This window comes from Thermobia domestica, chromosome 1, assembly GCF_964235325.1.
Source record: "Thermobia domestica chromosome 1, izTheDome1.hap1.1, whole genome shotgun sequence".
In the NCBI taxonomy this organism is placed as follows: domain Eukaryota; kingdom Metazoa; phylum Arthropoda; class Insecta; order Zygentoma; family Lepismatidae; genus Thermobia; species Thermobia domestica.
The window spans coordinates 298,050,857-298,339,214 of NC_137454.1; the positions used below are offsets into that span (position 1 = coordinate 298,050,857).

At 36.4% G+C, this 288,358-nt stretch overlaps 1 protein-coding gene across 3 annotated transcripts; it reads right to left on the reverse strand.

Moving 5' to 3' along the window:
• Positions 1 to 24,706: 24,706 nt before the first annotated feature.
• On the reverse strand, positions 24,707 to 213,234 carry LOC145661609 (protein no-on-transient A-like). Of its 3 annotated transcripts, none has more exons than XM_081726934.1 (12): positions 212,940 to 213,234; positions 194,415 to 194,588; positions 186,712 to 186,930; positions 185,046 to 185,216; positions 181,021 to 181,151; positions 176,617 to 176,725; positions 174,876 to 175,062; positions 173,553 to 173,743; positions 171,608 to 171,719; positions 161,073 to 161,104; positions 46,895 to 46,972; positions 24,707 to 26,220 (listed from the first exon to the last, which is right to left on the reverse strand). In XM_081726934.1, the coding sequence occupies exons 1-12, from the start codon at positions 213,096 to 213,098 to the stop codon at positions 26,206 to 26,208; spliced, it is 1,578 nt and encodes a 525-aa protein (XP_081583060.1). In that variant the 5' UTR covers positions 213,099 to 213,234; the 3' UTR covers positions 24,707 to 26,205. The 3 variants fall into 3 exon arrangements, with proteins under 3 accessions (XP_081583060.1, XP_081583063.1, XP_081583058.1); XM_081726937.1 differs by lacking the exon at positions 24,707 to 26,220 and adding an exon at positions 28,157 to 28,183; XM_081726932.1 differs by lacking the exons at positions 24,707 to 26,220; positions 46,895 to 46,972 and adding an exon at positions 152,571 to 153,169 and having other exon boundaries at positions 212,940 to 213,233.
• Between the last annotated feature and the right edge of the window lie 75,124 nt (positions 213,235 to 288,358).

The window sequence follows — 288,358 nt, forward strand, 5'->3', positions numbered from 1 at the left end:
TCGCGGTAAATCAAAACTTGTGAGTTCTGTTAATAGCTTTGTTCATATAGTTTATGTACCTAAAAAGTCTAAATCTGGCCGATATTGTGATCCCACAAGTTGATTTATTACTTCAAAATGCTTTTGTATCAATACTGAATGTAACACACACACTACTGGTGTAACTCTTGAAATAAACTAAAATGTTATATGAATTCTAGAACTGACGTTATTGTACATGGAATGTAGTGGGTAACTGACAATATTCCTATATGATGCAGCCTAATTCACTACAAATGAATTCATTCCACATTTCAAAGTAATTAAAATACGTTTAGATATGTCAATTGCACGCAGTTGATCGTTCGCTTGGTATACATCTTTGTGAAAAGTGAAGAGCTATTCAATTTCAGGATAACCACTGCATGTCAGATTAATAAAGTTTCCAAGTCACCACGATTGTTTCATAGACTTTTGTGGATATACTTTTATGAACATGAATTTTGTGAGAACTTGTACAAAAACTTCACAATATGGTAATTCACTATATTCAAACATCAGTATCACCAAGTGCTGAAAAACAGAATAATTTAGAATTTAGATTAATCTCGACACACACACAAAAAAAATCAATCCTCAGAAGTAGGGGTACTAAAGAAACAACCGAAATGAATTTATCATACTACCGTGATATATTTGTAATGTACCATTACAGTTGAAAGTAATGGCAATTTTTTTTTTACGCACCCTGTACCTAGTAATTTTTTTTTATTCAATTTCGGTTTAGCTACACAATTTATTTACTCCCTTTACTTCGAATTAAATATAATGAATCGAAAGGTTTCATTAATAACCATATTTCCCACTGTATAATATATTTATTTATATTTTGATTAAGTGTAAATCCCATTTTCTGATATATAAGTTGAAAAGTTTCCAGGTTTACCATTCTGACGTCATACCGAAACATAGTTCTGTCATTGGATATAAATTTTCTTAATTTCAGACCAATGTAGAATTTAGTCAGGTACCTAAACTTTTCCCTCACCCCCTCTCAGTAGTCCATAGTCACTTTCAGATCCGGTTATATCTGGATTTACCAAATTTCCATTCGCTTTGTAATTTCCGCGGCTAAAGTTTTCGTTCTGATTGGAGGAATTCTCCTACCTCTGGCTTTTTCGGCGCAATGTTATCAGAATAATCAAGAACGACTCTACGAGCACAGCCGTGGAAATCAACTACGCTATACTGGCTGGTAAAGACGTGGATTTCGAGTGTAAAACAGGTAAAATTTAGACTAAATGTCATCGTAAACGTCGTGTGATCAATCGGGAGCCAGGAAACCCATATTTTTGTTGAAAGAACTGCAAAACCAGGGGAAAATATCTGATTCAGGATTTCGGTTTGCAGGAAGCCATGTTTGCTGCCCAGATAGGATAGACAATATAGGAAAGTGATTTTTTTTTTTATCTTTTCAAATTCAATTAGGGATTAGGGAAATTACGACCTGATTAGTGCATGTTGGTCGTGTATTAAGTAAATGTGAATTATTATTATTTATTTCGTAATTGCATGTATGTAGTAGGTTTAATAGTACTGTAAATAATCATAATGGCAGCTTAAGTTAGTTCAAAAGGGCTCCTATCCCCTTTTCTGAATTGAACCGGTTCTAGCGGGGGAATGGGTTAGTTATTGTTCGTTTTAGGGCCTTTTCCCCTTTCAGGGGAAGGGTCCCTACATAAACCTCCTTAAGGTGCCCCCCGGGCATCAACTTTTGGTAGTCATTATGTAAACAATTGGTCAGGTCAATTGGACCTAGTGTTTACCTTTCTCATTTTGCCCCCTCTAAATTTAATAGAGCCGACGGTATATATCAGAAGGGAGTATTTATTTTGTCAACATGCATGTAACTAAATGGTGCATGTTTGGTTTAGTTAGTTGTTTTATGTATAGTATTAGCAGTGGTGTATGTAGTTAGTAGTTTTGTGTGAGTGTGTGAATTTTCGATTTGGACAGTGTATAAATATGTGTTAATTTAGTACCATTTTCCTAACAGAAATAAACCAGAGTAAATATTAAATTTCTGATTAATGAGTACAAGTATACATTTCAGTACACGGTAAATTATGCCTCCACTACAGCGCCACAGCGTCCGGTTTCGGTACTCAATTGTTTGTTGACAATACGACATCGCATAACTTAGTGATCTAGGTTGTTGGATTTTAGTCATTTATTCAAAAATTACTTTCATTGGACATGGATTTCGGGTCAGATGAGTATACCTTCGTATAAAATAGCATGAGATCTTACTGTACTGAAAATTTCAGCTTGCTAGGGTCAGTAGAAATTGAAATATCCGCCGAAATAAAGAATACCTATTTTCTTAATAGAAGTAAAGCCCATATGCTGTTACTGTTTGGTTCAAAATGTAGTATTAAATTCTTTCTTCCCGTGGCTGTCGAAAATTCCATTGTTGCTTCAGTTTTATCAACAAATCAGAAATAGATTAATCATTGACAATTTAACTTTCCGTAAATACATGTATGATTTTTTTTTAAACCTGCAAGGTAAATACAATTTGGGTGCTTCGAAATAAAGAGTACGTGGTTCGATGAATGTGATCGTGTGGTGGTTTGAGCGTGATAGATTGTGATAGTTATATATATATATATATATATATATATATTTATTACTGCGTAATGTAGATATGTGTATGGCCTGCGTGTAAAATGTACTAAATAGGGTGTTTATAAAATATTACTTCGTGCGAAAATTAGTAGATAATGAATGAACGTAATGATATGTTAATAATATGATATATAATATGAACGAGATGACGACCCCTATATTTAAATGGATAGGCCTAGTGAATTTTATATAGTGAAAATATGAATATGTTTACGAAAAAAAAAAAAAAAATCTCTCGCGTTTTGACTTCCACACCAGTGCATTCATCCAACCGAGTTTGCTACTTGAATGTAAATTATAGTTGGGAATTGTGTGTTACTTTGCATTTATGTACCTCATAATAACAGCCCCAGATCTTAAGCCTTTCAATAGATAGAGTAGTATCATGTGGGAATTACTTCTAAAGGATGACAGAAATGATAATTAAGAAAACCAACTGCTATATCCTGTGATCATCGAAAAGTACAGGTTTCGGTCATTTGTATCTTTAGCATTCATAGCCTCTCCGAGATTTTTTTTTTTTTTTTGTTTTTGTTGCTTACCTTATTTATTTATTGTGCAGTGTTCATATAACTCAGTTCGGACTATCCGATTAAATTAACTGCTACTAAATGTAGCGTACCCGGACGTCGACCCCTAGTCCCCTTAAGTATTTTTCATGTCTTTTCTTAGTTTAATTAGATGAGGGAAATTAACGACGTCCCAGACGGTGGCATGTCTGCGCTGGGTAGCCATCGGTGATGTTTCGGTAATAGAAATCACCGATCCAAAATTCAGTTTATTTATTTAATTTTTTTTTAATTTTGGCAAATCACTAATTAGGGATACCTTAGCTATTACTCTAATTTCATCCCTATTCTGGAATCTTCTAGTTTCCAATAGGTCGGATGATTTTTTTTTTTCTTGAAATTCTAAATTAGCGCCTTCTCTAACCTTCCGGACGATTTCCGGGAACCTGCTGGTTTGGGCCGGATACGGGGATCGGATTTCAATCTTACAACCAAATTCTTGTGGGATTGGGATCTGATGGACACAGAACTTGCATCCTTGGCAGCAGGGCGTTCCTTGAGTCTACGTATTTGAGTAGACCACCCTTTTGGCATGTTAAGAATATTTTGGCTATGGATTTGTTGAGATAGAAATTCGACTTTTGTCTTTGTAGCGTTAGTTATTTCTCACTTAAGTCTTTGGCGCCACTATTCTTCGTCTTTCTTTTCTATCTCTCTCTCTGTCTTCATTACTTAGAGATTTTTTTTTTTAAATTTTTCAACCTTGCCCCCCCCCCCGGTTTCTGAAACTCATGAAAATGTACAATATTCTATATCACTTATTTCGATCGTATGTACTAACTGAGACATCGAGGGATGCAATTCGTGGAGGTATTGCAGCACATCTCGGGACCATTTTCGCGATATTCAATCCACCACTGGAGAAATTGATGGGAAGGTACACTATGCTTTCGGATTCCTAGAAACATTCGTTATTCATGGATCATACAAATTATATCCATTGACAACTGATTTCTGGTTTTTATTTCTATTGATTGGTCATATAGTGTGTATGTATTAGTAGTCTGGGCCCACTAGTTTCCAATAACATTGATTTTTTTTTATATACATCTATATATGTGCTTACATAGTTTTAAAAGTTACGTGCCTGCTCAATTTGTTACATTTCCACCTCTTATGTCACTAAATAACACCAACTATTTTTTATATATATATATGCGGATCTTTAGTAAATTGAAAATGATTATTGATTATCGGGTTTATACATAGAAAGTACAATGTTGCAACCTTATGAGAGAAAAAAGTGAATTTTGATAGTCAGGGTTTTTGTTTTGTCTTTGAGCCAATAAAATATAAACATTTATAAAATATGAATACTTGTCGAATATGAACGGTTATGTAAAATTTAAACGTCGACAAAATACTACGATGGATATTAAAGTGAAATTTATTGTATTGAATAATATGAATATATATATATACGAGTATGTATGTAATGGGCTCGGTATTTACCCTGGTTTTGTTTAGGTTGCCATAGGTTTTTGACACCCGACCGTTACCAACTATTTGTGACATATAGTGTTACCGCGTATATTGTAATAAATTACATTTTGTTGAGTGGTTACTGATGTCTGTAACTATTAAAGTTGAATATAATGTTAAATACCGCATGTAAGTAAAACGAGTAGCAGGTCGTAAGATAAGTAAAATAACCCTAATCCTCATCCAAATTTATTCGCAAGATCAAAGTGAAATTAATAACCTACGAAACAGTGTGCCCCACCAACGAATCTTCTATCAGTAAACTCTGAAACAAATCCTTCCCCTACGATCGGAAATTTAACTATTCAGTGACTAGAATCTTTTGACTACAAGATCTATACTATAAAGAAAATTACTGGTCTTAAATTTAATGAAGAGAAATTTAGTTGATAACTTAATGTGAATACCGGAATATGGAAATATGTTCTCAATATCTGTGACTGGATTCAAAATTTTTTTAACCTTGATAAACTTTGAAATTTTATATTGAGTGCGTCGAGTGACGAAATGAGAAATATAAATATATATGTGATATGAAGCGACTATTTGTCTATAGCTAAAACAAAAACAATTAAACACTCTCATGGACACAAACCACAGTGCGAAAAGAGAGTTGGAAAAAGGAGCTATTATCGATGTGAGAACAAAGACTCATAAAATCGTCGAAATGTCTCCTCTTGGGACAGAGACCTAATAAAATGTTACTAAAGTGTTTTTTTTTTAGAATGATTAACCAATTATATATATATATTTTTTTTTTATTTTTTTTTCTTTCTTTTTCCGCAACGATATATATATATATATTCATTACACTGAATCCTAAATGTATTGATCTTTGAATTTTTTTTATTTTTGTCTTTCATTTTTTTTTTGTCAAATTCTCTTTTATGTAATTCAACTTTTAATATATATATAGGAAGAGAAATGTGTTATTTGGTCTTGATAAAATTAGCGAATTTCTATGCATGTTAATGAAACATTCTTTCCATGTATTAAATTTTTTCCCTGTTATGTCCAACTAATTTTTCTTTTATTGAAATGTAATAAATGTATATAGTAATGTAGTTAGGTTAGTTTAATTTAACTAAATACAACCCGAAGTATACATTGTCCTGTATGAATGAAATGTAGGTTTAGTATTAAGTGCATCCATTATTTTGACATATATGTGTGATTTATTATAATTAATGGTAGTTATCAATTAAACTCATTGAATGTTAATACTAACTTAAGTTGGCTCTATGAAGGAAGTAAAAAGGACTGAAGTAGCCTGAACGAATGATCAGCATGGGAGAACTGTGAGAGTCAAAATCTTCTACGAATATGTAATACTCTGATTTTTTTTTTCTTTGTGGTCGATTCTAACATGCCATCAACTTCGTCGTTTATTTTTCAAATATTGGATATTAGTGGAAATATTGAATAAACTGTAGAATTAAACTTTCTCATCTATCTCAGATCTAGATCGGGATAATTTGGTAGTTAGGGTTAAATGGATCTAGATCGGGGATGTATGGGTTAACATGTGTCTACCCTTGATCACCTTAATACCAAATATTAACCCAATAGCTATTGGAATTCGATAATTATTCACTTTTCTTTACCATATTTTTCAAAATATTCAGTAACAGCTTCCTCTTTATCACCTTCTTACTTTACCTCTTTCCTTTTCTATTTTCCTTTTCCTTTCTTCATCTTCTTCTTCTATTTTTTAATAAAACTGAAAAGGGGGTCGTGACTGGGAATCCTAGATGTAATAAACACGGTCATGTATTTAGTTATTTTATTTCATTCTCTTTAGAAGTCCGATAAAAAGTTTTCTCGTTTCAATCGAATCTAGTATGTTCAAAATTAAGAAACGGTGGTTTCTATGGCAACGACGACTTTCCCTTTTACAGTTTTAAATTGGCGACACGTGACAAGACTGTTGCTATGGTAACCATGTTTACTGTGGTAACGGATCTGAAAATGCTTATTGAATAATACCAGTTATCATGCCAATCAGTTTGAGTTGGTGAACCGCGATAAGAATGGTTGTTATGGCAACGTTTGTTTCCATGGCAACGGATCTCAGTTTAAATGGCGACCGATAGATTTGAAATTTTTGTTAAGAATGTCAAAGAGTGAGGTTGAAGGCATGTTGAATTGATTATAACATTGAAATTAATAAGAGAAATTTTATAGTCAAATGAAATAAGTAGAGTCGTTGGCTACTTTGTCATTTTTGTTTCCTTTTCTAAGGGGGAAAAAGAGAAGGAGTGTCAAAATTTTTTCTAAAATTAGAATTAAACGCTAGAAGGGTTTCAAGGAAGGAAAGAGAATGGGAGTCCTTTAAGTCATGAATAATACTTGTCTGGATAGCAAATAAGTATTTTATAGTATATGTGTATTTTTGCTATATATATATATCTTGTCTTTTGTAAAGTGTAAAGTGTCTCAAAGCTATGGCAACAAAAAAGGTTGTGGTGTCACAGGGCGAGTGTGAAGTCACGTGCACTCAATGCACATTAGATGAAAGAGAGAAAAGATCTCGCGCCCCGCGAAGATTAATTAGATGCACCAGTTGTGGACAAAAATGGATCCACTTTGCTTGTTCCAATTTAGATGATACTGCGGAAAATGCAGAAAAGGTGCAAACTGGCGAAATAGAAAAATATTGTGAGGATTGTGAAAAGGACCGAGGCCAAATATCTCCAGCGGAGATATCTGACCTCGACGATGAGGAAAAAAATGAAAATCACAGTGATTCTCGGGATCAGACGGCAAACCCGAAGGAAGGAATGTCATCTGGAGGGTCTGACACGTCTGCATTAATTCGCCAGATGATGGAAATGATGCATGAAAAATTTTCTAACATGGAACAAAATAATACAGAAATGAGGCGTGAGATAAATCAGAAAATAGATCAGAATAGTGAAAACTTAAGGCGTGAGATAAATGAGAAGTTTGATACCTCGAAACGAGAGACCGACGCTCGATTCGAGGTATTAAACAACAAATTTGACCAGATTTGTTTAGACTTTGCTTCTTCGATTAGTAAATTGAAAGAACAAACGTCTACTGAACTGGAGCAGGTTAGATACCAGGCCCAACAGTCTACCGAGCAGCTCAGAGACGAAACAAATGAGAAACTAAACGAAATAGATGTAAGGTTTGAGGGTACAAACAAAAGATTTGGTGACATCGAACGAAAGGTTGAACAGCAGCAGGCTGAAATAAGTAAATTGAATGTTGTAATATCCGACCTATCAATAGAAACTAAACTAGAGTCGGTTGATCAAAGAATTAGTCGAATTCAAACTGAGGTAGACAGTATTAAGGGGAAGATTACTAAACTGGAAATCGTCAAGTCTGACATCTCCTATCCTTTTCCTGATAGCGATTCTATAGGGAAAAATTTCCCCGAAACGAGTAACGTCCTCCCGGGAAAGAGTCAAGTGTTGCCTGATGCACGGGACACAACCATGTATTGTCCCCCGCATCAGCAAACCTCGAAATCATGGTTGAGTAATTTCGATGTACCGATGCAGTCGAGTGTTGTGACTACAACAGTCACTAGCGTAAATGCTCACTCTACCTTTGGAATGGTACAATCTTACAGCGTGCTGCCAGGAGGGGAAAGGAGATGTGCCGGACCGTCAGTTACTGCAGTGGTGGGTCCTAAATTCGAACCTTACATGGTCAATACTAATTATAAAACCTCTCTTGGTCATATGGGAGCGTTCAGTTCAGTGACCACTCCGTCGGTGACAAATCCGGTGACAACCCCAACCGCTCAGGATAATGCGTTGATTCCACTAGATTCTTTTCCTGCCCCGTATAGTATGAGCTCTAAAGTTTCCCTCCGGGATATTGAACGTTTCCCCACTTTCGATGGGAACATTACTAACGGGTTACCTAGAGTTTTTCTGCGAAGATTGCAGCAATATCTAGACATGTACAAACTTACTGATGGAGAACGCCTACAAATAGTTGAAAAATGTTTGATCGCCGCTTCGGGCGCATGGTTTGCCTCGGTTAAATACCAAATCCGGACGTTCGGTGATTTTTTGATTCTTTTCAAAGAAGAATATTGTAATGAGCACATCGGACGACTCCAAAAAAGAAACTTACAATCACTCCGGTATGATCGCTCCAAGTATGGATCCCTCTTGGACTATGCTTGGAAAATTATCGAACTATATTATCAGATAGCTGAACATCCCTCTCAGGCCGAACTGGTAGATATTATAGTTAACGCTCTTCCACCTGATGAGTCCCGGGCCATAGCGTCCCACTTGTGCCAAACGGTGCGAGAAGTCACCTCACGTTTAGCTGCCTTGTGCGGTAAGGAAGTTGGTGGTCCACCAAAACGATACTTCGCCCGACAGGCAAAGATTCTAAAACCGACGAAGACGAAGGTAACGGCAAGTTGCCAGACAGATTTCCTGAGTTATACCCAAGCTGGATCTCGTTATCCTAGTGGGTATGGCTCAGAAAACAACAATAATGGCCGGCGACTATTTAGGAATCGGCCCATGTTCAACAATCGCCGGAGTTATCGTCCCTATGACCGTACCAACATGGCATCGAACCCGGATAGGGGCGATAACACCAGGAGGAATTTTAACAGGACGTACGGAAGAAGGGAGAACGGTAATAGTCAGGGCAATAATAATAACAATAATAGTAACAATAATGTAAATCGACCCCAGAATTCAGTCCCTTCGCAAGTGCGTGGTAACGGTGAGCCTAGAACAATATTAAATGGAAGTGATAGACGGGAAACTGCGGCCTAATGTCATCAGATATGCTAGTCGGCGAGTGAAGCCTTACGAATTGTCTCTGTCGATTTCTCAGTTATAACTTCTGTCCGTTCTATTGCTATATGAACACTACTGAAAAAAAAAAAAATATCGGAACTCACAATTTTCGAAATTTAAAGATTTTCAATTGTACAGAAGATAAACGTAGTGAATTACTTGCGCAATACCCCAAGTAGATATAATACACTGTCCTAGAGTGACTGGTAATGTTTGAATGAGATGAATGAGTGTGTTAATTTAACAAGCATCAGTAGTTAGTATTCCCAATTAGCAAAATTTTGTTATTCTAACAAAATTTTGTTAATGGGCCGGGGAAAACTGTAATGTACCATTACAGTTGAAAGTAATGGCAATTTTTTTTTACGCACCCTGTACCTAGTAATTTTTTTTTATTCAATTTCGGTTTAGCTACACAATTTATTTACTCCCTTTACTTCGAATTAAATATAATGAATCGAAAGGTTTCATTAATAACCATATTTCCCACTGTATAATATATTTATTTATATTTTGATTAAGTGTAAATCCCATTTTCTGATATATAAGTTGAAAAGTTTCCAGGTTTACCATTCTGACGTCATACCGAAACATAGTTCTGTCATTGGATATAAATTTTCTTAATTTCAGACCAATGTAGAATTTAGTCAGGTACCTAAACTTTTCCCTCACCCCCTCTCAGTAGTCCATAGTCACTTTCAGATCCGGTTATATCTGGATTTACCAAATTTCCATTCGCTTTGTAATTTCCGCGGCTAAAGTTTTCGTTCTGATTGGAGGAATTCTCCTACCTCTGGCTTTTTCGGCGCAATGTTATCAGAATAATCAAGAACGACTCTACGAGCACAGCCGTGGAAATCAACTACGCTATACTGGCTGGTAAAGACGTGGATTTCGAGTGTAAAACAGGTAAAATTTAGACTAAATGTCATCGTAAACGTCGTGTGATCAATCGGGAGCCAGGAAACCCATATTTTTGTTGAAAGAACTGCAAAACCAGGGGAAAATATCTGATTCAGGATTTCGGTTTGCAGGAAGCCATGTTTGCTGCCCAGATAGGATAGACAATATAGGAAAGTGATTTTTTTTTTTATCTTTTCAAATTCAATTAGGGATTAGGGAAATTACGACCTGATTAGTGCATGTTGGTCGTGTATTAAGTAAATGTGAATTATTATTATTTATTTCGTAATTGCATGTATGTAGTAGGTTTAATAGTACTGTAAATAATCATAATGGCAGCTTAAGTTAGTTCAAAAGGGCTCCTATCCCCTTTTCTGAATTGAACCGGTTCTAGCGGGGGAATGGGTTAGTTATTGTTCGTTTTAGGGCCTTTTCCCCTTTCAGGGGAAGGGTCCCTACATAAACCTCCTTAAGGTGCCCCCCGGGCATCAACTTTTGGTAGTCATTATGTAAACAATTGGTCAGGTCAATTGGACCTAGTGTTTACCTTTCTCATTTTGCCCCCTCTAAATTTAATAGAGCCGACGGTATATATCAGAAGGGAGTATTTATTTTGTCAACATGCATGTAACTAAATGGTGCATGTTTGGTTTAGTTAGTTGTTTTATGTATAGTATTAGCAGTGGTGTATGTAGTTAGTAGTTTTGTGTGAGTGTGTGAATTTTCGATTTGGACAGTGTATAAATATGTGTTAATTTAGTACCATTTTCCTAACAGAAATAAACCAGAGTAAATATTAAATTTCTGATTAATGAGTACAAGTATACATTTCAGTACACGGTAAATTATGCCTCCACTACAGCGCCACAGCGTCCGGTTTCGGTACTCAATTGTTTGTTGACAATACGACATCGCATAACTTAGTGATCTAGGTTGTTGGATTTTAGTCATTTATTCAAAAATTACTTTCATTGGACATGGATTTCGGGTCAGATGAGTATACCTTCGTATAAAATAGCATGAGATCTTACTGTACTGAAAATTTCAGCTTGCTAGGGTCAGTAGAAATTGAAATATCCGCCGAAATAAAGAATACATATTTTCTTAATAGAAGTAAAGCCCATATGCTGTTACTGTTTGGTTCAAAATGTAGTATTAAATTCTTTCTTCCCGTGGCTGTCGAAAATTCCATTGTTGCTTCAGTTTTATCAACAAATCAGAAATAGATTAATCATTGACAATTTAACTTTCCGTAAATACATGTATGATTTTTTTTTAAACCTGCAAGGTAAATACAATTTGGGTGCTTCGAAATAAAGAGTACGTGGTTCGATGAATGTGATCGTGTGGTGGTTTGAGCGTGATAGATTGTGATAGTTATATATATATATATATATATATTTATTACTGCGTAATGTAGATATGTGTATGGCCTGCGTGTAAAATGTACTAAATAGGGTGTTTATAAAATATTACTTCGTGCGAAAATTAGTAGATAATGAATGAACGTAATGATATGTTAATAATATGATATATAATATGAACGAGATGACGACCCCTATATTTAAATGGATAGGCCTAGTGAATTTTATATAGTGAAAATATGAATATGTTTACGAAAAAAAAAAAAAAAAATCTCTCGCGTTTTGACTTCCACACCAGTGCATTCATCCAACCGAGTTTGCTACTTGAATGTAAATTATAGTTGGGAATTGTGTGTTACTTTGCATTTATGTACCTCATAATAACAGCCCCAGATCTTAAGCCTTTCAATAGATAGAGTAGTATCATGTGGGAATTACTTCTAAAGGATGACAGAAATGATAATTAAGAAAACCAACTGCTATATCCTGTGATCATCGAAAAGTACAGGTTTCGGTCATTTGTATCTTTAGCATTCATAGCCTCTCCGAGATTTTTTTTTTTTTTTTTGTTTTTGTTGCTTACCTTATTTATTTATTGTGCAGTGTTCATATAACTCAGTTCGGACTATCCGATTAAATTAACTGCTACTAAATGTAGCGTACCCGGACGTCGACCCCTAGTCCCCTTAAGTATTTTTCATGTCTTTTCTTAGTTTAATTAGATGAGGGAAATTAACGACGTCCCAGACGGTGGCATGTCTGCGCTGGGTAGCCATCGGTGATGTTTCGGTAATAGAAATCACCGATCCAAAATTCAGTTTATTTATTTAATTTTTTTTTAATTTTGGCAAATCACTAATTAGGGATACCTTAGCTATTACTCTAATTTCATCCCTATTCTGGAATCTTCTAGTTTCCAATAGGTCGGATGATTTTTTTTTTCTTGAAATTCTAAATTAGCGCCTTCTCTAACCTTCCGGACGATTTCCGGGAACCTGCTGGTTTGGGCCGGATACGGGGATCGGATTTCAATCTTACAACCAAATTCTTGTGGGATTGGGATCTGATGGACACAGAACTTGCATCCTTGGCAGCAGGGCGTTCCTTGAGTCTACGTATTTGAGTAGACCACCCTTTTGGCATGTTAAGAATATTTTGGCTATGGATTTGTTGAGATAGAAATTCGACTTTTGTCTTTGTAGCGTTAGTTATTTCTCACTTAAGTCTTTGGCGCCACTATTCTTCGTCTTTCTTTTCTATCTCTCTCTCTGTCTTCATTACTTAGAGATTTTTTTTTTAAATTTTTCAACCTTGCCCCCCCCCCCCCCCGGTTTCTGAAACTCATGAAAATGTACAATATTCTATATCACTTATTTCGATCGTATGTACTAACTGAGACATCGAGGGATGCAATTCGTGGAGGTATTGCAGCACATCTCGGGACCATTTTCGCGATATTCAATCCACCACTGGAGAAATTGATGGGAAGGTACACTATGCTTTCGGATTCCTAGAAACATTCGTTATTCATGGATCATACAAATTATATCCATTGACAACTGATTTCTGGTTTTTATTTCTATTGATTGGTCATATAGTGTGTATGTATTAGTAGTCTGGGCCCACTAGTTTCCAATAACATTGATTTTTTTTTATATACATCTATATATGTGCTTACATAGTTTTAAAAGTTACGTGCCTGCTCAATTTGTTACATTTCCACCTCTTATGTCACTAAATAACACCAACTATTTTTTATATATATATATGCGGATCTTTAGTAAATTGAAAATGATTATTGATTATCGGGTTTATACATAGAAAGTACAATGTTGCAACCTTATGAGAGAAAAAAGTGAATTTTGATAGTCAGGGTTTTTGTTTTGTCTTTGAGCCAATAAAATATAAACATTTATAAAATATGAATACTTGTCGAATATGAACGGTTATGTAAAATTTAAACGTCGACAAAATACTACGATGGATATTAAAGTGAAATTTATTGTATTGAATAATATGAATATATATATATACGAGTATGTATGTAATGGGCTCGGTATTTACCCTGGTTTTGTTTAGGTTGCCATAGGTTTTTGACACCCGACCGTTACCAACTATTTGTGACATATAGTGTTACCGCGTATATTGTAATAAATTACATTTTGTTGAGTGGTTACTGATGTCTGTAACTATTAAAGTTGAATATAATGTTAAATACCGCATGTAAGTAAAACGAGTAGCAGGTCGTAAGATAAGTAAAATAACCCTAATCCTCATCCAAATTTATTCGCAAGATCAAAGTGAAATTAATAACCTACGAAACAGTGTGCCCCACCAACGAATCTTCTATCAGTAAACTCTGAAACAAATCCTTCCCCTACGATCGGAAATTTAACTATTCAGTGACTAGAATCTTTTGACTACAAGATCTATACTATAAAGAAAATTACTGGTCTTAAATTTAATGAAGAGAAATTTAGTTGATAACTTAATGTGAATACCGGAATATGGAAATATGTTCTCAATATCTGTGACTGGATTCAAAATTTTTTTAACCTTGATAAACTTTGAAATTTTATATTGAGTGCGTCGAGTGACGAAATGAGAAATATAAATATATATGTGATATGAAGCGACTATTTGTCTATAGCTAAAACAAAAACAATTAAACACTCTCATGGACACAAACCACAGTGCGAAAAGAGAGTTGGAAAAAGGAGCTATTATCGATGTGAGAACAAAGACTCATAAAATCGTCGAAATGTCTCCTCTTGGGACAGAGACCTAATAAAATGTTACTAAAGTGTTTTTTTTTAGAATGATTAACCAATTATATATATATATTTTTTTTTTATTTTTTTTTCTTTCTTTTTCCGCAACGATATATATATATATTCATTACACTGAATCCTAAATGTATTGATCTTTGAATTTTTTTTATTTTTGTCTTTCATTTTTTTTTTGTCAAATTCTCTTTTATGTAATTCAACTTTTAATATATATATAGGAAGAGAAATGTGTTATTTGGTCTTGATAAAATTAGCGAATTTCTATGCATGTTAATGAAACATTCTTTCCATGTATTAAATATTTTCCCTGTTATGTCCAACTAATTTTTCTTTTATTGAAATGTAATAAATGTATATAGTAATGTAGTTAGGTTAGTTTAATTTAACTAAATACAACCCGAAGTATACATTGTCCTGTATGAATGAAATGTAGGTTTAGTATTAAGTGCATCCATTATTTTGACATATATGTGTGATTTATTATAATTAATGGTAGTTATCAATTAAACTCATTGAATGTTAATACTAACTTAAGTTGGCTCTATGAAGGAAGTAAAAAGGACTGAAGTAGCCTGAACGAATGATCAGCATGGGAGAACTGTGAGAGTCAAAATCTTCTACGAATATGTAATACTCTGATTTTTTTTTTCTTTGTGGTCGATTCTAACATGCCATCAACTTCGTCGTTTATTTTTCAAATATTGGATATTAGTGGAAATATTGAATAAACTGTAGAATTAAACTTTCTCATCTATCTCAGATCTAGATCGGGATAATTTGGTAGTTAGGGTTAAATGGATCTAGATCGGGGATGTATGGGTTAACATGTGTCTACCCTTGATCACCTTAATACCAAATATTAACCCAATAGCTATTGGAATTCGATAATTATTCACTTTTCTTTACCATATTTTTCAAAATATTCAGTAACAGCTTCCTCTTTATCACCTTCTTACTTTACCTCTTTCCTTTTCTATTTTCCTTTTCCTTTCTTCATCTTCTTCTTCTATTTTTTAATAAAACTGAAAAGGGGGTCGTGACTGGGAATCCTAGATGTAATAAACACGGTCATGTATTTAGTTATTTTATTTCATTCTCTTTAGAAGTCCGATAAAAAGTTTTCTCGTTTCAATCGAATCTAGTATGTTCAAAATTAAGAAACGGTGGTTTCTATGGCAACGACGACTTTCCCTTTTACATATTTCTTGATAAAGTTTTTGATAATTTTTTGTAGGATTTACACTGAAAAATTAATATTAATTTCCCTAACTGAGTAAGCAAATTTCTCCCTGACCCACGACACGGTGAATAGTATCATTTATGGTTAGACTTCCAAAAATGAGCGGCTGCAGTCCAACGCTCTTCTTTTTATTTTTTAAATTCAATATAAGCTAACCTTCTTACTGTAAATATTGATTATAAGTTCAAACTTTATCTGTTTGGACTACAATAATCAATCATAAGCAATAAACACGTAAATATATTGTATAATTTGGCCTTTTTTTAATCTACAAATAACAAATCTAACTTACCTTTCTCTTCTGTAGCATTTGAATATTTGAATTATGTTGTTCTTCAGCTCTTATCACTCTTCAATTGGCTTTATTTTTAAAGTTTCATTTTTCTTTTCAGCCTTCTTCATATCTTCTTTTTCAATGTCTTAATTCTTTGAAGTGTTCTTCATATCTTCTGTAGAGATCTAAAAACAAAATCACAGGCTCTTTTGTGAACTAAAGCAATTTCTTTGACTTTCAATATCACTGTTGTGAACCACGTTTCGTAGTAGAGCGTTCACTGAGATCCAAGTCAAATTTTCAAATGCTAGTCTAAGTAAGCCGCAAGATACAATGTGTTGTTTGAAATACCTATATTTGCAGTTAGTTGAAGCTTTCAATTATGTCAAACTAAGAGACACCTACTCTTTTCAAATAGCTAATCTGATCTTTGGATGACTTATTGGTGCTATGTAATATTTCCATTTCTAATTTATTAATCATTTCCATTTCCAATTTACTAAGAACTTGTAAAATCAGAAGGCACATATCTAGAAGATATGAAGAAATATGTATGTTTCGAGTGGACAATTGAGATAAAACATCCTGTAACTACACATGACACAACGTATAATAACCTTCACTGACAACTGTATGGAAATATTTGTTTCGTCGAAATACATGCTTATTTTAGTGGAAGAAATGAAACAATCAATTTAGAACGTAACTTAGTAGTAGCGCGGCTTAGTCATAGAAAGACTGCATTTAGTGAAAGAATTATGAAATTTGACACACTTGTAGAGTAAGCCATGGGAAACATTTTACGATATGAAGGCATTCGAAATTCTTTCTTGTTTGGCCGCCATCTTGGAAATCAAAATGGCGCCCACGCGAAGGCACAAACTTTTACTTAAATAATAATATCTCCTCACAGAACTATCCTAGAAATGTCCTTCTTGCGTCAAATTAAAAACAAAAAAAATTTAAACTTAGTACATGTGATTTGTACGGCCACCATATTTAAATATAGCGATGTTATCAGTAAATTTTAGTTGTACTGGTTACTGAATATTGCTTTAATGACAAATAATTATGAAACTATCAGATTTGTACATTCACGTAGAAGTAAACATGATAGAGCATAACCTAGCCTTTCCAACGATGTCAGTATTTTTCCTCTATCTTCAAAATAAAGGGAGCTAGTCGATTTTATGTATTACAGGGCGTCGTGTTTTGGGATCTTCAATTTCACACCAACGTGTAATTATGTTCACGAAATTACGATAAATTCTTCTGTCTCGAGTCAAATAAAAGAAAATGAATTTCCCAAAAATATCAGACTAGCAGAATATACTGCTCGTTTAGTCGCATGCTACACTGATTTGTCTACAGTTACAATAAACGATGTACAGCCCTTATAATAGTAGAAAACTATTTTGAAATAATATTATTAGAAATTGTATGATTTTTTTTTTTTTAAGTGAATAACAGAAGTTTCAAAGCGTCAAGTCACTTCAGGAGCAACCTCCTGCACAATTTTTGCACATAAGCGTACACAACAGTCCTTTCTTTTTGCACTTGCAAGCATTTTGATGTATAATTATTACATTAGACTTGGTGACAAAACATTTCTTCGGCGCAAACATACAGCCACAGGGGGACCAGTGTCGGTTGCTCATGCGAACGGCTACGTTCACATGGAGCTAACTCAGACAGAAACGGGCCCTAAGAAACCTTTATACGAAAACAGAACTGAAGCCCATCGTGAAAATAATCCTATTAACAAAACAAAGACTTGAAACATGACAACCTGCCAAAAAACAGGTATGTGGGCTCACCATGAAACATCAAACTACCGGGATGTTGCAAGATAAAAGACAATGCTGTCTCCTAGACCTCCTGGCCAACTACAAGCCCACAAAACAAACAAGAAACCCTGGGAGAGGACTCAGGAAATAAAAGAAAAAAACGAAAAAAGAAAAAAGGATAAAGAAAAGAAGGAAAATCAATAGGAAAAGTAAATAGTAAAAGGAAAAAATAACAAACGACGGATAGACGAAAACCTATCCAACCAAGAAAATCGAAAAAACAGAATGAATAAAAAAAATCCAAACTCGAACCCATGAAGGAAAAAAAAAGTCAAACATCCCAACCAGAAACCACAAGAGAGAGAGAGAGAGAGAGAGAGAGAGATCAAAAACAAACCACGAAAAAAGACTAATTCAAGCCGAAAGACCGAACCAAAAGATCAGAAAAGAAGAACTAAAAGCAAGCGAAGCAACAATAATAACAGAAAAAAATAACGAGAGAACAAAGATGAAACATAACAAAGAGAACTGAAAGAACACAACAAAATAACGAAAGAACAGAAGCAATAACCACATTTATAGTGAAACAACCACGCGTGTGGCCATATCAATATAAACCAAATGATTTAAATAACTAAAAACAGAAAAGCAAAAAAAGGACGATATACAGGGGAAAACTAAAGTCCCCCTCTGATTTAGAGTTTATATATATATATATATATATACTCTCTGCACACAAACGTTGATAAAAACGAAAAACCGAGCTCCAGTGAGCAAAGGAAAAGGATGCTTGGTGTACACGGAGAAACCGGGCTCCTGCACACTTGTATATAAAGAAAAGTTGACTTTGGAAGCAGGCTGCAACGAGAACACCACGCTAGAAGCCCCGGCTGACGAGACAAGCTGTCGAAATAGTTGGAACCCTACTATCCTAGAGCAACGCACACCAAGCAGTCATCAAGACCAGAAATTAAAAATCAAAACTGTACTTGTCAGTACAAAAGTACAATCTCACCACAAAAACTCCTACCTCTCTCGTAAAGACCTGTGCGAAAAACGTACTTTTTAGTGCGAACCCTCCAGGACTGTATACCTCCGAAAAATCCAAAACAAAGAATACTCTTTAACACAATGGAGAAGCCAAAGGCCAGAGGAAGTGAACCAAGGCCAAACAAGAAAAGAAGAGAAGAGTAAAGGAGCAATACTCCAAAAATCAGCAAACAACACGGAATTCCTTGGCCCAACTAAAGGCTAAGCGGGGGAAGGAAAGAACCTTTAAAACACTACGCAATCTAGTCTACTACATCATCTTGCGCAACACTACGAAGCCAAACAAACAAACAAAACAAAAAAAGGGGGGGGGGGTTCAACTTGGCAAACTCCTAATACGGCTTCAAAAACCAGATATGAACTTAGTTGAATACGCCAAAGTACCAACCAATTTCGAAACCAAACACAAAATCTACAAAAAAGAACTGAAATTGAAATAAACAGGAGTGTCATTGAACTCCACAGACAACTAAAACCAACACTAAAAAAAAAGGGAATTTGACCTAGAGAAGCGCAAATCCCGCTTTAGCCCATATGACACAAAAAGAGGCAGTTCAGAGAAAAACAAGTAGCTCTGGACTTCCCAAAAAGAAAAAATCCAACCACCACCACCACAACAACAATATTCATTTTAATGAGTATAACGAAATAATCAACGTAATTTCTTGAAAACATAATTACACATTGGTGTGAAAATTAAGATCTCAAAGCACAACGCCCTGTAATACATAAAATCGACTAACTTTCTTTATTTTAAAGATAGACCAAAGATACTGACATCGTTGGAAAAGCTAGATTATGCTCTATCATGTTTACTTCTATGTGAATGTACAAATCTGATAGTTTCATAGTCATTGGCCATTATAGCAATATACAGTAACGAGTACAACTAAAATTTACTGATAACAGTCGCCATATTTAAATATGGTGGCTGTACAAATAACATGTACTAAGTCTAAATTCTTAACTCTTTCATTATGTTTAATTTGACGCAAGAGGAGGTTTCTAGGGTAGTTCTGTAAGGATATACTATTATTTAAGTAAAAGTGTGCCTTCGCGTGGACGCCATGTTGATTTTCAAGATGGCGGCCAAACAAATTTCGAATGTCTCCATATCTTAAAATGTTTCCCATTACTTACTCTAAAAGTGTGCCAAGTTTCATAATTCTTCAATAAATGTAGTTTTCCTTTCATTTTCCGGGTTAAGCCGCCCTACTATAGCAATTTGTAGTCACTGAATGTTTATTTTCACCATTGAATGCGAATAGCAAACGAATATTTATTATTATATAATAAAAAACTAACACGTACGCAATACTAAAGTCACTGTTAGAAATACGTATATATCAATGTATAAAAGTTTCTGGATAAAATATTAACCTATTCCTGTAAGTTGGCCAGCTTTCAATGAAACCGACGATGGCCAACATACAGGTTTCACTTGAATCATTTTCGAAAATCTATATAAATAAAAATGAAAGCGCCTATCTTTTGTGACTTAACTCTTGAACCACCCGTCCGATCTCGATCAAATTTTCAACATAGATGAGGTTCGGGCCTGGGATGTTTTTATTATTTCACTTAGTCGGTACAACTTAGGGGGGAGGGGGGAGATATATTAAAAAAAATGACCGATATTATTGTCGAATACATAGTTTTCGGGGTTGCGTTGAGATAAACAGTGACATTTCCGATGCCGTTTAAATCCAAATTCAGTCCCGTAACTTGGGGGAGGGGTGATATGAAAATGATCGAAAATGACCGATATCAGACAGCGCTTCACCAATAGTAAAAAGTGACTGGCTAACGGAACATGTCACTGATTTTTCTTATTTTAACCCAGCGAAGCGGGCAAATGACGCTAGTAAGTAAATAAAAATATCCATATGAGCGTTTATCGTATGAAAACGCCTCCAGCTATTTTATTATTATTATTTTCCCGAACTGAAGAATTCTGATTTAGGAAAGAGAAAAATAATTTAGCTAGGCATAGACTCTGGAAAAATTAACTTAATGCCGTCTGTTTTTTTTAAAAAATAAATCAAATGCACTTAATTTATTCAGAAAACAAGTCTTAAATATAATCGTTAATTATCATGAACCTATTAAAAACTAAAATCTTTTTTTGGAAGTGGGATGAGAGGAAATGTAATATATTTTTATTTGTTTTATGGTTGCGACGTTTCACTCGTAGACAACTGTAAAATACGGTAAAATGATGAAGTGGAAGAAAGTGAGAGAACATTGAGAAATCACATACATGTTATGCACTTACATTAAACTCAGTACGCTTTATATATATATATATATATATATATATATATATATATATATATGTAACTGTTGTTTTACATTATGTCTTTAGAAAATTAATAATAAATCAAACAGAATACACAAAGGTTCGAGGATCCTGTAATTTCTAAACTTTACCTAACGGCAAAATAAAATCGAAAAAAAAAAGATATCCTTATTTTGTTTTATTATATAACATACCTGAGAAGAAAGTGTTTAACAGCAGCTGGAACAAAATGCTCATCATCTTACCTCCAAATGTGCGACGTTGAATTTAAGAGAGGACTGACCGAGATGCCCAGGAGAGCTGAAGCAATTAAGACAGCTGCTCCAAGTATCCCGGGAAATCCACTCCGTAAACTAACAAAAGTTCGAGCTCGCCTTCAACAAGACCAAAGAACTGCAACTGCCATGACCAATGTATACATTATTAATTTACAATTAACATACATCATATATATATATTACCAAAACTATGCACTTTAAGGCAGAAATGTCGATGTTATTTGCTTAAGAATTAAAATACACTGATAAGGCTTTAAGAATATTTCGACTTTTCATTAAATGATCAGAAACAATACTAAAAATACGCAATATAAACAACGAAGTACATTATATAACATATTAGTATTTCTAAACTGCAAAATATTTAGTTTTATACTATTGTAATACAATAAAACTTTGTTTACAAAACATTCTACTTAGCCATTTTCTTCGTACTTGCAGGTTCTGTCTGTTTATTTACGAAAATTGAATTCAACTAAGATATTTAACTTTCGGATGTAAGACATACCTCTCCATAAACCACGACACAGTGTTATGGTAAGAAATATATTTGGTTTCACGAAAATAGTAATATTGTATCTCGCTTACCTGCCACCATCTTTGAAGGGAATTAAGTTAGTCTTACTCAAAACACATTATTCTTCAGAGGCAAGCTATACACATTGTAAAACAAAGTAACTATATTATTTAAAAGTATAGAAAACCATGGAATAAATTTTGGCATAATATTATGCATTTAATTAGTACTTAACATGTAATTTGGTGCTTCATGTATCTTCACAACTATTTTCAAACTTTTTTCGTACACTTATTTTAACAATATCTTGATGTATTTCAAACTCCATGTTAAGTGTAATACAATAAAACTTATAACGTAGAAAAACCTTATTCTGCTAATTTCAGTAACTTATAATAGTTGAAAATGTATTCTGAAGCTTCCCAAGGCTAAACTTTTATGCAAACCACTAATTCCTAGTCATGCACAGAACCCAAGAGTAACATGTTTTAATATCTATACTCTGCGCAAGTTGCAACATGTATTGGACCAGGAACAGCCAGCGTTGTTAATTGCAAGGATGTATGCAACGCGAGACTTCACATGGCAAGGACGACCAGGGATACCATTTAAGTGTTTTGGCAGGGAGACTGCCATTCAACACACTTGAAAGATCTAGCAGCATCAAATTATCACTTTCCATTCCCTGGAAAACTACCTCCGTGGGTCATTCTTCAACAATGATGCAGACCTGTGGGCACCATTCACGGACTTATTTGCATCCAAAACTCTTTACTTATCACCAGGGCATTGCGCAGGAACGTTTGCCAAAGGTTGCTGGATGCTGATGAAGATTACTTCGAGCCCTAACGTTAAGTACCATGCGCTGTATGCCTGTCTATTCATGACGACGAACGACAAAACCTTTCTGGTTACCTTGTAATATAACATGTAGAAAATTATTTCTACACTGTATACAAGGTTTGGCAGAAACGTAGTGACTCAATTTCTTTCAATCAATAAAATTATTCACTTCAAAGTAGCCTCTGGGCAGCTACACAGCGACGGAAGAGTTGTTTCCGTTGTTCACAGCACTGCTGGGATGCGTTTATCTCGTCGGTTACGTTCTTATATTATCTATGTACAGAAGAATGAAGACCTTTCAAAATCTCTCAGTTTTACGTTTTACGACTATGTCGTATAGGCTAAAGAAGATCGGTATGAGAAGTGAATGAAATAACGGAATAAAGAAAATGAGAGCAAACACGAAAATCCCGACGAAACCCACATAAACGGTGTTTGTCCACCACATGGAGCCTTTTCAAGTGAGTCTTGATTTGAGAGAGACTTGGATTTGGCCGATAGGGGAGGGGCTAAGGAATTACAGGAATGCTTTTTTCAGCTAGAAAAAAAAATATTGTTACACAGCGCGTTTTCGTGGTGCAAAATGAAAGTGCGAACAATGCCCACTTTGCCACCCTCTTTCTAAGCCTCCCTCTGTCACCCTTCCATTTGATTGCAGTCCACGATGAATACTTTTAGGGTTTCGTCATTAACCCTTAAGAGCTTGACCTTGAAAACGGCACATATGGGGTTGCCACTTATTTAATCTTCTGCTGTGTGAACACTAGGATATCGGGAAGACTTTTCCTATGCCAAATATGGTTGGCCCATAGTTTATCCTGATGTTATCCTGGACTGCTATCACCTGCTGGAAAGGTTGTGTGCGACTCCTTGCTTGTCTCTATAACGCTGAATCCACCAAGTGTTCAAAATAAGGGTGAAAAAAAAAAGAAGAAGAAATGACGTCAGAAGCAGTGCAATATTTCTCAGACCATCTATTTGTTACAAATAAAGATCAACCGTCAACCGATCAACAACTGACTAAAGTTAAACATCCTTCGTGTTATACTGTTCCTGCTGACGGTAAAATTCTGTTCCAAAGTCACGTATGAATGTAACAGGAAATAAGATAGATGTAGCTGGAAAAGAAAGAGAAATAGTTCAAACGGGAGCTATGAGTGCAATGAATAGTCCCACGCCCATTGCAAAGATCACAGTGAGCAGAATGACAGTAGAAATCATTGATTCTGAACTGTTACTATTCCTTGTTTTAACAATGCAAAATTATGTACATAGCACAATAATTGAAAACATACTTAATTCAAAATTGTCGAAACTGCACTTTTGAAGCCTTGCACTTAAGTTAGAATTTAGTGCATTTTTACTGCGGGATGCGTACTTTTGCATTTGATGAAGCATTGGTTTCAGTAGAGAATCGGTATATTAATACAAGCCGCTGAATGCACCAAAAACTTGGATAGGCGCGCTGAGTTATATTTCGGTGACTCACCTCAGTAACAACATACACAGAAGTCTAGGCGCTAGGGCTTCGTCCTGGTATTTGATGATTTCTGTTTTAGAAAACTGCAAATTTTGAAATGGAATTTTTGATTTTTACGTCCCACTGTTATGCTGGTTAGGCTAAAGAAGACGGTGATGATGAATAATGAATGAAATGGTGGAATGAAGAAAGTGGGAGGAAACAGGAGAACCCCGAAAAAAAACCCACACACGCTTTGTCCACCACAAAGTTCACTTGGCGGGGGCTGGGATCGAACTTGGGACCCCAAGCACCAGAGGTGAACGTGCAAATTTTGAATACAAAGACGAGTTCACATCAACAATTACCTGTAACTTCAGCTGTTTACTGATCTAGACAATATGAAATTGTCATAACAGAATGTGCCTCATAATAATTTACTCCATTTGAAATCTAATGTTGCCATTTGTGGGTCATTCCTGGAGATTTTCAAGTGGTCCTTGCAAAAAATGTTTATTTGCGTGAGGCTGTAAAACACCCATCATCATACACTTCTCGCTGTTTAACTCACTTTTGACATTTCTCCTGCGATGTTTCTAACACGCACCCACAAATACAGAGCACTTGCAACACGAACTCACATGTTAACGTTAAATTTTTACATTATCTGTAACATATATATTGTACATGAAGCTATATACAAAAAGAAAATTAATTGTAAAATTACAAACGTATAAAATTCTCCTGTAGAAACAGCATACTAAATGTAGTCTTAAAAGGAAAGCCATCTATCCTTCTGAAAAACCTTAGCCTTAAAAGAACAGACTGTACATGTTATAAAACGAGAAACTGTAAAATTGCAAATGTAGAAACCACTTGTATAATCAGATAACTTATAATATTTCTTTCATCGTCGACAAACTGTGTCATCGCTAACATATAATCCATTGTGAAACCTTTTGGATTTGTATCTAACCTTCCCCAGCCAGTTCTCCCTCATTTTGAGGCAATTTATTATGGCGAAAAAGGTCTCGTTTGTATATATATATATATATATATATATATATATATATATATATATATATATATATATATATATATATATATATATAACAAAAAATATCCGAATACTGATCAAATTTTCATACTCCCAACTTCTACATTCAGTGAGGTTGCCAATCTTTTTTTCGGCGTTTAATGTGGCTTCATATACGGACTACGCCAGTGGTGGAAGCAATTAGAAAATTCTCTGAAATAGTCGTTAAATTTCCTGATGGGTCAAAGCGAGTATGTTTTTCTACAATGTCCAAAAACGTTAAACTCTGTCAAAATATTCGATATGCTATTAATGAATCTTGTACCTTGTTGTAAGTGGTAGTGTCTCTTCAATTTTGAGGTAGGAAAGAAGGCAAGCCAATCATTCTTATTATAAACCTGAATCTGCATTTGCTCATTTACCATTATATATTACAATGAATCATGGCTCTTGTAATTTCTTGTTCGAAGCTGTTCAAATTTAACTTCGGCGTACGTATTCTTTCACACCACTGGAGCACTGCTCTGAGTACTTCACACTTTTTGATTTACCACTATCAAAAAAATGAACGAGCGTAACAGAAAATGAAGTGATTCACCTATCGTTGCACGATCGTCTGTATCTCATTACCGTGAAATACTTCCATTTGTCCCTATTGCTAATTCTGGACTTTCGTTGCATGTATAGTATGCGTCTCTAACGATTTAACTCTTCCAATTTCACCTTGCTCGTGCATACTTCCCCCTCGCGTATACTTCTCTTCCTAGTTTTGCTGGATTCTTCAAAATAAACCGAAACTTCCAACTATGGTTTTACTTTATTGTAAGTACGAGGTACTTTAGTAGATCAAGAATGTCCTACCTATAAAGAAAATAAAAAATGAAAACCGTAGATATTAGTATGGTTTACTGTCACATATAAGATTATAGTAAAGTTTGTAACACAAATAGATCCATTACTACATCTATATTTCAAAATATCGCAACCACTTTCACGTTAAGGCCATATTACAACACGGCTTTAAGTCTTGGTGAAACAAATCCAAGGGAATACATCTGAATGATCTGTGGAGGGTATATGGATAAGGCACATATTTAGAATTCCTGCCGGACTTCGTGCATTTACTGCTACATAGGATTAAAAAGAAATCTCCAACGATATATACAAGACTCATTAATAGGGCCCGGAAGATGAGGAAAAATCCTCTTTTTTACGAGTGCCTGAAGACGAGGCCTAACATAATATATGTACATTGGGTCATTGTAGGCCAGAAAATGGTGGATTTTATTTGTCCTTTTTCGCCTTTTTCGGAGTTTCTTTGTTCATTGGTCTTTTTTTAAAAGCTTTTTATTAGGTCTTAACTTCTTTTTTTTTGCACTTCACCCTTCGACAATAAATTTACTGGCCATAAACTTGAATCACCACCACCTTTTAAACATCTTTTCGTTAGTAAAGAAAATTCAAAAGATAAGACATTCTTCAACGACTGGACTGATAAGACAAGATCTCCAACTTTCAGGTCTTTCTACAGGCCCTTCTTAGGCAATTTTTAAGTCTTTAACTTGCAAGCCCTACTCATTACACATTGTGTGACTACGCTGATCTTCGCAAGTGGCAGATGTCAATGTTCTATTTACTGCCACGTTTTAAATTATAAAATCATGAACAGACAGGAAACGAATAACTTCAATATGTAAGTGTATAGTGCTGATAAGAACGAGATCAAGGAAAAATAACAATATAGAGCAGAAAATGCGTGTTACTACTCAGGCCTTCTACAGATAGTTTAGTTTTAGTTTCCCTGACTAACAGACGATCATACCTCTCTATGTTATATCTTTCCAGCTTATTTTTAAACTTTAAGGTTTAGTTCAAAGCAACAAATATACACAGTCTGGTCAAAAGTTCTGTCTCAAGGTTACCAGGCCATAAAAATGACACGAAGTATAGAAAGAAATGTCTAATGTGATACATACAAGGGTAAGTAGTTACTCAAAATGAGTTTAATGAGTTTAGCAGTTACTGAAAATAAGTCTGCCTGGAGGCAGCTCGTACATGACGCAGCCAATCACCAATGGCAGCACGCACCACATTCATGTCTATGTCATGCATTCACTATAGCAGACTTCAAGCGGTCCACCGTCACGAGAGGTTGAGAGCACACTTTTTCCTTCAAATAGGACTAGATCTTTTAGTCAAGAATACTTAAGTCTGGATTAGACGAGGCCCATTCTTGCAATTTTGTTGCGACTGAACCACTCATACGTCGTCCTCGCCTTGAGAGATGGTGCAGAATCCTACTGGAACACTTAAGGTTTATTTTTGAACATATTGGTGCCAAGGGGTTTCACCACTTTGTCGAGAAGTCTTTTTGGTACACTTTGGCTCCGTTTTCACATCTTTTTTAGCAAAAAATAGATGCCAGTGGGACCCAAGTACGACACATCCAGCTACATCACCAGTGATACAGGGTTAATGGCGTCGCTGGACTTGAGAAAATTTTTCTAGTTGGTGAACAAGTTTCTCATATGTGAACAAAATTTGTCGATACTTGTTATCCGCGTATTGCTGAAGGAGCAACTTTGATCTGTCAAGTCGCATTCTCTTCAAGCACTAATTTAACTCCTGACCTGTCCTTCTGCGATAGGGATGCAAGTCCTAGTTCTTCATTGCGAGGCTTATCCTCGACAGACGACGTTCCAGTATATCGCTGTATTGTGCGATAAACGAATTCTGTATAACATTCAGTTTCTGGTGTCGAAGGGTGTCCGCACTTTTGTAGGGCCAACACGATCATTTTTTCTTTTCCCACTCAATCTTCACTCTGCAAGAAACAAAGGACAATAATAGTGTTTTAAGTTCAACCAACATTAGAGTTTTGCAACACTACTAGACCTGCATACATCATTTCTAACTACTGGTATTTTTCGTACATATTTGGGACAAATTTTTTGACCAGATTCTACAAGTGCTTATATGCCTTAATATTTCTGTTCCAATTTCTATTGTTTTTTAAATTCTATTTCCACATGGACTATACCAGTATACGTAGTTTAAGTTCACTGAGAAAGCGTTCAGTGTCCAAAACAACAGGATTCATGCTCCAAGTTTACAAGGAGCTGCAGGAAAGGGTTCAGAGGGCTTATCACTTACTTCATTCATAGTGTGGGGCAGAGTCAGTTGTGAGGTCACTACCGAGCTATTTTTTCTTGTGGGAGGGGGAGAAAGGGGTAAAAAGATCAGCAGAGTGCCTTCGAGAGATTGCTGAATGGTCACAGTTCTCTTTCATGATCAGGTTTGGGGCCTGCACAAGGATTCGGTACACGCAGGATCTAGTCTTGTTTCTTGATTACATTGAATTACAACTGAATGTTCAGCTACATATTAACAACTCGACTGATGCAAAGTACTTAATAGAGTAACAACACCAGAACTTAAATGCTATCTTTGCCTCTCTCTTCCCGCCTCCCCTCTCCCACCCCCCGTTTTTGCACTACATTATTATCAATGTCTAATTCTACGGAATGTGCTCATTTCTTTATAAAACTAACTAACTGACAGACACACACACACAATTTTTTCTTAATTTTCTTTCGCAGTTCTTGTACTTATGTCTAATTGCATGGAGTCTGCTTCTCGTCTTGTTTGTTTCTTTTCCTTTTCAGTTTTAATTCACTTTCCAGTTTTCCGTTTTTCATAGTTTTAATTTTTCTTCCCATTGGAACTTAATATCTAAGTGTTTCTGATATCTTCGCCGTACACCTCCATAACTTATTATTTGATTGATTTGGCCCTATGGTTATTCCCGGTACTCATATTCCGAGGCTGAGCCAAACTCTGGAACTTAACGGCTTTCGTGAGAAGCACACTACGGACTGAACACAGATCGCTGAATTGGTAGTCTGACTGAGCTATAGATTAGACTATCTCAATTTACCTGGTACTTAACAATACTTGATAAATGTGCATTTTCTACCAACCAGCAGCGTATTGTGGCCCATTTTCAGTTTATTATTATTATTATTATTATTATTATTATTATTATTATTATTATTATATAAGGGTGGTAGAGCATAGAAGATCTCTGATCTAAATGCATAGTTGCCAATTTTTTGATCAATTATGCTCCATACTTGTTTGAAATATTGAACGTATTCGCATTTAAACGGTGATGGACCTTTTCGTTGTTTTGTGCAATGCTTGTGAATTTCATCCAAAAACAACATTTAAAGTGACCAGGATTCAGTAATAGGGGAAGAAGGGGTCTGTGACATGAAATAACCCCGTTATAACAATATCCATTTTTAACTTATACCCCCGTTAACTTATATCCACACAAAGCTGCTCATAAGAAAAAGTAATCAAACGCTTGCTGTAGCTTATTTATTTTTAACGCTGATTCTTCTTTTTCTCGTTTCTTTTTGTTTAATCCTTCCTTAATTTTTCCATTTTTTGGTTTCGAAGGGGGGTCCATAGCCCCTGGCTATGTGCCTGAAATGGCGTTTCTAGTGTAGGCATAAATATAAGACATATCAAAGTCCACGGCTGGAAGAGAAACGGAGTTATATTTATGATTGATATCGTCTAAAATACGGATAAATTTAACCTAATTAATTATGCCCCTCACAATTTTGGAGAACATACTAGAGGTCAAAATATTCCATTGTTTCAACATTTCCAAGAGTTTTGACCAAACCTTAAGCATTATAATTTTAAGGCGCTGGAAGACGTACGTCTTTCCATGCCATATGTACGAACACTGTAAAATGAAGTTGTCATGTTTCTACAAAATTGTCTTGTACACTTCTCCAAAATATAACTGCATGCTCAAAGTTTTATAAGTTCCTTAAAATTGTAGGTTTGGCAACAGCGCAGTCGACGTAATGGTAGGGGAAGTAAAAAAAAAGAAAAAAAAAAGACACTTCCCAACACAGCTCACAGTTTGCTGTTTGAAATACGTTGAAATAAGTTCTCTTTTTATAACTCAATGCAATGATACATTTAGAACATCATGGTACTTGGTGAATGCAGAAAACTTGGCTGTAAGTAAAGCACACACGCTTTTCGACCACAATATTCGTACAAAAAAAGGGAGTTGTTAAGAAATTTGTTCTCTATTCATGAAATAGGAATGAAACTTTAGAGTTGTTTCAATAGCCATGCGTGTTAAGTTCTTGCTTTCTGTGCGGATTTAGTACTTTTGAACCTGGTTCGAATCCCACTCGATGCTCTTACTTTTTCCGTTTTGTAATTTTTCATTTATTTTTGCCTTACACGTTTATAGCATATGTATTACACGAATGTGATGGACAACTTTCTAATTTATCCAAAAATAAGAAGGTGTACAGGTGTAAACCTTTTCTATAGGGTGGGTGCGCCATATATGGAATACGTTCCTAATATGAAATACCAGTCTATTTTGTCTGCTATGTGCTGACACCGAATAGATCTTAAGTAAACATGTACACAGTGACACCCTCAATCTGCGCATGAGTGGTTTGCTGCCGAACAATAACATAACATTTCCTTTCGTTGCAGAATAGTTTTTTGAAGAACTTGAGTTTTTCGGACGAACATTTGCAGGCCCTGAATATACGCAAAGAGGCATATATTATTGTTGAGTTTGTGATATTTAGATTACATATATAGTGTAACATAAGGACATAAAGATTCAGTACACAAAGAATCACGTGAGGGTGTGTAGGAAGATAACTATCCAAAATGGCGATTTTCCTAATATGGAATACCAGCAGGATCCTAATATGAAATATTCCTAAATAGGTTCATACGTGTGTGAACTAGAAGTGATGAAGAATAACTGAATTGTAAGTTATAATAGACCTGAAATTATTTTAGACCGAGCATCAGGGAAGTCTCCTAGTTGAAACGTTTGGCATTTGTGTTGTCTGTCTACAGGGTGTCCATAAAGTCTGGATACATGGGGGAAAAGCACAATTTAGTCAATTTAATGTTAATGAATAATATTTTCTACATTATTTCCGTGCTGTTCAATGCATAATTTGATGTGCTTTGCAAGATTAATGTGAACTTGATGGAATAGGTCTGAATTGCCGTCAATTTCAGCACACCGACTGGTAATGCGTTCTGTCAGGTGATTTAAATTTCTAATCTTCATCGAATAAACTTTCTCTTTCAGCATATCCCAGAAAAAGAAAACAAGTGGAGAAAGGTCTGGCGAACGAGGGGACCACTTCACATGACCCCTTCTCCCAATCCAGTGAGGGAAATTGTCATTCAACCAATCTCTAACAGTTGCAGCAAAATCGGCAGGAGCTCCATCCTGCTGAAATCAGTCTGGAAGTCCCTAACTCAAACGCTCAATCTGAGGCATCAGTTTGTCTCTCATCATGTTTAGATAAGTCTCACTAGTTATATGTTCATCAAAGAAGAAAGGTCCTAGCACGGAACGGGATTTGTCCAACATACTGCCTGTTTTTTTAATCTTGGTGATTAATTTCCCGACGGCAGTAAAACAAATAGGTTGACAATGAGGGTGTCGAAGGTTAAATTCTTGCGCAATTTTGCGATACAATCATCCTTTTCGTCCACTGAGTACCAACTCGACTCGTTCTTCTTTAGTCAGTCATCATTCAATCTGGAAAAATAAAAACAAATTACTAGAATTCCGTTTTTGCTCAGACTTTATGGCCACCCTGTATATGGGTATATGTTTGTGTGTGTCTATCTATCTCGCGAAAACTCCTGAACTCATGAACCAATTCGAATAAAACTTTCACAGATTAATTATTGGTTTAAATGTCCCAACTGCCGTGTCGTCTACAGTGCTAAGTGAAGAGAATAGCACGACAGTACCGATTGAAGTAGTGAGTCCGCCACCACAACTACGGCCACAGCATCGCAGCACACGTAGTCGAAAGCCAGGTGGGCAAAAGTACTTACGAGTACTCCGCACAAAAACGATTTAAAAACTGCCTCTACTTCATCACAACGGTCCTTTACTTCATCATTGCAAGTAATTAAAAAGATGTTTAGCTTTCTAAGCCCCACCCAACAAAATCCAATCGAAACAGCCAAAGAAAAGGACTTCACACTACTACAAATTAGATAGTTAATCCGAAGAGTCAGTGAGAAACTTGAACAAAAGTAGTGACAGTTTAAGTGATCCTACTGATGATGTTGACGATGATGAGGAAAGCGGACATTGCGGTAAATTGTAGTTGCTCAGTGCAGGGGAGGGAGATTGGTTAAAATGCCCAGTTTGTAAAAGATAATCCCACAATATGTCTCCCGTGAAAGGTGGAGAAAAATATTTTTGTGGCCATTGTTCTGCTAAGTAAAACTGGAATCAAAATTTAGACGCCTTAAGACACCCTAATCCAGTATGTTTGAACTTTTTCTTTTATATAGTTTTTTTTTTACTTTATTTGTCACACGTAGTTTGATTCCCCGAATGTTTCGTTCTTTTTTTTTTTTATTATTATTGGTTGTAACTAGTAAACATGCTTATTCCAAGTTAAAAGATATTATAACTACTCCAAAAGTTAAAATAAGTTGATATTATAGCCTATTACACCAATTTACAAACATAGACCTAATAATGAATATGTCAAGTCAAGTTCGATAATTATCTTTGTACTACGTAAAATTCTGGTATTTCTGCTGGTTTATATTTTAATTATCTTAAGAATGTTATGTAACTTTTTGTGTACTTGTCTTATAGGCCTACCAAATATGATATATAGGCTATAATACCTACAACGCAACATTTGGACAATTCGATCATGGGCACGATCCCTGCTCAGACCACCCATCCTGAGTGAAGTTTTTTCTGGTTTTCCTCAGTCCTTTCAGGTGTATGCTGGGATGTTTCTTTTCCCGAGGTCTTTCCAATTCCTAGACTTATCTTAAGGGCCGATGTGATCTCGGTGTTAGAGGCTCGAACACTACCTTTGCTCCTTTCCTTGACCTAATAAATAAATGTATTTCTTAAATCAGCAAATAAATTGCTCGAATGCATTGCCCATGCTCGAATTATCCAAATGTCGCATTGTAGGCAGACTCGCATATTTTGTTCTAGTATTCCATTTTAAGAACAGGTTGTATTCCATATTAGGAGCGGGGTGTGCCTAATATGGGAAATTGAGTTTCTTTCAATTTCGTAATATTGTAAAAAATCAATAATGTGGAACAAACTTTCATAACTGTATTTTGTTTTACAAAGGTACCACAAGTATTATGATGTATAATATTTTTATTCTGGAATACACGTTTCTGAGAAATAAAGAATAAACAAAAAGTATTCCATATTCGGTACCTTTACCCTATATCCCAGTGTGGTTCTTCCTTAGTGCAAATTACTTCTTGCATCGATCCCCATGATTTTCGTAAACCTCAAAATAAATCCGGAGTTCTAATGTCCAGGAGATCACTATTAGCCTTAATACCTCCTTCATTACTACCAGAACGCAGTTCATATTATTATTATTATTATTATTATTATTATTATTATTATTATTATTATTATTATTAAGTAGGAAATAGAGAAAAGGTTTTAGAGTACAAAATTTGGTGAGACATTTTATTTCCTTCCAGTTTGTTGTTATACCCAGGGCCGTAACTTCTGGGGAGCGTCGGGCAACTGGTCCTTCCAGGGGAGTTCCCGCCGTTCGATGGAGGCTCATTTTAAATTTTTTTTTTTTACTCCATATACGATACAAACATGAAATTACAAATGAAGCATCAAACAAGTTCACTACATTATATAAACAAAACAACACACAAAATGTAAATAAAAGAAAAATGAGTGACCCATTTCAGTAAAAAACGTCTACTATTAGGTGTCCTAGAAATAATATGTATTAGTATGGCTTTGAGATTTGTCAATATTGTCTCCTTAATTAATTTGTTATGTACGAAATGGACTCATGGGCGCAACTAATGGAACTGCAGACCTTGCCGTGCGGGAGGGCCCACAGGCTCTGGGGGTCCATAAAGAGTAAGAGAAAGATGGAAAGAGGGGGACCAAGAATTAGAAAAATCTATGGGGCCCTAACACGCGTATTAATGCCCCCCCCCCCAGAAAAATCTAAGTTACGGAGCTGGTTACAGCCATTGACTGAATGTTATCTTGGTGTATTAGAACCATTTTAGATAGGGTTTCACGACGATCTCTAATTTTTTCACTTAAACGTCTTAATAGCTTTCAATAGTATCACTGTTTGCTAGAGTCTATCTCACAAGAATGCATTGGGCATCATAATACCCCGAACAAATCTCTCATGAGTATTTTGCGAGTGGAGATGGTGTTTTCTCTACTGCTTTCAAATCGGTGTTTTTCCAAGTAGTAGTGTCAACGGCTACAGCAGCTCGGCTCCCGGCTCGGTCATCACCGAGCCGAACTGAGAAGTGAGCCGAGCCAACAGCTCATCCAACCCTGCCGGCTCGAACCGGTGTTCATTCCAACTGAGCCGGCTCGTGCCAAAGGCTTACCTGACCCGAGCTGAACCGAGCCGGTAGCTCATCTCAACCGACCCGGGTCTAGCCAGTGGCTCACCTGAGCCGAGTCGAACCGAGCCAATGGCTCATTCAATCGACCCGACTCGAGTTTTCAAGCTGCGCCAGTGGCTCAGGGCTCGAGCCGAGACGGTTGACACCACTATTTCCAACTCCATAACGGTTTTGCATAGCTATCGTAAAGAATTAATTGATTTAAGAAGTATTTAGTAGTTTTCATCGGTTCAGGTGAGTAGGGCCATGGTTTTCATGTCCCTTCTTTGGTTATGACCCGAGTACTCTAAATCATATCCTTAACTTTAACAGTTTTCTGAGCATACAGAAAACCAACTGAAAAAGGTTATAAATTTCTTTCTATCGCTCGTTAACTCAAGAAAAGCAAGAACGCCTAGAGTAGACCCGAGAGGCACACGTAGAAGGCAAGTATACAGTATATTCACCATTTGCTAACGTTATTTTAGTATGAGTAGTGATCGGAAAGCTACTTTTAAAAAGGTAGCTGCTCTACAGTTACATGATAAAAATTGTAGCTCGCTACAACAACCTTTACACAAACTGAAAAGGTGATTTCTCACATCAAAATAAGGAAAAACGTTCATATGAACCTGAGATCACAACTCCATAGTTTCAGAGCTAGGGCTGTTCAAAATCGTGGAAAAATGAACTTTTGGGAGAATATCTCCAAAACTATTAGCCATTGAGCTGAGGCGGCATGTTATTGTCTTAGACTTATAATCTATTCTATCCAAAAATGCACGATCCAGAATTTTTTAGTTGCAGCGCACGGACGTACCTCACAGGAAATGGGTAGTACTGGATATTCCGTTAGGAAATGGGCAGTACTGGATATTCCGTTAGGAAAGACGGGTCCAATTCTTGACAGATGAACAACATCCCAGCAAATAACAAAAAGTCGTTGACAGACCATCCATATTTTGAACAGAAGCAAGATGAAGAAGGCTTTTTTTTTTTAGTGTGCGTGGTTGCATAACTACAACAGGGACAGACTTAAAATAATACTGCTGGTTCATGACCCACAAGCATGACCTGTGTGCTAAAGAAGACTTAATGATTTTGGAACAATTGGTGCAATGAGGATTTGCGAGAAAATGGGAGTATTCTCCGCAAAAAGAAAGAAAAAAAAAAAAAAAACGACAAAAGAACAATTGATAAAATGTTCTTCGTCACAACCTCACTTGGTTGTGGATCTAAAGTGGGACCCCTTACTTTATAGGTACTCACTACCACTGAATTACCATGACTTTCCCCTTCCTCCTCCTTCGTGAACAACAAATTTTTGACAACGTATGGGGTGATGACACACAAAAGCAACAATACTGGTTATGTAATACAAAGTGAAAAGTTGTGTTACGGAAGTAGATATCTCAAGAAGAGTTGGTAATTTATCCTTTCAGATTTGTTTTAAACAAATTAACTTTCCACAGTATTGCCTCTTACGCTAAAGGAGGTGGATGATTCAAGAGACGTGAAAAGAATTGAGTGAATGCGAATACGCTAGACAACCAGGACAACTAGAAATTGCAAAAAAATTGAAAACTCGTTCTTTACGGATGCATTCATATTGGCCATTACTGATGAATATCACGCGTCACCTTCTAATCAAGAGATTCTGACTTCGATTCTTAGGAGGTCACTAGTTTGAAGCCAACAGTAGGCCATGAAACTATTTGTAGTGGTATCGGTACTCCTCCGCAAAAAAGGAAGTTTAAAAAAGCATAACATTACGAGTGCACTAGCAACACATGAAAATCGAGACAATAGTTGGCCTCTTCGCTCGCCATGTTGATCATATTGAATGCAGCTGTCATAAAGCATAGAGAAATGACTGATCCAACTCCTATAAGTGACACACCTTTTGCATTTCAATGTTGTCACAACATGGAACAGCTGTGCATATGAACATAAACGTACTCAAGAGTATTTCAAGGTAAAGTGGTGCAGTTGTGCTGTCTGTCTGTTTGACACAAGGTGATCAGAACTTTTACTTTCAAACACGGGACGCATACGAATCGGCCACAGGGGGGGGATATATCTGACTTCCACATTGCATTTTGGGACTCAGCAGTCTTTTCAATTTACAAAATATACAAGTAAGAATGATAACACACATACCTGAACACCCAGAATTTCAACTCAATTTCCACTTGAAGCACAGAACACTCGATTCCCATTTGAATATTTGGAAGTTCCAGACACGGCTGAACTTTCTCAATGAGTGTTGGTGCGGAAGAGCGTAGAATTGCATTGACCATTTATATTTTGAATAATAATTACTTGACACCTGGGTCATTTTTGCTTAAAAACGGGACGCATGTCCCGTTTGAGAATCATAAAACGGGACAACGGTGGAAAAAAGGGACAGTTCCGGCTAAAACGGGACGTCTGGTCACCTTGGTCTGTCACGCCCTATATGTTCTATCATGCAGCTGCATCACTTCATTTTTTACTTTAGGGTGGAAGAACCCCCAGTGGCATAAATGTTTTACGTTTTTCACTCGTATATTAATAGACAAGTGATGAAAGTATATGTATTTTTAAAACTCAGGGGGGGCAGTTGCCCCCTCCGCAAATAAAGCTCTGGTATCATGCTGTAAGGAACAAGAGCATTAGACCTTGTATGTCATTGAATTCGTATGTTCAATATCCGCAGGATGTCAACAGTTATGTTCCATTTGCAACACTGTCTGTCAGTTGTGTTCATTCAGCATATTATTCAACCACATCGAGACTGTTTTAAGTGGTAGGTCAAAATGGCCAATTATCAAATTGAGGAACTAGCGGATATAGTTTGTAGGTTATAAGTCCTCGCGCCTTCAAATTTGGCTTGCCTTCCGTTTCTTCGTCCCCACTTTCTAGGGATGGTACCAAGACCGAAACGGACTTTCATATACCGAGATGAGACCAAGACCGAGACATACATCTATAAATCGAGACGAGACCGAGACTACACTTAGGTCAGTCTCGAAAGTCTCTGTCTCGTCTCGAATATTGATATTGATGGCTTTTAAAATTGCCTCTACTCAAAATTTCTTTCATTGCTGTATTCGATAGTATGGGAACGGTTGATGTACAGTGGCGTATTTAGGAGCTGGTTATCGGGCTCAAGTCCCTCCCGAAATAAATTTGTGATAATTTTTTTCGCACGTACAACACACGTGTTTCAAACTTGTTCCTCAATGAAGCTCTCCCGAAACAAAACCTACTGCTGATGTATACAGCCTTCTCTCTCTCTCTCTCTCTCTCTCTCTCTCATATTACATTATATACTCTATTATGTATTATATAAAATATGAATCCAGGATATGTACAATGGAGGGGTAAACCATAGTTTGCCCCTTTATCTAGTGTAAAGAAAGTAGGATTGAAACCCACTTTTTGCCAGAAGTAATGATAAGAAATCAAACCACAGATTCCTCGCACCAAAACTGGCAAAAACAGTTTATATAACATATAATCCGGAAATGGACAGAGGCGAGGCTAGATAGTTCCGAAAGTGGAGAAAAGGAATTTCTCACCTTCCAACCGGAATAAGGATAGGAGCTAGGAAATGGGTTCGGAAATCCATAAAAATCATATCGGGTTGACCTGTTAAACGCATGTTACATAACTGCGCTAGAAATTCTTCATAAATATCATGTAGGAATTCACCGAATCTCTGTATTGTGAGCAATTACAGCCATTCCCATTATCTCTGTGAGTATACCACATTTCATTGACCCTGAGCAGGGTAAGAATTGCCAGGGAGACGAGAGGGAAATCCCCATCTATAGAACTGGATGTTTTCAATAAGTTTTGAATTTCCACATGTTAATTCTTTCTCATGTACACTTCATCCCCCCTGTAAAATAGCCTTTAATTGACATACTGTCCCTGCTGTTAATACAACCATGCTAGGCACGCTTTGCTTTGACCGCCATTTTGCTATCATCCGTGTATCACAACTTCGTACTGTAATTTGTCTATTTTCATTGCACCGTTGCATTACCCGTGTTGGAAAGTCATTCCGTTAATCCCCAGACGATGTATGAGGAATCCCTTACACACTTATGTCAAACATTTGAACATGCGTTTAATAGGACAAGCCGATATGATATTTATGTATTTCTGACCCTCTTTCCTAGCTCCAATCATTATCCCGGTAGCCAGATGTGAAGTTTCTTTCCCCCACATTCGAAGCTGTCTAGCTTCGACCCTGTTCATTTCCGGACTATATGTTACATAAACTTTTTTACTTGTTTTGGTGTCAGGAATTTGTGCTTTCATTTTTTACCATTACCTTTGGAACACACTATATTCTGTTAGGCATTCTTCCAATTCTAGAGAAGCGATGTGTATTCCTTCTATACCAGGGCAATCAGCGCATTCTTGTAGCTTGGAATTTTGACTTAATTGAGCATACCATAAGTGGAAAGAGCTCCTGGAACATTTCTTTACTAGCTTGTTTGTTTGTTTGTTTCTCAGATTATTTAAAGCAATAACGGCAAGTTCGAAGTTCGCACAGCAGACACAAACACAAAAGTCTCTATAGGGTTCTGGTATAAAATTTCGGCCGCAGGCTATAAAATTTTGAGTGGCTCATTTTCAATTCTGGATTTTCTCTTCTAAAGACTTTATATATTTCCTTAATTAACGTGTTAGGTATCGCTTAACTTTCTTTCTCTTAATACCATCATCTACCACAGTGACAACATCGCTTTTGTTTGGCTTTGACGGGAGCAGTCAAATTCGTCACATAGATAATACTTCAAAGCTCTTTCAACTGTGTTTTTATCAATTGGATGGCCACAGTATGGGTCGGGATTTCTGTAAATTCCTTTGGTTTTTATTACTGTTCTTGATTTGTCAATTAAGTATTTTGTCACGGAAGGGAATAATTCTAGTGCCTTTGACCTGGAAATATTTGGTCTAGGAATTAATTCGTGCGGGTGGACAAGAGATGGCGCAACGAACGGAGCGTCCCACAGTTCAGTGTATCCACACATGTGTTGCAAACCCCTGTCATCGCGTATCGTTCGTAGTATAGGGCAGTGGATTAAAGCGTCAACAACACCAGTTTGTAGTTAAGTGAACATGGCGCAATTTGTGCCTGATAAAGTGTTTTTGCGGGGTGTCCTGCTGCTTTACTTTAACATGCAGAAAAGTGCGACTGAAAGTCATCGTATTTTGGTGGAAGTGTATGGTGACCATGCTCTAGCTGAGCGAACGTGTCAGAAGTGGTTTGCACGGTTTAGAAGTGGTGATTTCGGCTTGGCAGACCAAGAGCGAGCTGGACAGCCAAAAAAATTTCAAGATTTAGAATTGACAGCATTGCTCGAGCAGGATTCGTGTCAAACGCAGGAACAACTTGCAGCAGCATTAGGCGTTGATCAAACAACAGTCTCCAAACGCTTGAAAGCCATGGGAATGATTCAAAAGATGTCACATTGGGTTCCACATGAATTGAAAGACAGAGACGTTGAAAGACGAAAAACCATTTGCGAATTGCTGCTTCAACGACAGAGCAGAAAGGGGTTTCTGCATCGAATTATTACGGGTGATGAGAAGTGGATCCATTACGAGAAGCGTAAACGTAAAAAGGCCTGGGTGAAACCAGGTGAACCAGGTCCATCACAACCAAAACGAGATATTCACTGTGCAAAGGTTATGCTGTGCATATGGTGGGATATGAAAGGTGTGGTGTACTATGAGCTGCTGCAACCGGGTGAAACTATGAATGGAGAACGTTATCGACGACAATTAATGCGTTTGAAGCAAGCTCTGGCCAGAACACGACCAGAATGGGAGAACAGACATGATAAACTTATTGTTCAACATGATAACGCTCGCCCACATGTCGCAAAACCTATTTAGAAAATGTCGGATGGGAAGTTTTACCCCACCCGCCGTATTCACCAGACGTTGCTCCTTCGGACTACTACTTGTTCGATTGCATGAACAACGATTTGATTGGACAGCGGTTTACTTCTTCAGAAGATATCGAAACATGGGTCTCTGACTGGATCGCTTCCAAGGATGAGGACTTCTTTCGCCACGGAATCCGTACATTGCCTGACAGATGGGCGAAAGTGGTGGCTAGCGATGGACAATATTTTTCTTAAGGTATTTATGTATTTTGTGTTTGTACTCCAGCTTCAATGTGTGCGTACCAACCGCACGAATTAATTCCTAGACCAAATACAAGTTGGTAATATCGTAGCCAATCGTACCTTTTCATTGTAAGATGATGTTGCGCTAAAGGTTTTATTGATATTTTCTTCCCATGCTACACATGCAGAACACTTAACGGGTCTGACTGAGGTGGTTTTAGTTGCTGTAAGATCGACGTCGTACACTGAACTTACTGTTTTCGCTACAACTTTTTCAAATTCTTGAGACAGTTTACGACGTTTTTTTTTTACGCATATGACATTCGTTGGTGACTTTTGAAACTTGTCGGTGGCACAAGGGGACTAGTGTGTATTTCCATTACTCGTGCGGCCAAATTTAAAGAATATGTGAGAGCTGCAGGATCTTCATACCTCTGCTCATCAGTACCAGGTGATATTACCGTGGGAAATACTAGGCTGAATATTTGGTGTGGATGGTTTAGGAAGAAGGCTCTTGCACTTACATAATACTCAACACACCGCGAACACAAAGTATTAGCATCCGAAATAAGAAGTTGAGGATGACAGCATTAAATTATACTAACCAGTCCTAACTCGCTAACGGAACGAAATTTTCTTGACTTTGGTTGTTAAATTACTTTTAGTGCAGTTTTGCGTAGTGCGCACACTTTACACGGTATTCTGTAAACGTACTCATTATGAAGAATTACGATAAAAATAGGACCGGTTAACAACTTAAAAATGATTGTCTAAATACATACATTTGTGAAAGTACACAAGCTATTTAGTCCCTCTCAAACAATGCACCCAATATTTTCAGTGAAACGGTCACTTTTTTTTTTTTTTTTTTTTTTTTTTTTTTTTTTTTTTTTTTTTACGCAATGATGTATTTCACAGGCCAAGAACGCCCAAGTATTTTTCCTTTCAAGATTTATCTGTAAACTTTTCCTCGATAAAACTATTAACCACGAAGAACTGAAAATTACACAATCATATGCTCGAGAAAGACTGAATTTTTTTAAAAAATGAAATCTTTGAGTTTAAGTCCCACGATTATGCCGGTTAGGCTAAAGGAGACGGTGATGATGAGTAAATGAATGAAATGGTGGAATGAAGAAAGTGGGAGGAAACGGGAGAACCCCGAGGAAACCCACGCACACGGTGTTTGTCCACCACAAAGTTCACTTGGCGGGGGCAGGGATCGAACCCGGGACCCCAGGCACCAGAGGTGAACGCTCTACCACTGAGCCACCGCGGCCCCCAAGACTGAAATTTAAATTCTGCAAAGCATTGTGTCAACAACTTTGTGTACATGCTGTGTTCTAGCCACACTGTACATGTTCTCACGATTACGTAAATTAATGAAAATTCAAGTCCTATTTTAAATTTTAAGAGCCAGTATAGTCGAAAACACAAGTTCTTCAAAATGCGAACCTTAAGAACGTATTCAGTTAACATCCGAAAGCACTACAAAAATTACAATAAGAAGTGAATGAGCAGCAAAACTAACCACCCACAACACGACATTCAAACTAGAAATGATCTGCTTGAGAATGCGTCTGCAAGACAAAGTGCTTTCTTTAGAACTTCGAGAATTGCCCAATCTTTAGAGTCAAAACCAATGACTAACACACACACACACACACACACACACATTATATTATATAATATATATATATATATATATATATATATATATATATATATATATATATATATATATCCCAATTTTGCAACCGTTCAGTAATGCCCTTTATTTAGGGAACGTTCCGTTTTTGTTAATATAGGGCCACAGAATATTACAATTTATTTTTCCATTGAAACATGTTGCATAGAAGTGGTGGCCTCCGCTTGTTTGTGCAAAACTAGAATCAGTTGGAGTATAGTAACAACAATAACTCCGTAGCACGAAGTCCTGAAGAGCTTATGCCGGCCAGACAGCTTTCGCATGGGTGAGAAGTGGTCCCCGCCTCGGCTCCCACAGTTGCATAATCTGGTTTTCCAAACCAGAGTCCGCTACCTTTCTCTTCAGATAGCTCCCCAGTTGTCCTTACGATGCAGAGTCAACACCGAAATTTTTACGCACCCCGGAATCAAACCCGGCACTGCTCGCACTGAAAGCGAGCGCGTTACCGACTTGGCCACGCCGTATAATAATAATAATCATAATCGTCATTATTATTATTCTTTTATTTATGACCTTTCAGCATAGGACGGAGTTACGAAAAATGTTGGAAAGAAGTACATCAGGACTTAGTTTCAAGGTATTATCCCGGCATTCGACTGGTGTAGATAAGGGTAATTGGAAAATACGTAAGAGTTGGAAACTTCTGGGTTCGAATATATGGCCTCCTGTATAAGGACACACTACTACCTCCTCCTACTAGTACTGCTAATAGCAATTTATATTACTATTATTACTATTACTATTATTATTACTATTATTATTATTATTATTATTATTATTAGGAGGAGGAGGAGGAGGAGAGGAGAATTGATTGATTTTGAGTTTAGCGTTCCGTTCAGCACAGACTTTATGAAACGTGGACCTACTGATTAACGTGGAATCCGGACTACATGAGCTTCCGCCGGGAATAGAACCCTCCCCCCCATAGGCGTGTACGCTAACCGCTTATCCACGAAGGAGCTCGAGGAGGAGGAGGAAGGGACGAGATTAAACATGGTAACTAATGTATCAGTAATGTTCTGCGAACTTCGCAAAGGTGAGAAATGAATTATCGGTAACCGAAGCATCGTCTTCCGTCAAATTTCAATATCCCGCGACTTGCCTCGTGACCACAATTTTTCAGAGGAAACTTTTAGCCATAAAATCTAAACCAGCGCGTGGTCGAACATAAGACTGTGAGCCTTTAAAACACATATATAGCTCATTTATACTGAAAAATTATATTCCGAGAAAAAGTCTCGAAAATTACACGATTTTGGATTCCCCCTCTTTTTCATAATATATATATTGTTACGAGAAAGAGGAGAAAAATCCGAAATCGTGTAATTTTCGAGACTTTTTCTAAAGTTGCCACAATTTTTGGACACCCTGTATACAAGACAAGAGAGTAATTTTCTGACATTGCAAACTACACACAATTATCTATTGGACAAAGAATTACTTCTTTATGTTAATTTGTTGCTGATATACACTTCGTCAAAAGTAGTACAGAATACTACTTTTTGGTCTTCAGCAATTACAGACAATGAACTTAAGGAGGCAATATCTCAGCACAAAATTTTTTCGAGAAAATAAAAAATACAGGTTTCTTAATTTTCCATAAGGAATTCATAAAAAATAATTACCAATATCCATGACTTGACCGGTACATGTCCTGCCTGAATTGAGATGGAACGCGTCGGCTATGAAGAGGTACATCATACCATATTTCTGTCAAGAATGAAGGCGAAGAAGCGGAAACGACGGACTGTACGATAAAAATACTTTCACAATTTTAATTTCACACTATTTATTTCGAGACTTTCGAGATGAGACCAAGACCGAGACTATGATTTTTAACTCGAGACGAGATCGAGGCCGAAACCGCTATTTATCAACCGAGACGAGACCGAGACTGTACAAAGTCTCGTCTCGATACCATCCCTACCTCTTTCTTTATATACTTTCTTCTCAACTAGGAAAAAGAAGGAAAAAAGAACAGGGTTCCCACAAAAAACGTGAAGATCGATTTCCCTGACACAAATTATTTTCCGTGATAAATTCTCGAATATAAATGGGAAGATACGGGGTAAGTTCTATCATACACTAACTGCCTTTTCCATCCCCATACCTGTTAACACACTCCTTTAATTACTATTTACATATTTGTTATGTTCAATGTGAGTAATTATTTACACAAAATTTATCATGTAAGTATATAATAATATGTATGATACACTACCACATACCTTGGCATTGTGAATTAGACTTTTTTTTTTGCTTGGAAAGACAAAATTAACATGCAGTCAATAATATATCGCCAACTCTCCCTGAGACCTACTACTATCAGTCCTTAAATGAAATGAAAAATGAAATCTAAGTTTTACGTTCAACGGTTATGTCGTCCATGTAAAGGAGATGGTGACGAGAAATGAACGAAATTGTGGAATGAAGAAAGTGGAAAGAAACGAGAGAACCCACGTATATGGTGTTTGTCCACCACAAAGCTCACCTGACGCAAGCTGGGATCGAAACCAGAACCTCATGAACCAGGGGTTGAACGCTCTACCAGTGAGCCACCGTGGCCCACTATCAGTCCTAATATTGCCAACTCTGAGCATGTTAATCCTTACATGTACATTCTTTAAACAGAATTTTGATTTGCTTTCAGTTTTTGAACTTATTCTAAGAGAGCATCTTGTTCTTATTTGTAAGATGATTCCATTTGTTTCTTCTTTGCTTCCAACTTCCTAACTTCAGCACTTACGTTTTCATCTTTGATTCTACTTTCCTCTGCACTTTTTCTTCGTTTCTGTTTAGGGTATTCATCAGAGCGTCTCCGAGCTGAACAAACAGAGAAGCATTCTTCGTTCAACAGGAACAGATTCTACATCTTCGTAGTACATAATTCCATCATGTATCGCCTCTGTGCTACCAGAGAATCTTCGATATGGTTTTCTACAATAAGTGTCTTATTGACTAACAACCTACCCTCCACTGAGCCATAGCAGTGGGATGAAATTAAACATTTTCACAACATTCCACAAATCAGAATATCCTTGTTTCGTGGGCATTACCTCTGCAAAGAAGTTATCTAACCTGATGCTGCCCATCTTCTCTTCGTATTCTCTGAAGTCATAAGATCCCTGAATTTCAGTACAGAAAGACAAATTGACATTGTTTTCTCAGCTACAGAATTAGATATTCTGTTATAATCATGCAGAGTTTGTAGGATGCATCTCATATTCGTCTGAGCAAATTATGGATTCTTCTATGGTAGCCTGGGGTCCAAAGCTGATAGAACACGTACCAGTTTGTACTTCAGAGAGCTACTTTCCACAATCTTCTTGAGTGTCCCCAGTTTCGACAGTCAAACCTGAAGGCTAGTTAATCTTTACCTGATGCCTTCAGTTTCTTCAGTAGTTTCTCTGTCTTAACCCTTCCAGCAGATACCCTCACAATAGTGAATGCAGAACACACTCCTTATAAACATTGCGATTTCCAATATACTCAAACAGATGGCAATTCAGTAACTGACAACTTATCATTCAGACAGTTACAAATGTGCCTGTAGCTAATTTGTTGACAACTTGAAAGCAGCATTCACAATGGTGAGGGTATCTGCTGAAAGGGTGGAGACCGACGTCCACGAAGATCAAAAGTCATACTTCGATTTCTGCTTTTACATGATCAATTATCTCCCACCTTCTCTCTCTCTCTCTCACTTCCTCAGCTCGAAATAGTAACAATGCATCACTGTTATGGGAATGCTGTATCATTGTGTCTTCTTCACATGTCAATCTATACAACTGAGAGAGGAAACAATGTTAGATTGAAAAAAAATAATTGTACACTTGCATATTTACGTTCCCTAACTTTCCATGACATTTTACGCAAAATGCATAATTTCCCCAACTTTCCAGAATGTGGGAACCCTGGAGAAAAAAATAAAGCTTAAAAAAAATCTGATTTCCGAGAACTTTATTTCTCGAATAATTGATCATTAATTCAAATTTCACTCCTGCCAGTGTTATTTTATTTCTCTTTCGTGTACGATTGCCTTTTTACAGTTCTTGTTCAGTTTCACACTAAGTCAGTTTCTGCAGTTTCTCAATATTAGAATGTAAGGCACAAATTGTTGAGGATTTCTAGTAAAAATAGTCAACGACAATCGTAGCGAAATACTGTGTACATTCTTAATTTCAAGAGAGTTTAATACACCCAGAAAAGCATAACCTCTACTCACCTTAAAAATACGATCAGACAATGAATTATCTTCGCAAAGTTGTCGACGTTTCCGCCAGTTTCTGTGTATCTTACGTACCTATAAAGATAAACCAACAGCGAAAGTTAGTAAATATATAATTTGAAATACCGAGAAAACATTAAAATCTACGAAATTTACGTAATTATTATGACTATCTTTACACTTAAATGGCAATGAGAGTTAGAAGAATTGGGCAGATTGAAACGTTTTATACATCTTTCGGTTTTCGAAAACAGGAAAAATAAAATACAATAAAATATGACAGGTATCTACCTAAAAGCACTGACGTTTGGAATAAAAGCATTCTCCTTGTTAGAATTTATGCTGCTGCAACTCCACTGTTTAGCTTTAGACACAGGAAATTCATTTTGTTTGAAGTGCCACACTAAATTTCTGCAACTTTTTGAGTCGCAACACTTACAAAAAACACAACGAAACACTTCTGGTGCCTTTTTAGAGGATCTCTATTGCACCAGGGCAGTTAGTTCGTGACACATCGACATATTGTGAAGTGGTGCTAATTAACTGAATTACAGAAAATCTCATTAGGCTATTTCGAAAGATTATGAGTGGAATAATTATTTTTGAGTATTAAAATTTTTCTTAAAACAATGCTGTAAGTAGTATGAAAATTATAAATACTAGAATCGTTCGTATGTTTACACCCTACAAAAAGGTTTGTTTCCTTTAAAAATGTACCACTGTTATCAAATACTTCTGCTTTGTAACATTACAACTAATATATTGTCACGATCTAATCAATTAAGCAAACATGTGTATACAATTGGATCTTTAATGGCTGTCCTACGATTATTACTATTATTGTTGTGATTATTATTATTATTATTATATACTCACCATATCTTGTTTCCTACAACAATTGAGCATTTCATTATTATATTATACATGGAAAGAGTCTTAAGGGATAAGGTTCCTTGGACCTGTATATCTGAATCCCGTCCACAATAAATATCATGGTTTCAAAAGGGAAAATGTAGGGACAAGAGTTCTTAAATGTTTTCGTTTTTGATTCCTTTGATGTAGCTATTGTATACAATAACTGAAATGTCCAAAATAGAATATGCTTATTGTGAATGACACACAAAACAAAAAGCAACATCTCAATGAAGAAAGAAAATGAGTTATTTTCTGAAGGTCTTCATTCAAAACTTCTTTGATACAAAATGCGAAGCACTGAAATAAGCACAAATAACAAATTAATGACGTAGGAAGTGTCTTAAAAACTTTATCGAAAGTGATTTCACACTGGAGATGTGTTGAAGAGTAAAAGGGTAAATGAAACAAACAAAACTTGTGGCTTAACTGTGTGTTCTATTTACCACGATTATTTGGTCCTAAATACAATTAAGGATCTTTAAAAGCAGTTACCTTGTACTGCCCTCCTGACTGGTCTAATGTGTAGATTTGATGCACAAGGACTTTGGTTCGATTCCTACTGAGAGTAGCTAACGCATTACCGTTGTTCAGACCCTACTTTATACGTTGAGACTTGTCCTACATAGTTTCGCTGGTAACAAAGGCTGTAAATACAAACTAATTGATCAACTACTTCGTACTGAAATGAGTTGTGCGCGTAACAGTTACTTCACACAATATTCGTGAGAACTATTGCTTTACAGATAATGTAACATGTATACCTCGTGCACCTCTAGTTCCTCGGCTATCGTATCCAAACTTGCAGCAGTTCATTACGATAGTATCTGTTATTAATACATAAATAATAATCTCAAACTTATTATTTTCATATCTTACAAGATGGAAGCGGTATACCCTATTTTTTAAAAAATAAACTTATGTAAGATTTTTAAAAAATCTTACAATGTTTGTATAAAACTTATGAAATAAAATTCGGGAAACGAAATGTATTAAAGGTATCGCTACAATTCATTAGAAGATCATAAAAATATGACCTTTAGGTGTCAACATACTTGCCAATGACGTTCCCATGCTTGGAACTCGCTCTGAAGTTCTTTTCTGGTATGTCCTTCAAGAAGCGCGCCGAACCCGCGGTTGGTGTCCTTGTGAGGGTTGTCTTCACTCGTAGCAAAACAGGAAAAGGTCCGACGGGGCCAGATCAGGACAGTAGGGGCAAAGTAGGAGTTGTGATGCCGTTACGGACCAAGGAGTCTTTGACCACGAAGGAGATGTAGCTTGGTGTATTGTCATGATACAGCTTCCAACTGGCGGCAGTCTCGCCTTACACGGTTGACACTTTCCTTCCATTTTGTCATCCCTTCAATGTAGAGAACACCTTTGACGGTCTATTACGTACAAGTTCGTGGTGGAGACCCTTGGCGTCAAAGAAAACAATGAGCATAACCTTGGCTTTCGATCTGCTTGTGTTATATGGCATTCGGCGTTTTGTCTTTTAGGTCATACTCAAACACTCATGTTTCATCGCCAGTTGTCACATTGTTCAAAAACTGCGTGTTTGGACGCGATGCAAAAGATCTTCGCAAGCAAGCATCCGATTTTGTCTTTGGTCGTGTCAAAATTTTCGGTACGAACTCGGCAGAGATTTTTCTCATCTGCAAATTTTCGATAATGATGATGCGCAGTCATTTTTATCAATTTCTATGTGGTCTGCGACCATTCACATACTTAACCGCTGGTCTGAGTTCAACACATGACACGTTGCACATGCTCCTAGGTTCTGCTCATGGACGGATGCCTTGGGGCGGGGGGAGGGGGTCGAATTCCACTCCTTCTCGATCGTCATTGAAGCACTTGTACATATTCAAAACAACACGTTTTGATAGGCTTTCACATCCGAACATCTATTGGATCATGGTCAACATCTCCACAGTCGATTTTTCGAGTCCTACATAGAATTTAATGGCGTAGTGCTAATCGATAAGGGATCCACTTAAATCACGATACGAACCTCACGGAAGCTCTTACGTGACTTGAATTAGATGCGTTTTGAACTTTACTTCCTTCTTCCATCGAACCAACCTCGAGTGAGCACGCTGCGACATACAGTCGCGTCAGAAAGAATGATCTTATTACTTCATAAAAAAAAAAAAAAAAAAAAAAAAATACGATCGCGCCACTTAAATGAATAACAAGTGTAAAGTGACGCAAACTGTACAATGAAGGCTTGACATTCACGTTGTCTTGAATCCAAGCAGGGGACCTTCACAAGAGAACTCCGTATATTACATGACGATAGTTATACCATTTTAGGAGCCCTGATATCACTACTAGTTTTTGGCACTTTTGTTGAAGATTTTTATCCAATGCAAATTGCAACATCGTCTAATAGGAGCAATGAAGTCGTGTAGGAAAAACTGACGCGAACACTGCAACATGAACATACATATGCATTTATATGAGAGAGAGAGAGAGAGAGAGAGAGAGGGGGGGGGGGTGTACTTTAAACAATTTCCAATTTGGGGTGTGTGTCATCCCAGGAAGAAATTTTTCGGTTAAGAGAATAATTTCTCCTGTCAGCTGACCTCAGCAGTTTGTAGCTAAATTTAGCCATTGTAAGTGCGTCCTAGTCATGCTAAAAATATGGTGTATGCAAAAGTGAAGTACTGATTGTTTCCACTTACGGTAACTGGAATTTTGAAAGTTGTTTTTCTTTCTGGTGATATTAAAAAACTCATCTATTGGGAATTGCCTAAATATACTACTGACTTTCTCAGCGGCCTACCCTCTCAATTGTTTGGGGACAATCCCGGAAAAACAGAGACCGAAGTTGGTTTGTTAGAAAACCAAGATATACTGCTTTGTAAACTAGATTTTATTTAACTTAAAACCACCATTGTCATAAAAAGTTCGACTGTGCCATTTTCAATGAAAAATTATCTGCCCAAATCTCATGGTTACAACCTACGTCCTAAAACCCGTATGTGACACCCTTATACTGTACTATACGGGTGTGTTTGGGTGGAAAACAAAAAAATTGTTCACGTTTTAACTGAAAGATTACATGCACGTGCAGAAGTAGAAATATTGCGGGAAACAGACGAAGCGTTTTCTCCTGCACGAATCGCTGAATACTCGGGCGCAGAGTGATACAAATCGAGTTACACGGTTTGTTTTCGCAGGGTGCAAGGATGTATGAAAAAGCTTTTAGTTACAAAGCTTTGTTGAGGAATTTACTGAAACACCATAAGCAGTAAACAATATATTACTACTACTTTTGTAAATTATCAAATAGATTCAAGCTCTAGACACTTCACACAGAAAAACTATCGCTAAATAACCAACATGTGCTTTTCACTGCTATCAGTTAAGGAATTCTATAAAACATTCAACTTCATTAACGTGGAAGGTGTATGATATATTAACATTACAGAACAAATGGTAGAATCAAGAGATGGATTGAATAATAATTGCCAGATTATCGAATAAACGTAGTCAGCAGAAAAGCAAGTCTCACCAATAAATTTGTATAAATACAAAAAGAAAATCGGTCTATCCAATAATATTGCTGATAGTTCGATAGAAAAAAAATACTCTTGAGGCCCATCACTAATTCCAGGGGCGGATCCAGGACGGACTTCTATGGGGGGAGGGGTTGTAATACTGCTACTTGGAGCTACTTTTAAGAGCTTCAAACTCTGGGATGGGTTTAATTTATATATAAAATAAGAAAGTTTGCTCTTCGGGGGGGCGATTGCCCCGATCGCCCCCCTTCCTGGATTCGCCCCTCACTAATCCACAGAACTGTCTCCGTTAAGGTAGTGGTTCTCTACTCCTAAGCAAGCGCGTCGCAATGACCACTCGTGCCATCTTGGGGCAGTTTCGAAACTTATTTTTTATTTATTTATTTTTGGATGCAACTCGTATAAGTTGAAATCAATGAATACCCACGTGTGTAAAACTGCTTCCAAGACATTTGCTTGACTGGGAGTACAAATATTAATACACTGGGAGTACATATAGTGCGTTGATTTCAAGCTTTTTTTTTTTTTCAAAGCCCTACACACTATCTTAACGTCAGTATGCGTAAATAATTAAGACAAAGAAAGTGGATAAAAAATTATCAAAATTTGCATTTACATCTTACATTACGTAACAACAATAACGGCCATATATGTCTAATATAAAAGAACTTTAGAGCTAGTCAAGTAAGGTGGTTGCTTTGGAGTTTATTTAATCCTTTTTAATCAGTGTGTATGCAAGACACATTGATTCACAGCTTATCGTAGGATACAAACGAGGAAGTTCCCATTGATATAGAATAGGATTTACCGCTCTAAGGTGCATAAGTTTAGAATGGAACTACGAAAGTTCGCCATTTCTTAACAGTAAAATATAAAATTTGTTATGACGGGGAAAAGTTAATTGGTGTCCCGCTAAAATTAACCCCCTGCACTGAAACGAGACTAGCTCCTCATGGCTTCTCGATGCCAGATCGCACGATGACGAGCTACACTAGTCTAGCATAACTTAGGGTTACTCTATTGATGTTTTGAAAATTATATAATTCCCATTGAAAAAAAATACAAAGAAAAATAAGTGGTAGATAGCAGGGGCAGGAAATTCAGAAAATAAATCTTAGTGGAAGGGGTTAATAAGATTTTAGAACAGTTATCCGAATAATGAAAAAATGATTATTGTTCTAAAAGAAAAACGCCAACATTAAAAGTGGGAAGGAAATAATATTATATAAGAAACGACCTAATTCCAAGTAGCACAACACTAAAGATAACACGGCGATAACCCTTCCTATTAATGTGCTACCAACAACAACTTATCAAACACAGACAAGACACATCATCTCAAAGTACGTATTAATTTGGGATAAAATATTCTAGTGGAGTTAGAGAAATAAAAAAAATTACTGAAAAAAAGATCAAAATTAACCTTCATATTGAATTTCTTTTAACATGAACATCTTAACAAAAGATAAACAAATAAACAGTTAACTCTCTCGAAGTGAATTCAATCTACAACAAAACACCCAAAAGGTAGGAGTAACAAGTGTATATTAAACCTTGTCATCGATATCTATAAAGTAAGTAGTTTTAGATACTGGAGGGGTACGGGCAAACTATACTAACACGAATTAAATAACATTATTATTATTAAATATCTAGGATCAATATTAACAAACGGAAATCATATTCACGAAGAAATTAAATGTCGACTAAAAGCAGGGAATCCGTGTTATTATTCAGTTCAAAATCTCTTGTCGCGAATTCTGTCGAGGAATTCGAAGCTTAAAATATATAAAACGATAATCATGCCTGTTGTTCTAGATGGTTGCGAAATATGGTCGCTTACTCTGAAAGAACATAGACAAAGTATTTGAGATCAAGATCCTGAGACGAATATTCGGATCCAAGAGGAACAGGAATGGGGAAACTTTATAACGAGGAACTACATAATTTATACGGTTTACCAAACATTGTTAGGGTCAAGTCTAGGAGACTTAGGTGGGCAGGTCATGTAGCTAGGATGGAAGAAAGTAGAAACACTTTCAGTCTTGACTGGAAGACCAATCGGAAAACGACCATTAGGAAGACCTAGGCGTAGCTAGGAGGACAATATTAAGATGGATCTCGCAGAGAGGAATAGAAAGTAGAAACTGGATCCAGTTGGCTAACAATAGAAATCAGTGGAGACCTTTTGTGAACGCGGCATTGAACCTTGGATTCAATAAGCCATAGAGTGAGTGAGTTATTATTATTATTATAAAGATGGAACTGTAGTTTATTTAAAAATGACAACGAAACAAATCAACTAACTAGATTCTTGTGACGTGGTACGTGAAGAAATAGGGGAGAAAAAAACTAGAGTACTTGTATATTGTTTACTTAAAAAAAAAAGTTCCTGTACAGGGACAAATTTTGCACCACACTAGACACATGCTTCGTACTACTAAAAGAACATTACAGATCTTCAACAAAAACCACAGTTAATTTTGAAGTTATAGTAACATGCTGTGGTGACCTGAATTTTAGCTGCAAAAATTATTAACTATATAACCTGTTCATTGCCATAGTTAACACTTTTAGGTTCCGGCCTTCTTTTAGGCAAATTATAGACTTTCAGTCGAGCGACTACAGCATCATCAGTATGTCGTAGGATCATGGTTCCAGAGATGGAGTGGGTCAGTGGGTCAACAGCATGTGACCCACTGTGATCCACCACCCACCATGACCCACTGCGACCCACCGACTCAGTATGATATACCGACCCACTCTGCTCACTGCATTGTAGACAGTATCTTCTGAAGATTAGTGAACTTATCTTCGTTTTACTTCCAAGACCTTCCTTTTCCATTTGTTTCTGTCTACTTACCTGAGGCCACCAACCAAGTGAAAAAAAGAACTTCAGGCACTTTTGGATATTGATATTTTTAATTGTAATAATAGCAATAGGACTTATACTACTACTTGGCTTTCGAGACCTGTGAGTTTTTAGAGGAGCTAACTACTGGAAAAAATAGATTTTTGAATCACTGTCATATATAAATGATTATATAAAAACAATGTAACTATGTATGCCTGACTATCACGGTCAAATTGCAAAGTCAAATGAAATTACTTTTGGTATATAGTTAGGCCTAATCCAAATTGGGATGTTATATTGCTTTCATTACAATACATAATATCCTAAGGAGGTAGCAAGGATCCGAATTTTTGCGAAAAAAAAAAAAAAAAAAAAAAGAGTTAAACTTAATACACTGAATTTCAGCTCCGTAACTCTTTATTGAAAATAAACAGAATGTGTCCCAGCAATTTTTAAAATTCTCCTTTGTGGAGGGGGGCACTTTCTATATATGGAAAACTGGTAGTGACTTGGTTTGATAAATGACCGAAAACGATCGATATTAGTTAAGAAAAAAAATCAAAAAAATACAGTGCTTTGCTTCATATATCTATTTCTTTCTACTATAATAATTGCTGAAGCTTGTTTTATTATATGGAGCGCTTACAGCACAGGGCAATAAACCCATAAAGTTGTAAGAAAAATAGACATAAAATTTGTACTGTAAGCTTAATTACACGGAAATTATAAGTTTGGATTGAACGCATAATTATATGGAAAATTTTACACTTTTTTTCCCTTCACGTTGGTCTACTTACCTTGGTTTGGGACTCAAATTTCATCCTTTTTTCCACTGAAAAGTATCGATAATTCATCAAGGAAGTAATATACAATGATAATTTAATTGAAATTCATAGTAATTTGGCCCATGGCAAACAGCAGTGTGGTAATAGAAGGGGAAGAAAGAGAGAAATTCCTATTCACCTCTGAACACTTTCCCAGAACCTCGTTCTCTTTTGCTTTCTAGAGCGGGGAGGAACTTGGTAATGGTATAAAACCTTCATGTGTAATTACAAAAATTAAATTTATAAACAAATAAGAAATCATCAGTTTATCAGGTTTTAATTGATAATTTATGCACAAGATTCCCTATTGAAGGTGCGGTAGATGAAGTTTCTGTTCTCCATGAGTCGACAAGTGAATAGAAGTTTCTTTTGGAATGCGTTCAGAAATTAACACTTGCAAGAATACTCTCTTAGTACAAGTATATTTTAGACACACAGTAATTTCTCCCCACCTCGAAGTGCTTCAATTTCCTCACTGATAAACACTTTACCATTTGATATCGTAAAGGTCAGATCCACCATTACTGTAACAGCGTGGTGCTTGAGCGATTGATTGATTTTGAGTTTTACGTCCCGTTCAGCAGCGAGGCTATATGAGACGTGGACCTACTGATTAACGTGGAATCCGAACCACATGAGCTCCCGCCGGGAATCGAACCCGGCTCTCCCGCGCCAAAGACACGTACGCTAACCGCTTAGCCACGAAGGAGCTCTGCTTGAGCGATTGACTAGAAATTTAAACTCCGATTAGTGACAATTTCAGTCTTGTTTTATTACAAGTGTAAACTCTTTAGTCAGTACAGAAGAGGCCGTGGATCGTGTTCAAAGTTGATGACGATGGTTTTTGGTGAGAGAGTAGGTCACAGTGGATAAGAGTGGTTCATGGTGGGTGGTGGGTCAGAGTGGGTTACGGTGAGTGGTGGGTCAGAGTGGGTTACGGTGAGTGGTGGGTCAAGTTTTTATTGACCCACGCCAACTCTGCATGATTCATACCCCTCTTTTTCCACAATAGAGCAGCCTTTCAAACGGTACCGTTCACATTTTCCTATCACGTCCCTGAGGAGGGAAATTGAGAAAAATCGGGATTTTTTTATTTTTTAAAATCAAATTTTGAGCTCCTGTGGGCTCTCCTGTTAACACAGAGATCTGAAAATCAGCTGAAAAATACTGAGGGGTGTACTAAATGTGTGTAAAAAATTTCAAGCTTCTATCTTGAATAGTAAGAGGACGGGGGAAATATTTACAAATGAACCCCTAATGTCCCAGATTACCGCAAAATACACTGAATTTCAGGTAAAAAAAAAATTACTGGGGCATCCCTATTTATCCTACGGTCATGTTTTGTACCTCACTCTCTTCAGAATAGAACAGCCTTTCAAACGGTACCCATTCACATGTCTCCATCATGTATCTGAGGCGTAAAAATAGCAAATAGGGATTTTTTTTAAATTTATATATTTTTGCCCTTCTGGTTCTTCCCTGTGTTAATGCAGAGATCTGAAAAAAAATTTGATAATTACTACTCGGACTGGACTGAATGTTTTTGCAAAATTTTAATCTCCTAGGTGCAAAAATAAGCCCCCATAAAATAATAAAAATAGACCTAACCAAAAAAAACTTTTTTTTCAGGATCTCAAGTAAAAATCTCCTGAGACATCCTATCTGGTGTAGTAAAAAGTAATCCATTATTTTGGCATGACATTGAAGGCTTTACTTACCATAGAATGCTCCGATTTAGATCACATATGCGCCGTTTTGTTCGATAACGTGTTGCCATTTGGAAGGTATTATGATGCCTCTCTCATAGAAGCCCTTGTCCCTAGTGGCAAAAAATTGAGACAGTCGATTTTCACAAGCCTCTCTTGAAGCGACTTTTTCACCAGCAAACGTGTTCGCAATGGACAGGAAGAGATGGTAATCACTCGGTGCCAGGTCCGAACTATAAGGTGGATGCATAAACACCTCCCATCCAAGCTCCGGAGCTTCTAGCGAGTCACTATTGATGTGTGTGGACTGGCGTTGTCCTGGTGGAACACAATGCCTCTCCTATTGGCCAAAGCTGGCTTCTTCTGGGCGATTGTTGCCTTCAGACGGTCCAATTGTTGACAGTACAGTTCCGAGTTAAGGGTTTGGCCGTAGGGGAGCAGCTCATAGTAGATAATTCCCTGCCAATCCCACCAAACACACAGCAAAACCTTCCTGGTCGTCAATCCTGGCTTGGGCACCGTTTGCGCCGGCTCACCGCGCTTCGACCACGACCGTTTCCACGTGACGTTGTCATAAGTGATCCACTTTTCACCGTCAGTCACCAACCGCTTCAGAAATGAGTATATTTTGTTGCGATTCGCAGATGGAAATTTGGTCCATGAGATTTTTTTTTTTTTTTTGCATTAACTTGTGTGTCACTGATACATCAAGCTTTTTTTTTTTTTTTTTTTTGGTCAATGTTTTGCTCTTGGGCAATCGACACAGTGCTTACATGACGGTTGGACGCGACAATGTCCATGAATTTATCAACATTTTCGGCACTTGGCCTTCCAGTGCGTGGTGCATGTTGGACGTCAAAATTACTGGAACGGAATCGATAAAACCAAAATTGCGCGTGACTGGCTGGTACAGTATCAGGACCATAAACACTATTCACATTTGCAGCCGCCTGGCTTGCGTTTTCGCCTTTATCGAAGAAAAACTAAAATATAGGATATTTTCTCTTTGCTAGTGTCCATTTTAACTCGCGCTCACACAACACTGAGTCAACTCATCACAACTATCTGAGCAATGTAGTACGCAATCTCATCGTTTGAACGCCATCTCGTTGAACCCGATCGGACTTACACAACGCGAGATACAAATCACTGAAGCCATCTATTGGCAAAATAATGTATTACTTTTTACTACACCAGATATTTACCCTAGGATCATGGTTCGTACATCATTCTTTTCAGAATAGAACATCCTTTCAAACGCTACCCATCATGTATGAGGCGTGAAAATCGCGAAAAAAGTTTTTTTTTTTTTTCAAAAAAATACCTTTCCTTCACCTTTTGATTTCTCTGGAGCCCCCTGTGTTAACGCAGAGGTGTGAAAAAAAATCCGATAAATAGTACTTGGTGGACTGAATGTTTGTGCAAAAGTAAGCCCGCCAGAAATAATAAAAGGAGTCCTAATGATTTTTTAAAGTTGTGACGTCATCACCTATATCTCGACGCAGGAAGGCGCGAAACCATACGTAATGTGTTCTACAATGCCTCTACGCTTGGAAAAACAAGAACCCGAAGAAAGAAGATTTATTGGTACTTTTTCAATCGAATAATGAAGACACTACTTTGATACCTAAAAATAGTTATTATAACCTTAAAGGGTTAACGAAAATCTACACTGTATTTACGATAATAATAATATTGGAATAATTTTCGTTAATTCCCATCAACCCTAAGTAATGGAAATGACAGAAAAAATAGTACAATATTACTATTCATTGTTGGGATTCACTCACTGAGTTTGATTTTCTTTTTCACAACATAAATTTCCATTTAATGTATTTGGACTGAATCTGTGTTGTTTAATAAAGAACCATACCATTACCACATTAAAATAGAATATTTTACTATGATCCTCAAAAGTTATGTATATACACGAACCTTCAACTTGAAGCTTTTTTTTCTTTCTTTTTTTATTGTGGGAATTTAACGCTGAACAATGTTTATTTACGAAGACCGAAACAAAGTATATCCAGAACCTAGAGGGCTGCACGGGCTCGGGCCGAGCCCGCATACAACCATATTTCTCGGGCCTTTTCGAGTCCAACTTTTCAAATATACTATACAACGATATTTATATTCTTTCTGAAAAAATTACCCAAGCACAACTGCAAAATTAAACCTCTTATTGCTGTAAATAAAAATACAACTTTGCGTTAATTATTAAGTTTCTGTAATTCAGGCTTATCTATCACACGAGCTCGGGCCTAAACGCTGAAACATATTTCGGACTCGGGTCGGGCCCCATTATAAATTCACGGGCCGGACCGGGACCGAGCAAAATATCCGACCCGTGCAGACCTCTACCAGAACCATACCTGGAGGTAATTTTCCCTGCACACTCCTCTTACTGAGGTGACGTGTTTGCTGAATGTTATATATTACTTGAATTTTTTGTTCTCTACTGCGGACTTTTTTCATGTGTCTAGGCTAATTATGGCCTGATTACAACGAAATCTAATTTTCTAAAAATTGGCCCAACAACAATGGGCCTTACCTTGCAGAATGTGCTTTGTAATGTTAAATATTTCCACAATTAACCAGTTGCGAATGCTGGGAAGAGCATTGCAAGAACAAACTTAGATCTTTTTTCGAAATTTATATGAAATTGTATATTAAATGTATTTGATTAAATTCAATAGATAATACACGTACATATTTGGAACCTGCATATTAGGGGTTTCTATCCAATTACCCATATTGAGCTGCCGCTTTTTAATCACCGCATGTACAGTGGCTTAATAAAGAAGTCGGACACTTCATTGAGACGAGTGATGGCTTCTACTACATAATAATAAAAGTGATAATAAACTGATCAAAGAAATATCAGAACATCTTAATGAAAGTGTGAATCCCGAAGCGATAAGTTTGCTTTTAAGAAGCAATTTACATGGAAGCCCGTAAAAACAGTTCGTAAGCAAGTGCAATAGAAAAAAAAAAAAAAAAGATAGTTTTGCAGAAACTTGTAAAAATAAAAATAATAATAATTCGTTTAGGAGCACTGTTATTCGCGGACGAAAGCACATTTAATTTGCTCCGCTCAGATAGTCAATATTATATTTGGCGAAAACCTAATGAACTCTGAGAGCGTAATTTACGATCCAATGTGAAACATGAGACGTGGCTTGGCAATGGTTTGGGGCTGTATGTCCGCTGCTGGTCCAGGTAAACTTTGTGCAATCTATGGAATTATGGATCATACAAAGTATTTATATTTAAACATTCTGAAACATTGGAAATAAATACAACTTTCAGTACTGCCAAGATAATGATCCCAAGCACAAAGCACTCAATGCACGTCTGTGGCTCCTGTATAATTTTTCGCATGTGCTGGAAATACCTCGGCAACCTTCCGATATTAACGTTATTGAGCACTTATGAGCTCGAAGGGGAAACCAGTTTTTAAAAATTCGTGCTATTAGAACAAAGGAGAACTTGGAATCAGCACTTAAGACTGAATGGGCAAAAATTGATCCTTCCTTCTGCAAAAAACTTAAAATCCATGCCCGATCGATTGAAAGCCATCGTAAAAAATAAGGAATTGTCAACAAAATATTAGAACTATCTAGTAACATTCTAAAATTCTGTTACAAATTAAGGTTCAAGTTCTTTTCCGACAATTCTGTAGATTTACGCTGTTTTTTGTATTTTTTATAATCATGAAATTCAGTTTTGTCATTGATGTTTCTACTTTTCGTAAGTAAATAATATAGAGTAAATAAAATATGTTTTTTGTTCTCTGAAGTGTACTCTTGGAACGTGTAAGTAAGTATATGTCCGACTTCTTTATTGAGCCACTGTATACTGAAAATGAAAATATAACCAGTGGCCACCGGTTACTAGTTGGTACAAACATGTTCATCTTGATCAACAGCAATATAATCTCTCTATGACAGTTCCCGAGATATGGCTCTTGAAATATCCCGAAGTCGAAACTTTTTGGGCCAATATCTCGTAAACGGCAGGAGTGACTTGATGCCCTATCACACGGAGGACTCAAAGCTTTAAAAAAAACAGAGAGAGAGAGAGAGAGAAACTTTTTAGGTTCGTTGAAAGTAGTCTCGATTCAGGTATATTGTAGTGTCACTTACCTACTTTTTAAGTCATTCATCTCTATGCAAGGGCAACATGAAACCTATTCACGGACCGCCATTTGGTTATCACTTTTAAAACAATTCTGTGTTACGTTACACAAGATATACCTCCAATTTTCTCTCTAAATACTCTCCTCAAAATGTGAATACTTCACTATTAAAAGATACTGAATTGTGTTTAAGAGAAGGAACTTGCTTATTGATACATATTTGTTTGATTATTCTCCGATCAATTAGTCTTCTTTAACATTTCAATTAAAGATAAACAACTCTTTACTAAAAGCTGTTCTGGTATGAATAAAACACTATATGCACTACTTAAGATTTTCTACAAAATTTTCAGCATAGCGGTTAGATTAGATTTGTTCAAAGCAGGATCCAAACTACTCTTGACTTGTGTCAGTTTCATCTGCACTGGGAACCAAATATAAGACACTATATGCAGTACGAAAATCATACCACCTCTCAGTTCTTTTATCCCTTCTACACACTTTCCCTCCTCTGCGTCGAACTAGATTACATGGGTCGTAATGGGGCGCAAATCTAAATTTCGGCCAAAAATCAGAATATCCCACAACCTACCAAAGTTAGGAGAACGGAGCTATAAATCGATTTCTTATTAAAAATATGCTGACATATCACAATTTCCACAGTGCCGGTATTACGGGGAAAGGTAACTTCTGAATTATTTTTCCCACATTGAAAGTGATGTTTGTTTGTTAGTGCCATTATCGGAAATAATTGACACCGTTTAAGTGAATTTTGGAACACAGTACTTACCTCAAACCTGAGTTTCCACACTTCGTTTTGACTGAAGGGCGTATCCTAAGGGGAAAGGGAAGATACAAAATGTATGGCTAAAACAGAGTATCCTACGGTATTTTTTAATCATTACACATTCATTGATATGAGTGTCCTACAGGGGAATATGGTTCAAATATTTTCCATAAGCCTCTTCTCGTGTGAAGAATGAGCATTTCAGTTTGGTCTTAATAAAAATCAAACCGAAATGTTCTGTCTCTGTCGTCCTTTAAATCAGACATTGAATTTTCAAACTTACCAGAAGTATGGAGAAGTCAATTTCATTCTCGCTGATTCTGCTTTACTAGTTTTAACATCTAAATTTACGGTTCTCGGTGCAGAGAAAATACTTCTGTGGCAATCAGAATAATCTTTTATATTAATACCATTAATTAGGGTACTTACCTCCCCTACTGCCCTTTCTCAAAATATCATTTCATCTCGATGTGCAAACCTTTTTTCGTTTTAATTTATATTTGAACTATTCTTTTTGTCTAGAATTCCTAACCCATTCTCATTCATTTTCCATGCTACCTCACTTTTATTTTTATACGTACACTTACAAGATTTTTTTTTTTTTTTTCGTAACGCCAGTGTTCCTGATTTACATAGTACAACACTTTACAGGAAACACCTGATTCTTTATCGCAACTAATTAATAATGTCTTCCATCCAAAATATTCTGTTGCCATCTGCATTTGAAGAAAGGAATTCTATGTAGAGTACTGAAAACTGTATTCAAATTTACAAAATTATATAAGTCCCTCAATGTTTCTATAGAAATAATCTTATTTGCTGGCGTATATGACTAACCATCTTATTCGCTTTTAAGAAAAAAGATTCTCATATAGTACTTGAACATATAATGTTCTAGCAAGTAAACATTATTATTTGAGAATGTCAACTAGAATTTGTTGAATGACTGAAGTGTACGTAACTGGAAAGTGTTCCACGTTAAATTCGCTGGCAATAGAAATAAAGATGATTATGAAGTCTTGTGGAAGAGAAAGATACCAAACAGATTAATCACAAGAAGCAAATGGTGGTAACATCGTGTCTAACACTGCGAGCGTAAGGTAAAGAGCATGTTATCGTCAAAGAAGAACAACTAAAATCATGACAAAGAAAAAAATGTTGAATAAAACGTGGGAAAGAAGTGTGGAATTGGATAAAAGGAGGAAAGAAAAGCATGGAAATTAAACAAACGGAACGGAAGTATACAAAACATTAAGATCAGAACGGACAAAACAAGTGGAGCCTAGAACAGATGTAAACATAACGGAAAAGAATTGGAAAGGGCGAGGAAATCTGAATCGAAGTAAATTTAATTGATATACAAAGAAATCCAGCTAAGGAACAAACTGCTTCTATAGAGCGAGATGAAGTTTAAAATGGACGAAAAGAGGGTGAGAGCAATTAACTACATATCCCGCTCAAATCCGTTTTAAGTTCAGGAACTAATGCATTGTACATTCCTGACATGCATTATCTCATCTGGACTCTATAAAAGATTCTTCACTAAGACAATGCCTAACCCATACCGCCTAGTAAACCCTATCGAACAGGCAAATCTTCAAATTAGTAACTAGAATGGCTTTGTGTCTTTATATTGTAAAGCCATACCTGCACGTGGAATATGGTACATGATGTAGCGACGCTTCTCGACTTCGCTGGGGGAGCGAGTTTTCCTTAATGTTCCGCCGTCGACTCGTAGTAGTTTGGTCAGTTACCTCCACCAACAGGTGTATCTCAAATGGACAAGGATCTATCGCAAAGTGCCATTACCCCTCTTTAGAAGAGAGTTAGCTACCGCCCCACAAATTACATGAGATTTATTGTGGGAATAATATTCTGTAAATCTGGGGTATACTGATTACTCACTTTATACTCGGGTGGGTGGCGATGGGGTTATAAGCTATTGGTAAACCCCTGGGTCCTCCAATTGAATTAGTTATTCTGACCTTATCGAAAACTCTCACTATGCTGCATGGAGCACAAACATTACAAGATTGTAACGAAAAACGACCAGAGATCTCCGAAACCTGAAAATAGAGAAAGGTAGAATTTACGCTGGTTGAGACGATAAATGAATAAGAATTGGGATTGAGAAGTGTAACCGAAGATAATTTAGAATACTGTAGAAAAAAAAAACTATGCCTGCGGAATATGATACAAAGGATGGAGGAAAAATAGGGACTACACTACATGGAAACTACTAAAATGGATCATATATATGCCATGAAGAGGTTAGAGGGGTAGTGAGAGACGTATTAAGGACGACATAACTAGGGTTATTAATTTCATTGGTCGAGATAGTAACCGGAGCTCGCTGACAAACTCAGCTTGGCCTAAAGTATTCCAGATTCTTGTTCCCCTCAATTTTGACATGCCAAAGATGCCTGTGTTAATGTGAATGTTAATATTAACTGTTTAATTCGAAAATCACGAAATTCAAGTGTCCAAGACAAATGACAGTTTTTACTTCTAAACTGCTGAATACACAGGATGAAGTAGTGGCAGTTTAGTCAACGACAGTATTCGAATGCAAATCGGAGTATCCGATTAACCAGGACTTTCGTTTCAAGTTTGCTTCTTCGAGTATTCTTAAGTCGTAAGTAAAACCCATCACAATTTGTTCACAACATACAGAATTTCTAGTAAACATGTACAAACATACTGGTTTTATGAAAACATCCTCAATAATATGTACAAATGGAATTACGTTCAATAATACTTTTATCAGGGTACCGAAGTACATCCAAATAGTTCCTTACTTCACTGTTAAAATTATGAGGCACAGTGATGGTATAGTAGTCCTTTTTGCGGTGAAGTCAGCGTTCTGATCAGCCTGTGAAACTTCACTACTTTGTTCTCCTGCCTCACAGACTTCTTGCTTTCTCTGCAACAATCAAAACTGCTATGCATACCCAGTGGTGCCCACCCCCCTTATGTCCATGACGCACCCCCCAATTATCTATCCGTAGGTGTTCTTCCATGAAAAAAATCTTCGATTAATTTTTACATCTCCTCAAACATATTTATATAGATTTTTACCCCCCCCCCAATATTTCAATGACGAAGTTTGCGTCATAGCCCCCCTGGCATACCCTACTTCCATACACTGCACAAAATTCAAATTTATCATCGCACTATTAAACCGAATATCGCAGTGAAACTCTCACATCAATACAATTCATAAATGAATTTTTGACCAGTTTTAGTACAAATTTTCACCAAAGATATAATGATTTGATAGTTTTCTCAGTCTTGGTAGGGTAAGCAAATGCGAAGAACTGCTTCCAGATCCGCAAGCGTATCACATGATACAGTACCAAAGACTCTAGAGGACACTCCTACGCTATTACGCTGCTTTCTAGTGATAGTATAAGAAACTTGCAACAACTATTTAGTTCCAATGTCAAGGAAGGAAAGCGAGAGTGATTTTGAAAATCGGTTGGAATAATGGAAATATCTTAGTTTTATCTTAGGGTATGCACTACTTACCTTACATATTTTATATATATATATATATATATATATATATATATATATATATATATATATATATATATATATATATATATATATGCATGCTCCGCTACTTCCCTGGTCCATTAATTGTGTTTGACATGATACGTAATTTCATTACGATCTTCCACTTTCCTGGCATTACTTGCAGGAAGCATATCGGTTGATTCCTTAAAAATGCATTAAAAGCTCCTTTGATACACGGAATCTATGAAGTGATTGCAGCACGTGGACGCTTCACGCCATAATGACTTACCCTGCAAGTTTCACAAACAGCACTTACAAATACAACTTCTTCATTTGTTATTTATAATTCCCGATTATTATTATTTTGAAATGGATGTGCAATACGACGTAAAATATTGTCTCAGAAATACATTATACACACAACCTTTTGCTAGAAGTATCGACACTTTAGAAGTTGCATGTTTAAAGGAATACTTAAATACAAGGCAGAGCATCTTGGTAACATGATTTCATTTTCTCTACTAGCCGGGACGAAATCTTGAGTAACTTCTTCCAAATTGCAGTAAGCGCATTCGACTGAACTTCAATTCTATAATTACGAAAAAAAAAAAAATGTAAAATTTATTCTAAATCAATGACAAAAAAAAAAAAAAACTGAAAAACAAATTTGGGCCTTCAGAGTACAAGAGAATGAAGTCCAATTACTACTGTTATGAGAGATTAAAACCATGTACACGAAAAAATAGAGCTTTTATATTAACTATCGCATTACCAAGCGGGGTATTCTGACTACCACAGGATGATTTTTTCTTATTATTTTATCTGAAGAGTTGCATATTTGTGGTTTCATAACTGTCCTAAAATGATTGAAATTGTATTCACACTCGTGACTAACCCATTTCTTTAATTTTATAGTTATTATTGACGTGATATATTAATGGTGTTGTGAGACTACCCCGCTTGGTATGAAATGTCTTATTATTTGTCAAAACTTATGGTACAAAACATTTCTTACATTCATCTTTATTATTTCTTTTCCACTATTGAGTTTTACTATGTACCCATTGTTTAGCTCAAATAACATTGTTCTCTGTTGAGGTAAGTTAGACGTTTACTGTTGAGCTGAAATTACATAACTCAGATTTTAACTGCAAGTAAGGATGCCGAAAAGACTACCTAGAGGGGATTTTGGAAAGTCTGGACAATTCCGATGTCAATGACTATAAAAATGAGTGCGACACTAACAGTGCATTGAATGAATATATGGAACCTATCGACAAAGACCATATCACAGCAGTAGAAGTTGAAGAAATATCAGAAGATAATACACATTCACGTGAGCAAGTAGAGGAAGAAGATTAAGACATTGGAGATGTGTTTGTTTCTAGGACTGTACTAGATTTTTCCAGTGAACCACCAAAATTTGGTCGGCATTGACTTCACAACACTTTGGGCATAACACCTGGCCCAATGAATGATGGAAAAACATCCAGAACAGTAACAGTTATTTTTGTTATTAATTTCACCAGAAATCGTGAGCATTATTGTCGAGGAAACGAACATGGAAGCAAAAAGATAAATTTCTATTTGGAATGTAGCTTATTCGTCCAAACAAAAGACATGGAGGGATGTAAGTAAAACTGGTGTATGTTGCATAACCAATTATTATTGCAGCTGGATGAACTTATGGACATCGAACAAGCGCTTCAGATCTGTGGAAAGGTAATGTAGCTTTTCGACAGACTATTTTCTGCTGTCATATCAAAGTGAATGTTATGTGAAGTGCATATTGTGCAAAAATGTACCTGAATGAGCACTTCAAAAATGACGCTAAGTACTATTTGCTGCAACGACAACCAAAATAAAATATACATTTGCTTTCATTTTATAGGTCCAATACTGAATTTCTCTTGTGAATAATATAAAATTTATTGTACTTTGCATCTATGATCAATTTAAATGTTTTTAATTATTTGTGACACTATTTCAATGCTAAATAAAGCTATTCATTGAAAATAACGAAACCTAGAAACAATTCTTACACTAAATTACAAAAATGTATTGGGGTAGTCAAAATAACCCGCTTGGTAAAATAAAGGCGTTGAAAAGCTTGGTAACGGGAGGGTTAAAAGTTATTTACAATTTCTGGACATGAATTTTCAGACACATCTTACAAAGTCAAATGCTTAAGGCGTCTTTTAAAGTGGGCCCGGTTCCCTTGGGCACTGAACGCGCCATTTGTTGACTATATAATTTAAATGTAAAATACTGAACAGACATTTCAAATATGGAACACAAAACACTTGTCAAAACTAGCAAATGGAAAGCTGTTTCAAAAACGAAGGTCCACTCGAAAGATTTCGGCAACATGAAAAGGAAAAAAAAAAAAAAAACTCGACCATTAATCAGAGAAAATTATTAGCTTTTTGGTTTCAACTGCGTATTTTATGAAATGCAAACAAAAAAATATGAAACTGAAATCTCTATTTCGAATTTTTGACATGCATCCTTTTGGTTAGCACCTCAAGTGTGGAGCTGTAACTATTTTTCACCCCTACTGGATATATGTAAATATCTTTGATATTAACAAGTTATAGTATCCCGATTAATTCACTGAACCAAGTGTGAAATTTTGACATTTTAAGGAAAGTTCCTACAGCAGATTTACAGCAATTTTTACGTTATTGAATAAAAATATAATTGTCTGTTGGACGAATTATATATATATATATATATATATATATATATATATATATATATATATATATATATATATATATATATAGTGTGTGTGTGTGTGTGTAATGTTTCATTTGAAAGAGGCTTTCTCGATATCAATGAGAAAGTAACACGTAAAATTAACATATTGCTATTTAAATACAAAGGCTCTCCAGAAAATCACGTTTCTGCGGAGTGTCGCTAGGGGTGGCACAAGGACTTCCACCCGGTCAGTGCGCGTCCAGTTGTAAGTGTAAAGTGCATGCTTCTTCTGGTCTATTCATAATACACTGTTAATACGAGTGATCCAATTGAAAACCCCGCCAACTGTGAAGTGTTGTCAGTCGTAAGATTTTGTTGGACAAAAACCCTATCTATTAATATTCATCAACAACTATGAAGTTTACGGTGAAGATATGCTGAGTGAAAGTGAAGTGAGGTGTTAGTGTCTCTTGTTTAAAAGATGACCGCACAAATCATGAAGAGACCGATCTTTCTGACATGTTTTAGGCCTTTTATTGGGAGGTTTTCGACCATCCATCACACAGTCCGGATCTCGCAGCAAGTGACTACCACTTGTTTCCCCACATGAAGACCTGGCTAGCAACCCAGCGCTTTGATGACTACGCATACCTTAAGACTGGCGTGCAGGAACAGTTCCCACAGGCGGGAACATTTTGACAGTGGACCTTGTACAATTGTTCATTGCTATAAGTGCCTGAGCTTGTACGGTGACTATGTCGGAAAATAGTTAAGAGTCGATTCAAAATCTCAACTTGTCTTTTTATCCAAAACGTGAGCTAGACTCTGGATAGTTCTTGTAGTTACATGAAAAAATTAAAATAAATAAATGAGGACACTGTTAGCCACTGAACTTATTTAAAATACGAAACAAGGTCTACGAAACAAGATGGTTTTGCTAATAAATTTAATATTTCTGATGACAATTGCTTCGTTTTAAGTAGAGCTCGTGAACTAGTAATATATGTCTCCGATTATAAACGATCGGTAAAGCAAATTAACATTAGCGTCGATTCTAGAAGTTTTCCTCGTGAACATTTCACTATAATTACTTATATCTTTATTTTTGTATTGTTGCGCCACCTCAAGACAATTAGAGTATTTCAAACTATTGTATCAGTTCCATAAAACAATGTTATGTACACTCATAGGCATAGGGTACCAATTAATAACCCTAGAAAATATTTTTGAACTTCAATTTTCACTTCCTTTTTATTTTCTATCTTAATTTTGCCAAGATTGAATTTCAAGCTCGTATGAAATGTGATTAAAAAAACTTATCTGAGTGCAGAGGAGATAGCTCAAATGACAGACAAGCTTCGCCTACTATCTTCTGAGCTCAAACGCCTACATTGTTCATTTCGCTCGACTTTGCCCCACCTTGGTAACACATCTGCATAGATACACAAGAACAGGCGCAGCACCGTTCATTCATAAAATGATTGTAGACGTGACAAGGACTTCACTGTCGTCTAGTTACACTACTATGGGCAAAGTGAAGCAATTTGCTAATCATTTTTCAGCTTGTTTTGTAATTTCACTGATTCTCTTGCAAAAATAAATTTGACTGGATGGTAATTTTGTACATGATGGTGAAGGATTTGACGAATTGTTTTCTTAATACTAGTATCGTTAAATGTGTACATTTGTATCGGAACCACAAAATGCTAAATACTGTCAAAACAATTATCGTCGGACACCCTCTACTATCTTCAGCATCATCGTACGGCCCTTCGTAACTACATGGAAAGTTACTCTTATTAGACAAATTCCAAGATTCTATTATTTTTTGTATTTAACATGTCTTCTTCTTATGATCGATCAGATACTGGACTGTATTTCAGCAGACGTTGCTCTTATTGTTATATTATAAAGTACCAACTTTTTCGCATCTTTTAGTTTATCATAAGAACATAATTTACATCTTTATCTTGGTTACATATAATACTATACTGAATTATTAAAAGACTGACATTAATCATCCTTGATCTCTGTATAACTGCGAAAGTTTCTCAATTAGCACAGCTGTGTGCTTTCTTTCAGTACCCCCTTGAAGACGCTCTTCCACAATTGCAGTTGAGTATCATTTTCCTGCCTTTCAGGATATAGTTAATTTTCAGATACGTTCGCTATTATTTATATTATTATTATTATTATTTAATTTTTCATTTTTTGGGTATGCATTATAGGCGTACTATCTTGGAAAGATTTGAGGTCTACCTTTTTTGAATAAGTCACTTTTAACAAGTTTCGTAGTTTGAATGACAGACAAAAGTTTACATTATTATCTAGCCATGTTGCATGTCACCATGCCTTTGCAATTTACGCCATTTTAACTCAATATGCTGCAGGCAAGCTCTCACTACCAGTGTCATCAATATTACAGGATGGATGAAATGTATGGTTCCAAATGTTCCAAAGTATAAGCAATTACGGCATTCACCCTAGTATTTTGCATGTATTTTAATCTATTCCACGAAAACTGACAAGCGGGAAATTTCAGGATTCATCTTCAGAACATTGTATATAATTCTCTTTCTGAGGAGAAGTATTATTTAGTTTACATTTCGCTAACTGCTCTATGTTATATATAATGTATTAAAACAGTTTACGACAGAAATTTTAAATTAACTTACAAGCGAACTTCTATTGGTTAGTCGAAGAGAGAGAGAGAGAGCACAGGCTAATCATTCGATATATTTATTATCTATAACATTTCCTGAAAAAAATACATTCAACAATTTATTGAATCAGTACAGTAATCCTGAAGTCAAAAGTTTGTTTCATAACTTCATATTAAATTGAATATTACCTAAAATACTGACACGGGAGGGTCCCATAAGTTGTCGCTAAAATCTGATTGCCACATAGCACATCTGATAGATCATCATGAGAAATGAACATGAGTAAAATTAAAGGGGCTATGGACCAGAAGGATAGGAGCTACAGGGCTTCAAAATTTGAAAATAGTAATATATATATATATATATATATATATATATATATATATATATATATAATGGAATTATGTATGTTTAAAGTAAATATCTTGAAAACCGTTAAAGCAATCAAAACAAAAGTTGCACAATATAATGAGAACAAAGTGCGTTAACGAAAACCACAACCAGTATTGCCTTAGGTGAAGCAGTGTTGCCAACTCAGCGTAAAAATATTTTGTTTGAAATAGCACCATATACAAGTATGCACAGATTTAAAATGCACTATTATCACTAAACATAACGGTGAAGTGTAGTGATACAGTGTTGCTTACAATTGGAGCTACATGCGCTGAAAATGTACAATGGAGAAGTCTGATATGTAGCAACAAATGGTAATAAAGGAATCTGGGTCTCATGCTATGAATTTAGTTCAAATGCATAATACAGATAGTATAACATAGCAAAATGTCAGCAGTATCACAAAATATTGATGCATTTGAAAAACAAAATTGAGTGATGCCACTTTTACGTCCTGTGTCAACTCCGAATCTATATGAGAGTGTAAAGTGGGATCCGAATCACTATGAGAGAGAGAGAGAGATTACAATAAGATGTACGGTGAAAAGTACAACAAAAACATGTCCGAGGCGGGATTGCAACCCGCGATGCCTAATATGTCGGTTGTCTAGCCTTCTAGACCACATGGCTATTCTGGCCGACTAAAAACGAAATGAGGTATTAATAAAATAATTATATTTTGCAATTTGAATACGGTAATATTACAGTGTACAAACATAATCATATTGTATGTAGGGGAAGTAAAAGAATATATCACTTAACACGAAAGACAAAAACCAAGAAAGTAATCTTTCAAGTGTTGGTAAGATAACCAAGAACCAGTTTACAGAATTAGAAAACTTGTGTTTCTTTCCTCGCGTGTATTATTTTTTTTCGCAAGTTGTCTGCTTATTCATCGGGGCTACAGAAGTATAATTCAAAATCCTCACTTGTTTCTAGTGCATTACTTTATTACCCTTTGTTGCTACATATCAGACTTCTCCATTGTACATTTTCAGCACATGTAGCTCCAATAGTGTGTAACACTGTACCACTACACTTCACTGTTATGTTTAGTGATAATAGTGCATTTTAAATCTGTGTACACTTGTGTATGGTGCTATTTCAAACAAAATATTTTATGCTGAGTTGGCAACACTGCTTCATCTATGGCAACATTGGTTGTGGTTTTCGATAACACATTTTGTTCTCATTATATTGTGCAACTTTTGTTTTGATTGCTTTAACGGTCTTCAAGATATTTACTTTAAACGTAAATAATTCCATTATATAATCTTTTGGATATTCAAATTTTGAAGCCCCGTAGCTCCTATCCTTCTGGTCCATAGCACCTTAAATTTTGCTCGTGTTCATTTCTCATGATGTTCTATCAGGTGTGCTATGCGGCAATCAGATTTTACGACAACTTGTGGGACCCTCCCGTGTGAAATGTTACTGTGAATAGCGTCACTGGTTTAGTAACAAAAGACAACAGTTAAAACAAAGTTAGTGATCTATTCCTTTTTAGATCACATGGCCAACACTATCCTGTCGCAACTTATATTCACAAACCCTACCCGAAATGTCTGCAGCCAACGTATCATCAGCGACGTACGCAAAAATGATTTCGGGATATTACCTTCCTTAAGCAAGATATGGTAGAAATAATTTACTTCATATACAAACCATGTACAGTCTGGAAAGATATGAATGCTTGGACCCCCTTGAAGTTCTGCGGACGTAACTAGTCATTTTATTACAAAGTGAAGCTAGATTACATCTAGAATTCTGTCCTAGCTTTTGAATGCACTTCTTTTCCATGTAACGCCGAGATTCTAGCAAAATATTCAATCCAGGATCATTTTTTTTAATAAGTAGTTACTGACCATGCACTGATCCTACCATATATTTTAGTACCTGTAACATTCTAATGTATTTTTTATTAGTAAAGCTGGTAATTCCACATAAAATCGAGAGACGGAAGATATATTTTTTAAAAAAAATCATACCACTAGCTGTAAGCATCATTCATTGCAAGGTCTCGATTCTGAAACTAGGTTACAAAGATTAAGAACCCATTGTCTGCAACGCTTAATCCACAACCTAAATTAAGAGAGCAAAAGAATAAAATGTTCCTATTCCGTACCCTGGTACTTACCGTCTGCTGTCATATAAATAGGCACAAAAATGACCTAATGCTGGAAACACAGACAAGAAGTTCTTTGAAACACCACGTAGTCGCATACATTTTCACCCTCCCCCCAACATCCGACCCCTTATTCCGAACAAAAAAAAAAAAAAAAAAAAAATCTGAAAGAGCTTTGTATAGGATTAGATCTGTGATATGTATATAATTTGGTGGCTCTTGCTATAACTCCTTTCTATGGGAATATTATTATTACACTAGTCACTCTCGTACACTACAATCAGGAGAATGTTATTTCAGAGCCCGGGAAAAGTAATAAAAGATCTATTTTTCTGTTTCCGTATGTTTTGGAAGATCTATGAACACACGCTAATCGATACTCGCCTTGAGATGTTAACCCATTCGAAAATGTGATGTGCAAATTAAAATCGTTCAGAATGATCTTCGCTCTTAGTTCTTACTTTTGCCACCAGATGGCTCGTCTGCATAGGCCACTTCGTTGTCAATCGCTTCTACTGAAAGGAGACTGTAGGCAAAATGGACGCTGTGCCAGGAAGCTCAAAAGGTGAGTGCTATTTCAGGATCTTATAGGTACTGGTATTTAATAGTTCCATTCATATTTGTTCCCTAGACTATAAAATTTAGTTATATGGCATCACTTCGTTGAAAAATTGTTTTCCGAAAGACAGCTCATATTTTCTGACTATGTAGAATCCTCTATACATTGGGCCGTCAGTACTTAAGATAACAATCAATGTCCATCCAATGCCATCACGTTCAGACCATTTTAAAATTAGTTGTACAGTCTGCAGAAAAGAAAAACATGCAAATATGAACATGTAAGTTTATGTGAAAGAAAGTCCTTTGCTCCAAAGTAAGTGTGCAGGGGAGAACGCGGAGGTTCCTCCTGGCGTAATTCTTGCCACTTAGATGTTATGTAGATTGCCTGCGCTGTTAGGGTTAGTTTCATAATAAACCTACATGCTTGTGTTGCAGGTTTTTTTGCTGTGGACTGTACGTGAGCAAATATGTATTTGGGCTTCTACGATTTTTGAGAACAGTATCAGTACTCTTTCTCTTTCCTGACAGAAACGTGCGCAGGGGGAAGTTCCGGGTGTTGCGGAACCCCCGAAATTCATAATTTTCTATGAATTTAGTCTAATTTTAGGGGTAATTTTACACGTAAGTTATCTTTAATGAATTTGGACCCTCCCAAAATAAATTCATGCATGAAATAAATTTTGTACCTTTATTTACCATCTCAAAGCACAAGAATGGATAAATGACTTGTTTGGTTTCTAATACCTTGATCTGAAATTTCATTTAATAAGCAGATTTCGTTGTTCATACGAAGCATTAGAAAGATTATTTTTCTTTAGTAATTTTCATTTAAGTGTGAAATTGAAGACTTTTAAATTCCGCTATGGAAATGATTTTCCAATACCGGTAAGATATTTGAATGATTGTAATGCAGAATTGTAGTTAACATGTTCATTATTGATTCGCAGTATTGTTCTGATAAAATTTTAATAAAGACGCCTGTTTCAGCTTCCGAATTCTTTGTAAGGGAATGAATAATAAGAGTTTGTTTCATAGCTTTTAAATAGGTTGAAATAACGAATAAAAACTAATAATCGGGGAGCTAGTGATGCACTGGTTAACGTCACCATCACTTGTTCAAGAGCCCCATGGTTCGAGTCCCATCCGGGTCACTGACTGCTTACTAGATTCTTAGACCACACTTTTTTTTTCATTCGTTTTCGTGCATGTCTCTTAACATGTGTTACTGTTGATTTTCCATACTGTCAGATAGCATTTTAATTCATTTGAATATTTTCCATTTCCTGTAGGTAGTCCGCCAGGAAGGAAACGTATGACACCAGAGGAAATTTTAGATACTCTGGATAGATCCGATGTATCTGATGCAGACACATCTGATGATGAGGACTGGGTATGTGAAGATGCTGGGCCCGAATATTTTAGTTCAACAGAAAATTAAGATATTTCAGCAACTGAAGATACACAGAATATCTCAACCGGAAGGCGACGCATTTGGAAGAAGATGAAGTTTGAGCCAAAACTGCCGGACACATGCCTCTCTGATGATGATAGTACTATCCATGATCCTATTACTTACTTCTCAAGATACAACGACGATGAAATATTTCGTCTTATCGCTGAGAAAACAGAACAAACTCATCTATTATTGTCATTGTTTCCATTAAAACTTACTGCGACAGAAGTGAAAAAGTTTATTGGTGCTTCCATGTATGTCTTGTCTTGGCTATCCTAACTTAAGAATGTCTTGGCAAAAAGCAACGAAAGTTCTTATTGTGTGCAATACATTCTCAAGAAATAGTTTTCTCTATCTAAGGTCAAGGCTGAAACTTGTGTTTGATAGTGATATTTCAAAAGAAGAGAAAGGATAGGCTATGGAAAATACGACCTTTGTTAGATCGGATCAGAAGTGATTGTCTCGGAATACCTAGGAGCTCTCATGTGTGCATTGATGAATAAATCGTGCCATTTAGTGGTAAAGCTAAAATAAGACAGTTTGTTCCAGGCAAGCTGAATCCTGTTGGCATCAAGCTGTTCGTGCTAGAAAACCATGATGGCTATGTACAATCATGTCCAAAATTATTGTCGCATGTCTATAAATATGTTGTAATAATATAATTTGAAAACTAATTCGCCCGGTATTTCTTATAATGTTAGTATGTGTATAATTAGCAAAGACACGTATGTGGCAAACTTCGTGTCAAAAGTGCAGTAAATAAGAACAATAAAACTAAAATTAATTTTCTTGTCCAATTAGCAAAATTTTGTTTCACTCATTCTAATTTTCGTATTTATAATTCTTTTCCTATGAAATTTACCACAAATATACATTTCCCGATTATACACATGGTATCAGTATTAAAAGTACCCTGCAAAATCATTATCAAATTATATTCTCACAAGAAGACAGTTATAGATAAGCAACAATAATTTTGGACATTAGTGTACTTGACTTCTTTCCATACTAGGGAAAAGGAACACTTACAGAGGAATTTCGCGAACTTGGCATTGGTGGAGCCTCTGTTGTACGATATTTTACGTCTGTGCAACTAATAGACTTTCTCAATAGCAAGGAAATGCCATCTACAGGAACCATTATCTTAAGTAGGCTACCGAAAGAAGCAAAGAGTCTCCTCAAATAAGAGACTACACTAAAGAAGAAAGGCAGAGGCAGCCATGACATGGTTGTAAGGAGTGATGGTGCTTTGCCAGCAGTTAAATGGTATGATAACAATAGTGTTGTATTGGTATATAGTGAAGCAGGAACTGAACCACTAGGCACATAGAAGTGGAGCAAGAAGGAGCAGAAACATATTTCAGTTCCAATGCCTGCAGTGGTTTCAAAGTATAATAAATTCATGGGGGGATTAGATCTATGTGATCGGATGTCATCAAGAACCAAAAAATTGACAATACGCATGATTTTTCATGTTTGACTTAGCAGTTGTAAATAGTTGGTTTCTTTATACAACGGAATGCAAGGAGCATAAAGTATCGACAACAGAGGTAATGAAACTTCTGGATTTTAAAATTAATATCACAGAAATACTTATTCACAGTGATAATGATTCTTTCGAAAGTAATCAAGATGATGAAATACGGCCAAGAGGGACACCTATCAGTCCATTGCCACCAAAACCGAAACGAGTCTGCGCAGCAAAACATATGCCGGCTATCAATGGAGAGATTAAGCACTATCCCAGATGCTGAAATGAGAAATGTAACAAATTTTCCAGAACGTATTCCATAGAATGTAATGTCTTTGTGTTTGCAGCCAACAAGAAATTGTTTCTTGAAATTCCACAAAAACCAATAAGGTTGTGTTAGTCACTAGTGTGGTGACTCCGAAAATAACCTTTACTAAATATATATAATTTGTAGTATGTTTTCAAAAATATTCTCAGGTTTAGAGGCATAAACAACCTCAAAATGTTGAAGTGTTATGGTATTCAACTTTGTAAATGTGAATATGCCTGGAGCAACTATCTGAACTGTCATTTAAAAAAAAAAAAAATGTTTGTTTAAAATTTCATACTACACATCTTATTCTTCTCATATTTAAAAAATGCACCCTAAGACTTGTTAAATAGAAATTACTTTTTAAAAAATCTTGGGCCTCAGGAGGATGTGTGTTCCTAACAATAGCCCGACAACGTAATTTCCACTGTAATACAGGCTTCTCTGAAGAACTGGGAAGGGAATCTTATCCCATGCCCTTTGCACAGCTTTCCAAAGTCCTTCCACAGTTGTCACACGCAGTTTTCCCAAAGCCCGCACCAGCAATCCAAATCCACAATAGTCTATAGGACTTGCATCTGGAGATTTAACAGGTACGTCATTGAAAGGTATCACCTATATACCACTTGCCTCCTCCATCTCCCTGTAGAATGCGAGGGACGATCGTGAGGTATGTGATGAGGCTTTGTCCATGTGAATGCGCACCAGATTGGCGTCATTTCCGTACATTGTTGGAATCTCATGCTCGTAGATCGGCCGCATCATCTGCTCCTGAAAATACTGCGAATTTATTTTGCAGTTCTTCGCCACCTACGAATCTTCAGTTTATCTCGGTAACAGTAGCCAGTAACGACCATGAACCCTTTTGGGAAGGATTCTTTAGACACGGACCCACCTTCTGAAGTTCTTGGCGCCTTTCTCTCGGTACATGATGGCTCTCGGTTTGCCGCAGTCGGAAAGGTAAATCCATACTTCATCGAGTGTTACGACGTACATCCACCTTTGTTTTGCCAGGTGCCGTTCGTACAGCTTCCGGCCGTTACACTTTCATTCCTTTTGGTGGGCATCCGTGAGAAGATGGCTACAAGCTTTCATGACTTTCTCCAGCTTGAGTTGATGGTGTAACGTCCGGCTCACAGTCCCCAAAGACACGTCAAGACGATTAGCCATACCAATGGTGGATTTTCTTGCATTGTCATTTTGCGAAGTTTCCTCTGCATGGTGGAGGTGGCCTTGGTGCATTCCAGCTTCCTAGGCAACTTCGTTGGTGATCCAAATGGTGGAGCTTCGTTGCCCTTGTACTTTTTAATAACATTTTGTATTCCACCAAAACTGATGTTGCAACCATTCTTCTTGCATTGTTTTCTAATGACAGAAACACTAAAGTGGGCGTCATAAAGAGCCGCAACATAGCCTTCCCAAAACCGGTTTAGTTTGGGCGGCATTTTGCTCACAGGGCGGAAACCCACACACTTGGAAACAAATTTAACACAACACTCACAACAATGATCCTGTTTTGTGTGTTATTGTCGTCCACGCGGAAAAACAACTCCGTTCACAGGAAGCCACTGCAGGACGCCACGATCCAGGTCGGGTGAGTCCATATGCCCGGGAGGGGGAAGGAACGAAATCGGCCAAACGTAGGCTGAACAACCTCTGTACACTTTGTGTACTCGAAAGCCTACACGGGAATCTCCTTTAAAGCTGTTGTAACAACCGTCTGCATAGTCTTGATGCTGCCAAAACAGGTCCTTTTGAGTACTTTCTTGTCTTGGGGAACAATCCGCAATATTTCCACAACAGCCACGTAGTAGGCAGCAGTAACGATTTAATCTGGAAGTACACACCATATGAACATATATTTTTCGAGTCCTACATATAATTTAATGGCATGGTGCTAATCGGTAAGGGATCCACTTAAATCACGATACGAACCCCACGGAAGCTCTTAGGTGACGAATTAGATGCGTTTTGAACTTTACTTCCTTTTTCCATCGAACCAACCTCGAGTGAGCACGCTGCGACATACAGATGGTGATCAGAAAAATGGGAACACCTGTAGTTGACAACACGTCAGATGTATGGGTTGGCAGTGGTGCCGTGGCGCCCGCAGCGCCGGACCGCTGGTGGTGGTGTGTTAGATCGGTCTCCATACTACGTCAGGCGCAGTGGAACAGCAGTGTCCAGTGGCTGCAGCAGACGGAGGTAGTGTAAAATGGGATACCTCTCAAATTTTCAAAGAGGGCAAATTGTTGGTGCGTGGTTATGTGGAGTGAGTGTGACGGAACTGGCTACTGTGTTAGGTGTGTCGCGCGGGACAGTGTCGAAGGTAATGACGGCCTACACAACACACGGGAAAAGGTCACGCCGGGTATTGAAGCGCATTGTCACGCAGAACCGTCGTGCCACTACGGAGCAAGTGACGGAGGAACTCAATCAGCACCTCCCCCACCCTGTTTCGACAATCACAGTCCACCGCGAATTACATGATATGAACTTACGGGGTCGTGTTGCACGGGCCAAACCGCTCATCAGGGACCATAACGCTTTCGCACGCCGCAAATGGTGCCGCGACCATGCAACTTGGACCGTTGAGGACTGGAATCATGTGATATGGTCGGATGAGTCATCCTTCACCCTATTCCCAACCACGGGCCGTGTTTGTGTGTGGAGAACGCCCAAAGAAGCTTATGATCTGCAGTGTCTCCGCCCAACTGTGAAACATGGCGGCGGCTCGGTGATGCTGTGGGCCGCCATATCATGGTTTTCATTGAGTCCTGTGGTCACACTTAGCGGACGAATCACTGCCAACGATTATGTCGCAATTTTAGGAGACCACTTGCATCTTATGGTCCGGATGTTGTTCCCGGACAATGACGCCATCTTCCAGGATGATAATGCATCCATTCACACAGCTGGCGTTGTTGCAGCGTGGTTTGAGGAACATCATGATGAAGTTCAACACCTCCCCTGGCCCGCCCAATCCTCAGATCTCAACATAATTGAACATCTGTGGTTCGTCTGGGAAACACGACTCCGGCGACGATTTCCACCTCCATCCTCTCTCACAGAACTGGCCGATGCCCTGCACGAGGAATGGTGTAAAATTCCACTTGCTACCATTCTCGACCTCTATGCCTCCAACCCACGTCGCATCAAGGCTGTTCTGAAGGCGAAGGTGGCCCGACACCATCTTAATCTGGTAAGTTGCAATTTCGTTCAGGTGTTTCCATTTTTCTGATCACCATCTGTAGATAGAACTAATGAAGAATGTTCTAGCAATATGGAGTAAGAAACACAAACAGCATTAGAGGCACATTTTAAATAGAGAATAGAAGAAAATAGCAACTGAAATCGGAATGTCAGGTAAGTTATTTATTTGAGAATTATACTGTAGCTTTTTATTATATAAGGCAGTGGCGGTCACAGGGAGAGGATTTTCGTGCTGAGGTCCGTAACTTGTAGAATTTTAAAGAAAAAAAAAAAGCTACTGTTATTCATATCTATACTTAAATCTACAAGCCCCTCAATTCCGAGATTAATACAAAGGGTTTCTTCTAAATTCGTTATTGATGTAAGGTAAAGGAATACCTGTAAAGAAAGGCACGTGTCCATATGGAGGAAACGTCGAATATTGGAATTGTTGCTGCAGTTAATACCTAATCCACCTCGAAACCTGAAGACATATGATTTATTTATTTATTAAATTTTACTGAAAAACTATTTCTCGCCTAAGTGCTGAAAGAGGACATTTCTTCACAGAAAACTGAGTAAGAGGTAAAAGTCTTTGATTTAAAATATTGTTAGAGATGAACAAGAGAGAGAGACGAGAGACTTTTTTTTTTTTTTTTTTTTTGCGAAACAAAAGAGACGCCACTTTGACATTTCTCATATCTCGTCTCGCGTCCAACCCTATTTATAAACAGTTTGGCACTTTCAATTTCAAAATGTGTTTTCGCAATGATTTTTATGCACTGACGGAATAATTTCACAAGCGTCACAACAATGTTTCTCCATAAACTGAGAACTTAACAGCGAGGGTGCGACCTCCTCGCTATATGCGCCCTCCATCCATCGCGACCTAGACATCGAGGTAGCGACCGCGACTTAAACCTACCTTAAGAAATTCATGAGTTTCTGCAGCAGTTTTTTGCAGTTTATTTTCAGCTAATTGGTGTATATATCCAACTTACGTAGCGCTGCTATATCTTAGGTTGCTCTGTAGCATCTAAATGCCTAACTTTTGAACAAATTAAAATATCAACAAACTGATTTCACCATTGTGTTTGTCTTTAACTTCTAGCCTAAAATGATGTGCCGCATGACCATGTTCCCATTTAAAAATCTTGAAGTGAATTCAAGATGGCCACCATCACAATCCGACTTCCCCCTCGGCCTACTATGTCACTACATGGTGGTGGTTCACTATTTTCCACGAACACGGATTTTACAAGGGGTGGTAAGGGAATTATGGCCCACCATATTATATATATATATATATATATATATATATATATATATATATATATATATATATATATATATATATATATATATATATATATAAAGGTGTGATTCAGGTTTATTGTCCCAAACTTTTAGTTGGCACCACTGCGAACAGGAGCAAGGAGTGAAGGCGCCTTGCACCCTAATTGTGCAGTGACCTATGAGTATTTGATAGCGACAATACTGTTCACATGGGCAGTATGCTTAAATCAAAAGAGACAGAAAAGCAAATCATTGCGATCGTCAGGTGACAGTGTCTTACTTGAAAGAACAAGGTGTGTGGGGGAGGATCAAAGTTATTAAACGATTTCTTCACACTGGTGAAGTTCGGATACAACACAAATTCAGGGTCCCAGCGCACAACATGTAACCAGAAGATGGTGGAAAAAACAAAGAAGGTGTTCGTGAAACAACCAAATTTGTAAACGTGACAAGCTGCTCTAAAACTAAACATTTCGCTAGCATCAGTGATGAGAAATCAGAAAACAACCGGAATTCACTCACGAAAAAGAGAGTGGCAAAAAATACGAAGAGATGAATTGGAGAAAGCAAAGAAAAATTGTGCAAAATTGTATAAGAAAGCCATACCTTCGGGAGATTAGTTTCATCATCGATGATGATGAAAAAGTTAAGTCGAATGGGACGCTTCAGAGATGAATACTAATGAATATGTCTATTGTACCAGGGTGCCAATCCCCTCTGGAAGCCATGATAAAACCGAAATCCAAATTTTCAAAGAAAATTATGGTGTGGCAGGCACTGACATAGGATGGGAAGCTTTCTCCAGTGTTTGTGACCGACAAAACATTAAACAGTGAAATGTATGTATGCAGTTGTCTACAAAACATTTTGCTGCCATGGATACGTAGTCTGAACATTACCCAGCCCATTTTCTTTTGGCCGGACAAGGCATCATCGCATTATGCTCAGATCACCGTGCAGTTTTTGGACAACAATCACATCTCATGTGTGTCACGAGTTGACAACCCAACGTCTGTACCACAGTGTAGACCAATTAAGCGGTTCTGGGCTATGGTGAAGAAATGGTTGCTAAAAAGCTTCTTTAAGAAAACAACGCAATTTAAGCGAAATTGGACCCGTATTTCGAAGCAGGTGGCTGCAAAACACGGAAAACTCCTTTTTGCCAACTTCAAGAAGAAGGTGCGCGTGGCAGGAAAAGACGACCCATATGCTGTCTGCTTAAAGAAATTTTAATTCATGTATCCTATAGTCTATGAGAAATAACGGTTTTGGTTTGGGAATCGTGCTTCTTTTTTTCGTTTTGGGACAATAAACCTGATTTACACCTTATATAATGTGGTTGTTTATGTACATATTCATCTTTTCAAAAAAAAAAAATTATTCCTGAAGAATTCTATCGCGGTAATTAAGTTTTCTTTCAAAGAAAGTACTATGCCTCGCAAAAATGGATAGTGTCCCGGGATTACTAAATTTGCTCCACTTCGCGTACAAGAACATCCAATTTCGAGAACAAAATCCTAAAACATCTCATTATTATAAGCAGATAGCTGTCAAAACAATAATACTTTAACAAAAAAGAACTTACCTGACTAGCGTAGGGGGACATTTAGCCTGTAATACAACTGTTAACCCTTATAGGATCTTGGCTTTTTGGGCTATTTTTAAGACTTTCAGTCAAACAGCTACTGCGTCGTCACTATTTATGCTAGGATCATGATTCATACCTCATTCTCTTCAGAATAGAGTTGGCTTTCAAATGGTACCACTTGCATGCCCATACCATATACCAGGAGAGGGAAAATTGATGTCGAAGGCAAAATTTTGAGGGGGATTTTTTTTTGTCCAACTTTGGGCCCCCCTGAGTGAACGTAGAGACCTCCAAAAAAAATCTGATAAATAGTACTTGGTAAACAAAGTGCGTGTACCAAATTTCAAGTTTCTATCTTGAATAGTAAGGGCGGGAGAATTTTTTCCAAAAATTCCCAAAATGCCCCAAATTACCACAAAACACTATGATCTCAGGGAAAATATTTCCTGAGACATCCCTAATTACCCTAGGGACATGTGTCGACCATATTCTCTTCTGAATAGAACTGCCTTTCAGGCGGTACCATTCACATGTCTCCATGTATCTAAGGCGGGAAATTCCTGAAAAAAAAGGGATTTTTTAGTCTAAATTTCCCTTTTTTCTACTTTTAGCCCCTCTGGACCCCCCCCTGTTTTAACGCAGAAATCTGAAAAAATCTGTTAAATGCTACTCGGTGTACTGAATGTTTGTGCACAATTTCAATCTTCTAGGTGCAAAAGTAAGCCCGCCAAAAAAATATACCCACCATGTCCCATTTTTCTCTACATAGAAGTATATTTTTCAAAAAATCCCTGAGAAGTTCCCAATTACCCTAGGATAATGACTGGACCGTCATTCTCTTCAGAATGGAACTGCCTTTCAGACGGTATGACTCACGTGTCCCCATCATGTGAAATATAAATTTGGGTAAAAATATCCCTTTTTTCAACCGTTCGCTCTCTGGTTCCCCCCTGTTTTAGCACTGACATCGGAACAAAAAATCTGTTAAATACTACTCGGTGGACTGAATGTTTGTGCAAAATTTTAATCTTCTACGTGAAAAAATAAGCCCGCCAAAAAATAATGAACATAGGCTTCATATGGGAAAATTTATATTTCAAAATTATGACGTCATCACCTCCTATGTCTGGACGCAGGACGGTCTGAAACCATACGTAATGTCTATCTACGTATCTACGTAATACGTATGTTTCTACAATGTATCTGGACTTGAAAAACAAACAAACAAACAAACAAAAAAAAAAAAAACGGAAGAAAAGGCTCAAATAGAAGAGAAATAACGCAATGTACGATGAAAAATGCGTATCGTACAAAATGTACGATAAGATCCCCAAAGGGTTAATAGAACTGAGACGTACAACTCGTGAACAGTTTCAAGAAAAACAGTTTAGAATTCTTTATGCAATGCAGTTCTGTTGCGTCTACGATGATTCGAGAAGAAAAAACCTGCGTTACCATGCATAAACCTGGCCTGTTGTTGGGACACAAGTAACGACACCAGAACATATTCCTCTCTTCTCGTCATCGGTACCCCATGATCATTTTCTCAACACTATCTTCTGCTAGTACCGCGTTGGGAGGTGATGGTCATACTTCCAAATCATAACCCAGCGAGAACGTTTAGATAATCTAGCTCCGTCTGAGTAATTACACAAACAAGTCGTTTCAAATGCTGATTGAGTTCTTACGTCACTTGTGCAGTATTAGCTCCCTGGTTCTTTGACAATCTTCTTTGATGTTCCGAGGTAACAACATCCAGGCTGTTTCAGTACACTAGTAATCATCATTGTTATTCTCCCACGAGTTCAGTACGCCATCACTAACTTAGACATTATTTTCAATACTTAAATAGACTGGCAGTCTAGGCTGAGCTTCCTACAACCGACCGCGCAATCACAATTTCCTCTTCGAAAATCGAGTCTCATTTTCTACTACCAAAGTTTGGTAATTTACATATATGAGTATATACATTACCTAGCACATATAGTAGGATTTCTCTCTAACAAATAATCTCTTGTGAGAGAATGACAGATAGGTGATCTGCATGAAAACCTGTTGAAAGAAAACCACTAAAGGGATGGATGGTTGTTTTATTGCCATGACACTCAGCCAAGAGAAATATTATTAATGATGGACTCTGACCTCTAACTTAGGCGTTTCCAATTCATTCATGTGTTTGTGTTAACACCAAAACTATCATGATGACCATGCTGAAGCAAGATCGAGTGGAACATAAAACTATTAGGTGGCGATCTAGCAGAAAGTGAAAACATTTAGTAGCAGACCTTCCTTAACATTAAGACTCAAATTCCAGAGAGAATGGCAACATGAGGCGTCATACTTATTGTTTCATATTTTAAGTGAAACTACATCGTACTGCCAAGAATTTTGCTTAAATACATGTTTGGAAAATTTTATATTTCATAACCTAGCGAACTTCAAAATAATTACCCCAGATAATACCAACAAAATTTACAAGCACGTTTCATTTTGCAATCTCATCACCCATTGTGTGTGTCATTATCACCAGAAAGACCGCTGTAGATATTTTCAAAATGCATTACCTTATATATATATATATATATATATATATATATATATATATATATATATATATATATATATAATTATTTGGTGAAACTAAATTATAACGGTAACTGAACTGTGATGGCATCGATCTTGCTTACTTTAGGTGTGAATGAGAACACTGGAAGAGTAATGAATATTTTAGTATTCAGGCCATAAAATAATTTTCCTTTATTAATTATCATACAGGGCTATTATTCTAACTTGAGACAACCGTGTAGCTTCTGAGTCAACAGATAAAAACGCTGAAATTTTGTACAAAGTAAACATGAATGGAGGGAAATTCAAGTGTTCTGCAATAGCATTACAATATGTTTTAAATAGCACCGCGTCAGATTTACACTTTTAAATCTACAGATCATGCGAAAACTTACAATACCATATTCATTAATCAATTTTAAACTAAGGACACTACAATACCACGAACTTTAAAATATTGAAAGCCTCTACCACACTAACAAACTGAGATGGACAGGGCAATGCATATCCAATATACGTAAGTATTTGATATCATGATCATGGTAAGACTTACTGCGAATCAATTGAACGAAGTTACGAAAAGCTGAAAAAATTTGATTTTTCGAATGCCTTTATGTATAAAAAAAAAGGTATTTTTAACTACTTACATGGTTTTCAATAGATGAACAAACCATTTAACCGTTTTCAGCAATTTGATATGTCACACCACTCTGGATGTATCGTCACTGGAATAACCGATAAGCGTATATCAGATTTTATGATTTAGGAAACACGCCGGTACATCACGTAGAATCGTATAAGGTAAGAGGTGTGAAATTTAGTTTCGTGTATAAGCAATATTTTTAAATCAATATTTAAATTAACAAAAGATCTCCATATCAAAATGTAGGTCAACTTCCGTGTTACATTATTTCTTATCTTTGGAGTAGTTATTAATAAGTGGACGGACTTAATTTTGAAACTAAGAAAGACGTTGCAAAAAATAAATAAATAAATAAAACATACTCCTTGAGGAGAGAGAGGTTTGCTCAGTCCTATGAACAGCCTTCCAAATTTTCGGATGCTTCTGGGTAAACACGCTGACAACTGTGGACAACAGAACGTGCAGACTGGGGCACATTAGCACACATCTGTTTATGAAAATTGCAACACCCAGAACGAATGCCTGAATGAATCCAAATCTTGCATATGAGTAAGGATGTTGCAGGAAGTGATTAAAATTTCAGACAGATGACTTCCACGTACGGCTGGCAGTGCCCTCTCGTGATCGGAGTGGTACCACACAAGGTCAGTGCATGTCGTAGGAAGGAAGTGAATAGTAGTCAAAGTGGAAACACGGAGGCAAGTGCCAGTGCGCCCCGTCGACATCAAAGGGCACAACGTACGCAGTTGCGTGAATTCGAACGGGGCAGAACGATCGGTCAGCAGGAACCGGGTCTTTCTTACCGCGAAGTTGCTAGTCGTACAGGGGGTGACGAGCAATGACTTGACCACAGACACCTTGTCCAGATGGCCACAACAAACAGGTCAGCGGCTTAGCTCAACGCTGGAGCATTGTCATGGTGTTGCCATATCTGCGCCGATTTTTCGACGTCGTTTACTGAAGACTGGACTGGTGGCTAGCATACCTTTGCCACGGCTCTACTTGCCCAGACACCACAAACCATAAGACTGAAATGGGAACGTAAACACCGTGATGGGCGCTCTGAATAGCAAACTAAGGTGTTTTCGGACGAGTCCCGTATCAGGCCACATACCCGTAAGACACTACTGTGGTGAGCGCAATCTGTCACCTTGCACTGTTGAGCGTCATAGCGAATAAACGTCCAATGTGAAAGTGAGGGACGCCAATGGTTGCATGCTATCACAACTCACCCGTATCCAGAGCAATCTGAACAGCAACCGGAATATTGCTGACGTTTAAAACCCAGGGACGATGTTCTACCTACAGGTAACTTCAGACGCCAAATTTCAGCAGGACAATGCCAAGCCACAAGCAGCGAAGAATGTGAAAGCTTTCTTTACAGAACTCCACGTATCACGACTTACCTAGCCTGTCTGGTTGCCAATCGGGATGTCTTAGACATGGTTGGGTACAAATTTCATCATGGTCCACCACCGAAAAATGTTGGTTTTGTGGACTCGTGTATAAACTGCGTGGCAGAATATCTGCCGTGCTAAGCAATATCTGCCGTATCTACACTAAACCTGAAATTGTGAAAACTAGCATCTAAGTTTTTGCTCTTGACGCTTCAAATATACAAGTAAAATTCATATAGACTTCTTTATGCAAGACTCCTTTAAAAATTTATATAGCACTACTAAAAAATGTATTGAAAACCTTTTAAAGTTAGCAAAATTGAAATTAGGTCTGAAGGCATCATTACCGCATTCTTCCTGTGCAAATGATGCATTTTCTACGAAGATACGGGAATCTCTATGGCTATACAAGCATTACCGTTTAAGTTGCGGCTTTTTGCGCCACACCAATGGAAAGAGCGGGTTCGAATTAGTATAGATTGATATCTAGCTTACTTTGCGAAGTTTCGTCAGATACGGCATTCCTGCTTAGCACGGTAGATTTTTATCCCCAGGAAGGCATCCATCCTCTTCTTGATTCCATGCCAGGACGTATCGAGGCGCTGGTCTAAGAACGTGGAGGATTCATACGATACTGATTTTTCAAATCATTTGTGTCTTGTCATGTACCTAAGCTCTGGAATAAATTTCATTGTTCAAGAATAGGTCTTTCTGGGTGTTGCAATTTTCATTTTTTTTTTTTTTTAATTCTTGTGAAGTTGGAACGGAAAGAGGTTGTTCAGTGGTAGTGATACGATATATAGTTTTTATATAGTGTTTTTCAATATCTAACATTTTTCGAAGTTATTCTACGTTATCTGTTTCTTTTCAATGATAACATTTCAGGAGATTAGACTTCCATTGCATTGCTTATCTCTCCTGCTCTCTCTCAACTAATAGTGTGATCTGTCCTTTCAGGTTCTTAGCATAATTCCATTAAGTATCAAAATTTTAAATTAACTTTACTTACGTATGTAAAGTTTTACATAAATTCAAAGACGACTCCGGCGGATTACAAATTGCTGATATCCAGCGTTAGTCAGTTTCACACGTTTAGCACCTAAGTGAAGAGACGTCGCCAGTGGTTCCAGATCTTTTGCAGAGGTTAAATTCAAAAATTACAATTTTTGAGATAAGAGTTATTGCTATTTTAACGACGTTATAACATTGGTGAAGTTTAGACTAATGCTTAAAACTATGTAACTGTGAAAACCTGTAATTACAACTACGAAAGCTATTGCTGTAATATTGTAAAAGCAAAAGGAATATAAGGTTTAAACATTTTCCGCAAAAAAGCTATTTTAAGCAGTACTACAAACTTTACTAATGCTTATATCTCCAGAACAGGCAGATATCAAATTGCTGTAAACGACAAAATTTATTCATCTACTGGACACCAAATACATACTTAGATATGAAACTTATTTAAAGATTTTTATCGAAATAAACTTTTTCGAAAAGTCAAATTTTCAACCCTTTGTAGTTTCGTTCCCACTTTTTCGAAACACGTAATACAGTGACACCTCCCTTAACGACGGACAGATTTTTTTGTCCCGGCAAAAACATGTTCTCTTACAAACAAAACCCTTCCTTTTACGTACTCGCAGACACGGACGCGGACAGTTCTTTTTCTCCCAAACGTTTCAATAACCTCTTCATAACGGACAGGAATTATTCTCTGTTCTGCGATAAAGAACCCAATCAAAATAACTCAAGAAAATAACTGGAAGCTACAGAGCGGAATGCCTAAGTCGCTTTTTCTGAAACCAGCTACACTAGAGGAAATCTTACAAAATATAAAAAGGTTAAAATGTTTCAGCTCTCCAGGTTGGGATGAAGTGCCATTCATGGTTGTAAAGGAAATGTATCTTCTTATTGCCCATCAACTTGTCATATAATAAATCATTTATTTTTGACAGGAATTTTTCTTACGCGGCTTAAGTTAGCTAGAGTTACACCTGAGTATGAAAAGGGAAGTAAATTGGAATTAAATAATTATCATCCTATTTCAGTTTTATCGTGTTTTTCTAAAATATTTGAGTTAGCGATGAGAGCGCGACTAAACAACCTTTTCCTTTTAAATAATATAATATCCACAAGTCAACACGGGTTTCAAAGCCAGAAGTCAACCAACACTGCAATCTTTAATTTCATCTCTGATGTAGCAATGGATATAAATAAAGGAAAGCATGTAATTGGTATTTTTGTTTGTCTAAGGCGTTCGATTATATAGACCATGGTATTTTACTAGAAAAATTGTATTCTTATGGCATCAGAGGTGTGGCAAACAATTGGATAAAGTCGTATTTATCTGAACATAGTCAAACTGTTGGCATCTGTAAAGAGGTAAATGGCAGAAGAAAAATGTTTAAATCCTCTATCATGAAAGTAACAAAAGGAGTACCACAAAGATCAATATGGGACCTCTTTTGTTTGTTGTATATATTAATGATTTGGTTAACAGTCTAGGTTGTGTGAAGTCAACATTACATGCTGATGACATAAATGTTCTTGTTAGTGGAGACTCAGTAAATGAAGCAGAAAGGCTCACTACAAAGACGCTAACAAAGATTATTAGTTGGTTAAACATAAATAAATTAACTATGAATTTAGGAAAAACTAACACTGTCAAATTTCGATTCCCGGGCTAAAGAAATGAACTTGTACCAATAACTGTAGAATTCTGTCAAACAACATCTATTAAATTTCTAGGAGTGTATATTAATGAAGATTTAACATGGAATGCTCATGTTGAATACATTAATACTAAACTCAGTTCACTCTGCTTTGCATTCCGTAGGTTGCAAAATTATATATATATCGCACAATTATGTGTATATATCGCATAATTATGTATGTAATCGAACACAAGGATCTATTTACATTAGCTAATACGATTCACTCATACAATGCTAGGCAGAATTGTAATATGTATATTATCCAGTAGAACTATGCAAATCTTACCAAACTGTATATATGAATTGTATAAAATTATATAACAAATTACCAACAAAGAAATAAGGACATTAACAAAAAACGGATATTCAGAAATACTCTGTTAGAATTATTATTACTCTGTGGAAACTTATCTTACTGATAACATACGAGGCCTGTCTAAAAAGTATCCGACCTTAATTTTTTCCACGCAAAGTAGTGATTCTCAGGCGGCGCCACCGTGCACGGTGGAAGGAGGAACCTTAATGCGCATGCTTGAATTTTTTCACCGCGTTCGCGTGTGCCAGTCGTGAGCTGGTGGTCGCGAAGTGAGGTGCTGTTGGTAGTGTTCGTCGGATTTAGTGTTTCTCGCAAGATGACTGAACGAATTGAGCAAAGATACTGCATCAAATTCTGTCAAAGGCTGGGTGATTCTCAAAGCCAAACAATTCGTAGGATTCAGCAGGTGTTTGGAGAAGATGCGATGGGTGTAACACAAATTAAACAATGGTTCAACCGATTCAAAGATGGCCGCACATCAGTCGAGAGTGAGCAGCGTAGCAGCAGGCCCCAAACTGCTCGGAATGCAGCTGTTGTTGAGCGGGTGCGAAATTTGGTGATGGCAGATCGCCGTTTGACAGTGCGGGAGATTGCAGAAGATGTTGGAGTAAAAATTCTGCACATGCAATTTTGCGTGACGATTTGAACATGAAACAAGTGGCTGCTAAATTTGTACCCAAGTTGTTGTCTCAGGAACAAAAAGACACCCGTTTTGACGTTGCACAGGACCTTCTGGACACCACCAACACTGATCCTGGGTATCTGAATTCCGTGATAACTGGAGATGAGTCATGGGTGTACGGGTACGACCCAGAAACAAAACAACAATCGTCTCAATGGAAGCATCCCGATTCTCCAAGGCCGAAGAAAGCGCGGCAGGTGAGAAGCAAAATCAATGTGTTGCTGACTGTTTTCTTCGATGCCCGTGGAATTGTGCATCACGAGTACGCACCGGAAGGACAAACAGTGACAAAGGAGTACTATTAAGATGTTCTCAGGCGACTGCGTGACGCAGTCCGGCGCAAAAGACCAGACATGTGGACAGCGAAGAACTGGCACGTCCATCATGACAACGCCCCAGCACATTCATCCCAATTGATCCACACGTTCTTAGCCAAACATGGAATTACAACCGTTCGCCAACCTCCCTACTCTCCAGACCTGGCTCCTTGTGACTTCTTGTTGTTTCCAAAATTGAAGACGCCTCTGAAGGGATCCCGCTTTGAGAGTAGAGAAGACATAATGCGGAACACGACGACGGAGCTGAACAACATTCCAAAAGAAGACTTCCAGCGGTGTTTCCAGCAGTGGAAGGATCGGTGGGCTAAGTGTGTGGAAGCACAAGGGGCCTACTTTGAAGGGGATTAGGGTCCTAAATCTGTCAGGTATTCGCAACTATTTTTCTGGCCAAAGGTCGGATACTTTTTAGACAGCCCTCGTATAGAGAATGTAAACCATATCTGACAACTGTAATGCTTAATTGGGGATTGTCCTCATATTATAAGCTATGAACAGGCAAATAAATATGAATTTGATATATTACAGTAGACAGAAAAGCAGGCCTCCCAGCAGACATTGAAAAATTGTACGACAATTTGGTTTATAAAATATGACAGTTTGGTTTATACAATAGAACATGCTCAGGACATTTCCAGTTCATTAAAAAAAAAATCCAGGACATTTCCTGGATTTTCACCATTTTTCTGTTTTTCATGACTTCCAGAGCATTTCCACGACATCCTTTTATTTTCAGGTTTCACATGGACGTGTGGGAACCCTGCATATTATGTATAGCAATACTGGAAGGCGCTGGGCTATGTTGGTAAATACCAACACACTTCAATAACTAGCCAATACTGCTGCATACACTGCTGAGTGAAAATGCTAACACAGCTTGCGTTATAAGAAATTGGAGCATGGCTAAGTTCCTCAGCTAAGCTTCATTGGGGAAGAAAAAGCGGACATTGAAGGATAGGAAAAAGCAAAATTAAAAAAAAAAAAAGGATTAGTGACTAGCCCTTAGAAAAAAAATGCTAAGACACATTTAGCATACTCCTAATATGTAGCAATTTAAATCATCACTGAAACTCCCTTGGCGTGTATTTTTAATAATTCAATCACTCAAAAATATAGAAAATAAAGGACAAGATTAAAACATAGGACATCTATAGGACAGCTGGGAGCCCTGCAGAAAAGTCTTTTTCCCCACAAGTGTATCTACCATGAGTCTAAACCTTTGAACTATGAAACAGAACCGCTTCAAACTGAACTTAAAATACTTTTTTTTCTGCCCGCAATAAATTGCTTTCTGGTGGAAGCAATAACACTCATGCAGGATCAGTCGTATGGTCAATAATTCTATGCAAAAGACCTTCCTTTCACTAACAAATTGAGTCCTTTTTCCCTTTTTCCTCTGGACCTTGCATCTTTCCCGACAATTTCATAGATAACAAAACGAACATTGTTTGTTTTATAATAATATTTTCAACGAGCAAAGTTTCCTCTCTTACCTTTTTTTTTTTTTTTTTTAAAGCAACGTTTTTCCTTCTTATGATACTGGAAGAAGTATGGGTTGGAGTTTCCCCGGCTTGTTTTTTTTTTTTTTTTTTAACTTTCCCTAAGAGGATATTTTTTTTTTTTGTGATTGATGCTGGGCCAATAAACATGCACTCCCAATAACTCGCCCTTTCATCCATTCTGCCACCAAAGATACCACGCCAGTATACAAACATACATGTTTTTTTCCGCAACCGTACTGAGATTCTCAGAGGACACTTGCTAATGAGTTTCGTTACCCTTGTAGAGAAAAAAGCGTGTCTTTTTCGCTACCCGATTACTTGATTCCTAACGCATCTTTTGAGAAGGTTCTGAGAATTAGAAATAAATGAAAAACTCTTTCCCTTCCATGTAGGAAAATATCCAAACATGTTTAGCATATTATTCTTCATCAGTTGATGCAGTGCAAAAATATTTTCATATTGAATTTTACGTATTTGCGCTCATACATAATGTATTTACTGTATATTACTGCATACAATTACTGTTGTAAAAAAAGACATTTCTGTGACCTCTCTGTAACGGACAAAAATTCACGTCTCATTGGTGTCCGTTATTCAAAGGTTTCACTGTAACATGCTCATGGTACTTTGGATGTGCATTGCTCTGTCCATCTCTTATGCTCACAGCGTGGAAGAGCGTCCTCAAATGGATGTTCGTAATACTGTAGCGTCCTTAGTTTGCAACTGAGCAAATTAGTACTGGATTTTCGTTTAATACGTAGATTTGAAATATTTAAGATCTTTGTGCTATTTGAGAAAACTATGCTAGGTTGGCAATACTGTCATTTGTTGGTAATGCAGAACACGTTAATTTCCCACAATTGGTGTCTGCTTCGTACAAAATTCCAACACTTTTTGTCTATTGATTTAAAAGTTGCACAGTTGTTTCACGTTAGGAAAAACACCCTATCGTTGGGAAAGTCATGAGATTTTTGCATCATATGGCGGTAGATCATTTCTGGAAGCAGTAGTCATTCGCATCTACGTTATTGCTATATTAATTTAACAGCTGTAGCTTCCTTCTTAAAAATGATCTGGTTGACTACAGATTTACAAGTTGAAGACTCGACATTTTTGCCATATTTTACTGTTTTACTTCCATACAGTGAAGAACGCAAGTCAAACTTGTGAGAATGTAAGGTTTACGATGACAGTGCTCTACAGGAACATCAGTGCCACTGATGTTTTACGAAATTTCTTGCTGGTGATTTTGACTTCAACGATGCTCATCTGTCTGGGAGACCCATCGAGGTTGTTGACGTTACTGATCGACTCAAACCTACGTTACAAAACTACGACAGATTGCAGGAATATTAAACATCAAGCGTTCAAGACCATCTTAAGAAGCTGCGATGCGTAAGCAAGCTCAAGGTTTGGCTTCCTCATGAACTAAAGTTTTTATTTGACAATGTGTATTAACATATACGACATACACATTACACATCAGGAAAAATATCCTCTTTGCAGTCACTACGTGGTACGGAAACTCTTCTGGTCCCGAGATGATCATTCGTCTCAGAAGACATCGAGAACATGTTCATCCAGAGTAAGATTATACTTTCGATGTAATTTTAAAGGTAATTTGTTTTTACGAGCTCCCTAATAACCAAACAATCCTAATATGTACTTTCGACAACCAAGACAATGAACGAATCCTTCATAGCTCGTTAGTCGTACATAACTTGCGTTCCAACATGGAAACACGAAACCACAGTCAAGTTTGATCACCTTTCAAAAATATTCAAGCATGGATGGAATATGTTGCCACACCCACCCAATCTTGAGCCATTAACTTCCACTTATTTCACTCTCTTCAAAACTCCTTGCGTAGTTCGATTCATATGAGGCTATGGATAAGAATCTTATTCAGTTTCTCGCCGACAAAATCTCTTATAAACATTCACTGTTAAAATGGGTTCCCAACAAAATGACAATATATTTAATTTTCCTTTACTAAATAAACTATCCGTGATGGCCTTGAAAAAACAGAAAAATGGTCATTACTTTTCCGACAATATTATATACTAGATGAATATACCCATGCTTCGCACGGGGGCTGTATTTGGAAGTCAACGCCTGTGGGAGTATCACCATTGATCTCCGCTACTGCGAAAACTATGGACTTGATACTAATATCGGGCATTTTGGACTATTTTTTACATGTCTCGGTATCCCCCCCGTTGACTCCCGGTCCGCATGCAATTGTAACTAAATTTGCAAGTCATCGCTAATGGAAGTGTCACCATTTGATTTCAGCGACCGCGAAAACTATGGATTTGACATTAATATCGTTCATTTTCGATTACTTTTATGTGTCTCGGTATCTCAAACCCCCCCCCCCCCGGTGACACCCGACCTGCAGCCGGATAGCGTGAATTTGGAAGTTAATGCGATAGAAGTTTCACCCTTGATTTCAGCGACCGCGAGAACTATGAATTCGACACTAATATCGGTCATTTTCTACTACTTTTACATGTCCCGGTAAACGCCCCCATGACAAACTTTTGACTGGTCTGGAGCCTGGACCAACGTATTCGTGACAAAAATTTGATAACTCTCGGTCAATTTGGCTGGTTCCCAAGCCGGTTCCGGTAAACGCCGTCCCTGGTTCGAAATTTGAAAAAAGGACTTCGTATTGATCTGGGGCCTGGACCAAGGTACCCCTGACCAAAATCTGGTAACTGGTAACTCTCGGCTCGCTCGTCTGGTCCCCAGGCCGCACATAAAACAAACAAACAAATAAACAAACAGACACACACACACACACACACACAAACAAACAAACAAACAAACAAACTTTTATTTATAGAAGATTAACAACACACGAACAAAGCAGCTATTACAAAAATGTTTAAAATTTCAGTTTCGTAACGCTGCTATGTACAGTTCCCTTCTTGATTTAGACTATCAATTTGCATCAGGGTCAATCCAAATCAAACCGACCAATGATGGTTGCGGACAAAATTTAGTTTTTGATTAATTTTTTTACCTAAGTTTGTACCATATTCTGGGAGTTGAAAACGGGTATTAGTTTTATTTTTTAGCCGCGCAGGTTTTGTCGTACCGGCAATTTTGTATAGGCACCTGAGCGTATTTTGAACTTTTCAGAGGATTCTTTAAACGCTGTAACTTCTCAGGTTTTAAAGATAATGAGTTCAAACTAAAACTATATGAAAGATAATGCATGGAATGGACAATATTCTGTGGACACAGACATACTTTAGAACATCGGGGTAAAAAGCTCTGAACATCGATATTTGAAACCTAAAAATGGCAGTTTTGGAATGTTAAATCATGTCCAAAATTATTGTCGCATGTCTATAAATATGGTTTTCTAGGAATATAATTTGATAACGAATTCGCCTGGTATTTCTTATAATGTTAGTATGTGTATAATCGGCAAAGACATGTATGTGGTAAATTTCATTTCAAAAGAGCAGTAAATAAGAAGAATAAAACGAAAATAAAATTTTCTTGTCCATTTAGCAACATTTTATTTTACTCATTATAATTTTCGTATTCTTTTCCTATGAAATTTATCCCAATATGCATTTCCCGATTACACACAGTATCAGAATTAAAAGTACCCTGGAAAATCATTATCAAATTATATTCTTACAAGAAGAGTTCTACATATGAGACACTTATTTTGCATATATGAGTGTACATTTTGAAACTAAATAAGTGATACTCACCTTCAATTTTTTGTTTATGTAGAGACTAGATAACAGACGTCCCAAACAAGTTTCGGATCTGAGAATCATATACTTGATCTTTTGGAAATTTTTCAACCTTGCGAATTTTCGAAAATTGTTTATTTTCACCATCAAATATCTCAGGAAGGACGCAAGTGAAAAATCTCAAATATGCACAAAATTGATTATAGTTGTTCAGTAACAAGTCGGTAAAATTGTATTACTAAGACTTGAGTGGTTTCTGAGTTTTTTTTTTTTTTTTTTCCTTTACTGACACACAATATCATAAAGTGCCATGAGGCGTGGATATAAACTTTGTAGCAAAAGTCAAAATAACACGACAGTAATGTTAAATAGGTAAAATGTGCACAATTTATGAATCTTATCTTGTACAAAAAACGAAACGCGTCTATTATTTCTTTTCCGTCTATAGTGCTGTTGTTAGGACATCAGTGAGGTAAACAGTTGACTAATTTGTGTACAGGTTTTGGCACTGATATTGAAGGTACGACCTGTAGGAATTGTGCACTCTGTGGGTAAAAAGATTCCGGAGAACCTTAGTGACTGGCACCCACACCTTGTCATCCGTAGGTAGTTTAAAAGAGGTCCTTGGACCATGGGGATGGAAAAAGTGAACAAGATGAACGTCCTGACTGGTCTTCAATTCTCCCAATCCGCCATTTCTCGTCGTAAATACAGATACAGTATCATTAGGTGCAAATGACAACATGCTATGTTTTGGAAGTACTGCAATCAGTAAATTTATCTGTTTGTGACAATTCATAACATCTGATTTGTGTTTGCGTCAGAGATACAAATCTATATGATCTGGTATTGATAATTATTTTACAAGTAGCAAATCTCGAATTTCTTGCTGTTTGACAGCACTTCTGATGAAACAGATAAATTGTATGCCTGAGATACTATCAACACAGAACCTGAATATCTGTTCAGCTGTTAAAATTTCAAATTTCACATCACTGCAACAACTTAAACCTCAAAGTACTCAAGTCTCAGTGATGCAATTTTGCCCACGTGTTACTGCACAAATATAGTCTGTTTTGTGCAAATTTGGGATTTTTCACTTGTGTCCTTGAGATATTTGATGGTGAAAATACACGATTTTCGAAAATTCGCAATGTTTAAAAGTTTCCAAAGAATCAAGCATATGGTTCTCAATCTGAAACTTGTTTAGGACGTTGTCTATTATCTAGTCTCTATATAGACAAAAAATTTACTGTGAGTCTCATTTATTTCGTTTCAAATTGTACATTCCAAAACTGTCATTTTTAGGTTTCCAACATCAATGTTCAGAGCTTTTCCCCCGATGTTCTAAAGTACGTCTCAACGTCCACAGAACACAGAATGTTGTCCATTACATTAACTTTCATATGATTTTGGTTTGAACTCATTATCTTTACAACCTAAAAAGTTGTAGCTTTAAAAAGGAATCCTCTGAAAACTGCAAAATACGCGTCTATACAAAATGGCAGCTACAAACAAACCTGCACGGCTAAAAAATAAATGAATACCCGTTTACAACTCCCCGAATGTGGTACAATCTTAGGTAGAACAAACAAATAAATAAATTTTGTCAGCAACTTTTGACCTGGAAATTGGTCGATTTCATTTGGATTGCCCCATCCTTAATATTTAATTGAAGACTCGCTGTAGAAATGTATGTACCACCTTGAAATTGTTTCACATTTTTTTAATACGTTCGTGTCTTGCTTAGATTTTCATACATAGCTTCACTTCGTTATATGCTAGGTTGCATTTCTAAGCAATAGTATTTTCTATTTTGTGACGCTTGGGTACAATTTACCATCTTTTGTCTCTAGTGTTACATAACTTTTGTTTCAGGCATTGTTTTCTACAACGAGCTTTCAATTATGAAAGCTATAGGATACATGTTGATTATTTACGTAACTTTATTCTTACCTTGCGTCCTGGAAATTGATATCAAAACAAGTTTCAAGGCTTCTCTGGTCCCTTGATCAATATATCTTCTGCAAAACTACCAACTAAAACATGACAGGTTCGTACTTCCGTAAAAACTCCTCTTTAAATATACACACATTTGGATACAAGAAGTTCAATTTACACTTTCTAAACAAATTGATTGTACAAAATGCCTCACATGGAAAGCTACTATAAAAGCAATACGGTGTTTTAACGTTCACCTGTTAAGGATTTTTCTTAAAATGCCATTAATTGTGAAATGTCTGGTGTGGCCAGAAGCTGTGAATAAATTATGAAGTTTTCATTTAAATTACTGATTAATACAATAAATTTGATCAACACTTAAGAACACGTTTCTACTTTCAATCATTTCACAGTTAACAGTACTTCAGAAGAAAATATTTCAACATCAAAATGTGAAACATCTGACTTGCAAAGACTTTACATGTGATAGCAGTTTCTACACCTTTTATCAACGAATTTAGAGTGCAGATTGGCCTCCTGACTTATATTATCTTCGGAAAATGTTTTCACTTTTCACAGAAGAGAATCCATAATTATGTTGCAGTTGGTAGTGTATCGAAAGATAATATTGATACAAGAGTGAGAGAAGCTTGGAACCGATTGTTCTGATATTTATTTCCAAGTTTCTTCTCTATACATTGCAACATGAAAATTCTTCCTTCACTTCTGAAAGAAAATCAGTGGTAAAGATTTCAGATAAATTTATACTAAGCCTCCATAAAGAATGCGTAACAGGAAAGAAGTATTTAATAAAAGTACTTCCTTTTTTAATATGAAAGTACAAGGTAACCATATTATCTCTGATTATATTTCCATTCGACCAAGAATATCCTGCTCCTATTCTTAAGTTGTTACATGCTATTAAAAAAAAAAAAAAAAAAAAAAAAACGTTTAAAAAGAGAGAGCTAGTTTCGATATATCACACTCGATAAATACCACGGTAAATTGTATAAGCTCTCATCCCAAACGAAAAAATCTCCAGTTTAATAATAATTTCACGTTTCAAACAAAATCTCCACAATTAAATTAAGAAAATAACCAATTAAATTTAAAATCATGTATCATATACAGCAGTAGTTAACTATCACAATTCTGATTGACTCAAATCTATGCACTAGCTTCTGCGAATCTACTGAAACAATGCATTCGAGTCATTTCTGACGCAGCTGATCACGAGTAATAGGAAGGCATAACAATGTGCCAAATGGATTTCATAAGATTGGAACGGCATCGTGCATCACGAACTACTGCTACCAGGAAGAACGATAGATTCGGAGCTGTACTCTGGGCAATTAGCGCGAGTGCACATCGTAATTCAAATGAAATGACTACAACTAGTCAACAGAAAGGGTGTCGTATACTATGCAAACAACACGAGACTGAATACATTTTTACGACCCGTAAGAAATGAACATCGCTGTGAGATTTTAAGGCATCCACTGTATATCCTGAACCTGGGATAGTCAAGCCTGCTATTTGTCTTCTACAGAAATCACTGATGTTTCGCCATAAAATAAGCCTGTAAAAAATCACATTTCAATTTCTTTCGAAAAGAAAAAAATAGGGGTTCTATAGTGATTGGATCATGGTTCTGCCGGAAGAAATGGCAGGTCATCGAAAAAACTGGTGCATGCTTGGTTTCATACTGTTATTTTCAAACCACAAATGTATTCAATTTTGACCTACAAAGGCTCAATACTTTCTAGACAACCTGATATGAGTTTCAATTATACTTTAATATGCAATACGTCTGATCTGTTCAGTAGTTTGGTAGTTCAACAAAATCGCTTTAGGGAAAAATTAATAGGCAAGTTGCTTTCTTTTGCTCTACTTTTACGAGTAAATATTCCAAGTTAGGTATTTCTTAATTCAGTGTTACAATGCATCAAACCTTCCGAAATCACATTTGGATTATTTCACGATACTGACAGGAGTAAATATACCCACTTGAGAAGAAATATGTAAATAAAAAATATTCACCTTGCTGTACCTGTAGGCCCAAGCCTACACGTGACTAATGAAAATGAATTAAGTCAATTCATATGAACTAGAGCAGTGGTTCCCAACCATCTGACAAAATATCGCGAAATACTTTATGATTATCATCTTTATATACAACAACGTGTGTGACATCACATTTTCGCGTAGAAAGTAGTCGCTTAAGAGTCGCCAAACTTTGAACAGAGATCTTCAGATCTAGTCGCCTATGGAGGCCCCTCTTTCGTCTCGAGAGGATTGGTATCAACATTTATACAAAAATTTAAATAACGAGCCGTACTTTCTGAGGTAGTCAACCCAACGGTTCTTGTGGTGTTCCAGATCGCACATCTTTTAAATCTGAGTTGTTCTGCATTAACCCTATTCCTCTCGTGCGAATAATGTGCCTGTCAGCTGCCCCGAGAATCAATAGAGGCAATATATTTGACATTGCTCATCATTATACATGAACCCTATATTTCTTTACTTTCATAGATTTTGCATAAACATTAATCTTCCCGTGCAAACATCGGGCACTTCTGCTAGTTAATAATGTTAAGATATTAGTGTAAGTTTGTATGATGTGGTTATCATAGTAACGAGTACTGTTGTTGCCACTCGAGAAATTTCCTGGTAGTCACAAACTGTATTTCAACTAACTATTGGATGATTCATGATTTTTAACCCCAAAGCCGGCATTTAATTTCCAGAAGCCTTACGCCTAGGCGGTACTTTTAAATTGGAGAAAATTGTGAAATTGCATAGAAGTATTTAAACTGCTATAATTACACAGAGAAACTATAGAATACAGCAGAAGAAACCCTTTAGTAAGAAAAAAGGTAAATCAGTTTTTCGCTAACGAAACAGATGTTAGGAAATGTCAGTGTATCAGTAAGTCTAAAATATGCGTACTGTGTATGTCAAACCGCCCAATGCTTAAGACTTGACGTACCTGACACGCTGATCCGGCCCTTGGGGGTACAATTTAAAATTTAGTGACATTTCCTACGGGACTGCGCAATACAGGTTAGGAACCACCGGGCTATGGCTTTCGATTTTGATAGTTATCTGAGCAACAAGATTTCAAATTAACTTCCTATTAATATATAATGTTACGCTTCAGAATTGTAGTACAACCTCAGCAAGGGTATTTGTATTTTTTAAATATAAATAACAGCGCGTTCCTTATATTAAAAGCAATTTGTCCAATAGTGTTACCTATTTCAAAGTTGCTAATATATGAAGTTATAGATATTAATTCTTGCTGATGATTGTACAAAATTCAGATCTCCATCTAATGCCTTGTTTATTCCAAGTGACCAATGCACATCCTTCTTCTGAACTGAAAATGTTCATGGAATAAATAGTATCCTCGTTGAGTTTCATATCCATTAAGTCAACTGTTGGTGTTAGTATCTTCAGTCCTCTACTTGTACAGAATAGTAATTACTACTATTTTCTAGATTCATAATTTTATAGCAACTAATCAAGTCATTGCAGTGATATTTCATGTATTAGAAAACAACTAGATAGTTCTCAAAGTATATGATATTAATAATAAGAATGGATTAAAAAGTAAGAATTAATTTGAAATTCACATTTCATTACTAATATAAAAACCAATTTTAAAAGCACGCAGTAATGTTTTAAAATACCCTGTATTCGTTCAAGAATGACACTGCAGAATACTATTTTTTTTTCTAATATATTCAAAGTATATTATTATTATTATTATTATTATCTTGTACGAGACTTTCCAAAGAGAGAGAGAGAGAGAGAGAGAGAGAGATATGCCTTCAAATTATAGCCCATATAGTCCAAGACTGTTTCACAAACTATAAGCATATATACAACTCAGACCTCTTATGATAAAAGCAGTAAGCACATATTTTCATCTTCCTTTCCAAGAAAAAAAGATTACACACATGAAGCTTTTAAAAGCTGCAAAAGAGAATAAAAATATTGTTAATTTACAAACAATACATTGAGTTTCAAAATTTTGGTCATATTTTCAAAATAATGCAGACTATCAAGAAATCTGTACGCACTAACAAGTAGTACCAATATTATGAGCAATATTCCTGATATTTGTAACGCCCGTGTACTAAACATTTTAAGTGTTATTTTGCAACTCCTCCGTAAATACCTTTATATATATATATATATATATATATATATATATATATATATATATATATATATATATATATATATATATATATATATATATGTATGTAAAATTTTTTCTCTGCATGTCGAATAATGACCGACCGTAAGTTGTTCGCTATCCTAAAATTTACCTTTTGGCCCTCTTCTCTTCCCCAAAAGAAGGGACGGAAGTTTGCTTCTTATTTTTCAGTTAAAGGATCTTTTCATCCGCATTATTATATTTAGAATTACTTCGCGAAATAGAGAAATGACTTGCAGGTGCTCGGAGACCGTAATGAAGGCGGCTGTGCACCAGACATTCCAATCTCAGTATTTATTGTCTCAAATACAAACTTTTAGTTGCCCGAGAACAAAAGGAGTAAATCCCAATTTTTATTCAATAATGGATGAAACTGTTCTTCTCTGGTCCCACAAATGTAACGCCTTATTCAATGCACAAAATTATTATATATTAATTTCTGATGCATTTTCTGCATTATCATTTTTAGTTTTAGGAGCTTAGAACAATTACGGACTAACCTTCCCGTAACTGACCACAATGGTGAAACAAAGTTAACCTCCAATACGTAGCATTTAAGTACTTACATCGAGGATACAACTCACGTTGTCCGAGTCCTTATTACGCTGAGGTAATGATGCTAGGAAAATTTATATTTTAGTATTGTCCGTGTATTCAACTTAATTTCCCGAAATGTAGAGGGCAAACCCACCACATTTTATTGAATTAATAGAATTTCTTTACATGTGTGAAAGCATTGCATATTCTGAATCTCTGATCCAATCTACATATAATTTTTTTTCCGAGCTCTTACTAAACAACTAGGGCTGACTACCTTTCCAGGATCATTAGATCTGAAAAATACGAATTATGGCAAATAGTCTCGGTGCCATCGTTCTTTCATTGGAAATGATCCTCGGTAATCGAAAGCTTAAAATTCTGCTCAACATTTACCGAAAATTTTCACAATTCGCCGTCACTCCTTAACCTCTTCAGTCCTGTATTTGTAAGCATAATCTCTGAATTTTCTTCCATACGCTTAGATGTGGTAGGAAGAAAAGGTTACAGCGTTGCCAGTGTAGGAGACATTGAAACAGAGTCAAAAAATGTCTCCTACAGGAGACGCGGGGACCGAAGAGGTTTTTGACTAAAACCGAAGACAGTATCTGCAAGGAACATGCAAACTACATAAAACGCCGCCAAACAGACAAAATCATCACTAGCAGAACACAGTATAAAGGAAAGGAATGCAATTATGTTTTCCAAAACCACTAATTTTTCAGAACTTCAAGATTTTGAGAGGTTGGCTATCAACTCAGTAGTAACACCTGGATTTCCCTAATCAAAAAGCGTCAACCAGCAACTAGTCACAGCCAGTTATTAGGCCAACAACTGACTGGACAACCCAGTAACCAATCAGAAAGCGCCAACCAACGACCAGTCACAGCCCATCTTCAGGCCAACAATTGATTTGACAATACATCAGCCAACCAGTCCACCTTGTAGACTCCTGATTGCTTGATCTCTATACTGACCCTGACGATGAGAATGTTCTTGAAACGTTGGACAAAAGACTTCACCTGGTTGATACCCCGAGAACATATTTAGATATTGTCAACGTATGATTATAGTACCAGGTTATCATAAAATAAGTATCGCTGTTCAGAGAACTCTGGACACGTAACCACTCGACAGAATGCAGCCAAACCTGGTGGGAGCACATTTGGGAACATGCAGAAGCGATTGGTGTAGAAAATAAAATTAGTTCCAATTTTCGCCACCAGAGGTAATTGTGGCGCTGTATAACATCAAGTAAGTGCGACATGTAAGAAAAACGACATTAGTGATGCTAAATGACAAGAAAGGATGTAATTACTTCTTCTGTGGGGTCTTGTATTGATTACCAATACCATCAATATCCCGTGATCAGTGGCGGATTCACGGGGGAGGGGCCTTTTGAGCTGAAGCGTCCCTTTAAAATTATTGGATATTTTACAAAAACGAAGTTAAAAGTTAGTCTTTTCTGTGTTCATAAAATGCAAGCTCCCTCCAAAATTCCACGAAAAGATTAGTGTCAAATCTCGCCTCCAGAGGCTATTGTGTTTCTGTTGAGTGTTAAGTACGGTGAGTGTGGTACAGGAGACAAATTATATTGATATTCAATGAGAGAAAAGCCGTAATTATGCTTCCCGTGTGATGCGTGGCACTGATTTGTACTCCTATTACTAACCCCGTGGTGTAGTGTGTTAGGGGCGATGATGTAGGGTTCTGCCCAAAGGCAGGTCTTTGACGTGAAGGTCCTTGGGCAAGGAAAATGCATGGTGACTACTACCGTATGAGATGATGATATTCTAAGGACGGGACCTACAGGTTAACATGGGATCCGATTCACGTGTGTGTTCACAGGAAATCAAAACGGGACCCCTTGAACACACGGCAAAGTGTGTGGAAAGAAAAAAGAAGCAAACATCGGATCACCATCAATTCATTTCTGGCACATGGTGGCCCTCAAACCCGTATCACTGAAACATATGCAGGCGTGAGTAAGCGCCTGGAGAGGTAATTAGTCTTTCGTATCATTTAGCATCACTAATGTCGTTTTTCTTCCACACTGCACTTACTTGGTGTTGTACAGCGCCACAATTACCTCTGGTGGTGAGAACTGGAACTAATTTAGTTTTCTACACTAATCGCTTCTGCATGTTCCCAAATATGCTCCTACCAAGTTTGGTTGCATTCTGTCGAGTGGTTACGTCTCCAGAGATCTCTGAACAGCGATACTTATTTTATGATAACCTGGTATATGACAGAGATATGTAGTATTTTAGCGGTATACGCCTAATAGAGAGCGGAAAGAAGAACATGACCCAAGTGATGAATTTGGAAATTAAGAACTTTCAGATGAAATGGTGAAGAATAGCTATTAAGAACACTGAGTTACATAACGCTGTCTACAAAGGAGAACGTAGATTTGGACTGGGTGAGACGTAGATGCATCAGTAATATTGAGTACCAACTCCTTATCATAATGCAAGTATCTTTACACCACCTGTAAGTTAAGACTCAGTAAAATGCACAGTAATAATGTTTTCATTGCAAAAATAATTTAATTGCTTCCAACAAGGACAATGTCACTTAACGTTACTTTGAAAACCGAAACTGTAAAAAATATTTAAAAGGAAACTTGAGATATGGCCACCTATGTTCCCTTTCAGTGCAACAATAATTTCCTTTTGCACACATTCCCATGGCTGTGATGGCCGCAATTCAAACAGGTTTCGCACTGCACCCTATTCTCCAGATCTGAATGGAAATAGGTAAGATGATAAAGAAAGACTTCTGTGGAAATATCTTGGCAATGATTCACGTAGGACTTTCAACTGATTGATTGTTCCAATTTGCTGCAATAGAAAAACTTAAGGCAAGTCAACTTAAAAAAAAAAAAAAAAAAAAAAAAAAAAAAAACAATGTTTCAAACACTACTGATAAATTGAGAGGTTACTTTTCACTGCAGATTCTACTGACATTAGGAACAAATAGTACTGATCAACGTTCGTACATACTTTAAATTTTTGCACATTTGCTTCTCGTCTTTAAAACAGCAATATACGTATCAGGTACGACAGAAGTAACCATTTTTAACCCTCTCCGGGCTAATGATTCCAAATGGCATCATAATTTATTACAATTTTCTGTGTACATACTGAACGCCCAATGCAAACGCTTGGGATCAGTAATGTTTTTTTAAGCTTTCAATTGTGTGTTGGCAACATTGGTTGGAGCAAACAAAATAATATCGGGCAGCGTTATCAGATTAGTTTATGGAAGACTGCATCGTACACACGTACCCTCATACACAGGAATTTTGTTATTGTTCTTGAAGGTAAGTGTCAGCTTATATTTGTTGTTTTGCACAGTGATATTTATTTTAAGATAACGTTTGTTATATTTATTTTAAGATAACATTTGTTATTTTAATATTAGAAATGAATGATTAAAAATTCATTTATAATATATGAGTGTAAATATTGATGATTCCATTTGGCATCATCGATCACATTATAGGGATTAAACAATCTATAATCAAACAAAAACCATACGTATTTTTTCTGCCAATATTTAGGGGACAAATTCCGTAAGAAATGTTTGCTTAGAAACGAAGTGTTAGTTTCCCTGTTCATTGTAGTTCTATCAAATTTCTCTCACGAAAGACCTAAAAAAAAAAGTCAGTTTGGTCCTCTGTATACATAACGGTAGCATATAAAGAAAGGCATTTTGAAACTTCCTTGAGTACGTTTCGTAAAGTATACCTTTTTCTTCTAATTGAACTGTGAAATTTAGCCTGCAGATACTTAATGCAGAGTCCTATGAAGTAATATATAGATATTTTCGGTTTTCCAATTTCCATTTTCACCTTGTAATTGGGTTGTGAGTAACAGGAGCGTATTTAGTAGGTGACTCTGGTGGTCTGGTCACTTAATAAATTTAGCGTTATGCAAATAAGTATAATGTTATATTTAATTGTAGGTACCTAAGGTATAATTCATACTCAAACGCAGCTTGGATGTCCTTTCCCGAAATCCCGTGGGCCTAAGACAAAGTTGCTAAAGAATTTAAAATTCAGTTTTTCAATAGAAATAGTTATTTGGAATAATGACATTCTTGCAATAGAACAATTGTAAAGTTTTTAGTAGCTCTCGTTTGTCACTGGTTTATGTCACTTTCTTCATGCTAGTTGGCCAAGTTATTGATTTAAAACTTGTTACTGCTTTGCATACATTTATGTGTTCATTTTTCTGAAACATATTCCATATATTTATGACGTCCGGTTTACTTTTCATTGCAGATGATTCGTGGGCACCAGTCACTGGGAGACAATCAGATAATAGTTCTGTTGGAAGGTGATGTGTCAGATGCAGAACTTGAAGACTCATCTGATGAAGAGGCCACCGTAGAGAAAGAAATACGACAACCTAATTCAAGTTGCTCTTTAGCCATACCAGGAATAGAAGTAGAGATACCAAACATTGAAGAGGATGACGTTGATGATATTCCTTTAGCAACAAGATTGAGATCGGAAGGCAACAGTAGTTCGTCAGAAATTTCTCATATTGACGTGCATACTACAGACATACCAAATGATACTAGAAGATACGTTCGGTGGCGAGTGAAAGACATTAATGAGGTGGACTCACACTGTAATGCAACTCTTTCGGATTCTCCTGAAAATTTAACGCCGTTCGAATATTTCAAGATTATGTTAAGTGACGATATCGTAGAAAATTTTGTAGAACTGTCAAAATTATACTCTACTCAAAAAACTGGTAACTCATTGAACACAAACACTGCCGAAATGGAGCAGTATTTAGGTATTCACATAATGGCGGGTATTGTGAAGATGCCAAGTTACCGTATGTATTGGGCAGGTAACACAAGATTTCCTCCTATTGCTAATGTTATGTCGCGAAATAGGTTTGACAAACTTCGAAATTATTTCCATATTAACGACAATAGCAAAATGAAAACGCGTGATGATCCTAATTATGACAAACTCTTCAAGGTTAGGCCCTTCGTTGATAAAAGATAATTTTGCTAAAATTGGAAGTGAGGAATACAATTCAGTTGATGAATTGCTTATACCATTCAAAGGGCATAGTTCACTAAAACAGTACATAAAAAATAAACTACACAAATGGGAAATCAAAGTGTTTGCTAGAGCGGGAGCAAGTGGCATTATTAACGATTTTGAAACTTATCGTGGCAAAGGTACGTTACAAAATACTGACGGGAAACTTGGTATCAGTGGGGACATAGTGTTAAAGTTATGTGAAGGAGTGCCAAAACACCAAAACTATAAAATATTTACTGACAATTGGTTTACGTCATATGAGTTGATTTCCACTCAAGAGTATGGGAATATTAGCTGTGGGAACTGTACGAGTTTCCAGGCTTCCAGGATGCGTGCTGAAAACAGATGCGGAGTTGAAAAGAATGGGCCGTGGGTCAGATGACTATAGAACTGAAATTGAAAGAGAGAGAATTGCGCTCAAATGGTACGATAACAAATCTGTCCATCTAGCGTCTTCTTACGTGGGAAGAAATCCATTAGATACTGTGAAACGATGGTCAGTAGCACAAAACCAACACATTCAAGTCTTCAGGCCAGCCACTGTACGAGAACACAATTGTTTCATGGGAGTAGACGACTTACGTGATATGTTGGTTGCGCTTTATCGAAGTAATATAGGTGTAAAGCGATTCTATTTGCGAATAGTGTTTCATCTCATTGATATGAGCGTAGTAAACGCTTGGCTACTCTATCGTCGACACTGTAATCAGCAAAAAATTACAAAGGATGTCACTCCTAAAATTTCGTTCAGAAATTGCACATGGTCTCCTTGAAGAAGGCAAGCCAGTGCTGCGTAAAAGAGGTCGACCATCGGAGGACAGCCCAGAGTCAGTTCCAAGAAGGAGAGGTATCACGTCGCCAACGCCCACGGATTGCGTTAGATATGATGAAGTGAGTCACTCGCCAGTTCACATAGAGAAAAAGCAGCGATGTAAGCTTTGTATAAAAGCATATTCCAGGATAAAGTGCATGAAGTGTGACAAAGCATTCTGTCTTACAAAAGACAAAAACTGCTTTTATAACTACCATGTAAAATCATCTAGGATGCTTTTGTCAAAAGCAGTAACACGCTCACAATAGTCATACTTAGGGATAGCTTTGTCAGTTAAATGTTCAAATATGTTATGGCTTCTAAAATGATTTGATGTACCATGTTACATGCAATAATGTAGTCTCTTATATTTTCTTATTCCACATACAATAATATAGTCTGTTGTGTTTTCTGTAGTTCATTTATGATTTCTGATTTTGTTTCTGTAAAGTCAATACTTTCAACTTTGTGTTATTGTTCATGATATCTAATTTTAATAAGAGTATGATCGTTTACTAATATCATATGTAGTAAAGTAATTAACATCTTTTACATTTCGAATCTAAAAATAAAAAAAAATATCACTTTTCAAAAAGATCTAGATTAGCCCAATGATGCCATATGTTATCATCACGTAGATTGTAAGCGTAACATGAGTTGTGCCCAATGATGCCATATGTACTCAACGTATTTTGATAGCATAGTCTGAAAAAAAAAATTAAATGGGTATTTTTGTAACCAACAGCCTCATTTTGAACAGAATTGAGATAAAAATATTTTTTCTAGGTCATAGATTTAATTTGGGCTGGAAAGGGTTAAATATGATCTTATGAACTGTAAGAACGTGCCATGTTACAATGAAATCTATTGTTTCTATACGTTTATATTTTATTACTGTATATTAGATAGATGGTTCATTTGGCTAACTACTGAGAAAAGAGCTAAATCCAATGCACATGGACAAATGTGCATCAAAGACGTGGATTCAACAGTACACATACACATGCTTCTCTTAATGTTAAAGAATCGAAACATTAAAAGAACTGATCCAGAGAATTGGTGATACTTCCAATACTTCCATTCTCAAACAAAATTCCAGTACACAACCCGCATGAGAGTACTACCGTTCGTCATGCTGTGTGTGTAGTTCTCCATGGAAGTCTCATTAAGCGTCACTGATTCCAGAAGACTGAGAAAAGAATTTTGGTGAAATTACGCTTGCAAGGAAGATGATTAACGTTGGTCTATCCGACAATAAACAAAGCGATGAAGTTGTTTCATATAAGAACATGGTCAATAACGGTAAGTCTACTGGGCAGATAAGGTACTCCCAAAAGGATACAGAACCAAATTGGAATATATTGCTTAAAAAAAAAAAAAAAAAAAAAAAAAAACACCTCATAGGCTCAACTTCCTAAGATAACGTGGAATATCATTTCGACATGCCACAAACGTCTATGTCAAGTATTCTATGGGCGAAAGTGCGGTGCACTAGTCAGTACCCATGTAAGATTGTCACTTCACAATTTTCCTGGCCCATTATAAATCAGGCTATAGTGTCAGCAGAATGGCTTGCAGAAAATCCAAACCTATCCTCCATTATTACTATTATTGAGGAAGGGAAATAGAACAAATACATCCGGAATTTTTGAACAAGGCAACAAGATTCGTAGTTCGTATTCGACGTCACTAATAATTTCCTAAAGAAGCTTGTAGAAAATGTTGGTGTGTGTTGAAGTCTGTGAATAACACCACCTACATGGCATTAAAAATGACATACGAATACGCTATTCTAAATTAGAGATACATAACTGACAACAGATCGAGTTTGACAGTCACTTAGCGCCTAATCTTGAGGAAGCAAACAATCTAAATTGAATTACGGGTTAGAGATCATTGGAGATGAGAATGAAGTAAAAAGCAATTACAGCTTTTGTGGGGCAGACTAGGGATCAGTCTCAGCTTACGTGGAAACGTCAGATATTTGTGGAAGCGCCTAGAGCTGGAAATCAAATTTTTGCATGGTCGGAAGAAAACTCTCAGTAACAGGTCCTGCAGAGCATTCACAAGATTATGTTCAATTGTCGTGCGACAGTGGTGCAAGTGCCAAAGGAACTCAAGCCAATGTTGACGATCACAGTAACTATCAGTTACGTGACATGACATAGGGGTCGGATTGCACAGGCGAAACCGCTTATGAGAGATCAAAACACTTTGCCGCGAACATGCAACATAGACCACTAAAGACTAAATTTATATGGTCGGATGAGTCATCGTTTACCGTATTTCACATGATCGACCTCCTCCGTATGTGCCGGAAGTCCTAAAAAACTTATGATCTTGTGGGTGTCTGCCCAACCGCGAAACACTCCTGTGATTGATATGGGCCACAATATCCTGGATTTCAGTGTGTTTTGTGTTGGTGCTTATCGTTTGTCACTGCCCGTAATAATGTCGCCATTTTAGGAGCAGTGACTCCGTAAACTAGGATTATAGTGCGCCCAATCACATAGCTGGATCTATTTTGGCGTGGTTTGACGGGAATTGGAACACTTCCCCTGGCCCATTCAATCTTAACATACTTGACCATTTATAGTCCGTTTTGAAGACATGTATCCTGTGCAATTTCCGCCATCATCATCTCACGGAAGACATGCACTGCAAGTGGAACGGTGTAATATATTTACTTGCTACCATTCATGACCACTGACTACATTCCCCTAGATCCACCTAGAACTCAATTTGAGTAGTCTTTGCAGCCTCAATGTAAAAATTTACAACTATATCAACATGTAAATACTTACAATTTAAGAAAGAAAGTATTTTGCTAGTGTTTTCGCCACTGAAGTAGCTTAAATTTTCGCAAACAAGAAGTCTTAGTGTAAATATAATTTATTTCTACTTAAAGACCATATTCTGACACTTTTGATTTGAAATAGAACCTCAAACAGTGAAGCATTTACTTCCGCTTATGCTGAAGAAAACAGGGATGTTAAAGAGAAATGAGTGGTCAGGATTTTCTATACTTGATACCGCATGCATTTATTGTCCGAATAATAATACTCAGCCCTAAAAGCAAATAAAAACATTCCAATATCTTTTAACAATATTACCGCTCTACAATAGGTATCTTCCCCTCACTTATACTTACCTCCCATGAAAGTTGGACAGTACTAACGCCATGATTATCAGGGTGTCCAGATTTCTGTTTCGAAAGAGGAAAGAAAACACAAACTACATAATGAAAACTACTATCGTTGGCTTATTTAAAATACTGAGTTCCCATCATACCTCAAACTCCCTTTCAACCCTGCTAATACACTGATCATGTTCAGTGAATATAGTTAGTACAAAATTGTGCAAAATGACCCAACTGCTCGAGACTGGATCTATTAATAGTTTACTGAGTACGAAACATGGATTTAACTTTCTTCTTACTGTAATTGTGATTTACCACTTAACTCTTTCCATTATCCCGATCTGTAGGTAAAAGTAAACAAAAAGTAACTCCACGCTAAGTTCGAAGAAAAAATTCACTAAGACGTAGATCCTTTCAAACTATGTATATCATCATTCAACATGTTCTTGTCTGCCTCAAGTGAATACGCAATTGAACACAAGATCGCTGTCTAGATATATCAAAATTTGTCCAGACATGTAATACTGAAACGACACACAAACGAACTGGTATTTACAATAACCTTCGTGATTTTGAGAAAAATTTCAAATTCCGTATGGTGTATTCAGTTAACTACATGAAGTCATACTGCTCAACAAATATACACAAATGCACAAATACTCAAAATGTATATACACAAATGCAAAAATCTAGAAGTACACGTTATTCTTATTTATTAAGGAAGACCCCGGAAATGGTGCTGAATGATCCAAATAACTGTAAAGTCTGAAATAAGTGCCTGTCCGTCTACATTACCTATAAAATTACTTGCTGCTGCCTACGTGTCTTCCGCAGAAAAACAAGCTTTTAGTACCACTTAAGGGTCTTCACTACTGCGAAATTAAACTACCGCTAATTTTAAGAATTTTTCTGTAATATCTTCAAGACAAATAAAAATATTCGAAAAGCAGAAACGTAGTAAACCAGACACGATTTTGCATGTGATACCGTTATCACAACTCATCTATCTGCTTTCGTTTTGCAACTGTAGATAAGATTTAGCATTTTTGCAGGTTCTGTATATAGTGGCATACCAAAAGCAGATAGGGAAATTGTGGTAAAAGTACTACATGCAAAATGGTATTATGTAGTTCACTAAGTTTCTGCTTTCGATTATTTTTATTTGTTTTGAAGATATTACAAAAGAACTATGTAAAATTAGCGAAAGTTTAATTTCGCTGTAGTAAAGACCCTTAACAGGCATTTCCAATTTAGATGTTGCATTACAAAGCGAAACTTCGTGACGACTGTATAGCCATATCCAGGGTTTGTAACGGATTTTACACGCAGATCAGAGCTCTTATTTTTAGCACTAGTTTTCAATGCACAGGAAAGTGATGCATCACTTTCTTTTTGATCAAAACCATGGAACTTGAAAACAGAAACTAGCAGTGTTTTTCTTCTTACATCATTTTTTTTCGTTTTTGATATTGAAATATGTCCTCATTCAGACGTGTATAAATTTTGAAGACATACTTTCCGACTCCATGATTTCACGCTCTAGGTGTTGACCCTTCACTTCATATATTCAAAAATTACAGTATTTTAACAACTGCACATTTATCGCTGCCTATCATATCAGTGTTCACTGCGATCTAGTTGTAAGGGAACTGTTGATCCAACCTCCATAGAACCTGCACATCACAGCGCCAAAGGGCACAATCGTAATGTTCGAAGTACGTTGATATCGCTCTTCTGGATTTAAAGATGAAAAGAACATTTCGTAATATCAATAATTTACCAAGAAGTATCTTGTACTTGCTGCTCGGTACTCGAACATGATCTTCCGTAGTGATATTAATGACTAGCTGTTTCTGCAAGTATGATTTTTAAGTAGTGGTATTCAGTGATTAGTCTATTCGTAGGATATGTATCTTTTGCATTTAGAATAATCGAACTATCCACATGTAACATTCAACTAGACGTTCGAAATAAATTTATAAGTAATCTATTTCGAAATTATTTCCGAACTTTTCTCATTGGAATTTTGCTTATACTGCCAGCAGCATCACAAATATCTTGAGTTACACTTACCGACTATTCCGTTACTTCTTTTCAAAATAAGAGTCACAATATTTGAATGGATACATTGGGTTAAATGTTTTGGGGTAATTCAGTTGCATACACATCAAAGTTTTGTAATAGTATGGAAAGGAATGCGCACCACTAAACTACCATACTGGACGTAGTTTGCGAGGGTGTTAATCCTGGTGACGTGGGACAACGATATAAAGGTCAGTATTCATAGTGTACCCCAAATACGGAAGAGCTCTAGATGTGTCCGTGACGATAAAAAACAACACAATCTATAATGTTTTTTTTTTTTTTTTTTTTTTTTTTTTGTAATTCATCATCCAAGAACATATCCAGATCAATGCATTACATATCTGTAAGAAAACGTCTCAGCAATAGTAAACGGACATGACAGTTTTCAAATAATTGGGTATTATGCCTAATCTGCTTATTAGAATCTGCTAGGCAAGAATTAAGCCAAGGATTCCTTCGATAACGGTTAGCATAACTGATTGTGGTGCAATAACAGTACCAAGGGCATTTTCATACAGCCGTTCGACGAAGTCAGAATATAAAGATGACAAATAGCCTCCACGATATATACTACAAGTACACTCCTGCTACCTATACTTAACATATCAATGTGATGCTACTCGGTACCAAAATAACAATGGTCACCAACACCAGGATCGGATCGAGATTATAGTTTCACCTTCTGTTCACCAACGGTGAAGTGTGACTATTATCGTCGACTACGTGTTATCTACGGAAACCACTCTGCCACTCATGTATGCACGATAATGGCTTCACTGTATATTACGATGGAATAATTGCATAATTTATTGTCGATGGACGCTCTTCACTGCCAACTGAAGCACGCTGAATGTTATGGAATGCCGAATATCCAACAAGTCGCTATGCAGGCAAGCACACAATGAACAGGAGATCAATGGATAGCTTGTAACGTCCGTTTATACTGCAGTCTTGTTGTGGACACCTTTTTTGGTATCAGAATCGTGAATGTGAATGTATCTGTTCACAAATTGAACCTCTATTCACCGACGATAAGCAGGTTCAATAAAATGGTTCAATATCATACCTTTCCTTTCTGCACATTTGATTGGCTTAAGCAAGCACTCACGAATGGAAACTTCATCCTCGACAACTTTGTAGCTAGCACGCTAACAGGATACAGACCTTGCTTCGTGTTAAGAAAAGTTTCACACTATTAAGAATGACGCCAGATGGTGTGAAAGGGTGTTCTGCAGATACGAGTATTCTAACCGAAGGTCTTTCTCATTTCTCATAATACTGCAATTTTGTAACAGTGTGAGGCTTTCATTTATACCTTATCTAAGCATTCTGATCAGTCTTCTATGTTTCCTCAGACATTCCCAGTTATTTTGTGTGTTATGGAATTAAATGTCCACCATCCCCCCCCCCCCCCAACTTTATATGAATAAGATTTATTTATTTTGAAGACATACGGTTTCGGGTGTTTATGAAACAAAAAAAAAAAAAATACATGAAGAAAAATTTCAGTAAACATCTGATCCGATACATGGTTGTGAAACAGAGGGAACGAACAAAAGAATTATTCACTTTTATATATGTTTAAGACAGAAAACTATACATAGTTTTAATGTGGAATATCTCGTGGGAAGGAAGTTTAACGGGAAATTAGTTGAAAGCATAATTAGGCAGAATTCCCCACTGAAGACATACAGTGGTTTTGAAATGACTTCATAAAGTACAAGAAAGCACTATACATTTTTATGTTTTCATATCGTATTTTATGGATCTATATTATGATAAAAATTACATTACCGAAAGTTGCCAACTTTATTCACTTCGCCATTTAAAGTAATTTTGAATTAACAATAATAATGTAATCAATGTAAACTGATGAACAATCTGAAAGAGAAAGCCAGTAGAAAGTAAACTGGCCAACAAGATTAGGATAGTAAGTTGCAGCTGTAATATGGATGGAAAACAAGAATATTGTGAACCTAAAAGTTATGAACTACAACACTGTAATGTATTTTGGAACTTTCTGATAAGTAACATCTGAATCTTCTAATATACTAACTTCTTGATAATAGGATTTAGATCTGACTAATGGTTTGAAGAACGAGACAAACAAGGTCGTTCTGGTGAATATTCCGGTTCGTGTATTTTTACTGTTTGGGATGTAGGCTTCATGATTCTTGCTTATTTTTCTTCTGCAATATCAAACAACAGCAAATATTTTGGAAAATTTTCTTACGATCCAGAACTTTCAATACCATTCTTAATTTCTTGAAACGTAATTTCCCCTCTGCGTATGACCACGTTATTGCATTTCCTCAATAACCACAATTGATGTTTAAGTATTTTCTGACCACGTTCGGAGACAGGATTCATCTGCATACTCTTCTTACATCGCACGTTATCACGTAGACTATGGTTTCCACTTCGCTGCATACAAGAATGTTAGACATATTAAAATGGAAGATATGATTGTGCAAGAGTTAAAAAAGCATACATACTTACCAGCAACCTTTAACTGTTAAATTAATGTTATTTAAGTCATGGATAACTAATTTTCTAGAATATGATTACCATTGTCTATGAATCTACTATTTAAAAAAAGTAGAATTCTTCAATCATCTATGCACTGCCCTGTTCAAGAAAACCTTGGCCACAGACCTTGCTTTAAAAGGCTATATTTTTTGCAAAACGTAGGAAATCCTAATTTGACTAAGATTTCAATTGGTCACAGGACATTTTTTTGATTTTACAACTCACAGGACATATCTGATTTTATTCCAACTGTAGGAGTGCAAGGCTTTCGAAAGAGAGGGGACCACTTAAGAGACTCCACTTGTTTCATCGCATTTTACTAAAGAAAGAACAAAAAGGCACGTCACTACATTAGTAAATCGTTCCTTTATGTACGACTCATCGATCCGTTCGTAACTGTGATCCTCTTATCGATAACAATCACCTATTATTCATTAATAGATCATATACTAATAGAATAGGTTTTCAGTACTGCATTGTCTTCATTATTATAACTAACCTACTCAGGTATTTTCAACATTATTACAGAGAAGCCAGCAAGAGTAACTCTGTTAGCTCCCAGCGGCATTGTCACTACTCCTGAATCAAGGCTTACATATGGGCCGAGTGAAAAAGGCGTCTATGATAAACACGCCTGGCTGCCTACCTACACAACAGGTGGGCATGCATTACCTAGACCAGTGATAGGCAAACCACAATCCGCGGACCGGACGTGGTGAGTTCAATCTGCCCTTCGACACAATTTCTAATCTGACCCATGGAGACACTGGCTGCCATTGTTGTTTTTAATAAATTACATTGGACAGAGTAAATTACTTTTTCTTCTTTTGCTTCCTCCCCCCTGAAAAATTTGCTTATCATTGATCTAGACTATGGAATTATGACAACACAAAATGAGAAAATAAAGCCTAAGAGATTAATCAAAAATAATAAATCATTGCCATACAGAGCCCATAGTTATTTGAAAAGAAATTTTTCAACATCTTTCCTCGATTTTATCTTTTATCAAAATTATTTTAATTTAGGTTTTTATACATTGGCTACGGCCGCTTATAGGTGCGAAAGGGACGAACAAGGAAAAGATACGGCCACATCATATCAATAGGTACCATTCTAGCGTTTGACAGGACTGAAGGAAATTTAGTGAAAAGCCTAGACTTTTCGGCCCCGATTTTCAAACTCAGGACCTCCTGAATTTTAAGTCAATACTCTACCACTAAGCCAGACCTCGCGATGTAACAAAATTCTTTGTAAATCCAAATAAAGGTAAGTTCTTGTAATTTACTTACCTGACGGAAGTAGCATCTCTTAACAAATTTGCTATTTATTAACATGCCGTTCCAAACTCGATGAGCGGAAGCAAAACTAACACGAACGCGATAAGACACTGAAAAACGGGAACCCACATAGAAACCCCCACACACAGAGAGAGAGAGAGAGAAAAGAGAGAGAGAGGAGAGAGAGAGAAGACAGAGAAAAGAGAGAGAGAAAGTAGCGAAAAGCAGATAAATAATCAGTCACATACCTAATTATAAATATTTAGCCTATTTATTAAAATTGTAAACGAGACGAGGTAGACTTTTTTTTTTTTTTTTTTTTTTTTTTTTTTTTTTTTTTTTTAACACTTGACAGAACTAATTGTAATGTAAGTGGAAGCGAGACAGATCTCAAAACTAGCAATGTCGTAACATACGTTCGCACTTTTGGGGTGGAAAATACCTGTGGCCAACGAAATCACACAAACACTAATCCTAGAATCAGGTAGCATACGACACCGTACTACTAAGATAAAAATTATATTTTTATTGTTCTGGATTCCGTCCAGAATAAAAACTAGCCATTATCCAAATTATCCAGTAGGGACAATCCAAATGAAATCGATTAATTTCCAGGTCAAAAGTTGCTGACAAAATTAATTTATTTTACCCAAGATTATACCACATTCAGGGAGTTGAAAAAGCGTCTTCATTTATTTTTTAGCCGCGCAGGTTTGTAGCAGTCATTTTGTATAGGCGTGTGTGCGTATTTTGCACTTTCCAGATGTCCATTAGATTAACTTTCATATGGTTCTGTTTGAGCTTATCATCTTGAAAACCTAAAAAGTTACAGCGTTTAACGAAATCCTCTAAAAAGTTCAAAATACGCGCAGGCGCCTATACAAAATGACCGCTACGACAAAACCTGCGCGGCTAAAAAAAAATAAATGAATACCCGCTTTCAACTCCCTGAATGTGGTACAAACTTAGATAATAATAAAAATAAATAAATAAACTAAATTTTGTCACCAACCATTATTGGTCGATTTCATTTGGATTGCCCCAGTAGTGAAAGTGATTTTATCTAAAATTTACGCTGATAAGTTTCACCTTATTCTCATGTTTTGCGATCTTACGGAGAGAAATAAAATGGAACAAAGAATACGGGGAAAGGCCAGATAACAAAAAAAGCAGAGTTCAAGGAAATGAGGGGATGGTCATCAGCAGACGCAGCTTGGTATTGTTTCTAAAAGGTTCGCTGCTACATTCTTGGCACTCGTCCTCTCCGCTTCCAAAGGGAATTTACTAAAACGAAAATAGTTTCCAAGCAAGTAATAATGAGTGACAGCTCATCAAGTTGTCGGGTACATTTGACCGTAATTACTAGAAGCTGTGGAATTGAATTCGAGTAGTCACGTGCATATGGTTTAAAGAAAGAAAAAAAAAACAGTAACTCACTGTTAACGCTGTGGAACCGCCATCCCGATTAAAGTTGTCCGTAGTTCCTCCAAACGAATGTAGTTAACTACCCATAAACTAAAGCAACCAATTGAGGAACGCAAAGCCCCAAAATAAAAAAGTATGAATGACCCATAAACACTAAGTTTAGCTCTTAAAAAAGTGTGAATGCACTAAAAGCAAATACAGCTGTCTTTTTACAAGTTCTTATGTTGAACTCCAGTGAACAGACATTTTAACTGGGAATTTTCCACAGTTTCACTTAAGACCATGATATCCTTTCTCAACCCGGTTCCTCATGATCCCGTTCATTAGCCTATTAGCCGATTTCTTACTATATCACAAATTATTCTTGAAACCTTAAAGACACGCACGTGTACGGCTTTACATTAAGCTGAAGGAAGTATTAAATACTGAACTCTGTTATTTGTTAACTGTGTAGGAGGTGGAACTCCAAAGCCTAGATTTTATGCATTTGTTGTCTTCGGGTGGTAATCATTGTATATATACTTAGTCTGGCCATAAATACTGTCACAAAAGTTACAGATCGTAACCGAGCGTTTATATCGCATAGACTTTTAGTGAATAGTCTGTCAGTGATCTGTGAATTGTTCATTGTGTAATTCATGTTTCTTTGCAGGTCCGTGATGATGGGGTCAGGAACAGAACCATGTAGCTGTGATTGAATTACACAGGTGTGGTCACAAGGCATCGAAGATTTTCTAACTTCTCTAACCTCTGAAAATCACACAGATTCGTTTATCGGACCACAGCAAGGTATTGTGAGACTACTACTATATGCGACCGCCAAAGACCAGGCCGACCGCGGAGCAGAACGCCACAAGCCATCCAGGCTGTCAGGCAGACATATTATATATACATATCCGGGAAATGAACATTCTGCAAAGGACAGTCAGGGATATTCAGAAGTGACCTTACGGTAGGTGCTTTCCGCCGATCAACGGAACATTTCCTAACCCCTTCACTGAAAGCAAACAGGAAGGAGAGATGCAAGGCTCTGATTTAGAGGTATGCGGACGGAAGACAGGTCAATTCTCTTTTCTGATGAGAAAATTTTCAACACTGAACAACACCTGAACAAATAGAATGACAGGATGTATGCTCACACATCCAAAGAAGCTTCTCAAATTTCAGCGGGGTCACCATCCGTCCTCGATAGTTTGGTGTGGGCGTATCATATAACAGGGTTACAAAGTTGCAATTCTGCGAACGAGGGCCCAAAACAAGTGCTCAAGTGTATCGTGAAAACATCATGAAAATAGCTGTAAAACATTTAAACAACACACACATACTTTTACCAACAAGCCGTGGACCTTTCAGACGAATATGCCGGACTTCATTGCTACTAGTGATTGGTCCTCAGCCAGTACAGATCTCAATCTTCTAGACTGCCTTGTAGTCTCGATTAGAGGTTATGGCTTGTACTAAACGCCACCCCAATTTGGAGTCTCTCAAACGTGCTCTCACCAAAGCAGTGGACACGTTTCCGACGGACATACATCACTCAGCAAGTCAGTCTCTCTCTCAATGTTACTTGTTAAGCATCGTCGAAAAAATTATTTTCCGGACAGCGTAAACAAATATTGAAATTGCTGAAACAGAAACAAGAGCTCATGAAGAAAAGAAATGAAAGTTATTTGAGAAGGAAAGAGAAGTGTCTTTCGGTGAACTTATACTACAGTTTTCTTAATGGTGTAAAACAGAGTGGTCGTGGTTGTAACATTTGCACCAAAGTAGGGGCTGCATTTTCCCCTCAGCACGGGTAAGAAACTTCAGGGACTATCTCCTGATGGCTCTTCTATAGTAGATTGAACACAATGATACTAGTTAAACTAAGAAAATCGAAGCACGATTAGTATACTTCATTCTACTTCGAATTTATCAAATTCCATGTTTCACGTTGTTTACGTTCCTTAAAATTTTACTATTTGCAAGTATCCACGCGCGGACAATACAGAAGACAATAAGGGAGTCGATGGAAGAAAAACTGGTTCGAACTTAGACGTAGTACATCCCAATTTGAAAAAAAAAAAAGTACTTATTTACCGAAAATATGAGATGCAGTAATCAATGGGTTGAACATTGCAACTGCAAATTTGCAATTGCATTGACTAGTGAATAGATTATTACACTATGAAACAGTGTAAAGATGCTCGAATCGCGCATTTACCCGAACCTAATGTGATCCTCTGTCCATATGTAGTATCCAAAATTTGGTGCTGGTAAGAATCGCTGAGGCATTAGAATCGGCATTTGTGAGAAAAGACTTGCACTCAAATTGATGAGATTCTGTATGCTAATTAGCTACAGCGAATGAAGTTGCTATCTGATGCTGAATGAAGATATCCATCCATACAACTCAATGACTGCTGTTAAGCTGAGTGTTTCACTTTATAAATATGACTTTCCTTTAGTTGATTCATTGTCGATATAACTTTTATTGCAATCATAACAGTTGATGTCTGAAGTACAGACAGCCATGGTCAAGCAAGGATGCATATTATTTTTATGATTCATTGTCTTCTACTTTTCAGATGAAAATTTGCTACTAATTGCATCTTTTACAAAAGGTCACATTTTGACTGTAGTTTTACTATTTCATAATAGGGATTCTACGTATAATTCCTGTAGGCAGTCATCTTGGATTCTGTAAAATTCATTACCTAAAAAATAAAATAAGTTTCGGTACTTCACTAACGGCACATAGGTGAAAATTTGAGTAATGCCAATAAATGGCCCTACCACCCTGTAAAGGCCTGAGGCCTATATATACTGCTGTACCACACAAGGCTGACATATGCTCATATTACGTAAGTTCAGCTTGCTAAATAAGTTTCACACGAAGGGATAATATTCATTCAAATGTTTTGTGAAAGTTTTTATTACCACAATTTTTTTATGCTGGGCTCCATTATCTGTTCTACTTACATAGATAAACACAAAAGGTTGTTCCGGATACGTGATCACATTAGATGTACCGCTGTCACTAGTAGGTACAGACCTTGTTTACTCCAGTTTCTTCTGCAAAAAAGGTTGATTTGAGTTTTAGTTTAGCGTCCCTTTCAGCAGCGAGGCTATGTGAGACGTAGACCTACTGATTAATGTGGAATCTGAACATTAGCTCCCGCCAGGAATCGAACCCGGGTCTCCCACGCCAAAGGCGCGTACGCTAATCGCTTAGCCACGAGAGAGCTCTCCTTTTGCAATGATCAGAGGTGAAGTGCATCCCAAAATCTTAGTGTCCTTTAGGTTACAGGAGAGTAAGAAATAAATCGTGGCGCGGCAATACGTAACACCCATGTTCTAAGCGAGATCCGAGCCCGCTGAGGTCGGAAGACTTTGGAACAGCTTAATGCCTTAGACTCCTGGATCATCCTACGCAACAAACAAAACAAACAAATAAACAAACAAAAAATATTAATACCATGAAAGTTATGAATTACTATGTATCATGTAATGGTTTGCGAAGACGACTCCCCCCCCCACACACACACGAAAGCCATAACGGTCCTATATCATGGAATGGATACGGCCACATGTTTCAAAAATCACGTCGAAAAAAAGATCGAAAATCGAAACATTTTTCACGAAACCAAAACCAAATCTTTCGAAAGATAAGAAAACACTTTTCGTAAAATTGGAAAGACTTTCAAAGAGAACAACGTTGGCCACTTTTTCTTCGAAAAACGCCATATCGGAAAATGTTTAAGAACCGAGAATTTCCAAAATCGAAAACTTTTCGAAAATACCAAAGTTTCAGGAAAAATTCCAAAAAGATCATTACTGGCTTATATAGTAATGTTGGAAATTGGCGATTCGTAAGGACGGCAATTATCTGAAGTCGAATAACCATATTCTACTCAGCCATTCTGTTTTTTGCACAAATATCCAATGTCTGTACTAACAGGATATCTCAAATGTGTGCCCTCACGTGATTATGGGATCAAATCACAACATTCTCTTTTGCCCAGTCGGATAAAACTAGCGCTCTAGGCTATACTTCCGAACTGCCCCCTTTCCTCTCCAAGATTCATATGCATTTCTACTTGCCGAATCTGACAAGCTGTCGTTGCTGTTGCCCATTCTGTTTTAATACATAAAACAGTTCAAATGGATTAATCAAAATAAAGATGCGTAAATTAAAAGACCAAACGATATCGATAATGGATCCTGAATTCAGTCGTGGCTACACGTCGTCTCACTGTTTAATATACATTTACACGATACAATCACTCAAGTAAAAATCTGCCTTGCAGAAAAATCATGGGACATTTCTAGTACAATTTAATTTCTTCTGTAGTGTATACGAAAAAGATATACAACCCAAGGCTCCAGCCTCTTAGCCTAAGCATTAATCAGAACCTGATTTTACAATTAAACAGAAGGAAACATCCATTTACTGAATTCCGATGAGAAGCCCTAATTGCAGTCCAATGCATTTTTCGTGCCTTCGGATTCCTAAAACAATGTCTCAAACTTTGCCGTACCCGAACTATGCATGGTCTCTGGAAAGACTATAGGAAGAGGAGCGCGAGGATATCCATGTACATTTGTAAGTGCAATATCCCATGACTGAAGTTACGATGTCATGCGATTGTTCATAATATTGGTGGCGACACTTCATTTGAGTTGAGTCGTGTCAAAACTTGCTTGCACATATCCACAACTATTCTGTGTATTAGCTTGCTTACAAGCCAAATAATTATGACTTAACGGTTTCGCAAGATCTTACCTAGAAGTAAAAGTACTAAAACCAATACAAAATTAATAATGAATAAACTATTTCTAAAACATTCCTACACCAATCATTCGCATGCACTTATTTAATTAGCACGTAATACATTTTTATGAAACACATTAAAATGTTACACATGCGTTACAAATGAGCTTTGAATAAAGGAACACATTACTAAGCTGTGAAAGCTGTCTACTACTACAAAACTTCAACTTATACCTAGCTCTTTCATTGGCAAAATGAAATAAAATGTACGGACTAACCTGCTTTCTTCGCACATTACTTGCCAATGTTAGAAAATGCTATTTACGCAATATAATCCGATACGAAATCATATGAAAATCACTCTTGTAGTTTTTGCACTTAACGCTTCAATTCCTAAATGCTGTAGGGACGCTAATTTGTGTTAGTAATACCTGCTACTCTTGGGAGAGTATCTGTTAGACATCCCGTAATGTATCCTTGCAGCTAATTATGGGATAGCGTACATGGTACTTTCAGCTATAGCAAGCATTACAAAAACATACAGCTATAGGAGACTTGATTGATGCTACAGTGACTAGAAACTACTGTTGAGTTGAAATTCAGAGTTCGTAGAAGTCTGAAGTTAATCACATTACTAACAAGAAGCTGCAATCAACATTTACTAGTATCAACATCTTATCTTCATTATTCTCTTTAGGAAGCATAATATAGCTACAAGTTCAAGTTTGTTCAGCCTTGTGTAATGAAGTTAGAAATACAAACAGTGTAGATTGTTGACCGCAAAATTAAAAACACTACAAAGCATGCAGAACTGAAGCCTGCTTTAAACGCAAGCATTCAATTCTAGAGCTACAGCCAATCCTACTATAGCTACCCTACACTCCAAAACAAACGCTATAGCATTTTGCATGCTGTCATTTATAGCAGACAGTAAGGGAAACCAAAGAAGTAAAGAACCAATATACGAGGTTGAAGCAGGTTGATGTGGATAACTTGGAAATGACAAGACACTGAACCTATCATTTCTGCTTGGCTAGTTATGAAAAATGCAAATGAACCTTTAAGAATGCAAGGTTACTTATATATATATATATATATATATATATATATATATATATATATATATATATATATATAAAAGCAAATAACGAGAAAGTGTACATTACATAACCCCCTAGTAGCAAGTGAAAGGAATGAAATGAAATCTAAGTTTTACGTCCCACTGTTATGTCGGTTAGGCAAAAGGAGACGGTGATAATGAGAAATGAGTGAAATGGTGGAATGAAGAAAGTGGGAGGAAACGGGAGAACCCCGAGAAACCCACGAGCACGGTGTTTGTCCACCACAAAGTCCACACGGGCAAGTGAAAGAGGATCGAGCTGATGGATGCACTTGAATATTCCATTAGAAGAATAAATTATTGTACAGAGAATAATTAACTGAAAAAAAAATGCTGTAAAAGGCTGAAATCTGGCAAATGTTACTGGTGGCATACTTAGGCAATAAATTCAGATGTTTTCAATGACTTTGAATCAATTACAAAATATATTAGCATTTCATTTAACCTTTTAACACCCCGAAAATTATGGTTAAAGAAGGAAAGAGAAAAAAAAAAACCAGCAGCCTAGGTATTTCTAGGTTTCACAGTATATCTGCTACAAGAAATTGGAAGTTAGGTATCGTATAGTAGTAAGCAAAGAAATTGTTATAAGCTTATATGAAGAGAAGTCAAAATGAGGACACGTCACACATCAAAAAGTACCATTTAACTTCAAAACTAATCTCCAACTGTGAACATTAAAAACTGCCTTCAACGGATCCCATATTACACGGAAAACCGAGTTCCGGAATGCACTGTATAAAAAATTTTAAACACCCTGTCATATCAGATATGTACCTACTTATTTCATAATCAGATATGTACCTAATTATTTCATAAACTGTCAAGTTTTGACTGCTGTTCGACCATGCTGTGTACAAGAGTGCTGCTATCTGGGTATAATGGATGATGTTGATACTGGAGTTCTTCACTATGGTGGAACTCGTGGCAGTGGGGACGTGACGATGGAGTGAGGCAACTACAATAATCATGTTTAAGTCGCATGACAAGGTTGGCATGCCACCACTACAGATTTTCGGTACCCTGAAACTCCTGCAAATTGGTGAACGATTTGTCCACCGCACTATCCAGTACTACAATGAAACGGAAAGTGTCAGTGACCAGCAGTATAGTGGCAGATCGAGCGAACACATCACAGGCAGTTAAGCCGTAACTGCAATGATTAGAAGAAATCTTGTCAGGACTCAGTCATGTCCCGACGGATGCCCATTTCGACACCAACCAAGGCAGGAGTGCTACATCAGTAGTGGTGAAAGCAAAACATCTCGTCGTATGTTATGCAGGAAATAGTCAAGACAATTCTTTCCGACGAGAAGTTGTTCACAGTTGAGAAGTCCTTTAATGCTCAAAATAACTGTGTACACACCATTATTAGCGCAAGCTGCTGAACGTGTTTCCGGAATGCAAAGGTCCCATGACAGCGTAAATCATTGTGAGGTGAGGTAAACTTCAACGACACAACAAGGTGTGAAGACATCTGCTATTGTGTACCAAACTAGTCCTTCCAACGGAGTTTTCTCCCGTGTACAAAACAGGTCAATATCTCCGACTTTCTACCAGCCCGGATCTGAAACCGCTCAACTAAAAACTGGTCAGCGTTTCAATCAAAGCCTGCAATAAGAGATCCTAATATGGACTCCTTGAAGCGTGTCCTGGTCAAGGCAGTACACCACTTCCAATCGACAGTGTTCGTAACTCAATTGACGAGCCCGCGAAACTCCGGGCTTGCATCCAGATTCAAGGTGGACATTTTGAGAAGTGATTGGTGCTCTTCATGCATCAACTTGCCAAATGGTATGAATATATCGTCAACACTAGGTTATGTTTTATTTCCAAACCTCTGACAGTATTTATGATATAACTAGGTACACTAAGTTGTCAGCGAAAAAGTTTTCTTTGTTACCTTATACATTTAACCTGTAATCGACTAAATCCGTTCCGCCATATAAGGCTCTAGATAATGTGAATTTCTTTTCAACGAAATATAGTTTCCAGTTTTCATACTATTTTTTAAATATCAGTAACTGATTCCATTATTATCTAGGGAAATGAAAAAAGAAATGATACAGTATGCCCAATAGATTGAATTCAAGGAAATCAAAAGTACAAGGGCACTGGGAGAAACTACTTTTGTCCTCTGAAATTAGTAGCTTATGACGTTTCTACAGTCATGTAACTTTTTTTTTTTTTTATGCAGGTTATTATCTACAACCGGTCTTCATGTACGTTTCTGTAGCTTATAGTCTAGTAGCTTAGCGACTGGATCATGCAAAATATGATACCAACATACCACTTTCAGGGATGATAGACCTATTAATAAGAAGTAAATCCTGATATAGACCCAAATCGGCGGGGGTCTTGTTTTAGATATATGACTTCATCAATATGGCCGCCAACGAATTTCGACTTAACTGAGTTTAAAAATATACAACTCCATTACCATTGCAGGTAGAAACTTCATTTTACCTTTATTTTGCAGAGAATACATTGTACCTTTATTGTCATTATAAATACTAACCTTATATTGCCGCCATTTTTAAATATGGCGTCTCAAACTGGAAAAATGTTTATTTTCAAAACGATTTTCTATGTTTTATAGCAAATAACTTTGAAACTGCTATGATTATGGGAAAATACTTTGGTATAATCGTCGAAGGTCATTTCAATAGCTTTCGAACGCGACCAGAATCATTGATGTATCTCAACAAATAACCGAGATAATCAATTTTTTGTAGGACTAAATGTCGAACTTTCGTGAATAATATTCGAATGTATCCGTAGACGTAGTTATATGGCATTTGTAGTTCCATTGCCCTTTGATAATAGGAACATAGTACCGCTACCAGTATGTTCCTTTTAACGTGGAGAATAGCAAATCACAAGTGTTTATCTTTTGTCCGTGCTGAAAACCCTTTATAATGTCATAAATCCAAGATGGCCGCCGCGGTTTATCTCCGGTGAAAATTTCTCGCCACAGAAAAATAATAGAAACATGCAACAAAAGCCAATCTCTTTCTTTGGATGTGAAAAAATCTTGACATAACATGTGATTGACTCTTCTTTGTGTCTACAAGCCAGTATATGACGTCATAAACACAGTATGGCGCCATGGCTTACATATGGATTATGAAAATTATTTATTTCTCGCATTAGAGAAACGATAGAAACGTGCAACAACCATCAATATCTTTTTTCATATATAGAATCATAAAGACATAAGTTTTGTCTTTTCTTTCAGGTGAAAGGCGAGTATATGACGTCATAAACCCAAGATTGCCGTCGACTTAAATATGTGTAATGCATAATATTATATGATTTATTTTTCTCGGCCCAATTCAAATTTTGGTACACGGCCATGAACCTTGAATCATTTCTTTTTTATTTGCTGGACAATCGATTTTATTCGATCGGTGAAATTCTCCTCCTATTGTAGTGCATTGGATCAGATTTGTCCCTGGATGTTCGCCCTGGATCATATCAATTATGGCCGTTGGATGTCAGTATTCGTAAAGTCTTTGGGAGAATTGAATGTACGAAACCCACAAGTATATGATGAATTTCAGAAAGGTAATTTTTGGAAAGAAAGACTAACAGTAAATATTCGTACATGTCCCACGACCAGTTACATGAACAATGTAATAAGGATCTAAAATGTGAAGGAGGTGCCATTAGTCTATTTGATAATGAATGTGCTCTTCTGCGTTCGATGGTTTCGGGTCCAGTGATTGCAGGATTACTAACCGAACTTGAGAAAGAGGCAGAAATAAGTGACGATTCAGATTATCACAGTCATCATGAAGATACAGACGCTTTTTCCTCTAGCTTCAAAAAACATGAGAAAGCTTTAATAAATGCATGTGAAGATGATGACAGAAATACATTTGCTCAAGAAAATGGTGCCCTAATATGCGTTGCCACATATGCTGCTATGGATAAGAAAGCAGCTGAGTCTGTCTTCAAAGCAGAAGAATTGGGAAAGCAACAGGACAAACATTTGTTCGGAAACGGCTCATCGAATGCCAGACGCCTTTAAGAGAACCGATTAAAAGAAATAAACTTTCGCTTTTTCACACATCGCAAAAAGGAACGAAGAAAGGACTCAAGGAGTCAATTTTAAAGAGTTACTGTAACCTGTTTTCTCGCTTATACATAGCTTGCCAAAGTCGAGGTGGAAACATCAAAGATTTCTTTGCTCACGAAAACATTTCGTACCCTCCGTCACTCTCTTCAAATGGTGAATTGCGCAAGGGAGCAAAATCATATATTATTTCTTGCTTAGAACCACTTGGAACATCACAATACGATGTACCTAGTGTATCTTGCGTTATATTTGATGAAGCAGTATTAGCTCACATGCTGAAGAATATTCCGAGACAGGCGTTTTCTATGTATTACACTAACACATTTCAACCATTTTTAGAAAAGTTTGCGAGTGATGTCTTCAGAATAGACATGGTCTTTGACAATTATGATCCCGACAGTCTGAAAAAAGAAGAACGAGACCAACGAGGAAAAGGACCAAGAATACTTGTGAAAGACTCCACACTGACTCCCAAAAAATGTTCATTGTTTTTGAATAATTCTGAAAACAAAACTGATTTATTTCGAATTCTGTGTAAACACTCACAGAACATAAGTGATTCTGGTGGTAAGAGAGAGATTGTGTGTGCATGTGATGATACCGCAATCAGCAAACTCTAATGTGGACGTGATAAGCCTTATGCCCTGCAAATAAGAAGAAGCAGACACACGCATGTTCTTGCATGCCAGCAACCACGGACATAAGAATATCTCAATTAAAACTGTCGCTTCTGATGTTGTTATTGCCGTTGCTTTATTCTTTGAGCTCAATGTATCACACTTGTGGATTGAATATGGGAGTGGTAAAAATAAGAGATATATTCCTGTCCACGAAATTGCAACAAGCCTAGGAAAGTCTCACTCAAAAGCCCTGCTCTTTTGGTACGCATTTGCAGGGTGTGACACAGTGTCCGCTTTTGGTGGTCATGGCAAGAAGACAGCTTGGCAGGTGTGGCAAGAATTCCCTGAAATAACGGATATATTTATCAAACTTTCAGTTACTCCTGCTGAAATTTCAGCTCGGGACTTTGCAGCTCTTCAACGCTTCACCGTACTCCTGTACGATCGCTCTAGTTCTTTACTAAATGTTAAAGACTGTCGATAAAGATTAATGACGAAAAAGAATTGTTCTTACGAAGGGATCGCACCTACATAGACAGCCTTATTTCAACACTGTCTGCGAGCTGCCCTACAGGCCGGGTATTACTGGTCTCAAACTCTCCAGAAAGTGCCCATAATACCCGAAATTTGTAAAGGGGTTGGAAGGTGGATCGTGGTCCTTACTTCCAGAAGTTTCTGCGCACTGTAGAGAACTTATTCGCTGTGGTTGCAAGACTCCTTGTCAACATTCTTGCAAGTGTCAAAACTTGGGGTTAGTGTGCACTTTGTTGTGTACCTGCGATGGACAGTGTGATAGAGTAGATCATTTTATTGTGAGTTGATCTTGTCTAAATAAGAAATGTGATTAACAAAAATTAATTCCCCTAGTTCTCTGAAGTACGTTTCAGATGTTAAGTTATTAGTCATACTATCTCACAAATATTTTCTCTTCCAAATTCTTAACATATTTAATTGTATAACTGTTTATTGTGTTGCAAATTTATCTCTCGCTGATATACTGTTAAATTTATACATTGAGTCTGTTTCATAAACATTTTAATACAAACTCCAAAAATATCAAATTAAGCTGGGCGGTGGTTTGAAAATGTGACGCCTTTTGCCTCGAGCTATTTTGTAAAATAATATGAAAAGCATAATTTTCAGACAATTACATTCTCAATGGACTGATTAAAAATATTTTAAATGTAAAATATGTCTTTCGAAATGCACAGTTCCCATATTTCTTGAAATATTCATTTAGCGGAAATACTAGTGCAAGCCTTATACTTTCATATAGAGCATAATTCTTTGTTTAATAACATGAAAAATATTCACTTTCGAACAATTAGTATTAAAGAGAATATATTTCAAATTTATTTTCGAATAATGCATAATTTCAGCTTTGTTAGTTTTTCAGTTTAATGCATGATATAATATTCAAAATACATACAGCGGCTACTTTGTATAACGATGTCATACACTTAAACAAGACAAATACTAACCTTTGGGCGCAAACACGATACACCTTTCTGTTACTTCATGATTTAACTTATTTAAGGAGAAAAAATAGTTGCTTTGCACGTTTCTATCACCTTTCTTAGGTGAGAAAGGCACAGTTTTCTTCATTCATATTTAAGAGTCGAAGGCAATCTTGGGTTGATGACGTCATATACTTTCGCCTCAAAGAAAAGACAATAACTTATGTTACTTTTTATTCTACATATGAAAAGATATTTGTAGTTGTACGTTTCTATCGTTTCTCTAATGCGAGAAATAAATAATTTTCATAATCCATATGTAAGCCATGGCGCCATACTGTGTTTATGACGTCATATACTGGCTTGTAGACACAAAGAAGAGTCAATCACATGTTATGTCAAGATTTTTTCACATCCAAAGAAAGAGATTGGCTTTTGTTGCATGTTTCTATTATTTTTCTGTGGCGAGAAATTTTCACCGGAGATAAACCGCGGCGGCCATCTTGGATTTATGACATTATAAAGGGTTTTCAGCACGGACAAAAGATAAACACTTGTGATTTGCTATTCTCTACGTTAAAAGGAACATACTGGTAGCGGTACTATGTTCCTATTATCAAAGGGCAATGGAACTACAAATGCCATATAACTACGTCTACGGATACATTCGAATATTATTCACGAAAGTTCGACATTTAGTCCTACAAAAAATTGATTATCTCGGTTATTTGTTGAGATACATCAATGATTCTGGTCGCGTTCGAAAGCTATTGAAATGACCTTTGACGATTATACCAAAGTATTTTCCCATAATCATAGCAGTTTCAAAGTTATTTGCTATAAAACATAGAAAATCGTTTTGAAAATAAACATTTTTCCAGTTTGAGACGCCATATTTAAAAATGGCGGCAATATAAGGCAAGTATTTATAATGACAATAAAGGTACAATGTATTCTCTGCAAAATAAAGGTAAAATGAAGTTTCTACCTTCAATGGTAATGGAGTTGTACATTTTAAAACTCAGTTAAGTCGAAATTCGTTGGCGGCCATATTGATGACGTCATATACCTAAAACAAGACCCCCGCCGATTTGGGTCTATATCAGGATTTACTTCTTATTAATAGGTCTATCATCCCTGAAAGTGGTATGTTGGTATCACATTTTGCACAATTCGGCCCTTTTATGCTGCTAAGCTACTAGACTATTAAGACTCATCGCTCTGAACGAGAAAAATTTCAAAAATCACCAACTATCAATTCTACTAAATTTCGAGCACTAAAAAAACTATTACTTTGAATTTATTATTGCAAGTTTGAACGTTTTGTCACTCAATAGACAAGGCTGTTCGAATAGCTAAAAAACTAAAGATGCTCATAATGAGATCAGCGAACATAATTGTAGTTACAGCAACTAATGAATTCTTTGTTTTGCATACTTTGCTTTAAAATATATACCAAGTTCTTTTATATACTGATATACGAAACAAAATCTCCCTCATGTACTACTACAATGAAGTTAATTCTAAAAATAATCACAAGAAACAAGCATTAGACAGTTCAATAGTTGGTCATTAGAAAATTTACGACATGCTAATGTAAATTACACTATTTTTATTTCAGGTTCATTCCTAACGAATTTTATGTTCATGCAGCATTTAACAAAATTTTTAATTTGGTAACTATAATAGGTATTTGAAGCTGTGAAATAACTGGTAGAAAATTACTTCCAAAAGCAGTTTTAAGAATTGATTAAATTTTTGTGTACATGCATTTCGTATTCAACACAGCCCTAAAGAACATACTGTAAGGACGACTATGAAAATGTTTATTTCCAAATGCTTAGTGCAAGTGTGTTTATACTCTACCTCCTAAAAATATACTAGTTACCTTTGTTCAAAAGTAAAATATTAACTATTTCAACTCCAACTATTAGCACACAAATAGCAAATTTATAGTCTAAGGAATGATTATGTTCACAAGTTAATTGTAACTACTACACAAAATTTCTGCAAGTGTTACTTTTGGTAATCCTGATAGAACAGCTTTCATCTTTTACGCTTCACAAATGGAATAATTTAAATTGTATCATGAATTGTGTGTTTCATGTCTGAGCCCTGTGAGATCACTTTATACGAAGGACATTCCTAGTTTTATAATTCTCTACCAGCTGTTCGAAGCAACAATTGGTAAAAAAATAAAAAGTAGTAACACAACAACTGGCAGTAGTAACGTCACTAAGTAAGTTTGTAGGATAATATATAGATGTCTCTACTATTCAAAATTATATGTTGTTTAGGAAGTACTAACCTTCAAATGATATGTGAATTTCAGAACGATTTGACGTTTAGTTCGCAAGTAACAATGATTTTAGTGATGCAATTTTTGAAATTTCCAAAACAAAATCTGAATTTCGTTAGTTGACACAGCATTACTTCACAAATGTTATTCGGACTGCTCCATCGAGACAAATGGTAGAGAAGTGGTTAACTGAATTTAAAGGCGGCCGTACAAACACCGATGATGCTGAACGCTCTGGTTGTCCAAATTCGGCAGTTGTTCCAGAAAACAAAGTCCACAAAATGGTTTTGGCCGATCGTAAAGCCAAGCTGTGTGAGATAGCTGACATTTTAAAGATAACAGAAGGCAGAGTTCACCATTTTGCATGAACATTTTAAAAAACTGTCCACGAGAGAAAGCTCTGATCGAAGTGGGTGCCGCGTTTGCTCACAGCTGATCAAAACCAACGCATCGACGATTCAGAGCACTATTTAATGCTGTTTTAGAGCAGTAAAAGTTTTTTTTTTTTTTTTTTCATGCAATATGTGACAATGGAAGAAACCTGGATGCATTACTATACTTCAGTCAAATCAGCAGTCAGCTGAGTGGACAGCAACCGGCGAAAGCTACCCAAAGCGAACAATGTCGGCTAGTAAGGTTTTAGCTTTTTTTTTTTTTAATGATGCGCACAGTACTTTATCCATCGATTACCTAAAGAAAGGACAAACCATCAATAGCGAATACTATATGATGTTACTGGTGCGTTTCAAGGATTTTTTTTTTAAAGTGCTCTTTTACCAAGACAATGCACCATGTCAAGTAGATCACAACAATGGTAAAATTGCACTGAACTGCTTCCCCATTCACCGTACTCTCTAGATCTGGTTTCCAGCGACTATACCTGCTTCCAGTCTTCAAAAGAATGCTCGAGGGAAGGATCTGGCTCTAATAAAGAAGTGATTGCAGAAATTAAAGTCTATTTTGAGGCCAAAGAAACAGTTCTACAAAAAAGGCATCGAAATGTTAGAACCAATGTATCACTCTCGAAGGAGACTATATTGCTGAGCAAAAGTCATCCTACGGACATACTAAGTGATATGTTAATTCCTCAAGAATACAACCACGATATCAATTAATTTACATACTCCCAAAACACACACAATTTTGTAATTCTAGGTTCGCACGAAGACTAATTTACACTGAAAAAGAATTTATACCAAGAGGCATATTGAAAGTTTCTTGTATTGAAATTACAATGAAATGAACTATCTACGCTTTGGAAGTCTTGTGGTAAAGCGTTGAATGTGATGGTCGACCCATTCTCAAATTGAAGCTTATCCACTTTTTCATCTCAGAACCATTCGGAAAGTAAGAGTTACAGATTACTGTATCAATGATTTTGAAACGGGTACCTAGGCGGCTGAGTTTTAAGTGTGTTGAAATTCTTGTTCTCATGATATGTGAAATACTCTGAAGCATACTACTGGAAGAAATTTAAAACTGAACTCCGCCTAGAGATTTCTAGAAGCTATCAGTGTCTAGATTTTTTAAAGAAATTACTTTTATTTAGAACACACCAAGATACCTCACTTCAACTCTTCTATATAAAAATCCCATAGCATACATACCAGGTTATCATAAAATAAGTATCGCTGTTCAGAGAACTCTGTAGACGTAACCACTTGTAGGAGTACATTTGGAAACATGCAGAAGCGATCGGTGTAGAAAACAATTAGTTTCAATTTTCGCCACCAGAGGTAATTGTTGCGATGTACAACACCAAGTAAGTGTAGTGTGGAAGGAAAACGACACTAGTAATGCTAAATGATAAGGAAGACTACTTACCACTCATGTGGGTCTTGTGGCACAGATTACTAATGTTATTAATACTCCGTGGTCTGGTGGATTTACGGGGAAGGGGCCTTTTGAACTGAAGCCTCTTTAAAATTCTTGGATATCTTACAAAAACGAAGTTAAATGTTAGTCTTTCCTGTAGTCCCTAAAATCCAAGCTCCCTATAAAATTCCAGGAAAAGATCAGTGTCAAATCTCGCCTCCAGAGGCTATTTTGTTTCTGTTCACTGTTAAGTACGGTGAGTGTGGTATGGAAGACAAATGATATTGATATTCAATGAAGGAAAGGCCGTAATCATGCCCCCATGTGACGCGTGGCATTGATTTGTAATCCTATTAAAAATCCCCGTGGTGTAGAGATGAGTTATGGGTGATTGATGATGATGCGAAGGTCCCTGAGCAAGGAAAATGCATGGTGACTACTACCATATGAGATAGTGTTCTGAGGGCGGGACCTACAGGGTAACGTGCGATCCAACTCACGTGTGTCTTCACCGGAAATTGAACCCGGGACCCCTTGAACACAACGCAAAGAGTGAGAAGAAAAAAGAAGCAAACATCGGATCACCATCAATTCACTTCTGGCACATGGTGGCCCTCAAACCCGTATCACAAACATATGAAGGCGTGAGTAAGCGCCTGGAGAGGTAATTACAGTCTTTCGTATCATTTGGCATCACTAGTGTCGTTTTTCTTCCACGCTGCACTTACTTTGTGTTGTACAGCGTCACAATTACCTCTGGTGGCGAAAATTGGAACTAATTTAGTTTTCTACACTAATCGCTCCTGTATGTTCCCAAAATATGCTCCTACCAAGTTTGGTTGTATTCTGTCGAGGGGTTACGTCTCCAGAGTTCTCTGAACAGCGATACTTATTTTATGATAACCTGGTAGTTTCATGATAGAATGTATGTATGTATTCAAAGTAGTTAAGTATTAAATACAACTCTTTAGGTCCTTACGTTGCTGACTAGTCATTGGCGAATAGTTTATGCTGTACGTAGTGTGGAGAGTATTCTTTTAAGGAAAATGTTAGGGTGATCAGAGAATTGTCAATATAGACAAAAAAAGGGCCATGAAGGGAAATGAAATTAAATAGTAAGCGAAAATGGATCACTGATGGAATCAAAACCTTTTGACAAATCGAAGCAGATTGCATCCAGTTGTGTTGAAAAAACTGAATGGGAATGAACGCAAGTTCGGTTAGTAAAACAGGAGCTATTTGAGAGAAGAGTATATTTATCTGTATTATGGAGAAATGAAACTGGAAAGCGTATCTTTGATAACTTTCGCACGTACTATAGATAAGTTTGAGAAAAGTGTTAGTTAATGCGATGAAACCTTTGTTTGTAGGTAGAAGAAATGTGAGGCATCTTCCCAGAGGAAAATACCCATTTTTGAAACATCTATTGAAAATGAACAAAGACGGGGTACAGAATAAGATTGAGCTATATTGTCAATCTCTGATCCTCAGATGAAAACCTGAGTTATCCTTTTATAAATTACTATTCATGTATTTCATTAAATACAAATATAACTATGAAGAATGAAATACAGCTAATTATAGCTTATAAAAAAATGTCCTTTATTTAAGTTCAAATGCAAATAATTACAACATGTAAGAACAACGAACTCTGTAATTCAGAAATTTATGCAAATCTTCTAATGCTTAACTTCAAGGGGAAAAAAAAAAAAACAACAACTATACCACTATTTAGAAAACTTTATAGATTCTATTTATTTTACATTTTGCCATCTGTTGATTACCAATTATCAGTAAATTATTAACCCATTCTACTTATTTCAAATTTCTGGTCTGTACTAGAAACAAAATCCTAACTTCCTGGAACTCTTCACAACATGTACTCTCATGCCCAAAATGATTGTCGCATGTCTGTAACTGTCTTCTTGTAAGAATATAATTTGATAATGATTTTGCAGGGAACTTTTAATACTGATACTGTGTGTATAATCGGGAAAGGTATATTTCTGGTAAATTTCGTAGGAAAAGAACTATAAATGCGAAAATTGGAATGAGTAAAAGAAAATGTTGCTAAATAGACAAAAAAGTTTGTTTGGTTCATTGTTCTTGTTTACTGCTCTTTTGACATAAAATTTGCTACATGCATGTCTTTGCCGATCATAAACATACTAACATAAGAAATACCAGTCGAATTCGTTACCAAATTATATTTTTACAACAACATATTTATAGACATGCGACAATAAGTTTGGATATGGGTGTACATTAAAAACAAAATGTTGAAAGAAATATATGCAGAGTTCAAGGAAAGAATATCCAAAGCAAGGAAAGCTTTTCATTGCTATCTTTGACCAGAAGTACCATTTCCTGTTTCGTTTTTATGCGTACTCATGTGGTTCTTTTGCTCTCAATACCTATAGAAGGTGTATGAGAGGTCGCAATAAATTTTACGCAAACCTTCGATTGCTAATTCTAGGTTTCTTATTTTTCATCTATCGTTTCAAGCTAAACAATTGAATGAACCGTCCAGTTAGAGTAATGGATTCTTTCTTAGATATTATTATCCATGTTCATTCGAACTACTAACATGGACCTATCCACTCAAATACCAAGTTTACCAAATACAAACTTTCTTATCGAACTGGTTGGAGTTAATTTACAATCCAAAGAAATCTGCAAAGTTTTACGTATCCAATTCTGAATGGAATTTTCCTTTATTCTGTTAGTTTATTCTAGAAACAAGGAATTCTATTATCTGTTTACCTGTACTTTTTACTGCGTCAAATGGGAAGTTTCATCGAGTTTAAATTGTATTAGTAATCGAAACTGCGAAATCAATGGATACGGATTATAAACTACCGAGAAAGAACATTCATATCCAGAACCATTATGAATTTCAACATAAGTTTGATATTTAATTTATACATCCACATACTTATGGTTGCATTATACAATAAACTAAAAGCATAACCGCTTGAAACATTGAATTTTTCATTTTTACAAATACAGTAAACCCCCGATTCTCCGGCCTGAAGTGGAGGAATTTCTATAGTTATTCACCTTTTAGGCACACACACACACACACACACACCCCCTCGTACCATTAGAAGCACTTTATCAAATATCAAAACCTGATATATATTCATATTTTCTGACTTCTTAATAAACATACTGGCCTATACTATGTACTGTACTTCACGTGTACAAAAAGAATGTTGTACATATTTTAAGATAAATTTTATGATTAACTAGATTTCAGAAAGCATAGTGATGTACGTTGTATCTACTTACGATTTCAAAATAAATAACGTAAAATTTAGGCTTATTACTTAAGTGACGAAATTGTTTTACCGTTCATTGATGAATTACACAAATGTGAAACTGTAGGCCTAAAAATTAGTTTTCAGTATTTGAAACAATACTTGAATGACTGCTTTTCCTTAAAGTCGCGTTTTTATGAAGGCGTTACAAATCTAGTAGATCGTTCAAAAAACCATTCCTCGTTTTTATTAAAGAGAAAATAGTTTTATCTCCCCCTCCTCCCGACCTTCTTTTAAAGCTTTTCTGTACTATAATTTTATCATTGGACTCCTTTCAATACACCCTCACGTTGACCATGATTCCTGCATTCCAAAGAATTTCGCAGAAAGTGAACAGATTGATTTTTTAGCACTTGTACGGTCACATTTCGATGTACTGCGATAAGGTTTATAACACGGGGAACCGCGTGATATCGGGATTCTAGTATTTGTTGAGCAAGTCTCTCAGAGTAAATCTGTTTTCGTTCTTGCTAACTTCACCGGTTTACGGAGTCATAACTCACTTGACTATTCTTTGATAATGGAAGCAAATTATTTCACTAAGTACTATTTTCTAAATGCTAAATTAAGCTTAAAAGATTGATTTTTACAATATCTCGAAAAACGTTAAAAATACTATTGAAGGCGGATCTAATGAGCATTCTTAAAGCATGTTTTTGGTAGGATTGTGACAAGCCAATATGATTTCAGGGCAACAGTTATTCTTAAATTTTCTACAAACTTCTTTCAAGCCAAAGTAGTTACACAGGTTACTTTGGTCTATATGTTACGTAAAATATTTCTTGTATTAAATATAGTACCTACCCATTGTCCTTCCAATGAGTAACTAATTATTTTCATTATTCTTTTTATGCCTGATCACTACCATTATTATACAGCAGATTGAACATCGTACTATGGAGTACTTGCCATGCCACACATTCCCATCCGGTGCAACACAGTTCAAATAGCTGGGCGCAAAACAGAGCTATATATTATGATAGGAGCATCGTTAGATTTAAACCCGGCTGCATTTCTAACGAAGATTTTTGCAACATTAACCGGTACAAATCGTCTGTGTGGAGTCTATTCGATGAAGTAAAAGGTGGAGAGGCAGTGTTAACAAAGAACTTCCCAGTTTCTAGATAAACTGTGTGTGGCATTGATAAATACAATGGAAGATCAGTATTGTGATTTGGAAAGTTTCGATTTTTTTTTTCAAGAAAAACTTTAGCAGTGATGGGCAAACTATTTTAGAAGATCAGAGAAAGGAGAAATCCTTTAAGTAGGCCTATCAAATTTATTAAAAACAACGGTACAGTCCTATTAAACAATCTGGTTTGAACTAGAATGCTTAAATTCTCAGAAGTGCACTTAATTGCTCACCCACCAGTGTTTCTAATAAAACTTATTCGAAGTAACCTTCTATGCATTCTTAAAATTAGGAATCATGTCACCGGCCGAATAGAACCTTTCAGAGGGGTGTATTTGGCCCATGGGCCGTAGTTTGCCCATCACTCCCCTATAGTAACATTTCAAGTTGAAATAGATGTATTGAGTACAAAAAAAAAAAAAAATCAACAAAGGCTAGCACTTTCTCAAATATTCTCCGTCATATATACTTACGTTCATTACATATCTTTGGAAAATTGACCAAGTATATGACCGGCATATATTTTCGTTATACTACTGGTCCACTGCTCAAAGCATTAATTTTGCCAAAATTAATATATTCATGTCACATTCTACTGTTATACCCATAAGTATTCCGAACAATGAAATATGAGACTCGTAGCAGTCAACTTGCCACAACCTTAAGCACATTTGTCTCATTGTTATTAAAGTTTTCCCAGAATTGTTACCGTGCCACTTTCTACTTTTTCATGAAATGCTACATTTTATACCACGATACTTATCGTTTACAGTAATATTCTCTTATTTTCTTGTAAAGCAGAAACTACATTGGAAATGGTGAATTGGAATACCCCACAACCCTGGACCTTCACGAGTATAACCCGAGACCTAATATCACAGTTTCCTATGTACATCAAATGAAACAAACTGACAATTTGGTAGCAAAATACGATGCATCTACACATAATTTATTACCAGAAAAAGTTTTTTTCTTTCTTTCTTAGAAAGTATATCACTCCTTCCCACATAACTTCCCTTTCGATGTCAACACACAACACACACACAAATTAACTTTTGAAAATCATGCATATTGTTAGTTATGGCTTTAGAAAAACCAATATGAATTACAACAAAACTGACCAAAGCAGTTAATTCATTACTCAATTATTGAGTACTTTAGTTATTGGTAAATTTCGGAGGTGCCTTTCTGGTCCTCAATAACAACTCAATCCACTACGGACGGACTATATACTAGATTCGCCGCAAATTCTAGACATAAAGCGCCTCAAGACTGTTTCGAAAAAGGATAGTATCCCCTTTCGTGACCGTCAGTTTTTTTTTTTTCTTCCATACATATTTTAAGCCTGGTAAGGGGTTCATATAAGTATGTCCTTGTCTTTCATTAAAGTGGTTAAAGGAAATTGGTGTCCGGACTAGAACATTAATAAAAATGGTAACTGGATCCGCGTAGCTTTCTTTTTTTTTTTTTTTTTTTTAACCATTCAGAGATGCATAGATATCTTGAAGCAGTATGTCCAACAGCTTCAAAATGTGCCCCGAATTAGTTTTCATGGGAGATAATGCTTATCACATATCGCTTGTCATCGACGACTTACTTGCCATTGAGGAGTCCGCGGGCAATCACCAGCGAATCTCCCAACATAAATTCGAATAAAAACACATGAGGCAGACTAATAGCATTTAAAAAAAAAAAAATATTTAAGTCCTTGTCGCAGCACGGCAAAAGAGGATGAGACAAGTGCAATCAAACACTGCCGTGTTTTGTTTTTCCGCGAATTGCTATCCTTCCACGGTCCTTAGGATGAATGTGTGTGGCTGCCCAGGACACAGAAACCGTATTTTGAGGAAGATTTCGGTTAAGTTAGAATTCTTAACAACCTATACTTTATCAAGTTTTGGGTTCAAATGAAGTATACTTTCAGATGAATATTTGAAAAGATGAAATGAATATTTGTGTCTTTATAGATTTTTTGAGCAGAAAGTTGTTTAGTTTCATTCTAACATTTTATTCCACTATCATTAGTATTTTGTACCCTGAGCATTATCCTAACACGCTGATTTCACCAGCTGTGCAAGGATCATACGGCGCGCTCAATATACAAAAGGGATAAAAGTACATCTTTTAATCATTTTGGAATATTTCATCTTGAACTATCTCAAACTCCTTTCAGAGCTTAACAAATTCATGGCAGCTCGTCCTTTTCTATGTACTAATGTGTATGATACGAAATTTATCTGTGCTCTGAACGTCCCATATCTTCAATTACTCTCCGAGTATATTGGGAACCCAATTTAATGGTTCATCTCGAAGTTATTAGATGGACGAACTCACAATCAACGAACTCTACTTCTAACTTCGACTCTGCTACACTTCGGCCAAGTGGTGATCTATCAAGTATTCTTGAGATTATCCCTAGGGGGGTGAATATACAAAGCAGTTAAATGCCTCCTTTAAAATATTTTATGTGCAAATTTCTGTGAAGAGCGAATAGTTAATTGATTTAATCTTTCGAAGGACAAAAATCGTAATTTGGGTGTTTAAGATTAGCAAGAATGCATTACTTTTTAAATTATAGATAAGTGGTGTGCATAATCTGGTCATGACCACTTCGACTACCTTTCCAGGCAAGTTCTTCATCATTGGTATTCTGCCATTATTGGAAGGTCATTTGCCGCAACTGAGAAGCTTCCATGTTCTACGGTTTTTCGCTAATCTCTTCGTCTTCACGTACGATTTTTCTGTTTTAATATCGTCCATTAACTGTAGTCTCCTTAGCCCCTCCCTCTCTCCTACCGCCATACTCTCTAGAAGTTCCTTCTTATGCAATGTCTCAATTAGTTTCTCTTCTTAACATCTAAAGTTGTTCTTTTCCCCCCCCTCACCATTTCTAAAACCCTCCCATTCGTTTTCCTCTCGACCCAGCTAATTCTCTCCATTCTCCTCCACATCCACGTTTCGAAAGGTTCGAGTCGTTTCTCAACACTACAATACTCCACACGAAGCATTTTATGAGTTTTTTTTCAACTTTTTAATGGTATTTTCTTGCTCCTAAAGGCTTCTCTCGCCATACGCTTCAAATTATCACTAATACTACTACCTAGGTATCGAAAACCAGTCATTTTTTCCCCTCCTATTTCTATATTTGACGACGACCGCTTCTTTCCAATCACCATGGCTTTTGTCTTTCTAACCTTTATTTTCATCCCGTATTCTTCACAGCCCTTCAAGCTCCCTAACATCCTATTGTCTCAAATTCTGCAACAAGTGCTATATCTACACCCAATTATTCAGCCTTCTCCTAATGCAGTCTCCATTTAGGAAGCTCTTTTTCACTATCTCTTCCAGATAGATATTAAATAATTCTGGCGAGAGCAACATCCCTGTCGAACTCTCCTTCCAATTGTATTGTCATTTCGTCCCCTATTCTAACATACTCGTTGGGTCATATGTAAGTTTCTTATGAGTCTTCAATCTTTCCATTCCAACAATTCCCAACTCACGCGGTCAAAAGTCTTCAGATCAATAAATACAACATATACCTCTTTACCTTTATCCACACGTTTATCTTAAAACCTCATATTGTAAGTTAGACCTCATAACCTCTGCTGTTACTGAATTTAAACAAAATGCAGAACAGTACTCTTCTATTTTACATTTAATATACATGCATTTGAAACAAATTATTAACTGGAAAAGTAAGCTTCTATTGATTATCTTTAGCAAGTGGAGAATTTGACATTAATGATACACAAATATTTCTTAGCATTTAACAACCACAATTTCCACTCGGCTATCACCTACGAAAAACAATGCGGAATACTTTCTCTTCTGTACATTCGCAATTAAGTTTTCACCTAATGATACATCCAGAAAAATTTTTATACGCAGCTAGAAGAAAAAAATAACTAGTCTTAGACATTTCACCTGCTGTTTGGAATACTGATTCTTGTGAATTTAAACATTACAGCAGATACCAAACTTGTGGAATGATTTTTTAAGGCGCCTTCTTTTGAACAACTTACTTCGGCTGCTTTTTCATCATGAATGAAGACTACTTTCAGGAATATATATAAAATAATTTTCGAAGGAAAAAATATGTATCAAGCTGTATATACGAGAAATGTTGACAAGATTTTCAGCAATTCAATAGGTTTTTCATACTATGCCATTTCAGTTCGCGAAGATAATGCGCTAGGTAAGTACAACCAACTTACAAAATAACAGGCACCTTAATATCTGTGTCGTGTACCAGGGGAAGTTTCACGGAATGAGACAAGTAGTTTTATCAATTTACCCTAACTATTTGACTACCGAAACAGCAAAATCAAGAAACTAGTGATTTATTTTCTGTTTGTACCGTATAATAAGTTGCGTACATTGAACTACATTAACCAGTCCTATCAAAAAATTCATACAAACTATTTCCTCGAAAGTATTGGGTCTTTGACATTATTGTTCACTGCATTCTACACTATCCAATTTTTATTACTGGTAAGATTAGTGTAACCTAAGATCATTTGAGTTGCCCAACTGCAAATGAAGTCTTGTCCAGTTTACAAAATTTAAGTTCTTTTTATCTTAATTATTACGCCTACAAATAAGTTCTGTACAATGTAAATTAAATACACCAACATGTTAAATGTGATAAATTAGCTGAAATTAAATATTAACAATAGTATCAAACACGGTACTAGTATCATAAACTGAAACATTCTTAGAAAACAAAGTACGAGAGAAATCTTGAAATTGGGAGCCTCATCTAAACACTCCGACAGATTTAAACAGACATACGAGTAAATATCAAAAAGGGTTTATAATTATCATTAAGGCAGTTTAGAACCAACCATGACTAAAATGATTCAATTTTTTTTAATGAATTTGAGCACGCAAGAGTATCCACTTAAGAAACTGTAGTTAGTGAACAGTATAATCTTTCAATAAGAAAAAAAAAAAAATATTTCTAGTTGATATTACTAGAAGTTTTACACTGTAATGCTATGTCAATTACAAACTACGGTGCAGTTTTTTCATTGCTGGATGCATATTTTAAGTTCCCATAAAAAAAATAAACTGATGTAAAATTTGCAAATATTTTTCGAATAGACAAATAAATCCACGGAAAACAAGTCAGTTTATGAGGTTTTAAACTGAAGCCTTCCGAGAAATTTCTTAAATCATTTTTTTTTTTTTTTTTTTTTTCAATTTCATGCTCAGTTTCTCCCATTCTCAGTATACTGAACATGAAAACTGGAGCTGGTTAAAACTGGTAACAGGTAAATATGACCACTGATAATTTTACAGGTACACCGGTATAACTTGTACCTTGTCAATACTTCTATACGCTTTTCTGTCATACCACCCATCCTGTCTTCTACTCAGGGCGGAACGCCTGTTTCTATGTTACACTGTCCAATCTGATAAGACTATTGGAACTGGCATTTTCGTACTTTGTTCTTGTCGAGATTTTTCTGCATTCAACGTGAAGTATTAGCAAATAGTCTGTTCCAAACGTATCTATGTTAAGAACCACACGTAAAATAATCTCTAACCTTTCAGAAGAAAGCTAAAAATGCAAACGATTAGACCAACTTTTGGTTGATGAGCAGAAATTTTCCAGTCAAATAATTCTGAATAATTGGTGTATGTGGTCTACGAGTTCGCCTCCTTGCGAAAATTACATCCATAACTGACTGACTTTTTTTTTTTTTTTTTTTTTGAAACAATCTTGAGTGTTGTTGAAAATTCAGTTTACAAGGGAAAAAACATTTCCTGTACTGCACACACACATTTCGGGTAAGTCGACAAAATCTGACCGAATAACGTTGTCTTACCACCATGCGTCAAAGTCAATATAATAATGTTAACTGACTATTGTACGCCATGATTGAACGTCCTTTGTATTTACACCCGAATTCACAGTTTCAAGTACACAAGATGGATCATGATCCCTTGGCATCTGTTATCCTATCTTGTACTTCAGGCGAAGTTTAAATCGTATTTCATTGGAATTTGGCCCTCAACTTTTAGCTTGCTTCATTGATCGCAAATGTTGCAGCAATAAACAAAAATTGATTCCAGCAATGACAATATTTCTTTTATACGTAAGACTTCACATTTAAAGGAAAAAAGAAAAAAACTCGTTGATATAACCATAGATTTCACCTTAGACCTAGAGTAGTAGTAGCTCCTCTAAGAGTTTGGGTACTAAACCTCACAACCACAATCTAGTGTGGCCAAAACCTTGCGGGATGGAATTTCTTCACAGCGATTTCTTCAGTGTAGAATGTTGAAAATATCCCTGCATGTATATACACTAAAAATAGCATATACAGTTAAACCTCCATTAAAAAACTTTTTTTTTTTTTTTTTTGTCCTGGAAAGAAAATGGATTATTACAAGATAGATCCTTTATTTCATGAATCGCCCCCTCCCCGCAACACGTTTCTTTACCTTCTTACAACGTACAAGAACTAACATATTAACAGAAATTCGCCTTTCTGGAATTAACAACGTATCTGGGTACGGTACAATAGACAGAAAAATCGTTTCACGTCGTTCAGCCGTTTTCAGGTGCTGACGGACAACGTCGATTTAACTGAACGAAGTTATTTTCTAAACTTAGTATCGTGATAAATTGCATTTTTGGCTTAAATTCTGAACCCCGGTATCATTCACAGTTCATTCATCATATAATTTAACAAACAGGTTCGTTAGGAAAGATTTGTCCAAATTTGGGTACATTCTAAGATTATACATAGTGAACTATTTTAATACATCCACGGGAACATCTAGAACTACATACCGAATACAGAAGTCGACGAAATTTGATCGTGTCGAGGAAAATCATCCAACGATACTGAACTTGACCGACCCCTTCAGCCCTTGGGGGTGGAACAAGGGGGAACTTTGAAATCTTTAATGGTAACTACTAGTTTTTATTCGAGTTCAATTTCACACACAAAAAAAAAAAAACCTTGACAAACCTCAAACCCCTAACCCTTGGAAATGGGATGCAATTTTGAAATCTAACATGGGATTTTTAGTTCTTATTCATAGATTCTCGAGAGAAAGTTACATTAGTCCGACCTACGATTAACACCCCATCCCCTGACGGTGGAAGGTCAACTTTGAAATCTTTATTGAGAACCCTCATTTCCTATTGGTTCCGTACACAAGCACTTTGTAAAGCTGACCACGCGAGATTTTGGGAGGCGAGGTTTCGCTCACGCGAGATTCTGTCCGTATATCTCTCGAATGTTTCTTTCGGCATCTAAAAAGACTATCTGTCCGTATTTATACACTGTTCCCGATAGCTCCGAAAGATTTTGAGACCAAAGGTTCAATACCACGAGGAATTGTCGAATGGTTTTCAGCATAAACATGGACTAAACACGTAGCATCTGAAAATATTTTCGGCCCTATTGAACATGGTTTTAGAATGTTAGTTTAGACAACGCTGAAGATCTCATTAATAAAACTTCTTTTCGGAAGCTTATATCTTTCTTCAAAATAGACTAACAACCCGAGAAAAAGCTTATTACATTAGTTCCACCGTATATCATCGAAACATACTACCTGTAAGTGTCACAAATTTAAACATATCGTCCGCGTTCAGGCACAAGTCACTAACTTCAAAAACACCAATGGAGTTAGGTACTTCTTCCAGTACGATGGCGATACAGGTAAAAATACGACGTTCTAACATTGTCAGGCTAGATGTAGCAGGTAAAATTGTGATGCTAACTGTAGTATCCTTAACAATGTAATCTGTTACATCTAGCCTCGTAATATGTATCAGAACGTCGTATTCTTCGCCTTGTATATCCTCGTACTGGAAGAAGTTCCTCAGTCCATTCGTACGTTTTGAGAGTTAAGTGACTTCTGCCTGAACGCCGACGATTATAATGAACTGATTAGGGTGATGCAAATTAGAACTGAAGAAAATTTACTTACTCATCAGCAATGAATGTGTAATAGAAAATAGTTCATGTTCATGATCCTCCATAATCAAAAGACTGTTTCCATCCAAGTCCAATGAGTGAGTAGAATCCATATGGCAAAACTCGTAACAGATTGACAGGGTTTTATACAGAACTTAATTTAACAGACAGTCTGCCCTTCAACCATGGGTTCTATGACAACCAGTACTTCACGGCTGTCAAAGTTTCCATTGGAGTAAACTTCACAGGTGCACAAAGGGTATTTTATTAAACTCTTGCTAAGACGCTTTCCACATGCCAGAAGTCCATAGGGCTGACATCGGTACTACTCATTGAAATGGAGTATCATTAATGATTTAGATGCAACTGAACGCTTTATTTTGATGCAATTCCACTGTGTGTCTGCTCTGTATAGTGAGGGATTTTGTTGTAAATATCCTTCAGAACATTCCTGATATGTAACGCTGATTTTCACTTTGTTGGCAAACGCGACGTAGCTTTAATTTTCTTCTGTTATAAAATCGCGTGGATAATTTTAGATGCACTGATGAACTATTTCGTCTTTCCCAATCCATACTTCTCTACATGATTACTCCACATCTGACCACAATCTGTTAAAATATATTCACGTTTCATCTAGAATGAGTATAACTTTCCATCTTCCAACAGGTTCCATTTGTACAACTTTCTGCAGATTTCCGTTGTGTGCCTCAACATTAGCTTTATGGATCCCTTGAAACTACGTCCACTTGAGAGTAACAAGTGTGTAGTTTGATGGATGGTTGAGACACGGAAACAGGCGGCCATAGCAAACTGCGTCGGATTCTCCAACATCAACAATATCCCAATTTCGCACAACACTGATGGTATAAGCTTCATTGGGGTCAGTTTCGGGTAGCTCAATCTGTTAAACCGGTACACAGTTAAGGGGTAGTGGCGCTTTATATAAACATTATGGCACTCACTGCAGTTCAATAGCAAATCTATTCGTGGCAACTATGCTGGATCAGTTGAAGATTGCATCGGAAATGTAGCACACTATTTTCGGCGTCATTTGACTTCAACATGACTGCTTAGCTAGTAGACACCACACAACACTACCCCAATAGAGCAACTTCCTGCGCTACGCCGTATCATACTCTTCGCACTTTGTCCATATAGAAGCATATTAGCCTGTATTAATAAGGCTTGGCTCAGTAGGTTACTGATATGAATCATTTTACACCAAATCGACCAGTCCTGGAGGAAATTCAGGTATTACAGCTTTATTATTTCAAAGGTTAAAACCAAACTAACATGTGCTTTAATATAAAATTTGTCTAGCAGTTAAGCATAAGGTAGTCCAAATTCATCGGGAATTGTGTTATCGATAATCCGCAATAATGAAGAATTAGAAATGGTATCGAGATTTACAAGAAGGCCATTCAAAATTTTGACTAAATAAGCGCTAAGTGTAACGTTCGGACACCTTGAACGTGTGAATGAAAATCGCCACTTCATTACTGCGCTAGCCATGGAGTTGTTTGAAATATCCACGAACAGTACAGAGCATTGACATTAATTCCTATATCAAAACAAAATTTACAATTCTAATGTAAAGGAATAATTTTTGTGGCATGGACATTTTACTTCCGACAATCACAAAATTATGTCAGTATGACAACTTCCTAACTTACTGCATGCGACGGAAGAAATTTCAATGAATTTCGTTAGTGCAACACCCTAACACATCGCATATTAAGACTATCTCCTTCAAGAACTGTTCAATGTAATGCAGAATGATCCATATCTCAAAACATGTTGAACGGTGTATATCGCAACCATATCTAACGTTCTATGTCAAACATAGATTTTTTCTTTTTTATATCTCGTACTCAATTCGTGTATGTAAACTGTCTTGTCCTCCCTCATATTCTGTATAGAATGCCATTTCAAGACATTACAATCAATGAGACTGACAAATTATTTATTAGTATTAGCCAACCAAAAAATCGTATGGTTTCAATGTTAACTACGTAAGAGGCAGTACAAAGCGTATGTATATGTAGAATTTAAAAAAGCATATCTTAATACGTCTTGACTAAGAATACTGTCTTTTAGTATTTAAAAAAATCAAAATTTATCATGTCTCTGCTCTCTTATTATGAATTGAAGTTGGGCACGAAGAAGATTACAGCACCTTCAATATATATCAAGGTTCCCACTTATTTGACGAACTAATTCCCTGATGTTTCCAGGTATAACAAGTCAATTTACAAATTTCCAGGTCTAAGATCAAAGATAGAACCTAATCGGACGATCCATATCAAAAAGCCATTACTCGCTGTATCTTACTTATTTTGTTCTATGGAGATCAAGGCTCAATCCGAAAATTGTCAATCTGAACCAATTCCAGACTGAACAGATGATCGAAGGAGACAACCTACTCTTCGGAAGCTGAAAATGAAATAAAATGAAATCTTTCAGTTTTACGTCCCACGCTTATGCCGGTTAGGCTAAAGGAGACTGATGAGTGAAATGAACAAAGTGGGAGGAAACGGGAGAACCCCGAGAAAACCCACGAGCACAGTCTTCGGAAGCTGAATCCATTGCAAAAATCTACCGTTTATCCTCTGCGAAATCAGTATTCAAACCGGTAGTAAGCTTCTACCACTTCCGTTTCGGTAATGTGTTCCGGGTTGTGATGGTATGTTCCTTCCGCTTGTCGCTATATTACCACTTTTGTTCTATGGTTCTAAATGCTGAAGCCGAAAATCGTTAATTTGAACCACTTCCGGTGTGGATAGAGGGCTAATGAAGATGGAACCTTTTTCTTGGAACAATGAACAGATTGAAGAAAAATCTCTATATCGCTTACCATTTACTGTTTAAATCAGTATTGACATGGAATACTCACTTTGAACCACTTCTGGTTTTGGTACAGAGTTCGAGATAATCTTGGTATGTTGTATTTATAGTTACACGTATTATCCTGTTAAAAAGCTCTTCTTGCTATCTGTTAGTTTACGTTCTAAGGCGATAAATACTGAAACCGGAAATTAATCTAAACCCGTGTTTTTAATCCACTATACATGTAGTACATATACAGAGAAAGAAGAGAAGGAAAGAGAAAGAGGGAGAGAAAGTATACACCTGTATGTGTGTTTTGCAAAGCAACCTATTTTATAAGATTCTATCAAATAGTAGGTTAAGGCAAAACGGTAAATTAGTTCTGAGAAGTAAAAATCCGTATTTGAAATTCCCAGACTTTTCCATGTCCGTAAGAACCCTGATATACACTTATATGAAGGGTGTTTAAGAATACAGTGAAAGCAGAGCTCAACCCCGCCCCTTCTCGGAGTGGTAGTACTTGGAGACTCGTGCGAACGACCACTTAATGAATTTAAAAATAAGAAACTGACCAAAGCCATGCTTCCCTGGATACTTGTGGGGTTTCAAGCAAGCGACTAACAACTATCAAGTTACAATTATAAAGTGTACAAGAGGTGCAAATGGTTACTGTGAAGGGTACAAGAAGTACAAATTAACTGAAACTAGACAACGAACCAATTTGTCTTAGCATACGTTTCTCGCTCTTCTCCCATCGGAACGCTATTTCCTGCAGTTTTAATGTAGGATGAGAAATTGGTGTTGTAAAATTTCAATACGGTCGTATTAGCTTGGGGACCTAACTATCGGGTTGCTCGTCTAGTCCAGTAAAGACAACCAGCAGTGGTCAGGGGGGGGGGAATAATATTTTTAGGGCAACGCTCGCCATCACCGTGGATAACCGTACATTTAAAAAATTGGCTAGTAACACATCTTTGTATTCTTCAGTCGCTTCACCACCCGACTTCTTTTCCTGGTCCTCGATAAATATGACGACCAGGTATGATCTTACGAACGAGGTCTGCCTTATTCGTCTAACTGCTTGTCTGTCGTTGCAGATTGACACGCAATTATTTCCTATAAATCTGCCATTGTTACCAACGTAAGAGTTCACTTTTATCTCATGCGCACACGAAATCTTTTGGTTGGCTAATATAACACTGATCAGTTTCAAGTAAGAACTTTCTTCTTTAAGTTTGTATGCTAACTGACAGATGGTATCCTCTACCTACATGTAGGACTGTCTCCTATCTAAAGATTGTGAAACCATAACTTAACCTGAGTTAAGATCAAATTTCCTGATAACAGGGTTGCAAAAAAAATTACCACCATCTATATGTATTTACGACATTTATTAAAATTTTGATATATTGGAATACACTTTAATTTGTTACTATTTATGAGATGCATATATATATATTTAATACCATCAAATGTCCATGGAATTCCATACAATAAAAATTACGTTCACAGTATACTAATACTGTGTTTAACATCCGCACAAATCTAAACATTGAATAGTCAAAATCCTATAAAACAGCTTAAATGAACAATGTGCTTTAAAAGTGGAATATCTTCAGCATTACCGGCTTCACAAAATAGAAAACAAAAATCGTTCTATGCATCAACACTGCTGTGTTCTCTAGGAAAAGTACGTCCTTATTTCCCACGAACTTCATCTGACATCCACATTAAATGAGTTCCATTTCTGCACCTTTAATATCTCCTCCTCTTCGATGGATAGTCATCTTGTCTCCTTTCACTTTGTCCCCAGCGCCCACGAGGACCCCCTCCCATATTTCCTCTGCCGCCAGCATCGGAAATATCTTCCATTCCCACACCCCTCATGTCACCTCTTCCTCCCAAACCGCCAGCTCCCTGGTCATAACGACCTTGTCCACGGTCGTATGCATCCATAAAGGATTTTGGATCCTTCACAAAATGAAATTATGAGATCATGAAAATTAAATATTCATATTGTTGAAGAATTCACCATGGACCGAAGAAGATGCATGTGCGCACCCAGATTCCAGCAGCATCAAAAATACATAGAAAGAAAAAACGGGAAAATTTTCCTGTTAAAATGATGCAAGGGGAAACTGATGAGATTCAGTGTTATAACAAATTACTAACCTGTATTTCACATACAATACATTACTTGGGTATCATCCCTGAAACCACTATATTTTTAATTTAAATAAAACCTTTGTTAATAAGGCGTGAGGAATTCAAATATTAAAAAGCACAAACATTGAACGTACTGGCACATTTTATGAAATACAACGAATCAGCCTATTTATGTTTAACAGTAGCCGACTACTACTATGTTAATGCTGAATTTACGCAAATACTGACAGTAATTACGCCGATATATGCATTACTTACGTAGGCTGAATGACAGCTAGCACCGAACACAAATAACGAAACATTGTGTATTATCATCAATTGTTCGGAGACAGAATGTCCAAGGGTCTCCTCCGCTAGTTTTTATTATGTTCGTTATTTGAAGCTTCTTCACAAATTATGAACATACAACCGACCTATTTCCACGAACATAATTTAAGATAGTTAAACTATACATAAGTTATTTAGAACGCTATGAAAGTTATTAATACGCGAACCAGAGCTTAAATTCGTTAAAAGATCAGGATACTCTACGGAAAAAAAAAATTAAAATTACTACAAATTTCTAACTTGTTTCACGACAGATTTTATATACTACTGAAGCTTTGGATTTTAAAGAAACTTATCTGTTTCTCATTTGTTCGCAATAACGCAATAGCACAACTATAACCTATCATAGGTTCTACAACTTATGTCGACCGCCTCAACACACATTTGCTATAATGAAAATTCCAACTGTCCTTTAGACTTCAAATTTATGTAAAATTGCGGTGTAAAAAAATAATTTCATCAGTAGTGAATTCCGAATATGTTAAAGTTACACTAACGTGCTTCCGACGCTACTGACGGAATCCTGTGTCTAACAGGATAGATATCTGCAAGAAATATCCTTATGAACTACGTAGCCATGTAGAGAATTTCATATGCCCGACTTGCTGTATATAAAATACTCTTGTTTCTATCTTAAAACTGCAAGTCTGAGATTAAACCCATTTTCAGATCTTTATATGCCATCGGAGGTTTCACACTAGTCAGTTACATTGTGTTGTGTACAGTTTCCGACAAATTTGCAATTGAGTTTCCCCTATAAGAAGTTCGAGGCAATGCCTTTTTACACAGACATGGGTAAGCGAAAAATTTGCGAACTTCATTGGTATATTTTAATATCCTATTTATATATATTATATTATAATTTTAAATCCGGTATATAACATACATATAGACAAATGATTCTGCACACAAACGCACTGTGTAATCAAACATTTAAATTTTATGCAGTAACCTTCTCTTGAAACAACACGCCGAATTAAAACGCTCCAAGTAATTTTGAACTGTTGGATATTATCATCTTCATAATATGTGCAAAAAAATTTGTTTCCTACACTAATATTACGAACTATATAAATCGCAATGATTTAGGTTTATCTTTGCATTACTTCACGTCGAACATCACAGTGGGACCCGATGAGGCACTGCATTGTTCTCCCGGATGGAACCACAAACCGTACATTTAGGCATGGAAATTCTCGTAAATACTGAACCATCAATTGCGGCAATTTAATGAGCAAGACTAGTTGAACTTAGCCTTATCGTGTTTCACACATCAGCCAGAATCATTCATTAAAATTTCTGAACACTTCCATTAGGAAAAAACCACGAAAACTACCATGATACAAATAAATGCCTCCATAATGGCCAGTTTATTTTATAGCTGCTTTTAGGAAAACTAGGACGAAGGTCCTACGCTGGCATTCCCTTCTTAATCCTTAACGACATATTTTTTCTTGCATAGACTCTTAGCAACATCCGAAAGAACTAAATACAGTTCAACAAAATCTTTTTCAAGATTTTACCAAGAAGAAATTTTAAATCAGAGACTTCTATACAGTCAGCAACAAATTTAGTTACCTCAACGTACTACCGAGCGAACAAACTACATATACTGACAAATTTTCTAATACATCAATGAAAATCATTTAAGGTTTTGTATTCTACTGCCTTTAGAATTCGTATTCGCACTGAATTGAGAAAATTAACAGGTAGAAATTTTGTTGCTTACTGTATATGTCCCAGGTATAGTATCTTAAATATACATAAATAAGCTTACTCAGCTACTTGTATGAGTGCAACACATACCATGACATTCTTACATTTAGAACAAATAGCTGGATTTTCAATTCCTGTTAATATGTATGGAGAGTTACCTGATAGTCAAGTTAGAAGAGAAAGTGATAGTGGTATCTCGAATAAACCGGCTATTAACTGAAATGTTTTGTTCTGAACGTGTTACGGAATATCTGAAGAAATTACGAAGTTTCCAAAGGATTGCAATATTTAAGTACTTCTGCAATGCCTGATTTATATAATTTATCAACGAAAACCTTTCCATGTTTAACCGAAAGAGCACGGCGAAGAATGAAAATACAAAATACACGCTTCCATGATTTAATCCTCGATCACTTATATTAGGGGCCAATAAAACAAAAATATCCTCCATAAAAGTTATTTAACTTAACTCCTTAACTTATGATAGCAATTGCAGCACATGATTTTGTACATAACGTGCAATATACTGACTTAAGGCACAAGAGTAGTACGTTTTGTCTATTATTAATCTTAACGCGATCTTTTTACAACGTTTGTAGAAAATTAAAGTTGCTAACAAATATGCGTACTATAATGCTTCTACTTTGTAATTAAATTTAATCGTGCAAAAATTATTTGTAATGTTTAACAGAATGCATAATATACGTATCACACTTCACCGTGTTTTTTAAAACTAAACAAAGCGAACTTGGACGTAAATTTTTGTAAGATCAGTTATCGATGTATGTACTTCAAAAAGTATCATCCAGAACATTCAGTAACAACAGCTAACTTAAAACAATTTATTTCTGACCATCTTTGCAATGAGCCAATAATACGGTTTGTCTTTTGAGTACGAAGTACCTTTTCTTCGCGCTGTCCAACAGCATTATTTGCGGGCGACTCAATCGTATAAATCAACATTCGAAATATGACCCCCTTATCCTGAAGTTTACACTTTACAAATCCTTCGGAGTGTTGTACGGAGAACTTCACGATCATTAATATCCTTACTAAGCAAAACTATTTTTTTAAAAAAAAATCAATATTATAGCTTAACAGCAATGATAGCGTGCAATTTGTAGCCAACAATTTACGTTCAGATTACTGTACATGTTTTTAGTTCTGGAAACTAATCTGGTATTGATCCCCTTTTATTATAGCTACAAATCCAAACAACTTTCTTATACCACTCTAACGTCGAGAAAACGCATGCTTAGATCATAATTCATTGATTAACAGGAATAAGAGTACTTATTAACAACGCTCCAATATACTTCCATGCAACATGTACCAACTCTGGCTAAAACTGAACAAGCAGCCTGTATCAAATTCATTCCATTCGAAATTCTCGTGTTTCCCGAACTTTAAAAATAATGCTTCAGATCAATTTATGATAATCTAGAGTTGTTTCACTCACGGAATATTCTGTTCCGAAGTGTTACCAATAAAACTTATCACTAACCACATTCAATTTGAGTGGTACAAAATTACAACTAGACCAACTACCAATCTATTTTCCAAATTAGCTTCATAACCTACCACAACTGCCTGTGAAACTGAAGATGGAAGGGCTAATATGTAGAAGCTTTCCTACTTGTGGATTGAACTTTAGGACTTGTTTACGAAATTAACGTGAAATTTGGATTTGGTCTACTTGTATTTCCGGCCACATAAAAACATAAAAAAGTATGTTTAAGAACCATCTAAGCAACAAGATTCCAGAAAACATTGAAATTTTATATTGGGTATATGTACGAATGTACCCAATGTCAGTTTAGATAAATCACATACGTATCTAGACTGCGCGAGAGAAACAGTGTAAGTCACAAAATCACGTTTCCAGAAGTCGAGTTTTTATTCTCCCAAACATAATTATGTATCGCTTATACTAACAGTACCAAGATGCGATTATTCAACTCACGTTTAGAATTTATTTATATCAACTTGACCGGAGGTGGTGCATAACACAATCTCCAATTTTGACTTCTCATTTTGGACAATTTTTGATATACTGTTTCCCCCAACGCAGTCTACATATATGCACACTTAAATTCTGCAATTCTTTTCTCACTTTGTCGGACGTGGTATTAACTTTTGAATATAAAACATTTGAATGTTTTAATATATTAAAGGCAATTGTACAGATTCTGTAACCTAAAGAATGATTACATATGTTTCGTAGATCACGAAATTAAATTTCAGGACTCAGACCTGTAGCGAGATCCGAGTGACTGCTATTCTAAATCCGCGAATTCCTAAGCAGATGGCCAGAAATTTCCCGCCCTGGTCCAAATTATGGATTTTTAATGTGAAAGTATCACAAATTCATTTCCAACTTCAGAGAATTCTAGAAAATTTCGAACAGTTCCATCATAATGCACATTACGCACTACATTAGCATTCTTTTCTACGTATGTATCTCCCCTTTTGTATGTTTACTTATCTGTGTCCAAAAAACAATTAAGACTCACGAATTAGTGACGAATTGAATCGCCATTTTAAACTGAAAATATCAAAATATAAATTTAAAAAACTCAATTATTACTTTGCACATATCATGTACATATCTGAAATATATTACGTTAAAGCAATTCTAGTGACAACTAATACGTGCACAGTTCATTAGGTACATATTGTGGTAAAAAGGCACTGAAATCTACCTGGCACATGCAGTGGTTTATACTAAATTGTTTATATTATATAGATAAACTTTATCGTAATAAATTCGATAAAGGACGCGGAGATAAACGTACATTAAAAACAAGCACCTGAAACAATATACATAAATCCATTTCGGAGTTTGAATTTATCAAAATTTTAAAATTTTATGACAAAGCTGGAAGCATCTAACGTTTTGAAAATGCCACCATCCTATTCGTTTGATACGTTTTCAGAACAGCGTAAGTTTATTTACATATTTGCTTCTCAAAAAATGCACAATGGCTAAAGAAAAAAAAATTCAACAGTCTTCAAAAATATACTGATCTTTAGAATGGGCGAATTCTCTGTACTTTCATTCAACTATGATTCTGCTCATAACTGGAGAAAATACGAGAACTTTAATAGATAAAATAAATACTTAAGTCTTGAATGACAATTCATGAAGCGGAGAAGTACCACATTTTTGTATAGATCTAAACGATCAGATGATCCGCATATCATTCCAACCAATTTTAACTGAATACGCTTTTCCTATTCTGTATGTATCAAATTTGTTAGAAGGAATATGGTCGTATTATTGATACAAGCAAATTTTTCAAGCTGTAAGAAAATAGACACACAAGTTTTACTAACTATGGACAAGTTTAGCGTAAGCAATTTGATCTCAGGTGTTAAGGATGTAACACAGGGTCATTGTTTGTTTGTAATTTCATAACTTCTATTTCCCTGCCTTCAAAGATCATGAAACTCTCGAAAGAAAGGGTAAAATAATTCAACGTTCCATGGTTATGCTCTTTACAGTAAACGAGGCTTACGATTAATGGAAGTGAAGGATTGTTAAATTTTTCTGCTTTTCCCAACGGAAATGAACCCGAGTCACGAAGTACATTCAGTGTTTATGACATTCACCTCAACAAGGCTTATTAAGACTATAGTAGAAAATTGAGAGGTTTGAGAGATCACATTATTCAACGAGTATAGGTATTACTGGCTTTGTCGGAGAGCTTCTTCATGCGAAGATACTTTCTACATGTCTGTATTGGAAAAATCTTCTTCAATTAGGACATATCAAAGTATATATTATCACAAGATCGGCAACCATTATACTATCTACTATAGATTTTTTTGTCTTTTTATTTAGTTGCGCTCCGGAGACAAAAAAAAAAAGTTTTGTTCGTCAATTCTTTTCCTTTAAAAAATGCAACTGACTTATTGGTAATTTCTATTAGATATGTTTGCTGTCTGAAAACGTAAAAATGCTGGCTGAGGTAAATTCCATAAAGTAGATGCCCAATGAGTAGACAGGCCTGTTGAAAGGTTCTCATTGGTAGCATTTCACAACTATTGCTCACAATCAACGCTCAAATTCACAAATCATGTGATTCAAGTGTTAAAAATGCAGTAACTAACATTTTAGATATTACGAAGGTTGTACAAACAAGGTGGCATTTAAATCTTCAGTTCTTATGAAGTCAGATTGTAATACAGCTTCGGAAATTAATATGGTTTCTTGATTTTTTCTCTTTTCCAAATAGTACTTCTTGAAAATGAAAAGAATTATATTCCCAGAGCACAAATAGTCGTAATTCATTCCACTAATCAAGAGATCAATATACATGATGTATACAAAAGAATATCGGAATTGTAAGTAGTTCATGTAACCATGTAAGCAACCAGTGGCCTATAGTCTCCAGATGTGAAGTGCAGCTGTGAAAACAAAATAAGCTTCCTCACGCCGCGGGGCGGAGAAGCGTCATTTTGTTCAAAATGACATGCGAAATGCAATTTAGATTGTTACAGTTCAGTAAGCATTCAAATATATTTGGAACTGGTATATCCAACAACACTAGGAGGGGCGTAACTCCCGAGTCAAGAGAAATAACGGGAGTAAGCTCAAAATATCGCGAACAGCTCAAAGCTACGCTAAGGCTTCAAAGTCTTCCTCAACTAGTATGTGACTTTTCCTATTTAAAAGGCCGATTTTATGTCACCATTAGAAAGTCTTCTTAAGACTGGAGACGCTTCAAGTTGCTGCATTTATTCCAGAGATGCCGATAACAGCCTAGTATAAGGATTACTTGCTGGATATGTGCAATAGGTGCTCTTCTGTATGGAATATAATGTGGTTGATTTTTAACACTTCCATTTCATGTTGAGCCAATTTTATAAGGAAGATAACTCCGATATTCTTTTTTATACACTGTGTATCAGTAATTAAGTTTGTGTAACAATTTTTAATTCTAGGATAAGTACGGAAGGTCTTTGACACTAATATTAAAACCGTACTTTTAACCACTGAAATTCACTATTTACATCTTGTGCCCAAAATTCTTATGATTTAAGGTAAGGTTCCGAATAGAGAAGGGGTTAAACCATATTAATGTAGAGTTAAGTATTATTCAGATTCCGAATAATCCTTAAACTTGAGTACCACAGCATACACTGCTGTGCCAAAGTTCATCCTATTCCAGCAAGCTGTCAATGGAAATCAAGAAATTGCTTTTGTATGTAAAATCACGCTATTAAAGCAATAAATTATTCAAATTTATAAACAGTTACTCGTTAAGATTTCCATTTCTTAATTCCAAATAAACCTAAGGGCTTGTATCAGCTTTTCTTAACGAACTAAGCAATTTCTACATGGTTGTAATGTTTTCCCCACAAAATCCCCTTTGCAAGCACTGAATTAGAACAATTTGTTTGAAAATTACTGAAATGAAAATTTAAAAATAATTCTGCATGTTAACTTAATATGACAGTCGAGACAAGTTATTCCCTTATTACATACCAATCGTCCAATCAGTGAGCAAAATGCTAGTTGTCAAGGAGTTGTAAACTACGAAATAACCTGAATCACAAAATCCAGTTCCCGTTATATTTTAAAAAAGGTCAAGCAACGAAACATTACCAATGCACATAAACTATTTGCTAAAAATGAGCTTGTGAAAATTCAATACATTACCGGTGGCAAACTTCCTGCTCCCAATCCAGCTCCTACATACATAAAAAAGAATAAAAGTAGAATTAATACAAATATTAGTTTAATAAATCAGAACCAATCACAAATTTACTTATGCTAGAAGCATATGTCCTATATTTCCAATAAATTACTATTATAGTGATGTGGAAATATTGTGTGAAACTCTCCAACTTTCCTAACATAGGACATTCTTATGTATTTTGAACCTCTAAGAATTCAAAAAAATAAAGCTACTTGGGGCAAGCACAGGTAAAAAATGAGAAAAATGTAGCACATAAAATTGTCAAAATAATCAAGATAATATATATTTTACTGCGTGACGCTCAATGTAGTACAGAGTTTCGTGAAATGTTTTGGAAGGCGAGGGAAGGTCACAATGCCTCATCCACAAGTCGAAGACCAAGAAGTGCCTCAAAGAACTGAGTATCATTAGGCTGCTCAAATTTTCTAACTGCTAGATTATAGAAATAAAAATTTGCTGGTTTACGTACAGTTGAAAATTATAACACGCTTACGAAGTACGAGGCTCCTCCTGAACTCGCAAACAAGAATCATAAAAGCTAGCTAGCTTTCTGTGAAAAAAATATACTGACTTGACTGTCGAGATTTGGAAAAAAAAATAAATCCTGATGAATGACTTTCTTCGTCTGAATTACACTTATGCCAAAACGAGTGTATAGTTACCCTATAGCTATCCCCACACTTCTCAATACACTTGTGTAAAACATTCTGAAAATATTACATAGGGTTCATTTAGCTACGGTGATTTATGCGAGTTATCAAAAATCACAAGAACCAACTGAGTTCTTGAATGATGAAGTCTTCCTTTGAAAAAGATGGCGAGTCTTCATGCAATACGGGGCTTCACGTCATACAGTAATTAAAAACTGTATGGTTTAAGTGTTAGTGTACTGTGCTTTGACTATGAGTATCGATGAGCCAATAAATTTATTATGTCGTGATGAGTAGTGGACATGAACAACTTCCTACAAGTCAACCTTCAGGTATTCTTTTGTTCAAACTGCAGTTTAAATGTAGTAGTGTTAATTCTTTTCACGCACACGACGTACAGAAGGTTGATCGGTTTATATCCGACGTCGCTGTTACCTGTATACTTTCGCCTGAAACAAAACCAACGTCATTATCTGTGTGGTGCCTCAGCTTGCAGAGTATCACTGGTGATAGTGAAATGCAGCCAGAAGTGACCAGTTATTGCGAACGGTTCTTTTCCACGCACATTTTTCGTACAGCCGAATAGTCGGAAAAGTAGTTTATCCCTTGGAGTGACAAGCTAGTAATATAGTGGCCACAGGCCTACACACAAACATTCACCAACAAAAGGTCACTCCGTTACCACTGAAAGTGTCGCCTCAGCTATTTCGTAAAATTTGTCGACTGCCAGGCCAGGAGAATTTACCACACCATGTTCAGAAATCTTACGCAATCCACTATCAACCACATCATTCATCCCAGTCGTGGCCTGGTACATAAGGGCCAGGTTATAACTTCCGTGCCACTGCTGAATGTAAGAAATTGCCGTGAATTCAACGAGAGAGATTTATCAAGGTCAAAATGGACAATTGTTACCAGTCGATGAGGCCTACACATTTATCTCACGAATAATGGTAATTTTGGCAATTACGTACCATGACACCTTCCAAGAGATGTACAGAGCTTTATCACCACCAATGTAGAGAAAGCCCCCCCATCAAGAAATTATGACTGTTTGGATTCGGTTAAAATTCCATGAGCTGTAGACCTACAGCTTAAAGTGGGATCCAAACCATATGACCTTTCGCAGGAAATCTAACCTGGTCCTTTCTCGCCAAAAACTTGTACACTAACCGCTTAGCCTGAGGGAGGGCCAGCAATGTTACTGATCCGACAGAGGCCAAATGATAATGAAGTTTTTCATAGAGTAAGTAAATTTTGACGATGTAAATTTTAAATTTTGGGATAAACCGATCAACCTTTTATATTGTGTTGCGTAATTGATAGTGCTTCCCGTGCGAATTTTGTACAAGATTCCTTTCCTGAGATTCTCTCCTTTTTATTTATACGCGAGTGAGTTAGACTTTGGAAACTGGCATTCATATACTAATAGAAGCTAACATTTTGTTGAAGATGAAACCAAATTATGAGGAAATCATCACATTTTACTTATCTTTTATACAGAGAGGAGCATTTATGGTTCCTAGTCACCAAGCAACAAGAGGTATGAAGTTTCAAGGCAAGTGTGTTGACATACTTGTGAGAGCTTTTAGTAGTTAGCTTACACTGGGTCAGATTTTTTTAGATGTAGGGAATCAATTTTTATGGTGCTGACGAAAGTTATTTTACATTACCAAAATAAAATTTGAAGGTGTTCTGTGGGCAAAATAATCTTTCTGTGGACATGTAGGAATACTCCTACATGAAATGAAAGATTCTTTGTAATTGGAGAAGATGGGAAACCTACGTGAGTGAAAAATAAAACTAAACCCCTCTGTAGTATGATGCAGCAACAAAAATGCTTGTATGACTGCTGCATTAATGAAAGAGTGGTTTTAATGCCAAAATGAAGATTAAAATCGGAAAGTGGTTTCCTTGACAATGCTACTTGACACCGAAAGATTGCTATAATCTGAAGTAGCTTGCTTCTCTCCAAATACTACCCATACATTGTGCCCATGGGTGTTATTTAACCATTCGAATCGAACTACAATCTGTATCTGATGCAATCCCGGATTATGAACAGTGAAGAAGCCAACAATTCGTACGGTTTGAAAAACTATTTGAAGTGATCTGTGTCCGTACCAGATGTCAACGGAATGACTTAGCAGTAAGGTAGGATTCAAGAGGATATTGTATTGAGAAAGGTTTTCGTACTATACGCTATTAGTCGGATTAGCTTAGCAGTAAGGTAGACTCAAGCGGATACTGTATATTGTGAAAGCAAGTTCTGAGAGGGAAATTGTACAATGACAAAAGAAGTGAAAATGTAACTAAAATATCCAACCTATTCTAAGAAACTTATTTCGTGTGAGGTAAAAACTTCAATAGAAGCGATGACAATTCATTACATCTTCGAATCAGTTACTGCTCTTCTGGTACACACAAATGCTGATAAATAGAAGCAACTACAAAACAAAGGTCCTTCAGAGTGTAAATGAGCTGATTCCCTTCGCAGCTGAGTCAAGCTCATTCCACATCTCCAATACCTATACTTAGTTACTGCATTCAAACACTTGGACAAGAAAAACTAACACACCTAGCGCTTAAATTACAAGTAAACGAAGGTTGATTGCAGTCTAATTTACAGGGTAGGGTAATTCAGTACAGTGAAACAAAATGCATCAGTGTAAGAATAAAATCAGTTATAAAGAAACAGATTTATTTACTTAAAACTAGTGTAAGTTAGGCTTGTAAGTAATTCTGTATACAATTTTGTATGTAAAAACTTGTCCGATTTGGAAAAATAACTGACTTTTGCACATGTTTTACTGTCTGATAAACTCCTGCAAATTAATCTAAGACAGCAGAATCCGATTTTAATGTGTGTCAAATTACAAGTCTTGCACATGAACTTTTCTTTACATCATAATACTGTACTGTAAGACTAGGCGAAATCATTTTACTTCACTTCTCAGTCGAGAGGGAAAAAATATGTACAAAGTAGTTTAGAAATACATAAAAACTGGTTTTCACAGATTGAAAAATATACCCGTACTTTTAGTTTCTAACGTGAAAGAATTGCTAACATTACATTTTGACTACCTTTTTATAAATTTAGCTATACACTTATTACATCGAAAACGAACAGGCTACAACTAATTACTTAACCCTTGCTCATTTATTTATATATATATATATATATATATATATATATATATATATATATATATATATATATATATATATATATATATATATATATATATATATATATATATATATATATATATATACATACACATACACGAGGCGCATCTCAAAAGAAAGGGCCGATATTTAATTGGAAACAGGTACGTAAGTTTAGCAACATTGTTTTATTGGATAAAAAAAGTACATATCCACTTTATTTTTCAACATACTCACCATTATTTTCCAAGCACTTTCTGTACCCTGGCACAAGTTTTTTTTATACCCTCTGCATAGAAGTTCGCCGCCTGGGAGTTCAGCCACTTAAACACTGCCGTTTTCAATTCATCACGTTCTTCAAATCTAAGATGAAAGCCACTTTTTTAGGTGCAATGTTGTTGGTGAAACCTCTGGAAATTCGATGTGTAGAGCGGTAATGGTGAAGCGACGATTTTCTTTAACTTTTTCATTCACTCGCTGCCCCAAGTCGTCAGTCTGAATGCTTGGTCTTCCACTCTTCTCTTCGTCGTGAATATTTGTACGACCTTCTTTGAATGCACGACACCATTGCCGTACCTTTCTTCACTCATTACATTGCCGCCGTACACTGCACACAATTTTCTCTGAATTTCAGCAGCACTGTCCTTCGGCATGAAGAAATCTAATCACAGAGCGGACCTCGCACCTGGCGGTATTGTGTATGCTCGCAGCCATTTTAACACGCTCCAGTCCACACGAAAACAAACAGATGACAGGTGAAACTATGGTTGTTTGATAGCGAATTGGACCAAGTGATGTTACTGCGCAAGCCTGATCGGTTCACTATTGCCAGTCACTTATAATAAAATATCGGCCCTTTCTTTTGAAATGCGCCATATATATGTAAACTTAGGAACCCTCAAAAGTACCATACCCCATCCTTCCAATTTCTTTCGTATCAATATATCATTGTACTCACCTTCAAAACTTGAAAAGAATTCTCTAATATAAAACTATTTTCACTAATTAGCTATCTTACCTGGCAAAAAAAAAAAAAAAAAAAAAAAAACACTTGACCTGAAAAACTTTTTAGAATTCAATAGTCAGCTGTAGCAGTCAGCCTTAGTGACTAAAAGGTTGAAAGTGAAATTACATTATGCAGGTAGAACTAGAAAAGGAACAGGATACAATGTATAAAAGTAACTTACAGGAGACAGTTCTCTAAAACACGCTTTAAACAGAAATGTAGGAAATAATTCATTATGACACTTTCATGCGCGTAAATTTCAGGTCTGCAAAAGCCGACTGTGCATGTGTCTATCAGTAGAGTTCAAAGATTTGAGCTTTTAATTTATGTAACTTACTTTGCCTCACATAACGATTAACTTTGAAGCTGAAGATTCCACGATATATCAACGTAGTCAACGTACGTTAAATTTATTATGATTTTTTCCCCCTATCGTAATGTTCAGCATTGACATAATACGTAAAGTACCGTACAGACCGTTTTTATAATCTTTATGTACACATGTCCAAAATTATTGTCGCATATCTATAAATATGTTGTGAGAATATAATTTGATAACGAATTCGCCCAGTATTTCTTACAATGTTAGTATGTATACAATCGGCAAAGATATGTATGTGGAAAATTTCATATCAAAAGAGCAGTAAATAAGAATAAAACGAAACAAACTTTCTTGTCTATTTAACAACATTTTCCTTTAGTCATTTCAATTTTCGTATTTATAATTCTTTTCCTATGAAAATTACCACAAATATACCTTTCCCGATTATACACTTAGTATCAATAATAAAAGCACCCTGGAAAATTATTAAATTACAGTGAAACCTGTCAACTTGGCAACCTGCTTATCTTGGCCTAGTTCGTCTTGAACCTGCATTTTTCCATAAGATACTCGTTACTACTCTATAAGTTGGCCACACTGAAGCAATGTTTACCCTATGATTATAATGATAAATTTACCTGCGTATCTTGGCCACGAAAAATAGTTTTGTTATTTTTCTTAACTCTTTCGAATTCCCATATGAGAGGCAGATGTTCTGTATTTGTGACTGGACACGAAGAAGCATAGATTCGCACGATTTGTTCTTGGAGATCAATGGCCAGAACACTACCCTCATAAAAGGGTGGTGAAGGAAGATGTGAAGAAAAAGCACGGACAGGGATTCAGGAAATGGTTGTACGTATTTGTTTACCCTGTCTGTTTTGGTAAAACCATTAGCTATATCGGCTCCTTTCATCAGTGGGAAGAGTTAGTAATTCCGGAAAATTCTCAAAGTTAAAGCTCAATTGTCATTTATTGGCACCTGACTGCATGTCAAAAGGTAGCAGAGGTTTTGAGATATGAATTCCCTCAAGATTTTCTCAAAACATCTTTTGCTCCGAGGGGAAACACTTCTAGCTCATTAACAAGAGGTAGTTAACTACAATATTAGAATGTGCATATCTGCAAAAAAGAATAAAGCAAATATGTCTAGAATGAACCACCATTCAGTAACAACTGAAAAGAAGTCAAATTGCATATGAATTTCTCAGTTTATAACTTAGCTATTCTTGTTTTCAATCTAAATCATTCAGTGTGCTATAATATCAATTTTAATAAACTGCGTGTACACACTTCTATTTCATGGTTGTTTGTGTTATTGTGTTTTCAATCCGAATAATCCAATGTACCAGTCTAGTTTTCAGGAAGAGAAAGGTATGCATATATATTAAACATACTATCAAGAGCGCCGATCCTGGGGGGACCGAGGGGGCCCGGGCCCCCAAAGCTCATGTGGCCCCTATTTGATTTATGAGTATACAATATTTGATATAATTTGAGTGCAATTTGACAAAATCTTCATATATATACCTTCTGCATCTGAATGCCCCCCCCCCCCCAAATTTACAGAGAAATCGGCGCTCTTGCATACTATAGTAATATTTTCTAGTACTGTATATTTTTATGATTACTCTATATACATTATTTATACGTAGCTGTCGTGCCACTGCTTATTAAAATTTTACAATCAAGTAATACTAGAAATCCTATTCTACAAATATACAATCACACTTATTTTCTGTAAGTTGGCCACTTTTCGATGGAACCGATGGTGGCCAACATAGACAGGTTTCACTGTATATTCTTACAAGAAGACAGTTATAGACATGCGACAGTAATTTTGGACATGTGTACCTAATTGAACTCTCCACTGATTATTATTGCGCTATAAAATATTTTAGAAGAGCTTGATTACGGAAAAACCTTAGTTTTGCTCACGCGTTTATTATTAGCAGAAATTCGCAATTGAATTTGGGTCCATCATTCGTGCTCTCACAACGACCGCATGTTTGTACGTAATCTGTCAGTTCGGGGGAAATTGCCTGCGTTGCTCAGTAAGGAAACTGCTTAGGGAAAGATACAAGTTTCTCAAGCGTCAACGACGTTGGCAATATTCAATTATTTGAATGTACTTTAATATCTAAGGCCAAAATTATAATGCACTAATTTGCAAGATTCTACAAGTATTATTATCGATGTATTAATTGGTAATAAAAGTCAATGCACTAAATTCACTAAAACAGGTAAACCTATAACTAGTGTTACCTTCCTTAGCAGTACAATGTCCATGAACATACGTACTAATGCACGTTTAGCAGTTCTTTTAAAAAGTTATAACGTATGGTACAAGTATAGGTACATTAAGGCATTGTGATAGTAATTTTATTTAGTATCTTTACGTAAATGGACATTGCTTTGGGTCACCAACGGACCTTACAAAGCGAATTTCATTCATTCTTAAGAAAAAAAAAAAAAAATGAGTATATAAACGCATGGCGACGTGACAGTGCTAATTCCTGGTATGGAAGTCAGTAGATTCAACAGGAATGCGTTCAAGGGGGAAGCAGCTCAGAAATTTACCCACGTCAAAATATTTTCCAAGTAAAAATAATTAAACTACTGAATTCAATACCAGGAAGCACAAATTTAAACGAATGTTATACCCATGAGTTTTCTGAATTATCTAGTGCTGATATCAAAAACTACACAATATTTGCGCGCTTACTATAGTTTTCTTTAGCCAACTATATATTAGTCCATGTGAACATTTTACAGATCGACCGAAGCACTTTGAACACGTTAGCATTTAAGTCAACAGAAGCATGATAGCAGTATTGATAAATCAGTGAAGTGACTTTACTGAAAATTAAATGAAATAGGTAGTTTCACGTCCCACATTTATGCTCTGTAGGTTAAGACAGACTATTCATAAATGTGATTAAAAGAATTGGTACAAAGGGCTGGATTCAAACTAGGAACCCCTCGAACCAGTGCTGAGCGATCCAACATGCTACATGATAAACGTTCATAATAGGTCATGAGTAATATACACACTATTCTGTTCCAGTGATTGAAATAATACAAGTGAAATGAATGTATACTAACGAAACAAATGGGATGAACTCTTCGAACACACATTCACTCACTTTCTCCCTCTCAGAAAACGTACCAAACTCACTAACGAAACTTTTACAATCTAATCTTTTTGGAAGTGTACCACCATAAATCATTCACCCTCCGAGTAAAAACATTCGTATTCTCGGAACACTATTTTGAGGTTGAAGAGAAAAAGCTTTAGTTTCAAACTAATAACACAATGAATTTCTACTATTACGCTTGTTCAGGCCCGAAAACTTATGGGCGCCAATGGCGACTGCAAATACGAATCTGGTGCCTAGATAATTTGAAACTAAAATATGAGGCCCAAATATATATTTTGTATTATGGTGCCTAGTTTTAAGAACTGGTTTCTAGGATTTTCAAGCATGCTCGTATGATGCTTTTTCGGCAGGCTAAATGTCTACCTGCCTCTTTGTTACAGCTTTCGTCACTATCAAACCACCACGGTGACCACGAAAGCATTTCTTTTGTGAAAATATAGTAAAACTAAGTACTCTATATAGCATTAAAATAAGAAACTTAGTGATCAATTGCTACTAAGAGTAAATAGTAGGAACAATGTAGTGGGATACGAGTATTATAAAAGGCATTAAGAGGTTTTTGGCGCAAAGTGACATTTGTAACAGCAGCACAACAGCATGAAGACTCACTACATTTACATGTATGAAGGCAAGTTTTCAGTACGTAAATTAAGAGTGGGAAAAACTTACAGACGCCAACAGAACACGAACTTGCAAAGCATTAAGAGAAGTTTTCAAAATAGACAATATTTGTAGTTATAAAATGATAGTTTTGATATTCGCAGTCTGTGCGTAATTTTTAATCTGAACTGCTGTAATTAGATTATTAGACTACAAACACAAGTCTAATAAAACAATCGTGCTCATATGTATCAAATATTTGTAATGACAGAACATTACAGATGATTTCTAGTGCATTTTGAACTGGGAGGTCTTAACACATATATATTATAAAATACATATAAGTATTTTACTTATTTTGCCAGTGTGCCACTAAATTTTAAGTTACAATAAGGAACAGCAATATGAAAGTATTTCCTAACGCTTTCAATATTGCTCAATAGGAGAACCGATATATGTCACCCCAAAACAACTTGTTTCTGTTGCCGTGACGTAAGCAGAATTTGCATTGTTTGAGGCTATGTATCTCCGCAATTAAGAAACTTTTTCTGAGACTTTTGCTATATTATCTACATGATGGTATCATACTACAACTTTTGGTCAGAATAGAAATTTACAATGATAATTTTTTTAAGATTACCTCTGACCAAATTAAGACAATCATAAGACAACTTGAAAACATATCTTTTCACTTTTGTGTTACCATTACACAAAATTGCACTTTTCCAGATTTATTTATTTTAAAATACATGTTCTGCCAACCCCACAATTAATATAAACCACTGACGTGCTTACAGACCATTCGTCTGGACCATTCCTGTATGCCATTTTTTCTTGAACTAAGTTTATAGCTCAAAGGTCACTGGAAAAGGGTATTTTCCTGTTTATACGACATGATCGCAATAACATTTGAGATTAAAATAGTTTTAGTAGATTTACCTGAAATAAAACCTAAGCTTGACAATACATCTCGCGGAAAAAATCTTTAACACTTATCTATATTAAGATCTCTATTAAGTATTACATCACAAAATTTAGTAACTTAATTAAATTGTTGCTGATCTTTACACAAGCAAAAGAAATGTATAGCCTATCGTTCTGTGACAACAATCTAATCGCTCGAGGACCTAGTTTAATTCATCTTACATTTTTTCAAAGCTTACAGTCCCTTACCCAAAAGTTCTCCAATTGGAATCAGACAAATCCTAGCAAGGTTCATTCCCCACAAGCAACCTGACCCGCCCATTTGTCAGATCTGACAAACGACGTAATATCCAGTGATGTATAATGTAAACTTTCATGTTATAATGTTCTGTATTATCTTTCTCGGTTTCAAAATTCATCCAAGTTTTCTGAATACACTGGGCTTGTGCTCGTTATTTAAATGAGACTCGTTCATAACTACAGACAATTGCTATAGTAACTTTTTTAGTTTTCCTCATTATTAGTCCTATGCACTTTAAATATTACTTTGAATAGATCTGCGTATTTAATATTGTCAAATTTGAGCTCACCGGATAAGAGAAACCAAGAGTATAAATACATATATGAAGTACCGAGGAACGCAGCACTCAAGTAATATACATACCACTATCATAATCACGAATTGCTCCTTCCCCAGCCAAAGGTGAATCGTAATCTCCTGGGGTCTGACGCATTGCCTGTTCCTGTTGATCGAGTAAGCTGCTAAGTTGATGAGCCTGGAAAAATCAATAATAAACATTAATGCATGTCTTAGATAAGAAAATCCATTTCCAGTTAAGTACCATGTACCCTCCTAATACATTACATAGGAAACCTGAATTTTGGTGAGAGAAGACGCCAAGATCGGGAAAAAAAACTCAGAAGGGGCAGGATCGACAAAAGCTACATCTGACTAAGGATATGAAATTACGCATGTTTAAATTGTAAACTTACTCTCATTTTCTGCAACTTAATTTTTCAAGTATTGTTAGTCTACTGACACTTCCTCCCCGATATAAATAACTCACGTGCAACTCATCTTGCTTTTACATTATCTTTCATTATTTCGAATGTACGGTGAACACTGATGCAGTCAAAAATCTGGACTCTGAAAACAAAAGTTCTATGAAATTTTCGTGCTTATTAGCACCTTCCTCACTACTAATAGGCACTTTGTGAAGATGCTCTTACAATCTTCAATCTACGTTAATTGTACGTTAAACTTCGATGATTACACACTTGAACTTGGTGAGGACTCATTACCACGGATAGAAAGAATGGGAATTAAGTACTAATATAGCTTCCCAGTGCAGGTTTTCGCATTATACAAATTCTAAATTATTGCGTATATTTTGTGGCTGGTGACTAGATGGAGTTTACAACTATGCTCTTCCAACCACTTATATAGTGAACATTGTACTTTCAGTTTAATGTGCGTTCCTTTGTTGTACATAGGAATGTCTTGATAGTTGCACAAAATTTCGTCGACATACGAAATCCAGATGTTTTCTGGACAAACTTCTGTAACTTTAAGCTTATCTTCTATAATCTTCAAAGGCATTATTAAAATTACATTGCCTGAAAACTTTATAGTTCTCCTTACAATTGAATGAAATAAAGGAATTACAAATTTCTTAGTATCCTCTTGTTTTCGTACTGTCAGTTTCGAACGAAGTTTTCAACCTGATGTAACCGTTTGTGTACTGTAATCATTTTTCTTCCCGAGGTTCAGTAGGAAGTTTAGTTTATCTGCCGTTGTAGTTAGTACATGAAGTTGAGACTGCAAAAGAATTTCCTCTGAAAGCTACCTTTCGTTTTATTTAAGTGTACCTAATTTGCAGACATGTATTGGATGTCTGCTGTATCATTGCGATACACTTTTGGACCAGACCTAAATGTTCAGTTCACCAGCTTCGGGACCCATTATTCCTAAGCTATCTATACAGTATTTCCCTGTTTTGTCACTTCCAGTGAAGTGGCCCCGCGTAGCATAGTAGCTTCGTTCCCGGTGCACTCGGTTTAACAGCTTTATCAGGCCAGCCATCCTGAGAGGTTCATCAATTTTCTTCAATCAGGCCAATTCCGGGATGGTATCTAAAACAAGGTTGCTTCCTACCGCATTCCTTCCTTCATCTTCACCCGGGTATGTGATCGCCAAGGGACATCATCTTTCATACGTTACAGGCTTCAAAAAACTGATGATGCCCAGAAATTTAATTCCCAATCCTAATTCTTCCCGCACACAACTCGAATTCATACAGTTACAAATTTTAGTCGTGTGTTACATCACCGTGAAAATATTCTGTCCAGAATCTTTACCTTTGATAGTTTTTGCATATTTACAATATACTGTAGCTGAGCGTATACACAACACATCTGCTTTCGTATTTTCTTTTTTAAATCCCCTTTCCTTACTGCTTTTAGAAATGTCCAGTCTGACCGAAGCCATCACCAGTATCGAAGTATTCAAACGCGCAACAGTATTTTACAGAACTACGAAGTAGCAATTAGCAATTTGAGTTTCATTACCACTATGTTACTTCAAATCAAATTTAGTAAATGTATCTCACCTGCATGAAAAGGCTATTTTCTTGTTGACGTCGTCTCAATTCTTCTTCCTGATGATGCATTCGAAGTTGCATTTCTTCTTGTTGTTGCCTCATCATTTCTTCATCTCGACGCCTCTGCTCTTCGTGCTGCCGCTCTTTCATCTCCCATTCACGCTTTTGCCGTTCCCGATCTAATTCCCGCTGTCGGAGTTCTGAAAAGAAAGAAAACATATATTTTAAGAGGATATGTTTAACATACTCAGGAATTTTAATCATTTCATAGATTCCTCAAAAATATTTGCAGTTTCACATTTTTTGCTCATTCTTAGTCTTGTTAACTACAAACAAAAATATGAAGAAATGGAATCAGCGCGAAAGAGCAGTGAAGATCAATTGTTATGTCCTCGTCATACTCTGCACGCTTGAAATGGCGGACTCTCAAGAAGTGCATTCCTTTGTTGAGGCAGGAAAGATACTGATAAAAAGATGATCCTTTATATGTGCCAATACTGGATGTTTTTTAAATTAGTCTCCCGTTCCTACTTAACTAACCCTTATCTAGTGTTAAGTTCCAGATGTTTTACAAGAAACATTTGAGAAAGTCTTTCGAGACATCAAACAAACTGTACAGTAACGCAAAGTTGAATTTATTCGGAACATAGAAGGCATGTTTTGATTTCGCGAACAAAATGCAAAGGTAGAGCTCTTACGTAAACAGAAAATATACGCTGCAAAATCCACATATTCCACTCGATTTCAAATGGTTTAAAAAATCCGCATATCAACATACAACTCTCCTCGTCAGTCTCTATTTTTTATTACGTAAACCTCTTTCTTTCGACCACCCACCTATGGCTTAGCAAATTAAAAACTAATGTATAAAATGTATCCTTACACTTTTAGTTATCAATTCATACAAACAGGAAAATTATGATTATCTCGGGACTCGAAGTGTGTAGTAAATATAGTCACACTTCTAAACCGAACTTAAGAGGCCCTCATCCCGGCGAAATTACAATACCGCTAATTTTACATTTTACAAAACAAGTCAGCTAGTGGCTTTCCGTTTTCAGCCGTTTAGAAACGCGAAAATAAATGCCGATTTTCAAATTGACTCGAAATCTAAAGCAGATAAGAGTCGTGATAACGGTATCTCATGTAAAATATTGTCTAAGGCGCTGTTGTTAAACCTTGCGATTGTCTTCTATTTGAAGATATCACATAATTGCTACTAAATTAGCGGCATTTTAATTTCGCCGGGATGAGGCCTCTCAAAACTTGTTTTAACATGGGACGTGATCACAATCGTGGATTATACAAACAATTGTAAATAGTCACACTTACGTTCTCGGAGCATTTCTGTTTCATGCTCGTATTTTGCGTACTCCATTTGTGCTTCCAGTTTTTCTTCTTCCATTTTCATTTCACGAACCAAAGCGTCCTCTTTCTGCTTGCGTAATTCAAACAATTGCTTCCATCGAGTACCGTATTCATATTCGAAGCTTCCAGGTGCAGCAAATCGAGGGCCAATCTAGAAAGAAAACAAAATTCAAGTGAATCACGATTTCTTTGAAAAGAAAATAAACTAGTACTTATCTCTTCATAGATTGATGTGAATGAACTCCCCGCTTAGATGTTCAATGCAAAACTCACTTCAATAACGTACTGTTCCCAGACTGAGTTGAAAAGTTAACATGGACTTTGGAGAACGAATAACTGCAAGTAATTTAAGAATTCAAACTGGGATCTTGTACAGCAGTAAAGAAAGAGAAAAAAAAAAAAAAAAAAAAAAAAAAAAAAAAAAACAGGAATGGCGAATTAACTTTAGTCAAGCCTTGTGGGCACAGACTAACATGTTTGGATGAGATGCTCAGTAGTCCAGGAAAAGGACTCGGAAAATGCGTTCGTGCCTTTGTAGACTTGTGACGCGCACACCAACCATATCAGTGTTATTCGGCGGCTTCGTGCATTCCATACGGTGAAGTTGATTCCTGGGTGCACATGAATTTTGACCGACTAACCGGGTCGTCATCTGGAGCTGTGAAGTTTCCTGTATAAAATTGTCCTTCATATGAAAAACGGATCTGCTACAACAAACTGTCAGGACACAGGTCGGATCGTGACCGACGTTCACGACTTTCCAAAATTCCTAGACGATGCTGATATGACCCACGATGGAGTTACCCATGTCGTTCTGCTTTGAGGTGGAACCATTACTGCGGATCGTTACAGTGTTGAACTTCATGAAATGCACCCTTAAACTTATCTAGCAATGGTTAACAGGCAATGTTGTCAAGTGAATGACTATGCAGACTCCGTGAGTTCAGTATGAAACCCTTCCTCGTCCCACTATTTTCCCCCGATATCCCCACTGACTACACCTCTTACCGCATCTCTCGTCACTTCTTGGGATCATGATCGGGTGGATGAAATATGCGGCTGAGGACTTACGCATCGCAAGAGTTCTTTTGCCACGGAATCTAATCCCCGGATCTGCGATTGCAAGTGTATGGTTATTTAATTTTAATAGCTTCGATTTCGCTAATCCTTATACATTTCTTTTCACTCCGATACACTTAAATGCAGTAAGAGTATGAATTTTTATACATCTACATTGAAATTTCGACCTTAAGTTCTTTCATTAAGTACACTATCTGTACAACAGTAACAATACTACTTGGTGTGAAGAACTACGGTTCGCAAAATTGCTTATATTGCAATTACGCAAGAAAAAAAATGTTATGAAAAAATGTTTAAAAAATCTATGAAAGTGACGTTTGGATTATTGAGTTTCCGTCAGTGAGTGAGTGATGCGCTTTATGCAAAGCTGTCTTAAGTAAAGACCCTAGCTCCAAATTTAGTCATTTTACTGAGAAGGAAAAGTAAAATAACATGAGACACCGCTACATCCCACACAAATCTGACAGACAGAGCTTATTAAATTAACCTAGAACAAGTGGTACCCGAGATATTAGTTTTAGTTCGCTGTTTTAATACCTTAATGATTTGTTCAATATCTTAAAATTTTAAGTACCGCAACGAAGTCATAACTACTGTTCAGTTGTTGGCAACATGGAATACTCACCTCTCTTGCTTTGAGGTAGTCAGGATTCTTCTTGGGAAGATTCTTTTCGGGATATCCATCTGAATCGTCTAGTTGTTCGAAAGGCTCTAGTACAACAGGCCTCAAAGAACTACATGAAGAAAGGACAAAAGTATTTGAGAAAGATTGCACAACAGGTTATGATCAAGTGTATATCCGTTTACAATGCAATATACAGAAATTCAATCAATCTTCTGTGATCAAATACAATGATCGTAACCTAAGCTGATTTTACGGAATTACTGCATAAAATCTTTACTGTATTTAAAATTACTTATTCACAAACATGCCACATTGAACTAAGTTCTATCCTGGATAAGCTTAACCTACAGCATGTGTACATTCTGTAACTATGTTCTTATACATTGAGACAGCTGAATCCAACTAAACTGGTTGATCCACACAGCCTCAGTGCCCACGAAGGACTTAATCTATAAAGAACTATGCACCAATAAAAAGATTGCTCTTCAAGTTGCAATAAACGATCAGAAGAATTGTATTATATAAACTACGGATGACAAATACTTTATTTTCACTTAACGAAGTTCTCTCCTCACAATATCCACAAAAGACTAAAAGACAATACTAAACGCGAGAAGCAAAAGCAACTTCTGCAAGCCCATTTACACGAAACGAAGTACGAGCCGCAGAGAACGTACCCCCTGTTTTAAAAAGAATATACATATTACGAAGAATTATTTTGTCCAAACTATCGATCGCTGCGGCTCAGCTATTGGAGAAACTAATACATAGTCTAGTTTATATTAATAGCAGTTAGATGTCAGTTGTCTTCTGTTTTGCTTGGTAACCGTCATATGTTTAAAATGGATACTCCGCAGCAGAAATTTTGTGTTCTGGAGTTTGCGAAGTGCAATTCCGTGATTACAGTGCAAAGACGTTTCAGGTCGAGGTACCAAATTAATCCTCCAAATGGGTGGAACATTTGCAGATGGCATCGACAGTTTGTAGATACAGGATGTGCATGTAAAGGAGAGTCCTGGCCGCCGTCGTGTTCCTGAAGAAAATGTTGCACGATTTCAAACTGCTTTCCAACGTAGTCCTTCAAAATGAACTCGTCGTGCCAGTCGGGCAAGTGCCAACAACAATTTGGCGTGTATTAAGATGTCTGTTGGTTATGAAGCTGTACAAGTTACAGCTGTTACAAGCTCTGCGTCCTGATCACAAACGCAAACGTGTGGAATTTTGTAACAAGATTCTGGATGCTATTGACAATGATAAAACTTGCACAACGCATCCTGTCCAGTGATGAAGCGACTTTCCGTGTTAGTGGTCAGGTAAACAAAATGTTCGAATTTAGGGCCTACAGAACCCACATGCAGTCATTGAACATGTACGAGATTCGCCCAAAGAATGTGTTTTGTGCAATATCCCGATCATCTGTTTATGGCCCATTCACGGCCCGGCCCAATGGTAACACGGTTAAGAGTCAGCAGTATCTCGTTACAAAACTGGTTGTTTCCGAGGCTGCACGAAGACAACTTCATTTTTCAACAAGACGGGGCACCCCCTCACTGGACTCGCCAAGTACGTTAATATCTGAAAAACTCTACCGAACCGTTGGATTAGTCGTCAATGAGCTGTCGACTTAGCATGTCTCAGCTGACCTCCACGGCCACCGGAATTAACACCCTGTGACTTCTTCCTGTGGGGTTTCGTTAAAGACGACGTTTATGTACCATCACTCCCACAGAACCAGGAAGAGTTGAAGAACCGGATCCGTACTGCCATAACATCAGTGAAGCAGGACATGCTTGCCCGAGTATGGGAGGAATTTGAGTATCGATGTGATATTGTTCGTGTCGCTGATTGAGGACATTGAAAATCTGTAATTTGAACTTTGAACTGTAATTTGAACTTGAGAAGTTCGTAAATGTGTGTGTAAAATTTCATATTCGTATATCGTAAAGTTTAATAAATATATGCATTTGAAATATGTATATTCTATTTGAAAGAGGGTGTATTTTTGTTTGGGTAAGTCAGAACTACACAATCTTGATCCTCAGTTTCCAGTTTATCCATGTACATACAGACGTAGTAGTAGTAGTATAAAATCAGGTTCATTCGCAAAACCGTATCAAATAGTGTTATTAGAACTACAAATCCTAAGTTAAAATTTGGGCGATGGTTAAGTAGCACGTACCACAAGAAGGTAAATTTGCAGGGCCTGACGGTGAAGCTAGATTTTTAGTGTGTTCGCTAGCATTAAACCAAGATCTTCCCAGTGTGTTACTAGTGGGGTCACATGGCACTGTCCGTTACTGTTTTTGTTTACTATAAGTGAACAAGGAGTGAAAATACCTCAATATTGGTCTGGTACCCTTAACAAGAACAGAGTCAATAGTACTTTCATTCGAAAATTGGGATTCCACTGCAGCTCCATTTTCAGTTTATGCTCCAAGACGCTACATACGAATAATCCTTTCTTGGTGTGGGAATTTGCAACAATGAACACTGCATCGCTTATGCATAGTACAGCTAGTAAGTACGAACAGATTTAGCTGGACACCTAATTTAATAAAACTACATGTTGCAGTTAAGCATTCCTAAACTACAATCTGAAAGTTCTTCAATGTCTGCGTCTATTCTACATGACCAACTATGAGAGATCTCTAGAAATTATTTTCAATATTATGACATCAGTTACTTTGTTAAATGTGCAAGACTATTTTAAGTATCTATATATAAATTTTACAAAAAATACAAATTATTCCTGCAACACAAACATTTCAAATTATCTACATTTTACATCTGCACACACGTAAATGTTTACAACTTAGTAATCACCTACAAAAACACTACGGTACTTTAAACAATTTGAAGTAACGACAGATGCGCGTAGGATTCTTAGCTCCAGGAAAATCTTATATCCATGCTCCACCTTTTCAGCGCATTAGATCTCAGGTGTCATTATTTCTGACTTTTTGGACCTGATGATGTTAGTGAACGAACTCTACCGGAACGCCGAAAGCCGAATTTAAGCAGTTACATACCCCTGCCAACAGGTGGCTGATCAGTACACAGTGGACGAAGATAAGATTTACGAAGTTATCTATTTTTTTATACTTTGTAATATCAGGCTTTCCAATACTAATGAAAAAAAAATAATTTCCTATATATATATATATATATATATATATATATATATATATATATATATATATATATATATATATATATGAAATTACGACGAAAAAATATGTTTCGTGAAGCCGTGAAGAAGGAACATTTTGAAATAATAAGGAACAAAGAAACTCATGTAATAATATTTCTACCTATTGGAAGGAACATTTCAATTATTTAAATTTAAGAAAATATGCAGCAATTGTTATATGTACATTCTACTCTAAATATAACTAAATGGGTAATTATCTCGTTGCGAAATTTTATACGAGTTTCTTAGTGTTTTCGTACGTAGCTCAGAGTACTACGCAACGGCCATAAGGGAAGTGTAAAAAGAATCTTATCAGAAAATCAGTGTAAGTATACGTCTCCAAGATGTGAATAATTACATCACTTGCAAAGGAATTAACGTAAGTTGTAAAAATCAATACAAAAGTCATTTAAAAAAAAATCACAGAACACATGATACAATGAGTTGGTTTGTTAAGTATCTAAATACACATTTGCACACAGAATTAAGTGAATATAAGGAAATATATACAACAGTAAATGCATCAGTGTAACTAATTTTTCTTTAGTGTCTGAATATGCTTATTTGCCATCCTCCGTTTCTCTTTGTTCTGCTCGTCTTAAATTCTCTGTAGCTCATCTTCCAAGGATGCGGTCTGGATCATTGTCTAGGCAACACTAATGTCAGCCGTGTTCTTTTTGATAGCGCAGATGATAATCTTGTTTGAGCATCTTTCGTCAGTCTAGTAGCCTACTTTCATTTCCTTCTGTAATGTTAAGTACACTTCATTTAATTTCTTCAGAGAAGATTCGCTCTTTGAAACTTCCTTTGATAAAGCTTCTTGCTTCGCATTTCTTTGGAAATTTTTGCCACTGCGGACTCTCTGGATCTACACTTCTAAATAATATTTATACTTTCTCCAGACGTTCTGCATAGAGCCTATTAATTAACTTTTTTTTTTTTCCTTCCTTCATACATTCCAATGCTCTCCTTTACAGTCTTCAGAGACTTTATACTCTCATGTACAAGACTACAAGATGGGATCGATCACTCGTGAGCAGAATACTTCGAATGAATTAAAGGTTTAACAGCGTCATACTGTTCATATATTTACCAACTATAGACAAAATAAAGCAGTAAAATGGACCGAACCTTATGGACAATACGTTTTCACTGGACAAGTCTTTCCTTCACTAGAAACTTAGGATAAAGAGTTTTTTACTCTCAATACTTACGCTGTCAAGAAGTAGCAGCCTTCAGTACATCGTCGCAAAGCCATCTGTGCACCAGGTTTCCTAGCGAACTCAACAATTCCCTCCCCAGTTGATTTTCCCCTCTCATCCACAACGACTACGGCACGTTCAATCTGGAAAGGGAAACAAATTTAAAATAACCCACTTAAAAGCAAGTACTCTTCAAATCTGCCTTCAACTCTTACTTTGCATTTTCCACATTAAAGTTTCACTTACAAGAGAAGAGAGGGAGATTATATATCGGAGTGGAAGATGGTTTATACACCAATCGAAAGCACTAAGGAATCCTATTAAGAAACTAATAACATTTTTCCGAATGCATATACTGTGCAAGTTCTATTAATATATAGGGTGTCCAGAAAGTGTTTCCACTCCTAAAAATCGCAAAAGGTGAGAGATGCCTAAACAGAAAAGCGCGTGCTCGATCATTTGAAAAGGAATAATGTATCAAAGCAAAAAATTGTTGTCCCAGGGTTATCACCCGCAGGGTCCCAGGCGGGGTCCAACTAAAAAATTTCAAATGGTAAGGGTCAAGTAGCATATTGTTTGAAAGCTGTTGGGAAATTAAAGAGGGCGGAACAAGTCTCGACTCTCTAAAATACCATGTGCAAAACGGAGGACGGTCAAAATGTCTATGGCCAACCCCAGAAATCTGAAGGGGTGAGAGAAATATCAAAACAGGAAAACGCGTTTCACCGTTGCAAAAGTAGAATGATTTAAAGTGAAAATCGTTCCACGGTCCCCCGCAGGGTTCCATACATGGTCCTACTAAAAATTTTCAAATGACAAGGGGAGTCAAGTAACATCATTTGACAGCTGTTAAATGAAAGCATTTGACAGTTGTTAAATGAAAGCAGATGGAACAAGTCTTAGGCTCTACGATAACACTGTGGAAATGTGTGTTTTAGTTCTTTCCGTAGTCGGGTTTTAGTTTCTCTAATTCTTGAACTCAACGGAATGAAAAAGTAAAAAGAAAATATTTGACACCGTTGAGTATAGAACTGACCAGTTAATTTACAATAGTGGTACTTAAGCTCCTTGACTGAATTATCAAGTATAAAATGATTCAAACAAAGGTTTCTTGCATCAGGAACAGCGAATACGGGCAACAACATGTGCAGATTGCAAAATGGAAAGCGAATGCGCTCGGAGAATCGAAATTAGGATGTACACCAGTTTTCAATCTTGCTTTTATGGTATATGCCAACGTACCTTAGTGAGCTCAATTATGCAAAATGAACATGGACTAGACTGCGATATCTGAGAAACTTTCCAAGTTCCGAAGCCGTCAACATCAAGTGGTTGACAAAACCTTGTGCAATTCTTCGGAATGCTTTCTACTTGCAGTGAAATATTTGGTCTAGGAATTAATTCGTGCGAGTGGACAAGAGATGGCGCGACGAACGGAGCGTCCCACAGTTCCGTGTATCCACACATGTCTTGCAAACCCCTGTCATCGCGTATCGTTCGTAGTATAGGGCAGTGGATTAAAGCGTCAACAACACCAGTTTGTAGTTAAGTGAACATGGCGCAATTTGTGCCTGATAAAGTGTTTTTGCGGGGTGTCCTGCTGCATTACTTTAACATGCAGAAAAGTGCGACTAAAAGTCATCGTATTTTGGTGGAAGTGTATGGTGACCATGCTCTAGCTGAGCGAACGTGTCAGAAGTGGTTTGCACTGTTTAGAAGTGGTGATTTCGGCTTGGCAGACCAAGAGCGAGCTGGACAGCCAAAAAAATTTCAAGACGAAGAATTGACAGCATTGCTCGAGCAGGATTCGTGTCAAACGCAGGAACAACTTGCAGCAGCATTAGGCGTTGATCAAACAACAGTCTCCAAACGCTTGAAAGCCATGGGAATGATTCAAAAGATGTCACATTGGGTTCCACATGAATTGAAAGAGAGACGTTGAAAGACGAAAAACCATTTGCGAATTGCTGCTTCAACGACAGAGCAGAAAGGGGTTTCTGCATCGAATTATTACGGGTGATGAGAAGTGGATCCATTACGAGAACCCTAAACGAAAAAAGGCCTGGGTGAAACCAGGTCCATCACAACCAAAACGAGATATTCACTGTGCAAAGGTTATGCTGTGCATATGGTGGGATATGAAAGGTGTGGTGTACTATGAGCTGCTGCAACCGGGTGAAACTATGAATGGAGAACGTTATCGACGACAATTAATGCGTTTGAAGCAAGCTCTGGCCAGAACACGACCAGAATGGGAGAACAGACATGATAAACTTATTGTTCAACATGATAACGCTCGCCCACATGTCGCAAAACCGGTCAAAACCTATTTAGAAAATGTCGGATGGGAAGTTTTACCCCACCCGCCGTATTCACCAGACGTTGCTCCTTCGGACTACTACTTGTTCGATTGCATGAACAACGATTTGATTGGACAGCGGTTTACTTCTTCAGAAGATATCGAAATCTGGGTCTCTGACTGGATCGCTTCCAAGGATGAGGACTTCTTTCGCCACGGAATCCGTACATTGCCTGACAGATGGGCGAAAGTGGTGGCTAGCGATGGACAATATTTTTCTTAAGGTATTTATGTATTTTGTGTTTGTACTACAGCTTCAATGTGTGCGTACCAACCGCACGAATTAATTCCTAGACCAAATATCTTGAGAGTGCAATTCTCAAATGATTAGCGAGTGGTTGCCAATGATCAAACAAAACAATATTCTCTTCTGTCGGTGAAGCGGCTTTCGCGAGTATATCTGACAAATTTGTCACAAACTTGTGTCATGATACCACTAGGTGAAGCATCAAGGACTAGATTTTCTGGTTTCGCATTGACTAGACGAGTGGTCCGAAAGTTTCCCTCGGTTCCTTGAGGGTAATAATTTTTCATCCATTGTTCCTTTTTCCCCCCGCTGAGTACAAGAATTAAAGTGAAAAACAAACCCGACTACAGAAAGAAGAACTAACACGCAAGATTTTTGTAGTGTTATCGTAGAGCGTCGAGACTTGCTCCATTTGCTTTAATTTAACAACTTTCAAACTATATGCTACTTGACTTCCCTTGACATTTGAAAATTTTTAGTAGGACTCCATCTGGGACCCTGCGGGGGACCGTGGGACTAATATTTTCACTTTCAATCATTGTACTGTTGAAATGATGACACGTGTTTTCCTGTTTTGACATCTCTCACCGTTTCCGATTTGTGAGGGTGGTCACAGACTGACGTTTTTGCTGACATTTTGACCGTTCGCCATTTTGCAGATTATTTTAGAGAGTTTGTTCCGTCTTTTCATTTCTCAACAGCTTTTCAGTGATATGCTACTTGACCCCCTTATTTCAAATTTTTTAGTTGGACCCCGCCTGGGAGTGACCCTGGGACAACAATTTTTGCGCTGATACACTGTACTTTTAAAATGATCGAGCACCTGTGTTCTGGCATTGTCTCACCGTTTGCGATTTCCAGGGGTGGAAACTGATTTTCTGGACTCCTGTATATAACTCGCACAGTATATGCATTCGAAGAAAAAAAAAAGTTTCCTTAGTGCTTCCATTGGTGTAAAACCATCTTCCACTTCGATATACAATCTCTCTCTTCCCTTGTTAGTCTTAGATGATTTATGTGTAGAAAATGTCTAAGCATGCATCAGTAATTTTTATCATCAATGTCCACGCAACAGTTTAAAGAAGTAAGCAAAAGGTGAATCAAGAGCTGATAGTTAATATTAACATTATAAAGAGTATTTCACACTGACATTTTGTAGAAACGTAGTGTCTTGGAATATTACTCTTACGTGTTATTTCACTGTCTGTAATGTTGAAGTGTATACCTAGTGAATGTATATAGCTACGACACTCATTTACGCTTCTATTTAACCTAAGATTGCGCATTTTCTAAATGTTAAAAATTGTTTGAATTCTGCTTTACCAAATTACCGCTTTAAAATTTTGTTATTGTTCTATGTAGGGAATAAATCAGAAAATATTTCTTTCTAACAGTAATATGGAGTAAAGGGGTATATTTTAAATTACTTACCTCACCAAAAACTTGGAAGGCTTTCTCTAACAATTCATTTGTAACCCATGGAGTAAGATTCTTAACTTTAACTGCCGCGCTGTGCGGTGCAAAACGAACTTTAAGAGCTCTGCCTTTCCTTAAAGTTCCATCCAACTCTCGTTTAGCTTTCTCAGCATTAGCACGGTAATCCTACAACATAAAACAGTTATTAACATTTGATCTCACAAATGAAACTATTACAACTTAGCATTATATACATGTAGAAACCATAATTAGTAGAGAATGATTATAGTTTTACAATAAAAGTTGCTGAGGTTAAAGTATCCATAAAATCTTAACATTAATATATATAGGTTGAACGTTATTAAAATTGTTTATATCATGTCCAGTTTTACTAAATTCAATTTTTCTACAAAGATCAGATCACTACATCAAATGTCAGCTTTGAAAAGAAAAAGAAAAAACTCGAACTGAGGACTCATCCACACTAATTAAAATTATGATCCACATTTACAACCTAATTTGAGAGATTCACGAAATCTACACAAGTAAGCGAAAGTTTTACGAGTTATCAGAACTTAACAGGATCAAGTACCTATACTATTTGGAAAAGCTGAAAGTGTTAATAATGTAATACTAAAATAGACTTCGAAGATTAATTTATGTGCCTACTTTTACGTCCCGAAAGCATCAAAATAGTATGAGTTGAGAAGAAACATAGTAATAACTTTGCGAGTGAAACTGTGTGGGAGTCAATGGTGAGAGGCCTGTGGTACGGTAGACATGGTTGCGCAGTCTTCCGTCCGATGTGAAGTAAGCGCTATAATCAGCTTCCTTCACGCTAAGACTGTTTCGCCGTCAGAAAACTATGACGACAGTTTTGTGAAGCGTATGGACCGGATGTCATGAGTGAAGGCATACTCAGACGAAGACACCAGGCTGCACAACTGTGCATAATAAACCAGTGGCACAAGCGTTCATGGTTACGTCTAAACTTGTGAAAACTGCATAAACAATTCTGCAGAGTGGTTCCCACTGTCCGAACTCCCATGTCAATTTTCGCGAATCTTCCGTTCCTGCGTATTAGTCACCCAGTGATTGCAGTTTCTCAAGTTGTGTGCGCAATTGGGTCAAAAACAACTGATAACGGAGCACAAGAAAAAGCATATAACGTGTGCTTTGATCTTCCTGCTGGGTTACAAGGAAGATGACCAGCTCCCCGATTGCATCGTCACTAGGAACGGAACGTAAGTGTCCCATGTGACACAAGAAACCAAGCAACAATTCATGCAGTTGCAACAATGATTCGACTATAAGCAGAAGTTCAAAGACTGACGGAAAAATTTACAGGTCTTCCGGGACTGATAGGATATCCTTTCCAGCTTTTATCCCATAGCAGAATTCTGTAACAGGCATGTAAAATATATGCTGCATTACAAATGCCTCAAGGAGTGTGCACATTTTAAGTTATGCACCACTAACTCTACTGTATTTTCTTACATTCGTCTATCATTTTACAGTCCTTCGGATGTTTCTGGATCCTCGTAGTTAAGGCTTTCATCCCTTGACATTTCGTCAAACACCGTTTTTGTGCATATATGTACATTTTAAATCAATTAAGAACCTCTGAGCACATGATTAATAAAGAAAAATAAATAGATCTTTAATTTGCAACAATACTCACCAAACGAATAAATGCGAAATTCTTGTCCTTGTTTACGAACAATTCAGCAGTCTCTCCGTACGGTTGGAACAAGGCACTTATCTCCTCTTCCGTTACATCATTCGTCAAATTACCAACGTACAACCTACAACGACCAGAGAATTTCTTCTCCGCCACGTCCTGGGGAGGAAGATCGTGTGTTGGGCCAGCTAATGCAAGAATCCTTTCGTTCAAACGATCCTGTAAAAGGAAAATTACACTGAAAATATAATGCATTTACGTTAAATGATTGTACTTCGAATACGACGAATACGATATACAATAGTTATGCTTTACTAATACTGGTAACGAAGTTCCGTGTAGCTGGATGCTTGGCATATGCGCTACTCTTCTAAACCCAACAATAGGGATCATAATTTCCGGTATGATCTAAAGTAGTGATGCGACAAAAGCTCATCTGAATGCCAAGCCGAACGTAGTCTTAACACTAGAGGGGTCATCTTTTATAGCACCTAGCACCTTTCAGTTAATTTTTAGAAGCAGATGTATGCGAGGTGTATCGACGACAAACAAAAAGAGCTCAAAATTTACATAACCTAATTGTTACTCAATTTACAGTACAGTTTCATTCTAATGCCAACACCAAAATTATGGAGAGCGGGATCAGGTCTTTTCACTTACTCTATTTACATATTTTCTTAATGGGGAACATCTTAAAGAGGTGCTGATCAGCTTTGTCCCCTTTCAGCTGTTCAAGATATTACAGTAATCACAGGAGAATAGAACTTCACTGTGCAATTTCTAATAACTGCGGAACTATAATCGGCAGCGCAAGCGTAGTCAGATTGCCTTAACTTGAGCTCAGTTCATAATTTAAGTCTACCGACTTTATAACGATTTAAACTAGTTCTCTCTTGATAATCGGAGACATACAGAAAGCGCAACAAAACTAAGCCGTAATATTCTCTAATAAATTAAGCTGAGATTTTTTCTCAATTTTAACAATTTTTCGAAAAAATGATACCCTAGCTATGCAAGTAGAGAAAGTCACGATCACAGGAAAAGGTTCCCTGTTTCTTGTCAACAAATTGTTTCACGTACTTTCAAAACAAAAGAAGTCCGAAAGTACTCACCTTTCTCCATATAACTTCAATTTCGAGCCTGTCTTTTGTCAACTAAACTTCAAATTATTCTCTCCAGCCTTGTGTCTTACATAATGCCTATATACTGTAAACTAAGATTGCCTAACCATTCTGGTGACCATATTTATACGACTGGAAAAAAAACACTGCTCCTTGGTATGGTTAAGATTTTTTTTTTTTTTTTTTTTTTAAAGAACACGCAATAACAATATAAAGCTAAAGAAGTTGGCGGATGTGAATATTATATAGTCAGAAGTCGGAATTTCAGTAATATATATACACAGGGTTGACCATTTACCTATATTAATCCTTGTAACTGATGAACTAATAAAAAATGTCCAAATTTTGTACAATCCGCGGCAAAAAACCTGCAACATGAGGATGTAAGTTTATTGTGAAACTACGCCTAACAGCACAGGGAATGAACATAACGTCTAAGTGGAATGAATCACGACAGGATAAAATTCGGCCTCCTCCCGTGCACACTTATTTTGGAGCAAAAGACTTCGTCATTTCACAATAAACTTATATGCTCATGTTGCAGGTTTTTTGCCGCCGATTGTACCAAGGAAACATCGGCAGGGAGATATTGGTCATATGTGCTACCAGGTTGGCAACCCAAAGTTTTTCAAACGACACTACGTCAGGTTATTGCACATGTTTAACAAAAACTTACAATGTAACATTTGCTATTCTGTGTTGCAACGTAAGAACGCTACAGTATTACAAACACCCGAATTTTAGAAGATTCTACAGTACTAATAACGCAAGTGAGACTCATTCATGTGACTAGTATGCAGGGTAGATTGATTTAAATCACTTTATTTTTAATAAAAATCGTTGATTTAAATCAAATTCCGAAATAATTTACAGTGAAAATAAGTAAAGTCCCGTTTCTGTTCTGTTATTTCGATTATGGATGATGATCATAATACAATGAGACTCAAATGTACGGTATGTACAGCATAGTATGAAAAAAGTGTCATGCAGAGGATGATTAGGGAAAAATTAGCTTTGAACGGGTAACAGGGCAATCCTGTCTTCTCTTCGTAACATAGGGTTTCTATTGTAAATCGTTAACTATTCCAACGGGGAAATCACCATCGACATTTAAGACTAAGATTCTTTTGTGTGCACGTCTATATATTTGTTCCCAAATAGTAGGGCGTATTTAGATTTGTCCTATTCCCTCTCAGTTTTTTTTTTTTTTTTTTTTTTTTTTTTTTAATATAACTTTAGGCAAATTTTATGATTTCGTGCGGCAAGCTAGTTACAATTTCCTTAAAAACGCCCCTGCCAAATATCAGTAACTTTGTGGGGAAAAAAGTGTCTGATAAGCGTTGCTGTACTTTTTCCTTAACGCTTAACCTTTTAAATATCACCTATTTTTAGGTGATAGGATAAAATCTATTTCATTATTCGATTAAAAAAAAAAAAGTACCACTAAGCTTTTTACTTAGTTTTTTCAGGACTGAAGGCATTGTAGAGCACGTTACATATGCTTTCACGCCTCTGCGTCGAGACATAGGATGTGATGGCGTCAAATTTAAAAAGATATCTTTTGTTGTGCCTATTTTTATTATTTTTTGGTGGGTCTATATTTAGCATTCAGAAGGCTGAAATTCTGCAGTCGTTGAGTGCAACCTTAGTATTTTTCAGATGATTTCAGATCTGCGTGAAAACAGTGGGGTCTAGAGGGACAAAAATTTTAAAAATAAATAATTTTTCAAAAAATAGCTTTCTTTGTGATTTACCCGCCTAAGATGGAGACATGAATGGTACCATCTGAAAGGCTGTTCTATTCTGAAGAGAATGATGTACGAACCATGTTCTTAGGATAAATAGGGATGTCTCAGGAAATTGTTACCTGAGATCCTGTTTTATACGGGAATTTGTGTATTTGGGGACATTTGTCGCGGGCTTACTTTTGCATCTAGAAGTTTGAAATTTTGGACACTCATTCACTGCTCCTCTAGTATTTTTCAATTTGTTTCTGATCTTTGCCTTTAAACAGAGGTAGAACAGAGGGGTAAAGAGTAAAAAAAAGGGGACATTTCTTAACAGAAAATCCCTTTTTTCGTGATTTTCCAGCCCCAGATAGCCTACACAATGGGGACATTTGAATGGTATTGTTTGAAACTGTCTTATTCTGAAGAGAATAATGTACAAATCATGATTCTAGGATAAATATGGATGTCTGAGGAAATCTTTATATTACATCGGAATCATCTGGGGTATTGTGATGTTTTTAGCTCATTGTTCAATATTTTTCCCGCCCTTACTATTCGATAGCAGCTTGAAATTTTGTACACACATTTAGTACACCCTTAGTATTTCCCAGTTTGATTTTGAGATTGTGCGTTAACACAGGGGAATCCAAAGGGGATAAAAATTTGAGAAAAAAATCAGAAGAATCCCGACTTCTCTCAAAATTTTCCGCTTCAGGGACATGATAGGGAAAATGTGAATGTTACCGTTTTAAAGGCTGTTCTATTCTGAAGAGAAAGAGGTATGAACCATTATCCTAGGATAAATAGGAATGATGCTTGACAAAGTCTATAATTTACAAAAAAAGCCATAATTTAAAATTAAGAAACATTGAGATTGATATAGGTTAACGATTGGGGATTAATTCAAAATCCAATCCCAATACTTTCATCTAAGTGGCATAAGTGGCATTTAATACTAATTCGTAATGCTTTTCCTTCAGTTCGAGACTTGTATTATACGAGGAGAAAGATTTTATTTATTTAAATAAAAAATTCGATTTAAATTTTAAAAAAAAATCAAAAATTATTTTTTTAAACTGATTTTTTTCCACCCTGCTAGTATGTAATATTTATGATCATGACATGACAGGTTTCGAATTGAAATGAACAACGTTGCAAAGCATTAAAACAATTTGACTTCAAAAGCCTTGATTTCGATAAACTGTTTGCACAACTCATCAAATTACAAAAATGGTTCAGTAGGTATGAAAATCACAATGTCGAAGTAATCATATTTTTACAAGAACCCACAAATACGCAGTTTTAAGCAAAATCGCATTTTACAATTTTCTTCAGATATAAAATTGCTGTAAACTGTATTATGATCTTTATGTACACGATTGGATGTGATACTTAGCTTTCCCGAAATAAAGTCCTTTGAAGTCAAATTTTCATTTAACTGTACTTGTTATGTCTTATGATAAAGTAATATGATAACTGTAGTAATCGACATTAAGATACTTGGGATGTACAATATCCTGTTCGTATCATTCGCGTTATCACTGTCGTAGAAATTCGGCTGTTTTTTGATTGTGATATTGTAGCGTCCTTACTTTGCAACACTGCATAAAAAGTATGGCATTAGAAGTGTTTTATATTCAGTTGAAATGTATAGTTACTTGCAATATCACTTGAAAAAATAAAACTACAGTGAGTAAAATCTCATTTTAACGAAGGATCTCATCCGCCTCTAAAGTCAAGGTTTTGTAATATTCTCAGTTGACATTTTAATTACTGCCTAGTCTTTTAGCAGCACATCGAATTTTTCTCTGAATCCAGCCAAGAATTGCTTGTATCGACCTATTATTTCTTTATACAGTATGTCCGAACCACCACCACTTCAATGTATTTCATAATATTCGCAACTCCTATCATTCCGATCCGTGATTCTTTCCCCATATTTCAGCATAGATATCTCCATGTTTTGTTGAGCGTGTAGGCTGAATGATTTTGTTAGTTACATCGATCTATGCCAAAAACAGAAGACAAGCGCTGATGGCAAAGACATCTGGTAGTACGAATATCTAAAATTGAATTAATGTTTGTTGTACACAAAACAGTAAGCTCATTGTGTCAAACAATTGCGTCTGAATTATGTACATAGCTATAAACCATTAATTTACGCCTCATTAGGAACATTTAATAGGAGCTACGTATAGGCCCGATGGCAGAACTATCTTTCTGCGATGAGCTTTTGTAAGTCAAAAACTTTCTGCAGGAATTCTGCAAAAAAAATTTCAGCAGAAGAAACACTTGCGATCAGGGTTTCCCTAGAATTTCGAAATCAGGGGGGGGGGAGAATGTTGAAAAATTTAAGGGAGGTGTGGGCGCTTGACTTTTAGAAAACTTGTATTATTAGTTTTACTTATTTTCCTATAATTCTACAATAACACAAAAGATGACACCTTCCACTGCACTTCTAATTTCAACAAAGTAGAAAATGTTGAATTGATCTTTTCGTTTCTTTTTTAATATTTTGCGTGAATAGCCATTGCAATCAAGGTAAGTTATAATATTAACGAATTAATTCACTTGTCTGATGTTGAACTAAAATCCGTCGTAAGTTTCCATGATTAATGTATGCACGGAGAAATAAACGTCGGATGTTCTAAATTTATCACTTCTCTTGTCGTTCTTAGATTTCTATTTGATCTTCCTAAAATAATTTTTTTCACGACTGAGATCAGCCAGTGGTTAGATTAGGTTAGATGAACTATCTGATATCTGAACTGCTAAAACAACAATATGATATACTAGAACATTTATTGCTAATTGCAGATATTGCACATTTATCGCAATATTGTAGGTAACTTAATTCGTTTAAATATAGCCAATTCCAATACGATTTTGCTTACCAATGTGACTCATATCCACAAATGCATTAATAGTCTTGATGATTATGCATATTTTGACAAACTCTCCTCTGAACCGTCATTAGGCTTCTTCACATTTTCACACTAAAATCATTTTGTAACCTAAATATGCTTTATGCGGTCTCGTTCGCGAAAGCTTGGGAGGGTGTTACAAGAAGTTTGGTGGGGTGACACTTCCATTGGGGGGAGGGGAATTGGCGGAATCCCTGCTTGTGATCGTTAATAATACGCTGTACAAGACTTAAACAGTTGTTCAAACTATATTTATGAGAGTCGTCCAAGCATTTAAGACATCTACACATAGCAGGCATGTTTTTACACTTTTCTGTTGGCTATATATTTGTTTTTCCTCTAGCAATTCTTCTGCCCAGGCGCGGCAAATTTTCTGCGATCACATCGGATGTGATCACAGATCGCGACATGTTCTGCTATGGGGCGTATAGGTGAAGACAATGTCACGGTCTATAATTTTCTTTCACATTTAATGTTTTGTTAGGAGCACACAGGACTAAAAGCGCACTGCAGTTACTCCTATCGAATGCGCAAGAAAAAGGAAATCCCAGATTGCTAGCTCTTGTCCGGAAAAGTGCATTGTTAATTGTAACAATGCTGTAGCAACTTCAAGCGTCTTAAGTTCTCCGTTTGTGGATTGTACAGAAATTGGATTCTTCCCAAGCACTTTGTTCTCGCTGACCAACTCTGACAATGACCTAAGTCCTGTAACATTCAAATCATTCCATATGTAGGAACATGAAAAAATGAAATCTTTGAGTTTTACGTCCCACGTTTATGCCGGTTAGGCTAAAGGAGACGGTGAAGATGAATAATGAATGAAATGGTGGAATGAAGAAAGTGGGAGGAAACGGGAGAACCCCGAGAAAACCCACGCACACGGTGTTTGTCCACCACAAAGTTCACTTGGCGGGGGCTGGGATCGAACCCGGGACCCCAAGCACCAGAGGTGAACGCTCTACCACTGAGCCACCGCGGCCCCATGTAGGAACATGAGTCTCAGTGTTAGAACTACTTAAATCTTATTTCAGCAAGGAGAGATGGAGAAAATTATACGTAAATGAAGTTTCTGCGATGTGGCATTGTAGTCCTTAAGATGCTTCGGTAGTACTGTTAATACTTCGCTGAGCGTATTACTTATATTGAGGGGCAAGTAATTTATTTTAACTGATGAAACGAAGTACGAGAAGACATCGAAATAGATCAGGGTATCTACTAAAATTCCAAAATGAAATTTCGTGACCTTTTCTTCAACAAATCAAAATTTCTTAACATTCTCAAGAGCAGATTTGGGTGCGAATTAGGCAGAATTTTCATCCATGTGATAGAAACGTACTTTGCTTGCGATTTGGTAGCGTCTAAAGCCGACCATAGACGTTTTTGGTGAATTTTGACGTTTTATAGAACTAAAATTTCCAATCTGTACTTACATTTGTACAGTTTAAAAAAAATCGTGATCCAAAAGCTAAATTTCGTGACATTCGTGACCGATAGACACCGTGTTGATTTGATAGTGTGTGTGTGTATATTTCTTGCAAAAGAAAAAATAGAATGATAAATACGCCATTACATCTTCAATTTACATTATAGCAGTTTCCAAAGTGACTCAAAACTTCAGTAGCTAAGTCACCACAACGATTTACAGATGTCACGCTAAAGCTACTTAATTTTTAAAATAAATACTAGCTACTCAAAAGATCACTGTATCGTTCAATAATTATTTTATCTTAATGTAAAAAATACTTAACACAGTAACAAAGGAGTAGTATGTTCAAACTGACTAACTGCTGTGATGGGAATCTGACCACATATTACACGACAGAAGTTCTCACATGATACTTTGAACAGTAAGTAAATTTAGGGACTTCAAAATTAGAAAAGTGAGTCATGTCAATTCCAAACAAATGTGAACTCAAAATTTAACTTACCTCTTGGCTCCTCATTCCTCTCATATCTTCGCCTCCACCACCACCACGACCACCTCTGAAACGTCCGCCACGACCTCTTCCACCTCCACGTCCCATCCCCATGCCCATACCCATTCCCATTCCTTGCTGTCCGTCTTGTCCATCTCCCATGTCAGCACCACCATCCATATTACTCTGAAAAAAGGGAAAGTTACTATTGTACATTTGTTGCAAAATTTCGCAATACTCTCACTTCATCTGAACATGGAAAACCGCTACCACAACTTCAGCAACAATAACTTCTCACTCCCTTCGGGTCAAAACTTTTTTTTTAGAAAAACATTAACTGGGCACTATGCCACAGTAAATTTCCCACCCATACAATGACGCATGATATGAGTTTGAAAGTTACCTGAAAACTGATGCCCGAGTACAATAACTTTTATTGCTTTCTATGCTGTTTTAATTCCTAAATGATCATTAAGAAAAAAAATCTATTGGCCGAGTACTCAAAGTTTCAGCTTAAGTAATATGACCGCACGCAGCTTTTTAACGAGTTACAGTTTTACCATTAACACAAAACATTCACACCTTTTTTTCAACAAAAGGGTTCGTAAGAAAGTGTAATGATCATATTACGAACGAAACCTACTCTTTACAAGGGCTAAATAGAACATGAATAAAACAAATTATAACTAGTAAAAAAGTACAAGATCATCCTGCACATAAGTACTATCCACATTCTATTTTACCTTGAAGAGCTAGACTACGCAACACCACCGGCACATATCTGTCGAACTATATAAATTATTATTAAGGTGAAATACACAAGCTATCATAAAAAATTCTGTTGAGTACAATTACTAACAAATTATCTTCGTGCAAATTGCTTATAACTACAAGACTTATCAAAAAAGAAAATCTGGGAACAAAATTCTCATAAAAGAAGCGTAACATACTGAAAGCCTTTTTGAAATGCTTTCAAAAATTACGGAGCAAAGCAAATCACACCACCTTTGGCAGCTACAACTATATTCTTGTTATGGAATTCCTATCTCCCCTTCGCTTACACTTTGATAAGTACAAATTTTATTTGGAATAAGACATGACAAATTTCGCACTGTTTTAATGGGCATTTTCAATGATTTGAAGTTGTGTGATTCAAGCAAAAACTTCAGTGTACAACGCTCATTAACTTTACTCTGTTCTAAAAAAAATTTTGCAGCGAAACCAACGTCGACCTTGGAACAACCAACTAATCCACGATTCACATCCACTCGAAGTAATTTCGAAACAGCCTGTTTTCTGAAAAGTTTATTTCTTAAATCTGGTCATGGCCCTTCGGATTAATTCTTCACTCGGACCCAAAACTGGAGCTAAAGGTCGATCTGATTGGAATCACCTTGAACCTGATCTTCAAGGGGGGAAACTTAGCTAGCGTTAAAGGATCGATTGCCTTTTGAACAGAAGGCATCTCAAGGTGTTTAGAAAGATTCTTCTTCTACTGTTGCATGTATTTAATATCAGGAAACAAATCTATTGCACACTTTGCAACAATGGTATTTTCAGTCCATCTAACCTGACAGAACTTCTTAGGAAAATGTTTTCCAGTACATAACGAAAAATCTGCTCGACATGCAGGACTGTCTTTGAAGAGTATGTACAAAACTTACAGAAGCCCATTAAATTCCACAGTCTGTTGATGACAAGTATGAAATGCTCCACGAATAACTAAGTCCACTTCACAAATCCGACCCGCTAAAATTTTCCGATTTACATTGGGACCGCCCAGGGATATAGGTAGGTTTTTGATAATGGCAACCCACATAAACCCTCCTTAATTTCGGAGGTAAATCCTGTTGACTGTACAATACTGAATTAATGTATCTGGTTGATATTTGTTGATACCAAAACCTGACTTTTTTGTGTATAACGTTTTTAAACATTCATCAAAACAGACTGCAAAATATCGTACCCTCTTGAGCATGTCCAGCAATTTCACTTTCTTTGATACTTTGTTTTTTCCCAACGAAAACTGTTCAGCAATGCTGCTGTCGAGAAATATAGCTTTGAACATAGAAGGTAATCCACTACACGAATGAATTTCTTACTTACTGACAACTGAAAAGAAAAATGTATTAGGGGCAATCCAAATGAAATTACCAATGATGGTTGGTCACAAAATTTAGTGTATTAACTTTTTACCTAAGTTCGTACCACATTCAGGGAGTTGAAAACTGGTATTCATTTATTTTGTACCCGCGCAAGTTTGTCGCAGCGGCCATTTTGTATAGGCGCCTGAGCGTATTGAATTTTTTTTTTTTGGTACATTCCGTTAAACGCTGTAACTTTTTAGGTTTTAAAGATAATGAGTTCAAACCAAAACCATATAATGGAATAGACAACATTCTATATTCTGTGCACATTGAGACGTACTTTACAACGTCGAAGAAAAAAAATCTTAACATTGAGGTTAACCTAGAAATGCCACTTTGGCCTGTATAGTTTGCAATTAAAATACTCACTTTCAATTCTTTGTCTACATAGAGACTAGATAGTGAACTACGTCCCAAACAAGTTTCAGTTCTGAGAACCATATACTTTATTTTCTGGAAATTTTTAAAATTTTTGGAAATTACGAATTTTCGGAAAATAGTGTATTTTCACCATCAAATATCTCACGAAGGACACAAGTGAAAAATTCCGAATTTGCACAAAATAGGCAACAGTTGTACAGTATCAAGTGGGTAAAACCATCACAGAGACTCTAGTAGTTTGATTTTAACGGAATCCTCTGAAAAGCGCAAAATACGCACACGCGCCTATACAAAAGGGCAGCCACATACATATCTGCGCAGCTAAAAAATAAATGAATACCCGTTTTCGATTCCCGATCTCGTTCTCATCATAATCGCCAATTATTTTCTGTACAACTCGGGCTAAGAACCCGAATACAAAGGAAAGACAGTGATATGTTCATTTCCAGGTTGCAAACAGTAATTTTTTTCTGTTGAATGAAACAAAAGGGGAAAAAAAGAAATACGATAATCAATAATTTAAACATTTACTAAACAACCTGTTGAACATTTGAAGTAAAAAGAGCGAGTTCAGAGAGTGTTGATAAAGGTCTCTCGGGCGCCACGCATTTTGCGATTGCAAGTTCAGTGAATTCATCCAGTACATAGTCAGGTATTAATACTAAATCTTGGAAAACTGAGTCAGCAAACCTGTATCAGGTAATATCACCAACGTAAACAGAATTTTTGTTTAAAATCTAAGGTGGATCATTCATAATTGGAGGTTTCCTTGCCGTACTGTTAGTGATTACTACACATTTCCTTGTAAGTTAATAGTGTAAGTAAGGAAAGATCAAATACATATCCACTGATCAGAAATCAGTCCAGACGAAAAATTTCCAACACATAGGTAGAAGCAGGGTTGGCAAAAACCATGGTTTTTATTTAAAAAAAAAAAAAAAAACTGTTTTTTTGTTTAAACCATTTTTTTTTTGTTTAAACCAGGTTTTCATGGTTTAAATGATTTGCTCCATATATTCATATCATATATGGACAGAAATAAGTTTGTTTCGCCTTGATGTTACTATGCAACAACCGGGTTATGCTGGAAGGGGTCACATAAGCTTAAAGCGGAATAAAAACCGCTTCTCGAGTTACATCCGAGAGAAATTGTCCTCCATTTGAATTTGAAACCGCTCCTAACTGGCCACAAATGCGATGCGTCTGCCGACTCACTCACGAAGGAGTCCTGATAAAAAAAAAAAATACGTTGTACTGATCTTTACATGCCTCTTAATATAACTGTCAAGAGTCATTTCAGAAGGACAAAAAGATAAACAGTTGCACAAGTGAAACCATTACACAGAATTACATATGAACAATTTCAAAGTACTACGGAGTACAGAAGAACTAATTTAGTTCAAGTTAGTTAACAACGACTTTTATTGGTCCAAATTAAAGAAATACACAGACTTAATCTGCATATCAATAAGAAAAGTGAATAAAGATACGAATTATTTGAGTCCACTTTGGCTCAGACTCATTTATACATAAATAGATACCAAAGATACTTATTTCACTAAATGCCTCTCGTGGGGTCTGTATGACCCCCCCCCCCCACACACACACACAAAGTACGGCATTTTCGATGTATTTTATCAATAGTGAACATTGAAACGAAACAATATTTAGAATTTTTCTTCGATTGCAATTACATAATAATAACTACAAAAAAATCACAAAATAAACATTTATAAACTTGTAAAAAAAAGTTGCTTTTGTAGTATAATCTTTCTGAGTAATGAATGGGGAATTTAGGTCTGAATATAATACGAATAATATACGGGAGTGAAACGTGATAACCCACAAATGTGTGTTCATCAAGATTTTTCAAACACTTACACTTTTACGAACATTTTTTTGTTTTTTGGTTTAAACCAGCCAACCCTGGGCAGAAGCCAGATGCTTTTACCTATTTTATGGCCATTATACTTAATTGTGTACCCTTAATGTAAAAAAAAAAAAAAAAAGGTATGGGCGAAAGTGAGTGTAAGAAAAATGCGCCAATGAACTGTTGCAGAGCCATCCTTGACAACAATGAATAAAAAGTACGGCATTTCAATGTTTCGTTTTACATGTAATTTAAAATATATAATAAACTGACTTAGTACCATTTGAAAACATAAAATTTTATATTGAGATGGCAAAATAATCTGGTGATATATACTTCCGCCCTTACTTGATATTTGCTTAGTACAAAATTTCTGTAAGTTTAGATGTTACAACGAGGGGGCAGTAAGTTTCACGATGTACAGGATGGCCCAAAATTATGTATACACCCTTGCATTGATCAAACACAACATTGTAGTTTACGGGTTTATCCGCTTCGGCTCTTCCGAGCTTAACCCTACAATGCATATTGTACCATATTTGATACAAAATAAATTATGGATAGTATTAGCGTCCAGATCGTGAGCTGTACCAAATACATATTGTATATCTGATATTTCTCCTGAGCACATAGTTCACCATATATCCGGTAGATGTTAAGAAAATGTTGCTTCAGTACAGAAAGAAAGAAGTCGGGCGCGTGCTCAGTGAAGGTGAGAATAGAGTTTATGGGTTGTCTACTCTGAAGGGCAAAGAATAGTTTCGAAGTTGTAAAAATTCCAAGTTCATTAATGAAACATGACTAAATAGTAGTTATGTTTAGCTTGATTTTATTTATTTTTTTGGTTATTAAGAGATTGTTAGATGATTAGATTATGGGGTATTTTTTTCACCACCAGCAACTAGCGTTGGAATATAAAAATAAATTTTATTTGAAAGATAATTTTATAATTAAAGCATGTGGGAAATGTAGTTTATGGTATTTAGAAATTAAATTTGTTTTTAAAAGTGCAGTAGATAAGGAAAGGAAAATTAAGTATAAGAGTAATTAGTTTGGTGTAGTTATTTATTGTTTTGACGAAATAAACTGTATTTTTTTTAAAGATAGTAATTTTATTTTTCTCTCCCTCTCGCTGGCTCGTTGCTGTTTTTATAACTTTAAACGAAGTACCCCGAGAAACACTTACTATTTAGTCATGTTTCATTAAGTAAGTTTCCTCATTGTTTTACGTATGCTATAATTTGATTTTGTACGAGAGGAAAACATGAACTGTTGATGCATAATTGATCAAAAAGTGATATAAAGTATTTTTATATTTTAGCACGAAAAATTACTTTAGGATATTTTTCTATTCGGATATTAATTAGAAGTGTCTTATGCCTGTATATTATTTCACTTAATATACAAAAAAATCATGTATTGTAGGGTTAAGATGTAAGTAAAAACACATTTAGAACAAATAATAAAGAAACTAAGTCTACCTGATGGATAAAATGCAATGAGCTGATCAGTACTATACTGTATACCTACTTTTGGGCCACACTGTATTTTACACAAGTTTATGTCATTGTGACAAAATCCTAACGCAGCGCGCCCTAACATAAATGGAATACGGCACACCCTAATAAGAAAAAAAAATGATGGGATTGGTGATTACACAAGGCACACGCATGTCCAAAATTATCGTCGCATGTCTATAAATATGTTGTTGTAGGAATATAATTTGATAACGAATTTGCCCGGTATTTCTTACAATGTTAGTACGTTTATAATCGGCAAAGACGTATGTGGCGAATTTCATGTCAAAAGAGCAGCAAATAAGAAAACGAAAATAGAAGTTTCTTGTCCATTTAGCAACATTTTGTTTTTACTCATTCTAAATTTCGTATTTATAATTCTTTTCCTATGAAAATTACCACAAATATACATTTCCCGATTATACACACAATATCAGTATTAAAAGTACCCTGCAAAATCATTATCAAATTATATTCTTACAAGAAGACAGTTATAGATATGCGACAATCATTTTGGACATGAGTGTACGTCGAAAGAAGAACTGACCAAGATGTTTAGGATCTCCGATCCATCATACTGCCAACTCATTTATCTAGCAGTAATGTGAAGAGACTTCAATTGTCGGTGAGGTTTGAAAAATATTTGTCTCTATCTGACAGACGTAAAACCGACAAAACTGGCCGCAGAAAGAAATCTATTGTGAACGCTACAGGATTTTGATGACGGAACTTACAGGTTATGTCTGTTCAGCTGAAGAGCTCGTTGGATTCGGAGACATCGTGTCTTCACGGTTACATGAAGAGTAAACTGGATTTGCATGGTATCGAAATGACACTGACAATACCAATTACTATGCACATAACACACAAGTGTACTTAGGGAAGGTAGTAACGAAACGTGAAAAAATCGAAGTGAGCGTATAGTCATCGAACTCCTATCAGAAGTATACGGCATAACTACCGGTATGTTTTATACCTGTCTTATTATCCACGAAGTTATTAAGAATGCACTCTGACCATGCAAAAGAAAAATATCAGCATCACTTTTGCCGAATAAAGCTGAAGACAATACATTAATATTTATACAAAACTGATCTCGTATCCTACATAGAGTCAACATTATCTCAGATTTCCACACATTTGATAAAAAGGCACAGATACCTTGCATAGTAACTCGACTACGGAGCAGTTTATAAAATTGCAAAGGAGAACTTTATGCGACGAACTACTCGTCGTTAGCCAATGGTTAATACTTGAGCATCTCCTAAATATAGCAGGTAATAATTTCAATGGTTTGAGATGCTTAAACTTCTCGGATTTTGACAGCACCAATGGCCAAATAAGATCGTATCTTTTGGAATTGAGTAAACTAGAAAGAAGGGCAAACTCCATTGATCTGCACAACAAAATCGTACATTTTTTTTTCAACCTTAGAATACAATTCCAAAAAACTAACATGTGACATAAGCGAGGAGATGTCATACAGGGCAGACCATTTATCTTCACATCCCCGTCTAACTTCTAAAACGGACAAAGTTGAAATTTTGCACCTTGCAAACACCAGCAGGTGGATATTGTTTGGCATACTCATACCACAAAATTAACAGTATTCCCCCAACTCAACGTAGTTTTTTTTTAAAATTGCATTACGTCAGAATTATGTCAAATCTATGCGTAAAAAGAAAATGTACAATACCACACTTATAAAAAACTGACAGTGTAATGTGTGTTCCCACCCACCTACCCACTCACTAATGATAGCAGTGACTGACTAGAGAAGGTTGCGGGTTGTTACTCTGACTTCATATCTATACTATGCTCATTCGACTCTTTTTATATATGAAACCATTACGCAAACTGAAATCCACGATCGCAAGCGTGTTTGAATTACGAGCGTTAAAAGTTCAAAATTGAACAGATTTTGCAGAAAATTTGAAGTAACCATTCTTGAGCTAAACGTTTCTATCATTGGTATCGCTAATAACATGTATTTTCTACCCCTATTCGACTGTATTGTCATTCAAATATCACTTTCCTGTACGTCACCTTCAAATTGAACAATGACATTTGTCTCCTAAACCTTTTACCAGGCGTTGGAAATTCCATGAGAAACATGTTACTCGTAATTAATCACATGAGAATCTAGATTGTGTTCTGTTTCAATACATCATCGCTTGCCTTTTTTTTTCTTTTTTTTTCAGCAAATTGAAATGCCGATTACGGGTAAATATTGGTCAAACTCCGAGGAATATTTGAAGATATTCAACGACAAAGTAGACAGAAAAATTTTAAAATGATTAGCGAGAATACGCGCTCAAAGCAGTGAACAAGGTGGCTTTTATTCCCGAGAAAATCTATATTTTCATATATTGTCGCTAGCTTTTTTGTTTGTTTGGTTTTTGGACACACTAATTGCCAAATATCGCAAAATATTCCCTGAAATTTGGCCACTATTTCCTACCAATGGCCATTAAAATCTTTTTAATGCTAGAGATGAGATATTGAAACACCGTCTTCTACAATGCATAAGCAGAGGCTGACTGTTCGGAGACAATGTCACTGTTCAATTTGAAAGTGGCCACACCGGAAAGTGCTCTTCGAATGACAACACAGTCGAATAGAGGTATCAAATGCATCTTATTAGAATATCAAGCAGGTGTGGCAAACAGAAGGCAATTTGCAGACGCTATTACCCTTCACTTCACTTCCTCTCCTAGTAAGTGCTCTTATCTTGCAAAATTGGACGTTTTTACCTCATCACTGTGTTGGACACCCTAGAAAACACCCGAAACCAAAAATGAAGTGTGTATAAAAAAGTTACTTCAAACTTTGCAAAATTTGTTCAATTTTGAACTACCGCTCGTAATTCAAACAGGCTTCCGATCGAGAACTTCTAAGTTTGCGTAACTGCTTCATATGTAAAAAGTCGATTGAGCATAGTATCGATATATGAAGCCAAAGTAACACCCCGCAACCTTCCCTAGTAAGATCGTATCGCACCTTGTTGCATTCGCGTTTCAGTGGCACAGTTATTTCCCTGGCACTTACCCAAATAATTATGCAGATTCATAATATGGTAGAATCAGACCCGACCGCTCACGGGCATAACCATGCGTCGGACAAACACTAATATTTGCTAAGTGAAAAAAAAAAAAAAAAAAAAGAAAAACATTATTGAAGTCAACGGCAGGAGTGCAGCCCGCGCGTCCGATGGGACTAGGCGCGTTACTGGAGGAGGAGTATGGGCTGGTGGGTGTAAAATGCTTTATATTGCATAAAACAGCGCACTTACGTAAGTTGGAGCATTTGTTACTGTGTCACACATTCCATACTTAACACACACAATTCCACACTGTGCAGAAACATTGCGCCGAAAGAAAATGATGTTCCAAAGTAGTCTCCCAAATTCACTTATTTTAACCGTATCACTGATGTATTGTAACCGTTTGATACTTTGAAACTTAAAATCGACGGTGAAAGTCCAAAATCTCGTAACTTATCAAAACCAAACTTTTTAAGAGAGCAATAAAACCGTCCTCCTTTCATTCTTTTCTACCCGGAAACATTACTCGAGATAATACTTCATTAACTATCTCAAGTGTTATCTAGAATTATAACAGTGTTTCAAAATAGAAAAAATTGAAAGCAAAACTGATTTATTGCTCTCCTGATAAGTTTGAGTTACGAGATTTTGAAATTTCGCCGTTGAAACACTGGTTATATTTGTGCTCAAACCTGCTGCCAGTGGAAAATATACGGAGTCGCTCTTCAATATGCACTCATTCTAACAAATTACCATTTTTATGACTGATGTATTGTAAATCTTCACCCTTTAAACAATTAAGAAAATAACGTCGAGATTCATGCTCCGCGAAAAAAGTTTGTGGCATCAGTGAAAATCTAAGGCTAAAGCGAGAACTTGCTACTGGGAACATATTGACAACCAGTCATAGAAATGGAAATTTTACGATCGACATTAGTGCATATTATAAGACTGTAGGATACTAAATTCCGCTGTCGGAAAAACCTTTCAAATGTAGGGAACTAGAAACTTTCAAGTATAATGTCAAGCGTGGAGCTAGGTTCCAACTCTTTTCCCCCAAAATGTCCAGGACAAATCACCAATTCTCCAGGACTTAGACACAGGAAGACATAACAGGATTGCAACTGTAGGTTCAAAACTCCCAACAGTGAAATGAAAAATACAGCAGCTTATGCAGTGAATATTAATGCAAGTACAGTACTAATACACAAAGCGGAGCGTAATGTGCTGCCTCTTTTTGGTGGCTTCCCAATTCCCCTTATATACACCCGATCCCCCACATACAGCACACGTATTTTTATTGTTTGTACATGACATTCTAATTGTGTACCGAACAAAAATCAATTTTCGTACCATCCCAATCCATCTTATTGCATAACAGTGCGATAGATGTAATTAGGGGAAAAAAAATTATATTACAAGTTTCTCAACTGGGAATAGAGTTGTGCGATTTCCTAATCTATAATCTCTAGTGAAGCTGTTCTATGGATAGCATTTGACTGTCAAAGTAAAGCAAGACATCTGCCCTGCTTCAAGTACAAGCTGGTTTGTTTCAGTCTCCAACGCTTCACTTGTTTCTACCAATTTCCTTTTCTTTCTCAGTAGCTGCTGTACATTTTTACCTATCTCTTCTCTTGCTCTGCCCTTGTACTCTTCTCTTGCAAGTCTTTCTCCAGCTCTGCCATACAGTGCTGCCTTGCAGCCTAATTTAAACAGCCTGAACAACTCAGAAAAACTGGTATAGCAAGGAATTGAGTTTCACCTAGATATGTCAAATAGCATTCATATGAAATTTTATTGAAGAGTAAGCACTGTTGCGAAAATAGATTACGGAGGACTCATACTGGGCAGCAAAAACCCATACTCATACTTCGCAGCAAAAACCCTGTAAGATGAGCATGTAATTTTAGTGTGTGTATGTGTACTATACAAAGCAGTTCCTAGAGGATAGTGCTAGTGAAGACTGCACCCAAGAATGAGTCTACTGACTACTGGATGAAAAATCCTCCCAGCCAACCACTCTGTTGGGAGAAAGCTCAACCACGCACACATGCACGATCATGACATTATTATTCAGCAGAAAAACAGGAACAGCAAACAACAGCAATCAATTAACATTATAATCATGAAAAATCTGACATTCAATATTTTGTAAATTTCAAGTCAAACGCACTTTCAAGGACATTTCCCGGATCTCCAGGACAAGTGGGAACCCGGGTGTAACCATTACAACGGCTACACTTTTTTTAAGTACATACCGGTATCAAAGGTGACTTATAGATACTGATTTTCACCGGCGAGTATTTCTGCACAATGCAGAAAGAGGGTTTGCCCAAGCGGGCCCAGCCCGAAAAAAAACTGTGGTTATTTTTTTCGGGTTGGTCCCACCTGAAAGAAACCCACATGGGTTTCTGAGCATTTAGTTAGTACAGTCACGAAAAGAAAGTATTCTTCAGCTGACAAAATTTCTTGTCATAATAACTCAAGAATAAATTAATCTATTAGAGTACCGATTTTGGCAAGTTATCAAATTATAACTATTCTAAAGGTAACGACAGAAAGATTTGGATTAATTCATTCGTTCCCGAGTTAATGGAAAAAGAAAATGTCAAGAATTTTTTTCCTATGTGTACAACTAACGTGATCACATTGAAAGTGATTTTTATCCAACTCTGGTCTTTCCTCGGGCGAATTAGATGCTATCGCGTTAAGGTATACAACACCTTTCTACATAAGACCTTCATAAATTTCTGAATGAATAAGAAACATTACCTTAGCTTGAGAATTATAGAACAAATCAATGTATGGATTACGTTTATAGCCTGTTTGAAGTAAAATATGCAATATTTTATTTTAGAAAATACTTTTCGTAAACAGTGTGCTCACCAACTCAGCGACGCCGAAGTACGTCATCCCTCATATGTTTGACGGGTTCCATATAGGCCATAGGTGCCGATGATACCAATAAATATGTAGTGCATTAGTAGCAGGGTTGGCAAAAACCACGGTTTTTATTGAAAAACCAAAAGCCATTTTTTTTAAAAATAATTTACTCTATGTATTTATATTAGAGATGGGCCGAAATTAGTTTGTTTCGCCTTGGTGTTACTATGCAAAAACAAGGTTATGCTGGAAGGGGTCACATAAGCTTAAAGCGGAATACAAACTGTTTCTCTGCTTCACCCAAGAAAAATTGTCCATTTCGACACGAAGCCGGGACTAATTGGTCACAAATGCGATTGTCGACTCACTCACGAAGGACTCCTGATAAAAATGCGTTGTAGTGATCTTTACATAGGCCTATACATTGTTCAGCGTAAGCTCCAAACTCCGACAAACAAAATATTTGTATCCTTCCGCTTGCCACAAATACGATTGGCTAGTGATGTATTACTCCCACTCCCCACAGGGAGGAGCAAATTATACACGTGCATTTTGACAATACTGTCTCGTGTTGTCCAAATACTTATAGCAGCAGCAGAAAAGAAACTCGAAAGATTAAAAAAGTATTTGAATTTCGCTGGTAAACAATTGTTGCTTAGTGAGTAAAGGTTTACCTTGTTGGTGTTTGACTACAACACTCGCGGAACCGGGATTCATGCCAGTCATCTTTCAGACTTCAAAAGCAGAACACCCGTCCAGACTTGAGTTGGCGCCATAATTACTGCGCATGCTTAGTGTTTATTTCTATTGTTTCATTAGTCACACTCGTTTGCAGTATTATTAGATAATCCGTATTATATTTTTCTCATAATAATATAGCAGTTTTATATGAAGCTTCATAGTAAAAGTAACAATGCACTCACATGAACTATTTTGCGGAAGAGTACAAGCGTCGGTAGGACAACAGCGAATCAGAGAGATTTAGTTTCACGTGGCTTTGTTTATCGCAGTTTAGAGCTTACGCCGAACAATGTATAGTTGTAAATATAATTGTCAAGAGTCACTTCATAAGGACGAAAAGATAGTTACACAAGTAAAAACATTACACAATTATATACAAATCGGGAACTTCCCGCCTTAGCCATTGGGAAAATCCTTGTATTACTTTAAGTGTAATTATATATAAAATTTTAAGGTCAACGTATCATAATCACTACGCTAAAACTGAAGTATTAAATTACAAATTTGGTATGTAGATATCATTCAATAAAATGAAAACAGTCAAATCCAAGCTGATGTTGGATGCTGAGTAGGCAGTTGATAAATTTTGCCTATTTCTATCAATATATTTAAGCAACCTTGGCTTCTTTATATAACAGGCAATTCAGGCAAGTAGAAATATATAGAATTTGGTTTCGTTTCGTATGTTCAGGCTTAACATCCTTATGAAATACCAAGGTTATCACGGAGACTTTCGCTTAAAGGGACACCTCTAATCGCTACTTGGTTTACACTTCAAAGATGGGTTGTGGTTTGATCGAGAAGTGAACACGGGACCCCTTGATTAAAAGGTGAAAAGTAGATAAAAGTAATGCGGATGGTTTGATATGTGGAAACTTCACCATGAAGTTCACACGATTTAAAGCATTTTTATTTTTTTAATGTCTAAACCAGTTTGGTTTTTTTATTTATGAAAAACCAGCTGGTTTAAACCACCTTGGTATAAACCAGCCAACCCTGATTAGTAGTATTATCTTTTCATTACCTTTGATAGTAACAAGAATTCTTCAGTAAAATTTAGTTTCCCAATAACATAGCTGTTATTTGTTGCCACTCTTCAAATAAGCATTCCGTAGAATCGACACCAGCAACAGTAAAAATTGTCAAATTTAAAAGCTTAAAATTCTAGTAAAAGTTAAAAACCTAATGTTCGGAGTTCAACGCAACGCTTACTACTTTCAAGTGCTCAATTCAAAACTTGATTCAATTGAAGTCTCGTTGTACAGTTAAAAGAAAAAAAAGCTGCACTTTCGAAGAAAGGAAAAAAAAACGTGAAAGAAATGCTCGGGAAATTGTCGCAATTGAACGCACAAAGCATCAGAAGGGAATACTTCAACAATAAAACCATTTATCTTACGCTGGAAGATATTTAATTTCATTTAAGACATTTCGAAACAATTTATAAAATATGAATTATATCTTATTGTTTTAAAGTAATTTTCTGGAAAGAATAGCCTTGCATCAAGTGCTCGGGAAATTCCCGCAAACTGAACGCACAAAGTAGCGGAAGTAAACTTCAACAAAACATTTCGCGAATGTCACAGATTCCTGGGATGATTCGCTCATCTCACATTTATATTTATTCGTTTGTCTGCCACATTGATACTTATTAGTTTACCAACGTAAAATTTCAAAATGGCGGCCATTTCTTTCAAAATAGCAGTTATCCACGCTACAGGGTGCTATTTTCGGACTTTTAAGCTGATTTTTTTTTTAGAGAAAGACAATTCCAAATCTGCTGTACAGATTTTCTCGGCAATCCAATCAATGTAAAATTTCAAAATGGCGACCATGTTTATAAAAACAGTAGTGAATAGAAAATTGTTGTAAGATGTGACAATGATAATCTTGAAATATAAATCACATTTTAACACTAACTACAAAGACATTGAAATATTTCGAAAAAACCGAACCCCCCCCTAAAAAAAAAAAAAAAAAAAAACATGGGCATGGCGGAAGAGTTTGAAAAAGCCCAACCCACCTGGGCCCGTTTTTTTTTTTTTTCGAAATATTTCAGTGTCTTCGGGGTAAAAGTGTCAAAATGTGATTTATTTTTCAAGATTGTCATTGTCACAACTTGCAACAATTTTCTACTCACTGCGGTTTTAAAAAAAATGGCCAATATTTTGAAATTTTACATTCGATCGCCGAGAAAATCTATACAGCAAATTTAGCATATCTCGTGTTCCACCGTCTAACTTTCAACTGAAAAGATTGAAAATCGTGCTTCGTAGCGTGGATGCTCGCTGTTTTGAAAAAACGGCCGCCATTTTGATATTTTAAATTGGTATGCAGTCAAATCTATACAGGAAATTTAGACTGTCTCGTGCTTATACTCTGAAAATTTTAACTTAAAAGCCCGAAAGTTGTACCTTGTAGTGTTTGTGGTAGAGGCAGACAAACAAGTTGAGTTTATTTTGTGTTTAACGCCCCTTTCAGCAGCGAGGCTATATAAGACGAGATCAACATGGAATCCGAACCACAGGAGCTCCCTCCGGGAAGCAAACCCGGGTCTCCCACGCCGAAGACGCGTACACTAACCGCTTAGCCATGAAGGAGCTCGGCAGACAAACGAACAAATGTAGATCAAGTCATCCAGAAGCCTGACTGACGTTCGCCAAATATGAATACCAAAAGGGATCTATTAATTTAAAACAAACATACAATTCATGTTATATGAAATAAATAAATGTTTCAAAATGTCCTATATGATATTAACATCTCCAGCCTAAATAAACCTCCCATATTTTCTCCATGAGAATATGGGACACCTCAGATCCTCCCCTCAACTTTCCAACACAATGCAATGAACTGTAGTGTGGTTATGAACAAAAGTATAATCGGCCACGGTGGTTCACCTCTGGTGCTTGGGGTCCCTAGTTCGATCCCAGCTCGCGCCAAGAGAGCTTTGTGGTGGACAAATACCTTGTGCTTAGGTTTTCTCGGGATTCTTACGTTTTCTCCCACTTTCTTCATTCAGTCATTTCATTCGTTTCTCATAATCACCGTCACCTTGAGCATTGCAGACAACCGTGAGACTAAAGCTAAAACATTTCATTTTATTTAAGTTTTTTCAAAAATATAATAGGTGAAAGTTCACTATTCACGGAAAATATTTTCTGAAGTACAAAATTGCTTATTTTACTTCAAATAGGCTATAAGCATAATCCATACATTAATTTGTTCTATAGCTATCTCAAGCTAAGGTAAGTTTTAAAAAAAATTGATCTAGTGCACTCAGAACTTTATAAAGGGCTTATATTGAACATTGTTGTCTACCTTAACGTGAAAGCCTCTAATTCGTCCAAGGAAAGTCTAAAATCTGACGAAAATCACTTACAATGTGATCACCTTAGTTGTACCAATAATACACTAACAAATACGTCAAAAGCCAGGTGGGTTTTTTCAGATGGGTCCACTTGGGCAAACCCTATTAGGCGGGTTGGGCTTAAAGTTTTCCAAACCCTGTGTAGAAAACTGGGCCAGAGTGCAGTTAATGCTAAACAAGTGATTTTTGTCACTGAAAGTGGTATTGGAGGAACAGAAGCACTGTCACCGGAACAGGTACGAAATCTGTGCCCTTGTTTCTCCTGATGAGAACGTTGCTTTAGTGGTTGATGGCACTGATTTCTTCTGTACTGTGGTTCGTTGGTTGTGTGTAAGTTGCTGATTGATTATGTATTCCTGATTGAACACGTCCTATGTTCAAATGTACGTTGAACATGTGTTGCATCGGTCAAATGAGTTTCGGCTAATTTTAACTAATTTGTTTGTTGTATGTTTGTGATAACGAAGTGAATTCCTATCGCTTCGCGATACTGTGTGAACTGTAGTAATAGTTTAGGTGGACGAGTTTGTTCGGCAGACCCAAATTTAACGTTGGTCGAACGTGCCGCAGCCAGAAGTGGATAGTCGGTCCGCAGCATATCGAGAATACGTGGTTGAATTTAAAGACTAATTTCAATTTAACTTCTCGTTCTGATAAATTGATGCTTTATTTCGCTTATTTAAGACAGAAGGTTTGCTGCTGGCTGTTCCATTGTCTTGGTAGGATGTAATTTATTTTCCTCTGTCATGCTGCACTGATTTATTTATTTTTTTTTTTCCTTTCTCACGTCAGCTTTATAAAGTTGTTTGATTATTGTTGTTTTGGATGTTTTTATGGTACTTGAGCGGGGGGTTTTGAGGGCGGTATATACCCTATTTAGATTCACCTGAATAGGCGGTCACAGTTTCACCTGAATTGATTTCTCGGAAGACTTTAGCGTCAGTTCAAGGATATTACCCTTGTACGTAGCAATTGAAGAGTAAATTCTTTGTGAGTATGGCAGATCACTTGGCTAGCAATCGTAATCTCTGTTTGCTTACCGATTGCTTCGATCCATGGGATTATTTTTGGGAACAGATCTCTGAACTTTTCCGAGGAATCTGTTCCAATGAACGTTCGGCATAAAGTGCACTCTTACCAAAATCCTGTAATCCCGACGTGAAACTTATGACGGAATGAGTGCGAATACAAATAATTATGGGTTAACTTTATAAGATACACCATCAATTTTATGACAATAGGTGGCCGGCTCCTCTTCCACTAACACTGCCCTAACGTTAAGCTAACTTGCATCTAACCCTACCCTACTCTACACTTTTAAAGCGATCCTACTTCTCTATGCGCAGCCGGAGAGTTCATTGTAGTCAGGTTTGAGCACCCACACAGTATAATGAAACTTGAGCAACAGTGAAAGTACTGGGCTCTTCCACTACTTTTATCTATGCGCATACCCCCGTCGCTAACGCGCCCGCTGGCAACGGACGCACCCATGCCAATTTCTGGGGCCCTCCTGCTGGGCCGTTCTAGAACGTAGGAGCCCTTTCCATTTAGCTATAACAAAACAATATGCCCGGCTGAGTTCTAACCCGCCCTCACCAGTTTACGTTCGCTCGGCAACACTGAATTTAATATTAAACTTTGGCACACAAAGGAACTAACCTAGCCACTAACCCATATACCTGTGTTTTCGAACCTTTCTCTTTATATACCTAAAATACACATACATTACTTTGTATTTGATTGTCGCCTGCAGAAATGTGTACCTCACAAATATCTCGATGAGTCTATTTTAGGCAAGGCAGTGACAGAAACCGAAACCTGAGCCCGCAGTCTCAGTTCCAGATCCCAAGCCCGGGCTGCAAAAAAGAGAAAAGAACTTGCCCTGCGGAGCTCTAACCCGCCTTCACTTGCTGACGCTCGCTCAGCAATACTATGCGAATCAGGAATCAGTCATGCCCAAAGTGAAGTGTTACCAAAATTTTCTTCCCATACAGGGTGTTGAAATTTTCTTGTAAATGTTGCAAAATATGTGGCAAAATTTTACCAACATCTAAAAATGGAAGTTGTAAACAGAAGCAGTATAGTGCGACAAACTCTACCGTGCGACATCAACCTAAACCAGTACAAACAAACGTCAACACGTGTACTCGAACATATAATTCTCCTCGAGACATTGAAATTCGACTTGTTTTCTATAATAAGACTAGTTAACATTACTGCAATCCTTTAACCGGACAAAAGTTAAATCACCGGCTGATTTGACAAATTTTACGCCGGGCACGTTTTTAACAGAATATCGGAATAGCGATACCCAATGCTGCGAATAATATCCAGTTTTATTTAGAGGAAAGCTGAAGATCAAATTATATGCTACGTGAAAAGAAGCAGGTATAACGGCGAATACGAAATTTAAGGTAACTAATATAAATAAATTTCGCACACGCTACGGCAACTTAATGTTCAAAATTAATGGCGGACCAAAGTCAACAACCTCAGATGACGTGAGCTCTGCGACATATATTACAAGAAAATCACATTTTCCTTAAGGTCAAGCACACAGTTCAAAATATTTTGTCTTATGTACTAACCTCATGCCCTCTCATTCCTCTATCATCCCTTCTTCCAAATCTACTTTGTCTGCCGCCACGTCCGCCTCTTCCTCCACCACGACCACCTTGTTCTTGTTGATTTTCCTGTGGACCATTTACGTCACGTCCACCTTCTTCTTGTGCCGTGTTTCCAGACATATTGCACCTTGTGAAACAAACTTACGAATAGAAGAAATTCAGGAAGATTAGGATAATTACACTAAAATAAATCTTCCTCCTCCACTTGCAATACCGGCACCTAATGGCGTCAACGTGAGAACGAGGCTATAGTAGAGCCATCTACACTGACAGTAGCTAACGCGTCATATGAAAAACTGTCAGCAAACCTCAGGGTTTCCAATTACTAAAAGATCAAATACATTGCGCTCACTCGTAAATGGATACGTATTAGCTAGTCTAAACGTTCTTCATTTCTAACTAGAAAACACTATTTATTGTTTACGTCAACTGTACATAAAATAAATGCATTTTATACAATTGCACTTAATTGTAATATTTGAATAATGTAAGTATTGCTGAAGCGTTGTGAATTTGAAGTTGCGATGAAGCAGAACCAGTAATCAAGTCACAACATTTTTGTTGTATACTTGTATGATATAGAAAGATATGTTCTAACTTCTCATCAGTATTTTTTTTTTTTTTACTTTACTTTCGAGTCAATTGGAAATTTTAAATCAAAATATGTTTACGATACATTTATCAATACAAAAAAATATTACCTGGATTACAGTAAAAGAAAGCATAATACTATAATGCATAAGCGGAGTTAGGAATTGTCTGCTTGGGGTCAGACCTTCTGGTCGGTCTCGAAACTTTTATTTCAGAAATAGTCATGAAGTCAACAATAAAGAAGCTGAAGTTGTCAAAAAGTTGGGGGCAATGCCCCCCGTAGCTTTGCCCATGCTACAATATCCTTTAATTTTTTTTTTTTCTACATTCGACAACAACTGTCTGATTTTCCGTACGACTCAGTACTTGGAGTTACTTCGGTACACAGAGAAAAATACTGTACATACAGGTACTCTATAGTTAGCAACAATGGTAAACACAAATTCTACTTGGGAATTCGTGTAGGATTACTTTCGTATGGTTGATTTTTGATTTCCTCTACTGATGAGCAATTCGGTTCTTTTTCTGGAATAGTTTCCTTTCAATCCATTACAAACAAGAATACGTTCCCAGCAAGTTGTATGAGAGCTTTTTTGGTCTCCCAACCTGATTCCCCTAAACAAGGTTTCGATCCTTCCTCGGGATCGAATCCTTTGGTTCCGATGAATTGAGTGATCCTTGTTCTCATATCGAGATTCGAGAATCTTTAGAGGCAATTTGGAGATAAATTTAGAACGCTCTAGAAAGAATTGCCTGTTTTAGATTACACAATACAATAAACAAATTAATGATTTGGAAGAGAGAAGTGTTGAATGAATTACTTATTTCCGTTTGCTGTAATTTCCTGACATGCATCGACCAAGGATAGGTATAGTGTAACAATCATTAAACTATGTGGCGCACGTTTCATCTTTCGTGTACAGAATTCTCCGAAACGGCTGTGGCAGCGTAGCAGAAATTGTGCTAGTGTTCCCATGATAACCTGTCGTTCACATTGTGAGAAAACTTTTATTCAAAAATTGAATCTAACATTGTCTGAAACACTCATTTTTTTCTTTTTTAAATTACTTATATGTGAAATATATTCATTCAGGCTCTATATATTGTACTAGATTGAAAAGAGAAAGAACATACTTTAATAATACGCTATCATTTTGCATCTCGGCTCCGAAGGGCTATTCGAAATAAGGGTCAGGCTAGCTCAACTTAAACTCGTCGAGCTCGACTCGACTTCGCTGTTCTCAATGAGGCTCTAGCAAGCCCGCTCTCACGCGCATTAACCTCATTTCTCTCGCGCTCACTATCCACTTACAGGATTCGTTTTCTCACGCTCATTATCCCCTTGTAAGATTCGTGTTGTCGCGCTCATTGTTTCTCTTGGCAGTGGCGGATCCAAAAGGTGAGCAGGGGAGTGCCCTCCTGAAGCGAAGATATAACTCTTATGTTATTTCAACGAGACGAAAGGGGGGGCAGTGGCTCAGTGGTAGAGCGTTCATCTCCAGTGCTTGGGGTTTCTGGTTCGATCCCAGCTCGCGCCGTGTGGACTTTGTGGTGGACAAACACCGTGTTCGTGGGTTTTCTCGGAGTTCTCCCATTTCCTCCCACTTTCATCATTCCACCATTTCATTCATTTCTCATTATCACCGTCTCCTTAACGTACCCGGCATAACTGTGGGACGTAAAACTTACTCAATCTATTGCTGGTACAAATTAACTAATATTCCCAAGTATTACAATAGATAATATTTTGCGCCCCCTCCGGATATTTCATGCTTTGCGCAAGAATGAAGAGATATACGCTCCCTGGACCAGTGGCGGATCTAGAAGGGGTCGCACGCGTCCGTCAAGGAAAAACATAACTCTTTTGGTGTTATTTCTACGAGATAAAATGGCTCAAGTATTTTTTCTAACATATTAAACCAATGATTTGCTCTCAATTTATCATTAGTACAAAGTACCTAATATCCTCAGGTAATATTTTTCGTCTCCTCTAAACCTTCCATCCTTTTAAGTATGAATGAAGAAATATCTGTGGCTCAACGACGGATCCAAAAAGGATTGCAGCTCCACCAATAACCTTTTCTGTGTTATTTATAAAGACAACAAAAGAACTTTTTTGTCAATATATAATAACCTACTAATAATCTCCTCTGAATCTATTGTTAGTACGAATTAGCATATCCCCCCAGCGCAGGGACGGCGCCAGAAACGCTTGATGGGGTGGGCGGAAAGAGGCGGACCTAGTTGCTGGATGGGCGGACGATGGAAATGAGAACTGGGCAATGTAGATATGTTTTTGACAATAATTGTTTCATTTTTATACTCTTTAGTTAGCTAAGGCTCAGACCGAAATAGAAGAGGAACAAAGATGTGGAAAACAGCTGTCTTGGCCTTACAGAAGGTACAATTCCGGCATTCGCCTGGTGGAACTGAAGAAATGCAGGACTTAGGATGGAATGTGGGAGTTCGGGGCTATATGTTCGACCTATCGAATTCCGCGCGGCAGACACACTACCTCTATTTCCAGTTTTTTAAAACAATAATAGGGTCTAACGGTGTGTACTGTGTAGTCGATGAAGTTCAAGACAGCTTTATCTCCTCTCCAAGAATGCACATTAGTGAAATGAAATAAAAGAAGGTTCAAACAACACAGACTAACAGATAATACTCTACCTTTCGTTAATAGCATAAAATACACAATAAGTAGGTAAAATAAAACAAGATTTTTTGACGTGATCTCTATATGCAGCAGCAAAGACCTATGTTACTAAAAGAATAGGGAAATTCGACAGCATGATTCTCTGAACATAGCTTACTTTGATATCTTTGAAACTGAAACTCAAGTTAGCAAAAAATAAATAAATAATTACTAAAACTTATAAATTGGATAAAGAAGAAAATAGCAATTAACAAAACTTCATCATGATCCACAGAAACAACCAGGTATTTTAAACTATGAAGGGCTGATCCCATGGTACGAATAAGCTTACAATAAACTTTTATTCCTGTACTTTAATGAAGAGTAATGCGTCGATTTTTATGTCCACCATCGAATGCGTTTACCACATCCTCTACAGCAATATTCATTACAAGTTTTCTTTCTACTGAAAGGAAACAAAGATCGCTTAGGCGACTGTTTGCCATTCGATTTCTTAGATATGTTTTTAACCCGTCTAAGACATGAGAAAGAACTCTCACATGGTGAACTAGATACATTAATGGTGACAACAATTACGGCTAATTTGCGAATTTCATAAAAGCAATTTTGAAACGATCCATTACTTTAGTAAACTGAGAAACGGAAGTAATTTTGCATTGCTTTTCCTCCTCATAACGTTTCAAAACTTTCGGGAAAAGTTTCAGTTCCGCCTCTACACTATCGAATTGCATCCATAATGCAATGGTTCAATTTCCTCAAATGAGAGGAAGTGTTCACTTTTTGGGTGAAGACTGCTTATCCTACATGGAATACATGTATTTTCTGTAATAACGCCTATTCATTTCTGCAAGTATTCTGTCAAGTACAGAAAGAAATATATTAAGTCTGTAGTCTTCTTGGGATTGGATATCTTCCTCAACCGATATTTCTTCAGTCATAATATACTGACATAAATGATGGGTCAGTGATCATGTTCTACACATTGGACCCGTTAGAGACATACCGTTATTTTAAGCGAGATTCAAAGATTTATTCCAATTTTTTTCGGACTTCTCGACTGTGTTTCGAATTTCAGTTAATCCACTACATCCTTCGTAACTAAAACAGCATCAGCCAGTGTGCTCTCCTTATTTTGTCGATAATCTGAAAATCTTTTCAACTTTCCATGAAAAAGTGTGAACAAGTTGAGTTGGAACACAAGCTGAAAATTAATTTCACTCAATAGGCTCTTGCTTCAGAAGAGCGACTGCGATTTTTATTACTTATCTCAGCAAGTGTTAGAATAACTGTTCTAAACGTTCTCGTCATAACCTCACAAGCTGCAACCTACGATAAACGGGTAAAAAAAAATATTTCGTTAGTGGTTCAGAAGATACTTAATGGATAAATAATACTATATATTGAATACCATACCAAGACAGTACATTAGAAGCCGTCATTTTCTGGGTAGTATCACTGACGACACCTCAGCAATATACAAAGGACGCGATAACCGATTAGTGAAAGATCATTATGATGATGCAGCGTCCTTGCCGAAGGTCGATCTTTGACCCGAAGGTCCCTGAGCAAAGTGAACCTATGATAACTTGACATAGCCTTCCATGGAACGATGATAACGTCCTAAGAACGGGACCTAGAGTAGGATTCAAATCACTTGTGTTCCCACTGGGAATCGAATCCGGAACTCACCGGGGACACTGGAAGGTCAATAGGAATAACATTATTTCACATCTGTTTGTTTTCATGGTAACTGTACTGACAAAATGTGGACCAGTAATAATCTTCGATAACTATAGCAGGAAACGCGCGTTAATCCGAATATTTGGTTGAGCTGTTCGGATTATTAAATTGTTTGGCGTAAAAAGGGAGTGCTCAAAAGCCACAAATCCAGTTACAAGTGAATATTTGTCAAGGTTTAGTTCTAATTTAAAACATGTACAGTACCGTATGTGTAGTTAAAAATTCAAAAGTCATTTGAAGCAACCTTGTATTCAAGGAAAGTGACCTGATCTAGTCCAATAATTCACAACAATTGTTTCTGTTTGAGCAACCAATCTAAAAACATCAACCCCGCCGACTAAATGTCGTTCGGACAAGCGCAGAGTTCGGATTATGGTGGGTTTGGATTAACGCGAGCAGCCTGTACTGCTAATGGAGAAACAAAATACGAAAATGTGTAATTAAATGAGCTCGAATAAAAGCAAGTCACCTATACTCATGTCCAATAGAACAAGCTACCAATCATGTTTACACCATGCGAGTGGAAACAATATTAGGAATTCTAGCCGTGCTAACTTCATTGGTCCACAGCAATTTGCGAATTATCTGGGAATTATGGGGAAATCCCCCTTTAAAACTAGATACACCATGTAAGTTTTATTTTTTTGTGTGTGTTATTTTCTCCTGGAGTAAAAACTGGAATTAGAAATGAAGGTTTACATGGATTGTGATGTCAAATAATGGACTTCAAGGAATAATAAACACATATTCTTCCTGTCAGTACATTTGAGGAGGGGTGGGGAAAAATTTTAGATTTCTTTCCTAAAAGGAAGTTTACAGTAACAACAATAGTAATAATGCATAAAACTATAAAATCACTTATATGTCAATTCCACCATTTCATTCATTTCTCAACATCACCGTCTCCTTTAGCCTAACCGGCATAAGCCTGGGACGTAAAGCTCAAAGATTTCATTTTATTTTTTCAAGTAGAGATATTAAGAAACAAAAGTATTTTGGTTTCATGTGTAAGCCTGCCGTAAAAAATGGGACAGTCTCGATTTTGGACCCGAGTGTCCCACGTCCCCGTAAATTTAGTCGGGACAGGCAAATGTCCCGTATTTTAATCCCGTCCCATTTCTGCTCTCAATATAAGCTTATCGAAAAGCGAAAAATCAAAAGTTTTGACTTTGAATGGTAACCCTGTTATTAGTGAATGAACAATAAGCTGTGATATGAAAGAACTTGGAGCAAGTTATCATACCACCCTCTCCGATTTCATAGCGATCAAGCCAATAGACTAGCAGCGCAAAGTTGTAGTTGTTCGTTGGCAATCAAGGGGACCTGCAATCTTTGATAAAGTGCACAAGCTGAGCTGTTGTTGATGATACATTACAAGTGAAGTGTTCCAGTTTTGTATCAAGGAGAACACCTAAACCGAAATAGACGTTTTATTTCAATTTGAAGGAGATCAGAAGTACTCTTTCTTGAAAGCAACCGAGTTGCACTATGAAGTTGACTGCAAAATTTACAATGCCACTTTTTCTATTGCACATGGTGGAAGCTCGGATATTCAACACCAGAAAACAGTCAAAGGTAAGATGTCTTCGAGTGCTTCTATATCTACAAGCATAGGGAAAATGAATGACTTTTTCTCCAGCAAGATATTAGGTAAGTTGACAGAAATTATAAACAATATTTTTGAGGAGCTAGGGCCTTCAGGGAGTAATCTACACACCTCCAACACCCCCCTAACACCCCTCCAAATTTCTTTACAGACATCCCTGGATGGGAAAGGAATACTCCCCCAAATCCAATTGTATCAATCAGTATCATATAGGTTATTCATTACATCATGTTAAAAAAGGTTTAGCGTTTAGGAAAGAAGGCCATATTTTTATTTATTTATTTCACTTCAAAATACGAAGCGACCTCGTTCTCATGTACGGCTTCGAGAACTACATGACCTCATTGTTTCGGGCGGTGTTTCGATCGAAACAATTGACAAAACAGACCCGCTCATACTTACTCTCCTGGGCTCCGCGGTTGTTTCCGAGAAAAGAGATTGATGGAGTTGATGGACAGATGCAGATGACTGAAATCGGCAACGTCTTGAGCGGTCATTCACATACCTCCTCCTCAATAAGGAACGCATTTGGCGCTAGCTTAATTTTTTGTAAATTATATTTTTTATTCACGTAAATTCATTGAGTTTAACAGGACTCACAGCGAGTCACTTTTTAAACTAAACTTTACTTTTTTTTTTCAAGTTGGTCACTAAAAGTTACTTTTTTGAGAGGTGACTTTTTCGTGTGATTTATGTTTTGCATTGGCAGTTTTCTAAGAAAAATTTAAAAAACAAATGGAAAAAGGCAGAAACTTGTTACTCATTACTCTTCTGAAAGCTTGAATACTTGCTGCCACATGTGAAACAGTCAGCTTTATTCTCACTTCAGCTTTTATTTTTTCTAAATCACAGTGGACGGTTGGTGGACGGTTGAGAACCCTTCTGTGTCTATTCTTTCTTCTATCATAATAATCTTTTAGTTTTCTCTCATAATAGTTAACGCTCCGTTGATCGTTGTGTGTGTGTGTGTGTTTGATTCATCATGTTCGTCTTGTGGGTGGTGAATTTGAATATTTCACGTTTTTGAGAACTCTTAATGCGAAGTTAAATATAATGACTGGGATGAAGATATTCGGAAATAGGCCAGAACTGGTTCCACTTACTGAGAAGCTTTTTGCATCTGCTAAGTCCGCTTACCGTAACTACAAAGCTTATTTTGAAAACCTAAGAAAGGAGGAAACTCAAAATGAAGACGTAAAGAAGAAACAAAACAACAAACAAAGAGAGAGGTGGTGGAGAGAATTGACAAAGGAAAAAAGGGGCATGATGAGATTTTGGTCACTTTTCCATGTGCTTTTGGCCATTTTTGGTCACTTTTCAACTATTTACAAGAGACCAGACCACTATGAGCCCAAGTTTTATTAAAATTAGGGTACATTAAAGAAGGCAAAACAGAAAGATACAAAATATTTGTAAACTGAAAAACTGGATTTCCGGAAAACAACTAAATCAATGAATAATTTTCTTATGAAAGATATTCAGAGCCAATAACGTAGCCAGGAAGGGGCAGAAACTAAGATTAAGAGATCAAATAATATTACAACAATTAACGTTAACAACAACAGGGTTAGAATATTAAAATAATGAAATTGGAACTATGTACAGTATAAATTACTAAACGAATGTGATTTCAGCATGGGACGAGGGATTTTTTCCCAATTAATATTTTGCAAAAATATCACCCACTAAAACTTGCTGGGGGTGAATAAATTGAAATAATAGCAGAATTTTGCAAAATAATTACAATAATTCGTATGTAATCAATTCATGTGTAATTACTGGGTAAAATAATGGAGGTTAATTCCTAATACAGTGAAACCTTTCTTAACGGGCATCTCTCAATAGTGGACATCTTCATAAGAGGACAAACTTTCTCATTCTTCCATTCCATAAATATGTGTGGTATTATTCACTATTTACAAATATTAAATTTTGTGAATATCAAAATTTCAGAACAGAAAATAGCAAACAAATATGGGAAGATACGCCAATCTGTTAATTTTCCCGCAGAATAGACGAAAATTTTCATCGTTTTAGTACCGTTCTCTGAACCCAAACTCTTGGACCTTCCAAGTTAACAGAGTCATTTGAAAAGAGTGGCCTTTCTTTAAGAGCTATTAAAAGAATTATATTATATTTCACCTCTGAGTAAACATTGGCAAATTGTTATTGGATATATGTGAAAAGAACAAATTTCTATAAAGGAAGAAAAACGTATAAATATTTCTGGATGTTTCCTTTAAATATAGCCTTATGAAGCTATTAAAAAGTGAAACATGGATGGTGAACGCAACTTTTCAATGGCTCCAAAAAAAAAAAAAAAAAAAAGTGTATGTTATTTGAGGTGATACTTCCTTTACTAGGTATACGCCCTAATGTAGACCAAGACACAAAATTCATATGAAGAACTGTTTCGTGCGGTGATGGATCAGTGCAGTGAATTTAGTGAATTTCCGGACCTGTAACTATGGTAATGGGTTTTGATGTAGCGTAAATGCAACTTTTGGAGATTCAACTCGTTTATAGCGTTACTTTTTTCACCTGACTCAGTCAACATAGAGGAAGGTCCAAGACCTTGGACTCTTAGAACGGTAGAAGAGCAATTAAAATTTTCGTCTATTTTGCGAGAAAATAAACAGATTTGCATTTCTTCTAATAGCAGATGTGCATCGATTAATACAAGTGACTTTGGAGGAAGAGCTGGAACTTCTGGACTGTTTTGATAGCACTTGCGTGTCAAACACGTATCGCCGTGTTAAAGCTCGATCTGGGAATATTTGTTTGCGTAATGTGCCCCGTCTATATCCCCCAGATAGTTGGAATGTTCACCAAGCTACCTTTAACAGCAATTCTAGGATAAATAATATTTGTGAATTGTGGAACCAGAAGTTTCATCATCTAGTAGGAATGTCCCACGCAACTATTTGGAAGCTTATTCATGAAATTCAACAAATTGAAGCAACGGTTTCAGCTGTGCTTCATCAAGATGCTGTGGGCAACCACCCAAACAGCAAACTAGAAGAGTGTTTGAGATTTTTCAGAAACGGCTCTAATCTCTGTGCTTAACGTATAACACTGGAACTCAATGTTTGAAAAAAAAATTGCTTGTTGTTTCCTATCATGTTATGAAGAGTAGAAAATGAACATGTAAACCATTTATTGTATTAATACAAGCTATATTTTGTTTGCTAATTTTCTGTTCTGAAATTTTAATATTGCCGAAACTTAATATTTGCAAATAGTGATATATAAATCCATTACTGGCCCACTTTGCCTGTGCTTTTAACATTTGCTGAAACTGACATTATGTTATTTTACTGCTGTTTGTTCTTGCTTCGAGTATCCGAAACTTTGATTTTCCAGAGTCGAACACCAACTGAATTGTTTTCTAACTTTGATTAAGATAAGGCTAGCTGTTCCGGTCGTTTACTTTGTCTCTACTTAGTTCAACAAAGTGAAAAAATGACCATGACAAAATTTCCTGCATGCTAATATTTTGGTGACAAAATTACAAGTGACGAAATTACTGTCGAAATTTCCGGTGACGAAATAACCTATATGCTAATATTTTGGTGACAAAATTACCGGTGACGAAAATTCCGGTGATGAAATTATCTAAGTCCGCTAACACCCAACCTTTCAATAAATAAATATTTAAATGATTTTTAACAACTAGATAAAAAAAACTAAATGGCAAGATAAACTTTGAAATGAAAAAAGGTGGGTGGAAGCAGTGGGGAGGATCCCTTCAACTTACAAAAGCCGAGGTAACAAGGATCAAACTATTTCTAAAGAATGGGGCTGAAGGTAGTTGTATAAGTCTTATTTTTCCTTTCTGGCCTATTTTTGAGCTGTGGATAAGGTAGTAAAAATTGGTATCCTGTGAGGGGATAAGTTATTCTATTTGTTACTACTTCGTTAATTTTGTAAGAAAGAAAAAAAAACGAAAGCTGCAACCATTAATAAATCATATTTTCTTTAAATTGAATTTATCATTCAGTAGCCCACTTTTTAACGACCAAAGTCAGCAGTCTAAAACATTGTATAACAAAATAATCAATCAATTATTCAACTATCGGAACACTCCTTTACTCCCTTATTCTTTGTAAACTGCAGTTCCAAACAATAGGCTTATTTCGGAAGGTAAGAGGAAACCACACATCAAGCTCGTTCAGATTGTATTAAATCATCATTGTGCCTGTTTTGAAATTTAAATGTTTGCAATTTACATCGTAAAAAATTGAATATATCTTTTTCCCTGTCATGTGTTCTCCTCCTTCGAAGTACGATTTATATAAATATTTAGTGATCTCAGATCACTAAGTACAATGATCTAAGATTGTACCAAAAATAGGCCAATTGGATTGAGCTGCTTGGACGTAACATAGATAAATGTGAATTTTTAATCCTCTTCGGCGTGGATCCCAGTCTGTTTCTTCTATACTTTCTTTTTATTCTTTCTCATGTGGTTCGGATTCCACGTTAATCAGTAGGTCCACGTCTCATATAGCCTCGCTGCTGAAATTGACGCTAAACTAAAATCAACTCAACTCAACTCTTTTTATTCTTTTACTTAACAACACAATGTTTATAGCACCTGCACTTAAAACCATGGCCTCAGATAGATCCGTCTTGTTCAAGCAACTTGAGTAAACTGGAAAACGACCATGTGCTCAAACAACAGGCAAGAGGAAGAGCGAAAAATGACCGCTTCTTTTTCTTCTTCTTTTACGCGCCTATTTTTACGCTAGGTGTATGGGCCAACTTACGGACCGAAATTTACGACATCATTTTACGGACCGAAAATGCGCGCTGAAAATACGCTAGTGTATGTTGGCCTTAAGAGAATAAAATCGAAGATGGAACTTATTTTTACGGTGCTGAATCCCTATCAAAAACAGTTTCTTGTTATTTTTTTTACCAAGCTCAAGATGAAACAGGGCCGGATCTTGAATCCTGCGAACTACGCGTTCGCAGGAGGCGCCAGGTGAAGAAAGCTCCTTTTGTGTTTTAAATGTGAATATTTATTAGAGAAAATGTTATGATGAAAGATTTTCCAAATAGCTTCAAATAAATATTTACAGACTGAGATACAGATAAAATCAGGTTGAGTGGTTGGTTGGTTGTAAAAACCCCTTTACAAATGTAGGGAAATTTAAAATGTAAAGAAATTTAGTTTTCCAAAATGTTATATATAGCACTACGGCAGTACGACTAAAGACAGTGGCATTATTTTCATAATCTCACAATATGCAAAAAATACAAATATAACAGACTCTTCATCAGGGGCGGACTGGCCCACCCTGCTACCCTGCAAATGCAGGGTGGGCCCCCAAACAGGTGGGCCCCCTCCACCAATTTTAAAAAGATGTGCTCAATTAAACCTACCGGCATCAAAAATATGGCAGCGTAACTCCCGCAAACTTGTGTTTTGCATAAAAAAGACGTAAAGTTAGACTTTCATGAACAGACCTTATTCTTCTTCACGTTTATCGACTTGAAAAGGTTCCGTCTATGAGAAAATCATTAAGAAACATTTCTATAAAGACCTTACAGCTCATGAAAATTCAAAAGTACATATCAATGCTTCCGCAGCTTATGTAATGGCCACTAGAAGTGCAGATATAAATACACTTGTAGATAAAGGTCTCATGGACAGAAGAAAAGCTCAAGTTGGACTGTGGAGAAACATTTTTAAACGTATATTGGATATAGTTGTTTTTCTTGGGCGACAAGGACTAGCTTTTCGAGGGAAGCGCGAAGAAGCAGCCGCTGATTTCAACAACAAATTGTTAATCATGGAAATTTCTTAGAATTGGTTTTATTGGTATGCAAGTATGATGATATTTTAAAGAACCATGTTTCAGAGGCGATTATGAACAGTCAAAACAGCAGATTGCGCCAAGACAAGTGTGGTGAAGGAAGTTCACAAGGAAGAGGCTCATTAGTAACTTATTTGTCGAAGAAATTTGTCAAGAAGTTAGTAATCTAGCTTGCTGGTGCATTTAGTGTTGAAGTTGACTGTACCCAGGACATTACTGTTGTTGAACAGTTAGCATTGTGTGTTCGGTATGTGCTCCATGGTGAAGTAAAAGTGAAACTTCTGAAACTAATTCCTGTTGACAAAGCTACTGGGTTGGGTCTTTACAAACAGATTGAGGATGAACTTAGTAAGCTGAAACTGTCAACGTCGCATATTGTAAGCTGTTCTTTTGATGGTGCAGCTAACATGAGTAGCCAGTATAACGGTGTCCAAGCGCAGCTCAAAAACTTAATCCGAATGTTCAGTATGTGCATTGTCTAGCGCATGTTCTAAATTTGGTAATGATAAATGCAACAGAATGTTGCAAAGTCGCAAAAGACTTTCTTGGGTTACTTCAAATGGCTGTTACTTTCATCTGCGATTCATATAAAAGAATGCAAGTGTGGATTAAGTACAATGAAGAAAACTCAAGTGGTAGACAGCTGCTTCGCCGATTACAAAAAATAGATCTGACAAGGTGGTGGAGTAAAGATCGAGCTCTAAAGAGTATCTTTGATGATTTTTGGACACCTTTGCAAGATCGGAAGAGGTTCATGACGCTGCTTCAATGTCTACTCACTATTCCAAGTATGAGTGATTTTCAAGCAGAAGTCACATTTAAAGCCAATTGTTTGGTTCAGAACTGGTATAAATTTGAAAACATTCTTGTGGCTTTTGTTTTCAGGCAACTTTTTCACCTACGTACACCTACATCGCAGTATTTGCAAAAATCTGGTTTGGATTATCTAACGGCTACAAAAATGATTTGTACGTTACAATCAGACTTGAGGAACGGAACGGAAGAAGCAAAAACGGAACGTGTTTTGTTCTATTGAAACTAAAGCTATGGAGTTTGCAAAGGACTTGAAAAGACAATTCAAGGATGCAGGATACGATGTTGCAGTTGAAACTTCTCTCCTTGCAAAGAGAATACCAGTAGCAACTCTTCAAGCAGACGAGCTTTCCCATGATGAGGCAAGAATTTTAGATTCTCCATCAAAAGTGTCTCAGAAAAACCGTTTTCAATGTTATTTTCGATACTGCAATTGAGCAATTACATTCTCGGTTTATCTGCAATGACAGTCTCATGAAGAACATTGCATGCCTGGATCCTTCCCGTTTCCGTGAGATAAGTACTTTAGAAGAACTACCTGATTCAGCTCTCAATACTCTACCACATTATTGCAAAGAGAACAAATTCAAGAGGAACTTCTCCAATTTGCTCGTCATTATAGGGACTATAATTTACCAATATGTGAAAAGCAGGATATTTTAAGAAATGAGCATGACAGCGAGCAATATGCTCATAGAAGTGAAAAAGAGGAAAATGAAGAAGAGGAAGATAATGAAACTGAGAGTGAGGTGGAAGATGAATGGAAATGCAAACCTGCAAGACAGTGTAAAGTGTCTCTAGTTTGTGCACTGCACCTGCTTCACCAATTAAATCTTTATGGTTCATTATATCCATCGTTGTATAAAGCGTTTGAGTATGTTCTAACTCTATCGTGTACCCAAGTATTATGTGAAAGAATTTTCTCGATTATGAAAGTGATCAAAAATCGGTTGCGTTCATTGCTTGGACAAAATTTATTGGAAGACTTTATTCTTTTATACATAGAAAGATCACATACGTTTGATTACGACAAAGTGATTGGCGATCTTGTATCTAGCTCCAAAGAATTAGGTAGATATTTGAAATTGTGAATGTAATTGGGGCATAATGAAGATATTAATATTAGGATACATTTCTGGCATCCATATTAATAATATATTATATTAGGTTACAGTATGCAATTCAGTAGAAAATTTCAACCAATTTGATATTAGAACTGATTTATGAGGAAAGAAACTTACATTATTTCTGTCAGTGCTTTAATTATTTAGTGTTTCAAAGTTGACTTGAGATTAGTTTTTACTTATTGCACATGTATATATTTTGGGTTTTCTAAAACATGACATTCATTTGTTTAAATAAATGGTTTAAATTCATTACATAAAAAACAATAGCACTATATAAATAACTGAAAGCACCAATTCCGGTATTGTGTGTGTTTACCATAAAAAATGATAATGCCAATTACACACTGTATGAGTTACTATTAAAGTGTTCCTACTTCAGATTTTTTGTAATTAATGTTTTGCTTTTGTATGAATATATGGGATACTATTTATGGGTTCGAAGATGGACTTTTATATGTAATACATATGAAGAATGCCAATACAGTGGGCCCTCATTTTAGTTTAGCAGGGTGGGCCCTATTGCTACCAGTCCGCCCCTGCTCTTCATTCCTCTCCCAACGATCCTTCCGCGACCTTGCCAGAGAATTGAAATGGAAATGGGTCAAACAAATGGAAGTCAACTGCACGTGTTGCTTATGGATTGGGTGGCATTATCACAGTAAAAGGGAATGTCTTCAAAGGTGCTCCACCTTGTCATAAACGGTGTCCACGCATAGTGCTCCGGTTCAATGACCACAGTTAAGGGTTGAGAAAGGTCAGCGTTAATGAAATGCACATGATCGAAGTTCAAGGCTTTTGTTGTCCATTAGTCCAGCGAGGCGGAAGTAGGCGAATACTAAGAAAAGACAGGCGATACAAATGGAATTTTTGAGCATTTCAGAGGGAAATTTTAACTTAAGTTCCTAATATCAGTGGCTCACAATCGCTACCCACTGTTTAATGCTCTCTTTGATAATATTTATTAGTCCATTTGTTATTCGTCAACATTTTGGTTTTTATCCTGAGTCTTTTCGTTGCTTTTCAATAGCACTTTGTTTTTCATGGTTTAACAGCCAACAATTAAAAACCAGGTGAGCATTTTATCAGAAAAGAAAGCTTCGAAACTTGAAAGAAGATAAAAGGCAAGCGAAGGCTCTAGAAAAGTTTCTTTCGACATCTGGGCAAAATTTCGAAAGTGATAATCACACAGATGTTGAGGTGGGGAAGTTGCCAATACCAGTAGCGAAGCATCTGCAAGTCGACAAACTGTTGAAACTGTAAGTTTATTTTAGTTGATTACAGTAATATTAATTGTTAAATTAAAATGGAATGGATACGGCCTCTTTGGTTACGGGTCTGAGTTAAATTTAATGTATTTCAAAATTTGTTTTGATACAATTAGTTTTTATGCAGTATATGCGTATATAACTCGAAAAAGTGACTGTAATCGAAATCGAAAGGTCATTATGATTACAAGTAACACATTCTTTTCAGAACTCTTACTGACAAACAGAAGCATATACATACGCTCGTTGTATTATAACAGTGTAACAATCATTATCAAGGGAGGCGGTAGCTCAGTGGTAGAGCATTCACCTCCGGTGCTTGGGGTCCCTGGTTCGATCCCAGCTTACACTGTGTGGACTTTGTAGTGGACAAACATCGTGCTCGTAGGTTTTCTCGGGGTTCTCCCATTTCTTCCCACTTTCTTCATTCCACCATATTATTCATTTCTAATCATCACCGTCTCCTTTGCCTAATCGGCATAATCGTGGGACGTGAAACTTAAACAATCATTATCAATCCATTCTGTCGTATTAAATTTAGATGGAGCGATATTTTCAAATATTTGGTAATCGTCCTAATGCAAAGTAGAGTTTTAGTTATGGTTACTTGTGTTCCGGGATGCACGGACAGAGGTGGTCAGAGAATCTGGATGCTCCAGAACTTTTAATTCTTAAGAAAATTAGCACAATTTCATGGGGCAAATATACACAATCATTTGCATTTTGTAGGCCACTCCGAAAAATCTTCGGACCCAAAAGAAAAATCTTGGGTATGCCACTACGAATCTTTACATTGTGTTACTCTGAATGATTTCAAACTTCTATGTTGGGAAGAGACATGAAAGGACTAAATTGCTTTATAGGTGTAAGGGGCCCTGAAGAGAATTTTTGCGGGAGTGATCTGATTTTGATAATCCGCCACAGGATCAAAGACGCATTGAATATCGATTAAGGCACACACTATTGTCATTTGTTGTGTATTAAACAAGTTCAGCTAAAATTAATAAAGAATTATTTGATATCAACCATATCTCAAGAACAATTAAATGAACTAGCTTTGATGTCCATTGAAAATGACACACTCAATGAAATGGATACGGATTCAATTATAAGAGATTTTGAACACAAACTAAATACAACTTGCTTACAATGCTGTCTTATAATAATCTTTATTATAAATTAACTAGAAATGTTACAGTTTCGGAAGTACTGTATATCACTTCCTTCTTCAGACTACTACTCCAACTGAAATCATAAATAACATTACATCATTTGTTATCTCTACCAATCAGGAATCACTTTTCATTAAAATTCAATATATATATATCGAGCTCCTCCGTGGCTAAGCGGTTAGCGTGCGCGCCCTTGGCGCGGGAGACCCGGGTTCGATTCCCGGCGGGAGCTCATGTGGTTTGGGTTCCACGTTAATCAGTAGGTCCACGTCTCACATAGCCTCGCTGCTGAAAGGGACGCTAAACTGAAATTCAACTCAACTAAACTCAATATATATGTCCATTGTTGTGACAATTTTAAATTCTTAACAGACATAATACATTGTTAACAAATCTTTATATTTCTTTTAACATATATTAACTAAAATAAATACTAATTAACTACCTAAATATTGAAATTTTCTACCTGAATATTGAATACTCATTAACTACCTCAATATTGAAAAAAAGCACATAAATAAATTTAACCCTATATTGTCCTTATATTCTACCTTTCTTCTTTCTTCTCTTTTCAAAATGTCCTCCCACTCTTCATTAATATTCAAACCACAATTCCAGTTCATAGCTTTGTCGTAAACTTCTTTTATCCTCTTCGCTTCTTTCCATTTTCTAACCAGTTGTCTCCCTTCATATTCCAATATTTTCGCTCCTTCCCTGTTTACTTCGTGGCCTGTTTCATCGACGTGCTTGTAAATAGCATTAGTGTCTCTCTTCAATCTTACATCGTCTTTATGTTGTTTTAAACGTACTTGCATTCTCTTCTTGGTTTCCCCTACATACACCTTATCACACATCCCACACGGTACTTCATATATCACTACATTTTTACATAATTCCGCTCAGTGGCGGCGATTGAACGTTAAAAGTGGGTGGGGTAAGACATGATCTGAATATTTGTATATCATTCTTAGTTTCCCTGGTTGTTTCTAACACTTTGTTTGACAAAAGGTTGTATAACTAATAGGATACTATATTTTATCAGTTAAAATACGATATATCGTATTTCATATTTTATTAGGTAAATTGACAAGACTAACGCAAATAGGTACTAGACCTGTGTACTCTTAACCAGTGTTGCCAGATCAATCAGTTAGAAAAGCAGGAGATTCGAAGATAAAAAACAGGAGAAAGCAGTAGACACTTACAGTGGTGGCGTTTGAATGTAAATTTGCCATTATTAAGGGGGCAGTAGTCAAAACAAGCAGTCCAGAATTCATTTCCGATTAACTACGTTGAGCAAATAAAAGGGAAAGTCCCGATTTATATTAATATTATTTGATACACAAACACACGTATGTGAAGTAAAACGTAGTGAAAGAACAAAGTGGAGTGGGAAAATGTCTTTTCATGCACGTAGCGATAACGTAGCTATATGGTACAGTCACACGTGATCGTGGCGTAAGACGATTTCTTGCTGACGATCATGGAGAAATGATCTAATCCACTCTTCCAATCCAAGTCCCAATCTAAACAACACTTACTTGTAAATCTTACAGAAAGTCAGAATATAGACTAATCTTATAGAACATGACATTCAGTTGTATTCTTTGGATTCATATTATATACAGTAAAGCTCTATAACTATATGCTCTACAGAGCTTTGTGTACTATAACAGAGAAATTTCATCTTTTTATGTGAGGAAACATTGAAAATTCAATATTAATAATAATATAATTCTTCAACTCCTCGAAGTAAGGAAAAAGCAGGAGATTATTCACTTTTCATTTTCTTTCGTAGTAGATCAGTAGAACGTAGAAAAAGCAGATCTCCTGCAAAATCAGTAGATCTGGCAACACTGCTCAAATAACGAAACTGTAAAAAGAGATTTGATTCCTTGCTCATGAACAATTTAAAATTCTGTCTGGAAAATTGTGTAATCAGATTATTTAATAACAAATTTGCAAATCAAATACATAGAAAGGATAATATTAATCATAGTAATGAATAACGAGTGTTGTTTTGTAGATATACTGAAACTGGGGGTAATTGAACAACTTAATTTTTAATTCCAGACATGCTATTAAATGTATGTTATTACTCTTAGAAAATGAAGGACAGAAAATACTACAAGCATATGCTACGACATTTAAGGAAATACTTCTGCAGCTTCCCAAAACATGCTCGTTGCCATTAGGTGCAGTTTTCACTTTCTTGGAACACATCAAAACACAACAATACTTACTGTTAGAATCACTCCACACTCCTGCTATACAAAATAATCCTAAAACCTAGAATTATGTTGAATTCACTAAATTTAACTGTATATACACTTACACCCCTAAACACACACCACTTCACTCATATATTACATTACAAAATAATGGAAAAGGTAGTTGTTTCTTATTACGCTCTTTTTAATCAATATTCCTTACTTTAGAAAGAAGAGAAGACATTTTAGGAATTGTCAATTTTTGTGCAATTAAAGAATAACTAGTGAAATACTTTTGCTTTTTGCGAAATGTTCTCTCAATTACGTAGTTTCAAAGCGGCTGACTAACATATCGAACCCTTATAAGAACGGGATATAAAAGCAAAACCTGCTAAATCCATTTTTGAATTTTGTCTGCGAGCGAAGAAAAAGCCCTCATGTTTTCAGAATTGTTGAACAACTTTCTTTTTGTTTAGTGGTTGATTTCATTCATTTATATTAAGTAGGGACCATTAAACAAGAAAACTGTTCAACAATTCTGAAACATAAGAGCATCACTTCTTCGTTTCCTGACAAAACTGAAAATGAATTTAGCAGGTTTAGCTTCTATACCTCTGAATTGAAAATATGCTCGAATTTTTGGATAGTTTTCCATCGCACTTAAAAAGCAATTCCTATAACCTAAAGCATTCTTAACTTCACGGGAAGACAACCAATACATACTCATGCAACGGCAAATAAAGATGTGATCAGAAAAATGGAAACACCTGAAAGAAATTGCAACTTACCAGATTAATATGGTGTCGGGCCACCTTCGCCTTCAGAACAGCCTTGATGCGACGTGGGATGGAGGCATAGAGGTCGTGAATGGTAGCAAGTGGAATTTTACACCATTCCTCATGCAGGGCATTGGCCAGTTCTGTGAGAGAGGGTGGAGGTGGAAATAGTGCTCTCAACGGGTCGGGTCGGGTCGGGTTGAAGACTGACCCGACCCGACCCGTGACCCGAATTGACTGACCCGACCCGATGACCCGACCCGACCCGACTGACCCGAACCGTGATCCGATCTGATTGACCTGACCCGATAACCCGACCCGAGCTGACCCGGTTGACCCGACCCGAGCTGACCCGACTGACCCGACCCGACAACCCGACCCGAGTAGCCTGACCCGACAACCCGACCCGAACTGACCCGACTGACCCGACCCGACAACCCGACCCGAGTTGACCCGACCCGACCCGTAACCCGATCCGAACTGACCCGATCCGAGTCGGGTCGGGTCGGGTCACGGGTCGGGTCGGGCCAACCCGACCCGTTTGAGAGCTCTATGGTCACGACACTGGGTGAACGCCAAAATGCACTCACATTGGGAAACTAGTTTTAAAAGCATAATTTTAGAAAATAAAGCATAAAGCATAATTTAAAATATATAGCACAATTCTTGGAAAATTCTCTTTAACTGAAAGTTTAACATACTGTGTTAATATTTTTTAAAGCCAATATTTACAATGCAAAATCATTGAGAACATAACAATGCAACAATGAAAAGCTTATTTTCATTTCTGTAAACTTTTCGGTGTAATCCTTTGATGTGGAGAAAAGAAAGTAAAAGAAGAAATTTTTCCGCCAACAATGAATAGTATGCAAGAACTCCATACTATATTGTTACAGTGACAACGCCAGCTTTAAGTTGTTAGGGGGACAAAGGGGGGGCAGATACATTTTCGGGGGCGGCTATTTGCCATACCAAAAATAACATATTTATTACGTTTGACTTATTTTACATTACATTGTGTATTTCGTTGCTGTTTTTATGTTAGATCTATATGATTATAAATTAAACTTATTTCAAATAAAATTTGTAACTAACAAATAAGTAACGTCTGCACATGAAATATTTTTCAATGAAACTTTTGAAGCCTAAACATAAATTGAATTACTTTCGCGTATGCTACAAGTAACACATTCGTCTATATGCTACGTATCACTCGCTCTCTCCCTCTCTCTCTCTCTCTCTCTCGATATATATATATATATATATATATATATATATATATATATATATATATATATATATATATAGAGAGAGAGAGAGAGAGAGAGAGAGAGAGAGAGAGAGAAAATTTACGAGGAGCTGCTGAAAATGTCGTAGTCCAATCCAGAAGGAGTGTAGGTACTAGGTAGAAAAATGAAATCGTAGTTTAGAAAAACATATCTCTGTATGTACAAATATAAATTTTCATATTAATAATGAAATTCTTATTGTTTCTCAGGCCTCTGAAGTGATTATGTGTGCCCAAACAGATAATTTCACGAACATCCAGATCCTTACTGTTATAACATTTTTGTTCCACCAAGGAAAGTCACCGAAGTAAATTAATTAGGAAATCAGTGAAACACCACGGGACTCTCCTCCGTTATATATAGTGGTGAAGAAGTAAGTGGCTTAGTATAAACGTAGCAATTTCTCAACAAATTATGCTTTACATCCAGGATGATTAAAAGCAATGACTCTTCCTGGAATCATGGATGCAATTTGTGACATTATTCTTGAAAATTGCAGCATTTCAGCCAGTGGTGGATATAGCCCGGGGCCGGAGGGCCTAGGCCACCCCAGTTTTTGTGTGACAAAAATAATTTAAGCTATTTATATTTATTATAGTCTGAGGTCTGCACCCCGCTTTCTCAGTTTTTATCTTCTCAGCAAAACTTGTGTCAGGTATTCTGGGCATTTCTTTGGAACTCGTCGGTAGCATAATTCAGAATGGCTTGGGTATGCGCAAGTTCTCGGCATAATGGGTTCCCAAAATATATGTCAGGAGAATAAAAGGGTAACGGCATTAAGAGAAGTATTCTTCCAATTTGACCGTAATGCTGATCAATTTCGCTGACGAATAGTAACCATAGATGAAATATGGTTGTACCACTATGATCCTGAATCGGAACAACAGTCAATGGAGTAGTAGCACTCATTTCTCCATCGCCCCAAGAAGTTCAAGACACAGAAGTAGGTTGAGAAACTGTTTGGAACATTCTTCTGGTATAAGTATGGAGTGGTAGACTACCTCCTCAATGGTCAGATATTTAATCCAGAATCTCTACATTACTTACAAAACTGAAAGAAAAATTCAAAGTTCAACGCTGCGGAAAATGAAAAGAAAGGAATTATGTTCCTTCAGGAGAATACACCTGTCCATCAAGCTCCTGCGAACATAACTGACATTGCATAATCTAGGATTTCAATGTCTAGATCATAATTCTTATTCCGCAGATTTAGCTCCGTCTAACTATTACGTGTACTTATTTCCCAAACTTAAATAACACTTGAAAGACGCCATTTTAGATCAGATACTGGTAGTGCTACGAACAGTGGTGCGAGGAAATCTAGATTTTTTTTTTTTAACTTTTCTGCAAAAGCTGGAGCACTGTACAAGGTAGTATATTGACTCACCCCGGTTACCCTAGCAGACATCTGCTACGTTAAATACAAAATGTTAACAGGGTTGCCAGCAACATACGAAATTTAATACCATACAGTGTTCTACTAATTATTCGATATGCACAAACCAATTAAAAACAAAAATGTGATACTTCAATATTATAAATGTATCAACTAAGCGGCGATATGTACAACAATGGACAAAATATTAGGTGAAGATTAAACAGCACAATGAAAAAGTAATTTTGAAAACAAGAGCGAAACCAGAAATGACAGCTTATGAATTGTAGCAATAATTATCCACTATTCATTTACATAAATACCACTATAATATTAACCCACTTAGAATGTGGGGAAGCCATCATGAAGGACCAAAAATACGAGGTGTTCTTCAAAGTAATTATATGGTCCAAGGTTCAGCTGATTTCTCCATTTAAAACCCAAGAAACGGAAGTGACCTTATACAAATCAAAATCTAAATAATACAGTAAGAATCTACCTAGATTCTTATATAATTGAAAACCGCTTAAAATCTAGGGACGGTACTACAAAAGACCGAAAATACGAGGTGTTTCAAAAAATAATTTTATACTTTTTAGTTCAGCTACCATACCATTTAAGACACAAAAACCGGAAGTGACCTTGTAAAAATCGAAATCCAAGTTATGCAGTAATGATCTACATCGATCCCTCTATAATTGACACCCACTTAGAATCTAGGGACGGTACTACAAAAGACCGAGAATACGAGGTGTTTTAAAAAAATAATTTTGTAGTCTTAAGTCCAGCTACCATACCATTTAAGACACAAAAACCGGAAGTGACCTTATAGAAATCCAGATCGAAGTTATGCAGTAATGATCTATATCGATCCCTCTATAATTTATACCTACCTAGAATCTAGGGACGGTACTACAAAAGACCGAAAATACGAGGTGTTTTTAAAAAAATTTTATACTTTTAAGTTCAGCTACCATACCATTTAAGACACAAAAACCGGAAGTGACCTTGTAAGAATCGAAATCCAAGTTATGCAGTAATGATCTACATCGATCCCTCTATAATTGACACCCACTTAGAATCTAGGGACGGTACTACAAAAGACCGAGAATACGAGGTGTTTTAAAAAATAATTTTGTAGTCTTAAGTCCAGCTACCATACCATTTAAGAACAAAAACCGGAAGTGACCTTATAGAAATCGAAATCCAAGTTATGCTGTAATGATCTACATCGATCTCTCTATAATAGACACCCACTTAGAATCTAGGGACGGTACTACAAAAGACGGAGAATACGAGGTGTTTTAAAAAATAATTTTACACTTTTAAGTTCAGCTACCATACCATTTGAGACACAAAAACCGGAAGTGACCTTGGAAAAATCGAAATCCAAGTTATGCAGTAATGATCTACATCGATCCCTCTATAATAGACACCCACTTAGAATCTAGGGACGGTACTACAAAAGACCGAGAATACGAGGTGTTTTAAAAAATAATTTTGTAGTCTTAAGTCCAGCTACCATACCATTTAAGACATAAAAACCGGAAGTGACCTTATAGAAATCCAGATCGAAGTTATGCAGTAATGATCTATATCGATCCCTCTATAATTTATACCCACCTAGAATCTAGGGACGGTACTACAAAAGACCGAAAATACGAGGTGTTTTAAAAAATAATTTTATACTTTTAAGTTCAGCTACCATACCATTTAAGACACAAAAACCGGAAGTGACCTTGTAAAAATCGAAATCCAAGTTATGCAGTAATGATCTACATCGATCCCTCTATAATTGACACCCAGTTAGAATCTAGGGACGGTACTACAAAAGACCGAGAATACGAGGTGTTTTAAAAAATAATTTTGTAGTCTTAAGTCCATCTACAATACCATTTAAGACACATAAACCGGAAGTGACCCTATAGAAATCCAGATCGAAGTTATGCAGTAATGATCTATATCGATCCCTCTATAATTTATACCTACCTAGAATCTAGGGACGGTACTACAAAAGACCGAAAATACGAGGTGTTTTAAAAAATAATTTTATACTTTTAAGTTCAGCTAGCATACCATTTAAGACACAAAAACCGGAAGTGACCTTGTAAAAATCGAAATCCAAGTTATGCAGTAATGATCTACATCGATCCCTCTATAATAGACACCCACTTAGAATCTAGGGACGGTACTACAAAAGACCGAGAATACGAGGTGTTTTAAAAAATAATTTTGTAGTCTTAAGTCCAGCTACCATACCATTTAAGACACAAAAACCGGAAGTGACCTTATAGAAATCCAGATCGAAGTTATGCAGTAATGATCTATATCGATCCCTCTATAATTTATACCTACCTAGAATCTAGGGACGGTACTACAAAAGACCGAAAATACGAGGTGTTTTAAAAAATAATTTTATACTTTTAAGTTCAGCTACCATACCATTTAAGACACAAAAACCGGAAGTGACCTTATAGAAATCGAAACCCAAGTTATGCAGTAATGATCTACATCGATCCCTTTATAATTGACACCCACTTAGAATCTAGGGACGGTACTACAAAAGACCGAGAATACGAGGTGTTTTAAAAAATAATTTTGTAGTCTTAAGTCCATCTACAATACCATTTAAGACACATAAACCGGAAGTGACCCTATAGAAATCCAGATCGAAGTTATGCAGTAATGATCTATATCGATCCCTCTATAATTTATACCTACCTAGAATCTAGGGACGGTACTACAAAAGACCGAAAATACGAGGTGTTTTAAAAAATAATTTTATACTTTTAAGTTCAGCTACCATACCATTTAAGACACAAAAACCGGAAGTGACCTTATAGAAATCGAAACCCAAGTTATGCAGTAATGATCTACATCGATCCCTTTATAATTGACACCCACTTAGAATCTAGGGACGGTACTACAAAAGACCGAAAATACGAGGTGTTTTAAAAAATAATTTTATACTTTTAAGTTCAGCTACCATACCATTTAAGACACAAAAACCGGAAGTGACCCTATAGAAATCCAGATCGAAGTTATGCAGTAATGATCTATATCGATCCCTCTATAATTTATACCTACCTAGAATCTAGGGACGGTACTACAAAAGACCGAAAATACGAGGTGTTTTAAAAAATAATTTTACACTTTTAAGTTCAGCTACCATACCATTTAAGACACAAAAACCGGAAGTGACCTTGGAAAAATCGAAATCCAAGTTATGCAGTAATGATCTACATCGATCCCTCTATAATTGACACCCACTTAGAATCTAGGGACGGTACTACAAAAGACCGAGAATACGAGGTGTTTTTAAAAAATAATTTTGTAGTCTTAAGTCCAGCTACCATACCATTTAAGACACAAAAACCGGAAGTGACCTTATAGAAATCCAGATCGAAGTTATGCAGTAATGATCTATATCGATCCCTCTATAATTTATACCTACCCAGAATCTAGGGACGGTACTACAAAAGACCGAAAATACGAGGTGTTTTTAAAAATAATTTTATACTTTTAAGTTCAGCTACCATACCATTTAAGACACAAAAACCGGAAGTGACCTTGTAAGAATCGAAATCCAAGTTATGCAGTAATGATCTACATCGATCCTTCTATAATTGACACCCACTTAGAATCTAGGGACGGTACTACAAAAGACCGAGAATACGAGGTGTTTTAAAAAATAATTTTGTAGTCTTAAGTCCAGCTACCATACCATTTAAGAACAAAAACCGGAAGTGACCTTATAGAAATCGAAATCCAAGTTATGCAGTAATGATCTACATCGATCTCTCTATAATAGACACCCACTTAGAATCTAGGGACGGTACTACAAAAGACGGAGAATACGAGGTGTTTTAAAAAATAATTTTACACTTTTAAGTTCAGCTACCATACCATTTGAGACACAAAAACCGGAAGTGACCTTGTAAAAATCGAAATCCAAGTTATGCAGTAATGATCTACATCGATCCCTCTATAATAGACACCCACTTAGAATCTAGGGACGGTACTACAAAAGACCGAGAATACGAGGTGTTTTAAAAAATAATTTTGTAGTCTTAAGTCCAGCTACCATACCATTTAAGACATAAAAACCGGAAGTGACCTTATAGAAATCCAGATCGAAGTTATGCAGTAATGATCTATATCGATCCCTCTATAATTTATACCCACCTAGAATCTAGGGACGGTACTACAAAAGACCGAAAATACGAGGTGTTTTAAAAAATAATTTTATACTTTTAAGTTCAGCTACCATACCATTTAAGACACAAAAACCGGAAGTGACCTTGTAAAAATCGAAATCCAAGTTATGCAGTAATGATCTACATCGATCCCTCTATAATTGACACTCAGTTAGAATCTAGGGACGGTACTACAAAAGACCGAGAATACGAGGTGTTTTAAAAAATAATTTTGTAGTCTTAAGTCCAGCTACCATACCATTTAAGACACAAAAACCGGAACTGACCTTATAGAAATCCAGATCGAAGTTATGCAGTAATGATCTATATCGATCCCTCTATAATTTATACCCACCTAGAATCTAGGGACGGTACTACAAAAGACCGAAAATACGAGGTGTTTTAAAAAATAATTTTATACTTTTAAGTTCAGCTACCATACCATTTAAGACACAAAAACCGGAAGTGACCTTGTAAAAATCGAAATCCAAGTTATGCAGTAATGATCTACATCGATCCCTCTATAATTGACACCCACTTAGAATCTAGGGACGGTACTACAAAAGACCGAGAATACGAGGTGTTTTAAAAAATAATTTTGTAGTCTTAAGTCCAGCTACCATACCATTCAAGACACAAAAAACGGAAGTGACCTTATAGAAATCCAGATCGAGGTTATGCAGTAATGATCTATATCGATCCCTCTATAATTTATACCCACCTAGAATCTAGGGACGGTACTAGAAAAGACCGAAAATACGAGGTGTTTTGAAAAATAATTTTGTAGTCTTAAGTCCAGCTACCATACCATTTAAAACACAAAAACCGGAAGTGACCTTATAGAAATCGAAATCGAAGTTATGCAGTGATGATCTATATCGATCCCTCTATAGTTTATACCCACCTAGAATCTAGGGACGGTACCACAAAAGACGGAGAATACGAGGTGTTTTAAAAAATAATTTTATAATTTTAAGTTCAGCTACCATACCATTTAAGACACAAAAACCGGAAGTGACGTTATAGAAATCGAAATCGAAGGTATGCAATAATGATCTACGTCGATCCCGCTGTAATTGACACCCATTTAGAATCTAGGGACGGTACCACAAAAGTCCGAAAATACGAGGGGTTTTAAAAATAATTTTTTACTTTTAGGTCCTGTTCCCATACCAATTAAGACACAAACACTGGAGGCGACCTTATAGAAATGGAAATCCAAATTATGCAGTAATGATCTACAGAGATTCCACTTACAGAGTTGGTGTGGGTCAATGAAAGCTTGACTCACGACCCACTGAACCACCACCGGTCGTGACCCACTCTGACCCACCACCCGCCATCAACCACTCTCATCCACTGTGACCTGCTCTGGCTGACCAAAATCTCGTCATCAATTTTCACATACAGTATAATCCACTTCCCTTCTACTGACTAAAGAGTTTACACTTGTAACAAAAGAAGACTGAAATTGTCACTAATCGGAGTTTGAATTTTTACGGTCAATCGGTCAAACACCCTCTGTTACAATAAAGGTGGATCTGACCTTTAAGATATAAAATGGTAACGTGTTTGTCAATGAGGAAATTGAAGCACTTCGAGGGGGGGGGGGAATTAGTGTGTGCCTAAAATATACTTGTACTAAGAGAGTATTCTTGCGAGTGTTAATTTCTAAATGCATTGCGAAAGAAACTTCTATTCGCAGAAAAATACTTTTGTACAATATGGAAAAGGTTATGATTTCTCAGTTCACAGTATTTTTCTCCAAAAGACTTGAAAAATCAGTTTTCCATAGCGTATAAAGGTGCTCGGGTACTGTCTGTAAGAGCATCTCCATAAAGTATGCTCATAATTGTAATTTGTGTAATCACTAAAACATCACGTTAAATTTACGTTATAAATATGCATAATTGCAATCATTATGAATATTTATTCAAAGTTGTTTACCTTCTAGTTTATGAAAAGGAAAGAAGAGACTTATTAAAAATTAGGTACAAAGTTGAAAAAATATTAGGGATGGGTACGAGCGAGTTCGAGCGAGTTTTCTTTGAAACTCGACTCGACTCGAAACATACATCTTTCAGCTCGACTCGAAAACTTTCCTCCAACTCGACTCGAATTTCTTTCGAGTCGAGTCGAGCCAAAACGAGCCAGTTCCTGTGCGTAGTTCTAAATACTCTCTTCAAGTATCCTACATAGACAATAATTATTATGAATGATACTACTACAACACATTATTATTATTATTATTATTATTATTATTATTATTATTATTATTATTATTATTATTATTATTATTATTATTATTATTATTATTATTATTATTATAACATCATGTAAAAATATGAAGTTTTTTGTATATGAATACTAAAAACTAGTTGACTGCCAATCTCGGTAGTCGTGATGTCTAAGAGGCAAGGACTTCGTTCACAAGGTTCCGGGTTTATATTTCGTAGGAGGGTGATGGTAGGCATGGGGTCATACGTTTATAGGACCCTCCAAATTAATTGCCCTAAGACATAAAGTACATTTCCAGGGAAAGTGCATTCCTTGGCATCTCTACCAGAAGCTGGTAGACCTCGGATCAGCTTAATTTCCTGCGTAATGATTGAAAACAGTATAGTATTACACAATGAAAATTCTCTTCGATGCTAGCGATTCCGGTTTTGCTTCCCGCTTTGTGCACTCGGTCGAAAATGTGTAAGAAGCTTTTTTAGCCTAATCATCCTGAATTAGGTTTTTCTCATTTACAGCAGCCCAATGCCGGTGTTGTACCTAATATATAGGTCCCAGGCCGCTTCCTTCCTTCCTTCCCCAATCCTTTCTTCCTTCCCTTTCCCCGAAGACTCTGCTCGTCGAGGCATGTCATCCCTCAAACGTTATGGGCTAAATGGCCATAGATGGCGAAAACGCAGAAATTTAAAATCCATCCACAATGAAAATTATAGCACCTTTTCTGTTCCTAACTGTTCCCTCTCCCTTATCCTAATAGCTTAGATAGCAGAACACACTTTCAATAAAAGAACGTTTTATTGTTTAAAGAGACCTAATGTCATGTGGACTGTTGTTCTGCGCTCCCCTCAATACTTCCACAACACGCACTGATTGAAATTTCATCGAGAAGCATTCAAAAGGCTGATAGGTCTAGATCATGACAAATCTGTTAGACGAGATTTCTTTGCGTAAGACAATTGGAAGTTACCTTCTAATTTCAGAACTATAATTTGTGATGCTTTTGATCTTCACTTCATTTATAACTTCAATGGTATCTCCCTCGAAAAAACTGGGGATGCGAAGAGTCACTTAGGGCAACCACTATTTCGGGGCAAAATTTGGTAAACTGAAATGAAATACACTTCTAGTGTCCTTTTGTGTCATAAAGAATAATTTTTTCCCATATTATTCTAGATATTCTTACATCCTTAGTCCTGAAAAAGATTAGCTCACTCATTCCACAGGATCTATTGAAATATTCAATATTTTAATGTTCGTGGCAAACGCAACGTATTATTACCACAAAAATATTATAGGCATGTCCTTTGGACAAATCACCTAGGTGGACCGCAGTGGCTCAGTGGCAGAGCGTTCACCTCTGGTGCATGGGGTCCTTGGATCGATCCCAGCTCGTGCCAAATGAACTTTGTGGTGGACAAACACTGTGTGCGTGAGTTTTCTCGGTGATCTCACGTTTCCTCCCACTTTCTTCATTCCACGATTTCTTTCATTCCTCATTAACACCGTCTTCTTTAGCCTAGTTGGCATAATCGAGGAACGTAAAACTTAAATATTTAATTTAATTTTCTTTCAAATCAGCTAGGCCGCTACTTAGACAAGCTTATAAGTATTTTTTTCCGCATCTTTCTGTTGACTTTTTGTGGCCCAAGTCTCACTATCTAGAAGTTTGGAGGTTTTACCGCTTCAAACAAACGTACAGGACACAAAAAAGAAAGAACATTTTGTTCGATTTGCCGACGGTAGATTCACAAAATACGAAACATATGAGTAAATACATTGTTCCAAACAGCATGTTGTAAATCATAACCAGTCGGTCTCCAGAGAAAATGTTTATTTTTTCCCTCCCAACTGTAAAAGACTCAGGAACACAGATGAAGTATAACCGCTATTTGCAGATGCGGATATAACAGGTTGCAGGGAGTAATCTACACCCCCCAACACCCCCCAAACACCCCTCCAAATTTCTTTACACACATCCCTGGATGGAAAAGGAATGCTCCTCCAAATCCAATTGTATCAATCAGTATCACATATCTTATTTATTACATCAAGTTAAAAAAGGTTTAGCATTTAGGAAAGAAGGCAATATTCTTATTTATTTATTTCATTTCAAAATACGAAGCGACCTCATTCTCCTGTACGGCTTCGACAACCACATGACCTCATTGTTTCGGGCAGTGTTTCGATCGAAACAATTGACAAAACAGACCGCTGATATCTACCCTTCTGGGCTCCGCGGTCGTTTCCGATAAAAGAGATTGATGGACATATGCAGATGACTGAAATTGGCAACGTCTTGAGGGGTCACTCACCTACCTCCTTCTCAATAAAAAAAATGTGACAATATAGTAATAAGCCTATACCAGATTCAGTTGGTAAGTGCTACTCTGCAACAGATCGCAATCAGAGGGGGGCTAGGGAGGGCCTGGCCCTCCCTAAATTTTTCATGTCCCATCCAGACAGCAATACAAAATGCACAATTTAGATATTTTTAAGAGAATTTTAAATGACTTGGACCCTCCTAACATATTCATGGCCACCCAAAGATGTGTGGCTGGTTTCGATCCTGCTCTGCAAGTGGTGTATCAACGGACGGACGTTAGAAGAGTGTGGTCAAAACCAGTAGCGTAGCGTTAACTTTTGCAATGGGTAGACAGGATATATATATATATATATATATATATATATATATATATATATATATATATATATATATATATATATATATATAGAGAGAGAGAGAGAGAGAGAGAGAGAGAGAGTTCAGTGGTCCACGATTATGCTCTGAGAATAAGACAAATGATGATGAGTTGGATGAAAGTGGTGGAGTGACTAACGTGGGAGAGAATCTCGAGAAAATCTACACACACAGTGTATGTCCTGTATAAAACCAACTTGGTGGGATTTGGAATCTAACCAGGGACCCTACGCGTCAGAGGTGACTGCTCTGCCCTTAAGCTGCCGAGGCTTCTCTTTAAATATTTGTTACAAAATTTTTCCATTTACATTATTCCATAATAACAATAGCTTTAGACTTTTCGATTTAACCCGACCATTTTCTTTATTTATTTTGGAATTGTTTGCAGTTTAAAACCTCATATCAGTATTGAGATAGTTTGACGTCTCTTGTAACCTGTTTTACGGGTGCTTAATTTGAAAAGAATTTTCAGAGAAAGCTGTGTCGTCAAAGAGAAATTCTTGGGATGTTTCTCAAAGGTAGAACAGGTCCTGGGACCGGACGACACCCGTCTATTTTTAAAAGAAATAAAAATAAGGATTTTAGCTTTTTTGGAGAGAGAGAGAGAGAGAGAGAAAGTGGGTAGGTGAGAGGTGAGGAAGAGTAAGGTAGAAATCTGATGTCACAGTACCTGTAGCTTCATCTCTGCTGGGCTTCCTGATACCCTCCTGTTGTTCGTCCGGTGTTCTGTATGTCGAAAACCGAATTATAGACTGTTCGGTTCGTTTTCTAAGTTACTCTCGGAGTGCCCAATTGACTGCCGTGCACTCTCCGGACCGACTCCGTTGACAGTCTTTCGACAGCTTCGCGACTGAGTCCTAAGATGACTCCGAAGACCGACTCTCGACAGACTCTGGAGACAAAACTTCGATAACCGACTCCAAAGTCTCCAAGCGACTCCAGAGGCTCCGTATGACTCTCTGTTTCCGGGTTAGAGAGAGTATTTAAAGACAAAGATCTGCTTGTATCCTGCTGACTTCAGACACGTGTAGATGAGATGTTTTCGTCTCAACAGGTACTCATGACGTCAGAGATGGACAGATAGTTGGGAAATTAGCTCTCTCAGCTTTATTACATAAAATACACATTGACATAATACATTATATAACATACACAAACACTTCCACGATTTAGCTTCGAAAACACAAAATTACGGAAGAAAAACGTTGACTAAATTCTCAGGCATAAATGAATTTCATTAACTAAGACTTCCGAATGACTAGCGTTCTTCGACACATAAGAAATAGTTTTATGTAATTAGGAAGAAAAAAAGAATAGTCTCACAACACCGATGATAAGTCTTAAAGAATATCATGTTTCTTATACAAACAATAAATGATTTTGTGGGAGATCAACGAATAATGAATAATGAATATTAGTCTCTCCACAGATGAAATGCACATGTTTATACTTCACATATATCCAAATATATGAAAATTATCAATTATATAATCTATTATTTGGGGTCGCGGTAGCTCAGTCGTGCATGGAGTCTTTGGTTCGATCCCAGTTCGCGCCACGTAAATTTTGTGGTAGACAAACACCGTGTGTGGAGTTTTCTTGGGGTTCTGCCGTTTTCTCCCACTTTCTTCATTCCACCATTTCATTGCTCATCATTGTCTACTTTAGCCCAGCCGACATAATCGTGGGACGTAAAACTCAAAGATTTCATTTCATCATTAGAAAGAGCAGACATATGGTGCAGAATATCGCATCGATATCCAGAACCTAATAAAATTATGAGTTTAAGGTTTTTACTTCCTGATGAAAACCTCTGAATGTAAAATTATAGGTACTCTCTTTTAATAATTTCCGAAAGGAACATTTTTAGTGTAACAATTTTTACAAACTCCTAACAAAATTTCGTTAGAAACTTATTTTCGCGAGGTTGCACTGCTATATATGATGCACAGAAAACTAATTTCGATAAACACATTCCTTAGCGATTAAATTAAACCAGTATATCGATATAAATTTATTCTGACAAATCTCGGTATATACACTAAATACATTAAATTGAATCAATAATTTACTTTTATGTATAATCTTTCTATTAGCTTTGCACGATTCCTGATTCAAAAAGTAAACTCATAAATTGGCTATTTTTAAAGTTAAGCTTAGACATGCCATTTGATAACAATTGGTGCAGTAAATCTATTTCCAATCATTTGATTTGCACATAATAAATAACTAACTCAGATAGACCCAAATACAAATTTACCCCCTGCTCATGCATTTGCCTTTCGCAGTGTTGATACACTCTGGTATTGCGATTAAACAGAAGTTGAACCTAGATCGTGAAAAGTTTTTATGAATTACTGTATCGATAAAACCTTCTTAAGGTAGTTATTAATTTAGGTTTTTATTTTCTTCTAATTCTTAATAATTTTCCTTGAAATATGATTAAATATCTGAAAGGAAGAATGAAAAATATACTGGATTTGAAATGGTATAATTTCGCTAAGTAGGCCTATGGCATCACTGCTACTGAGACATTTTGCCCAATGTCTCTTTGCTAGGTTGTTTCAGCGAGTCAGAAGCCTACAGCCACATGCGCGCGCCGCTTTCTCAACTGTATTTGTTTCAGCCGCGTTGAGACATATTTCTTGTTTTCTCCTGGTTGTCTCTGTGCAGCCGGTTGTGACGGAGATAGAACTTTTTTTTCCCGAGTTTTGAAAAGTAAAATTATTCAGAAATGCCCTACTACTATTCTTATTAATCAAGCTATCGCTGGCCTTAGTCTTCCTATATTTTTCTTCAACATGAAATGAATATTAGTTCTTATTAATAAGGAAATTTTTAAGCTATGTTATTTTAATTTGAAAGGGTAGACAGTGTCTCAATGTCTCATAGCACTCTACGCTACTGGTCAAAACGTGTTTAGAAATGAAGAGATCGGTTAAATTAAGAATTATATATATATTTTAGACTGAGTCTAGTGTTATGCAGAAACGCATTTGGCGCTAGCTTAATGTTTTTTAAAGTATATTTTTATTCATTGAGTGGATCAGGGCTCATAGCGAGTCACTTTTTTTAAACTAAAATTTACTTTTTTCCAACTTGGTCACTAAAAGTTACTTTTTTTTTATCAAATTGGTCACTAAAAGTTACTCTTTGAGAGGTAAAGTGACTTTTTCGTGTGATTTATGTTTTGCATTGGCAGTTTTCTTAGAAAAATATAAAAACAAATGGAAAAAGGCAGAAACTTGTTACTCATTACTCTTCTGAGCTGCCACATGTGAAACAGGCAGCTTTATTCTCACTTCAGCTTTTATTCTTTCTAAAGCACAGTGGACGGTTGGTGGATGCTTAAGCTCTCAAGGTGTGGTTGAGAACCCTTCTGTGTCTATTCTTTCTTCTATCATAATAATCTTTTAGTTTTCTCGCGTAATAGTTAACGCTCCGTTGAACGTTGTGTATGTGTGTCTGTGTGGTTCATCATGTTCATCTTGTGTTATGCTTCTTGTATGTTCTTCTTAAGAATAGGTGATGAGTTTGAATATTTCACGTTTTTCAGAATTCTTAATGCTAACTTAAATATAATGTCTGGGATGAAGAAATTCGGAAATAGGCCAGAAGTGGTTTCACTTGCTCAGAAGCTTTTTACATCTGCTAAGTCTGCTTACCGTAACTACAAAGCATACTTTGAAAACCTAAGAAAGGAGGAAGCTCTAAAAGGAATAGTAAAGAAGAAACAAAACAACAAACAAAGCGAGAGGTGATGGAGAAATTGACAAAGGAAAAAAGGGTCATGATGAGATTTTGGTCACTTTTTCGTGCGCTTTTTGGCCATTTTTGGTCACTTTTCAACTATTTACAAGAGACCAGACCACTATGAGCCCTCGGATTATTAAAATTAGGGTATATTAAAAAAGAAAAAACAGAAAGATAAAAATATTTGTAAATTGAAAACCTGTATTTCTGGAAAACAACTAAATCAATGAATAATTTTCTTATGAAAGATATTCAGAGCGAAAAACGTAGCCAGGAAGGGGCAGGAACGGAGATTAAGAGGTAAAATAATATTACAACAATTAACGTTAACAACAGGGTTAGAATATTAAAAGAATGAAATTGGAACTATGTATAGTATTAATTACTACACAAATGTGATTTCAGCATGGGACGAGGGAACTTTTTCCTAATTAATATTTTGAAAAAAATCACCCACTAAAACTTGCTGAGAGTGAATAAATTGAAATAATAGCAGAACTTTTCAAAATACGAGGGCTATCCAGAAAGTAGATTACGTTTTGGAATAAAAAATCAACAAAGTATAGGAAACAAATTTTATTATATACAGATGAAAGCCACACACAAATACTACTTTTCGACATAGTCACCATTCAAATTAAGGCATTTATCGTAGCGATGTACGAGCTTGGAAATTCCTTCGTCGAAAAATTCGGCCGCCTGCGACTTCAACCACTTCGTTACCTCTTCTTGCAGCTGTTCGTCGTCATCAAAACGCTGCATAGCCAGCCACTTCTTCATTGCTGGGAATAGGTGGAAGTCGCTCGGTGCCAGGTCGGGACTGTACGGCGGATGAGGAAACAACTCCCACTGAAAAGATTCAAGAACTTCACGCGTGACATTTGCCGTGTGGGGCCGGGCGTTGTCGTGAATCAACAAGATCTTAGAGCTCAACATTCCTCTGCGCTTGTTTTGAATTGCTCTTCTGAGGTTTTGCAGAGTTTGGCAATACCTTTGAGCGTTTATTGTAGTGCCTCTTTCCAGGAAGTCCACCAAAATCACACCTTTTCTGTCCCAAAAAACAGTCGCCATCATCTTCCTTGCCGACATTGTTTGCATGCATTTCTTGGGTTTTTGGGGAGAACCTGTGTGCCCCCACTGCATTGATTGCAATTTCGTTTCACAGTTCACGTGTTTCACCCATGTTTCGTCACCAGTAACGATGCGATCGAGTAAAGAGTCACCATCCTTATTGTAGGCGTCCAAAAAGTGCAACGCTGCAGCCATTCGCTGATTTTTGTGGTCCTCTGTCAAGATTTTTGGAATCCATCTTGCACAAAATTTGTGGTAACCAAGCTTTTCGCTGATGATTTCGTGCAACAAACTTCGCGAAATTTGTGGAAAACTCAAAGAAAGTTCCGTTATTGTGAACTTTCGATTTTCACGGACTTTAACATCGACTTTTTCGACAAGTTCGGCAGTCACTTTGCTGGGTCTCCCACTTCGATCTTCGTCGTGAACATTGGTTCGGCCATTTTTAAATCTTATGACCCACTGTCGCACTCCACCTTCAGTGATAATGTTGTCCCCATACACTTCACACAGCTGCCGATAGATTTCTATCGGTTTACAGTTTTTTGCTGTCAGAAACCTTATTACTGCACGCACCTCGCAGCTCGCGGGATTTTCAATTAACGCAGACATTTCAAACCGTCACAGTATCTTAACGGAGCACAGCACGAACCTCTCACTAGCACGGCTAGATGCCGACTGAGCTGCGCAACGCTCTGACGCCAAGATGGCCGCGCTAGCCCCGCCCCTAGCGGACACAGACGAAAACGTAATCTACTTTCTGGATAGCCCTCGTAATTACAATAATTCGTATGTAATCAATTCACATGTAACTACTGGGTAAAATAGTGCAGGATAATTCCTACAGTGAAACCTCTCTTAACGGGCATCTTTCAGAAGTGGATATCTTCATAAAAGGACAAACTTTCTTATTCTTCCATGCCATAAATATGTATGGTGTGGTGTTATGAGAGACAACCCTTCCTTTTAGGGACACCTCTCATATACGGACAAATGATCGGTTCCACTGATGTCCGTTTTGAGAGGTTACACTGTATTACTTAGTTTAATAATAATAATAAATGCCCAAATGTGTGAACTTACTTTATTGAACCTACCACTGCGAAGAGCTATTATTGTTATTATTATTATTATTATTATTATTATTATTATTATTATTATTACTAGTAGTAGTAGTAGTAGTAGTATTGCAATAGTTGCGTAACAAAATATACTGTTTTCATGTTTGAGTTTGTTTAAAAATTATATCACTATTCTGAGAGCATACCCCCCTTTTATTTTGAACACCCCCCAAGTAAAAATTTCTGGCGTACTTACTGACAGGTTGCCAGATCTACCTATTTATTTTTAGATCTAACGTATGTTATATACGTCCATTTGTATGTGAGATCCTGGCCGCCTATATTGTTTCATACGAAAAGTACGTATAGATGGACCGTTTTCAGTTATAAGTCTGGTGTAAGTTAAGTTCAAAAACTACAGGAATTACGCATGTAACCTACCTTTTTAAGTACGCTACCTACATTTTTTTCTTAGTGTAGCTAACAAGAAATTTATCGAGTTGGAAATTTACACCTGATTGTACAAGAACTTAGTTTGTAATAGTCTTTTTCATATCCGAACCAAGAATTTCTTTAAACTAGGGCCCAGATACAAGATCCATTGATCCAAATATACAGTCACTTCAATAAAAGCGACATCTGACTTCTAGTGAACAAACTCCATTAATTTGATCATGTTGAATCATCTGTGCCGACTCTAATAGTGCAATTGGTTTAAATGGGCCGGCTCACGACTTGTTCACCACAGAGCCGATCTCAAAAAAATCGTTTGCATGTCATTTCTACTGAGCCGATGGCTCACCTCAAGCGAGCCGGCTCGAGCTGATGGCTCACCAGAGCCGAACCAAACCGAGCTGATGGCTCAAATGGTATGGTAGCTGGACTTAAGACTACAAAATTATTTTTTAAAACACCTCGTATTCTCGGTCTTTTGTAGTACCGTCCCTAGATTCTAAGTGGGTGTCAATTATAGAGGGATCGATGTAGATCATTACTGCATAACTTGATTTCGATTTTTACAAGGTCACTTCCGGTTTTTGTGTCTTAAATGGTATGGTAGCTGAACTTAAAAGTGTAAAATTATTTTTTAAAACACCTCGTATTTTCGGTCTTTTGTAGTACCGTCCCTAGATTCTAGGTGGGTATAAATTATAGAGGGATCGATATAGATCATTACTGCATAACTTCGATCTGGATTTCTATAAGGTCACTTCCGGTTTTTGTGTCTTGAATGGTATGGTAGCTGTACTTAAGACTACAAAATTATTTTTTAAAACACCTCGTATTCTCGGTCTTTTGTAGTACCGTCCCTAGATTCTAAGTGGGTGTCAATTATAAAGGGATCGATGTAGATCATTACTGCATAACTTGGATTTCGATTTTTACAAGGTCACTTCCGGTTTTTGTGTCTTAAATGGTATGGTAGCTGAACTTAAAAGTATAAAATTATTTTTAAAACACCTCGTATTTTTGGTCTTTTGTAGTACCGTCCCTAGATTCTAGGTGGGTATAAATTATAGAGGGATCGATATAGATCATTACTGTATAACTTCGATCTGGATTTCTATAAGGTCACTTCCGGTTTTTGTGTCTTAAATGGTATGGTAGCTGGACTTAAGACTACAAAATTATTTTTTAAAACATCTCGTATTCTCGGTCCTTTGTAGTACCGTCCCTAGATTCTAAGTGGGTGTCAATTATAAAGGGATCGATGTAGATCATTACTGCATAACTTGGGTTTCGATTTCTATAAGGTCACTTCCGGTTTTTGTGTCTTAAATGGTATGGTAGCTGAACTTAAAAGTATAAAATTATTTTTTAAAACACCTCGTATTTTCGGTCTTTTGTACTACCGTCCCTAGATTCTAGGTAGGTATAAATTATAGAGGGATCGATATAGATCATTACTTCATAACTTCGATCTGGATTTCTATAAGGTCACTTCCGGTTTTTGTGTCTTGAATGGTATGGTAGCTGTACTTAAGACTACAAAATTATTTTTTAAAACACCTCGTATTCTCGGTCTTTCGTAGTACCGTCCCTAGATTCTAAGTGGGTGTCAATTATAAAGGGATCGATGTAGATCATTACTGCATAACTTGGATTTCGATTTTTACAAGGTCACTTCCGGTTTTTGTGTCTTAAATGGTATGGTAGCTGAACTTAAAAGTATAAAATTATTTTTAAAACACCTCGTATTTTTGGTCTTTTGTAGTACCGTCCCTAGATTCTAGGTGGGTATAAATTATAGAGGGATCGATATAGATCATTACTGTATAACTTCGATCTGGATTTCTATAAGGTCACTTCCGGTTTTTGTGTCTTAAATGGTATGGTAGCTGGACTTAAGACTACAAAATTATTTTTTAAAACATCTCGTATTCTCGGTCTTTTGTAGTACCGTCCCTAGATTCTAAGTGGGTGTCAATTATAAAGGGATCGATGTAGATCATTACTGCATAACTTGGGTTTCGATTTCTATAAGGTCACTTCCGGTTTTTGTGTCTTAAATGGTATGGTAGCTGAACTTAAAAGTATAAAATTATTTTTTAAAACACCTCGTATTTTCGGTCTTTTGTACTACCGTCCCTAGATTCTAGGTAGGTATAAATTATAGAGGGATCGATATAGATCATTACTTCATAACTTCGATCTGGATTTCTATAAGGTCACTTCCGGTTTTTGTGTCTTGAATGGTATGGTAGCTGTACTTAAGACTACAAAATTATTTTTTAAAACACCTCGTATTCTCGGTCTTTTGTAGTACCGTCCCTAGATTCTAAGTGGGTGTCAATTATAGAGGGATCGATGTAGATCATTACTGCATAACTTGGATTTCGATTTTTACAAGGTCACTTCCGGTTTTTGTGTCTTAAATGGTATGGTAGCTGAACTTAAAGTATAAAATTATTTTTTAAAACACCTCGTATTTTCGGTCTTTTGTAGTACCGTCCCTAGATTCTAGGTAGGTATAAATTATAGAGGGATCGATATAGATCATTACTGCATAACTTCGATCTGGATTTCTATAAGGTCAGTTCCGGTTTTTGTGTCTTGAATGGTATGGTAGCTGGACTTAAGACTACAAAATTATTTTTTAAAACACCTCGTTTTCTCGGTCTTTTGTAGTACCGTTCCTAGATTCTAAGTGGGTGTCAATTATAGAGGGATCGATGTAGATCATTACTGCATAACTTGATTTCGATTTTTACAAGGTCACTTCCGGTTTTTGTGTCTTAAATGGTATGGTAGCTGAACTTAAAAGTGAAAAATTATTTTTTAAAACACCTCGTATTCTCCGTCTTTTGTAGTACCGTCCCTAGATTCTAGGTGGGTATAAATTATAGAGGGATCGATATAGATCATTACTGCATAACTTCGATCAGGATTTCTATAAGGTCATTTCCGGTTTTTGTGTCTTAAATGGTATGGTAGCTGAACTTAAAAGTGTAAAATTATTTTTTAAAACACCTCGTATTTTCGGTCTTTTGTAGTACCGTCCCTAGATTCTAGGTAGGTATAAATTATAGAGGGATCGATATGGATCATTACTGCATAACTTCGATCTGGATTTCTATAAGGTCATTTCCGGTTTTTGTGTCTTAAATGGTATGGTAGCTGGACTTAAGACTACAAAATTATTTTTTAAATCACCTCGTATTCTCGGTCTTTTGTAGTACCCTCCCTAGATTCTAAGTCTGTGTCAATTATACAGGGATCGATGTAGATCATTACTGCATAACTTGGATTTCGATTTCTATAAGGTCACTTCCGGTTTTTGTGTCTTAAATTGTATGGTAGCTGAACTTAAAAGTATAAAATTATTTTTTAAAACACCTCGTATTTTCGGTCTTTTGTAGTACCGTCCCTAGATTCTAGGTGGGTATAAATTATAGAGGGATCGATATAGATCATTACTGCATAACTTCGATCTGGATTTCTATAAGGTCACTTCCGGTTTTTGTGTCTTAAATGGTATGGTAGCTGGACTTAAGACTACAAAATTATTTTTTAAAACACCTCGTATTCTCGGTCTTTTGTAGTACCGTCCCTAGATTCTAAGTGGGTGTCAATTATAGAGGGATCGATGTAGATCATTACTGTATAACTTGGATTTCGATTTTTACAAGGTCACTTCCGGTTTTTGTGTCTTAAATGGTATGGTAGCTGAACTTAAAAGTATAAAATTATTTTTTAAAACACCTCGTATTTTCGGTCTTTTGTAGTACCGTCCCTAGATTCTAGGTAGGTATAAATTATAGAGGGATCGATATAGATCATTACTGCATAACTTCGATCTGGATTTCTATAGGGTCACTTCCGGTTTTTGTGTCTTAAATGGTATGGTAGCTGGACTTAAGACTACAAAATTATTTTTTAAAACACCTCGTATTCTCGGTCTTTTGTAGTACCGTCCCTAGATTCTAAGTGGGTGTCAATTATAGAGGGATCGATGTAGATCATTACTGCATAACTTGGATTTCGATTTTTACAAGGTCACTTCCGGTTTTTGTGTCTTAAATGGTATGGTAGCTGAACTTAAAAGTATAAAATTATTTTTTGAAACACCTCGTATTTTCGGTCTTTTGTAGTACCGTCCCTAGATTTTAAGCGGTTTTCAATTATATAAGAATCTAGGTAGATTCTTACTGTATTATTTAGATTTTGATTTGTATAAGGTCACTTCCGTTTCTTGGGTTTTAAATGGAGAAATCAGCTGAACCTTGGACCATATAATTACTTTGAAGAACACCTCGTATTTTTGGTCCTTCATGATGGCTTCCCCACATTCTAAGTGGGTTAATATTATAGTGGTATTTATGTAAATGAATAGTGGATAATTATTGCTACAATTCATAAGCTGTCATTTCTGGTTTCGCTCTTGTTTTCAAAATTACTTTTTCATTGTGCTGTTTAATCTTCACCTTATATTTTGTCCATTGCTGTACATATCGCCGCTTAGTTGATACATTTATAATATTGAAGTATCACATTTTTGTTTTTAATTGGTTTGTGCATATCGAATAATTAGTAGAACACTGTATGGTATTAAATTTCGTATGTTGCTGGCAACCCTGTTAACATTTTGTATTTAACGTAGCAGATGTCTGCTAGGGTAACCGGGGTTATTGACTCTCGGGAGAAGAGAAGAAGAAGTAAAACTTCACCAATCCACGTGCACTCCTTCTGGGTTGGGCTACGAATTTTTCAGCAGTTCCTAGTCAATATGGTAGACGTCTCGTCAGTACTTTGAAACAAAATAAGTAAAGGAGCACTAGTATAAACCAATTACTAACTAAAGATCAGCACTCTGACAATACATTTTATTGGGAATCAATTTCATTCCATAATTTTATTATTATCATTTGCAGGAAGGGAAAACACAACTCTTTTTATCTCCTTCAAAATATTAAGCCCTGGTAGTTGCAAACTAAGCTGTTATAAACATCCTCTGAATATTGGAAGCCGAGAATAATGTTTCAGAAAAAAGAAGTTTTAAATAAAACAAAATATGAAACTGAAAACTTCAAACCTGGACAAATACAAACAAGTTACGTAACTGGTTTTACCTTTCTTTTGTTTCCAATCGAAGTTGATCCAATGAGAAGAAAACAAGTCGATCAAATCTACTATTGTTCGCTAGGCACAATTATTAAAAATCATAAGAAAGAAGTATAACTAAAATTTACCTCAAAAGGGGCTAAATTAGAAAACAGAAATATGCGTGCATACCCAGACGCTCAAAGAAGAAAGCTTGAGGATTAATCTGCCACATAGTAAATTCATGGAAAGTAGACTACAATTTGTCAATGAGATTGGTTATGATACTGATATATAATACTACATAAAGAATGTTTAAAGATTGTACGAGTCTGGGGGGGCAGTCTAGGTGGCAGTCAGGGGGGCAGAAGTAGCTACTAGGGGGGGCGCTCGCCCCCCCTGCCCCCCTCTGGCGTCATCACTGTATTGTTATGTTTTCTTTTTGAACTTAAGCACTTTCTGTACTTTTTGGTGGCATCTTTTACTTTCCCTTTCTGTATATATGTACCTGTAAGGCGCACACAAATGATAGAAAAAATTTATTCGAGCAAAGCACATCTCTTTACAATGAATTAAGTAGAAAGTTCATTAAATATGAGAGAAACTAGTTGCAAAAAAATATCAATAAATAGATCAAGATATTTAGAATATTTGATGTATGATAAATATACATTATACACGATTTATGTAAAATAATCATTGAAATCTATATATATAAAAGAGAACGCACAAATCCTTTGTTACCTCATCACGCTAATACGGCTGAACCAATTTCTTTTATTTTTGGGGGGTTATTAGGATTTGGACCCTAGATGGTTTTTATCATATCACTTTAATTTTTAATTACCAGTGTCTTGAGATAATTGACCATTCAAGTGTCCATAACGTACAAATCCTTTGTTAGTTCATCATAGGTAAAAATAAACGTATTTATATGCAACCCGCATGACCGTGTAACTCGGCGGGTTAACATAAATGACAGGCGATATAATGTTAACATTTAATGCAATCTTCTATGGTTTTTATCATATCACTTGAAAGCGAAAAAGTAAAAATTATCTAAGTAACAAAGTTTATTGCGTTCCGGGGTGACCGCAGCGAAGCGGGGTGAACGCTGCTAGTTAATAATAAAGCATAATTTAAAAAAGCATAATTAAACAAGAAATAAAGCATAATGTGGGTTGCTCTAACAATTAAGTTGTATGAAGACGAGAAGAAAACGAAAGCTGATTCCTTAACGAATTTCGTTGATCTTCTTTGTGTCTACAAAAACGCATTCCTAGAAACCTACAAGCTAGGTATCATCTCTGTGATTATATCAGTTTCTAGTGCTACAGGTGAAAGGTCATTCTCTTCTTTGAAAAGATTAAAGACTTGTATACGCAAGTCAATGACTCATGATAGTTTGAAAAACTTAGTGTTACTTTATATTGAGAAGAAAATTGCTAAATCGTGAGATATTTAACAAGTTGTGGATATGTTTGCTGCTGCCCACACGAATAGAAAGATCCTCTTCAAATAGAGGCATGAACCTATAAGTTATTTTCTTTACCTGTAAAAGTGTATTTGCTTCCACTTAAGTCAACCAGCTACACATATTTTAAACGCCATGATTAAATAACTATTTACTTATATTAGAAATCAATTGCATTAATGAATCCTAGTTTTTTGTGGTACTAAATTCTTATATTTTCACTGTTTTCCAAAGAGTAAAATCATGAACAATAAAGATGGAAACATTCACCTTGAATACACACACACACACACACACACACACACACACATATATATATATATATATATATATATATATATATATATATATATATATATATATATATATATTGGAGATGTCCCCCTCAAAATCCTCTTGGGCCCTTCATTGCCGCCCCCCTGAAAAAACTCTAGCTACGCTACTGGACACCATGCACCAGAGATGAATTCTCTACCACTGAGCCACCGCGGCCCTGCTTGGGCTTGGTCGTCCATATCCAATCTCTCTTTTGGCGTTGCTTAAATAACTTCTAGTTTTGTTCTAAATCCAGACTCCATATTGGCGTAGATATTAATATTACAGTCGATTGGTAAAATCAATCTTCCACATTTAAAAATTAAAGTACACACAAGTGAAAAATAAGCATTTATCATAAAAACACTAGCTGCAAGTGTTCAAAATAGATTTATGGTTTCTATAAAATCAATTGAAAATTGCTATTTTTAATTAGGCAGCTAGTGAAAAACAGCAGCTTTCGACTCCAGCCGAGTTTAAGCTCAACCTAAACTCAGTTGACCAAAGTGAACTGACCCGACTGACCCGACCCGACCCGACAACCCGACCCGATAACCCGATTGACCCGACCCGACAACCCGACCCGACAACCCGACCCGAGTTGACCCGATTGACCCGACCCGACAACCCGACCCGAATGACCCGACCCGACAACCCGACCCGAGCTGACCCGACTGACCCGACCCGACAACCCGACCCGATTAGCCTGACCCGACAACCCGACCCGATAACCCGACCCGAGTTGACCTGACCCGACCCGACCCGTAACCCGACCCGAACTGACCCGACCCGACTCGGGTCGGGTCGGGTTACGGGTCGGGTCGGGTCAACCCGACCCGTTTGAGAGCACTAGGTGGAAATCGTCGCCTGAGTCGTGTTTCCAAGACGGACCACAGATGTTCAATTATGTTGAGATCTGGGAATTGGGCGGGCCAGGGGAGATGTTGAACTTCATCCCGATGTTCTTCAAACCACGCTGCAATAACGCCAGCTGTGTGAATGGGTGCATTATCATCCTGGAAGATGGCGTCATTGTCCGGGAACAACATCCGGACCATAGGATGCAAGTGGTCTCCTAAATTTGCGACATAATCGTTGGCAGTGATTCGTCCGCTAAGTATGACCCAATGAAAACCATGATATGGCGGCCCATAGCATCACCGAGCCGCCGCCATGTTTCACAGTTGGGCGGAGACACTAAAGATCATAAGCTTCTATGGGCGTTCTCCACACATAAACACGGCCCGTGGTTGGGAATATGGTGAAGGATGACTCATCCGACCATATCACACGTTTCCAGTCCTCAACGGTCCAAGTTACATGGTCGCAGCACCATTTGCGGCGTGCGAAAGCGTTATGGTCCCTGATGAACGGTTTGGCCCGTGCAATACGACCCCGTAAGTTCATGTCATGTAATTCGCGGCGGACTGTGATTGTCGAAACAGGGTGGGGGGGAGCTGATTGAGTTCCTCCGTCACTTACTCCGCAGTGGCACGACGGTTCTACGTGACAATGCGCTTTAATACCCGGCGTGACCTGTCACTCATGATTTTCTTCCGCCCACTGTTCCGCTTCCCCGATGTGGTTTTCCCGTGTGTCGTGTAGGCCGTCATCACCTTCGACACTGTCCCACGCGACACACCTAACACAGTAGCCACCGCCATCGCACTCACTCCACATAACCGTGCACCAACAATTTGCCATCTTTGAAAATTTGAGAGGTCTCCCATTTTACACTGCCTCCATGTGTTGCAGCCACTGGACACTGCTGTTCCACTGCGCCTGACGTAGTATGGAGACCGACCTAACACAGCACCACCAGTGGTCCGGCGCTGCGGGTGCCACGACACCACTGCCAACCCATACATCTAACGTGTTGCCAACTACAGGTGTTTCCATTTTTCTGATCACCATTTGTATTATATAGCACCATTTTTCTATGAAACATTAATGGGTTGCTTCAAAAAAGTTGGGGGGCAACTGCTTCCCTAATCGCCGCGCATGATTCCGCTGACGTTCTCATCTTCCTTTTCTTTATGATACCTATTATCTTCATTCCTCCTTTCCTGTACGTCTTAATACCCTCTCTCTTAAGAATCCCTCTTATCTTCTTTGATATCACCCCTGCACTTTCAATACCATGCCATCTTTTCTTCTTGTCCTCTTCTTTCTCACTTTTTTTCCCTTCTCTTCCTGCTCTTTTTCTTGTCCTTTACACTGTAACCATTCTCTTTTAGCTGTTCCCATAGTCTTTCTATATCTTTCTCCTTTTGATCTTCCTCCATATTTATCATTCTGATCCTCTCTTCCATATTCCTAATGAAATTCAGTTTTCTTCCTTCATCAACATCACTTCTTTTATTGCAGGAAACTCCTGCTGCACATTCTTTTTGGAACCACGATGTTATAAAATGGACGCAAGGCCTTTCTATCATAATACCAAAGAGATTTTGCCAAATTGAAAGCCAGGACATTGTCTTTATAACATGAACTTTTCAGTAACAAAGAAAACTAGAAATTAAGCTAATTACTATAATCATATCACTAGAAAATACTATGCAAATATGCTTTTAATGAAGCATAAAAGCATACCTATTTGTCAAAATCAAACCTGTGTTAATGTTAGACTTGAATTTCATGAGTTTTATTCTGTTTCGACTTTTATATTTCAATTGTACTTATCAAATACATCTTGGGTATATATATTTAGATGTGTATTGTACTTATTTAATAAAAATGTTATTAATGATTAAAATTGGAACTTTGTTCAGTATTCATCTACAGTCAATTAGTTATAATTTCGCAATTTTTCGTCAATATTCACAGGGAGACTAAGATATTAAACAAATTTGCAATTGTAACAATTATTTAAAGAATTTTTGTCCATTACAACTTTCTACTCTTTTATTATCATTTCGGTGGAGGTGCCTAAAATATTGTTTGCTTACTCTTAAGAAATTACTAGAACCGGCCCTATGATTAAACTTATTCTAAGCACGCTGAATCCATATCAAATGACCATTTCTTTCTATTTCTTATACTTACCTGAAACGGTTATAGATTCAATTTCCGATTGCAATAGAAGAATAGTCAAACATATAGGACCTATTTTTACAGTACAGAATCCATATCAAAGATAATGTTTCACGCTATTCATTATGGTTTATCACTGTGAAGATCGAAGTTCAAACGGAAATCGTAAATTCCATCACTTCCGGTTTGAATAAACGGATAAAAGTCAAGATTGAAACCTATTCTTGAAATGCTTCATTTATAAGTATATGAAAACCCCATTTCTCGCGATCTCTTACAGTTTTTGATCCGTGGAGATTAATATTCAAACCGGAAGTAGTAGTAAATATCTTCCACTTCCGGTTTAAGTACAGAAATAGAATGGAGATGTATCATTTACTGAGACTCTGAATCGGTCACCCTCCCCCCACCAAAAAATACACTTGTCGACATCTATAATCGTTTTTGTTGTATGGGGATCAACGTTGAAATGGGAAATAGTTTATTTCCACCCCTTCCAGTTTGAATAGAAGGTTAAAAGTAGAGTTGGAATCTATCCCTAGGACGCTGAACCAATTTCAAGGAATCAATTGTCTCTATCATTTTAAAATTTTGCCCTGATACCAGTCAACAGACAGACATAACCATTCTGTAGGATTTCCCAATATTTTGGAAATCTAATTTTCATACTTACGCATAGCAGCCTAGCGTGGAACGCAATATAATTTGAATAGTTTACCTTGAAGATTACAAACTTATCAGTTGAGAAAATGACATTGACGACAATTTATCGAACGACCAAGCTTCGAATACGTTTCAGAACCTGTTTGTGCTTATCTCCACTCAATGACCTTAACTGAAATTGTCAAGCAGGAATCTGTTGACATGGATTTTCGACATTCTTGCAAGTTTACAGTACTTCGTTTCAAACTGTGACCTTAACCAATCAGCATAAGCAATGACTTCAATGTAATTTATTTTATGGTCAATCCTTTCTATAGATATTTGGACGCATTTTAAGGTGGCCCCGACTCATTGAATTATAACGTTGAAATAACACGTGAAAATTATTTTTTTCATTATAATACAAAATCTGATTCAGGATATTATTAGTACATTTTTGTACTTCGGAACTCAAATAAATGTAAGAAAAAAACTCGCCCAGAGTTATAGGATTTATGTGAATTCTCCATATAATCACATCTATTTAATAAATAATACCAACGAGGTATAAAGAAATTTCTATTGGCAGTGGTGATTTGAAAAGATTTTCCCAAAGAAGTTGGAAGGAATCAATCATTGTACCAATTCACAAGAAAAACGACAAAATCGATTGTAATAATTATCGAGGTATTTCTCTTTTGTCAACATCCTATAAAATTCTCTCAAACATTCTATTAGCAACACTGACTCAATGCGCAGATGAAATTATTGGAGATTATCAATGTGGATTTAGACGAAATCGATTAACTATCGACTAGATATTTACTATTCGATAAATACTCGAAAAGAAGTGGGAAAACGATACCCGGTACATCAATTATTTATTGATATTTAGAAAGGATTACGACTCAGTTAGGAAGAAAACATTGTATAACATTCTTACATAATTTGGAATACCGAAAAAACTAGTTACATTAATTAAGATATGTTTAGATGCATCCCCAAGTCCGGGTAGGAAAATTCTTGTCCACGAGCTTTCAGGTCCAGAATGGCCTGAAACAAGGAGATGTGTTGTCACCATTATTATTTAACTTTGTCCTGGAATACACTATAAGGAAAATTAAAGATAGCAACCAGGCCATAGAGTTAGTTGCTTAGTTTCTCAAAGAAGTATTTTCAGTATATGGAGATTGAAAGTAATACAGAGAAAAAAGGAGCCTTACGTTGAGCACGAAAGGAAACATACTGCGAGGCGAGGGAATTTCGTATCCTCTGGGGAAAATTTTCTCTCCCGGACTCTCCCTGAAATTATCACTGCTTCCTCGTATATGACCCATGGTTTAAATAGATAGTTATTAAACGAATGGACACACCTGTAGTTTAGAACACACGAAATGTGTAAGGTGGTAACACTGAAGATACGTCAGCAGCATCTGGTCGTTGTTAGTTATGTATTAGGTGATTTCAGTACATCAAACCGGGTAGAACGGAGGAGGATACACGGTTGTGATACAACATTTTGGACACCTCTCTCAGTTTTGAAAAAGTCAAATTGAGAGTGTCTTAAGTGCAAGCTATGTTCCAGAAAATTTGGCCCGAGGGGAGCAAAATCAGAGTTTGTGGGGGTTGCATAGGGACCTATTTGATAAAGAACGTGCCCTGCACGAGAGTGACTAGTAATCACAATTATATTTGCTCCAGTAGAAGCGGTTACCCATCTCCAGTGTGCTTTGACCCCGAGAGTATGCTTGGAATAAACAGTGGTTAGGTGTTTCGCGAGCAACAATGTATAAGGTGTGACAGCCTACAGATACTCATAGCGAAACAACATCCGTGAGGAGTAAAAGTCAATGAAAGTGAAGCCTCAGTGATAGAGATCGCAGAACATTGATGGGCATTGAAACACCAGCGTCATTCCAGATTTTGTTTGAAGGGTAAGATTCCTCACCAACATTGTAGTTTCACGTTTTTTAAAATGAATTTATTAGTATAAAAATGGTTAAAACATCAATATTTCTTAAGCCCAAAGGATGAAGAGGGCAATTGATACTCCTTGCCCTCCATATATGAAACCCCTTGATCGAAATGAAAGATCATAGAGCGAATGCGGCAAAACTTATGTTGGCAAGGGTATAGTATATGCAATATAGTAAAGTTTAAACCGTACGTAGTTAATTTGTCTCATTTCGTTTCACATATCCTATCGATATACCTAAGTGCGCATGAAGAATACGGAATCAGTTTTTGAAAATTTACGTCTTATCTACTAAAATAGTTCTGCGCAAGAAAATTATTTATGTAGAGGGAGAACATAGAAACAGCATTAAAAAAGTGTCATGGTTACAAAGAAATTGGAAGGCAAATCCACTTGTAGTGATTACTAGCCCAGCTGGTGTATGCTTTTTGTACTTGTCTTTCCTTCCATGCATACCGAACTTCACTGATCCGCCTGCTCCCTACAGATGTATCCTTTAAAGCTTCAAACAGCTCTGAATCATCATAGATGAAGTGTTACGTGAAGTGACCACCCAGCGTAAGTTGGTACGAGTTTCCCTTGTGAGTTTTAATACATTTATATGTTGGCATGTTACAAATCTGTATGCCGTTCGTGGTAGACGCAAAGAAAATAACTCAGATAACATTAGTATATTAGATAGGATAGAGAATTATACCTTTTAAATAATTATTTATGGTAACGCTTTACAACTTTACCAGTGCCAAGCAGGAAATGGACACCCTCTAACAAAAGAATGAAGAATAAATTAGGAAATTATTTCCACGAAGAGATATTTCAGTTTCTAAGATGAAGTATTCGTAACTTTATGTTCTAAAGTGCATTGGTTATTCCACTCTTTTGCTCCAAATATCTGATAACTAATTTTTTTTTAAAAAAAATCAACTTTCTTCCATATTAAACATTCTCACTGAAGCTTAACAAACAATATGACAAATGTATATACACCCCCATTCCAAAAGAAACCGAACTTTTGAAAACAAATAGTATCACTAGTGCCATCTGTTGTAATATTTTACCGGTAGATGGCGTAGTCCCTCATTGACAACTGGTATAAATGTCATGACATTTAGATGCACGGCAACAAAGTTATTGCGTTTCAACTGTCAGTGTGTTGTGTACATCGGTCGGAAAATGAGTTTCAAACAACGAGCTGCAATTGAGTTTTGTGTTAAACTGGGTAAAACTTTTAGTGAAACGCACCAAATGCTACAAAATGCATATGGCGATGAGTGTCTATCCCGTACGCAAGTTTACGAGTGGTTCAGGCGATTCAAATCGGGTAGAGAGACGCTGGATGATGACGAAAGATCAGGCCGTCCCAGAACCGGATTATCGGAAGAAAACATCGAAAAAGTGCGTGAATTCATCAAACATAACAAAAAATCGTCGGTGAAAGTTATTGAAATGGAATTAGGCATTCCTCAAACAACCGCATACCGCATTTTGACCGAAGTTTTGGGCCTTAAGAAGGTTAATTCGCGGTTTGTACCACACAAACTCACCGAAGACCAAAAACTTGATCGAATTGCGCATTGCAAAGACATCGTTAAAAGTGCTCGGCAGGATCGAAACTTCTTGAAATCGATTGTAACTGGTGACGAGACGTGGTGTTTTGAATATGAGCCCGAAACAAAGCGGCAAAGTGCTGAATGGAGAGCGCCGGATGAAGGAACACCCAAAAAAAGTCGCTTGGTGAAGTCAAAAGTTAAGGTGATGCTGATTTGTTTTTACGATTCAAAAGGAATTATCCACAAAGAATTTGTTCAGCCCGGCCAGACAGTCACTGGAGAGTTTTACTTGGGCGTCATGAAGCGTTTGCTGGCAAGAATTCGTCGTATTCGGCCCGAATATCGCGAAATCGGCAGTTGGACTCTTTTGGACGATAATGCACCATCACATCGTTCCCGACTTGTAACTGAATTTTTGGTCAAAAATCACATTATTCGGTTGCATCATCCGCCCTATTCACCAGATCTCGCTCCGTGCGATTTCTATCTGTTCCCAAAACTGCATTTGGCGATGAAAGGAAAGTGGCACGCATCGATTGATGCCATTGAGAAGGCGACGACCGCCGTCCTAAAGACCATTCCAATAAAGGACATGGAGAAGTCGTTTGACAACTTGTTGGAGCGTGCAAATATGTGTATCGATGCAGAAGGGGAATACATTGATTAATAAAAATGATTTGTTCCAAAATGTACATTGCTTTTTTGTTTTTTTAAAACGTTCGGTTTCTCTTGGAATGGAGGGTGTAGTATAACAATTTCCAACAATTTTAATTATACTTAATCTAAAATTATTATTAAGAGGCGTTTATGTACTTGCTTGGGATTGTCATTCACTTGTTGTCCAGCAAGTTATTGACGATTGCAGTAATTAAAATGTAGAGTAATTTTGTTTCATATTATGATAAATATAGGCTTCCTATATGCATAGAGTAAATACATTCACTGCTATTGGTAAAAACTTTCGCCTTTTTTCATAATTTTAACTTCATCTTTTACAAGACTCACAGGTGCTACATGCGACGCCATTGAAACTGCCTTAGCAACCACCCTAGCAACAGTTTGTTTGTAACCAATATAGCTGCGTCCAGTAAAATTAACAGCAGACGACTTTAGCAGCGTATTTTCAATAACAGATCATGTTTATGCATGGCGGAGACAAAGAGAATCTTACAGTATGTTGCAAGTGCAAACTGTCTCTTTCCAACCAAGAAACGTGGCACCAGCTTTGTGAAACTTTGAGATCCAATTTCCTGGTAGTCTCTGGTCCTGTGATTACGCTCACAGGAAGCATTACTGTCAGTGATAGGTAGAGACTGGATGTTAGGCAAAAGGCCTATTCTTTAATATTAAAGATATGATCAAAAATAACGACTTAAAGTTCATATGGGGCGTTATAGTTTTAATTTAAGCCAATTTTATTTTGCCTATTTCGCCCCTACCTGCCTAAATAATTGCTTTAGTGCCTAATGTTACCTATTCTATGCATTTTCATCAAAATAAGACTATTGGAGAACATATATGATTTAGTGTTTCAAGAAAGGATTCTGCCTTTTCCGAGAAATATAAGTGCAGTTTGTAGTAATAAGATGCCGTAAAACTTTGGACTGATGTGTATACTGATAAAGTGTCTAAAATTTGGACTGTTATGTGTAGTGATAAAGTGCTGTATAGAGTGTATTTACCAAATATACAAGCTTTGTTTTTCTATACACAGTAAAAGAATATATTAACAAACAGGTATGTTTCTATATTCTTTGAACATTATCAATGACTTTATTTTTTAAAATTGTATTGAGTTCAATGGCGCCGAATTTCTAAAATGTATGTGGGTGCATGTCAATGGCGAAACGTATGTTTTCAAGGGAGTCTTCATATTTTTTGACTGATTTCCTTTTAGTTAAAGTCTTTTATGAACACTATCATAAGGGGCTGTGTTGTGATAAAGTAAAATATATGGGTACTATAAGGATAATTTGGGGCTACCTTAGCTTAGTCGGTAACACGGCTGACTTAACGCAAGAGAAACGGGTTCATACCCGAGTCCAAGTTTAAGAATAAGTTACTGTAATCGTAACATTAAGTGTATAGTGCATTTTAAGCAGCTTACATGATGCACAATGACTGCAAGAGGCAATAATATTATCAACATGTCATTTAAAAAAAACTACCATATTCATACAAATAAAAATGAAAAATCTTCATAAAAGCAAATAATTTTAATGGTATTGCAGATAGAACTGTGCAAGGATTTTGTTGTAAACATAAACTACAAAATGACTGACTACTAAACATAAACTAAGTGTGTTGCTTAGTTGCATTTGCACTAACACATTTGAAACAAACAATTATGTTCTATAGGTTAGAAATTTTAACTTACAACTCAATGCTTTAATTGCTTATTAATTTTTGATAATGGCAAGAGAGAAAATCAAACTAAAAATCTTGTGGATGCGGCGCATTTTCTGCCTGTTTTCTAGATTTTTACTGCCTAAACATCCGGTCTCTAGTGATAAGTGTACAACATTCGATATTCCAGATGTCGTTTCCGCCAAAATCACAATATTCCGATATGACAAGGAGCCAATGGACACTGTTGGAGCTGCTCAAATGTAGATTCATGACATCGGAATGAACTACACCTTCCTTGGCCCCTGCAATCGCCAAAACTCAACATTATTGAACACCTGTGGTTAGGTCTAGAGCTTAGAGTCTGGAGCATATAGTTTCCTTCATCCTCGCAGACGTTGATCATTATTTTGATAACCATCTCTAGATGATTTATGGAGCAGAACTTCAAGTTAAAAATTTTCTCATGTTTCCAAGGCCTCATTACTTCCTAACTAAGGAGTTCTGGAAAGTCTCTATTTCTCTCCTTGGTATCCTCGCTTGAGAGAAATTGATACAAAAATAATGTGTCCTACGCTCTAAAGATGAAAAGTAGACGTGAGATTGTAATGAAATAAAATATTTCAGTTTAGCATCCCACGATTATGCTCGTTAGGTTAAAGGGGACGGATGATTAAGACAAGTGAATGATGATAGTAGAGGTCCGGCCGGATAGTAGATTTTGACCTTTGACCTGTAGGCCTGTCCTAAACCGATCTAAACTAGTATCTTGCTATGCTGGAATAGGGTAGTATGCTCTTGGACGCTTACTGGCTGTAGAAACAAGATGAAACATGCTTTTACCTCTTCTTCTTGTTCTCGTCTTGTATTGAGTAGTTATTTTGGACCCCTCCACCCCCCTCTTGCGACGAGCGTGAGTGTTCTTTGGTATCATACTGTATGAAATGTGTCCTTTGATCTAATTGGTCTTACAAGGAACCCTAGGTATCTATCAGAGCCCGATTTTTATGAAACTTTGTACATAGATAGAGTACCTCGGGAAACACACACAGCCAAAATTGTAGCTGCAGAGTCCAAGACGTTGGGACACTAGGGCTCGAGAAAGATCAAATGTGGAACGTCAGTACAATAAGGACATGGTGAGAAAATGCACGTTTTTCTTTAAAACTGGTTATTGTAACGACACGAAATGAGCATACATGGATACGAGATGGTAGATATGATGTGTTAAAAGTTACGAAAAGTATATCCGCCATCTTGGAAGATTCCATGTTGAAACTGGTGTGATTGATGTAAATGAGAAGAGGGTAATGTGATGCCTCAATTTGAACATAAATTGACGCAGAAACCTGTTGGTGAAGTCTGTTGTGGGATTACATTATTTCTGTGCTTCTGACAGAGTGGTTTAGTACAAGATGAGCAAAGTGTATCTCATGACACTCGAACAGATGCAGGTTATGGTGCGCTATGAGTGGGATTAGTGCAACTAGAAAAACAGAGCGAAATATAATTTTAGCACTACATGATTTGTGTCAGAGTCAACATATAATTAGTGTGGATGTGCTGATACGACGGGTTCTTCATAATAATGCCATGGCTAGCATTAAGTTGTAACTATTTATTATATTTCCATTAATAGAACAGAAATCAGAACGCCTATCAGTTCACTCATAGCGCTCCATACCCTCCATCTGCTCGAGTGTCATGAGATACCTTTGCTCATTTTGTATCTAAACCACTCTACCAGAAGCATAGGAATAGTGTAATCCCACAACAGACTTCACCAACAGGTTTCTGCGTCAATTTACGTTCAAATTGAGGCATCACATGACCCTCTTCTCATTTACATCAATCACACCAGTTTCAACATGGAATCTTCCAAGATGGCGGATATACTTTTCGTAACTTTTAACACATCATATCTACCATCTCGTATCCATGTATGCTCATTTCGTGTCGTTACAATAACCAGTTTTAAAGAAAAACATGCATTTTCTCACCATGTCCTTATTGTACTGACGTTCCACATTTGATCTTTCTCGAGCCCTAGTGTCCCAACGTCTTGGACTCTGCAGCTACAATTTTGGCTGTGTGTGTTTCCCGAGGTACTCTATCTATGTACAAAGTTTCATAAAAATCGGGCTCTGATAGATACCTAGGGTTCCTTGTTAGTTGCTAAGGTGGATCTCGTATTTCATGATTTTTTTTTTTTTTTTTTTGAAAACGTGGGATGAGATTTCGTATGTGCAGGCGCCCCCATAGACATTAAATTGGGCTTCGGTTTCAAGTTAAAGTTGATGCAGCAGCAGTAGCATCGAAATTAGCCTGTATAAAAAAGATGAAACATGAGTTATTGGTCGTTGCTATGTGCAATGGTCATTTCCCTGGTCTTGAGTGAATAGCTGTGGATCACGTGATGAAAAGTAGCGAATGAAAGGATGTTGAAGTCGGAAACGGAACGTTGAGCGTACACGTATGTGTTTGTGTAGATCATTCCATTAGCAGCTGTAGCGAAGGAAAAACGTCAAATTAAAGATGGCAACGTCAATGAATTTATTAGATAAGTTTAATATGCCATCATTGGTACCCTTTACAAAAATGCGAGATTTAGATATTGGCCTTAGTATTGTAAACTGTGAGATAATTACAACGATATATGGCAGGAAGGCATGTGTAACATTTGAAAGAGGCGAAAAAGTGATTTTACCAGGACGCTGTACTGAAAAATTGGAAGCAGATAATGGTGCATTATTAACGTATTTGCAAGGTGGAAATGTATGTTTAACATATAAAGGAATGAAAATTAATTTATCTGTACGTAACATACACGATCTTGAATTTACTGAATTCCTATCTTCATCGTAAGTGTATGGTGGCATGTATAAACAAGATGAAACATGAATTTTCCTCTTCGTCCTCCGCTTCATGCATGCACAGACAACTGTATGCATAGTGCCGTTATTCTGTGTTGATCAGCTACTGGAGTAACATGTCTTTGAGTGCTTGTGCATCAAATATGGTTACTAACAAAGAGTACTTGTTAAATATTGAATATGGACTTAATTCAATGAAAACCAAATTAATTTGTATTCGACTGGATAGAGATATATTTGAGCCAGTGATTCGTGTTGGTAAAGGACTTGTGTTTGGAGTGAAGTTAAATTTGGCAGAGTGGTAGAAACTTGTACATTTGACCCCATTTGTTTCGGACAACTTAAATTCTCAAGTGGAAATTACATTTATAAAATCTCTTGGACGAAAAAACGAACTGGTGGTGCGAAAACTAATGGGTGAAAAATTAATGATGTTAGAGAAGAAACACTTCATGCTCCTCGAAACACTTCGTATTTAACTTCAAGTGATTGTCTTTATTTCTTGAAAATATTACCGTGTATAGAACATGCTGTGAGAAACAGTAAAGTTTGCAGTGTATTGCTACGTGAATATTTTGATTTGTGTACAGATACTATTCGCAATCATGTACAATCGCAATGTCTTACATGCGATTTACCGGAATTCATACATGTGTGGATGAACAAAGTATTATTAATGGAATGAACATAAGTTTTCCAAGTGTATCTCTTGATAAGAACAGTGATGTGAACATTGATGGTGAAAGATTAAAGTTGGAAATGAAAGTATTTTGCAAACAAATACTCATAGATTCAATTATGGCTGATTTATTTGATAACAGCCATGGTGAGGGGAAACCGATACTCAACCTGTGGAGAGTATCGATGAAGTGGACATCTGTTCATAAAGAAGAAAATTGATTTGTTTTTATGTATACTAAACAGTGTAGGAATAAATTTAATAATAAACAATATAGTAAAAGTGAAATGTTTTATTTAGAAAAAATGTGTTTTGTGTTCGTTTCATACACTTCTATATGATAGGATTTTTTAATTTGTGTACTAATGTTTTTATGATAAGAAACTTTGTCCTTCTATACTATAAGTATTGTATATAATAATAATGAATTCACATACTTGAAATGTTCGATAAAGAAAAAAGTTCGTATTTACGAAAGAATAACTGATTAAGTATTTCAATTCATTATTATTATTTAGTTATATGATTACATCACTGAATTTTAAAAAATCAGTTCTAGATTATTTTTTAAATGAAATTCTTTAATTCAATGAGTTTTAAAAAGGTAAGAATATGTTTTATGATATATTTATTTAATTACATAATTGATCAAAATATATTTATTAGGAAATGGAAGAAAATAATAAAAAAACATTTGGTTTCAAAGACAAAAAAGAATACAAATTATTTATTGATGTTGATAATATTTACACAAGAAAAACGATGGTAAGTATAGTACATCTTTTATAAAACAATTTTTAAATACAGTTCTTAATTAACACAAATAGTTTTAAAAACCTTTCACGTTTACTGTGTGAATGATTTGAAATTGTTACTTTTCACATACTACTATATTGATGATGACGACTCCACACTGTCCACACTAATATTCATATTGATGATGAAACGTAGCTAGAAGTCATACTGTACAATGATGGTGACCATAATTACTTGACACGCACAAATACACACATTATGTTGATGATGACTCCACACTAAGTTTCATATGATGATGCTGATGCTGATGATGGAACGTAGATAGAAGTAATACTGTACAATGATGCAGCCCATACACACGCTGACGATCTTTTATTCTCTGAAATGAAAAAATTGAAAAACAATTTATTTTATCTATAATCACGAACAAATAAAAAAAGTATAGAAAACAAACGAAGAAATGATAACATGTATACAAAACACGTTATAACAAAGAAGGAGAAATGACTACCTGCAGTAATAGATAGAATTTAAGGTTTATTTTATCTATAACAAAAAGTATCCAAAACAAACGAAGAAGAAATAACAGTCATAATAATGAAGACATGATAATATATATGTACAAAAGAAAAAGGAGAAGTGATTACCTGTAGTAATAGATAGAATAATCGAAGATCATTTTTTCGGGAGTGGATGAGAAGGTATAATAAAAATCGTTTAAGGACTTTCCTTTAGCTTTGAAGCAAAGGTATAGGTATGAATAATGTCGAAATAGGGAAGATTTCACAGTTTGAATTTGTTTATTATTAAATGTATAAGAAATTGAATTTCTACTTAGAAATTGAATATGTTGCATTACATATGGAGGAAATCCAAACGTATCGAAGTAGTGGGCACGTCCATCAGTATTAATATATACGGATACCCAATGGGTACCGATGTTACTAGCTGGATCTGTATTTATGATAATAGTGCAGGTAGTGGAACATGTGTTGGTAATTGGTTGGCTGCAAATACACCAACGTAACGATTTTGAAATAAATAATTTGTTTCAAGTGCATTCAATAATTCTAGTGTAGAGGACATCATGTATAAAAATGCAAACATGTACATATACGTTGCAGTATTTAAATAATAATAACGTACCTTTAAAAATCCATGATGATGTTCCTCTGGTGATCCACTTGTAAGAGTGACTGGAACTCGTCATATGTGAGGCATGATACATTTGCTGCTAGAGGGTTCTTAAAATGAGCTTCCAGACGAACACATCCGTGTTTTATGAGATTCCAATGCTGCTCAGCGTTTGCTTCTTTAATTTGCGTAATGTCGAAAACAAAGATAATGTATCCTTGAGGAAAGTCAAGGCGAGGAATGTTGTTGCCATGATTGCAAGAGTGAATACCTGATCTACAGAATAAAGTATGATGTGAAGAAACATATAGATTGTTTTCGAAATTTGGTTGTAAAGGTTTTGAAGGTACAGGTTTTCCATCAATGTATAATGAGAAGAAATTTATGTCAAAATGTTTGAAATGCAATGGATTTGAAGTTATCGTTCCTGTATAGGCATCATTTTGAGTAAGCGCCACAATCACTCGAGTCGGTAATACTCCCATAAATAAGTTATCAATAAAATATATTGTTTTTGATTGAAGATCCTTTGGAATGACAAATGACTTCATTTGCACTCTTGTGAGAGGATATTTGGCGGTTGTTGATTGTAGAAGCTTGTTATGTGCTAGTTTTATTGTAGGACTAACACAAACCTTTTTAATATGTAAAGCAGCGTTTAAAAATTCACTTTAGCTTCAACAGACGAATCACTAGCGATGAGACAAAAGTTTGACTTTGTAGAAATTAACTTGATGCGTTATTCTACTGCTTGGATTAAAAATTTATCCTGATTAAAAATATCACACTAAAGATGTACAAGAATGTCGAATTTTGCACTGTTTTTTGTTAATTCATAACGTTGTTCAAATCCTCTATTACCATTAGATGCTGCATCCATATGTCCAGCAGTATCTTGAAACCATAATGCACATTGAAGATGAGTGTTTTTAGCAGAATCATCACAATTTAACAGTTTTTCTATGTATGATCGATATGGATGATTATGAGATGGAAATGAAATCAGTTTGTTATTTAAATACACTTCCACTTCACTGAACATAGAATTTAAAGTCATTAATAGGAGCCACAGCCTTATCACTTTCACCAAATACTGATCAATCAGGCTTAACGATTTGAGCTTCAATGTAAAGGAGAGTATGTGGTAGATCTATGTATTCCTCGCTTGTTCCTGGGATGACAAATTCTATAGGTGCATTATCAGCTAGTGAACTGATTGGTTTATATGTAACAATATGATTATGTAATATACTGGTTTGCGTTGGTTTTGAGAAAAAAAATCGAGTTCACTTTTTACACACTCGCAGGATTGATGATGTAAGAAAGCCATGATGATGCAGATTTAATCAAAGATATAGTCTGATAATTTCCTCTTCTTATAAGACTGATTTTTCTGTTTTCTGTTTACGTTACTCTTGCCCTTCTTCTTCTTCTCTTCCGCTGAATGATGTGTAATGATAAAGGGTTAAAGATGGGATGATGTGTAATTCTTCTTTTCCTTCGCTGATTCACAGGATTCATATTTATGTACGTAATAATGGTGCTAGTGTAACTCCAACAAATACGGATTGAATTATATCAAAATATACATACACTGTAGATGGAAGTCCTAAAAATAAATTTGGAACTCTTTGGCCCTGTTCCATATCCTTTAAATCAACGTTTGGATCAAATCCCAACATCGCACTAACACTTACGAGGAAGGTCCATAAACCGTGAGAGTTGAATTTTGATGAAAATTAGTGACAAGACTCAGTTCGAGATGCTAAGTAACGTAGTAATAGTCACTCGATGCGCAAATGCTTCGTTTAGCTGCTATACCGACGCATTCTTGAATTCCAATAGGCAATGTCCAAGAATACCCTTTTGGCATAAAAATGAAAAAGCTTTTGGTAGATCTGACTTCAACATTGTAAAACGGGATAGTGCATCTATATCTATGTAGGAGTACTTCCAGTGCATAATCGCCATCCTGAAAGGCGCCATATTGAATCCCGGTCAAATATGATAAATAGCAAGGGGGTCATGTGGGGCATCAAATATCACTGAAATTTACTTCTGAATACATTTCCGTAACCAATGTTTACATATCTGTTTTCAGTTCAGAGATAGGAGCTCTCTCACCTACAGGAACATATAAAAACTGTTTGAGTTAGATTTGTGTGATGAAACATGGTCGTGGGAAAAAATGCAGGGTTTTAACTAATGCAGTAGTAGTCATTTGATCCACAAAAGATACTATACCAATAAGATCTTGAGCCTAGTGAGAGAAATCATTAATTAAATTGAAATACCTGTAGTGAAAAATGGAATAGCAGCACTATAATAAAGTATACATATTTCAAAATGTGATGGAATAGACTGGTGGTCGATGAAACACTTGTTTAATAGTGCTGAAGAGCAGAGAATACCAAAGGGATTGTTCAAATATATATATATATATATATATATATATATATATATATATATATATATATTAGAAAATGCACTATAATCAGTAGGTCCAGGTCTGATAGCGGGCGTAAGTGTGGGACGTTGAACTGAATCAAACCAAAAATCTATTTTAGGCAATTTTACATCGTCCATTATATTGTGTTTCCTTCTCCAATCTTGAAACCTTACGCAAATTCCCTCATTGTTGCAGAAAATTGCGTTCCTTTCCAATACTCATATTTGACAACCTATAATTTATCGTGCATATTACGAAGTTAAAATTCTTTAATGGATTTATTGTCAGTTTGTCTAAAAAAATCGATTTATCGCTGACGCATTTAACAATGAAGGGAATTTAAATTATCAGTTCACAGCCAATTCTTAGAATATACACATGAAAATTTAGAATTCACTTTTCTTGTGTCTGTTCTGCTAGTAGTGATAAGATAATTCATTCACACCTGCTAAGAAGAGTGACAATAAAGATTGTTACAAGATTCAATATCAAGTTGCAATACATAAAAAGATCCTCTTCTTGTTTTTTCCTTCAATATTAAATAATTAAACATCTGCATCTTTCCACCTTTAACGATAAAACACTAGCTTATAATAAGGACAAGACTAGTTTTCATATCAAACCTGTGATAAATAACTAATTGTAGCAGGTGTTTCAAGGATTTATTTATTACTTAAATCACGTACTTGACAACTCAAGAAATTCATTTTGGGATTTGTTTATTCATGTGCTTTAACTCTCACAGTGATATATATGGCAGTTTGGGTACAAACGTCGCGGCCAGAACATCGCGGCAACAACCTCGCGGACCCAAACCTCGCCTGGCCGAAACCTCCCTCCCAAAACCTCGCGGCCCAAAATCTCGCCTGACCAAAACCTCGCCCCCAAAACCTCGCGGGACAAAATCCCGCACGGCCAAAACCTCGCCTGGCCAAAACCTCGCCTCCCAAAACCTCGCGGCCCAAAATCTCGCCTGGCCAAAACCTCGCCGCCCAAAACCTCGCGGGACAAAATCCCGCACGGCCAAAACCCCGCCTGGCCAAAACCTCGCCGCCCAAAACGTCGCGTGCCAAAATCTCGCGGGGCCAAAACCTCGTCTTCCAAAACCTTGCGCCCCAAAATATCGCCATAACCTAAATCTCGCCTGACCAAAATGTAAATGTTCCAACAGATGATAAGGATGACGGTATAAAAGACGCTGTTTCAGAAGAAGTATCACGGGTATTTGACCAAGTCCCGCGATACCATATGAAAATTCTATTCCTGTATTAGAGGATTTCAATCTGAAGGTAGGGCGACAAGATGTTTTTAAACTGGTTATAGGGAAAGAATGTCTGCATAAGGAAAGTAATGACAACTAACGGGGTTAGTTTCGTGAACTTTGGAACATCCAAAAACTTAAAATTTTAACAAAAATCTAATACTATTTATGAAAGTATGAATAATATATGAGTTTTTACGACGTCCCTTGATTATGTCCTGTAGGTTAAAGGAGACGTAGATGACCAGGATGAAGGAAATGATCGAATAAAGAAATTGGGAGGAAACTGGAATAATCTGAGAAAGCCCGCGCACACAATGTTTTGTATCTTATTATTATTATTATTATTATTATTATTATTATTATTATTATTATTATTATTATTATTATTATTATTATTATTATTTGTAATGTGGAATTGCATATTAAGAAACTCGTTGGGTAAATTTTAAAGGAAAGTTTCATTCGCGGCGAGGTTTTGGCCCTGCGAGGTTTTGGCTGGCGAGATTTTGGGCGGCGATGTTTCGGATGCGAGATTTTGTCCGTATCTTATAAATGGCTCTTTTTTGTGTTTGAAATACTCCATGGGAATGTGCTGAATTTCCCCAATATTGTACTCCGTACTATTAAAAACTAACAAAGTGGACTTATTAGTTCTCTTGACTTTAGACTATTGTTGAGGGTATTAAGACATAGCACGCAGAATTTAGAGTTTTCCTACAGGCAATAATTGCAACATGGGTGTGCAGTGCGGTAAATGGTGTTTGTCTCCGAATGACAAACGGTAGTAGTACAGCAATTTTGGTGCGGGCAGGCGTCTGACGTTCGGTACGAACGTATTTGTTGGACCAGTGAAACATTCGTTCCGTGCATAAAATGCGAACAATTAATCCAATAAACGTAGTCAACATTTTAAATCAAACAGTGGTGGAAAAGTATAGTGTCGTGAGTAAGAATGGGGTAGAAGATGACATTTGCAGGTACATTGCTTGCAATGATAACAAGCAAATATGATGGTAACATCTCTCTAACAGTGAGTGACACATTAGATGTAGACACTCACACAGAGAGTGAGCGTGAAGATTCGACAAACGAAATGGATTTGGAACAGATAACTAGTCCATCAATTAGTGAAAGTGAGCCTTCTACGAGCGAGTATGAGATGTCATCTCCAAGCTGGACAAAATCTGTACATGTAACAGAAGCTGTCGTTAAAAAATACGAACAAATTCAGGAGCATGTTGCATTGTTGAAAAAGAATGGGAAACGTAACACTGTTGCAGCTGCAGCGAAGAAATTCAAATGCAATACGGCGTTTGTGTATAAGGCTTTGAAATTCCGTAACAAACCTCCTCGGTCTCATGTCATGTCACTACTAAAATACGAAGAACTAAAAAACATTCAACATTTATCGCACTAAAGGACTTACGGTAAATGGTTATCATTTAAAAGCGTGGATGTTGCTGACAGCGAGGAAATTGAACTATCCATTCCGTGCTTCTCGTGGTTTCATTAACAAATTTAAAAAAGAGCACAGGATTCGCTCACGAAGGATTACTCAATTTGTAACGAAGAAAGATGTTGAAAACGAAGGTGAATTACTTTATAATGCCCAAAATTTTGTGATTAAAATTAATAAAATAATACATGAGAAACCGTACAACAGTGAATGCATTTTTAATACTGATCAGTCTAGTTTCGAGTACGAAATGATCTCTGGTAGAACTCTGTCAGAAATAGCTGAGAAACATACCACAGCAGTCGTTCAGTCTTTGGCCTCGGTGTCCCACGCTTATACCATCCAAATTCACATTTCCCCAGTACGGCAAGGCACACACACACACACACACACACATATATATATATATATATATATATATATATATATATATATATATATATATATATATATATATATATATATATATATATATATATATATATATATATATATATATATATGTTTCCAGGAGCCTAGGGGCGTGTTCGGACCCAAAATGAAACAACAGTCAGATAGACAGACACCTTTCAACATTGTTATTGATGCGAGCAAATCAGGCAAACTTACTCGCGAACACGTCAAACGGTGGCTAAAAGACGTGTTTATTCCTGATGTGAAAGAGGATTCCCTGCTATTGCTTGACTCGCGGAGTAGACAGACGAGTGAAGACGTGCGAGAATTGTTACATGAGAAAAACATTCCTGTTGAAGTTATACCCCCAAAGACCACCAAATTTATTCAGCCTCTTGATGTATACTTTTTTCGGCAATATAAACTGGTAATTCGGAGACTTGATGATTATTTTCGACATAAATTCATAGTTTCTGGTACACCGAACAAATTATATGACAGAATTTTCATAATGAAAATGCATTCTGCTGTGTATCATCAATTTTGTGCGCCAGTCCTAAAGGACATGCTTGCATATGCATGGCAAAAATGTGGGTACGTCACCAGAGTAATAGTTGGTTCATTTACAAATGCTCTGGAGACTATGTTGCAAGTAGAAAATAGTGTCTGTGGTTATGAAGATTGTGACGAAAGTTCATTTGTTAAGTGTTTGTACTGCTCCATGATGCTGTGTGCTAATCACTTCATTACGGATCTCCATCATCACAACTGAAGAGCAAAAGGTTAGTAGGTTAATATCTGCTTATGTGCACCAGTTTATATTATTTTTGTGATAATTTATCTATTAATTTCTAATAACTTCAACACATATCCTTGTAAAATCATATGTGCCGTTGCTCCTAACTTATATTACAACATTTAAGTGCTTATAATTTGTTACAGTGCTGCTATTCCATTTTTCACTAGAAGCATTTCAACTAATGATTTATCTCACTAGGCCCCAGATCTAACTGATATAGTGACTATTGTAGATCAAGTGACTATTACCCTGCAGGCATTAGTTAAAACCCTGCAACTGCTCGCATGACCGTGTTCCATAACACAAATTTAACTTGCACAGTGTTTATATGTTCTTGTGGGTAAGAGAGCTCTTAACTCTGAAGTGAAAACAGATATGTAAACATTGGTTACGGAAATAGATTCAGGAGTAAATTCCAGTGCTATTTGATACCCCACATGACCCCCTTGCTATTTATTATATTTCACCGGGATTCAATATGGCGCCTTTCAAGATGGCGATCATGCACTGGAAGTACTCCCACATATAGATGCACTATCCCGGTTTACAATGTTGAAGTCAGATCTACCAAAAACTTTTTCATTTTTATGTCAAAAGGGTATTCTTGGACATTGCCTATTGGATTTCAAGATGGCGTCGGTGTAGCAGCTAAACGAAGCATTTGCGCATAGAGTGACTATTACTACGTTACTTAGCATCTCGAACTGAGTCTTGTCACTAATTTTCATCAAAATTCAACTCTCACGGTTTATGGAACTTCCTCGTTAGTGATAATGCAACGTCTACATTTCTGTCTTTATGAACACGTATAAAACAGGTATTACTGTCACGAATGTAGGAAATATGTAAATTTTATGGGTGTGTTATCTTTATCATCTCTGAAATGTCAGTGTAATAATGTACAGGAATAGTTACAAATTTCCATTCATCACTTTTTGCAGGTTTGTTTAAAAAAAATATTATTTTGTTCATTAATATTTAATATTGAATAGGATAATGAATGTTAACAATAGCCACTTCAAATGAACATTCCCACTTTTCACGGAATTCCATTCTTTGATGAAGATCAGTAGTGTATGATGTTAAGATGTTGTCAGGAAAATATTCAATAGAACTATTACTGGGAAGCGTAACGTAAAAATCTCCATCAGGTTCCATTGTAATTCTTGATCTTCTTTACCGATGATGCAGGTATCCAGGAATCGAAAGAAGAAGGATATCCTTTCCAATGAAAAGATATTCTTTTCTGCTAACTTTTCTTCTTGTGCATATGATTTTATCTATGTAAAACCTTTTTGATAACGTCACAGGTTGTAATTCCTCTTTATAAAATAATCCATCCAGTGGTTACTTGTTTAAATCTTCTATTTTACAAACAGGTAGATCTCAGGGTATTCTTCACTTTAAATATTTCCCAAGTCCAGTTTTGCATGTATCCTTTATTATATCTAGGTTTAATTTTACTAATTCGCAAGGGCGCCTATTTCTCTGTAACCTTGGGGGCTCATTCATAAAAAATTGTATATGACAATACATAAAACAATGAAAAATACATATTCATAAAAATACATGGTAGCTCACATGAACTTTGGAGGGCCGGGCTCCCAGGATCGGCGCCCTTGCTAAATCGTACTGTATCACCAATCTTAAGATGTTTTGAGAAATCTGGATTCTTCTTCACTTTAGAATCATACTGATTATGCCATACTTGTAATAGGTTATTGTGAGAAACATTTGCAGGTAACATCTTAATGCTTGAATGATAACCTTCATTGTATGATTTCACAAGAGGAGGTAATACATTTACATTTATACTTTTGATACTTTGTGAAATACTTCCACACTTTTTCTTTTAGAGTTCTGTTAAAACGCTCTACAATACTAGCCTTTATATCAGGATTTTTAGTTGTAATATGTTTTGTTTTGTTTTATTCCAAGTACTTCTGTATCGTTTTATTAGTAAACTCACATCCTTTATCTGTTCGGAATGTAGAGTGCGGATTTTTGCATATTTGCATGTTCTTTTTCTGATATGATATCGATATGCTTACATGGTTAATGTTTGTTTTAGGTGTCTAGGGATGTAAACGCGAAGTTTTATTGTGCATATAATTGCATATTTTGATGAATGATGCATTTGCATATTGATGACGTTATTTCATATATATGCATATTTGGGAAAAATGGTGTATGGTTACTTCATTGGAGATTTTCAGATTTAAAAAGTAATTTTTAGTCTTCTGGCGGTGGTTAGAAAACCCAAGAAATGGAAATAACTTTTTATTAGTTTGAACACCAGTGAGGAATTTCAAAGGACGCGCAAACAAAACCAAAGGGAAGCTCTTTTCTCTTAGGTTTCTCTCCCTCTGGGTGAATATATCTTTTGAGAAAAGTCAACAATCCAGAACTTCGAGTAGTTCTCGCAAAATAATGCCAAAAAGGATAAATCAATACTAAGGAGAAATTATGTTTACTAACCTTATTCTGAGGCTCTACAGAACATGAGAGCAGATATAAGCACTTCTCCAACCTGGATGGCATTAGACGAAACTACTGATTCCTTGGGTAGATGCATCGCAAATATGGTTGGTAAACTAGACCCAGATGAACCAGGATCACTTGATTATGAGCAGAGAATTTTAAAAAAATCAACTACTACCAGATTCGTACGTGATGGTGTGCGTATTTTGTGGCCAGATGGTGAGAAAGAGAACAGATTGCTGATATTATTAACAGATTCATCCTCTTTTTTGCTCAAACCTGAGATGTATTAAAAGTATTTCATCCTAAGCTGAATCAGATAACACGTACCGGTATTGTCCATGGAATTCATAAAATTGCAGAAGAAATACGAGGTCAATTTCCAAATATTAACCAACTTACTTCTTCTGTAAAAAAAAAGTATTTATAAAAACACCTTTCGAAGCAGTTTCATTTAGAGAAATGTTGCCTCGGATACAATTATCCCCAGAACCAATCTAGCACGATGGAGAACATGGATCGAAGCAGCACTGTATTACAACCAACATTTACAAGATGTCAAAAAAGTACTAGACTGTTTCGAGCGAGAAGAAATATGGGATGCTTGCAGCGCTGACAATATGCAATCCGATTTATCCTTTATTAGTGCTCATTTTCGGTCACTACCCAAAAGACGATCACTCGTTTAGGACAAGATTAGCGGCTTTCATCACTGGAGTTCCTTGATAGTATAGCAACACAAACTCCACGTGGGCAACTTGTAAAAACGTTTAAAAAATGACAACGAAAGTAATAGCAAGAAGCCCAGGACTGAAATTCTTGCAGAATGTAAATGGAGTACTAACTGGTGTATCAACTCAAGTCTTTTAAGAACTCTTTGCTAATGAAACAGCATCACTGACAAACGCAAAAGTATACTCCCAGAAAATATTGAAAAACACGTTGTAATTTATTGCATGCGTCAATGATCAAATGTGCAGAAGTAAACTGTATTGTGGGCAGCATGTTTGAAGTATTGAAATAGATGTGAATTTCGTTATTTATTTGGTTCACTTACATGTTTCCTTTAATTAATATTGCACAATTTTAAGTGCATATTCTAAAACTATTTTGTGCACATTTGCATGCATTTTTAGGTAAGTTTTAGTGCATGCCGATCCGTCCTCTAGTAATTAGTTTTCTGTCATTGAATACAAATTTTAATGCTTTTAAGACATCATTTGTACTTTTAGATTTTAATGGCATAGTCCAGGCATATCGACTGAACACATCTATCACTGTAAGAATATAACGTTATCCGTCATTAAATTTTTAAAGAGATTGAAGATCATTAATATCACTTTCCCACTCATCATCAATGTTATTCACTACATAGAAATCTCTTAAAACGACTACGTGCTGGTTTGTGTAACGTTTATGTTGTTTGCTTCAGTAACCATTTTCTTTTACAGTGTATAGGAATTTTCTTTGTAGCTATCCACAATTTTTAGCAGTTGAAAATGAAGCAGGATGTGAAGGGTTGTAGAAAATTTTGCTTAACTGTTTATGGTTTTTATCTTGACCATACTGGACGTTTACACGAACGTTTCTTTTCCCTATAGTAGATACTACTTTTTCCTTTTCTTCTTCTTCTGCTTCTTCTTCCTCTCCAAACGATTTCAGATGTAATTTTTCCCTTGACGATGATGCTACTGGTGATGCTTTAGTTCGTCGTAAAATATATGACAAACGTTTTGGACTTCGAATAAGTTCTTCAGGTGTCTTATCAGAAGATAAATAATTACAAAATTGTTGTCATTCAGGTGCAATTGTGTGTTTCCGTGGTCGCGATACATCACAAATTAAATCTACAATGTGAGATCCTTCTTGTTTATCACCTTAGATGTAAACAGTTTCTTTATTATCCCACGTGATATCATCATGTTTCATTCTATGCAGTAGTAATTCATCTCTTTTACGAAACATTTTGGGTATAGACAACAATATTTCTTCTACTTCAGTCTTCTCTGATTTAGCTGACGTAATGTGACAGGTTCTTCTAGTTTTTGTATTAAATGTAAATATTTTTGAAGAATATTATTATATTGATCCACTTTTCTTCATCACGAAGAGAAGATAAATGTAAAATCTGTTGCATTTTTTTATCCAAACTAGATTCACGTTTCCCCAGGGCTGATGATGATGCTGGTGTTTGTATACGAGTAAGAACTTCAGATGGAACTAAAATCATTTTCTTTGCGTGTTCCATTGCACTAACGGAATAGTAAACTTCATAATGAACCACTTAAAATAGGAGCTAATAATGCCGATAATAATCCACTCTGTTGGAGTAATAAAGGCATCTTCTTTTCGATGGAGTTTCCTTTGTTCATAAGATATCGAAGCGTCCTCTTGTATCGCTTTAATCTTGCTTTCTGTGTCTGTAAGAGGTACATTCCCTTTTAATATTATACATTATAACAACATTCACAAATACTACGAATCACTGAAGAGTCTGCATTTGCCACTATAGCTTTACATAATTTAGGGTTTGCTTTCCTCAGCGTACGAAGTAGTCTGTGTTTTACTCTTGGAGACATATCGACAGAATGAACAGTTTAAAACTAGCAATATAGACACTTCTTCTTCTATTTCGTTGGAACAAACGTAATGATCAATATCATTAGGAAAGGTCTTTGTTTGAAAAGAAGTTCATCTGGCATATCCTGTTTTAAATCAATAAATAAATATCCATATGGTAACTTCGTTGCGTCGTTCAACCATTCTTGAAGAAATTTTGGATTTTCAGGAGTTAGCCGATAACTCATATGTTTAATTTGTGATTTACCCATTGGATTTTTAAATAATACGAGATAAGAACAATTCAAGCTCATATCTCTGCTTCCTTTTCCCTGATGAAATATATTTGTGTAATAAATATTACACTAAGATTTCTATGATGAAAACCTTTTGTAAATACATCAACTATATTACGGTTCACTTCACACATGTGATCATCAATAATAATAAGATGAGGTCCAATGTCAGTAAAAACGTCTTTTGTTCGAGGTAATCCTCCAATAAATTGTACTTACGTCGAAATTTCTCTGTATGCAATTTGCCACTCAGCATAGTACCAATAAATATGACGAAACGATCTATTAACCATGCGTGATAAATTAGACAGGGATCGTATTACAAAGATTTTTCCACATCAACTTGGTCCTGCAACAAGACATGAAAAGGGATGTTTCCACGTCGTATCCATGTTTAAGAGTATGATAATTCTCTCTTCATTCGTATATTTACAAAGGACCGTATTACGTTTCTCTTATCCTTCTTTTGTTGGAAGAAGTGTAGCGATATGGAACTGTATGATATGAATTTGGAATTCTACTTTATAGACTTTTGTTTCGGGAATATTATGATCTTTCCTGCGGCAAAATTTTTTCTCATTTGTAATTTTGACTTCTGTGGGACGAGAGTCTTCTTCCTCTTCTCCTTCCTCTTCATTATCTACTATCATTTTCTTCATTACATCAAACTTTAGGTATTTAGAAGATTCATAATTTAATGAAAAGCCTCGTATTTTGCATACTTGTTACTCCTTTCTCGTACTGGGATCAAAAATACGTAACACATAATTGTTGTTTCCAGCTGATACATATTCTGAGATATATGCCTCTTTACCATATTCAAGTAATTCATTTGTTAAATCCCCTAAAAATCACCAGTTGGAATTGTACGTTCACCGGGTTTTCAGTATAAATTACTGAATCAGTATCAAAATACAGTGCCCTTTCTTGAAGTTGTTCCATATACTTGTACAATTCCAATCTTGCTTGTGCTGTTGTGTGCGCGGCTGTGACAACGTTTACTTTTGGTAGTGAAACAGGAATTCGTCTGTCTATTGACAATATACGTACAACATATCATCAAACATTTGATGTACGTCTATATTATGGGATGTTAATTTATCATATAATTTCTGGGATGGAATACGTCTGGGGTCATTAATGATGCTTACATGCCTCATGTTCTCACGTTGACCAAATTTCCCCCAAAACGAGTTTAACATTAATTTAGCTAAACTCCTAAGTACTGGATTATGTTTAATTTTCTTTACATCTAGACGTATTCCATCCTTTTCATAAAATTCCTGTATGTACTTCTCCTTTAGCTCATCTGTTTCTCACCATGATGGCCATCCACTAAGTTCCTTTTTGCTTTCAGGAAGGTGTTTATGTATTCTGCAAATAAGCCGCTACGTTTTGTTTCTTCATCATATTGAAAAACATCATAAGCCCAAATTTCATGAATACCCATTATTTTGTACCCTTTATCCAATGCTTTTCTTACTTCATCTTTTACCCATGTTCCATGTAGAAGTCAGTCTTCATCATTGTGATTACAAGGTGCCTGGTTTAATTCGTCACAACATGTACGACAAAGTGGAGAAATTAATCTATCATTTGATTTATAAGGGAGCACTGGATGGAAGAGAGTTTTTGGAGGAAGAATACTTAGCTTAACTACTCCTTCTACTTCTTCAATGCTGGGAATATTTGAATCTCCAGGCAAATAAATAGTGGGATGGCGAATTGGAAACTTCTTAGTTTTAGAGACGTACGGGTACAAATTAATAACATCTTTGTAACATATTGTTTCTTCTTCAGACTTGTGCTTTATGATACAAACGTATAGCATTCACATGTCGTCCATAAAAAGTGTCAAGAGCATTTAATGGAGTTTTCTTTGTGTACGAATGATTACTAACATACTTCCAGATCTCTTCATTTCCTGCCAATTGTTTTTTAAATGTACAGCCTCATATTTCGTGCACTTCATAGCCAAAATCTTTTCATTTTTGAATCTTTTTGTTGCTTCACATCAAAATTCCATGGTGTCTGTAGCATTGTTATATATCGGTTTATCTCAGTCGTTAGGGTAGCAAAAAATACAACCATGGGTAAAACATCCTTCATACTCTCACATGTGTATTCTTCCTGTATCGGGGTCTGTCCATTCAACATCTACTTTCGTTGATGCAATTCGGGTTTTCCTTACTACGTGCAGGATTGGTAATTTGAATGGTTCTTGTTTTTCCTTCCCAAGCCAACCACTGTACAGCTTCAATTGATTGTACATCTCTCAATCGATAACTGTTCTTTTGTATAATACCAATATTATTTTCCTTTAAGGCTGTTGCTACCTCTTCGCTGAGTCGGGTTTTTCAATATCTAATAACATTGGAAGTTTTTTCGTGTTTTTCTCAGCAAGCAATGAACAAATCCTTACAAAAATTTGCATGGAGTCAGGTCGATAATAAAGAATTCGTTATATGAGCTTATAATTTTACTAAAAGCCTCCAATTAAGTTATTCATTCCCCCCTTTTTTCATGTGAAGATTTGCAACAACGCATTGACGACACTGCGTTGTCTCTTCTAGCAGGTTGCGGCGAGTAACTATGGGTTACTTTGAAGTTTCAACATTGTCCACAGCTGTGAGGGGGCCCTTTTCAACAATGACATATTTATGGCATTTCAGTGAGAAGGCGTTGGAGTACGTTTTCTTTGCTGAAAGCAGAAAAAAATAAACACAGCGAGAACAGATCCATTCTTCTTTACATTAGCTTTTCCCCCGTCAAGTATAGACAGTTATAAGTAATTAGAAGCGAACTGTCTCTATTGAATAAAGATACTTTTAATGTATACGAAAGCGAATGTCACTTTATCACTATTATTATTATTATTATTATTATTACTAGCAGCGTTCACCCCGCTTCGCTGCGGTCACCCCGGAACGCAATAAACTTTGTTACTTAGATAATTTTTACTTTTTCGCTTTCAAGTGATATGATAAAAACCATAGAAGATTGCAGTAAATCTTAACATTATATCGCCTGTCATTTATGTTAACCCGCCCCGCTTCGCTGCGGTCATCCCGGAAGGTTTCGCTTTCAAGTGATATGATAAAAACCATAGTAGATTGCAGTAAATGTTAACATTATATCGCCTGTCATTTATGTTAACCCGCCGAGTGACACGGTCATGCGGGTTGCATATAAATACGTTTATTTTTACCTATGATGAACTAACAAAGGATTTGTACGTTATGGACACTTGAATGGTCAATTATCTCAAGACACTGGTAATTAAAAATTAAAGTGATATGATAAAATCCATCTAGGGTCCAAATCCTAATAACCCCCCAAAAATAAAAGAAATTGGTTCAGCCGTATTAGCGTGATGAGGGAACAAAGGATTTGTGCGTTCTCTTTTATATATATAGATTATTATTATTATTATTATTATTATTATTACATTTTTCAAAACATGAAGAGACATACCTTTCTTGACTCCAGTGCCCATTTTATCTATATATGAGGTATTTATAATAAACTTCTATACTGCTAAAAGAAAAGCTACTTTTATAGTGACGTATTATTTGTATTTTATTTATTATATTTCAATTTAAAATAAAGTGTATCGTTTGTAACAACGAATAGTGCTCAAAACAGCACCTATTACCAGTCAACTATAGATTTAGATCAAACATAATAATGGACAACAACACCAATATATATTGTATACATTTAGACCCTATTGGATCAAAAGATGCAATCTATTTCACACAAAAATTTTCTTGTAGGCCTTATATCTCGAGAACTACATATAGCGTACCCAAACTATGACTTAACTTAGTATGATGTGCTTATTGCGTAAAAAATACAAAAACTCGATTTAAGGACCGTTTAAAAATTTTGTTGGCCCTGATCCAC

What these genes read in the sequence shown, in the direction of transcription:
- LOC145661609 (XM_081726932.1), bottom strand. Translation starts at nt 213,098, where the DNA reads ATGTCTGGAAACACGGCACAAGAAGAAGGTGGACGTGACGTAAATGGT. An exon ending in ACTACCTCAAAGCAAGAGAG is followed by an intron (nt 175,063 to 176,616) that starts GTGAGTATTCCA and finishes TTTTCTTTCTAG; the next exon opens with ATTGGCCCTCGATTTGCTGC. An exon ending in AACAGAAATGCTCCGAGAAC is followed by an intron (nt 173,744 to 174,875) that starts GTAAGTGTGACT and finishes CTTTCTTTTCAG; the next exon opens with AACTCCGACAGCGGGAATTA.